This window comes from Salmo salar, chromosome 07 (genome assembly GCF_965601325.2).
Source record: "Salmo salar chromosome 07, fSalSal1, whole genome shotgun sequence".
Lineage (NCBI taxonomy): Eukaryota > Metazoa > Chordata > Actinopteri > Salmoniformes > Salmonidae > Salmo > Salmo salar.
The window spans coordinates 19,032,416-19,320,773 of NC_138297.1; the positions used below are offsets into that span (position 1 = coordinate 19,032,416).

Consider the following 288,358-nt stretch of genomic DNA (forward strand, 5'->3'; position numbering starts at 1 on the left):
TCTAGAGAATTTGGTAGTACGTCCAACCGGCCTCACAGCCGCAGATCATGTGTAACCACGCCAGCCCAGTACATCAACATCCGGCTTCTTCACCTGCGGGATTGTCTGAGACCAGTCAACTGGACAACTGATGAAACTGAGGAGTATTTCTGTCTGTAATAAAGCCCTTTTGTGGGAAAAACTCATTCTGATTGGTTGGGCCTGGCTCCCAAGTGGGTGGGCCTATGCCCTCCCAGGCCTACCCATGGCTGCGCCCCGGCCCAGTCATGTGAAATCCATAGATTAGGGCCTAATTAATTAACTTCAATTGACTGATTTCCTTATATGAACTGTAACTCAGTAAAATCATTGAAATTGTTGCATTTATATTTTTGTTCAGTATATGTTTAATGAGTGCAATAAAAAACTGTAATGGCATATAGGTGGCCCATCAACATCTACGAGACATTTCCTTTAAATATATATATATATATTATGTTGCGTATGGAGACATCAGCATTGAGTAGAGTAATTGAGATACAGTTAAATTAAATTCCATCTTATTGCAACCTCCTGGGGACAAAGGTTATTACGCTTCAAGCCTCTATAAATTCTAATACATCCCCAAGTCTATGTCTTGATGTCCAGTTAGAGTAAAATTCATTACACAACAGTCCGGAATATAGAAATGCTATATGCACAACACACGCATTCTCCCTAATTACACTGAGAAAGAAAAGTTGTTGCCGCAAAAAAAAGGCCTAATGAGAATCAAATAGCAAAACGTACGAGTCAGCATAACTTTGGTCCTTCAAGCTGAAATCTCTAACCGTGTAATATTACAGCTTTCTTTTTAAATATAAAAGAGCAGCAAACAATGTGTAAACATTTATCTTTGAACATGCGTGACTCATCTATGGCAATTCAATTAGATTTAAAACTACAATAGACTTAACGTGGACTCTCCTTCCTCCTCCTTTTCCTACATTTTAGTCATTAAGCAAGAGGTACTCTTATCTAGAGCAAGTTATTTAAAGTTGATGCTAATAAGGAGGTTAAACAACAAAATAAAACATTGTAAGTAGATCCATGTCAATGGCAAATGTTAATGCCAATTTCCTTACCCAAATAAAATAAAAAGTGCAAAATCCCAACATCAAGGCACATAATGGAGTGCAGTAGTAGGAAGTCCAATGATTACAGCAGTACTGGTACATTACATGACATAGTGCTATAAGACAACACACCATCACAAGTGATTAAGTTAGAGGGGAGAGTTGGGTCAGAATTGGCCCCTACAGTGACTTCAGAAACTATTCACACCCCCTACTTTTTCCACATTTTGTTGTGTTACAGCCTGGTTTTAAAAATGGATTAGATTTAGATTTTGTGTCACTGGCCTACACACTAGTGTATGTCAAAGTGGAATTCTGTTTCTTGAAATGTTTACAAATTAATTTACAAATGAATTAAAAATCAAAAGCTGAAATGTCTTCAGTCAATAAGTATTCAACCCCTTTGTTATGGCAAGCCTAAATAAGTTCAGGAGTAAAAATGGGCTTAACAAGGGACATAAGACACATGGACTCATTGTGTGTAATAAGTGGTTAACATTATTTAAAAAAAAATGTAATTGACTACCTCATCTCTGTAGCCCACACATACAATTATCTGTAGGGTCCCTCAGTCAAGCAGTACATTTCAAACACAGATTCAACCACAAAGACCAGGGAGGTTTACCAATGCCTCACAAAGAAGGGCACCTATTGGTAGATGGGTAAAAAGAACAAAAAAAATAATACAGACATTGAGCATGATGAAGTTATTAATTACACTTTGGATGGTATATCAATACACCCAGTCACTACAAAGATACAGGTGTCCTTCCTTAATCAGTTGCTGGAGATGAACGAAACCGCTCAGGTATTTCACCAAGAGGCCAATGGTGACATTAAAACAGCTACAGAGTTTAATGGCTGTGATAGGAGAAAACTGAGGATGGATCAAGAACATTGTAGTTACTCCACAATACTAATCTAATTGACAGAGTGAAAAGAAGGAAGCCTGCTCAGAATGAAAAATATTCCAAAACATGCATCTGGTTTGAACAAGGCACTAAAGTAACAGTGCAAAACATTTGGCAAAGCAATTAACTTTTTGTCCTGAACACAAAGTGTTATGTTTGGGGCAAATCCAATACAACGCATTACCGAGAACCAGTATCCATATGTTCAAGCATAATGGTGGCTGCATCATGTTATGGGTATGCTTGTAATTGTTAAGGACTGGGAAGTTTTTCAATGTAAAAAATAAATGGGATGGAGCTAAGCACAGGCAAAATCCTAGAGGAAAACCTGGTTCAGTCTGCTTTCCACCAGACACTGGGAAATGAATTCACCTTTTTGCAGGACAATAATCTAAAACACAAGCCAAAATCTACTCTGGAGTTGCTTACCAAGAAGACAGTGAATGTTCCTGAGTGGCTGAGTTACAGTTTTGACTTAAATCTGCAGGAAAATCTATGGCAAGACCTGAAAATGGTTGTCAAGCAATGATCAATAACTAATTTGACAGAGCTTAAAGAATTTTGAAAATAATAAAAATGGGCAAATGTTGCAGAATCAAGGTGTGGAAAGCTCTAAGAGACTTACCCAGAAAGACTCACAGCTGTAATCAATGCCAAAGGTGATTCAAACATGTATTGACTCAGGGGGTTGAATACTTATCTAAGCAAGATATTACGGTTTTATCTTTATTTTCTATTATATATCTATTTTTATTTTTTACAAATGGTATAATTTTTTTCCCACTTTGACAGACTATTTTGTGTAGATCGTTGACAAAAAATATAGACAATTAAATCAATTTGAATCCCACTTTGTAACACGACAAAATGTGGAAAAGGTCAAGGGGTGTGATACTTTCTGAAGGCACTGTACATGGAGAACAGCAGGGGACTCAGCACTGAGCCCTGTGGGACATAGTGAGGATACAGATCCTCACAAAAGGTCCTTTTTAGACGCCAAAGTAGGTTGGTGATTCTGTAAGCAACGGTTGATGTAGTTTTAACAAAGATTGTTTTTAAATACATCTATGGTTCAAGACAGTTGTTGGTAGAACTCCTATTGGTGATGTGCGATGATTGACAGATACTTCAAGTGTAAACGAAAAACATGTACTTTGCATTAATGCAACATTAACATTCCCCTTATCCTATATATGATGCATCCTATATAATGAAGAAAGTATGAAGTATAAAACATACAAATCAACACAATACCAACCAGGAAATTAAAATTGAAGACAATATTGTTATAAAAAAGAAAGAATTCAGTGTCCACTACCATTTAGGAACAATCAGAGAAACTACAAATATGACAGACAAGCAGCTGTCCTCACAATTAACATGAAAACAATTCAACATCAATCGATGTCTAGATACTAACATAAACAGTGTTCTGAGACTCCATTCACCTAATGAGTCCCACCGTAATGCCGGGGCGTTTTGGACTTCTAGCCCCTTTTAAAACATAGTGGGTTTGAGCGACAGACTTCTGGCTTTCACTATTGGATGAATCTATTTCTTCTGCATCCGTAGATACCATTAGTCTGTGTGATTAACAGAGGCTGACTAGAGCTGTGTTGTGAGACAAGGGCAGATCCCGAGGGGGCTCGGACCGGTTCTTTTTACAAAAATGAGTCCGAATGGTTTGAGCTATAAAAACTATTGAAAGCTGCCTATGAAAAGCCGAAACTCTTACGAACACGCACGTGTAAAATGTTTTGCTCTGTGACGCCCACATGCTACACAAGAGTCGTTAGAAGCTAAGGGGTTCTTCAACATAGAAGATCATAGGAAATCCCAGGACATAGTGCCTATACTACTGTAACAAGCTCATAGTTGCTATCAAACTCCAAAGAGTTGTCACTGACGAGTTGGATATTCATTTCCCAGTGAGCAAACAATTTCTGTACTTACATCGTTCATATAAATTCATTTTTATCAGATTTTTGCTTTTTATCAATGAATCTTATGAATGCAACTATTTATGTCAAATTGTTTTGTGTTCTACTTTTAGCCCTGATAACATAAGGGGTCTCGGGTCTGATAGGGTTAATTAAGTCACACTAGGTTCAGAAAACTCAAAGTTAGTATCATACATTCAAATTATCAAAAGTAATCGACTCAACAGTTGTGAAAACATGTACATAAAAACAAAATAAAACTTGAGTAGAAAAATAAAGTGGAATGTGTACAAAAAAATACAGAGGTACAGTATATCAGTGAATATTTAGTAGTAGTAGGAGGAGGATTTATGAACAATGTTACAACCAAGTGTACAACAGCAGATAAATATAAATACAACTATTTGGTATACCCTGAAATTAATGTTGATACAGTTCATTGTGACATTGTGACATTTTTAGTCTTAGTCATTGGTAAGGTTAAATCATTTGGCTTTAGGCAGTATGGAGGTTTGAAAAAGTAACAAGCAAAAATGTTTTTAAAATGGATGAACAACGACTCTGTGATGTTTGTCTAATTGATGGTAATGAAAGTTTATTTTTATTTTATCTTTATTTTAGTGGGAGATAAAGACATGGTTACCACTGTTGTGATGGTTGGTTGTTACAGCCCTGTAGCTCGATACGTAAGTAGCTATCTATCAACCAATTTTGTAAGGTACAGTGTGTGAATAGTGCACAAATTTGTACTTTTTAATTTATTTATTTGTACTATATAATAAATAAAATATATACCATTTAGCAGACACCTAATCCAAAGCGACTAACAGTCATGCTTGCATACATTTTACGTACGGGTGTCCCGGCAATTGTACCCATTATCCTGGCATTGCAAGTGCCATGCTCTACCAACTGAACTACAGAAACAAACAGTGCAACTGAGTTGTGACGGCTAAGAAATTCAACTACCAACTTTGACAGTAAGATATTTGGGTAACACTTTACTTGAACCCTGTCATAAGGCCCGCATAATACTATCATAAAGCCTGCGTAACTGCCATAAGGCCTGCGGAACTGCCATAAGGCCTGCGGAACAGTCATAAGGCCTGCGGAACAGTCATAAGGCCTGCATAACAGTCATAAGGCCTGCGTAACAGTCATAAGGCCTGCGTAACACTGTCATAAGGCTGACATTATAGATATTATTAGACGTCATGCTAGTTTATGACAAAATGATGCATGACAGACAGTCATGTTGCAAGCGAAGGTCTCCTTCATTGCCGGTCTCTACCATATATCTGTGGCATGGGCGCAACGTTGGGTTTTAGAAGTGGGGGGGGACATTATTATATATATATTTTTTAATCAAGTCTGATAAACACTCCAAACAACCGACCCGAACGCTCGGTGGCATCCGCACGGTCCTAAAGCCCACCGTTGCCTTGTTTTGTATCACATTCCAATTATAAAATGGGGGGGGGGGGGCAAAAATTCAACTTCAGAATGTGTCTGGGGGGTGGTATGCCCGTCCCCCCCTCCGTCCCCAGTGGAAGTTGCACCCCTGATCTGTGGTACACTAAAACTTGTGTTTCAGTGCATAATATATTAATAATAGAAGTTAATATAACTTTATTTAGCCAGCTGAGTAAATTCTACTTCAAACCATTCATAAAAAGGTTTATGGAGCAAATATCAAAGATGCGACACATAATGAGTTTCATGGCAACTTTAAGTTTACCTTCTGTACAAGACATTATAACATTGTTCAAATCAGGTGTTAATAGTGGCATTTCGTTTTGATAGGAGCATCATAACAATTTTTTTTTTTTTTTTAAATATGGCTAAAAAAGTCAAGCAAAGGAACTCTTTTACAATATCATTATGGAATGCAGTTCAATCATGGAACTACTCTTTCTTATAGCAATCCACAAACCAATTTGCCCACCACTTGATATCCAACTTCTAACCAAAATAATTACTTGTATAGCCTTCTGTAAAAGGCAAGTATACAAACCACTTGGGAGACGGACTAAAAATGTCATTTTTTATCTTGAAAACAACAGCCCACAGCCCACCAGACAACAGCAGAAACACTGTTGATTTATGACACATGAATGCACCATAAGTCCCAAGAAGAAGGCACAAATTATATATATTTTTTAATTGGCTGTCTATTGGCTACTGAGTTAGAGTTAGCATTTTGTGTCGTTTGAAGGTCTACATGGACCTACAATCAACTTGTAGTTCTTTGTGATTTCCCTTGGTCAAAGTTCCCTTTAAAAAGCAATTTCCCCTTAAAGTGGTTCCCTCAATGTGACAACAGAGCACAATGGAGCCCCTAGTAAGTATAAGGGAGGGCATTAGGTTGCACTTAGTAAAATGTCTCTCGACTGTCGCAGAAGTTTGTGACCCAGTTCAAGCACTTTCAATGTGATTCCTATAGGAAAAGACGAAAAGGTATCCACTGGCCAACCAATACTACCAACCAGCTTAGATGGCACAAAACAGAGAGGTGAAGGCAGGTGGGGGGCGCTGAGAGTGTGCACAGTGTATTCTCTGTCAGAGATGGCAGCCTACCGTCTGGACTGAAGTGGGACAGAGCTCCACTTATCTACACATGACTGCGGAAGTGGTGGGGAAAGGTCAGTGGTTGCCTGCTCCTCAACGGGATGAACCACAGGATTTTCCAGGTAGTGCCAAACACCTCGGCCAGAGTCCGCTGCCAGGATTTCTTTGACCAACCACCAGACCCGCCTCTGTGAAAGAGAAAATAATGTTCACAAGCGTGTGCACAGATCTCAAGGCTGAATGGACCCAAAATGGAAAAACAGAGGTACCAACACTGAACCTTGTGGAACACCAAATTCTCAACTTACTGGTACTGCAATGACCTGTCAACTAGCTGGACAAATTGTTTCCAATCAGATAAGTAAAATCGCAACCTGAAGAGGCTGTCCACAGAGCCAGGCAAATTATTTTCTTGTCCCTTGTATCAAAGGCAGCACAAAGGAACAACCCCATGCTACTTACATTTCATTTGAGAAGTGAGCCATTTTCTCAATGGTGGTGGTGTCCTGTTAGACGGTAACACAAGAGGAACATAGTTTAAATATTGATAGATTTCACATCTTTGAGTAGGGTGGCTAAGAGCGTTGGGCCAGTGACCAAAAGGTTGCTGATTCAAATCCCAGAGCCGACTAGGTGAAAAATCTACCGATGTGCCCTTGAACAAGGAACTGAACCCTAATTGCTCCTGTAAGTCGTTCTGGATAAGAGCGTCCGCTAAATTACTAAAATGTAAAATGTAGTTTGCATGATCACAGGCTGTCCTGGAATATATATTTGCATGTGTACTAATTAGCCAGGAAAATCTCTTCAAATGGACGCCTTACACACAAAGTGTGACAGATAACACACCACATGCTAATTAGGAGACATTAATGCACCCGCCCACCCGTGCTGTGAGGCCCAGGTTTCCAAATTAAGTTGTTTTCCGAAAAGGACATTTCTACGTGTTTAATCAACAAGAAAATAGCCTAACTAGCACATGACTATCCATAGTTATTGTCAATTGTTAACATGCTGTTATCATCTTAACGTATTCCTGAAAGGTTGTTTTTCTCCGTGAACAACAAACAACTGATCAACATCCTGCAATTCCCTTCCTTACCATATGATTTGTTGTCTGAAAATAACCTATGGCTTCTGGTGGCATGCACCCATACATTGAGACCTGGACAATCACCAAATCTGTTACTAAGCTTGTTCATGGGTCTGTGCAACAAGACAAGTACAAAACTAACTAGGCCTTCAAGGCCACAATCCCTTAATGTCATCAAGTAGAAAAAGTTTGTGTGGCTACGAGAAGGACCCACGTTTACCCAGAGGGACACTAATAGAAATAACGACTTAGCGGTCCAGATAAGACGGTTTTACGCGGCTGGGCTCACATGTAAGCTGTTAAGTCTATTACACCTTGGTGCATTACATCCTGTCAATCCACTCACAGAGGTTAAAGGTGAGGGCTCATCTGGTAAGGAGTCATGACAGTCAAGGGCATGGTCAAGTTCACAAACACATCCTAATATTCCCACTACTCCAGTAACAATAGCTAAGAATATGGATTGAGTAGCATACCCAGGGAATGGAATTGAGGCAGATTGGCATACATCAGAATTAGAAAAGAACTGGGTTGCATGAAATGGGCAGTATAAACAGTGCATAACATGTTACTTTGATATATAACAAATACGTTGATATTTACTTGACTACAATTTTCTGACCACAATCTCTAACAAGAGACAGTAGGAAGAGTAGCTGCTGCTTCTGCAAAAGCTAATGGAGATCCAAATAAACAGGAGAGAGATTTGACTCACTGTCAGGACGCCAGCCATCTGAGTATAGAAGAGGTTGCTCATGCCTCCGAACATCACCAGACCCATGATCGCAGACACTCGTATCAGGGCGAGCTCATGACGTGCCATGAATGCCTCCTGTGAGAGTACAACCAGGAGAGGCCAAAGTCAACTTCACAGCACCATGTACATACTCCCGTACTCCTTTCACACATTCAGCATACCGCCTATCTACACCTCCTACTCTGAATGTAAAGACCTGGGTTTACAAACCTTGGAGTCCCATCTCTGCAGATTCTTTGCTCAGAAGCTTGCAAAATCCCAGGAAAACAGCACATGGTTTTCTCAGACGAGGCCATTTCTGTTGCAGATCTACCCGATCCAATCAAACGGGACCTTCCCTACTCTCACTGACACATATTACTACAGCCCTATGCCTGCCCTACTTTGTGAGACTGCTCAATGCTGCTTAACTGTGAAAAAGGTTTTATGAAATCTGAAATACCAGTAACTTAAAAAATATCTTTGTTTTATTTATTTGCCTACGTAGGCCTATGTATGCTGCAATTCAGCTTGTAGCTGCAAATGTGTTCATGTACATCTCATTAAAATGTTCATCAAGGCATAGAAGGCAGAGTGGTTTTAGGAGTGTGGCAGGCAGATATCTGTAAGAGCTTGATTACACACTTTCCAAGGAAATATGGACAAATCTTGAATTGAATTAGAAAGTCATCCAAATCATTGATGACGAAATTCTTCCTTGTGATTGCTATTACAAAAACCAAGCTGTCCAGTAATGGTCATTCTAGTTTAGCGTTAAAGGCCTCACTTTTCATTCTTGACTTTACCTGGTCCAATGTGGTCAAGGGCTGGAAGTAATAGAACTGGCAGAAGTCCAGAGCCAGGGTGAACAAACTGAGGACCTGTGTGTAAAAACAGAGCTGCAAGAAGAGCCAGTGATTGTCCTCCCCTACACAATTATTGATCCTGCCAGGAGACAAGAGGGAGAAAAATACATTTTACAGGACTGCTCAAATGCCTAGGTTACAAGCTTGGCAAATATCAAGCACATTTACCCATGAAGATAAACAGATATGTAGGCCTAAACCATTCAATGAACTGTCAATCCATTTTTTAAATATGTGGCAATCCTGGGGGTGCTGCTAAAGAAGAGGTGCAGTTGTCCCCCTCTCTTGGCCAGTTCAGTGAAAGACACCCTGACAATATCACCGTCAGCTCTTTTAATGCAACAGAAAATTCTAAATGTCCCCCCAGAACGAGCCGTCTTGTTTAGCTGAATGTCCTATGGGAGTGATAGAAGTTTCTGAAGCCTTACCATGGACAGTGGTGGTCCATTCTACGTACACAATGGCCACAACGACTACAGTGGTGGGACCTTTTTGGTCTCTTCATGTTGCACTTGGTACACATTTCCCACTGCTCTCGCTCTGAAACAAAGTAACCATGTCAAAATCTATACTTTTGCCGTGACCCAGGCAACAAACTTTATATCAGTGGACCTTATCAAGAGTATACAAAACATTAAGGACACCTTCCTAATATTTAGTTGTACCCCCCCCGTCCCCAGATGTCCTTGGGTGGTGGGCCATTCTTGAGACACACAGGAAACTGTTCAGCGTGAAAAACCCAGCAGCTTTCCAGTTCTAGACATAACGTTCTTGCACCTACTACCATACCCCGTTCAAAGACCCTTAAACCATTTGTCTTGCCCATTCACCCTTTTAATGGCACACACACACACACACACACACACACACACACACAATCCATGTCTCAATTGTCTCAAGCCTTTAAAATCCTTCTTTAACCTGTCTCCTCCCCTTCATCTACACTGATTGAGGAGGACATCAATAAGGGATCATAGACAGACCAGGTGAAAGCTGTGTCATGAACAGAGAAGGTGTTCTTAATGTTTTGTACTCAGTATACATTATATATCAGTATTTGTGACAGAGGCTGTGGAATGTCAAATTACCTGAGTGAGGGATGTGGGGGTCGGGTGGTAGTCGGCCAGGGTCGGCTGTAGAAGCTCTAAAAAGCGCAACCATACAGAGGGCTGATACTAAGTAGTAACCTAGGAGGAGAGGTACAGGATGACTATAGCAGTCAAAGTCAATGATGAAGCAGACCTAACTAAACACCTGGTCTATGGGATTAATACTCACTGACAACCAAGGCCCAAGGGATATTCCCCTCGTAGAAATGGGGCAGTAGCACCAACTTGGGGACGAAGAAGGAGTTGTAGAGCCAGATGGCGAACACCATACTGACGCAGAACCAGCCCATGGGGTCCATCACAAAGTGCAGCCGAAGCTTCATGGCTCCTGTCACTTTGGGACACAGACGGACAATGTGTCATAACCTCCCTGGGGAAAAAAAGATAGCTAAATTAGAGCTTATGATCAGAGTTAATCAATAGGTTAGGTTGCACCTGTTAAGGCTGTTCTCAATAACCATTGAGTTTACAGTCAATTTTATCTCACTTTCTCATACACTTCTTCTGACTTTCATCTGAGGTGTGTACATGAGTTATTAAGATAGGGTACACCCCAAACAACACGTCTCATTAGATACACACACCCACAACTACACAAGTTAAACATTCTGATTGTACCTTACATACTGACACTTTAGTAGCCAGCAACATATTTTCTGAAAGTAGATAATGTCAAGGAGACAGGTAGATACTAGAATGTGGAAACATTAAACATGTTGGGCTATCTACTGTACCTTGCTAGCTAATTATTCTGACAGGTAGCTAACGCGTTAGCTAGCTAACTAGCTGGGCTTGGTCTTCCTAGAAATGTAACTTGATTTGCAAATAACTAACGTCAGACCTGGTGATAACTAGTTAGCATAGCAGTAACAGCTCAAATGTAGATATCACATTACTTTAGTTACTTCACCTACCTATCAAGCTGGGGATGTGTATTGCTAAACTTCAGAGGGATACCCACTTACGATCGCTCTTTTTCCATGAGCACAACAGTTCAGTTCTTTAGTGGCTACTTCCGTGGAGGTGCAGCAACACTGTGATGAATAATATGCCGTCAACAATATGAGTTCTGCTGCCACCTATTGGACTTGCGTTCGAACTTTTTGTAGATGTATTTTTTGCCAGCCCCAAAAACATTATTCTGTTATTTGTATTCGTAAAAATTATATTCAATCGTCAAAAGCAGAAAAAAATATATAATTTCAAAAACTAAATGTAATTGACCCATCATGCAATCTGAGGTCAAGGTTCGTTTTGCATTGCTACTTCCGCCTTACTTGCCGGCCGCTTTCTTGTTGTCAAGAAACGTCACTTCTCAGCTCAGAAATTACATTGTGATATTGGGGATAAAATGGCATCACCTAACTCATATAAGTTAAGCTGCTCTATACCTGGTCATGAAATGGATGTGAGAGGTCTTTCAGCTGCTTTTTTCCCTGACGGAGCCTTTGTGTCTGTTTCCCGAGACCGAACCGGACGAGTATGGGTACCAAACGCAAGGTACCGCGAGCTAGCTTAGCTCAACAGACAATAATGTGGTTCTCACCATTTTAATGTCGTAAAGATAATCAGTTAGGAACCCTAGCCACACGATGCCCCTCTCAATTCACCATAAACATTATGTAAAGGCAAACCAAGTATATGCTATTGCAACAATGCTAGCTAGCAAAATTAGCGTTGTCATTCTCTCAGCAAGTATTATGCAGTGTTTTTTTCAACATCGGACAGTCCCCCATTCATATCACGCCAACTGTAGGTGACACAAGGTTTCTAAAACTTGAAGGACGATATTTATCGCTAGACCTTATGGCTATTGTTAGCTAGCTAGTTAGCTAACGTTATTAACGTTTCCTTTATAGCTAGCTACGCTTTTCTATAGCTAATCAATCATTAGAAATAGCCAGAGCCTGTTAAGAATTTGACACCGCCCGGGTCTGTGTTTTAAATGTAATACAATTTAATTTCATATAACATATGTTTTGTCTCTCTTCAGCCCAGACAGGGGGTTCACAGAAATGCATTGCATGACAGGTCATCAAAATTTTGTATCCTGTGTATGCATCATCGCTCCAAGTGACACATATCCTCGGGGACTCATAGCCACTGGTGGAAATGACCACAACATATGTGTTTTCACACTGGACCAACCACAACCATTGTTCACCCTCAAGGGACACAAAAACACAGGTAGAGTTGATAAACAGTTGATGCGTTATTGTGCAACACCTAATTGAACGTGATTACTTTACTTCAAATACCAACTTGGTCTGATGACGCTTTCGTTGTGAATAACTAGAAACTATCCATGATATGTATGTCCACAGTGTGCACTCTGTCCTCTGGAAAGTTTGGAACCCTACTGAGTGGTTCATGGGACACCACAGCAAAAGTCTGGCTCAACGAGAAGTGCATGATGACCTTACAGGTAAAGTGTATGAGACATGTTCAGTAGGGCTCAATTTAGCAAAAAAAACGTTTTGCGACATAAAATGAAAATCTGTGTTCTTATTGGATAAGTTTCGCAGCATTTTCTCTGTACTGAACACAACCCAGGTGAGTGAATATGGCTAGTTGGGCTCTTTTGTATTTCAGGGGCACACAGCAGCAGTGTGGGCAGTGGTCATATTACCTGAACAAGGCCTCATGCTGTCAGGATCAGCTGACAAGACCATCAAGCTGTGGAAGGCTGGGCGTTGTGAGAAGACATTTACAGGTGAGAGATTAATGCACCGACAAACCACCGTTCCCTTCATAAATATTGTGGCAGTACTGAGGCCAGACATCACTGAATGCGTTCGTCTGTCCCAGGTCACGAGGACTGTGTCAGGGGGCTAGCGGTGGTCAGCGACCTGGAGTTCTTCTCCTGCAGCAACGACACCAGTATCAGGAGATGGCTGGTGACTGGGGAATGTGTGCAGGTATACTACAGCCATACCAACTACATCTACAGCCTGGCCGTCTTCCCCAACGGACAAGGTACAGTATGGACGACTGATCCCAGACAATCTACCTGTGCCCTGTTTGTAGAACCACTATGGCCTAGGAAAGTGTGACAGTCTGTTTGTAGAACCACTATGGCCTAGGAAAGTGTGACAGTCTGTTTGTAGAACCACTATGCCCGAGGAAAGTGTGACAGTCTGTTTGTGCTTCAAATCAAATGTTATTTGTCACATGCGGCGAATACAACCTTACAGTGAAATGCTTACTTACAAGCCGTTACCCATCAATGCAGTTTTAAGAAAAATAAGTGTGAAGTAAAAAATAGTTAAGTTGACAATTGTTAGGGCCTTCCTCTGACACCGCCGGGTATAGAGGTCCGGGATGGCAGGAAGCTTGGCCCCAGTGATGTACTGGGCCGGACGCACTCCCCTCTGTAGTGCCATGCTGCCAGAGGCTGAGCAGTTGACATACAAGGCAGTGATGAAACCAATCAGAATGCTCTCGGTGCAGCTGTAGAACATTTTGAGGATCTGGGGACCCATTCCAAATCTTTTCAGTCTCCTGAGGGGGAATAGGCTTTGTCGTGCCCTCTTCACGACTGTCTTGGTGTGTTTGGACCATGATAGTTTGTTGGTGATGTGGACAACAAGGAACTTGAAGCTCTCAACCTGCTCCACTACAGCCCTGTTGATGAGAATGGGTGCCTGCTCTGTCCTCCTTTTCCTGTAGTCCACAATCATCTCCATTGTCTTGATCACGTTGATGGAGAGGTTGTTATCCTGGCACCACATGGACAGGTCTCTGACCACCTCCCTATAGACTGTCTCATCGTTGTCGGTGAACTTGATGATGTCGGTGAACTTGATTGTGAACTTGATTGTGTCGTTCGGCAAACTTGATGATGGTGTTGGAGTCGTGCCTGACCATGCGGTCATGGGTGAACAGGGAGTACAGGAGGGAACTGAGCACGTACCCCTGAGGGGCCCCCGTGTTGAGGATCAGTGTGGCAGATGTGTTTTTTTTCCCTTAAGCGGTGTGTTTTTTACCTACCCTTACCACCTGGGGGCGACCCATCAGAAAGTCCAGGATCCAGTTGCTGAGGTAGGTGTTTAGTCCCATGGTCCTTAGCTTAGTGATGAGCTTTGAGGGCTCTATGGTGTTGAACGCTGCGCTGTAGTCAATGAATAACATTCTCACGTAGGTGTTCTTTTTGTCCAGGTGGGAAAGGGCAGTGTGGAGTGCTATAGAGATTGCATCATCTGTGGATCTGTTGGGGCGGTATGCAAATTGGAGTGGGTCTAGGGTTTCTGGGATAATGGTGTTGTTGTGAGCCATGACCAGCTTTTCAAAGCAGTTCATGGCTACAGACGTGAGTGCTACGGGTTGGTAGTCATTCAGGCAGGTTATCTTAGTGTTCTTGGGCACAGGGACTATGGTGGTCTGCTTGAAACATGTTGGTATTACAGACTCAGTCAGGGACAGGTTGAAAATGTCAGTGAAGACACTTGCTAGTTGTTCAGCGGATGCTCGGAGTACACGTCCTGGTAATCCGTCTGGCCCTGCAGCCTGGTGAATGTTGACCTGTTTTTAAAGGTCTTACTCACATCGACGGAGAGCGTGATCACACAGTCGTCCGGAACAGCTGATGCTCTCATGCATGCTTCAGTGTTGCTTGCCTCGAAGCGAGCATAGAAGTAATTTAGCTCGTCTGGTAGGCTCGTGTCACTGGGCAGCTCGCGGCTGTGCTTCCCTTTGTAGTCTGTAATAGTTTGCAAGCCCTGCCACATCCGACAAGCGTCTGAGCCGGTGTAGTACGATTCAATCTTCGTCTTGTATTGATGCTTTGCCTGTTTGGTGGTTCGTCTGAGGGCATAGTGGGATTTCTTATAAGCGTCCGTGTTAGAGTTCCGCTCCTTGAAAGCGGCAGCTCTACCCTTTAGCTCAGTGTGGATGTTGCCTGTAATCCATGGCTTCTGGTTGGGGTATGTACTTACGGTCCCTGTGGGGACGACATCATCGATGCACTTATTGATGAAGCCAGTGTCTTATGTGGTGTACTGCCATCGGAAGAATTCTGGAACATATTCCAGTCTGTGCCAGCAAAACAGTCCTGTAGCTTAGCATCTGTGCCATCTCACCACTTCTTTATTGACCGAGTCACTTGTGCTTCCTGCATTAGTTTTTGCTTGTAAGCAGGAATCAGGAGGATAGAATTATGGTCAAATTTCCCAAATGGAGGGCTAGGGTGAGCTTTGTACGCATCTCTGTGTGTGGAGTGAAGGTGGTCTAGAGGGTTTTTTCCCCCTCTGGTTGCACATTTTAATATGCTGGTAAAAATTAGGTAAAATAGATTTAAGTTTCCCTGCATTAAAGTCCCCGGCCACTAGGAGCGCCGCCTCTGGATGAGCGTTTTCCTGTTTGATTATGGCCTTATACAGCTCATTGAGTGCAGATTTAGTGCCAGCACTCTTTTGGTAAATGGTGTGATCTACAGCTTATCATGAGATACTCTACCTCAGGCGAGCAAAACCTTGAGACTTCATTAATTTTAGATTTTGTGCACCAGCTGTTGTTTACACATATACACAGACTGCCATCCCTTGTCTTACCAGAGGCAGCTGTTCTATCTTGCCGATTTAGCATAAATGCCGGCACCTGTATTTTATCCATGTTGTCGTTCAGCCACGACTTGGTGAAACATAAGATATTACCGTTTTTAATGTCCCGTTGGCAGGATATTCGTGATCGTAGTTCGGCTATTTTGTTATCCAATGATTGTACGTTGGCTAATAGGACTGATGGTAGAGGCAGATTACCCACTTGCCGTCAGATCCTCACAAGGCACCCCAAATTATGTTCCCGATATCTCCGTCTCTATTTCTCATGTGAATGACAGGGATGTCATAAGAGACGGTGGCAGAAACATTATGTACAAAATAAGTTACAAATAATGCGAAAAAACACGCACAATTGGTTGAGCGCCCGTTAAACGGCAGCCATCTCCCCCGGCACCATTATGTTTTCATAATAGAAAAGATTACTCCTGCACACACGATATTGCCTCTGCACATTTACTTTGTTGAAGTTTCCGTCAAGACATTTTTCAAGACAATCTGTTGGTGCTCTCCTCCCCTCTCAGATTTTGTGAGCACAGGAGAGGACCGGACCTTGAGGATATGGAAGCAGGGCGAGTGCCAACAGACCATCCGTCTCCCAGCCCAGTCAGTGTGGTGCTGCTGTATCCTGCCCAACGGGGATATAGCTGTGGGAGCCAGGTAAACCCCAAACCCCACTGATAATCCACTGTCCAACTATTTCTATCTCACTGTCAAAGGACATGAGACTTAGCAGTATAATACATGAAAACAACTGCATCACCTCTATCAGAGATAAATATTCAGTACCAGTCAAAAGTTTGGACACACCTACTCATTCCAGGGTTTTTCTTTATTTGTATTATTTTCTACTTTGTAGAACAGTAGTGAAGACATCAAAACTATGAATTAACACATGTGGAATCATGTCATAACCAAAAAAGTGTTAAACAAAAATGTATATTTGAGTTTCTTCAAAGTAGCCACCCTGTGCCTTGATGACAGCTTTGCACACTCTTGGCATTCTCTCAACCAGCTTCATGAGGTTGTCACCTGGAATGCATTTCAATTAACAGGTATGCCTTGTTAAAAGTTCATTTGTGGAATTTCTTTCCTTCTTAATGCGTTTGAGCCAATCAGTTGTGTTGTGACAAGGTAGTGGTGGTATACAGAAGATAGCCCTATTTGGTAAAAGACCAAGTCTATATTATGGCAAGAACAGCTCATATAAGAAAAGAGAAATGACAGTCCATAATTACTTTAAGACATGAAGGTCAGTCAATATGGAAAATTCAAGTGCAGTCGCAAATACCATCAAGCGCTATGATGAAACTGGCTCTCATGAGGACCGCCACAGGAAAGGAAGACCCAGAGATAACTCTGCCGCAGAGGATAAGTTCATTAGAGTTACCAGCTTCAGAAATTGCAGCCCAAATAAATGCTTCAGAGTTCAACAGACACATCTCGACATCAACTGTTCAGAGGAGGCTGCGTGAATCAGACCTTCATGGTCGAATTGCTGCAAAGAAACCACTACTAAAGGACACCAATAATAAGAAGAGACTTGCTTGGGCCAAGAAACATGAGCAATGGACATTAGACCAGTGGAAATCTGTCCTTTGGTCTGGAGTCCAAATTTTTTGTCTTTGTGAGACGCAGTGTAGGTAAACGAATTATCACAGCATGTGTAGTTCCCACCGTGAACCATGGAGGAGGAGGTGTGGGGGTGCTTGGCTGGTGACACTGTGATTTATTTAGAATTCAAGGCACACTTAGCCAACATGGCTACCACAGCATTCTGCAGCGATACGCCATCCCATCTGGTTTGCGCTTAGTGCGACTATAATTTGTTTTTCAACAGGACAATGACCCAATACACCTCCAGGCTGTGTAAGGGCTATTTTACCAAGAAGGAGAGTGATGGAGTGCTGCATCAGATGACCTGGCCTCCGCAATCACCTGACCTCAACCAAATTGAGATGGTTTGGGATGAGTTGGACCGCAGAGTGAAGGAAAATCTGCCAACCAGTGCTCAGCATATGTGGGAACTCCTTCAAGGCTGTTGGAAAAGCATTCCAGGTGAAGCTGGTTGAGAGCATGCCAAGAGTGTGAAAAGCTGTCATCAAGGCGGTGACTACTTTGAATAATCTAAAATATATTTTGATTTGTTGAAAACTTTTTGGGTTACTACATGATTCCATATTTGTTTTTTCATAGTTTTCATGTCTTAACTATTATTCTACAATGTAGAAAATAGTAAAAATAAAGACCCTTGAATGAGTAGGTGTCCAGACTTTTGACTGGTACTGTATATATTTATATACACACACATACATATACGTATATACAGTGCCTTTGGAAAGTATTCAGACCCCTTGACTTTTCCCACGTTTTGTTACGTTACAGCCTTATTCTAAAATTGATTACATGAAACATTTTCCTCATCAATCTACAAACAATACCCCATAATGACATAGCAAAAACAGGTTTTTAGAAATGCCTTATTTACATAAGTATTCAGACCCTTTGCTATGAGACTCAGAATTGAGCTCTGGTGCATCCTGTTTCCATTGATCATCTTTGAGATGTTTCTGTATCTTGATTGGATTCCACCTGTTGTAAATTAAATTGATTGGACATGATTTGGAAAGGCACACACCTGTCTATATAAGGTACCACAGTTGACAATGCATGTCAGAACAAAAACCAAGCCATGAGGTCGAAGGAATTGTCCGTAGAGCTCCGAGACAGGATTATGTCGAGGCACAGATCTGGGAAAGGGTACCAAAACATTTCTGCAGCATTTAAGGTCACCACAAACAGTGGCCTCATCCTTCTTAATGGAAGAAGTTTGGAACCACCAAGACTCTTCCTAGAGCTGGCCTCCTGGCCAAACTGAGAATTCAGGGGAGAAGGGCCTTGGTCAGGGAGGTGATCAAGAACCCGATGGTCACTCTGACAGAGCTCCAGAGTTCCTCTGTGGAGATGGGAGAACCTTCCAGAAGGACAACCATCTCTGCAGCACTCCACCAATCAGGCCTTTATGGTAGAGTTTCCAGGCGGAAGCTACTCCTCAGTAAAAGGCACATGACAGCCCGCTTGGAGTTTGCCAAAAGGTACCTAAAGGACTCTCAGACCATGAGAAACAAGATTCTCTTGTCTGATGAAACCAAGATTGAACTCTTTGGCCTGAATGCCAAGCATCACGTCTGGAGGAAACCTGGCACGATCCCTACGGTGGTGGCAGCATCATGCTGTGTGGATGTTTTTCAGCGGCAGGGACTGGAAGAGACTTGTCAGAGTCGAACGAAAGATGAACTGAGCAAAGTACAGAGATCCTTGATGAAAACCTGCTCCAGGTTCACATCCCAACAGGACAACGACTCTAAGCACACAGCCAAGATGACTCGTCAGTGGCTTCGGGACAAGTCTCAATGTCCTTAAGTGGCCCAGCCAGAGCACGGACTTGAACCTGATCTAACATCTCTGGAGAGACCTGAAAATAGCTGTGCAGCAACGCTCCCCATCCAACCTGACAGAGCTTGAGAGGATTTGCAGAGAAGAATGGGAGAAACTCCCCAAATACAGGTGTGCCAAGCTTGTAGAGACATACCCAAGAAGACTCGAGGCTGTAATCGCTGCCAAAGGTGTTTCAACAAAGTACAGAGTGAAGGGTCTGAATACTTATGTCAATGTGATATTTCTGTTTTTTTTTCCCATATATAAATTACCCAACGTTTCTAAAAACCTGTTTTTGCTTTGTCATTATGGGGTATTGTGTGTAGATTGATGAGGGGGGGAAAGTATTGAATCCATTTTAGAATAAGGCTGTAACGTAACAAAATGTGGAAAAAGTCAAGGGGTCTGAATACTTTCTGAATGCACTGTATATTATTATTATTAATTAGTCAGTGAGTAGTTCAAAGTAAATTAAGAGAAACAGTTAGATGGAAAGAGTGAGGAGAGCAATGTTGCTGCTATTACCTTGCTTTTGTGTCACCGATTTGTGTTATTCGCCTAACAGTGACGGCCTCATCAGAGTGTTCACTGAGGTGGAAGACCGCATGGCCAGCCCTCAGGACCTCCAAGCTTTCGAGGATGAGCTCTCCAAGACCACCATCGACCCCAAGACCGGGGACCTGGGGGACATCAAGATGGAGGATCTTCCAGGAAGGGATCACCTTGATGAGCCTGGTAATTATATTACGTACATATTCCATTATATTAATCCATTTCATTACACTATATGTGTATTGATATCTATATATTCAATTAACAGAAAAACGATTAGGACTTTACATGCCCAACATCACTGTTTGGCTGTTATTGTTTTTTTGCATCTACAGCCCCTGATCACTGACATCTTTCATGAATGATAAACGTATTTCACCAATCACCAATCTTTAGTAGAACCTGAAACTATAAACCACAGAAGCACATAAAAAGTGGAGTAATTCAGAAACCCCCTCTTGTTGTATTGGAGTGTGTAAAGTATGCACACTCATTAAGATGTGTGTCTGTCTCCCAGGGAATCGGGACGGACAGACGCGGCTGATCAAAGAGGGCCAGAAGGTGGAGGCGTACCAGTGGAGCGTGGCCGACAGCCGCTGGATGAAGATAGGAGATGTGGTGGGAGGGTCCAACCAGCAGACCTCCAAGAAAGTCAACTATGAGGGGAAGGTGCGGTCACTAAATTCTGTCAGCCGGGGATTGTCAAGCAAATAACTGTCGGTCTCACGGTAATTGACCATTAATTAACATGAACACATTTAGCATCTCCTGGCTTCCCCACTGATGCAGACCTTTGGAACATCTACATTTTTAAAAGTCTAACAAATCCATTTAATATAGCCTACACCTTTACAATAAATTCATTATTTATTTTAGACAGGTCTAAAGAAGCATGATATGAAGAAATTGTAGTATTTCAGAAGAACAGAATAGCATACTGTGAGTTGTTCTTATGTTAGGCCATGATCTGGCTATGCCATATGGCTGTGGGCTACACTAGTTCATTTAGGAGACAAGATTTGCTTTTAATTTCGTGGCATTTGTTTATATTATTTTATAGTATGAAGAATGCAATTGAACCAATATGAATAAAATGGAAAGGATATTTTCTCCGAACGATTTGAGGGAGTGCAAACATGCAGCTATTCTGTGTTGAGTGGTTAACAAGGAAATAGGTACTCCTATATGCTTAATTTAGAGTTATTAATGTGACTTTAGTTGTTCTACAAACGTTGGGCTATATGTTTAGATTTTTAATACATTCTAAGGCTGCATGATGCGACACTGATGATTTGGGAAAAAAGTAGTTTGAAAGGTATGAGTTCTGCTTTCTTTTTTTGCGCAGGCTGTACACACTTCATCGGTCTCTCATTCAGAATTTGAGAAGCACTTGATAATGCCTCAAATTTCATGGCAGCATCCCCTTTGTGTGGCCGTAATGCACCCTAAAACAATCTGCGCTTTTTGTGGCCAGTGGCCGTTGTGCCCTTGGCCTGGAGTGCTGTGTTGTTCCCTTCTCCCTGAGTGCTGTGCGCCCCGAAGCACCTCTCACTCATATGGCTCTCCATCACATGATCGGGTCTTTCTCACAGGCTACAAGTGAAGATAGACACATCGGGGACGCAACTGCGCACGTCCTTATCCAATTCTGAGGTGCATATTGAAGATATTGGAAGAACTGTCGACATTTACTTTGTCAGCCAACAAGATGAGTAGGCCTAACGAACAGCAAAAGCACTAGTGTATCTAAATGTACTGTCCCCCATAGTACATAAGTTGACATTCTATTCTGTGCGAGAAATAAATATTCCAAACATAGTCTGGGACAGTTGTGAGATGTGATAGATCCCAAATGAATACAACCACTAGCATCCCAAAAAATGTTTACGCAATGTGTCTAACGCAACAGATCAGAACGTTTAGCTTTAAATGTCGATCAAACTATTAGGCAATTTGTTCACATTATAAGCACAGCAATGCGCACATGGTAGTAGGCTAAAAGTGTGAATGTTCCATTAGCGGAAAACACCATTATCAAAAGTGACCACAAATGCGATTATGCATGTAATGCTTTTATTATAGAGGTGCATTTTTATGTTGAAAATTATCTTCCCCAAACTTAACTCACGCGATGCTTATGAATGCCAGTTAGGCTCTACACCCCTTGTAAAGCAGATGAATGTGCTTCATTTTAAAAAGTTATTTGGCCACTTTAGTTGTGATACTAACCTTATCAAAACAAATAGGTCTATGGGCTAGGCTACATGAGGTGTGCGACTATGATTAGAAAAAGTCACCAAAAAATGCATTGTTTCTTACCTTAAGCTGGACATCATTCACAAGTGATAGGCTAATATTGTCACCCATCAGACTATTCTTGATTTAGTCTTGTCATTACATATACTAAATAAAATATGTGTGAAATTTGTTTTGATTTAGAATGTACCTTTATCATGCACCTGTCTCGAAACGGGCAGCGGAAAACAATACATGTCATCTATGCACTTAAATAGTGAATGGAGGACGCTTTTCCCATGGTTCATTTTCATGCCAGCCAGGTAGGCTATACTCCTGTTGTTAAGAGAAGCAATGTGCTTAATATTAGGAAAGTTGAGAAATAAATATACTACACCTGCACTATAGAAAGCTGATGGGATCCTCCTCTTTTTAATAGAGGCCATCACTCTGTTTTCGCACTCAATTGTGTGGCCTATAGAAATATTGCGTTACATGAGCTTCTCATGAAGTGTTTGATTAGATTTTCAATTACATTTGCATTGATGTCAGAGTGACTAGAGGAACAAAAGAGTGCTGAGTACCAGGCAGTTAGCAAGTTTGGTAATTACCATTAGCAGCATTATAGCTTGGAGAAGCCTAATTACCGTGACGAAACGGTCACTTGGAATTTGACTTCCTTCATGACTTGTGACCGCCGGAATGGCGGTAATAAGGTCACCGCAACAGCCATAGGTGCACCCCAACGTTAGGTCAATGATGATAACAATAGATGGACATACGGGTAGAGAGAGACTTTATTGTCCTCAGAGGAAAATTGTGCGCTCACTACAAGACGACTCTGGTGAACAAAGTACAGACGCACGGCAAATAATCCACAACAAGAGCATTTGATCTTCACTGAGGCGAGCTGTTAGACAGTGAATCACTCAACCCATCTTCCGAATGATTTCCCAGGAGTACGACTTTGTCTTCACCATCGACATCAACGAGGGTGGCCCGTCCATGAAGCTGCCCTACAACGTGACGGACGACCCCTGGCTGACGGCTCACAACTTCCTGCAGAAGAACGAGCTCAGCCCCATGTTCCTGGACCAGGTGGCCAACTTCATCGTCGAGAACACCAAAGGACACACCTTGGGAGCCGCCCCGCCCAGCGCTGCCGACCCATTCACCGGTAAAGCCACTGGATCAACCAGCGCCATAGGCTACACTTAGGGCAATGTTTTCTTCTAAAGAAAACATGCAGTGGACCAAGTTCCCATAATGTTTGAAATAGACCGGCCTAGCCCGGTAGTATCAATCCATTCACTGGTGAAGCCATTGAGCCATCTTCACTCTATAGGCTACACCTGGGGCAGCATATTTCTCTTCGAAGGGCAATTCCACTGTAACAGAGTGACTCAGAATTTTCACTTTCAAATGCATGTCAAACAAAAACCAGTGATTTGCAAAGTTAAACAAACCACACAAGTTTTTGCTCAAGAACAACTTTCTAAAAAGGTTCACTGAAAATTTCACAAACGCATTGACTTGAAGAACAGTGCAGATGCAATGTCCGGTAACAGAATGACGGCACCGGCAGCACAAACCGTCATTCCGTCATCTGCACTCTTCTTAATGTGTTTTTGTATAATGTTCTTTGGGAATTGTTAAGTCATCCTTGTGCAAAGAGTTGTATGGTTTGTTTAAATTTGCAATCATTGTTTTTTTGTTTGACATACATTTTAAAGTGAAAAATCTCTTACAGTGGAATTTCCTCTAACAAACATTGTGCAACGTTACCGTAAACAATTGGAATAGATGGGATCACAGCAAGTAAATACAAAATGTGTTTGGAATACCAGACTAACTGTATATTTACCCTGCTTTTGTTATGTTCACCATCAGGCTCAGGCCGATACATCCCTGTAGCTGCCGACAATAGAGCAGGTTTTGGGGCTGACCCCTTCACAGGTAAATAAAAACAATTGTCCTTTTCTTGTAGATTTCAGTTTGTTGAGAACATGCTGTTCTAATGCATTATATGCCATTTTCATTCTATGGCTATGCTAATACATTATTACGGCGCTTTCCCCAGGCACTGGGCGGTACATCCCAGGATCGGGGACTCCCACAGGGGCGCCGGTGGGCGTGGCAGACCCCTTCACAGGTAACAGTCACTATAGCAATGTCTCGGGTTCAATCAAAGGTTGCATTGACACACAATCCTGTTTAAAAAAAAAAAAATTCACTCATAATAAAAGACAACCCAATAACACTGCTAAAGCAGATGAAATCTAGTCTCTAGTATTTTGTTTGTTTGAGGTGTAACATTTGCCTGTCCTCTTCTCTTCCCAGGTGGGGGTGCCTACTCCTCAGCTGCCTCGAGGCAGACCTCCACCAACATCTACTTCCCCAAAACGGACGGGGTGACCTTCGAGCAGGCCAACGCCACACAGATAATGGGTAACTAAGCACTGACCAAAACATGATACCTTTGAATTTTATTCCATATTTTCCTACTAGCAGAAATCATCTATTTATTCAGCGTACATAACTGATCAACCAGCACTGTGGCTGAACTGAAATAATGTGCATAGCTCTATGAAAACCTCACTACAGAAAATACATACCGGATATTACAGTGTCCTAACATACTCAATTGCCTCTATCTATGTTAACGTTGCCCTTTGCCCTTCCACCACCAGCCAAGCTGAGGGAGCTGAACAGTGGGGCCCCTGGGGAATACAGGCTGTCTGAGGAGGTGCTGGGGAGCCTGGAGAAGCTGCTGGTATCTGTATGTGACCCCTGTGCCTCAGAGCAGCCCACCACCGAGCAGATCAGTCTTCTCTGGAAGACCTCTCACTGGCCAGAAGGTAGGCTAACAAACATGGGTTTTGTATTAATTAAGGATCCCCATTTAGTTACTGCCAAGGCAGCAGCTAGTCTTCAAATCAAAGTTTATTTGTCACTTGCGCTGAATACAGGTGTAGACCTTAAAGTGAAATGCTTACTTACAGGCTCTAACCAACAGTGCAAAAAAGGTATTAGGTGAACAATAGGTAAGTAAAGAAATAAAACAACAGTAAAAAGACAGGCTATATACAGTAGCGAGGCTATATACAGACACCGGTTAGTCAGGCTGATTGAGGTAGTATGTACATATAGATATGGTTAAAGTGACTATGCATATATGATGAACAGAGAGTAGCTGTAGCGTAAAAGAGGTGGGTGGCGGGACACAATGCAGATAGCCCGGTTAGCCAATGTGCGGGAGCACTGGTTGGTCGGCCCAATTGGGGTAGTATGTACATGAATGTATGGTTAAAGTGACTATGCATATAAGATAAACAGAGTAGCAGCAGCGTAAAATGAGGGGTTTGGGGGGGGGGGGGGGGGGGGCGGCGGCACACAATGCAAATAGTCCAGGTAGCCATTTGATTACCTGTTCAGGAGTCTTATGGCTTGGGGGTAAAAACTGTTGAGAAGCCTTTTTGTCCTAGACTTGGCACTTCGGTACCGCTTGCCATGTGGTAGTACAGAAGAACAGTCTATGACTGGGGTGGCTGGGGTCTCTGACAATTTTTAGGGCCTTTGACACCGCCAGGTGTAGAGGTCCTGGATGGCAGGCAGCTTTGCCCCAGTGATGTACTGGGCCGTACGCACTACCCAAAGTAGTGCCTTGCGGTCAGAGGCCGAGCAATTGCCGTACCAGGCAGTGATGCAACCAGTCAGGATGCTCTCGATGTTGCAGCTGTAGAACCTTTTGAGGATCTCAGGACCCATGCCAAATCTTTTCAGTCTCCTGAGGGGGAATAGGCTTTGTCGTGCCCTCTTCACGACTGTCTTGGTGTGTTTGGACCATTATAGTTTGTTGGTGATGTGGACACCAAGGATCTTGAAGCTCTCAACCTGCTCAACTACAGCCCCGTCGATGAGAATGGGGGGTGTGCTCGGTCCTCCTTTTCCTGTAGTCCACAATCATCTCCTTAGTCTTGGTTACGTTGAGGGATAGGTTGTTGTCCTGGCACCACACTGCCTGGTCTCTGACCTCCTTCCTATAGGCTGTCTCATCGTTGTCGGTGATCAGGCCTACCACTGTTGTGTCGTCTGCAAACTTAATGATGGTGTTGGAGTCGTGCCTGGCCATGTAATGTAATGCCTGGGGTCCAGCAACATTAAGGCAGTTATATACAATTTCAAATATTACATGACATTCCATTTCATAACACTTTTCACAACACGTTCTGTTCTCTCAGGCAACTACTCTACTATCACATATCTACAATACAAAATCCATGTGTGTGGAATGCCTGTTTTACCTACATGTACATATTACGTCGACTAACTGGTGCCCCGCACATTGACTCTGTACCGGTACCCCCTGTATATAGCCTCACTACTGTTATTTTACTGCTGCTCTTTAATTATTTGTTACTTTTATTTTCTATTTTTTACTCAACACATTTTTCTTAACTTCTTAAGGCATTGTTGGTTAAGGGCTTGTAAGTAAGCATTTCACTGTATTCGGCGCATGTGACAAATAACATTAGATTTGTTTCATCGAGTGTGTGTGTGTGTCCTGTTCCATAAGGTGTATTTTTATCTGTTCTTTAAATCTGATTCTACTGCTTGCATCAGTTACCTGGTGTGGGATAGAGTTCCATGTAGTCATGGCACTATGTAGTACTGTGCACCTCCCATAGTCTGTTCTGGACTTGGGGACTGTGAAGAGACCTCTGGTGGCATGTCTTGTGGGGTAAGCATGGGTGTTCGAGCTGTTTGCTAGTACTTTAAACCGGCACCTCGGTGCATTCAACATATCAACACTTCTTAAATAACAAGAAGTGATGAAGTCAATCTCTCCTCCACTTTGAGCCATAAGAGATTACATGCATATTATTAATGTTAGCTCTCCATGTACATTTAAGGGCCAGCCGTGCTGCTCTGTTCTGAGCCAATTGTAATTTTCAGAGGTGCCTCTTTGTGACACCTGACCACACGACTGAACAGCAGTCCAGGTGCGACAAAGCTGTGGCCTGAAGGACCAGCGCTTTATTACAGACAGACTTCTCCCCATCTTAGCTACTGTTGTATCAATATGTTTTGACCATGACAGTTTACAATCCAGGGTTACTTCAAGCCGTTTAGTCCCCTCAACTTGCTCAATTTCCACATAATTTATTATAAAATGTAGTTGAGGTTCAGGGTTTAATGAATGATTGTGTCCCAAATACAATGTTTTTAGTTTTTGTAATATTTAGGAATAACTTATTCCTTGTCACCCATTCTGAAACTAACTGCAGATCTTTGTTAACTGATGCAGTGATTTCACTCTCTGTAGGAGCTGACGTGTATCATGTTGAGTCATCCGCGTACATAGACACTCTGGCTTTAGTCAGTCAGTGGCATGTTATTAGTAAAGATTGAAAAAAGTAAGAGGCCTAGACAGCTGCCCTGGGGAATTCCTGATTCTACCTGGATTATGTTGTAGAGGCGTCCATTAAAGAACACCCTTTGTTCTGTTAGACAGGTAACTCTTTATCCACATTATAGCAGGGGTGTAAAGCCATAGCACATATGTTTTCCCATCAGCAGACTATGATCGATAATGTCTAAAGCCACACTGAAGTCTAACAAAACAGCTCCCACAAACCTTTATCATCAATTTCTCTCAGCCAATCATCAGTCATTTGTGTAAGTGCCGTGCTTATTGAATGTCCTTCCCTATAAGCGTGCTGAAAGTCTGTTGTGAATTTGTTTACAGTAAAATAGCATTGTATCTGGTCAAAACTATTTTTTTCAAATGTTTCCAAAGGGTTGGTAACAGGCTGATTGGTGGGCTATTTAAGCCAGTAAAGGGGGCTCTACTATTCTTGGGTAGTGGAATTACTTTTGCTTCTCCAAGCCTGAGGGCACAAATTGTTTTACTATAGCCTTGGGCAGGACTAAGGTTTATCTCACTAGACTGGGGTTCTGATAAGCATTTTATTGTTTGACTTCAGTTTGTGTTTTCAAGAATAAAAAGCCCCGTCAGCCTTTTCAAGCATGTGAAACTATTGCACATTCCAGTATTTAAACATATGGTGATGTCCCTTGTGAGCCTACTATCACTTCATTGACCTGTGATCACCTCTTCTCTCTCCTGTCCTCCAGACATCGTCTTCCCCATCCTGGACATCCTGAGGCTGGCGGTGCGCCACCCACAGGTCAACGAGAGCTTGTGTGGCGGCGACGCGGACGATGGCGTTGCGCTCTGCAACCACCTGCTGAGCCTGATGAAGCCGCAGGCCCGGCCAGCCAATCAAATGCTGGCGCTGCGGACGCTCTGCAACTGCTTTAGTGGCTGGCGTGGCCGAGCCCTCCTATTGGCCCAACGGGAGGCTGTCCTGTCGCACGCTGCCGACCTGTGCTCCGTGTGCAACAAAAACATTCACATCGCCCTGGCCACTCTCGTCCTCAACTACGCCGGCTCCCTCCACGGCCAGCCTGACCTGGAAGCCAAGGCCCAGTGTCTATCGGTGGCCAGCGCGGCGCTGGAGTCGGTGCAGGACAAGGAGGCAGTGTTTAGGCTCCTAGTGGCCCTGGGGACCACAGTGGCCTCCGACCAGACGGCCCAGGATCTGGCCAAGTCCCTGGGGGTCACGTCACAGATCGCCAAGTACACCTCCGTCACCGACCCGGCCAAGGTTGGCGAGTGCTGCCAGCTGGTTTTAAAAGAACTGCAGTGATCTGATCTCATTTCCTGTGTTTTAAGCCGCACCAGTATCCCCTTTCCCCTTACATTATTACTAGTCTCTGTTCAAGTGATTTCTGACTGGTGGACTGTTGGATTGCATGTGCTGCAATAAAAAGATGTACAAATTGAATATTTCATTCAGCCTTTATTAATGATGGAGTTGGTGAGAAAGTAGAATTTAAATAGAAATGGCTGCATTTACACATGCAGCCCAATCCTGATCTTTTGACCAATCAGATCTGCTCTGAAAAAGATCTAATGTGAAAAGATCTGACGTGATTGGTCAATAGACCAATTAGTGGGAAACATATCCGAATTGGGCTGTGATCAGGCTAGTTTATCACCCATCTGCTACATTACCTGAGTTGGACACGGTTGAATTATTAGATGAATACTAAAAGGTCATTGATCTTAAAGGAATAGTTCACTGAAATTACAAAATGACACATTTGGTTTTCTTACCCTGCCCATAGACTGCTTACAGGGAAAGGAAAGCAATATGGAATTTGGGTGAACTATCCCTTTAAGTTTAGAAAGTCATGGAACATCAAGCAAAAGCAAGTTTTCACCTGGCATCGTGATCCGAGACTCAGAAATGCATCAATAGCAGATCAGATCACAGGTGAAAGCATGCAATGAACGTCCACTCTGCAACAATGAAGTAAGTGACATGTTGTCCCCAGTGCCACCCTCTTGGTGAACTATTTACCCAGCATCTCAGATCCTCATTGTAAATACTGTAACTGTAAACAGTGGAATCTCAACTATGACGCTGCATGGGATAGCAGCTGTCTTACGGGCTCCTAACCAATTCTGCTATGTTTGTTTTGAGCTGGTCTTAACTTTTTTTGTGCATAATGTTTCCGCCATCATTTGCTATGACTGGAAACTGCTTCTGGACATTAGAACAGCGATCACTACCCTCTATTTGGACGGAAATGTCTGCTTAAATGAGTTGGCAGTGCTGGATGTTCTGCTTACTCTGGACCAGGCCCTAGTCCCCGGGAATCGAAAGAGGAAGCGGCGGAGAAAGAGAGGCAGGCGAGCCGGCACCATGACAAGACTTCGTCGGTGAGTAAATAGACCGCCATTGCCCTCTGTCCTACTAGCAAACGTGCAGTCACTGGAGAACAAACCATGACTATCCTATCAACGGGAGTTGTGGATGAACGAGGACATGGATATAAAGTACCAGTCAAAAGTTTGGACACTATCTCATTCAAGGGTTTTTCTTTATTTTTACTATTTTCTACATTGTAGAATAATAGTGAAGACATCCAGACTATGAAATAACACATATGGAATCATGTACTAACCAAAGTGTTAAACAAATCAAAATATATTTTATATTTAGAAACATTGACTAATGTGCACTGTCCCTGTAAAAATAAAATAAACTCAAACTCAATTTTAGATTCTTCAAAGTAGCCACCCTTTGCCTTGATGACAGCTTTGCACACTCTTGGCATTCTCTCAACCAGCTTCATGCGATAGTCACCTGGAATGCATTTCAATTAACAGGTGTGCCTTGTAAAAAGTTAATTTGTGGAATTTCTTTCCTTCTTAATACGTTTGAGCCAATCAGTTGTTTAGTGGCAAGGTAGGGGTGGTATACAGAAGATAGCCCAATTTGGTAAAAGACCAAGTCCATATTATGGCAAGAACAGCTCAAATAAGCAAAAAGAAACGACAGTCCATAATTACTTTAAGACATGAAGGTTTCTTCAAGTGCAGTCGCAAAAACCATCAAACGCTATGATGAAACTGTCTCTCATGAGGACCGCCACAGGAAAGGAAGACCCAGTTACCAAATTTGGAATATGTTACAGGATTCATCCAATAACATTAATTTTACCACATCAGTCACAGGCTTCATTAAGTGCATCGACAATGTCATCCCCACAATTACCGCACGTACCCCAACCAGAAGCCATGAATTATAGGCAACATGCACACTGAGCTAGAGGCAAGAGCTGCCGCTTTCAAGGAGCGGGACACTAATCCGGTCGCTTATAAGAAATCCCGCTATGACCTCCAAAGAGCCATCAAACAGGCAAAGTGTCAAAACAGGACTAGGATCTAATCTTACTATGCCGGCCGTGATGCTCGACGGATGTGGCAGGGCTTGCAAACGATCACAGATTACAAAGGGAAGACCAGCCGTGAGCTGCCCAGCGACACGAGCCTACCAGACGAGCTAAATGCCTTCTATGCTCGCTTCGAGGCAAGCAACACTGAACCATGCATTGGACCACCAGCTTTTCCGGACGACCTATATACTAGGCGGTGTCAGAGGAAGGGCCAAAAAATTGTCCAAGACTCCAGGCACCCAAGTCATAGACTCTTCTCTCTGCAACTGCACGGCAAGCAGTACCGGAGCTCCAAGTCTAGGAGCAAAAGGCTCCTTAACAATACTTATTTTCCACCATAATTTGCAAATAAATTCAGAAAAAATCCTACAATGTGATTTTCAGGATTTCTTTTCTCATTTTGTCTGTCATAGTTGACGTGTACATATGATGAAAATTACAGGCCTCTCATCTTTTTAAGTAGGAGAACTTGCACAATTGGTGGCTGACTAAATACGTTTTTTGCCCCACTGTATGTACTGTGTTCTTGTAATGAAAGAAGATACCATCACACTGAACCAACTTGGAAAGACAATGCACAATCCTTGGTTGGTGTGTAAAACAATTTTTTGTCCCTCATGGCTCCCTGCTGCAGACTGGAATTGAAGTGGTCTCGCATGGAGCTGGCTGTGTACCAGGCATATGAGAACCAGGGCGCTGTCTCACTGGACATCCTACGGAAAGGCAACGTGGCAGAGTCCTCGTACATCACCATCAAGGTTTCTGATCTATCCCTTTTAACAGTCTGTGATTCTTATACCAAGTCCTGTCATCTAGGGAATCGAGTGATATCGAGTAATAGATGGCACATTAAATGATTTATAGTGAGATGAATGTCACTTTTGGAATCTCTTTTTCTTAATATCTTAGGTGAGAGAAGTCACAGCGACAGCTGGAGAGGATTCCATTCTGAGCCCTTCCAGTTTGATCCTGGTGTGTATGGCTTTGTCGTGGGATGTTGAACTACCGTCATAGATTAGATTAGAAACTAAAACCTCTGCTCTTTATGAAGGCGTGTCCAAAAGGAGCTGGTAGATGGAGACTACCCAAGACCAACTGGATGAGGTGTAGGAGACATTTGAATTGACTGGTGTACCCTGAGGAGGCCGTGCTGGGCAGCACCTCCAGGGCTCAGGAAAAGGTGAGACTTTTGGGCAGAAGTACAGTCATGCTGGCGTAACAATGTGTTTGTCTAAATTAGTATTTTTTTTATCACATTTACTTTACTAAGTATTGACATTTTTTTAATTTAACCTTTATTTAACTAGGCAAGTCAGTTAAGAACAAATTCTTATTTACAATGACTGCCTACCCAAGCCAAACCCTCCCCTAACCCGGAAGATGCTGGGCCAATTGGGCGTCACCCTATGGGACTCCCAATCACAGCTGGTTGTGATATAGACCGGGATCAAACCAGGGTCTGTAGTGACGCATCTAGCATGGCGATGCAGTGCCTTAGACCGCTGCGCCACTCGGGAGCCCAGAGCTCAGGCCGGCTCCTATGCTGCAACGGGGTCTCCTGGAAGCCTTGGGCTCCCACTAATTAGGTAATCAACCTGAGATGGATAGTGCCTGAAACAATAGCAAATAATGTACCCCCATTAGTGGAGGCTGGTGGGAGGAGCGGGCTCACTGTAATGGCTGGAATGGAATCAATGGAACGATATCAAACATATGGAAACCACGTTTGACTACATTCCATTTACTGTACTCAATTTCAGCCGTTACAATGAGCCTGTCCTCCTATATCCCCTCCCACCAGCCTCCATTGACCCCTATAATTCACCCAATTGTGATGTGAATATCATACGTAGACTATTTCAGGGTTGAGTATGGGTTACCCGGGAATCATATCTCAACATTCTGGGCCAGTTTCCTGGACTAAGCTTGATATGTATCAGGGAAACCGACCCTGTATGTCAGTTGTTTCATGTTTCAGTAACCTCATTGGTTGGCCATTCCTCCTCACCAACACAGATGGTCAGTGCGCAGACGTGTTGTAAGGGCTGGACTTATCACGTTTACTGCCACTTCCATAATCCGTAGCACTGAGCGCAGGGCGACATGGAGTGCTGTCATCAGGGAATGCAGGGAGAGGTGAGAACAGGAAGGGAACATGTAACCTATTTTGATAGAATGTGCCTTTCTGTTGTAGGAAACTAAAGTTTCTTATTTTTCCTGTGGTTTAGGTCACCAAGCCAATCCGGTGGGCATTTTCTCCAAGGCTGATATGGACTGGCTGTTGGACTTAAGTGGACGGAAACCATTCTAGATAGAACAGGATACTTATTTGACCTATCTCCATTGGCTGAAAAGTGACTCAACATGCATGTGTGTGCGTGCGTCTAACTCACCTCACTCACTGTCCTCTCCATATCTCAGGACTGAACAACAGTGAGAGTAGGGGACGCTGAGGGTGGGTGAGTGGAGAGCCCGTCACCTACACCAACTGGAGGAAGAGCACCAGGAGGTGTGTTCTGGTGTTGAGGAGAACCAGTCGGCAGATCAGAGACTAAGACAGGCAGGGGACATCGCTACGTGTGATACGTCAAGACGTGAGCCAAGAGGGATCTCTACGTTGGATTCAAGATATGAAACAGAACTATGTTTCTTTCTACTGCTATTGCAACAGGAAATGGAGCTGACTTCATACAGCTAATCAACAGATGACCTAAAGGTACCCAAATAAGTTAATATGGTACTACAGCAATAGATTAATGAAGAGGTCAGCTTCAATTAAAGAGTTCAAGTAGTAGTAGTGCATTAAACATCAGTTGCAAACTCAAGTCGGCAAACATGTCACAGATGCACCGCTGAAGCTCTCAACGTCATATACACTCAGACCCCCCCTGTAGACATGAAGGGATGCACCTGGTCAGCAAAGCTGTGGTACGCAACAGCCTGTACTGTTGACACTGGGCAGGATGGGTCCATGGACTCACGCTGCTTACGCCAAATCCTAACTTTGCCATCAGCAACCGGGATTCGTCGGACCAGGTGGTGTTTAACCACTCCTCAATTGTCCACTGGAGCCGCCGCTTCTTGTTTTTAGCTGATAGGAGTGGAACTCGGTGTGGACGTCTGCTGCAATAGCCCATCCATGACAAGGAGTGCGTTCTGAGATGCTGTTCTGCGCCGTTATGTCTGTTTGTGGCCTGCCTGATTCTTACCTCTCTCATCAATCAGCTGTTTTCACCCACAGGACTACCACTGACTGGATGTTTTTTATTTGCAGTTGTGGGTTAGGGTTACTAAAATTACATTGATATTTGCGCCTGTTATTGTACAGGATGTATTTTATTGTTAAATGTAATTGTGTGTTGTGTGCAATTCTTATAAAATGTTATATTCAAAATCCAGTGTCTCATTGCATTTCTTTAAATACATTAATAGGCTACAGTATGCTAATGCACAATTATTTTGACAACAGTGCTGCATTTGAGTTATGTAGAAGTTCAAGTTTATTAGAGACGAAAGAACCGCACCTGTTTAGGCGAGGTGCTGGCTAGCGGAGAACATACTTTGATGAAGACAGCTTGTCTGTCGAAACGTGGTTATTCAATTATTGCAGCTCTCCTTTTCTTTTGGAGAACATTCCTGTCATAAATGAATGTGTATTAAATTTGACAAACGTAGTCTTACTCTGCCCCTGAGCCATTTCATAACAGGATTGTTGATAACATTATGCAATCACTGAAAATACATGATAGGGGACAGCAATATGGTGGATATGTCCAGTTATTTGCGGAAAGAAACAGGAAGGATGAAGACTAGCCCCGGTGTGGCCTTGTAGCAGACTCCTGCTAACCGTGGGGGAAAAATACATTTTATCCATACCACAAACAAGTACCTTCTGAAAAGAATCTCAAAGTAGGACTTCATTCTTATTGATAGAAACTATTTGGTCCATTAAACCCCAAGTGCTTAGAGAAAATATGAATTCTCGCTTCAGCTAAGAAATTTCATGCAGTTTGGAATTCATGATTATATTAATTTGATTTATAAGCCTCCCTGTCACACCGGCAACTGGGAATTAAGTTCAGCCACTCACCAGTAGGGTTGCAAAATTCCCAGAAACCCTGGTTGGAGGATTCTAACAGGGATTTCTGGAAACGTACTAAAATGTTGCAACCCTACTCACCAACAGGAGTAAGTACTCTCTGACAAAATCATAAGTCGGGTTGCCAACATCAACAGGTTAAGAAAGAAAAGTGGATTTATGAAACAGAGACAAGACTGAAATTAGTGATCTAGTAAAAACATACTTTAGTGCAGAGGCAGCATTTAAATGGATTTAAAAGAAACGAGGCACACGCACAATATAATGTTCCTCTCATAAAAGGCGAGGGTCAACTTTACCATTTAAGGCAACTAAACTTAGGTACTCTAAACTATGCTGGTCTCTTTTTCATAATACAAAGACAACACCCTTGTTGTCAGGAGTTGAAGCCAACCTATTACAGTGTCTGGGGTTAACACCTTATTCCCTATATAGTGCACACATTTTGGTCACAAGTAGTGCACTATGAAGGGAATAGGGCTCCATTTCAGAAGCAGCCTATGTCTGCTCCACCACAGCAGCAGTTTGTAAAATGACATAATAAGACATGAAATCAACAAATACAACCCTGGTCCGAACAGATGGCAGCTTTAAACCAACGATGGTAATAACTGGACAAGACAGCCAACCAGGGCAGACTAGGTTTGTGTGCATGGTTAGCTAATGTTAGCATGGACGGTGGGAGGGATGAGGGTGGGGTGAACCACTGGTTTGGCAACAAAGAGGTAGGGTGGTTACTGTACTGTCGTCACATCATACGAAACCTGGGTTAGAAATATTTGTTTTCTTTCTAACACTTTAGCTGGGCTTGATTAAGAAAGCAAAGACCATTTGAACCCAGGTGTACATCATACCAGTGTTAAATGTGCTGTGGGGTACTTCTGACTCATTCCAACCTGCAATGGATCAAGTATAGAACCAATTAATGCACTAAAACCACAAGATTATGTAAACCAAATGTTAAAAATCGAACAGAAACAGAGAGGGGGACTCAGCACGTTCTGTATCGCCGTCTACACAGAGGATTTTCGTGTTCAGCATGACTTGGTCCCGACGGCGTGCTCTCTAGTTCTCAGACATCTTGCGGATCATGTAGTTCAGGATGCCTCCGTTGTGGAAGTATGTCAGCTCCACGTCCGTGTCAAACCTCATCCTCACCTGGAATGTTTTGCCCGTGTCGAGCTGTGACGGATGGGAAAAAGAGAGCGGTAGGATATTAGGATTAACTGCTGTTGATGCCGTATGCTCCAGGAGTAAGCTACCCCGCTAAGTATACTTTTATTTAACACTACAAAATAATAGTAAAATATGAGCACATTACTATATACAAAGTATTGCCACAGAATCACAATATACAGTACAGAAAGTGAACAGGAACTACTAAGTTCCATTTGTTAGCTGTGTCATGAAAAGGATCTAGAAACTCCTGCAAAATTGACCATATGAATGATCGGTAACCCTTCCTCAGTCCAGTATTTCCCATTCCATCACCAGGCAGACCAACCTTAATGTCAACAACCATCCTGGGTGTGAGTGGCTCAGGGATGACCACGGTGTAGCGCTCGCGTCCTGTCAGCCCCAGGCTGTCTGCTGTGTCCCCAGCCAGGTACTCCAGAGGAATCACCCCCATGCCCACCAGGTTACTGCGGTGGATTCGCTCATAGCTCTCTGCTAGCACCGCCTTGATTCCCTGGGAGAGGGGCACAGAAGAGGGGTATCAGGGAGGTATCCCTGCAGCCCACCTGCCGAGAAACTCTTAATTATACATGACTGCCATGGCATCATCCAAGTGGGTGCTTCATTTTGGTAATAGCGAAGGAGTAGCTAGCTACCTACTTACTACAGTCCATGGACTGCAATGCCATAGCTAAAACTTCATCTGACTAAGTTATACTACGGCGAAGCCAGAAACAGTGAGACACCTTGATGAGACCGCGCTTCCTGCCTGCCTCTGGACTTTCTCTCCCAGCTTGACCACCTCCCTCAGATGACCACTCAAGCCATGAACTTTCTAATGACGGTTTTCTAAATGACTTGTATTTTGTGTGTGCTTTGAGATTCCTTGAAAAGTGCTATACAAGTTGAATAAATTATTATTATTCAAGAGTCTTGCATCATCTAATTGTGTCTTTTCTTTACCGTCTTTCTCATGGCGCCACCTGGTGTTTATGGCTTCTGTGTACATTGTCCCTACTTTGAATTGTATGTTTGTTCAATAAAGTGAAATAACAAATCCACACAGCCCACCAGAATCTTATCTTGGCTAATGGAAAGTATCATACAGGCAATGACATTCAAATCCCTTTTTTTCCCCATACATTCTTCTAATCTACAACATCATACATTATCAAAAGGTCATGTAAAAAAAGATAACGTAATAATGTATAACAGATAACATATCAAAACACAGTTATGATAAGAGGAGAGACAGACCAGGAGGAAGGGACCTTTAGCGGCCCAGTCTCTCGAGCTGCCCGAGCCGTACTCCTTCCCAGCCAGGATCATGAGGGGGAGGCCAGCCTGCTGGTAGCGCTCAGCAGCATCAAACACATCTAGCTGTAGAGAAACAGACAAGCCAAGAATACACCGAATATATACACATCGATTCATGTGGACAACCAGAGTACATATAACAGCCATACAATAAGGAAACTGCAATATGCGGTCAAAATACAAGAACAAACTCTAAACATACATTTATTGTAAGTTATTACATAAGCTAAAAAAAATGTTACTCATCTGATAATGTAATAACTTTTTACATAATCTGGTGTCTAACATTATCTGGAGATTTTTTACATTATAAGAGATTATTATTGAGAATTATTACAGGGCCTTACTGTTTCATCAGAAGGTAAGTGCAGGGTGCGCGGAGCCTGCTTGTTCAGGAACTTGTTGAAGAGACGGATGTTGGCGAACGTGCCCCGGGCCATCACAGCATCGTTGCCACGCCGAGATCCGTACGAGTTGAAGTCACGTGGGTTTAAACTGCCAGGGCAAAGGATAAGAAATAGAGATTAAACCTTTGACCCTTCATATAACTTCACTCTATCATAAACATACTAAAAAAGCCAGCGTTAAATTTCACACCATCGTGCGGACCAGAAACGTATACTCTGCTGGTTGGGATATTTTCATTCCGCATGGTCTTTCCAGCACGGTTCCAGCCATGGGGGGTGTATTACCAGGCAAGTGCAGTACAGCTCAGTAGTATGAAAAATACTATTAGTAATGTGAAATAGTGACTGCCTCCCATCGCTCACCCTCTGCTGGTCAGGTATCGTGCTGCAGGACTGGTTCGGGCGATGTTCCCAGCAGGAGAGATGTGGTCCGTGGTCACAGAGTCACCGAAGTTCAGCAGCACGTAGGCATTAGTTATGGACTTGGGGGTCTGTAGTTCCTTGGTCTGAATAAATCACCGAAAGGTTAAGGGGATAGTTCCGCGGAATTGCATGAATGACAATGTCTTTATAATATTAGCAGTTGGTAAAAGTGTCTAGTTGTGGATTGCAGTCTCTCCTTGTCCATAGACTACTTGGAAACAAATATATAAATATGTACTTTCTCTGAACTATCCCTTTAACGAAACCTGAAAGCCGATTGGAAAGAACTCAGACATTACAGCGACACCATTAGGTTAGTGTGTTGTACCAGTCCATCGAAGAAGGGTGGAGACTTGATGTAGGTGGACTTGGGGTCCCAGGTGTACAGCTTGTCTGAGGGGGCGTTGAGAGCGTTCCAGCGTTCATTCACTTTCTGACAGGGCGGAGCAAGGTAGAACAGTCCCATATCAAAACTACAAAGACAACAGCTCTTTACACTAATGTACTAAACAATACCTTGAAAAGGTAACCTATTGACACACATTTTTACACTTTATGGCCTTCTAGAGGCTGAAATGTTGAGGCATTACTTAACCCCCCCACTAATCAACTTGTCAACACAATCAAACCAGGGGAAAAAATCATATAAAATGTATATCCAAAGAGTTGAGTTTACCTCAATCTTCTCATAAACCTCTTTGAACATAGCAGGAATGACAAACTGTCTCTCCACAGCCTGGATCTCCTCCCGTGTGGGCCAGATGTCCCTGAGGAAAACCTCCTTCCCTTCGTTGTTCAGAGCTTCACCATGAAACCAGAGGCGGCGAGAGAGAAACAACAGAAACCAGTATCAGCACCGACAGCCCAATCTGCTGAAACGTCTTGAGAGCTCCAGGAACAGTGTATGTGTGAACCAGTGAAGGCTGGTGTCACTTTAAAATTGGAGGACTTGGCTCATTGTAATGGGTGGAATTGAATGAATGGAACGATACCACTAGATTAATTTAATTCCACCCATTACAGCCTCAGCTGGTATGAATGCTATATAGAAAAACTACAGAACCATTGCCAATTCACGGCGTTGGTTTGAGGACGCTCACCAATGGGCTCTGTATCAAAGTCAATCCTCACGGTTCCGGCGATAGCGTAGGCAATGACCAGCGGGGGAGAGGCCAGGTAATTGGCTCGTGTGTTGGGGTGGACACGCCCCTCAAAGTTCCTGTTACCTGATAGGATCCCAGCGGCTACCAGATCTCCCTGAAGGTAGAGGAACGTGTGAGGAGCTGTAGCCATTGACCATGCAGTGTCGTGTTCATTAGGCACCCAAAATAAGAAAATGGACTGAAAAGGGGGGGCGGGGGGGGGGGGGGATTCCATGGACCCCCCCAAAACATTATGTTTTCCATTGCATGCCCTAATATTAGAATATTAAAAGTTAGTAGTTACCTGAGTAATGGCCTCCACCACAGGCTCTGGGAGGGGCCCACTGTTGCCTATACATGTCATGCAGCCATAACCCACCACTTCAAACCTGACGGGGGAAAAATAACATTATATATCGACAAAAAGGAAATTATAAACTGGGTGGTTCGAGACCTGAATGCTGAAAGCCATCGTATATCATGAGTATGATATAAAACATTTTTTATCACGTTGGTAAGCAGTTTATAATAGCAATAAGGCACCTCAGCAGTTTGTGGTATATGGCCAATATACCACAGTGATGCGCATAAGAACAGCCCTTAGCCGTGGTCTACTGGCCATATACCACACCACCTCGGGCCTTACTGCTTAAATACGTCACACACCGTCATCCTGAAATGAAGGAGGATAAAGAAGCTAGGAAAGACTTGAGATGAACCCCTCATTCTCCAGACAATTAGTCTTCAGGAATGAGTGCCTTACCCAAGCTGGAAGAGGTAGTCCATGACGCCACTCTCCTTTAGGTAGTAGGTGACCACTCCGCTGCCGGGCGACAGGCTGGTCTTGATGTAGGGCTTCATGCTCAGACCAGCCTCGATGGCCTTCTTCGCCAGGAGACCTGAAAAGCAACGCAGAGCCAATTCAACCTTATTGACTGAGCAACTTCCCAGATATTAGTCAAATTACAGCCGCTGATAGCTGGGGTGTGTTCATTGGGGCACGTAACGGAAAACTTTGCAAACGTTTTTGCAGCAGAAAAGAAAAAAATAACATTTATTTTTGGAGTCCAGGTAGTCCCTCTGTTTCCGTCAATTTCGTCTGCTTGGTGACTAACGAACACAACCCAGAAAGCGCAGGATATGAGGTATGGAGCGAGGGATACGTACCAGCCCCCAGCATTACAGAGGGGTTGCTGGTGTTGGTACAGCTGGTGATGGCAGCAATGACCACTGAGCCGTGGGAGAGGCTGTACTCCTTGTCATTGTATTGGAATGGAACCTTTACGTGGTGAAGCTCCGGAGTCACCTGGAAACCCTTGAAGCCTTGCTGCAATGGCACACGTCCACGGAGTTAGAAAAGCTAGTGGGCTCACCTATATATGACCTATAGGTTTTCTAACTGTGCACACCTCATACACACATGCAAATATAAAAGAAAAAAGGGAAGGATTTGAGATAACAGGATGCTATTAGCATGTAGATACCAAAAAAGTCAGTGTTAAGCAGGTGTCGTCATTACCTTAGCTGCCAGGCAGGCCTCAAAGTCAGTCTTCATGTCCGACACAGCCACCCTGTCCTGAGGCCTCTTGGGACCACTGCAGCACGGAACCACAGTGCTCAGGTCCAGCTCATGCACCTGCATAGGATGGAGAGAGGAGGCGGCACAGAGGGAAAATCACAATGAGACCGAAAACAAAAGGAGGAGATTAAAAAGGGAGACTTGCCAATCATTTTACAAATACATTCCAGTCATCCACTTGTCAAATCATTTTCAAAACTGAATGACTTCCAAAAGTCACCATAGCTAGTCTAGCATGCCTGACAATCTTTAATCAAATACATCCAGAAACTACAAGTCCTAATTTCTAAATGACTAAAAGTGTTTGAGAAGGATCCACTGTGGAATAGAGTACCTGGGTGAAGTCAGGGTCCTGGGAGGAGTTACTGTAGTCTCTGAACATGGCTACTGCTTTCAGATACCTGGTGATGTAATCCAGTTTCTCAGCATCTCTCCCTGGGCAGAGTGAGCAGGGGAAAGAGGAAAGAAAATGAAGAATCCAGACATGAAGTAAATTACACTTTGCCAGTTGCATCTACAGTTCCCTCAGGTTTTTAATACTACTATTATCAGCCCCGTTTTACATTTAAAATGTATTCAGAAAGGTTTTTGCAGTTACAAAAGGAGAAAAATTACTCCGCTAAGTAGGTGGTGTAACATTCAAAGGCTGTTTGAAAGTTTGCAATTTAAAAAGAGGCCAATGTAATATCTGTATTGCTTTCCATCGGAATCAGAAACGCCCATTGTAAATATAGACAAGTGGTGCTCATGTGCATTGGTGTGGATATCTCACCTGTCTGCTCCAGGTACTGAAGACTGATGTGGTCTACAGGGAAAAAAGCTGCAGTGGCGCCATACTCCGGGCACATGTTGGCGATGGTGGCTCGATCGGCTATGGACAGCTGTGCCACACCTGGCCCAAAGAACTCCACAAACTTCCCCACGACGCCAACCTGGCGCAGGTGCTGTGGGCACAGAGGGAGAGAATGGGACACTCAGACAAACAGTGTTTCTATGTGACATACACTGGTGAAATTAAATTGCTGCCACTGTTTATCTACAACTAATCTCAGTCAATACAACTTTATTTATCCCCTTATCAAATCAACACAATTCTCCAAACCAATAGCATTGATAGGGCTACTTTGTTGAATCAGTTCATGCCTTGAGCTACACTGATTAGACAGATTTGTCTAAAAGAGATGTCCATCGATAAAACAGTGGCAGTCGTGCAACCGCGTAACCAGTTACCTTAGTGACGGTGAGGACGATGTCGGTTGAGGTGATGAACTTGTTGGGGGTGCCCTGTAGCCTGTAGCCGATGACTTCGGGGAGCACCATGCTGATTGGCTGGCCCAGCATGACGGCCTCCGCCTCGATCCCGCCCACACCTACAACAAACATGTCCGACAGGATTCATTCCAGCTCTGGGCACATTCCAGTAGCATGGCTAGATAGCTCATATTTTCTCAACTACATTTTGGGGTTTGGTTTATTGGTAGCTAAGTACTGTCCACTTGGGGGAAAAAAAATAAAAAAATCTAGTAATTTGTAACTGCAGTAATATTGTACTTTGGGTGAACTATCCCTTTAACACCATTAGCAATGATTTGAGTCAATCCCATTTATCTTTTTAACAGTGTACATAATCCAATCTAGTAATTACCCCAGCCCAGCACGCCCAGGCCGTCGATCATGGTGGTGTGGGAGTCGGTGCCCACCAGGCTGTCGGGGTAGTAGTAGCCGTCCTGGTCAAACACCACCCTGGCCAGGTACTCAAGGTTGACCTGGTGCACTATCCCCGAACCGGGGGGAATGATACGCATGTTCTGGAATGCTTTGGAGCCCCACTGTGGAACGGGAGCGGGATCAAGATCAATAGTTTAGGGAGGCTTGTGGGTTTTATACATGATATTGCTATGATTAAAAGAGGGCCATGTGTGTTATAAATTGTGTGGCCCTTTATGAAAGGCTTATGAGTTAAACTACAGGTTTTGAATGGTGGACAAAGGGTTTGGATACCTTTAAGAACTCAAATCGCTCTCTGTTTCTGTCAAACTCCAAGTCCTGGTTTTTCTGGAGGCTGTCAGACCTGGGAAAAATAAAATGTCAATTGACTCAATCTGAATTTCTTAAAAACACATCCGTCGTAATCTGTTCTCATAAAAGTAAAACATCTAGGAAAGGAGTTGAGGAGTATTTCAGCAATCAAGATATGTAACTTTCAGAATACAGAATCTGGCCCGCTGGATGAGTTTTGCATCATATGATGCAAAATGCATCATTGGGGCCTGATTTCTGTATTTTGAAAGTTACAGTACATATCTTGAAAACTTTATTGCTGACATACTAAACATTTTGGAACTATATCAACAATTGACTACTGAAACAAATACCAAAATAAAACTCAAGCCAAAAGCTTTCTTTTAAGTTCCAGGTGAAAATTACACAAATGTCATAATGTACATCTCCTAATATGTTTACTTGAGAGTAGAATGAGCACAAAATTACAAATCTGTAAGAAACAGTGTATCAGCGTTGGGAATTTGGAATATTTTGCTTTATAGGTTTACACCTCTCGGGACAAAAATAGCAGTTAACATTTGCAACAATGTCAGCTTGGAGACTCAGCATGGTCACAATGTAGATGTCATTATTTCAGCGTAATGCAACATTATGACGACTGGTGGTCAACAGAAATGTCGAAATTTACAGGCTCCACTAAGTCTCTTAAGAGCAAAGTCCAACAAACAAGCTCACCCTACAGGACATTCCATTCTGTGCTTACACATCAGCCTGTGTTAGCTTCATAAATATGTAGTAAAAGGTATAATAATTTCTCCAGCAATTAGCCTGTGTAGCAGTATTTCACTGAAATGACCAGTATTCATAAACTTCTAATTCACAACAATTCCTCCTTAATGGAAATTCACTTAATTATGATGTTCAGCCCTACTTTAACCTGTTGGGGATAGGGGGCAGTATTTGCACGGCCGGATAAAAAACGTACCCGATTTAATCTGGTTACTACTCCTGCCCAGTAACTAGAATATGCATATAATTGTTTGATTTGGATAGAAAATACCCTAACGTTTCTAAAACTGTTTGAATGGTGTCTGTGAGTATAACAGAACTCATTTGGCAGGCCAAAACCTGAGAAGATTCCAAACAGGAAGCGCTCTCTCTGACTATTTCTTGATCATCTCTATCCAAAACAGGGGATCTCTGGCATAACGTGACATTTTCTGGCGCTCAGAAGGCGCCAGAACGTTGAATGATGACTTTGCAGGCCATGGCTGAAAAACAGTAGCGCATTTGGATAGTGGTCGATCTGAGAACAATGAGACTGGGGCGCTCGTGCACGAGACTCCACCATGTTTACATTTTCTGTCTTTGAACGAAAACAGGGTTTCCCGGTCAGAATATTATCGCTTTTTTACGAGAAAAATCGCATAAAAATTGAATTTAAACAGCGTTTGACATGCTTCGAAGTACGGTAATGGAATATTTTGATTTTGTTTTGTCACGAAACGCGCCGGGCGCGTCACCCTTCTTTACCCTTCGGATAGTGTCTTGAACGCACAAACAAAACGCCGCTATTTGGATATAACTATGGATTATTTGGAACCAAACCAACATTTGTTATTGAAGTAGAAGTCCTGGGAGTGCATTCTGACGAAGAACAGCAAAGGTAATCCAATTTTTCTTATAGTAAATCTGAGTTTGGTGAGTACCACACTTGGTGGGTGTCAAAATAGCTAGCCTGTGATGGCCGGGCTATCTACTCAGAATATTGCAAAATGTGCTTTCACCAAAAAGCTATTTGAAAAATCGGACACCGCGATTGCATAAAGGAGTTCTGTATCTATAATTCTTAAAATAATTATGTTTTTTGTGAACGTTTATCGTGAGTAATTTAGTAAATTCACCGGAAGTGTTCGGTGGGAATGCTAGTCACATGCTAGTCACATGCTAATGTAAAAAGCTGTTTTTTGATATAAATATGAACTTGATTGAACAAAACATGCATGTATTGTATAACATAATGTCCTAGGAGTGTCATCTGATGAAGATCATCAAAGGTTAGTGCTGCATTTAGCTGTGGTTTTGGTTTTTGTGACATTATATGCTAGCTTGAAAAATGGGTGTCTGATTATTTCTGGCTGGGTACTCTGCTGACATAATCTAATGTTTTGCTTTCGTTGTAAAGCCTTTTTGAAATCGGACAGTGCGGTTAGATTAACGAGAGTCTTGTCTTTAAAATGGTGTAAAATAGTCATATGTTTGAGAAATTGAAGTAATAGCATTTCTAAGGTATTTGAATATCGCGCCACGGGATTCCACTGGCTGTTGAGTAGGTGGGACGCTTGCGTCCCACCTAGCCCATAGAGGTTAATTGACCCCCCCCACACACAAATCTGACCCCCAGACTTACTTCCTGTTGAAGTCCACCTGGATGGAATGATCAATGACAAGGTCCGCTGGACATACTGGGTTGATCTTCTCTGGATCTCCCCCCAGCTTCTTCACAGCGTCGCGCATCGCAGCAAAGTCCACTACTGCAGGCACTCCACTGCAAGGGGAAAGAGAGACAGGACACAAGTTAAAATATAAATCCATTCACTATTCAAAGCAACCCCTTTAAAAAGGGAAAGAAAAGCCACCTCAATTTAGATACCTGCCCATCAGCTTTTCCCAGTTTACAATACAGATATTGCCACAGCATATTTTACCATTAAAGATTTCTCATGAGCACACCTGCAGAATTGATACACCATGTGGTCTAACTCACGTGAAATCCTGCAGGATGACCCTGGCAGGTCTGAACGGCACCTCTACGCTTTGATTCTGGGTCCGCTTCCAGTTCAGGATGCTCTCCACGTCTGACCGCTTCACCAGGAACCCATCACAGTTCCTCACAGCCGACTCAAGCAGCACACGGATGGAGAATGGCAGGCGGTCTGTAGGAGGAGGGAAGCATTTCATATCAAACATCAGGGTTGAAGTTCAAAAACAGTGACAGTGCAATTAACTGAAATGTAATTCATGAATCAGAATAAATCTAGTTTGAGCATTTACTCAAATTAACTAAATGTCAGTACATTTCCTGAATTTAGCCTAGTACACCAACCATGCTCACCAACAATTGCCAAAGGGGTTATGGTACTTTGAGATCCTACCATATCTGGGGTCTCCAAGCTTTGAGAGGTTGTAGAACTTGTGGTCGGGGTTGTTTGGGTCCAGAGCCTCAACTATGTGTGCAAAAGGATTACTCATGGCTGTAGACTTTCTCCCTCTCTCACACATACACCTGGGGTTACCTGGAGGAAACAATTCAAGGTTCAGCGTCAAAAACTAAAACAGTGGCAACTTCTTAGGGATTGACATTAAGGGTTGCCCTATTGCCCAGGACAAGTGACCTGAGCAGTCGCGAAAGTTGAGCCTGCTCTGTGGTTGCCCCATTGCGCAGGTACTTTGTAATTTTTTTTATTTTTAACAACCAAATGCAAAGAATTCCAGTATTCTGGAATTTTCTTGTTCCTCCCCTGTGTGTAGTTGAAAAATCGCTACTTACTGCTTTTTAATGGGAGAACCTGTTAGGTCAAGGATGTTTCAGCACGGACAGACAGGGAAGTACGATTCCGGCTAAATGCTGGGTATAACAGACCTGTGAATTAGCCTAGTACGGTGTTCCAAAATACAATAGTTCTGGAATACTACTATCCTCTGCTGCGTATTAAATTACGCTAATCACTCAATAAGTGGAAAGAACTTGAGCATTGTTCAAACTGTGCTTTGAACTAATTCACTACCAATCCCTATCTAACATCCTTTTTATACTCAGGAAAATGCAACCAAATAGCCTACAAATCGGGCTTGATAGGAATAGGCTAGAAGTATTAGCATAAGCCTATTGCCTAAAAATGAAGATTCTCTGCCAAGATTGAACAGACAGTGAAATCCGCAAACAACATCAGCCTCTATGAACGTGCAATCAGATGTCAAACAGTGTTTGTGATGTAAGGGTACCCAAGGTTAATACGTGTCCCCATATTTATCTGTGTCAAAGGGGACCTCTGATAAGAAAGTGCATCTTTATAGCACCCTTGTGACTTTGAGGACAAATGGAATTGAAGGGAACGTTAAAAAAAACAGTCAACTCATGATGACCTAAGAAAGCCATGTGCCGCAATGTACTCTCGCAACTTTCCAAGTACTGCCCTGTTACAGTATCCATTAACAAATACCCAGATTTTGAAATATAACTACATTCTCCATTGTGCAGAACTCCCGGGGCATACATTTTCTCAAGTAAGCGTATGTTAAATGTTCGTGTAAATGTTGACGTTGTTGACTAAATGGTTAGCCCAAGATATATCCTAGTAGTGTCTGGAACCTGTCATTTTTATTATATTAGAATGGGAAATAGAATGAGATTATATTATGGGTTGGATTTTACAGGGGGATGTTAGGCCTGTTATTTGTTACACGATATCTAAGACAGTCATACTAGACTGGGAAGTTGATAAAACTAGCTTTGAGGCAATCAGGAAATAGTATCCGACTAAACTCAACAACCCATTGGGACCAAGACTGGGTCCTGAACTGACAGTCTCCCACACCAGACACTGCTAACAACAACAGGCTTTGTGCGGTTCTTGTGTTAAACATGATAATAGAGAGAGCGAGAGAGACATTTAGGGATTTCTAACAGCGGCTAACTATAACTATACCTACGCCTGGCTAAACTAGTTAGTTACTGTAGCTCGTTAGTTGACTTAGCTAGCTGGCTAGCGTATCTTGCTAGCTTTGAATAGCAAGCAACGTCACCGGTTACTAACCAGTTTGCTGAGTCACAGCACTTGCCCTTAATAAATTAAATACAGTAAATTTACTTTGAAAGCATGGTGAAGATTACAAATAATTGCAAAAAACAGTCACACATACCACTTCTTCTCTTTACAGTTGAAGCGAAGCTAATGTTGTTGTTTTTTTTGTTCGGGTAGCTAGCTAGTCGGACCCAATGACGTATATAAACCCTGAATTGCTAACGCTATGTACTGGCCATTGAAAGGCTTTGAAGGCACGGGTCGGTCATATGACACTCCCTAGTAGGAGCAGTCCGCCATAGGAATTAATGAATGGAATTCTACAGTATTTCAATTAAATATTTAAAGGACAAAATTACATGTATTTAAGTATTTTTGTTGTTGTAGTGGGGACAGGAACATTAGTACTCTCTAAAAAATACTTGAAGGAAAATGTTTTATATATTTGTAATATTTAAAAGAAATGTTTAGCTTACATAATATCATTTAAATGTATGTATTAAAGTGTCTGTAATAGAATAAACGTGTCAAAAATGAATGTAGACATTAATAAATGCATTTCTAGGAAGAGTACCAAGATGGCTTCAATACAGCACCCCCTGATAGTCATCCAGGGTTTATGTGCATCATTGGTTGGACCACCTCAGCAAGTGCTTCTGTTCACGTGATTTAAAAATATATATTATTATTTAACCTTTATTTAACTAGTGTTAGGGTTGAACTGGATATTTGCTTGCATAACTTATATAATATACCTGGGAAGCTATGCTACAATATTAAGTATATAAACTACGGATAAATCAACTGCTGAAGACAAGAAGAACTACACCCGGCGACAGGAAGTGCGTCACGAGGCTGGGACCAGCCTGCACGCTGACGATAGGAGGAGCAAGTTTAAACCACGCTCCTCCTCCCTCTGACAGGCCAGCATTGAGCGGGAACTATCTCTGACAGAGTATATAAGAGAGAACAATAGGATGTGTCGCTCTCTTCTCTGTCTGCCCTGCGAGGTGTCACAGAGAGACCGTATACGAACGACATATTTACCATACACGTGTTTGCATTAATTAAAGTACAAATAAATCAGAAGTTAATATGTGCTGACTATTTTGTTCTGATACCAGAAACGAATTGACGCAACTTTGACACTAGTCAAGTCAGTTAAGAACAAATTCTTATTTACAATGACGGCCTACCAAAATGCAAAAGGTCTCCTGCGGGGACAGGGGCTGGGATTCAAAATAAAAATATAGGACAAAACACACATCAAGACAAGTGAGACACCACAACACTACATAACGAGACCTAAGACAACAACATAGCATGGCAGCACACATGACAGCACAACATGGTAGCAACACCACATGACAACAACATGGTAGCAACACAACATGGCAGCAGCACAACATGGTAGGTGCACAAAACATGGTACAAAAATGATTGGGCACAGACAACAGTGCAAAGGCAACAATACATCACGTGAAGCAGCCACAACTGTCAGTAAGAGTGTCCATGATTGAGTCTTTGAATGAAGAGATCAAGATACAAATGTCTAGTTTGAGTGTTTTTTGCAGCTTGTTCCAGTGATATTGTGAAATAAGCAGAATCAGCAAGATTAGGGGTCCAAGCCAATGATGTATATAAAACCTGCATGCTAATACTATGCGTTGGCCATTGAGAGGCTTTGAAGCCACCGGTCGGCCATATTGGCACTCCCCAGTAGGCGCAGTCCTCTATAGGAATGAATGGAATTCTACAGTATTTCAATTAAATGTATTTAAGTATGTTGATGCTGTAGTTGAGAGAGTAACATTAGTAATCTCTAAAAATGATACTATAAGGAAAATATATATATACATTTTTATATTGTTTAGCTCACATAATATAATGCAAAAATATGCATTATGGTGTTTGTAATATAATAAATGTGGCAAAAACTAATGTAGACATTAATATATGCATTTCTATATTTTCCAAAATATTTTTTACAACGGTGGGGGAGTTGGCTTCAACACAGCTCCCCCCTACAGTCATCTAGTGTATATATGAATCATTGGTCCAAAGCTCCAAGACCTAAGTCCACTTTGATAAGTCCTAGCAGTGAGGGAGTGAGTGACTGACATTTTTTTTTTTCTTCTGAATGGTTCATAATATGGTTGTTAGCATATTCTTCAAATAATATTGATAGGCAGGTGTTTTTTCTGACCTATCGCTGCTTAGAATCCAATACATGTGAATGTGTAAACAAGCCTAGGCCCTACTGATTCTTCATTAATGTGTGTAAAAAAAGACCGACCTGCTCCCCTCCTCTCTACCTACATTTCCCTCACAGTCCCTTCAGTTTCCCTTGAGTGGCATTAGTTTGGCTGTTTAGCCTACCTTAGTTATCCATCACCCATCATAGCCCTGCCATTCCCAACCAATCAGAGCACATGGAAAGGCGCATCTGGACACTGCACCCACCCACTCAGGTCAGTGTTATCGTTGTCCGAAGAAAGAAGACACACATTTCTGAGGACTATTTGTATTGTGGACAGTAACAAGAATACCTGAAAGTGGTGGGTGCATCAAATTCATTCAGAGTAACACAAATACTATTCCACCAAGATTCACTCCCAGTCAAGATTCATGTTATATGACGAAAAGTGTGTGTGTGTGTTGATCAAGAGGAAAAGGAAATAAATCCCTAAAAAGAGAAGCATCAGCATTGTTCTGACTGGACATCCTGTGGAGGGTCAGAACCCAAATCACAGTCAGCATAATTGTACTAGTGAGTGAGGGCATTCACAGCCAACCGCTCAGACGGGTGAGGGCATACCAGCAAACCGTTTTTATAATGTGCATTAAAAGATTATAGGTCACCTTTATAGCTTGATAGCTATTGTCTGACAGAATTTGTTACCTACACAATACACAATAGATTGTATAATATCACATGGTAGGTCTAACAACCATTTAAAAACACAACAGAACAGTGCTGTGTATCACTTCATCTTTAATGCCACAAGATAAAGATTTAAACTAACTTTTTCAAATAGATAATTGGACACTCTGTAGGAGGAAACAATCCATTTCTCAACCATGCTTGTCATGTTAATTCCACGTTGTCACTCACTCTCTGAGTTAGGACTTTTCAAAGGTCATATTAACAGATCGGTCAGTACACTGGTAATTTGATATCTCATAGGCCTAAATAAGCTATTTTCTTGCCAAAGGGACATATGTAACATACAAGTAATGACAAAATGACGTTTGAGTGTGACATGGAATTATTTACTTTTGCAAAACATCTTCATTCACCATTGAAATGGAATATCTTCTCTTCATTTCTTTAATGATAAGGGAAATTCACCATGTCCATAGAAAATCATAACAAAAGGTATCCCATTTTCATTTGAACAAATAACATGTTGATAATATATTTACAACTGGTGCTAGCTTGCTTGAACTAATCATCTATCGCTAGAATGAATGATTTGCTCATCTTGATACGTCTTCAGATCAGTTATATAGGTAGCGGTATTAAGGAGGGTTCAACGATGGAGCTCCTTCCTCCTTTTGCTGCCTTCCCTGGTCCTCTGCATCCTATAGGTCTTCTCAGCCTGCGCCCTCTCTTTCCCCAGAACCTCAGTGTCATCCAGGATCGTCAGGCTTGGGATCTGACTGATCACATACTGCCTGTGTGTGCCAGAGGAGGAACAGGTTGGTCATTTCAGTGCTTTGAATGACATCATTGTGTTGCAGTTTGAGCTTAAATTACATCAGTACTGGAATAATGTCAGAACACGCTGATGAGGGGCAGGAAGACAAATATGGTATATAAACTAATATTTAACAGCACTGAAAATTATTCGACAGTGTGTCACGTTGTACATTAGCTTATGACTGATTCATGATTTTTGGGGCCTCCCGAGTGGCGCAGCGCTCTAAGGCACTGCATCTCAGTGCTAGAGGCGTCACTAAAGACCCTGGTTCGATCCCGTGTGGTATCGCAACCGGCCTGGATCGGGCTCTGCACAATTGGCCCAGTGTTGTCCAGGTAAGGGGAGGGTTTGGCTGGGGTAGGCCGTCATTGTAAATAAGAATTTGTTCTTAACTTACTTGCCTAGTTAAATAAAGGTTAAACATTTTTTTAATGAAGCTGTCATGGATCGGGGACAAAAAACATTACAGCAAGATGTCTAACATACAACATCTGATTCCTTCAGGCACCGACTCTGTAACTTATTTAGAGTTATAGAATCATATCCTGCTCCTATTACCGTGTCACAATACACCATTGTCATCTCATTCTTTTTAAATACACAGCTGCAGCTTTAGTGTATCAGCTGTGTTCACTCTAGCTCACCTGTAGTCTATGTACTGGGGCAGACTCCCTCCATTGAAGTAGCTGGGTGCTGCCTCGTTGTTCATCATGCTGAGGATCCTAAATGAAGTAGAAATATCCAGAGGTCGAACAACGACACTTAAAGTGGTCTTTGTGGTATGGTGTCATGTTTTTTGTACATTGTATTACCATGCCATTACCATGCTCCACAATGTTGCACCATACTGAACCCCAAAGAAGTTGGCTTTAACAGAAACAAAATGACACCCAAGCAAACACACACACACACGCACACACACACACACACACACACACACACACACACACACACACACACACACATACATACACACACACACACACACACACACACACAATGCCCTCAGTAAAAGCCATTCTTACTTGATGTTGGGAAACTTGCTGCGGATCTCCTCCACGAAGATGGGTAGGTTGCTGATCTTGTTCTTGTTGATCCACACGGTGGTGACACTAGGCATGTAGGGGAACTTGACGTGGGACGAGTAGCTGTTGCAGTCCAGGATCAGAGTGCTGAGCTGCTCCAGTTCACCCAGGAGAGCTGGGCTCCGTTGGCAGCGGAGTGAAGGAGAGATTGTTTGTGTGAATGTGCGGCGTGTACATAGCATGTCAGGATTGAGGTCAATTCCATTTAAATTCCAGTCAATTCAGAAAATTTAACAAATTACAATTCTTCTTATTGAAAAGCATTGACGAGAAATGGAATTGGAATTTCAGCATACTTCCTAAATTGACTGGCATTTATGTTGAATTGACCCCAACCCTGTTGCACGTTTCGTATTTCTTTGTGTCAGAGAGAGATGTGTTTGTGTTGCTTGTGTATGTATGTGTCTTCAACAGTGTGATTTTCCATCTCTGGTGAGTGTATGTACATGACTACAAGGTGTGTGTGTGTGTGTGTGTGTGTGTGTGTGTGTGTGTGTGTGTGTGTGTGTGTGTGTGTGTGTGTGTGTGTGTGTGTGTGTGTGTGTGTGTGTGTGTGTGTGTGTGTGTGTGTGTGTGTGTGTGTGTGTGTGTGTGTGTGACGACTGCGTGTAATATGTGTGTATGTGTGTATTACTGTCTGTGTACAGGGCTCATAACAGAAGGATACTCCTCCAGCAGGTTGTAGCTAAGGTCCAACACTTCCAGGGTGTGTTGCTGGGCTAGTATGACTTCGTAGGGGATCTCTAGCAAGCCCTGGTAGGCAAAGGAGAGACTCCGAAGCCCCAGCACCGGGCCTGGCTGACCGGGCTGGCTATACTGGCCTGGTGCAGCAGGCGGCCCCTCTGTCTCCATGGCTAAGAAGCCGAGCCTCTGAACACCTCACTCCTCGGTGTCAACTAGCCAGATTACCAGGGTATTCAGATACATTGCGCCGTAATCCCTGAAATCCACCCACAAATCAAAACAACAAGGGCATAATGGTTTAGTTATTGAGAGTACTTACTATCAAAAACCCTTTTCTAGGAGTTAAACATAAACAAGCCAAAATGCTCATTCCGTACCCAAACGTTTTCTGAATAGTACAGGTCATACAGTGAGGGAAAAAAGTATTTGATCCCCTGCTGATTTTGTACATTTGCCCACTGACAAAGAAATGATCAGTCTATAATTTTAATGGTAGGTTTATTTGAACAGTGAGAGACAGAATAACAACAAAAAAATCCAGAAAAACGCATGTCAAAAATGTTATAAATTGATTTGCATTTCAATTAGGGAAATAAGTATTTGACCCCCTCTCAATCAGAAAGATTTCTGGCTCCCAGGTGTCTTTTATACAGGTAACGAGCTGAGATTAGGAGCACACTCTTAAATGGAGTGCTCCTAATCTCAGTTTGTTACCTGTATAAAAGACACCTGTCCACAGAAGCCATCAATCAATCAGATTCCAAACTCTCCACCATGGCCAAGACCAAAGAGCTCTCCAAGGATGTCAGGGACAAGATTGTATAGTCCCGTGTAGCTCAGTTGGTAGAGCATGGTGTTTGCAACGCCAGGGTTGTGGGTTTGATTCCCACGGGGGACCAGTACGGAGAATTTTTTTAATGAAATGTATGCATTCACTACTGTAAGTCGCTCTGGATAAGAGCGTCTGCTAAATGACTCAAATGTAATTGTAGACCTGCGCAAGGCTGGAATGGGCTACAAGACCATCGCCAAGCAGCTTGGTGAGAAGGTGACAACAGTTGGTGTGATTATTCGCAAATGGAAGAAACACAAAAGAACTGTCAATATCCCTCAGCCTGGGGCTCCATGCAAGATCTCAACTCGTGGAGTTGCAATGATCATGAGAACGGTGAGGAATCAGCCCAGAACTACACGGGAGGATCTTGTCAATGATCTCAAGGCAGCTGGGACCATAGTCACCAAGAAAACAGTAGGTAACACACTACGCCGTGAAGGACTGAAATCCTGCAGTGCCCGCAAGGTCTCCCTGCTCAAGAAAGCACATATACATGCCCGTCTGAAGTTTGCCAATGAACATTTGAATGATTCAGAGGACAACTGGGTAAAAGTGTTGTGGTCAGATGAGACCAAAATGGAGCTCTTTGGCATCAACTCAACTCGCCGTGTTTGGAGGAGGAGGAATGCTGCCTATGACCCCAAGAACACCATCTCCACCGTCAAACATGGAGGTGGAAACATTATTCTTTGGGGGTGTTTTTCTGCTAAGGGGACAGGACAACTTCACCACATCAAAGGGACGATGGACGGAGCCATGTACTGTCAAATCTTGGGTGAGAACCCCCTTCCCTCAGCCAGGGCATTGAAAATGGGTCGTGGATGGGTATTCCAGCATGACAATGACCCAAAACACACGGCCAAGGCAACAAAGGAGTGGCTCAAGAAGAAGCACATTTAAGGTCCTGGAGTTGCCTAGCCAGTCTCCAGACCTTAATCCCATAGAAAATCTGTGGAGGGAGCTGAAGGTTCGAGTTACCAAACGTCAGCCTCGAAACCTTAATGACTTGGAGAAGATCTGCAAAGAGAAGTGAGACAAAATCCCTACTGAGATGTGTGCAAACCTGGTGGCCAACTACAAGAAACGTCTGACCTCTGTGATTGCCAACAAGGGTTTTGCAACCAAGTACTAAGTCATGTTTTGCAGAGGGGTCAAATACTTATTTCTCTCATTAAAATGCAAATCATTTTATAACATTTTTGACATGTGTTTTTCTGGATTTTTTTGTTGTTATTCCGTCTCTCACTGTTCAAATAAACCTACCATTAAAATTATAGACTGATCATTTCTTTGTCAGTGGGCAAACATACAAAATCAGCAGGGGATAAAATACTTTTTTCCCTCACTGTATAACTGACTGACAAAAGAGTTATTACCCAGGCAAACCTGGGTTAAAATACTATTTGAAATCTTTCAAATACTTTCAGCGTTTGCTTCAGCCTGCCTGGAGTGCAATGTGGTTGGGGTTTGCACTTTTGGGAGATTTCTATTGGTTCCATTGCAACAGGCAAGCTCAATCAAGTACAGCTAAAGTATTTGAAATGATTTCAATTAGTATTTAGTCCCTGATCAGCAGGATTGAATGTAAAGCAGCAGCTGCAGTAGCCCTTCAGGACCATCATTGAATACCTCAACAATTTCCCCTACTTTTTCACCTTTGAGATGTGTTGGTACATCTTGAACTTTGGAATGTTGACATGAGCGAAGAACAGCATCGGTCAAAAAACTACACTAACAGAATCCAAACATGTTCTGGCTAGAGGAATACAATACAGTAGTTTACCATCACCGAGGTGATTCAGTTTTCATTCAGTTCACCTTTATAATAATGACCTTTATTTGTAGCATACAGTAGGTCAACAGCAGTGCCTGTTCTCATGTGCTATTGTAGTCATTTCATCCTTAGATCCAGGCTGAGGTATTGGAGGTAAAAAAAAAACACTATGAATGATCCACTGTGTTAGTTAGAAAACCAGACCAAATGCCTGTGCATGTAATTTACTCAGCGGCAGGTAGCCTAGTGATTAAAAGCCTTGTGCCAGTAACCGAAAAGTCGCTGGTTTGAATACCCAAGCCAACTAGGTGAAAACTCTGTCAATGTGCCCTTGAGCAAGGCACTTAAACCCTACTTTCTCCTGTAAATCACTCTGGATAAGAGTGTCTGGTAAATGTTTTGTGCATTTAATGTCAACTGAAGGTAATCAAGGCAGATCCGTCTGGTGCTACAAACATCTATAAATCCTGCCATCGAAAACATGTAAAAAAAACTATGCTTGTATGGTCAGCAACTCTTAAAAAAACAGTCTACATCGCTCAAGGATAATACAAAGAAAGCAGAGCTGTCTCTTAAACTTGTCAGAGATACATAGGACCATTAATATTAAACAGGTCAACTTAAAGAGCATTCAAAAACAAAACATACAGCACATTATAAACATATCTATATACAAATAATCATTCATTTGACCCAACTCACCAAGATGTGTAGTGAGGTGGTTTTCAGGCAGTTCTACCAGCTGAGATGCAGTCTGCTCACTGCACATAAAAGGCACGCATTCATCGGACAGCTCTGGATCACAAGATCTAGATAATCACATTGGCCATTAACCCCCTCCTCTCCACAGGTTCTCCCAAAGGCTAAGACCCAGGCCACGTTGCTGATAGAAATATTAATAAATAGATCGGACGTGATTCCTTGTTCCACCTGTCAGAGAGGCGTTTTCGTTCTACATAATTTATTTCTATCTGATATTTCCACAACGTACAGTTATTTCCAAACAAAGTAAAAATCCTTCATATAGTTATTCCTCAAGGGACAAAGCACTCCATTGACAAAGGGTTTAGTAAATGTTGAACAGTTTTATTACACAAAATAAAATGTAAATGTAAAAAGTCATGAGAAATTCTTCCATCTTTGTTTACAAACACACATTATATTAACCTACAAAATGATGAATCTGTTATATTAGGAAAATAAAAGGCACTTTCTGAAAAGTAACATATTTTCACCACATTGGCACTGGCATGTGTTTGGCCACTGCCATAACGCCTATGATGGCTGTTGTCAGGGAGAGTACTTCATGTCCCATACTAAACATGATAATACTGATTTTATTCTCTTCTCAGAATGGCCTACCTTGCAAAATACTTTTGGAGCACAAATTCTTGCATAAACTCTTCTTCAGTGAACATTTAACTAGGTGCATGCAACTTATCACAGTAACCAGACAACACTGAGATGAAATACTTTAGAATACTATAGATACTGCACATTTCCCTTGAAAAAAGAAATTTAACATTTAACAGTAATAATACTGGCTAAAATAACACTGAAAATGTAATGGTTATGTTACCTATATATGCGTGCCCCCCCCCACACACACACACACACACACACACACACACACACACACACACACACACTAATAAGATAGGCCAGGGTTTCCCAAACTCGGTGCTGGGGCCCACCCTGGGTGCATGTTTTGGTTTTTGCCTTAGTACTACACAGCTGATTCAAATAATCAGAGCTTGATGATGAGTTGGTTATTTGAATCAGATGTGTAGCGCTAGGTCAAAAAAACTAAACGTGCACCGTGGGGCCCAGGACCGAGTTTGGGAAACCCTGATATAGGATATATGTTTACTATACACTGAGTATCCTAACATTAGGAACACCTTTCTAATATTGAGTTGCACCCTCCCTTTTGCCACGAGAACAGCCTCAATTCGTCGGGGCATGGACTCTACAAGGTGTTGAAAGCATTCCACAGGAATGCTGGCCCATGTTGACTCCAATGATTCCCACAGTTGTGTCAAGTTGGCTGGATGTCCTTTGGGCGGTGGACCATTGTTGATACACATGGGAAACTGTTGAGGGTGAAACACAGCATCATTGCAGTTCTTGAAACAAACCAGTGCACCTGGCACCTACTACCATACCCCGTTCAAAGGCACTTAAATATTTTGTTTTGCCCATTCACCCTCTGAATGGAATACATACACAATCCATGTCTCAATTGTCTCAAGGCTTAAAAATCCTTCTTTAACCTCTCTCCACCCTTTCATCTACACTGATTGAAGTGGATTTAACAAGTGACATCAATAAGTGATCATAGCTTTCACCTGGTCAGTCTATGTCATGGAAAGGGCAGGTGTTCTTAATGTTTTGTACACTCTGCGTATAAGTCAAATAGGTAAGTATAACAATGCCATGGATAAAACTATAAAAATCACTGACTCCAGAGACATTGAACAATTCAGTCAATAGGGATCAATACAATCCTGTCTTCATTTTTTGACAAACTGTGGTGTGCATGGGGAGTTGATAGTGAATTGTGAAAATTGATCATCTGGAGCTAGCAGCACTGATACTAATGCTAGCTGACTTATGTGACAAAACTGGATACGGAGTGAGAGAGAGAGACTGCAACTATTAGGGTAAGGTTACCCTTATCTATGTAGTTCTTCCCTCTAGATTATCATTGAGTTTTATATAGCTAGGAAATGATCAGGACACTTGATCCCAAGATATTCCTATCATTGAACACTGTTAAAAAGAAAAAAATTGCCATCTCTCTAAAGATCCATTATCAGAATTCTTAGAAAGCTTATTTTAAAGAAATGTGGCAGTGAAAGCTTTCCACAACCCTGTGAGTTTTGCATATCTTGTTTTAAAAAAAATGATTCTAAGTATGCTAGTTCATCGGTAAGACTGACAGTACACTGGTTATGTCACTTTGACAGAGTGCTTCTTCTGGACACACAGAAGAGTGACGTAGGGCACCCCAATGAAGGCCCACTTTTCACTGGGCCAGAACTTGACCACGGGGCCCTGCTCTGGGGCCTCAGAGGCTGCGTCGAAGTAGGCAAAGCACACGCACCCAAGGTAGGAAGCCAGGCAGATGAGTATGTGCCTACGGAAACAGAGAGGGGTTCATCAGGGGTTAATCACACAAGTGGGGGCGGATAAAATCATGTGGCAGGCAGAAAACGTTTAAGACCCCTGGCATGACACTTTCCATGTAATAGTACTAAAATTGGACATACCATGCACAGTGCAAATAGGGGAAGTTGACAGAGGACCACATATCACAGAAGATCCTGTCACTGATCCAGCAGAGCAGTGCCAGTGTCCACCACATCCCAGTGAGCAGACCCAGCTTAAACACACGCAGGTTCTCACACCTACAGACAACAGATGCACATTTACAGAGCGTTTCAGAATTGAAATGTTGATTGCAGGCTTGTCCAAACTATGTCCAGCTATTAGTTTTTTTAACTGGCCCACTGCACAATTTCTGACATAAAATTTAATGAAGTGACAATGCTGAATTTGTCCTGACCTCTTGATCTCGGTTATGAGCAAGGCTGTGCAGGGGATGCCCAGGCTCATTAGAGAGATGGCGTTGATGGCAGGTTTGACGAACGCCAGCCCTGTGGTGATTCCTGAGAGGATACCAATGACCACTTTGAACCTTATCCTGGGGGAGAGAAAAAGTTGAGCTGTCACTCAACATACATAAATAGATCAGAATGGGAATAATCAAACACCCTTTATTTGTTAACTCACTTCACTTGAATGTATGCCGTTTTGCAAGCATGACTGTGTGTATCAACGGCGGTCGGTACCGTTTTAAGATGAACTGAAGTTAAGGTAATTTTGATAACCAAATGTGATAAAGAAGCATGTTCCTACCCTTAAAACTCATATTTATGTAAAAAAAAAATATTGCCTCATCTGACTACTGTGTGCCGCCATCTTGATAACGTGTCATCAATGACATCACTTGAATGGTTCGTCTGACAGGCAGCCCAGATTACAATGCATGTTAGTAGCCTCATTGAGAATGTTTTCACTTTAACAATAATAAAAAATAAATGAAAAGAAGTGCCTTTTTAGAAGGCTATCCTGTTCGAGACTAGCAAGGTAACATGGCATGAACAATAAATGTTAAAAAAATAGATATACTGTGCAAGGTGAGCTAGCTATCCAGATAGACCAAAACCACAGCAACTCAACCATCATTGATTCATATTTTGCTAGCTAGCTGAACAGCTTGCTACAGAGCATGATTTTACTATGGGCATTGGCAGCATCATTTGGCAAGTCACAACTAGATGCAATTGATTTAATAGGAGTGGACACTTAACAACCCTAGATGTCTGTAGCTAATGCTTTCAGAACAGACACCTAGCTAGCTTGCATTGACTGAATCCTCATTTTTATAACCCAGCCTCTCCTAGGTTTGGCATCTGAAGTCCCTCACTGCAAACCATATTGAATACCATTTAATGCATAGTGCACACGATCTGCCTGCAATAGTGACTTTATTATTGTGGGCATTACCATGCATTTAGCTTACTAACCTTGTTTGCTGTAAGCTAACTGGCTAACACAGTACGATCTGATGCCCATGTCAATACTACTGTAATGTTTAACACAGCTAGACCTTGATCAGGTGGGCAAGTGGGTTGTTGACTGGACTATACAGGCTTATTGGAAGCTAGCTACCTGCTTTGTTATTGAGGACATCATGCATTTAGCTAGCTCGCTAATGTTGGGTAACAGTAGATCTGACCAAAAAAGGACCAAAAAATTGACAGCTGCATCATACAGGTTGCAAAATAGTTGGGAGGAGAATTTCGATGTACCGATTCCATGGCACATGGTTTGTGAACTGATACATAAAATGACTCCGGATTCAAAACATAAGAGTTTTTCAATTTAAATTACACAAAATACTTGCAACCAATAGAATGTAATATATATGCACAACTATCCCAGCTCTGCAGATTTAGCTGCTAAGAGACAGAATCATTAGATCACTTGTTTTTGTACTGCCCATACGTAGCTTGTTTTTGGTCACAGGTTCAGGAATAGCTGAAAAAACTCAATATTGTCTTGGAGCCAACTCTGCAAATAGCACTGCTGGGTGATTTGATAAGTCATAGTCAATCAATCAATAATATGATAATACTCTTAGCAAAGGTGTTTATCTTTCATTTACAATCTGTAGAAACTATGAGAATAGGTTGAGAACTTTTGAAACATCACAGCACAGTGGAAATCTATATGGCAGTTAGAAATCAAAACTGGATGGTCTTCAGAGATAGATGGGAGGGGTTGAGGGTAGCTGAAGGCTGGGCCTAAAAAACAAACAAAAGATAACTATTGTAAAATCTACTGTCCGTAAAATGTATGCAGTAGGTATAAGCTGGAAGTAGGAGCCTAAGTATTGTTGTCCATTAGTTTACTCCAATTAGGTGAGGGGTGGTAGGGTTAGGGGAAAATAATAAAGAAGGAAAATACAGTGCATTTGGAAAGTATTCAGACCCCTAGACTTTTTCAACATTTTGTTATGTTAAGCCTTATTCTAAAATGGATGAAATTGTTTTTCCCCCTCATCAATCTACAAACAATACCCCATAATGACCAAGCAACAACTGTTTTCTATACATTTTGGAAAATGTATAAACATTTAAAAAACTGGAAATATCTCATTTACATACTGTAAGTATTCAGACCCTTTACTCAGTACTTTGTTGAAGCACCTTTGGCAGCGATTACAGCCTGGAGTCTTCTTGGGTATGACTCTACAAGCTTGGCATACCTGTATTTGGGGAGTCTCCCATTCTTCTCTACAGATCCTCTCAAGCTCTGTCAGGTTGGATGGGGAGCATCGCTGTACAGCTATTTTCATGTCTCTCCAGAGATGTTTGATCGGGTTCAAGTCCGGGCTCTGGCTGGGTCACTCAATGACATTCAGAGACTTGTCCCGAAGCCACTCCTGCGTTGTCTTGGCTGTGTGCTTAAGGTCGTTGTCCAGTTGGAAGGTGAACCTTTGCCCCAGGCTGAGGTCCTGAGCGCTCTCAAGCAGGTTTTCTTCAAGGATCTCTCTGTACTTTGCTCCGTTCATCTTTCCCTCGATCCAGACTAGTCTCCCAGTCCCTGCCACTGAAAAATATCCCCACAGCATGATGCTGCCACCACCATGCTTTACAGTAGGGATGGTGCCAGGTTTCCTCCAGATGTGATGCTTGGCATTCAGGCCAAAGAGTTCAATCTTGGTTTCAGCAGACCAGAGAATCTTGTTTCTCATGGTCAGAGTCCTTTATTTTGGCAAACTCCAAGTAGGCTGTCATGTGCCTTTTACTGAAGTGGCTTCTGTCTGGCCACTCTACCAAAAGCTTGATTGGTAGAGTGCTAGAGAGATGGGCTCCCGAGTGGCGCAGCGGTCTAAGGCACTGCATCTCAGCGCAAGGGGCATCACTACAGACACCCTGGTTCGTATCCAGGCTGTATCACAACCGGCTGTGATTGGTAGTCCCATAGGGCGGTGCACAATTGGCCCAGCGTCGTCCGGGTTTGGCCAGTGTAGGCCTTCATTGTAAAGAAGAATTTGTTCTTAACTGAGTTAAATAAAGGTTAAATAAAATAAAGATGGTTGTCAATCCTACACAATCCTGTCTCGGAGCTCTACGGACAATTCCTTCTACCTCATGGCTTGGTCTTTGCTCTGACATGCACTGTCAACTGTGGGACCTTATATAGACAGGAGTGTGCCTTTCCAAATCATGTCTGACTACGTACATCTCCGACTCACAGACACACATGATTGTTCTGTCGTCATTTCCGGTCACAACTTGTAGACGTGTTTACGTGCTGCTGTGCGGTTTGTTGCCAACGTTTCTTTGCTACCTGCCAACTTTACGGGTTTTACTTTTTAAATTACCGTCTTATATTTTTTATTTTCCCCATCGCTCTACTTTTTTCATTCAACTTTTTCACCCTGGACGCTTTACCCGGACATGGTTCTACACAACCTCCACAAGCCAAAGCTAAGTAGTAACATTAACATTATGCCTTCTAATTGCAGTTGCTATACTCATAAAATACAGGAGAACGATCACCTTATGGCGAGGATAGCCGTGCTGGAAGCCCAGCTTCAGACGCAATCGTTAGGCAAGTGTAATTTAAGTTTAGGAAAGGATGAAACTGCGTCTGTGCCACTCATGACGTTGGCCGTTGGTGAGGTTTATGACCCCCCCATTGATACCTTGCCCCTTTTCTCTCTCTACAGAGTGGCTCTTGGAAAGCCCTTTGTTAACGTAGAGAGAGAGTCTGGTGACATCAAAAGGTGGGGAACGGAATCATATTTCGGTAATTCAACCAGTTGAAAATATGCGTTGGTATTTAATGAATATGATGTCAGATCAGTTGGCGTCTGAGACATTACTGATGATAGGACGACATAAACAGTATCTTGGAAAGTCTACACATTCTAGTTATCAGATTCACATGGAATTGTTGTGCAATTTAAAAATGTTTAAATATGAAACTATTTGTGAAAATATTCAATGTAATTTTAGCTTCTAAATGAGAGAATTGGTTTTCATAAGTGAACTAGGCTCAACTCAGTGGCCCCGCCCATGTGATCAGACATTGGTTGTAAACTATGAAACATGCCCCTATCTCCTACCACTATATAAGCCCCTGTACGAAAATGTAACTTTGTGTTCCGAGGACAGGAGGATGACGGTCCTTACGTTAAAAGGGCTAAGATAATAACCTAACAAAATTAGCATCGTGTTCAACGTGAAGGTGACGATCGACATGCCGAAAAGATGAATTTGGCTATACCAGCCAGAATATAGCATGAGCTTAAAAGTATGGCAACTTGGTATGAACTTTGAACTCTTATTCACTCCAGAAGTGATACCTCCTAGCCGTTGAGTTAGCAGCAGCTGCTGTAAACGTGGGCTAGGAAAGGACGGACGACGTATCCAGGCTAACACACAACCACGATACTAATACGTATCCAGTTTACCACCAGAGACATTCTTCAGAGCACAAGGGAGTAAATATTCCTTTTCCAAATGGGCGGTTATATAGAATGCATAAGATTCTGTATTTACGATAGCATAGCTTCTCCCTTTGTTACTCAGTCTTCCCGCGCTTTCATTCAAGCCCAACCACCTCTCTTTGTGGAACCAGCCGTCATAACGATTCCGTCCACGGGGGACGTTTTCTTGTATGACATAATTAGTATTCAATGTATGATCCATTCTGTGTATATGTAATTCTGTGTGATTATTTAGGTATTTAGTAAATAAATAAACCAAATTGTGTATTGCTGATTCAACTTGTTAGCCAGGGTTCGTGAAGATTCGTGAAGAATTTACAACTTTCAGATGAGACTGAATAAGGTGACGATTAAATATTGACTGCTATTGAGGTAAAAGATTACCAGGTCTTTAAGAGTTTATTCGGAAGATAACAGCTCTATAAACATTCTTTCGTGGTGCCCCGACTTTCTAGTTAATTACATTTACATGATTAGTTTCATCAGGTAATATTAATTACAGTAGAAATGATTTTATAGAATAGCATGTCATATCACTTAATCCGGCATAGCAAAGACACAACACCACCAATAAGTACAGATAGTGGTAAAAATCCCCTCGCAACATAGCTTCAGTGTGTAAATCAGCTAGAAAGATGTGTCACATCGAGAAATTGTCTCTGGCCCCTTCCCAGTTAGGGGGAGTGATGAGCTCTACAGCAGTCTCACAACTCAATCGCTGGTTGAAAACTGTTTCCTGCCCCTCCCAAAAGATAGAATTTGTAGATAATTGGCCCTCTTTCTGGGAATCACCCACAAACAGGACCAAGCCTGGCCTGCTGAGGAGTGACGGACTCCATCCTAGTTGGAGGGGTGCTCTCATCTTATCTATGAACATAGACTGGGCTCTAACTCCTCTATCTCCAAAATGAGAAGGGTGCAGGCCAGGCAGCAAGCTGTTAGCCACCCCGCCAGCTTAGTGGAGTCTGCCACTAGCAGTCAGTGTAGTCAGCTCAGCTATCCCCATTGAGACCGTGTCTGTGCTTCGATCTAGGTTCGGCAAACCTAAACATGACGGTGTTCGCCTTAGCAATCTCACTGGAATAAAGACGTCCTCCATTCCTGTCATTATTGAAAGAGATTGTGATATCTCACATCTCAAAATAGGGCTGCTTAATGTTAGATCCCTCACTTCCAATGCAGTTTTGTCAATGAACTAATCACTGATCATAATCTTGATGTGATTGGCCTGACTAAAACATGGCTTAAGCCTGATGAGTTTACTGTGTTAAATGAGGCCTCTGCTCCTGGTTACACTAGTGACCATGGCCCAGATTCACAAAACCACAAAATACATTTCTTCTTAACTGCAATTTTTTCCTTAACTATAGATTTATGAAGAGAGCTAATCTTGGAAATGTTGTTAAGCTATTTAGTTTGTTTCTCCTTTAGCAAAAGTTAACAAGAAATTAGATTCTTGAAAATAACGTTCTTAGATTTGTTCTTAATTCCATGATAGCTAAATCCTTGTTTTAAACTCAGGCATTGAGAGAATAAGTGCATGAAAGCAATTGAACATCTGAAAGTTTCAGTATTGATTATTTTAAACCCAAGAACATGTTTTAGAACAGTAATCTCTGTAGGAAATAGCTAACATGATTGTCGGTAACCTAGCAACAAACATTTTAAGAAGATTCTAACAAGATATTTGACAAGTTTGTAGGAAAATCAAGAAATCTTAAGATATTGTGGAGGAATTGCATTTACAAACTATCTTATCAACTTCTTTTTTTTTTTTTCTTAAGACTTAAGTTTTTGGGTAAGAAGTGTTTTGTGAATCTGGGTCCATATGATCTAGGGCCTATGATCAAGGGAAACACTCAAGTTTTTTAATCCTATATCTCTTGACACATTGATGAAAATACTCTTAGCCTCTAAACTGTCAAGCTGCATAATGAACCCTATTCCAACTAAACTACTGAAAGAGCTGCTTCTTGTGCTTGGCCCTCCTATGTTGAATATAATAAACGGCTCTCTATCCACCGGATGTGTACCAAACTCTCTAAAAGTGGCAGTAATCCTGAAAAAGCCAAACCTTGACCCAGAAAATATAAAAAACTATCAGCCTATATCGAATCTTCCATTCCTCTCAAAAAAAATTGAAAAAGCTGTTGCGCAGCAACTCACTGTCTTCCTGAAGACAAACAATGTATATGAAACGCTTCTGTCTTTTTTTAGACCCCATCATAGCACTGAGACTGCACTCGTGAAGGTGGTAAATGACCTTTTAATGGCGTCAGACCAAAGCTCTACATCTGTCCTTGTGCTCCTAGACCTTAGTGCTGCTTTTGATACCATCGATCACCACATTCTTTTGGAGAGATTGGAAACCCAAATTGGTCTACATGGACAAGTTCTGGCCTGGTTTAGATCTTATCTGTCAGAAAGATATCAGTTTGTCTCTGTGGATGGTTTGTCTTCTGACAAATCAACTGTAAATTTCAGTGTTCCTCAATCATCTTGATGGTTGAACAGTCATCTCAAATAAAACTGGACCTCGGCGTTATTCTGGACCCTGATCTCTCTTTTGACGAAAATATCAAGAATATTTCAAGCACAGCTTTTTTCCATCTTTATGACATTGCAAAAAATCAGAAACTTTCTGTCCAAAAATGATGCAGAAAAATTAATCCATGCTTTTGTCACTTCTAGATTAGACTACTGCAATGCTCTACTTTCCGGCTACCCGGATAAAGCACTAAATAAACTTCAGTTAGTGCTAAACACAGCTGCTAGAATCTTGACTAGAACCAAAAGATTTGATCATATTACTCCAGTGCTAGCCTCTCTACACTGGCTTCCTGTTAAGGCTAGGGCTGATTTCAAGGTTTTACTGCTAACCTACAAAGCATTACATGGGCTTGCTCCTACCCATCTTTCCGATTTGGTCCTGCCGTACATACCTACACATACGCTACGGTCACAAGACGCAGGCCTCCTTACTGTCCCTAGAATTTTTAAGCAAACAGATGGAGTCAGGGCTTTCTCCTATAGAGCTCAATTTTTATGGAATGGTCTGCCTATCCATGTGAGAGACGCAGACTCGGTCTCGACCTTTAAGTCTTTACTGAAGACTCATCTCTTCAGTAGGTCCTATGATTGAGTGTAGTCTGGCCCAGGGGTGTGAAGGTGAATGGAAAGGCACTGGAGCGACAAACCGCCCTTGCAGTCTCTGCCTGGCCGGTTCCCCTCTCTCCACTGGGGGGGCTGAGTCACTGGCTTACTGGTGCTCTTCCATGCGTGACTTGATTGGGTTGAGTCACTGACGTGATCTTCCTGTTCGGGTTGGCGCCCCCCTCGGGTTCGTGCCATGGGGGAGGTCTTCGTGGGCTACACTCGGCCTTGTCTCAGGGTAGTAAGTTGGTGGTTGAAGATATCCCTCTAGTGGTGTGGGGGCTGTGCTTTGGCAAAGTGGGTGGGGTTTAATCCTGCCTGTTTGGCCCTGTCCGGGGGTATCATCAGACAGGGCCACAGTGTCTCCCGACCGCTCCTCTCTCAGCCTCCAGTATTTATGCTGCAATAGTTTATGTGTCAGGGGGCTAGGGTCAGTCTGTTATATCTGGAGTATTTCTCCGTCTCATCTGGTGTCCTGTGTGAATTTATGTATGCTCCCTCTAATTCTCTCTCTCTTCCTCTTGGAGGACCTGAGCCCTAGGACCATGCCTCAGGACTACCTGGCCTGATGACTCCTTGCTGTCCCCAGTCCATCTGGTCATGCTGCTGCTCCAGTTTCAACTGTTCTGCCTGCGGCTATGGAACCCTGACCATTTCACTGGACGTGCTGTCCTGTTGCACCCTCTACAACCACTGTGATTATTATTATCTGACCCTGCTGGTCATCTATGAACGTTTGAACAACTTGGCCATGTTCTGTTATAATCTCCACCCGACACAGCCAGAAGAGGACTGGCCACCCCTCAGAGCCTGGTTCCTCTCTAGGTTTCTTCCTAGGTTCTGGCCTTTCTAGGGAGTTTTTCCTAGCCACCGTGCTTCTACATCTGCATTGCTTGCTGTTTGGGGTTTTAGGCTGGGTTTCTGTACAGCACTTTGTGACATCGGCTAATGTAAAAAGAGCTTTATAAATACATTTGATTGATTGATCAATTTAATTTACCAGAGGTGGACTCAAATCAAGTTGTAGAAACATCTCAAGGATGATCAATGGAAACAGGATGCACCTGAGCTCAATTTCAAGTCTCATAGCAAAGGGTCTGAATACTTATGTAAATAAGGTACTGTCTCCTCTCACCTTTTTCCTTCGCTGTGAACTTCAGTGCACAACACCAACAGCTGTCTGTTGTGAAGAAGAAAAAAAAAACCTCTCCAAGCCAAACCTTCCTACCATGACCGCTAAACAGCCTACATCGTTGTCACCATATTAGCTAACGTCATAGTCAACCTAGCTACTAGAACTAACACGTTAGTAAACCCACAATCCAATATGTGTACAAACACACAGTACAGTGTACAGCAAGTATTTTAGCAGTTACACCGGCGGGCCCCAGTGGCAATAAATGAATAAAACCGAAAGCTTACCTTGACTTGGAAGAGTTGCAGTGTTGGATAGCCTTAGCCAGCTAGCTAACATAAATAGCATTCCTCTCTTTTTGAGTCAGGTTGTTGAGTAGGCTAAATTAGCTGCATTAGCTAGCTTAATAAGTGAAAGGTAAACTAAAAATAATTTTAAAAAATACAACAAAATATAGATGGCTCTTTCTCTCTACTGCTTCTCCTTAATTTTTTGCAGAAATGAAATGTTCAAAACTGTTCCACTACTGTGTTTGTCTTTAAGTCCACTACTCACCACACGTTATGCACCTGCAGTGCTAGCTGTAGCTTATGCTTTCAGTACTAGATTCATTCTCTGATACCTTGATTGGATGGCTAACATGTCAGTTAACATTGGAGGACATCCTCCGGAAGTTATCATAATTACTGTGGTAGTCTATGGAAGGGGACCTTCTTGGTTTTGTATTGAAGTCAATGCACCCAGAGGACAGAAAATAGCTGTCCTTTGCTACACCGTAGTGCTACCCTAGAAGGCTACTGTAGACCTTCATCGCTAACCCCAGTTATTTGGTGACATGTGAACATATTTACTATAGTTTTAACTAAAAAGGATCACTTTTTTAATGTTTCACTGTTTAAATTTTTATGAAATTCACTGAGTAGGATGGTCCTCCCCTTCCTCCTCTGAGGAGCCTCCACCGGTGTGTATGTGTGTGTGTCACTTGCCTGTTTCTGCGGAAGCTCTTGGGCAGGTATCTCTTTGGGAACCACATGCCGATGGCACACATGAGCACCCACAGGATGGCCAGCTCGTCCAGCATCTGGCCCAGGAAGCTAAGGGTGGCATGGAAGTAAGTGGATCCAATGCCTGGGAGAAGAAACAATGTTTACAGAGAGTACAATGTGAGTAGAATACACAATCTGCCATCTAGAGGCTTAGGCTAGATGCTGAGGAGATCGTCTATCTAGACATCCTGGTTGCCTCCCACAATGTTCCGGCTTAGGGTTGGGTTTTTCCAGACTACTGAGGAGAGGCAACTCTTGTGTAGGATTTGGGAGTGACACCAAAATATGCATACCTGCTGAACCAGAATCTGGCTTTACAGGAGATGTTGATATGGCAATACTCCTTTAAGCCCAGGAAGCAGCCATTCACCAGCTTTTCAAGCATTAAAATGACTAAATAAGTTTGTTACTCACCAAATATGGAGGTGCCTCGAGGCAATTTTTCTGTTGCTTGTAAATGATTTATTTAGACTTTTTTTTGGAAGTACATATAGGCCGTGAAGGCAGTAAATTATGATAGTTGCTCATAGAAACTTTGGTGAGTAACGCAGGTATTTTGACATTATAACGATTAAAAAGTTGGTGAATGGCTAGACGATTAAACAACTCCACGATTTACAATGGAGTTGAGCAGCGACTAGTGTGGCCAGACTGGAGATCCGACGTCAAATAGCATTTGGATTTTATAAAAACTATTGATTTCAGCACCCAAGGAATAGCCAGCAATTACACACATGACATTGTTATGTGTAATTGCGGGCTATTCTTTAGGCGCTGAAATCAGTAGGTTTTTCTTTTTTTTTAAAACATAATTTTATGTGACGTCGGACCTCCAGTCTGCAAACACTAGTTGCCACTCAACTTGAGTCAGCTAGTGAATGGCATGTTGAATGGCTGCTTCCTGTGCTTAAAGGAGATTCGCCATATCAACGTCTCCTGTAAAGCCACATTCTGGTTCACGTCCCTGCTAAATTCTGCGAGTGTCATTTAAAAGTTAGTGCAGTAGACTTACCAACCACAACCAGCAAAGCCCAGATCAGATAAATCCCACTGTTGAAATGTGTAGCATATTGTCGAAACAGACACATCAAAATAGGTGGCAAAATAAAAAACAGTATGTTGCTGATCTGCAAAGAACAAAATATAGGGGAGGAAATGTATTATGAGCAGATGAACATATCTCTAACATTAGACATGACATTAGGCCTAAAGCCCCCCCCAAAATAAGTTAAAATGTGATCAACCAGTGACATCTTTACCGTATTGTAGAACTCCGCAATTCCAGGGTAAATAAGATAATTTCCTTCGCACCAATCCACTTCGGAGCTACCTTGACTCCAGAATACAAGATTGCTCATGTTTATAGATAACGTTAGCCAAAACTGCAAAATTACCTCGCTAACTAGCCAGCTATGTCATTTGAGTAGGAGAATAAGTTAGATACAAATTTGTAGCTGATAAAAAAAAAAGGATCACTTTTACCGAATTGTCATGTTCGTACCTGATAATGCACGAGGTTGACTTACAAATAACTATTTTTAAGTAGTTAAACTAACTACCTGTAATGTTTTGAAAGTACACTATTTGGACTGTCAGAGCTAACGGAGATATAATCGTACATGTCAACAATAGTGTGTACAGCTGTACGTGTACGTCACAAAAACTAAACTTCCGGTTTTTTACCTTCAAAATAAAAGCCCTCTCGATACACTGGGAAAGTGGATCGGTACCACTTTTGGTGTTTTGGGTGAAAGTCTCTGCTGTGTCTGAGTCTCTGGCAGAACCCTCTTATGTCTTGTCTTCCGTGGCTGTGACCTCCTGGCCCAGACCAAACAAAATTGAACTAAATTAAATTTTCAAAAACTTGCACTTGTATTTCCTACTAGCACTGGAAAAATGTACTTACTACGTTTGTGATTCAGTGTGGTTGTCTAGAATATAGGCTAGATGGGCCAGAGCTGTCCGGAAAGCCGTAGCGGCACGTCTAATTTTTGGGGAATTGTGTATCGGCTCCTCTACAAAAAACAAAGCAGCCTATCGCTGGCCCAGATTCACACACCAAGGCAAAGAAAAGTTTGATCAAAGCGGAATGAATGCGGGATCTTTATTGAATAGCAATGGAGAGTGGGATTAATTTCCTGATTCCGCCTTGTTCAATTTTAGAGTACTGGGGGTAACTAGCCCTTAGATTCTTCTGTCATCACAATTTCTGGCGATATTTCAACAAAATATTTTGTGGTAAATTGATCTAATTTTTTGAAATTTAAAAAAAGTGGTAGATATATTCCAATGAAGTTAATCTATAATTGTTTTTTTTTTTTAATATACAATATTTGTAATATAGTAGAAAAGCCTTAAGATAAATAATCCACTTGTGTAGAGAGAATAATTTAGAAAATGTTTGAGTAAAGTAGTAATATGTTGGCTGAGTGTGTTGGCACCCCCGAGGGCAAATAACAAAATATTACATTCAAATTCAATATCCTAATATAAATTCATATTTATGGAATTCGAATACAATTTCTGTTGGCACTGAAATTGCTCCATATGGGGGCAACTCAAATATTTTGCCTAGGTGGTGGGGTGGCTCCAATTTTTTGTTGTTGCTTTGGGCCCCCAAAAGGCTAGGGCCAGTCCTGCATGCCCTGAATAACCCAACCTGCCTAACATTCACAATTCTTCCCACTATCAGTTCATCTAGCAGGAAGCTCACCTTGTGACAATATGGGAGGGAAATGGGGTTAGGCTGTCAGCTGATGTTTTTGGGTTAGCCAACTCCTCTGTGTGATTGTTGACATGACAATGATTTTTAAAAGCGTCGTTCCACCAATTCGGTGCCATTTAAGAAGTGTAAAAATGATAATAATTGTGATTTCACCAAATGTTTACATTCTGTCATGAAGAGCACATGTTCAACTTCATAAAAAACATTTTTTGCCATCTCAAGAGGTTAAATAAAAAAAGTACCTATGAAGTGCCAAATAAAGTAACGGTTGCCTGTAACAGGTTGATGATTTCATCTTAAATCAGCCATAAATTCTCTTGTGACAGGGGAAATGGAAGCTTGTTTTGTGCAACAGTAGTGGCAATAGCTTCACCCCAAAATGATAATTGTTAGAAGAAAAAAAAAAGCCTGTTGTTCTATGTGGTAAAGGGTTGGCGGATTATTCTCGACCCGCTCAGTTTCCCACCACAAAACTGCAGAAAAATGCCAAAAATAGTAGAACCAGCTCACCTGCTTTTACACCATTAGGTGTTCAATGTTTCTATTGAAAAATGTTATTAAAACTCGAGTTCCGTTCACGTAACAGGGTTGACCTTAAAATGAGGGACAGACATAAATGAATCACTAATTACATGAAATAAATAATAATCTTCAAAAATTACTTTGTCAATTCAACAAAATACAATGGCTTTGAGATATTTTGTGGTTAAGTGTGTTAAAATCTTCCTAGAAGTCACAGTGTGCATGGCGTGACATGTCAAAATGCTGAATTTTGGCACTTTAGCAAGTCTTTACTGAAATGAAAAATGTGATTGATTGAATTCTCCATGTGGTCTATATTAAAAGGCACGTCATTTAATATAACAGGCTTTTCAAATTCAATATTGGTGCACTATTTCTACTTATAATACCAAAGGGACGCAAAAGGCACTCATTTCCTGGAACGACCCAGAGGTGTTGGTTAGAGCGTTCAAGTTACCTGCCATACCAGGAGTTGGGTATCAGGAAGAACTGGTAGTTGATGTCTGTTCCTCATCAGTAGAGTGGACACTATAGTGGAGCTATAGATTGAAAGAGGAGGTTTTTTTTTAACCACAAAGTACTTTTAGAGGTGCTTTAAGAGAAATGTAAGGTTGTAAGGTAGATTTTGGGGGTAAATTGCAGTGAATGTTGCTCTTTCCAAGTTATAGATTATAGCAGTAATAGTGAGAGAGCGAGGTAAGTGACTAGAATAGCCTTATTAATGCAATTGTTTGTCTTTATTGGAAAGAAGACTGACATGCAATACTTACATTAACACATGTTTTTATATTTCAGGAGATGTCATTGTTGTGACTGTAACTTGTTTTCCAACTTCTTGATTATCAGGCGAGTTATTAAGTGAATAAATACAAATCCTACATTTTACACAATCATGTCATAAGCTTTACTAAAAACATTGTATTTTTTGTGTATCAGAAAAGTACATGTTATGAGCACGGATGTTCTGGTGCCAACTGTAATGCTACAAACTGCAGTAATTGCCGGTTTAATTATTTAACCATGCCACCCTTGGAAGAGAATAAAGTTATTTGGTATGCACCTGACTTAAGCTGTCAAACTGTGATGGCAGTAATAGCTAGCATAAGGTAAAATAATCAGCTATATTTTAGCATTTGTCTTATAAACTCTGCCTTGGATTTACATTGTATTATTCACATACGTATTATGTTCTAACAATGAAGAAACAGATTAGAGGCAAGGACATTAATGGATTTTACCATTGTGCTGAGTGGAAAGATATCGTAACCCCTTTAATTGCTGCTGTTGCATCTGCAAATGAAGAAATATGTACGTACCTTCTACAAGAGGGTGCTAACCCCAACCAACCATCATCCAATCTTTTGACTCCTCTGCATTATGCCTTAATGTCCAAAGCACCTGTCAATACAGTGAGGAGATTGATCGTAGCAAAAGCCGAACTGAATGCCATAGGCCCACTTGGGCTTACACCACTTGACATGGCAGTGAAACATGATAGAGAGGATATTGTGAGGATACTTATTCATGCTGGTGCTTTTGCGCAAATAAGACCTGTTATACAGCCTAATGATGAGCATATTAATACGAATCTAGTCAAAATAATTCATCACTTGGCACCAAAAGATACGTTGTTTTACAAAATTCTAACTTTCGTAGATTTTCAACTCAGTATAGTACAGCAGAAATACCCAACTGAGATTTGACTGCTTCAACAAACACCTACTAGAGGAGAACCCTCAAAAAGCATTTACTATGATTGATTTGTGTTTTGACAATGAGGAATACCGCCAGAGAAGCATTACATGGCTGAGGGACTCTAATAAACTAGATATCTATCTTGAAGATGCAAGCACACGTCTGTCTAGAATTCCTCAGGGAATCCTGAAGTCAACAGTAGTAAGAAACTTGCATTTAGTAGTGTGCACAATGACAGAAATACCCAACAAGGTATCACTTACCATAATTCCTAAACTAGTGGAGCTGCTTCCTAGTGAGAAACGAAATGCTGATGTACAACAGTTGCTGTTAATTGTTACAATACTGTATGTAATCATACAGAAGACAAAAGACAAAAGACAAAGATGGCTGGAGCAAGTCCTTCCTTACAACATTATGCAAAGGTATTGTCCCTTTTTTGCAGAAAGAGTACACCTTGAACATAAAGGTCTACACCTATGTGTTGCTTGCTGGTCTGCTTTCATTTCATTATGTCCCTAATATCTTTACATCACTGGGAATTGCTTACAATTGTAGGAATGGGGATGGATGAAAACTTGAAACAAAAACTGGGTAATCTAAACATGTCTTTAAAGAGACAATTTACTGTTTCTAACTCTGCAAGTGAAGATTACAAAGACGGCATTTTCTCCAAAATCAAGAAGAAGAAAAAGAAGAAGAAGAAGAAGAAAGAGAAGCAAGACATGTCAAAATACAAAGAAAGGACTGGAACCTGTAACACTTCATCTACTCCTGTTGAGGAATCTGGCCTTGATGAATGTTCTAGTGTGAAGCCGTTCCACCCCACCACTGACATGTCACCATTACAGCGCAAATGGCACAATGATAAAGTGAAACTATCAGTTTCTCAAGAATGAGGAAGGATTTTTATGTCTTCCAGAGCTTGACAGTACCTGTATTGTGAGATACATGGACTTTGCGGAAGACAGTTTTTTTGGTTATCTTGCTCTTCAGCTCTGTGAATACACTCTGGATGAATACATTAATACACACCTGTCCAAGGACGACACTCATGCCCTGATTAAAATCACTCAAGAGGTGCTCCGCAGTTTAAGTGTCATTCATTGTCCAGCTACCAAAGTCCTTCATCGGGATATCAAACCTCAGAATGTTTTGATAGGTGAGAGATACTATAGTATTGCACAGTTAAGCCTTTCACTCCCACTAAATCTAAAACATGGCTTTCATCATTATGGATTAAAAATCCATATGCAGTGTCTTAAAGTCATTTTCTAGTATCTATACTTATGAAAAGCATGATATTGTTTATCCTTTACAGATATCAATGGAAATGCAAAATTGGCAGATTTTGGCATAAGTTGCAGATTGACAGTGGAACAAACAACTCTATACACAATCCCTGCAGGAACAAAATGCTGGATGGCAAAGGAGACGTTAGACAAACAAGGCTCTGGATATAAGAGGAGCTCTGATATACAGGTTGAGCAACGTGAAGATAGAAAACAGAACATTTCCTGTTTGTAGAGCGATGGACTGAATGATTGTTGTAATTTCAGGTGGCTGGGATGTTGGTATACTACATTGTTTCTGGTGGACACCACCCCTTTGAAGATCCACTTGGTGATGAACTTGAACAGAATGGAAACATAATCAAGGGGACTTACACACTAGAACATGTGGCAGACGAGGTGATAAAAGACCTCATTGAGTGGATGATCAATGAAGACCCTGATGAGAGACCTACAGTGGAGGAGACAAATGTATAAGAAGTCTGTGCCAAGACTGGAAGGCAGTTGTATTCATGATCCAGCTTGGCTTTTATTATGAAGTAATAAAAAGTCTATTTGAACTCACATGCTGCGGTATTTGTGAAATATGATTGACCAAATATTTCCACGACATACATTTTAAAAGTGCTGAACAAATACTTATATTGACTATGTCCATCTTAGCTTGCTCATTTATGTCTTAATCGAAATTACGGATTGCCTCTTATCTGCTTGTTGTCCCCTTATGCCATAGTTTGTACATCTCAATTGTCAGTAGAAACCACATTTGTTTCAGCGAGTCAGCCATATCAGGTATGTTTTTTTTAAATAAGTAAATGAGGCTGAATGAACTGTTTCGCTGCCAGACAAGGCTCCGCTGATACCCTGGTGTATCAGTGGTAAGGTTTTGGGACTGCTGTTGGGACTCTGTTGTTGGGACAGCTTTATGTAGCATTTCTGGGCACAGTTAGTCACTGTTATAGTGCAATTCATGTTTTGTTTACTGCTGTGCTCTGTACTGGCTTTGCTGGCATGCATCCCACATTTTTGGGGTTTTGTTTGCCCCACCAAGATTTACATGCTAAAATCACCACTGGTTGCAATATATAACTTTTTGGGCAACCTCACCAATTTCACATACAACTGTGAGTTATAGATCTGTCATTCTTGTTGAAAGCCAGTCTAAAAGCAGTAGATCTGTTCTATGTGTACTTTTCTATGCTTCACGTCCTTAATTTTTGTTTTTGTGTCTTTTACTTAGAACTTATAGCCACTTTGGCTTCATAAACCACCAGAAGCTACTGTTTACCACAAAGAGCATTTGATTCTGTCTCATCTCCTCTACCTTTGTCACATCTACTCCTGCTCCTGCTCCTCCCCTCCAGCGTTTGACGTCGCCGGTTTACTAACCACCGGTCCTGGGAACCATCATTACGCGCACCTGGCATTCATCACTATGCTAACCTGTACTCCATTACCTCACTTATTACCTCCCCTTTATCTGGCACTCCCTTAGGAGTATTAATACAGTATTGTATTATTTTGTTCATGTCTAGACGTGACTCCTACGTTGTATTTGCCCATGTTACTTGCTATATTAAATTTACCCCCTGCTTCTCGACTCCCAGCATCTAGGTTACAGAATACTGCCTCACAAAATGGAAGCAGCAGACGGTCGACGAGCAGGGATACCTACTTTGTCAACACCACGACCAGCTGGCACAATTGGGGACGGCTATGGAAGAGGCTCTTCGCAGTGTTCAACATCTCGAACATACCCGAGAGGCGTTGCCTTCAACTAGCGGAGGATACACTACCACCAGTCAACCTAGCACACCAGCCCATTCAGCAAACTGTGCAGGTCAGCGATGTCCCTCCCGGATAAATATGACAGCACACCATGTAAATGCTGTGGCTTCCGACTACAGTACTCGCTCTACTTTTCGCACCAGATGGGAGCTCCTACCACTGACAGGTCCAGGGTTGCCACAGTTATTTCTCTGCTGACTGGGCGGGCATTGGAATGGGCCATAGACGTCTGGGAGAGAGGAGGAACTGGATTCGTATGAGGGGTTCATGGCTCGGTTCAGAGATCTTCGATCATCCACTGGAGGGCAGAGAGAGGGGTGAGTGCCTACTCCAACTACGGAGGACCAGACGGCTGCCGAGTACGCGCTCACCTTCTGGACAGTAGCAGCATCCAGCGGCTGGACTGTGCGAGAAGGTTCAGATGGAACTGGCCTGTCGATGACAACCTCTGCTTGAAAGCACTCATCGCGATGGCCATCCACTTGGATAACCTTCTTCGGGAGCATCGGCACTCATCGCTTCTCTCCCTCCCTCAGTGAAAACTTTGTATCAGAGCCTGAACCCATGGCGGTAGGGGTCACTTGCCTCCCCGCGGCAGAGCAATGCAGACTGCGACAGCTGGGGCTGTCTCTATTGTGGTCAAGGAGGGCACCTGCTCCAGCAGTGTCCGATATGGCCCAACTCGGATCCACGAGAGTAGAGGGATGTTCACGTGATCTTTTACCTCCTGGGGCAGGTGTGAGTATCCCCCTCATCACTTTCTGCCAAACCCTTTTTGGTGGCGATCGCACTATTTGACTGTCCCTCATGTACTGTTTCTACAGCAATAATGGATTCCTGTGCCGCGGGGAACTTTATTGACCAGACCCTTGCCTCTCAACTTCACCTCATACCCGCTCTCCTCTCCTTTCGCGGTTCAAGCCCTCGATAATCAGCAACTAGGTTCCGGGACCATCAGACACGTCATCAAACCACTCACTGCGCCCCCACGCAGATGCCGCTACCCTCTGTCGGTGGCTGAAACCCAGGCCATGGAAGAGTACATCCATGAGGCGCTCCAACTAGGTTTCATCCGCAGGTCCACTTCTCCTGTGTCAGCAGGTTAATTCTTCATGGCCAAGGATGGAGGGTTACGCCCATGTATTGATTAGAGGACTCAATGAAGTCGCCACCAAGTACCGTTACCCTCTCCCATTGGTGCCCGGCAGCTATCAAAGAGCTCCGCGGGGCCCAGTTCTTTACCAAATTGGACCTACGGAGTGCATACAATCTTATCCGCATCTGGGAGGGGAATGAATGGAAGACAGCTTTTAGCACAATATCTGGTCACTACGAGTGTTCCAGGCATTCGTCAATGAGGTGTTTCGGGACATGCTCTGACGCCAGGTGGTCGTGTATAGCGACATCCTGGTTTACTCGGCAACCTTGGAGGGTCACATTGAGTGGATGATAAATGAAGACCCCGATGAGAGACCTACAGTGGAGGAGACCCTGACTCATCCCTCCTTCTGGAAACCACAGAGGTGAAAATTCTTATTTGTCAATTGAGAAGTTGTTTGAATTAGTATGGCACTGTGTATAATGGGTAATAAATTATGATTAACCACATTTCTTACATTGCATTCAACACACAAACTAAAGCTAAACATAAGGACAAAACATTTATGGATCAGGATTCCAGTGACACAATGATAACTGTACATCCATAATGAAAATAATGAGTTAATATTATTCAGATGCATAGGATGCTTGGGCAAAATGACAGAATGCTGAAGTATATGCATTAAACTGAGTACATGAATGTATGACTAGACATTTCATTTCTTTCAGGAGAGTTGGGAATGAGAGGTCGGGAAGTGTCATGATGCTGACCCAGAGCTTCTCGACGTGCTATGGAGAGAACCTGTCGGTGGAGATCCAAGGTGAAGCAGATGTCATTTTATTAAATGTGTGTATACATGTATATTAAAAGAGTGGGAGTACCCTCTCCCCTGGCAGAGTGTAGAAAGCTCAGAGGCTACACAATTTACGGATTGTTTTGTGTTCACAGCTGCCCTCTGCTTTGATGAAAAAGATGGCTGGCAGAAAGCCCTTCCCTGAGAACATGTTGGGGTTACTACGCTTCATACGCAACCTCCATGAGCACTAGTAAGTAAGACTAATGTTTTTCCCAGTACTAACAGTTTTCACTGTCTTACCATTGAAGATGGCTGAGTTTGTTTCTCCTTCTGCAGTGCTGAGGATTTAGCATCTGACCTGATGGTCCCTGATCTCTTTGGATGCGTCTACATGTTGGCCAAGAAACAGGGGTGTGTCAAAAAAAGACAGTTATGTTGCTCTTTGATAGCCTTTATTATATTGAGAGGTGCATTAACATTTTAGGGTGGTTAATAGAAAACTGTTGATGATCAAACCTAGGTAGGAAACGGTTATTAACATTTTATTTTGCAGTGTTTGGTAATTTAGTATGCAAATAATGATGACTCTCCTACATAGTTTGTCAAATGCAGTGTACCTGCTGAGAGATGGAGGGGATGAGAGGTGAGAACATCAATCTCATCTTCATGTATGACATTACATGCAAGATCTAACCACATGTGCAAGTAATTAACCTTTGTTATTCAAGATCCCATTTACTTTAACATTTGAATAGCAGTTTTCACACTTTTTTAAAAACATTTTGTTAAACTTTTTAGATATACATTCCTGAATTGAAGCATGGGACCAAATCTGTCAGTTTTCCATGCTTACGGACACGACTTGCCATGTCGGGTACTTGAACATGATCATTAATATTGTCACTAGGTATTTAATGTTTTTAAGGTTTAACTAAATCCTTTTGCCATGGTATGACATGTTTTATATTTGTAGATGAAATTCAACACAAGATGTGTTGAAGGTGCTGGACTGGGAAATGGGAAGCAGATGGAGATGCTGTGGTCGTATCTGAGGCACTTTGGGAAGGTCACTAGATGACGCCGTCCCATCGTATTGACCTCCTGACTGATGCCCTTCACCATGGGAAAAGATGTGCCAGAGGCAACGTTAGTACACTTGGAATTGTCATTAATTTACTTGATGCTGGTTGACTCTTGTGATGTTCCTAACATTTCCAGTTTTTTATTTTAGTGGACGAAAGTTGCAACAGAAGCAGAATGGAAAATGGCAGAAATTGCAGTCTCTAACAGGTAAACCAGTGCATCAATTCTCTAAGAATAGAATTTGAGTATTGATTAGAATTTGTCACATCTGTCAATTATGTTTTAGGAACAACACTGGACACCATTCGGGATTGTGGCAGGAATGTTAGTGTCACCCTTGAGAAGCAAAAACCTGCTCTGTGTTGGGATAAGCAATATGTTGCAATGCTCCAGCAACATACAATAGCAATGTATGTAATAAAAATAAAATAAAAATTTGGCATGCATCTCTAATCCATTTTTTTATCTTCAGGGCCCAGCAGGAAAGTGGAGATGGAATAGCTGTTGCTCAGCTTATGCAGATCGGTAGGTACTTCCTCTGTTAGTTTTTAATAGTGCAATTGTTAGATTAAGTCATATAATTGATCTCCCTGGTTAAAGTATTTAGAACTTTTCTGATTACAGAAAACTGAAGACGATGGAGAGGAAGAACGGCATCCTCCATCGATGGTCCCCCACCAGCAGTCTCTTCCAGACTGCACTCCACAGACTGCAGAGTAACAGATTGAAGACCAATTTGGAAGGAACATTCAGTCTGGTGCTAGAACGGAGGTTACTCTGTGGCCTGAAGAGATAATATGCAGGAAATATATATTCAACAATAGGAACAAGTCAACTCATATCAGTTCTATGATATTTCTGGGTGGGCAAACACAATCAATCAAAAATGTGTTGCTGTTTTTGAACTTGTTTCTGATGCTTATGGTCTATTGTTGGATGGTAATAAAGTGTATAGCAGCTGTTGTCATTTTTGAATGTTTTTGTTTAGATTGGATTACCTTTAACATATTTTTTTGTCTGTCTTATCTGTTATCAATAGATGGTCAAGGTATTGCCAACCGCCTGTCCAAAAAGCTTGCCACGGTCGGTAGTAGCATACTCTTTAAAAAAAAAAAGTTTTTTAAGGACTACAACCTGAGACCAGGTTTTTCCTCACAGCTCTCACAAGTCCTGGTGTATGAGGATGCAGTGCAGGTGGACAGCACTGTTTGGTCCTGGAGAGCAGGAAGAGCAGAGGATGATGGGGAGTTTCACTTCAAGCAAAGGCTCTCTGTGCTCCATTCCCTCAGAACGGGCGTGTGAAGATAACTGGTACATTGAGGATGAAGCCATCACTGCCAAGAAGTTCTACTCACATGAGCAGGAACTGATCGTGGAGGCCTTACAACATTACACAGAGCAAGATGGATTTAGTCTTGGGGCAAGAGCTGTCCTTGCTGGAATGCTTGCTGAGCATCAGCATGCAGAAGGACAAAGTGAATTGTTCAGAAGTGCTTTTTTGAGGGCAGCGGTATAAACATTGAAGTGGAGGACATTGAGGAAGTGGATGAGGATGATGACTATGATGGGGATTACGACAACGATGGGGATATTGATGGAGGAAAAAATGTATGAGGCTGAGTGTGTCTAATTGTTGTTTGTTTCTTGTCCATTCTGTTTTAATGTATGTAATTCAGTGGTGTACAGTATTTAAGTAAAAAAAGGGGGGTAAAATGAAAAAATATTAAACATACAACAAAAATGGTATGTTTTGTTATTTTTGGGTTAAAGGAAGCACTCTGGCCATTTCTGTTTAATTGTTAGATGTGATATATAGGCCATTCTTTCATGTCATTTACCATTTATGTCATGGTGAGGGGAACCTGACGTGAACCTGCTATACCCCAACCTGAGTCTAATGGAATAGACAGGTTTGCTTCCTCCAAAGTATTGTATTTTCATTGACTTGTTAGTTGTGGAGTTTGTAAACATCAATTTAGATAATTTTGTAAATATTGTAATTTGAACATCTAAATCACTGTTGTCATTTTTAAAATAAATAACTTCTGCATGTGATCCTGCCTGCCTCCTGCAACATTTAACCATCCAAAAATGGATTTAGCAACAAATGATTCTAGCTTTAAGGATTAAGTGTAAATATTACAGAGAAAAACAAATAGAGATCAAGCCTTGTAGACTCATAATTTCTGATAACTATACTTTGCTGGATAGAGGAGACTCGAGGCCATGGTGTGGTCGAAGTAGCACATAAATAATTATTCTGGTACATGCATTTAGGGCCTACATTCAACATGCAAGAAGCGATAAGTTAGGCTTACATCTTAGATGGAAGGGCATAGTACAAAATGAATAGCATGCATTTCCATCTACAGTTTGGTGTCAAAAGCAATGGCTAAAAAGAATTGTATCCATTACAGTGTACATTATGTCTAAACAAACCAAAGAAGAGGTTACAATTTCGGAGTCATTTCCGGTCACCACCGCTGGACCCGATGCAATGTGAAACAGGGAGTTGTAGTTCTTCACAGAAAGCGTAGGTGTATTCGAACCATTGTAGTTCCTAAGCACTGAAACATTTAAACGTTTTTGTTCAGGAATCACAATCATGAAACACCCCTTAAATGTATTGTTGTCTCTACCTTCTTGCCCTTTGTGCTGTTGTCTGTGCCCAATAATGTTTGTACCATGTTGTCATGTTGTGTCGCTACCATGCTGTGTTGTCATGTGTTGCTACCTTGCTATGTTGTTGTCTTAGGTCTCTCTATGTAGTGTTGTGTTGTCTCTCTTGTTGTGATGTGTGTTTTGTCCTATATTTATGTTATTTATTTATTTAAAATGTTTAATCCCCGTCCCGCAGGAGGTCTTTTGCCTTTTGGTAGGCCGTCATTGTAAATAAGAATTGTAAAACTGACTTGCCTAGTTAAAAGGTTAAATAAAATAAATAAAAATTAAACATATGACATGTTCTCACTACAACTTCGGACTTAAATAACTTTATTTTTAATAAACAGGCCTATAGGCTTTTAGCTAGGGTTGAATATACTCATCAGTAAACTTTGGAAACAGCTTGATTGTACGACTAGACACTTTAGGTATACCCTTTACCCCTTTTTCTCCGCACTTTGTAGTTAGTCTTGTCCCATCACTGCAACTCCCGTACGGACTCGGGAGAGGTGAAGGTTGAGAGCCATGCGTCTTCCGAAACAACCCGAGCCGCACAGCTTCTTGACACACTGGAAGCTAGCCGCACCAATGTGTGGGAGGAAACACCTGGCGACCGTGCATGCTTCCGGCCTGGTGTGACAAGGACATCCCGACCTGCTAAACCCTCCCCTAACCCGGAGGACGCTGGGCCAATTGTGCGTCGCCTCGCAAACGTTCCCGAAAGTCTCGCGATGTTGCGCCACTGGGTTTACAAACTCTGCTTTTGGGATTCGCTCGCTTCCTCTCTGATTTAAAGAAGAACCGTTCATGTCCGTGTTCGAGGGTCATGTTTAGAAGTGATACATTTTGTCAAATTAACCTTCTAGCTATGTATTATAGGCAAATTGTGACTGACTGTTAATAATGAGTCGTTACTTATGATGGAAGGTGATTTGTAGATCAGTCAGTCAACAGTCGCTTTGATGCTCTTGAACGCGGCCGATGTTTCTTCCGCACTGTAAGCGTCAGCCTTTCTCATCTTAAGAACTCTTAGAGGTATGTACTTTTTAAATAGATTTGAGGCAATTGGCACAGTCCAGTGAATGTTGCTCTTTCGAAGTTATGTTAGTGGAAACAACTAATCCTCCGCATTTGAAACTATTAAAATGATTTTTCCCCAAAATTCTGTCAACAGTACTTTAGTCAGGTAAACCACCACACCTTTAGTTTTATGCACCAGAGCTGTCAAACTGCATGTTTTATTCAGTGCCACAGTATGAATCATAAAACCCGGAAATCGTTCCAATCGTTTTTTCACCATTAATTTTTCCATCTGTGGTTTTAAAACTACTTCATATAAGGTCTGTGTTTCGTGTAGGCTTACCCTGGGGTGGCACATTGATAACCGCGCAAATCTCTCTCGGACATGATAACTTTTATAAATATTTAGCATAACATTAACAATACACGGCTTATCAGAACGTCACGCCAAGGTAAGCCTACACCAAACACACAATAAATTAGATGTAAAATTCAAATGGTTGTGTTTCAAACTGAAAGTATGTTTCAAACTGAAAGTAGACAGCCCTCGACCCTAAACCCTCCGCCCTATGCCCTTGGGGGAATCCCATCGGCCATATTTGTCGTCGGTTCAAATGATTAGCCAAAGCAGGGACGTTTGCAACGTAAGCCCCTCGGCCCTGTTTTTTTAATGGAGTAAACGAGTGTACAATTATGTTCACATCGGGGCTTGAAACGCCCCACAATTCAATTCGCGATGATTGTATATCCGCGAAGAAAAGTATCGCCAAAACTTAAAAACTCTACGTCGATATGAAGTCATCATACAAGTGTAAGTAAAAACGAAGGTAAATAAGTTAGAAATTGTGCTACTAATGCACAAACACGTCTCATAAAAGTAATGATGTTTTTGTTTGGTTAGCATTTGGAAATTGTAGAAATAAAAACATTTCCTTCTTCAGAAGTAGCTAGGCACGCTAACGTTAATTAGCTAATTAATTTGCTAGCTATCATACAGTAGGCGTATATTAATAATTATATAGTCAATATAAGTAGACATGCAATCATAATTGACTAGCGCATATAAAGCGCCACCTTCCGGTGGATGAAAACACAATCATCGCGGGATGAACAAGTGACGATTTTCCGGGCAAGGGCGGCCATTTACAAATCATTCCTTCTTTGTTAGTTTTATTTTTTATTAACAACAAATCCATACAGGAAGTAAATGTGGGAACACAAGTGTGTGTATATATAAATAATATACAAAGGATAATTGGGCTAGGGGGTACAATATCACATTACACAAGGACCTTAAGGGACATACATACACTTATTATTCTAACAGCTTTTTTATTAGTAGAGTATTTAATTGTCTTAAAATACAGTTCAATTTCTTTTTGTAAGGTAAGAAAATGTGGTGTTTTTACCTAAGATAGAAGTGAAAAAAATCCTTCCTCTCTTGCCCTGCAAGTGTATACTCGTCAGACGTCATGACACGTCATCAGAAGTGTGCACTTCATTTGTGGGCTGAGGGAATAGGGTGCGTCTTTTAAGTGTTTGGAACGTAAGCAATGTGAAAATGAATGACGGAAAACAGTTGGAACCATTTCCGGGATTTTAAGGGTATTATGATGCTTCCACTGTGGCAGACTATTTGATAAAACAGTACAGGAGTTGTATTATTCTCCAAATGAACTCCACCCAATTGTAATGTACAGTAAGTACACTCTTAGAAAAAAATATATTTTATATAGCCTAAAAAAAGGGTTCTATATTTAAGCAATAAGGCTCGAGGAGGTGTGGTGTATGGCCAATATACCACGGCTAAGGGCTGTTCTAATGCACAACGCAACGCGGAGTGCCCGGACACTGCCCTTATCCGTGGTATATTGGGCATATATCACAAACCCCAGAGGTGCCTTATTACTATTATAAACTGGTTACCAACGTAATTATAGCAGTAAAAATAAATGTTTTGTCATACCCGTGGTATAGTCTGAAATACCACGGTTGTCAGCCAATCAATATTCAGGGCTCGAACCACCAAGTTTATAAAGAACCTTATAAACTGTGTGGTTAAAACCCTGAATGCTGATTGGCTGATAGCCATGCTATATCAGACCATATATCTCGGGTTACTGATGTCAACTTTGTGAACAGAGTGCCCCATGGTGGTGGTGTGGATATGGAATGGGCAAGCATAAGCTACGGACAACAAACAATTGCATTTTATCGATGGCAATTTGAATGCACAGAGATACTATGACGAGATCCTGAGGCCCATTTAAAATTGTTGCGTTTATATTTTTGTTCAGTATAAGTGTAGATTACATATAAAGTTAGGCCTACTATAATTTGTTTTATTTCATTAAAAAGTTAAACTATACTCACCACCTTCGTTTTCTTCCTCAGATATCCCTGTGTAGATGACATCGTCAGGAATTATGGAACACAAGATTAATTTTCAAGAACTCCTGGCCAAACTGGTTATCTCAGAGTCAACAGATCCTATTATAAAGTGCATTATTAATAATAATCTGGAGAGGCTGAAGAAACTGATTAGAGGAAAGGACATCAATGCGTTGTACCCTTGTGTTGAGTTACAAGATGAAGTAACACCTTTAATTACTGCTGTTGCATTTGCAAATCAGGAGATTTGTACATTTCTTCTGGGAAAAGGTGCTGACCCCAACAAACCATCAAGGAGATATTTAGCACCGCTGCATTATGCTGGACGGCATAAAGTTCCAGTGAATATAGTGACAACATTACTGGAAGCAAAGGCAGATCCAAATGGTCCAGCAGAACAATCATTCTCTCCACTTCAATTAGCACATGACAGAGAGGATATTGTGAAGAAGTTGCTAGAATCTGGAGCTTTAATGTGGCTAAAACATGGCGTCCATCCTGCAATTGATCAGAAATTGGCCACAATAATTGAAAACTTTGCTAAAGAGAGTGAGTTCTTTTCCAAAATCAAGCTTTTTTTACATTTTGTACAAGCAATAAAACATTCATCCCCAACAGATGTTTTCAAACACTATGATCTTCACCTACTAGAGGAGAACCCACAAACCCACCTCACTATGATTGACATGTGCTTTAACATTGAAGGTGCAAATGAAGACGAATACTTCCAGAAAGCCATTAAATGGTTGAACGATTCCAAGAAACTAGTTTCCTATGTTGAACATATAAGCAGACGTCTGTCCACAGTTCCTCTGAAATTTAGAGCAGGTGCATTGAAATCCTTTTATAGAGTTGTTTGCGCCATGAAGGAAATACCTAATGAGGTGTCACTTACCCTAATTCCTGAGTTAGTGAAACTGATTTCCTGTAAAACAGAAGATTATCTCATGCCATTGATCATTGTTACGCTCTATGGCATCACACAGAAGACAAAAGACAAGGATCGTTGGAGCAACTCTGACCTTGAGAAAATATGCAAGCACATTGTCCCATGCACACAGAGGAAGGGTTATCCCTATGAATTGATGATGTATGCCTATGCCTTGCTAGCAGATCTTTCCACATTTAGTTGTGTTCCTGGTTACATCAGCTCTCTGGGACTGACTCCGGTACCTGACGGACTGCTTATCTGGGGAACGGATGAAAACCTGAAAGCAAAGCTGAGAGCTCTAAACAGGTCCTTAAAAAGACAACATTCAGTCTCCAAGTCAGCAGGTGAAGATTCAAAAGACAGTAATTTGTCAGAAACCAAGAAGAAGAAGAAGAAGAAGAAGAGAAAGGCAAAAAAGAAAGACATACCAAAACAAGAGACAGACGCACAAGAAAATAAAACATGTTTATCCTTCAATACTTCATCTACTGCTGTTGAGGAATCTGGCCTTGATGAGTGTTCTAGTGTGAAGCCGATCCAACCCACCACTGACATGTCATCATTACAGCGCAAATGGCACAAAGTCAGCAAGCGGTGGGAGACACAGTTAGAGAAGCTTGCCAGCATGGATGAAAGTAAAGTTTATAAAGTAGGAAACCTCACTCTAATATATGCTGATAATTACTTCCGCATAGCAAAGGGAAGTGATGGAACTGAGGTCTTCTTGGGCCTGAGGGATGATGGCACTGAAGTAGCCATAAAGAGAATGATCAGGTCAAACTATCAGTTTCTCAAGAATGAGGAAGGATTTTTACGTCTTCCAGAGCTTGACAGTACCTGTATTGTGAGATACATGGACTTTGCAGAAGACAGTTTTTTTGGTTATCTTGCTCTTCAGCTCTGTGAATACACTCTGGATGAATACATTAATACACACCTGTCCAAGGACGACACTCATGCCCTGATGAAAATCACTCAAGAGGTGCTCCGCAGTTTAAGTGTCATTCATTGTCCAACTACCAAAGTCCTTCATCGGGATATCAAACCTCAGAATGTTTTGATAGGTGAGATACTATAGTATTGCACAGTTAAGCCTTTCACTCCCACTAAATCTAAAACATGGCTTTCATCATTATGGATTAAAAATCCATATGCAGTGTCTTAAAGTCATTTTCTAGTATCTATACTTATGAAAAGCATGATATTGTTTATCCTTTACAGATATCAATGGAAATGCAAAATTGGCAGATTTTGGCATAAGTTGCAGATTGACAGTGGAACAAACAACTCTATACACAATCCCTGCAGGAACAAAATGCTGGATGGCAAAGGAGACGTTAGACAAACAAGGCTCTGGATATAAGAGGAGCTCTGATATACAGGTTGAGCAACGTGAAGATAGAATACAGAACATTTCCTGTTTGTAGAGCGATGGACTGAATGATTGTTGTAATTTCAGGTGGCTGGGATGTTGGTATACTACATTCTTTCTGGTGGACACCACCCCTTTGAAGATCCACTTGGTGATGAACTTGAACAGAATGGAAACATAATCAAGGGGACTTACACACTAGAACATGTGGCAGACGAGGTGATAAAAGACCTCATTGAGTGGATGATCAATGAAGACCCTGATGAGAGACCTACAGTGGAGGAGACCCTGAATCATCCCCTCTTCTGGAAACCACAGAGGTGAAAATCCTTTTTTGTCACTTGAAAAATGTGTTTGTTAGTATGGCACCCTGTATAATGGGTAATAATGAAAATAATAATAATGAACTTTACTGACTTTTTGTCCCCATGGGGAAATTTTGTTGCAGTGTCATGTACACATTTAAAGTGGCATTTAAATAACAAAACAAATTGACAATACAACTTTCATAAGTTACAACCAATAAAGAGACTAGCCTGCTGGCCTTACTGGGTCGATAGGAACATTAGCCCGAGCTATTTAGGAGGGATATCACACCACATTTCATACATTGCATTTAACACACAAACTAAAGCTAAACATAAGGAGATAAGGACAAAACATTTTGTGATCAGTATTCCAGTAATTGTGACAGAATGATTGACACAGTGACACAATTATAACACAATGATAATACTATGCATGCATAATGAAAATAATGAGTTAATATTATTCAGATGCATAGGATGCTTTAGCTTGGGCAAAATAAGAGACAATGCTGAAGTATATACATTAAACTATGAGTACACAAAGTACATGAATGTATGACTAGACATTTTCTACTGCACATTGTTGTCTTTCAGGAGAGTTGAGTACTTGAGAAGAATTGGGAATGAGAAGGAGGTTGGGAAGTATAGCGATGCTGACCCAAAACTTCTAGAAGCTCTGAAACAAAGTGCTGTGGAGAGAACCTTCTGTCAGTGGAAATCCAAGGTGAAGCAGATGTCATTTTATTAAATGTATATACCTGTACGTGTATATTAAAACATGTATATACTAACGCAAAAGAGTGGGAGTACCCTCTCCCCTGGCAGAGCGTGTAGAAAGCTCACAGAGGCTACACAATTTACAGATTGTTTTGTGTTCACAGCTGCCCTCTGATTTGATGAAAAAGATGGATGGCAAAAAGCCCTACCCTGAGAACATGTTGGGGTTACTACGCTTCATACGCAACCTCCATGAGCACTAGTAAGTAAGACTAATGTTTTTCCCAGTACTAACAGTTTTCAGTCTCTTACCATTGAAGGTGGCTGAGTGTTTTGTTTCTCCTTCTGCAGTGCTAAGGATTTAGAATCTGTTGACCTGATGAAAATGTTCCCTGATCTCTTTGGATGCGTCTACATGTTGGCCAAGAAACAGGGCTGGAATTCGAGGCCTGGTCTGAAAAACATGTTTCAGAGAGATCTAAGCTCATGATTCTGAAATGTAAACTGTCTGGCATTTGAACTGATGAAATATCAACTATTGTAATACTTTTGACTTTGTGTAGGTAGAGCCAATGATTTTAACTGTCTCAAGGACATTTTATATTCTATATTTTCACTGATAGACCTAATATCCATATGATTTTTTACAAATAATGATCTTACATGGTTATAGCCTACATATTATGGGAGTTCATACAAAAATACAGTACACACAAAGTTTTGATAAAAGGTAGTGATAACTTTTTTACTGTCTTCACTTAAGGTATACAGGATGTGTAATAATATAAATGATCTGTATGAGATTTATCAGGGATGTCTGGATCAAAGTATTGACATGTTTTTTTAAATCTGTGTTTTGCTTGATATGAAAATGAAGTCTGCCCAAGAGTGCATTGAAACAATTGATATCACTGAATTGAGAAATACAATGGAGGAGCTGTGACCCCCTCTTGTGGATAGAACTGTGAAGGTTACACATGTGGTGATGATCATCAACAGTTTTATATTAATCGAACACCACAATAAAATGTTAATGCATCTCTCTCAATATAATAAAGGCTTTCAAAGAACAATATAGAATTGTCTTTTTTTTGACACACCCAGACATTCCCTCCCACCTGCAACAGCTGCTGGTGTAGAGTAAACAAACTAGCATGCAGCAGGAACAAAACATTGTCCTCTTTCTGGTATAAAGCCACAAGCAGCCACACATCCAGCACCAGATCAACCACAATAAAAAACAGACTTCAGAGTCATCAGGAATTCTGACAGGGTAGTAGACCTTCTGTCACCTGTGACACCAGGTGGTCCCTTATCCCACCCGATGAGATGACAATCACCTCATTAAAAGGTGGAAATCATACCAATCACACCATTCAGGTGAATGTGGTCGACATGCTATGTCGGGAACTTAATATGTTGCGCCGTCTTATATATTAGAAACATGTTATTTTTATCAAACAACTGCACAGACTAACAGACTTTAATTTTATTTGTTTATTGGGATCCCCATTATCTGGGGTCCAACAACTCTTACGTTGTATGCAAGTATATTTGAGATCTCTTTACAGAACAATGAAACAGTGGTGGTAGCAGTAGGGCTTTTTGGTTCGTCTGGATCAAGTTATGATCCACCAAAACATGAGGAAAAGTACTTTGCAAACCAAGCTGATGTGGATCAATTCAGGTGATAGTATCAAATCCAATTTTATTAGTCACATGCGCTGAATACAACAGGTATTACCTTACAGTGAAATGCTTATTGACGAGCCCCTAACCGACAGTGAAGTAAAAAAAAAATATGGATAAGAATAAGAGATAAAAGTCATAAGTAATTAAAGAGCATCAGTAAAAAAATAACAATATATACAGGGGGGTGCCGGTACAGAGTCAATGTGCGGGAGCACCGGTTAGATGAGGTAGTATGTACATGTAGGTAGAGTTAATTAAAGTGACTATGCATAGATAACAGAGAGTGGCAGTGGTGTGGAGAGGGAAGGGGGGAGAAAATGTGAATAGTCTGGGTAGCCATTTGACTAGATGTTCAGGAGTCTTATGGCTTGGGGGTAGAAGCTGTTTAGAAGCCTCTTGGACCTAGACTTGGCGCTCCGGTACCGCTTGCCATGTGGTAGCAGAGAGAATAATCTATGACTATTGTGGCTGGAGTCTTTGACGATTTTTAGGGCCTTCCTCTGACACCGCCTAGTATAGAGGTCCTGGATGGCAGGAAGCTTGGCCCCAGTGATGTACTGGGCCGTTCGCACTCCCCTCTGTAGTGCCTTGCGGTCGGAGGCCGAGTAGTTGCCATACCAGGCAGTGATGCAACCAGTCTGGATGCTCTCGATGGTGCAGCTGTAGAGCCTTTTGAGGATCTGAGGACCCATGCCAAATCTTTTCAGTCTCCTGAGGGGGAATAGGTTTTGTCGTGCCCGATTCACGACTGTCATGGTGTGCTTGGACCATGTTAGTTTGTTGGTGATGTGGACACCAAGGAACTTGAAGCTCTCAACCTGCTCCACTGCAGGCCCATCGATGAGAATGGAAGGGTGCTCGATCCAAAAAGAGTGCCCCGACTCCTCCCATGGCCCCCTAGTGGATACCCACGACACAAGGTGGACTTCCTCTCTGGGTGGAACGCAACAAAAAGAGTCTGCTGCTCCGCCAAAAACCGACTCCACCCACATGCACACAGATCAAAGGAGGATGCTTCTAGCCGCCTTCGCAAGCATCCCCGAAAGTCTCACCTCTGGGTTTACAAGCTCTGCTTTCGGGCTTCGCCTCTTTCTCTAAATACTTTTTATAAGATAGACCACAGGCTGTTTCCAAAGGGAACAAATGAGTAACAGTGGCCAGAAAAAACAATGAGGTGGAAGGTAGCCTAGTGGTTAGAGTGTTGGGCCAGTAACCGAAAGGTTGCAAGATCAAATCCCAGAGCTGACAAGGTAAAAATCTGGTGTTCTGCCCTTGAACAAGGCAGTTTTTGTTGCGTTCCACTGTTCCTTAGGCCGTCATTGAAAATAAGAATTTGTTCTTAACTGATTTGCCTAGTTAAATAAAATAAAAGAGTCAAGCACGATCTTGCGGGATCCTATTAGCCCGTTTTGGCATATATCTGCATATTTCCGTTAGGAACGCTTACTCAGAGTTCACGTGTGCAATAACTCAATTCGCCTTTGCATTCCTTCCAAACGCAATTTTTTACAACCTTAGCAAAGGTTAAAGTCTACAAAACGTAGTCCACCTTGTTTATAACATTATTATAGTTTTGGGAACAGAAAACTGTACTGAAATAAAACCCCTAAAATAATCGATGAGAAAATTTGCATAATGTCGGCCAAAACCCATCTTCTCCCACTGCCGGCCACTGGGCTTCTTACTACAATATTTGGTAGTGAGTGGAAACGCCAAGCGGATGCTTCATATTTTTACATCCGGTGAAATATCTGTCTCATTGTTCTATCTGTTCTTCCACTCTGATTTCAGGAAGAACAGTTAATGGCCGTGTTCGAGGGTCATGGCTGGAAGGGATACAGCTTTTTTCAAATGAGCCTTCCAACCATGTATGTGTTCAAGAGTCAAAAGCAAAATGTATCATGGGTACATTGTGACTGACTGACTTTTTAGCAAATAATAATGAGTCGTTACTTATGATGCAAGGTGATTTGTAGATCAGTCAGTCGACAGTCGCCTGCAGTTGTTTTGATGCTCTCGAACACGGCCGATGTTTCTTCCGCATCAGTAGAGCGGGCACTGTTCACTTCCACTTTTCTCTTAAGAACTCTTAGAGGTATGTACTTTTTAAATAGATTTTTGAGGCTTTTTGTACAGTCCAGTGAATGTTACTCTTTCCGAGTTATTTTAGTGGAGACTACAAATCCTCCCCATTGGAAACTATTAAAATTAGCTTTTCCAAAAGTCTCTCAATCGTACTTTAGTCAGGTAAACGACCACACCTTTAGTTGGTGTGCACCAGAGCTGTCAAACTGCATGTTTTATTCAGTACCACAGTCCAGTCATAACATGTTTTTTCACCATGAATTCTGCCATTTTATTATGAAGTAACGTTAGTTCTAAAATCCCAGGTCTGAGTTTCGTGTAGGCTTACCGTTGCATGACATTTGGATAACCGCACAAATCTCTCTCTCGGACAAGGTAACTTTTATTGATAATTAACATTGCAAATGTTTGAGTAAATTGAGGCGAATACACGGCTATCAAAACGTCACGCCAAGGTAATCCTACACTAAACGATTTTTTTGTAAAATTCACAATGTGAAAAATGTAATTCGGGAAAAGCATTAGAACCATTTCAGTGTTTTTATGGGTATTGACACGTCCACTGGGGCAGATTTTACTGTACAGTACACTCTTTATATAGCCTACAAAAGGATTCTATATTTATAACCTGGTATATGGCCAATATACCACAGCTAAAGCCTGTTCTTTCACGACCTGCATACAGCCCTTAGCCGTGGTATATTGGACATATACTACAAACCCCAGAGGTGCCTTATTGCTATTATCAACTGGTTACCAATGTAATTAGAGCAGTACAAATAAATGTTTTGTCATACCTGTGGTATAGGTCTGATATACCACGACTGTCAGCCAATCAACATTCAGGGTCAAACCACTCAATTCATAAAGAACCTTTTAGGATGCCATATATGAATCAAGCAATAAAACCCCTTTGGGTTATAGAAACGCAACACATAAAGTGTTGGTTTCATGAGTTGAAATAAAATATCCCAGAAATGTTCCATACACACAAAAAGCTTATTTCTCTCAATGTTTTACATCCCTCTTAGTGAATATTTTTCCTTTGCCAAGACAATCCATCCACCTGAAAGGTGTGGCATATCAAGAAGCTGATTAAACAGCATGATTAATACACATGTGCACCTTGTGCTGGTGACAATAAAAGGTAACTCTAAAATGTGCAGTTTTGTCAAACAACACAATGCCACAGATGTCTCAAGTTTTGAGGGAGCGTGCGATTGATATGGTGACTGCAGGAATGTCCACCAGAGCTGTTGCCAGAGAATTGAATGTTAAGTTCTCTACCATAAGGTCTCACAACCGCAGACCACGTGTATGGCGTCGTGTGGCCGAGTGGTTTACTGATGTCAACTTTGAACAGAGTGCCCCATGGTGGCAGTGGGGTTATGGTATCGGCATGCATAAGCTACAGACAACAAACAATTGCATTTTATTGATGGCAATTTGAATGCACTGAGATACTGTGACAAGATCCTGAGGCCCATTTAAAATTGTTGCGTTTATATTTTTGTTCAGTATAAGTGTAGATTACATATAAAGTTAGGCCTACTATAATTTGTTTTATTTCATTAAAAGGTTAAACTATACTCACCACCTTGCTTTTCTTCCTCAGATATCCCTGTGTAGATGACATCGTCAGGAATTATGGAACACCAGATTGATTTTCAAGAACTCCTGGCCAAACTGGTTATCTCAGAGTCAACAGATCCTATTATAAAGTGCATTATTAATAATAATCTGGAGAGGCTGAAGAAACTGATTAGAGGAAAGGACATCAATGCATTGTACCCTTGTGTTGAGTTACAAGATGAATTAACACCTTTAATTACTGCTGTTGCATTTGCAAATCAGGAGATTTGTACATTTCTTCTGGGAAAAGGTGCTGACCCCAACAAACCATCAAGGAGATATTTAGCACCGCTGCATTATGCTGGACGGCATAAAGTTCCAGTGAATATAGTGACAACATTACTGGAAGTAAAGGCAGATCCAGATGGTCTAGTAGACATAGGCCTACCTGTAAAACCAAAGTTCTTTCCAATTCAATTAGCACATGACAGGGAGGATGTTGTGAAGAAGTTGTTCAAATCTGGAGCAGTATTGTGGCTAAATCATGGCATCCATCCTGCAATTGATCAGAATTTGGCCACAATAATTGAAAACTTTGCTAAAGAGAGTGAGTTATTTTCCAAAATCAAGCTTTTTTTTTAATTTTGTGGAAGCAGTAAAACAAACATCCCCAACAGAAGTGTTCAGCCGCTTTGGCCAGAACCTTCTACAGGTGAACCCCCAAACCCATCTCACTATGATTGACATGTGCTTTAACATTGAAGGTCCAGGTGCAGAAAAATTCCCCCAGACAGCCATTACATGGTTGAACGACTCCAGTAAACTAGATTACTATGTTAAAGATGTAAGCAGACGTCTGTCTACATTTCCTCTGAAATTTAGGGCAGGTGCATTGAAATCCTTAGATAGAGTTGTTTGTGCCATGAAGGAAATGCCTAATGAGTTGTCACTTACCCTAATTCCTGAGTTAGTGAAACTGCTTTCCTGTAAAACAGAAGATTATCTCATGCCACCGATCATTGGTACGCTCTCTGGCATCACACAGAAGACAAAAGACAAGGATTGTTGGAGCAACTCTGACCTTGAGAAAATATGCAAGCACATTGTCCCGTGCACACAGAAGGAGGGTTATTCATCTGATTTGAAGATGTATGCCTATGCCTTGCTAGCAGATCTTTCCACATTTAGTTGTGTTCCTGGTTACATCAGCTCTCTGGGACTGACTCCGGTACCTGACGAACTACTTATCTGGGGAAGGGATGAAAACCTGAAAGCAAAGCTGAGAGGTCTAAACAGGTCCTTAAAAAGACAACATTCAGTCTCCAAGTCAGCAAGTGAAGATTCAAAAGACAGTAATTTGTCAGAAACCAAGAAGAAGAAGAAGAAGAAGAAGAGAAAGGCAAAAAAGAAAGACATACCAAAACAAGAGACAGACGCACAAGAAAATAAAACATGTTTAGTCTTCAATACTTCATCTACTCCTGTTGAGGAATCTGGCCTTGATGAATGTTCTAGTGTGAAGCCGATCCACCCCACCATTGACACGTCACTATTACAGCGCAAATGGCACAAAGTCAGCAAGCGGTGGGAGACACAGTTAGAGAAGCTTGCCAGCATGGATGAAAGTAAAGTTTATAAAGTAGGAAACCTCACTCTAATATATGATGATAATTACTTCCGCATAGCAAAGGGAAGTGATGGAACTGAGGTCTTCTTGGGCCTGAGGGATGATGGCACTGAAGTAGCCATAAAGAGAATGATCAGGTCAAACTATCAGTTTCTCAAGAATGAGGAAGGATTTTTACGTCTTCCAGAGCTTGACAGTACCTTTATTGTGAGATACATGGACTTTGCAGAAGACAGTTTTTTTGGTTATCTTGCTCTTCAGCTCTGTGAATACACTCTGGATGAATACATTAATACACACCTGTCCAAGGACGACACTCATGCCCTGATGAAAATCACTCAAGAGGTGCTCCGCAGTTTAAGTGTCATTCATTGTCCAACTACCAAAGTCCTTCATCGGGATATCAAACCTCAGAATGTTTTGATAGGTGAGATACTATAGTATTGCACAGTTAAGCCTTTCACTCCCACTAAATCTAAAACATGGCTTTCATCATTATGGATTAAAAATTCATATGCAGTGTCTTAGTCATTTTCTAGTATCTATACTTATGAAAAGCATGATATTGTTTATCCTTTACAGATATCAATGGAAATGCAAAATTGGCAGATTTTGGCATAAGTTGCAGATTGACAGTGGAACAAACAACTCTATACACAATCCCTGCAGGAACAAAATGCTGGATGGCAAAGGAGACGTTAGACAAACAAGGCTCTGGATATAAGAGGAGCTCTGATATACAGGTTGAGCAACGTGAAGATAGAAAACAGAACATTTCCTGTTTGTAGAGCGATGGACTGAATGATTGTTGTAATTTCAGGTGGCTGGGATGTTGGTATACTACATTGTTTCTGGTGGACACCACCCCTTTGAAGATCCACTTGGTGATGAACTTGAACAGAATGGAAACATAATCAAGGGGACTTACACACTAGAACATGTGGCAGACGAGGTGATAAAAGACCTCATTGAGTGGATGATCAATGAAGACCCTGATGAGAGACCTACAGTGGAGGAGACCCTGAATCATCCCCTCTTCTGGAAACCACAGAGGTGAAAATCCTTTTTTGTCACTTGAAAAATGTGTTTGTTAGTATGGCACCCTGTATAATGGGTAATAATGAAAATAATAATAATGAACTTTACTGACTTTTTGTCCCCATGGGGAAATTTTGTTGCAGTGTCATGTACACATTTAAAGTGGCATTTAAATAACAAAACAAATTGACAATACAACTTTCATAAGTTACAACCAATAAAGAGACTAGCCTGCTGGCCTTACTGGGTCGATAGGAACATTAGCCCGAGCTATTTAGGAGGGATATCACACCACATTTCATACATTGCATTTAACACACAAACTAAAGCTAAACATAAGGAGGTAAGGACAAAACATTTTGTGATCAGTATTCCAGTAATTGTGACAGAATGATTGACACAGTGACACAATTATAACACAATGATAAAACTGTGCATGCATAATGAAAATAATGAGTTAATATTATTCAGATGCATAGGATGCTTTAGCTTGGGCAAAATAAGAGACAATGCTGAAGTATATACATTAAACTATGAGTACACAAAGTACATGAATGTATGACTAGACATTTTCTACTGCACATTGTTGTCTTTCAGGAGAGTTGAGTACTTGAGAAGAATTGGGAATGAGAAGGAGGTTGGGAAGTATAGCGATGCTGACCCAAAACTTCTAGAAGCTCTGAAACAAAGTGCTGTGGAGAGAACCTTCTGTCAGTGGAAATCCAAGGTGAAGCAGATGTCATTTTATTAAATGTATATACCTGTACGTGTATATTAAAACATGTATACACTAACGCAAAAGAGTGGGAGTACCCTCTCCCCTGGCAGAGTGTAGAAAGCTCAGAGGCTACACAATTTACAGATTGTTTTGTGTTCACAGCTGCCCTCTGCTTTGATGAAAAAGATGGATGGCAAAAAGCCCTACCCTGAGAACATGTTGGGGTTACTACGCTTCATACGCAACCTCCATGAGCACTAGTAAGTAAGACTAATGTTTTTCCCAGTACTAACAGTTTTCAGTCTCTTACCATTGAAGGTGGCTGAGTGTTTTGTTTCTCCTTCTGCAGTGCTAAGGATTTAGAATCTGTTGACCTGATGAAAATGTTCCCTGATCTCTTTGGATGCGTCTACATGTTGGCCAAGAAACAGGGCTGGAATTCGAGGCCTGGTCTGAAAAACATGTTTCAGAGAGATCTAAGCTCATGATTCTGAAATGTAAACTGTCTGGCATTTGAACTGATGAAATATCAACTATTGTAATACTTTTGACTTTGTGTAGGTAGAGCCAATGATTTTAACTGTCTCAAGGACATTTTATATTCTATATTTTCACTGATAGACCTAATATCCATATGATTTTTTACAAATAATGATCTTACATGGTTATAGCCTACATATTATGGGAGTTCATACAAAAATACAGTACACACAAAGTTTTGATAAAAGGTAGTGATAACTTTTTTACTGTCTTCACTTAAGGTATACAGGATGTGTAATAATATAAATGATCTGTATGAGATTTATCAGGGATGTCTGGATCAAAGTATTGACATGTTTTTTTAAATCTGTGTTTTGCTTGATATGAAAATGAAGTCTGCCCAAGAGTGCATTGAAACAATTGATATCACTGAATTGAGAAATACAATGGAGGAGCTGTGACCCCCTCTTGTGGATAGAACTGTGAAGGTTACACATGTGGTGATGATCATCAACAGTTTTATATTAATCGAACACCACAATAAAATGTTAATGCATCTCTCTCAATATAATAAAGGCTTTCAAAGAACAATATAGAATTGTCTTTTTTTTGACACACCCAGACATTCCCTCCCACCTGCAACAGCTGCTGGTGTAGAGTAAACAAACTAGCATGCAGCAGGAACAAAACATTGTCCTCTTTCTGGTATAAAGCCACAAGCAGCCACACATCCAGCACCAGATCAACCACAATAAAAAACAGACTTCAGAGTCATCAGGAATTCTGACAGGGTAGTAGACCTTCTGTCACCTGTGACACCAGGTGGTCCCTTATCCCACCCGATGAGATGACAATCACCTCATTAAAAGGTGGAAATCATACCAATCACACCATTCAGGTGAATGTGGTCGACATGCTATGTCGGGAACTTAATATGTTGCGCCGTCTTATATATTAGAAACATGTTATTTTTATCAAACAACTGCACAGACTAACAGACTTTAATTTTATTTGTTTATTGGGATCCCCATTATCTGGGGTCCAACAACTCTTACGTTGTATGCAAGTATATTTGAGATCTCTTTACAGAACAATGAAACAGTGGTGGTAGCAGTAGGGCTTTTTGGTTCGTCTGGATCAAGTTATGATCCACCAAAACATGAGGAAAAGTACTTTGCCAACCAAGCTGATGTGGATCAATTCAGGTGATAGTATCAAATCCAATTTTATTAGTCACATGCGCTGAATACAACAGGTATTACCTTACAGTGAAATGCTTATTGACGAGCCCCTAACCGACAGTGAAGTTTAAAAAAAATATGGATAAGAATAAGAGATAAAAGTCATAAGTAATTAAAGAGCATCAGTAAAAAAATAACAATATATACAGGGGGGTGCCGGTACAGAGTCAATGTGCGGGAGCACCGGTTAGATGAGGTAGTATGTACATGTAGGTAGAGTTAATTAAAGTGACTATGCATAGATAACAGAGAGTGGCAGTGGTGTGGAGAGGGAAGGGGGGAGAAAATGTGAATAGTCTGGGTAGCCATTTGACTAGATGTTCAGGAGTTTTATGGCTTGGGGGTAGAAGCTGTTTAGAAGCCTCTTGGACCTAGACTTGGCGCTCCGGTACGGCTTGCCGTGTGGTAGGAGAGAGAATAATCTATGACTATTGTGGCTGGAGTCTTTGACGATTTTTAGGGCCTTCCTCTGACACCGCCTAGTATAGAGGTCCTGGATGGCAGGAAGCTTGGCCCCAGTGATGTACTGGGCCGTTCGCACTCCCCTCTGTAGTGCCTTGCGGTCGGAGGCCGAGTAGTTGCCATACCAGGCAGTGATGCAACCAGTCTGGATGCTCTCGATGGTGCAGCTGTAGAGCCTTTTGAGGATCTGAGGACCCATGCCAAATCTTTTCAGTCTCCTGAGGGGGAATAGGTTTTGTCGTGCCCGATTCACGACTGTCATGGTGTGCTTGGACCATGTTAGTTTGTTGGTGATGTGGACACCAAGGAACTTGAAGCTCTCAACCTGCTCCACTGCAGGCCCATCGATGAGAATGGAAGGGTGCTCGATCCAAAAAGAGTGCCCCGACTCCTCCCATGGCCCCCTAGTGGATACCCACGACACAAGGTGGACTTCCTCTCTGGGTGGAACGCAACAAAAAGAGTCTGCTGCTCCGCCAAAAACCGACTCCACCCACATGCACACAGATCAAAGGAGGATGCTTCTAGCCGCCTTCGCAAGCATCCCCGAAAGTCTCACCTCTGGGTTTACAAGCTCTGCTTTTGGGCTTCGCCTCTTTCTCTAAATACTGTTTATAAGATAGACCACAGGCTGTTTCCAAAGGGAACAAATGAGTAACAATGGCCAGAAAAAACAATGAGGTGGAAGGTAGCCTAGTGGTTAGAGTGTTGGGCCAGTAACCGAAAGGTTGCAAGATCGAATCCCAGAGCTGACAAGGTAAAAATCTGTTGTTCTGCCCTTGAACAAGGCAGTTTTTGTTGCGTTCCACTGTTCCTTAGGCCGTCATTGAAAATAAGAATTTGTTCTTAACTGATTTGCCTAGTTAAATAAAATAAAAGAGTCAAGCACGATCTTGCGGGATCCTATTAGCCCGTTTTGGCATATATCTGCATATTTCCGTTAGGAACGCTTACTCAGAGTTCACGTGTGCAATAACTCAATTCGCCTTTGCATTCCTTCCAAACGCAATTTTTTACAACCTTAGCAAAGGTTAAAGTCTACAAAACGTAGTCCACCTTGTTCATAACATTATTATAGTTTTGGGAACAGAAAACTGTACTGAAATAAAACCCCTAAAATAATCGATGAGAAAATTTGCATAATGTCGGCCAAAACCCATCTTCTCCCACTGCCGGCCACTGGGCTTCTTACTACAATATTTGGTAGTGAGTGGAAACGCCAAGCGGATGCTTCATATTTTTACATCCGGTGAAATGTCTGTCTCATTGTTCTATCTGTTCTTCCACTCTGATTTCAGGAAGAACAGTTAATGGCCGTGTTCGAGGGTCATGGCTAGAAGGGATACAGCTTTTTTCAAATGAGCCTTCCAACCATGTATGTGTTCAAGAGTCAAAAGCAAAATGTATCATGGGTACATTGTGACTGACTGACTTTTTAGCAAATAATAATGAGTCGTTACTTATGATGCAAGGTGATTTGTAGATCAGTCAGTCGACAGTCGCCTGCAGTTGTATTGATGCTCTCGAACATGGCCGATGTTTCTTCCGCATCAGTAGAGCGGGCACTGTTCACTTCCACTTTTCTCTTAAGAACTCTTAGAGGTATGTACTTTTTAAATAGATTTTTGAGGCTTTTTGTACAGTCCAGTGAATGTTACTCTTTCCGAGTTATTTTAGTGGAGACTACAAATCCTCCCCATTGGAAACTATTAAAATTAGCTTTTCCAAAAGTCTCTCAATCGTACTTTAGTCAGGTAAACGACCACACCTTTAGTTGGTGTGCACCAGAGCTGTCAAACTGCATGTTTTATTCAGTACCACAGTCCAGTCATAACATGTTTTTTCACCATGAATTCTGCCATTTTATTATGAAGTAACGTTAGTTCTAAAATCCCAGGTCTGAGTTTCGTGTAGGCTTACCGTTGCATGACATTTGGATAACCGCACAAATCTCTCTCTCGGACAAGGTAACTTTTATTGATAATTAACATTGCAAATGTTTGAGTAAATTGAGGCGAATACACGGCTATCAAAACGTCACGCCAAGGTAATCCTACACTAAACGATTTTTTTGTAAAATTCACAATGTGAAAAATGTAATTCGGGAAAAGCATTAGAACCATTTCAGTGTTTTTATGGGTATTGACACGTCCACTGGGGCAGATTTTACTGTACAGTACACTCTTTATATAGCCTACAAAAGGATTCTATATTTATAACCTGGTATATGGCCAATATACCACAGCTAAAGCCTGTTCTTTCACGACCTGGATACAGCCCTTAGCCGTGGTATATTGGACATATACCACAAACCCCAGAGGTGCCTTATTGCTATTATAAACTGGTTACCAATGTAATTAGAGCAGTAAAAATAAATGTTTTGTCATACCTGTGGTATAGGGTCTGATATACCACAGCTGTCATCCAATCAGCATTCAGTGCTCGAACCAACCAGTTTATAATTAAGCAATAAGGCCTGAGGGGGTGTGGTATATGGCCAATATACCACGGCTAAGGGCTGTTCTTAAGCGCGACTCAACGCGGAGTGCCTGGACACAGCCCTTAGCCGTGGTATATTGGACATATACTACAAACCCCAGAGGTGCCTTATTGCTATTATCAACTGGTTACCAATGTAATTAGAGCAGTAAAAATAAATGTTTTGTCATACCTGTGGTATAGGTCTGATATACCACGACTGTCAGCCAATCAACATTCAGGGCTAAACCACTCAATTCATAAAGAACCTTTTAGGATGCCATATATGAATCAAGCAATAAAACCCCTTTGGGTTATAGAAACGCAACACATAAAGTGTTGGTTTCATGAGTTGAAATAAAATATCCCAGAAATGTTCCATACACACAAAAAGCTTATTTCTCTCAATGTTTTACATCCCTCTTAGTGAATATTTTTCCTTTGCCAAGACAATCCATCCACCTGAAAGGTGTGGCATATCAAGAAGCTGATTAAACAGCATGATTAATACACATGTGCACCTTGTGCTGGTGACAATAAAAGGTAACTCTAAAATGTGCAGTTTTGTCAAACAACACAATGCCACAGATGTCTCAAGTTTTGAGGGAGCATGCGATTGATATGGTGACTGCAGGAATGTCCACCAGAGCTGTTGCCAGAGAATTGAATGTTAAGTTCTCTACCATAAGGTCTCACAACCGCAGACCACGTGTATGGCGTCGTGTGGCCGAGTGGTTTACTGATGTCAACTTTGAACAGAGTGCCCCATGGTGGCGGTGGGGTTATGGTATCGGCATGCATAAGCTACAGACAACAAACAATTGCATTTTATTGATTGCAATTTGAATACACTGAGATACTGTGACAAGATCCTGAGGCCCATTTAAAATTGTTGCGTTTATATTTTTGTTCAGTATAAGTGTAGATTACATATAAAGTTAGGCCTACTATAATTTGTTTTATTTCATTAAAAGGTTAAACTATACTCACCACCTTCCTTTTCTTCCTCAGATATCCCTGTGTAGATGACATCGTCAGGAATTATGGAACACCAGATTGATTTTCAAGAACTCCTGGCCAAACTGGTTATCTCAGAGTCAACAGATCCTATTATAAAGTGCATTATTAATAATAATCTGGAGAGGCTGAAGAAACTGATTAGAGGAAAGGACATCAATGCATTGTACCCTTGTGTTGAGTTACAAGATGAATTAACACCTTTAATTGCTGCTGTTGCATTTGCAAATCAGGAGATTTGTACATTTCTTCTGGGAAAAGGTGCTGACCCCAACAAACCATCAAGGAGATATTTAGCACCGCTGCATTATGCTGGACGGCATAAAGTTCCAGTGAATATAGTGACAACATTACTGGAAGTAAAGGCAGATCCAGATGGTCTAGTAGACATAGGCCTACCTGTAAAACCAAAGTTCTTTCCAATTCAATTAGCACATGACAGGGAGGATGTTGTGAAGAAGTTGTTCAAATCTGGAGCAGTATTGTGGCTAAATCATGGCATCCATCCTGCAATTGATCAGAATTTGGCCACAATAATTGAAAACTTTGCTAAAGAGAGTGAGTTATTTTCCAAAATCAAGCTTTTTTTTAATTTTGTGGAAGCAGTAAAACAAACATCCCCAACAGAAGTGTTCAGCCGCTTTGGCCAGAACCTTCTACAGGTGAACCCCCAAACCCATCTCACTATGATTGACATGTGCTTTAACATTGAAGGTCCAGGTGCAGAAAAATTCCCCCAGACAGCCATTACATGGTTGAACGACTCCAGTAAACTAGATTACTATGTTAAAGATGTAAGCAGACGTCTGTCTACATTTCCTCTGAAATTTAGGGCAGGTGCATTGAAATCCTTAGATAGAGTTGTTTGTGCCATGAAGGAAATGCCTAATGAGTTGTCACTTACCCTAATTCCTGAGTTAGTGAAACTGCTTTCCTGTAAAACAGAAGATTATCTCATGCCACCGATCATTGGTACGCTCTCTGGCATCACACAGAAGACAAAAGACAAGGATTGTTGGAGCAACTCTGACCTTGAGAAAATATGCAAGCACATTGTCCCGTGCACACAGAAGGAGGGTTATTCATCTGATTTGAAGATGTATGCCTATGCCTTGCTAGCAGATCTTTCCACATTTAGTTGTGTTCCTGGTTACATCAGCTCTCTGGGACTGACTCCGGTACCTGACGAACTACTTATCTGGGGAAGGGATGAAAACCTGAAAGCAAAGCTGAGAGCTCTAAACAGGTCCTTAAACAGACAACATTCAGTCTCCAAGTCAGCAAGTGAAGATTCAAAAGACAGTAATTTGTCAGAAACCAAGAAGAAGAAGAAGAAGAAGAAGAGAAAGGCAAAAAAGAAAGACATACCAAAACAAGAGACAGACGCACAAGAAAATAAAACATGTTTATCCTTCAATACTTCATCTACTGCTGTTGAGGAATCTGGCCTTGATGAGTGTTCTAGTGTGAAGCCGATCCAACCCATCACTGACATGTCATCATTACAGCGCAAATGGCACAAAGTCAGCAAGCGGTGGGAGACACAGTTAGAGAAGCTTGCCAGCATGGATGAAAGTAAAGTTTATAAAGTAGGAAACCTCACTCTAATATATGCTGATAATTACTTCCGCATAGCAAAGGGAAGTGATGGAACTGAGGTCTTCTTGGGCCTGAGGGATGATGGCACTGAAGTAGCCATAAAGAGAATGATCAGGTCAAACTATCAGTTTCTCAAGAATGAGGAAGGATTTTTACGTCTTCCAGAGCTTGACAGTACCTGTATTGTGAGATACATGGACTTTGCAGAAGACAGTTTTTTTGGTTATCTTGCTCTTCAGCTCTGTGAATACACTCTGGATGAATACATTAATACACACCTGTCCAAGGACGACACTCATGCCCTGATGAAAATCACTCAAGAGGTGCTCCGCAGTTTAAGTGTCATTCATTGTCCAACTACCAAAGTCCTTCATCGGGATATCAAACCTCAGAATGTTTTGATAGGTGAGAGATACTATAGTATTGCACAGTTAAGCCTTTCACTCCCACTAAATCTAAAACATGGCTTTCATCATTATGGATTAAAAATCCATATGCAGTGTCTTAAAGTCATTTTCTAGTATCTATACTTATGAAAAGCATGATATTGTTTATCCTTTACAGATATCAATGGAAATGCAAAATTGGCAGATTTTGGCATAAGTTGCAGATTGACAGTGGAACAAACAACTCTATACACAATCCCTGCAGGAACAAAATGCTGGATGGCAAAGGAGACGTTAGACAAACAAGGCTCTGGATATAAGAGGAGCTCTGATATACAGGTTGAGCAACGTGAAGATAGAATACAGAACATTTCCTGTTTGTAGAGCGATGGACTGAATGATTGTTGTAATTTCAGGTGGCTGGGATGTTGGTATACTACATTCTTTCTGGTGGACACCACCCCTTTGAAGATCCACTTGGTGATGAACTTGAACAGAATGGAAACATAATCAAGGGGACTTACACACTAGAACATGTGGCAGACGAGGTGATAAAAGACCTCATTGAGTGGATGATCAATGAAGACCCTGATGAGAGACCTACAGTGGAGGAGACCCTGAATCATCCCCTCTTCTGGAAACCACAGAGGTGAAAATCCTTATTTGTCACTTGAAAAGTTGTTTGTTAGTATGGCACCCTGTATAATAGGTAATAATGAACATGGAGATAAAACTCAATTCTAGTTACAGTTACAAGATTGACATGGTGACAGAATTATAATACTCTACGTGCATAATTACAATAATTCATATTATTCAAACGTATTAAGGCATTAAAGCAAATGTAATATGTTAAACAAATTAAAAACCAAGTGTAAAGGTAGTTAGCTTTCTATAACGTTTGTGGACGCCCTATGATTTATCATCATGCAAGATTTGCATTATCCATGGCTTGAAATTCTTACCTTACATAGTCACCTTTGCCAGAGACTTACACCTATTTGCATCACTTGAGGCTTGACAACAAGGGATGGGGAGAATTATGAGGCAGTGCCATTCTTAAACTGATTAGCATGAGACTGAGATGACAATTACAACATGGACATAACTTCCCCTATAATTCGTTTCAAATGTATTCATGTACACTGTTCGATCAGGAGATTGGATTACTTGAAAAAATTGGGAATCAGGATGAGGCAGAGAACCATGGTAATGCTGACCAAGAGCTCGTTCAAGCTCTAGACCAAGGTGTTGAGAAGAGATCCTTCTATCAGTGGAAATCCAAGGTTAGCCAGACAACATTTTATTCACTACTTACCACCACAAGCCATTTATGAGAGTGTAAAGCAATATTAACGCATACAGCAATTCTTTGTCTTCACAGCTGCCCCCTTTGTTGATCCAGAAGCTGGAAGGTAAAAAGAAGGCCTACACTGAGAACACATTGGGGTTACTGCGCTTCATACGCAACCTTGATGCACACTAGTAAGTCAAAATACCAGAAGTAGTGTTAGTGGTACTGATCTAAATTTCAAATTGCTTTACATTTCAATCAATTGGGGGAATTTAATAGATATTGTACTCATTTCAAGTCCTAACATGACATACCAGATATCAAGTTAGATATCAAGATTTCCTCTGATTTCTGTTAATCAAATCTGCCTCTGCAATTGATGTTACAGTATGTTGAAACTGCCCAACGCTGAGCATCTTCACTGACATCATAGAAAATGGCTTTTGTATTTTCTGTCTTTCTGCAGCACTAAGGTTGCGGATAAGGATGCAGATGCGGCCTGCTGTGTTTGCAAAGATCTGGTGACAACATTTCCTGATCTCTTTGGATGCGTTTACAAGTTTGCCAAGAAACAGAACTGGAATACAAGACGACCTGATCTGAGATGTTTTTTAATGCAGAGGAACTAAGCTCATGATGCTGACATATATGTGTTTACACAGACAGTCCAATTCTGATTTTTTTGCCCAATTATTGGCAATAGAGCTGATCTGATTGGTCAAAAGACCAAAAATATCAGAATTGGGCTGCCTGTGTAAACACAGACTTTTTCATTTGGAAGATGATGTTGAAATTCAGTATATTTATATTTCCCATTCGTTGGAGTAAATAGATTAGTGCAAATTTGACACAATGTTTTGAAGGAAAACTGTTGATTTTAGTATAATATTTTCAGGAATACTTTCTATTAGATTGTCACAAAAAAATATATTATATGGCACATAGGCCAGCAGTGTATGAAAAGGGTTTGCTAACCATTATTCTATTTTAGCCTGCAGTTGTAAGCAGGCCTAGTGATTGTCATGCATTCTGAGTGGGAGATTTTATGGAGGAACACTGTTAACTGTTGCCTACTAGGGTATTTGGTCACAACTGTATGATTGTTCATGTAAAAGAATGCTTGACGCTGGAGCCATTAAATGCTTTCTTCAAAAATGACTGTTAAAATGTTGCATAATTCCCAACGTAATCCCGCCTATTGAAATTGTATGGTTATTTTGGGTAAATGACACGCTGCAACGGTTTGGTTGACAGAACGTTCTGCCCTTGTTTTTGTCCTGATCATAGCAGAAAATGTTACTGTAACGTAACAGCCATGGTTGTTTTATTAAAAGCTGGTTATACTATTCATTCATTCCTATAAAGAAATTGAATTGACAGTCTGTCTGTCTGAACTCTATGCTTTCACTTGATATTCCAGTGGTCAATGCTTGGTCTCCCTGCAGAGTTCAATGCAATTAACTATTTAAGCTCCATGTCAGGCTTGAGGGGGCTGCCTGAACATAATGGAAACCTGGAGGGAAAGAAGAGGGATAAGTGTTGGAGTGAACACAATGTAAGTTGCCCACAAGAAGCCCTCGCCTTAATTTAGGCTTGAGAGTTGCCTGTATGGTTCGTATAACATATTATACAACATAACTCATGCGCCCTTTTCTGTCAAATTAGGTCATTTCTAGGCAATATTTCTGACCATATAGGGGACCACTTTTGCCTCAAGAGCAACCCCAAAGGCAAAAGTAAATCAAATACCTTTAAAAGGACCTCCTCATATTCTCTTTGAGAAACTGTTCGTTCTCTGCTCACTGTTTATTTAAGCTACTTGAATCAAACATGAAAAGTCCCCGAGCACCTCTCTCAATACACCTAGGATAAAATATCATTTATTATTGTGAACATGTCCACCCTCTGACATCCCTGCCCACCAACAACCGCTGACGTTAGACCTAAACATAGCAGCCAGCGGAGGAGAATCTCAATTCACCTTGCTGAACACAGTTGTAGCCTTAACCGATTAACGCAGGAAAAACCGTGACATCTGCGTGTCGGGAAGACGCCAAGAAAATATGAATAGTTTGAAAAGGAGTGAAAGTGATTGGCAAAGCCTGGTCAGCGAGGTGAGTGCGCTGCAAAAACCCTGTGACAATCGGTGGCGTGAGCCATCAGTGATGATTAGCGAATAGAACTACGGTTGCCATATGGAAGGAGAAATTAAAGTCTCAAGATACATCTTTTGTTACGATTATGAAGCCACGTGTATGGATTCTAGGGTTGTTTGTGTGCATATATCAATCAAATGTATTTATAAAGCCCTTCTTACATCAGCTGATGTCACAAAGTGCTGTACAGAAACCCAGTCTAAAACCCCAAACAGCAAGCAATGCAGGTGTAGAAGCACGGTGTCTAGGAAAAACTCCCTAGAAAGGCCAGAACCTAAGAAGAAACCTAGAGAGGAACCAGGCTATGAGGGGTGGCCTGTCCTCTTCTGGCTGTGCATGGTGGAGATTATAACAGTACATGGCCAAGATGTTCAAATGTGTCTAGATGACCAGCAGGGTCAAATAATAATAAACACAGTGGTTGTCGAGGGTGCAACAGGTCAGCACCTCAGGAGTAAATGTCAGTTGGCTTTTCATAGCCGATCATTCAGAGTATCTCTACCGCTCCTGCTGTCTCTAGAGAGTTGAAAACAGCAGGTCTGGGACAGGTAGCACGTCCGGTGAACAGGTCAGGGTTCCACAGCCGCAGGCAGAACAGTTGAAACTGGAGCAGCAACACGGCCAGGTGGACTGGGGTCAGCAAGGAGTCATCAGGCCAGGTAGTCCTGAGGCATGGTCCTATACCCTGCACAACGTATTTTAACACAACGCGATTGGTAGTCTAGCACCTGGTCCATCCAAAACAATCGACAGTATGTTGTGAAAAGTAGGTAGAATCTTAATGAAAATGATTCACAGCTGTAATGGCTGCCAAAGGTGCTTCCATCAAGTATTAACTCAGGGTGGTGGAGACTTATCCAATTATGATATTTCAGTTGTTGTTTTTTCTCAATTTGGAAAATATCTTTCTTTCACTTTGAAAATGTGGATTATTTTATCTAGATCTGTAGGATTTATTTTTATTTGATCCCTCTTTAGAAGTATTTTTAAGGCAGCAAAAGGTGGAAAAAAGTTCAAGGGGGTGTAGGCTTTCTATAGGCAGTGTAGTTCCTGGTGTGTAAGTGTAACCAGTGTTATGTCCCTTTCTCTACCATCCTATATATTGTTCCATAGTTCCTGGTGTTGAAGCGTAAGCTGGAGGGTAAGGAGGCCCTACTGATCCTGTCCAAAGAGCTGGACACCTGTCAACAGGAGAGAGACCAGTACAAGCTAATGGCCAACCAGCTGCGAGAACACCACCATGGACTCAAGAAGAAATACAGAGAGCTCATTGTGAGTCTGCCTAAAGGATTTATATTTGAATTTAGTACTCCTTTTCTGCGACGTTTTGCCTTAAAGTGATAGTTCGTCCAAATGACGAATTTGACTTTGTTTTATGGATATATAAAAAGGGTCTAAGGACCTGGAAAGTCAGTGACCCATGAATGTTTTTTATTTGATTTGCTAGAGCTTAGCATTAGTATTATTGAGTGCAAAACAATGGGACCCCTGTTAGCATGATCTAAAAAGCAAGCCTAAATCACCTTGCAGTAAATGTTTGCATTTTATTCATTTCTATCAGTTCTTAAATGTGTGTTGTGTTTCAGGATGGAGATCCGTCTTTGCCACCAGAAAAACGCAATCAGGTAAGTTGCGCTGTTGTTGGCCATACCATTCATATTCTTAAAACTCTTGTCACTTTATCACAATGATGATGGACAAGGCTTATCTGAAGCTTTACCAGTTCAGCCTTCAAGCCAGGCTTTTTTGCATCTGTGACTCTCCCACTCTTTCACTTCCATCCCTTTCCACTCCATCCACCCCTATTTATCTCCCTCTATCTCTTCCTCCTCTCTCCAGGTGAACTACACTACATGACCAAAAGTATGTGGACACAGGCTTGTCGAACATCTCATTCCAAAATCATGGGCATTAATATGGTGTTGGTCCCCCCTTTGCTGCTGTAACAGCCTCCACTCTTCTGGGAAAGCTTTCCACTAGATGTTGGAACATTGCTGCGGGGACTTGCTTTCATTCAGCCACAAGAGCATTAGTGATGTTGGGCACTGACGTTAGGCGATTAGACCTGGCTCGCAGTTGGCGTTCCAATTCATCCCAAAGGTGTTCGATGGGGTTGAGGTCAGGGCTCTGTGCAGGCCAGTCAAGATCTTCCATACCAATCTCGACAAACCATTTCTGTATGGACCTTGCTTTGTGCATGGGGGCATTGTCATGTTGAAACAGTTTTTGTGCTGAAGTTGCGTCCAGAGGTAGTTAGGAACTCTATAGTGAGTGTTGCAACACCGGTTACACTTACACACCAGGAACTATGGAACAATATATAGGATGGTAGAGAAAGGGACATAACACCGGTTACACTTACACACCAGGAACTATGGAACAATATATAGGATGGTAGAGAAAGGGACATAACACCGGTTACACTTACACACCAGGAACTATGGAACAATATATAGGATGGTAGAGAAAGGGACATAACACTGGTTACACTTACACACCAGGAACTATGGAACAATATATAGGATGGTAGAGAAAGGGACATAACACTGGTTACACTTACACACCAGGAACTATGGAACAATATATAGGATGGTAGAGAAAGGGACATAACACCGGTTACACTTACACACCAGGAACTATGGAACAATATATAGGATGGTAGAGAAAGGGACATAACACTGGTTACACTTACACACCAGGAACTACACTGCCTATAGAAAGCCTACACCCCCTTGAACTTTTTTCCACCTTTTGCTGCCTTAAAAATACTTCTAAAGAGGGATCAACTTCAGCACAAGAACTGTTTCAACATGACAATGCCCCCATGCACAAAGCAAGGTCCATACAGAAATGGTTTGTCGAGATTGGTATGGAAGATCTTGACTGGCCTGCACAGAGCCCTGACCTCAACCCCATCGAACACCTTTGGGATGAATTGGAACGCCAACTGCGAGCCAGGTCTAATCGCCCAACATCAGAGCCGACCTCACTAATGCTCTTGTGGCTAAATGAAAGCAAATCCCCGCAGCAATGTTCCAACATCTAGTGGAAAGCCTTCCCAGAAGAGTGGAGGCTGTTATAGCAGCAAAAGGGTGACCAATTCCATATTAATGCACATGATTTTGGAATGTGATGTTCGACAAGCCTGTGTCCACATACTTTTGGTCATGTAGTGTAGTTCACCTGGAGAGTGGAGGAAGAGATAGAGCGAGGGATTTTTACGTGTTACGCACTTCAGCACTTGGCGGTCCTGTCCTGTGAGTTTGTGTGGCCGTTGTTGCTCCTAGACTTTTCCACTTCATAATAACAGCCCTTAAAGTTGCCCGGGGCAGCTCTAGCAGAGGAGAAATTTGACGAACTGACTTGTTGGAAAAGTGACATCCTATGACAGTACCACGTTGAAAGTCACTGAGCTCTTCAGTAAAGCCATTCTAATGCCAATGTTTGTCTATGGAGATTTCATGGATGTGCGCTCGATTTTATACACCTTTCAGCAACAGGTGTGGCTGAAATAACCGAATCCACCAATTTTCAAGGGGTGTCCACATACTTTTGTATATATACTGCTCAAAAAAATAAAGGGAACACTTAAACAACACAATGTAACTCCAAGTCAATCACACTTCTGTGAAATCAAACTGTCCACTTAGGAAGCAACACTGATTGACAATAAATTTCACATGCTGTTGTGCAAATGGAATAGACAACAGGTGGAAATTATAGGCAATTAGCAAGACACCCCCAATAAAGGAGTGGTTTTGCAGGTGGGGACCACAGACCACTTCTCAGTTCCTGTGCTTCCTGGCTGATGTTTTGGTCACTTTTGAATGCTGGCGGTGCTTTCACTCTAGTGGTAGCATGAGACGGAGTCTACAACCCACACAAGTGGCTCAGGTAGTGCAGCTCATCCAGGATGGCACATCAATGCGAGCTGTGGCAAGAAGGTTTGCTGTGTCTGTCAGCGTAGTGTCCAGAGCATGGAGGCGCTACCAGGAGACAGGCCAGTACATCAGGAGACGTGGAGGAGGCCGTAGGAGGGCAACAACCCAGCAGCAGGAGGAGCAAGGAGGAGCACTGCCAGAGCCCTGCAAAATGACCATCCAGCATGCCACAAATGTGCATGTGTCTGCTCAAACGGTCAGAAGCAGACTCCATGAGGGTGGTATGAGGGCACGACGTCCACAGGTGGGGGATGTGCTTACAGCCCAACACCGTGCAGGACGTTTGGCATTTGCCAGAGAACACCAAGATTGGCAAATTTGCCACTGGCGCCCTGTGCTCTTCACAGATGAAAGCAGGTTCACACTGAGCACGTGACAGACGTGACAGAGTCTGGAGATGCCGTGGAGAACGTTCTGCTGCCTGCAACATCCTCCAGCATGACCGGTTTGGCGGTGGGTCAGTCATGGTGTGGGGTGGCATTTCTTTGGGGGACCGCACAGCCCTCCATGTGCTCGCCAGAGGTAGCCTGACTGCCATTAGGTACCGAGATGAGATCCTCAGACCCCTTGTGAGACCACATGCTGGTGCGGTTGGCCCTGGGTTCCTCCTAATGCAAGACAATGCTAGACCTCATGTGGCTGGAGTGTGTCAGCAGTTCCTGCAAGAGGAAGGCATTGATGCTATGGACTGGCCCGCCCGGTCCCCAGACCTGAATCCAATTGAGCACATCTGGGACATCATGTCTCGCTCCATCCACCAACGCCACGTTGCACCACAGACTGTCCAGGAGTTGGCGGATGCTTTAGTCCAGGTCTGGGAGGAGATCCCTCAGGAGACCATCCGCCACCTCATCAGGAGCATGCCCAGGCGTTGTAGGGAGGTCATACAGGCACGTGGAAGCCACACACACTACTGAGCCTCTTTTTGACTTGTTTTAAGGACATTACATCAAAGTTGGATCAGCCTGTAGTGTGGTTTTCCACTTTAATTTTCAGTGTGACTCCAAATCCAGACCTCCATGGGTTGATAAATTCGATTTCCATTTATTATTTTTGTGTGATTTTGTTGTCAGCACATTCAACTATGTAAAGAAAAAAGTATTTAATAAGATTATTTCATTCATTCAGATCTAGGATGTGTTATTTTAGTGTTCCCTTTATTTTTTTGAGCAGTATACTTCACCGTAGGGATGGTGCCAGGTTTCCTCCAGACGTGACGCTTGTCAATCAGGCCAAAGAGTTCAATCTTGGTTTCATCAGACCAGATCATCTTGTTTCTCATGGTCTGAGAGTCCTTTAGGTGCCTTTTGGCAAACTTTCTAGCGTGCTGTCATGTGCCTTTTACTGAGGAGTGGCTTCCGTCTGGCCACTCTACCATAAAGGCCTGATTGGTGGAGTACTGCAGAGATGGTTATCCTTCTGGAAGGTTCTCCCATTTCCACAGAGGAACTCTGGAGCTCTGTCAGGTTCATGGTCACCGCCCTGACCAAGGCCCTTCTTCCCCGAATTTCGAGTTTCTTAGCAAAGGGTCTTAATACTCATGTAAATAAGGTATTTCTTTTTTTTTATAAATTTGCAAAAATGTCTAAAAACCTGTTTTTGTCATTATGAGGTATTGTGTTTAGATTGATGAGAAAAATACATAATTTGATACATTTTACAATAAGGCTGTAACGCAACAAAATGTGGAAAAAGGGAAGGGATCTGAACACTTTAAGAAGGCACTGTATGTGTATCTCTCCCTCCTCTCCCCAGGTGAACTTGGCTCAGCTGCTGAGAGACGCGAGGGAGCGAGGGAACGAGCTGAATCAGAGACTGGCCGAGGCCCAGGGGGATAACAAGGTGGGGCATCACACACACAAACACACACACACACACACATACACACACACACACACACGATACACACACACACGAATATGCATCTCTCTCTCAGGCTAACTCAAACTTGTAAGTGAATCTGTACCTTGTTCCTCCCTCTGTTTGACCCGTCTCTCCCTGGTCCACAGCTGCTGAGGATGACCATCACCAGACAGAGGCTGGGGGATGCGGAGGTGGGGCCACACCACTTCCCAGCCTATGAGAGAGAGAACCTGGTCCACCAACTGGAGAAGGCAAGGCTACAGGGGAGATGGGACCTTGTCCAATGAGATTGCGCTTTTTCATATTCCGTTTCAAAACTTTATGCTAATTTGTGCCCTGATGAACACGACCCAGGGCCTCTCCTTCATCAGCACTTTGAGAAAGGTGATAAGCAGAGGGCCCCGCTCTCTCTCTCTCTCTCTCTCTCTACTCCTGTCTTCCTGTCTCTCTTTCTTTCGCTCTCTCTATCTGTCGCTCGCTCACCTCTTGTCTCGCTCTCTCTCTACTCCTGTCTTCCTGTCTCTCTTTCTTTCGCTCTCTCTATCTGTCGCTCGCTCACCTCTTGTCTCTCTCTCTCTTTCACCCTGTCTCTTTGTCTCTCTTTCTGTCTATATCTCTGCCTCTCTCTTTCTGTCTGTGTGTTCAGATGGAGGAGCTGGAGAACAGTGTTAAGGCGCTGACTGACGAGCTGCAGGACGTTAAGGCGGAGCACAGCACAGGCCGAGCGCCTCAACCTGGAGCTGAACCACATCCTGGGTGGCCACGAGATGCCCTCTGTATGGAGAACAGGTGAGGGGGTCAAAGGTGATGGACTCTTCTCTGCTAGTATTACATTTGACATTACAGTTGATTCATTTAGCAGACACTCCTGTTCAGAGCGACTGACAGTCAGTGCATTCAACTAAGGTAGATAAAAACAACGGCATGCCACATATCACACAGTATTAAACAGATTGAAATGAGCCCTAACAGACAAACAATGTAACTACTGTACACTGTAAAATGAGACATTTTCATACACTGCAAGGTTGGCACTGCTTCAATATCATGCTATTCCAGCTAGGGGTTTCTGTGTGACCTCCTCTTGGACTTGGTTGAACCTCTCATGTAAATACCTGATAAAGGGCTAAAATAGCCTTCATCTTTTCAGCTAAAAACAAAAAACAGCAGCAAGAAACAATTCTTCAACTGCAAGCACACACAGAACACCCTAGCTGGAATAGAATGACACTGAAGTAGTGCCAACCTCGCAGTGTATGAAACTTTTTGTCCAAGTCCAATATCATGAAATACAAGGTAGAGGTGTCATCCTGTCTGTCATCCTGTCCGTCATCCTGTCTGTCAATCTGTCTGTCTGTGACAGTGGACTCAATTCGATCCAAACCGCATTGCAGTAACAAGTAACTTTTTTTTTTACCATCAGGTAGACTCCCCTCATGGGTCAATACTTTGTTTGTTTGTTTGTTTGTGTGTGTGTGTGTGTGTGTGTGTGTGTGTGTGTGTAGGCAGTAAACAATGGCACTGTGTCAACATTGCATTGCAATTACATTGAATTCTAGCCAGTGTCTCTTGACAGTCCCAAAGAGAGTTAGAGTTGATAGAGGTGACAGCTGATAAAGGTGGGGGGGGGGTGTTTGTTTTGCAGACTGTGTCGGAGACGAGGAAGAAATCCAAAGTGTCTGTGAAGTCCAACAGCAGTGCTCTAACAGGAGTCCTCTCTGCCAGACAAGGTACACCACCCTCACATACAGATACATCCAGCGACCACATGGCAGGTCCCAATTCAGACTGGCAGCTTGCTCTGCGGTGAATAAGATAAGGAGGCTGGTCAGAGCAACTGATCCCAGAACAGAAATGAGGAGCTATCTAAGTGATCTCCTCTGTCCGTCTTTCATTGCAGCTAGGTGATGCATATAACAGTGAGTATAAACACAGCGACTGAGTTGCGATAACGTCACCTTCCCTGACACCTGAAGGATCTATTCGAGGACCTGTACAGGAGGTATTGTAGTGTGGTAGTGCAGGTTGCATTACAGTCTACAATAGCATGCCGATGTTGTGTAGAAGTCGTACCATTCAAAGAGCACCCTCAACTTATTTTCAGCTCTTGTGAAGGCAAATCCTCGTTTTTCAACCAGACCAGGATTCCAGTTCCAGACATGAAAGCACCTGTAATCCCCATTCTGTCTTAAGCAGACATTCTTCATTAGAGTTATGTTAAGACTCCGGTGCCTAACTTCAGGAAAAAAAACACCTGAGCCTCGTCCTAATTTGTATTCTGAGTTCTGGCAGTGAGACAAATCAGAGGTCTTGATTGACAGGTGTCGGCGGAGCCAGAAGAATAGGGTAGCAGTTAAAGCTACAGGGAGCAGGGAGGTAGTATATTGTACAGACAGCTGTTTCTATCTCTCTGTCACTCTTTCACTCACTCTCTCTCTTTTGCTTTCTTGCTTTCTTTTTCCCTCACCGACCTGTGTGTCACTTCTGTCTATATACTGTTTCTCCTCCATTTTTTGTTGCTTTCTTGCTATCTGTTTGGTCTCCCTCGTTCTATACCTCTTCCTCCTCACTCTGTTACACTTCTGTCTCTTTATCTCCCTCTTATTCCCCCTCTCCTCTATTTGACCTCCTTCCTCTTGTATCTTTGTCCTGGCGACTTTCTCCCATTCACTCCTTTCCTCCCTCTCTCTCTACCTTGGTTTCTTTACCCCTTGTCTCTCTCTCTCTATGTTCCGATCCCCCTTCTTTAGCTTATCTCTCTGTCTCTCTGTCTCTCTCTGTTTGTCTCTGTCTCTCTGTTTCTCTCTCTCTTTGTCTCTTTGTCTCTCTCTCTTTGTTTCTCGGCCTCTATCTCTCTGTCTCTCTCTCTCTTTGTTTCTCTGTCTCTGTCTCTCTTTCTGTCTGCAGTGCAGGAGTGGTTGTCTCCTGGCCACGCCCAAATCCATTTCTGACCTCAAGTCTCTGGCCACGGCCCCAGAGACGCAACGACAGGTACACACACACACAAACAAAAATGTCTCAAGTACACACAGGCCTAGACACACACTCCACCACAGTCCACACACTCCACCACAGTCCACACACAAGTTCATATACCACGCCACACAATGTCCTCCCCTCCTCCTAGTTAGTTACAATAATGAGATTAAATCATAGACATTGGGCTTCTGCCTGGTTGGATAGTACTAGATCTAGCAGCTAGCTCACTCTAACCCTCCATCCTGATGCCACCTCATATCCTCCATCCTGATGCCACCTCATACCCTCCATCCTGATGCCACCTCACACCCTCCATCCTGATGCCACCTCATACCCTCCATCCTGATGCCACCTCATACCCTCCATCCTGATGCCACCTCATACCCTCCATCCTGATGCCACCTCACACCCTCCATCCTGATGCCACCTCATACCCTCCATCCTGATGCCACCTCACACCCTCCATCCTGATGCCACCTCATACCCTCCATCCTGATGCCACCTCATACCCTCCATCCTGATGCCACCTCATACCCTCCATCCTGATGCCACCTCACACCCTCCATCCTGATGCCACCTCATACCCTCCATCCTGATGCCACCTCATACCCTCCATCCTGATGCCTTCTCATACCCTCCATCCTGATGCCATCTCATACCCTCCATCCTGATGCCACCTCATACCCTCCATCCTGATACCACCTCATACCCTCCATCCTGATGCCACCTCACACCCTCCATCCTGATGCCACCTCACACCCTCCATCCTGATGCCACCTCATACCCTCCATCCTGATGCCACCTCATACCCTCCATTGTGTCATGCCAGTACAAACCTGAGCATCCTCCCAAAAACTGCCACCTCATACCCACCGTCCTGATGCCACCTCATAACCACCATCCTGATGCCACCTCATACCCACCGTCCTGATGCCACCTCATACCCACCGTCCTGATGCCACCTCATACCCACCGTCCTGATGCCACCTCATACCCACCGTCCTGATGCCACCTCATACCCACCTTCCTGATGCCACCGCATACCCACCGTCCTGATGCCACCTTATATCCACCGTCCTGATGCCACCTTATATCCACCGTCCTGATGCCATCTCATATCCACTGTCCTGATGCCACCTCATACCCACCATCCTGATTCCACCTCATACCCACCATCCTGATGCCACCTCATATCCACTGTCCTGATGCCAGCTCATACCCACCGCCCTGATGCCAGCTCATACCCACCGCCCTGATGCCAGCTCATACCCACCATCCTAGTGCCAGCTCATACCCACCGTCCTGATGCCAGCTCATACCCACCGTGTTGATGCCAGCTCATACCCACCGTCCTGATGCCAGCTCATACCCACCGTCCTGATGCCGGCTCCGACCCACCGTCCTGATACCAGCTCATACCCACCGTGTTGATGCCAGCTCATACCCACCGCCCTGATGCCAGCTCATACCCACCATCCTGGTGCCAGCTCATACCCACCGTCCTGATGCCAGCTCCCACCCATCGTCCTGATGCCAGCTCATACCCACCATGTTGATGCCAGCTCATACCCACCGTCCTGATGCCAGCTCCCACCCATCGTCCTAATGCCAGCTCATACCCTCCGTCCTGATGCCAGCTCATACCCACCGTCCTGATACCAGCTCCATTCCAGCCTCCTTGTGTATTCACGTCAACTTTTGGGATCTTCTCACCTGCTGTATGTAGTCACTTGCTTAACCTCTGAACCCAGAGCAACATCATCATGCCCACTGGCCACCTACTAAATTTGGCTACTCAATACATAACATTTGTGTTAACAGTCTGTCGCGAGAGTCTACTTACTGCTCCCTTTTATCAAAATTAGAGGGGGAATCCATCTTTTGTGTATATTTCAATGTAAGTACAAATACAGTCTCCAATACTGGGATGAGTCAGATCCATATGCTGAGATAGATAATTAGGTGGGTGCTTCCATTTGTCCTATGTCACACGTGGTAATTGGAAATGTATTTTTTTTGCATATCCCACTCCCCCTGAGAGTTGGGTCAGAGCCAGGGATCAGCTATTATTGATGGCGACCCTAGAGCAATTAGAGTTAAGTGCTTTGCTCAAGGGCACATCGGCAGATGTTTCACCGAGTCGACTCCGGGATTTGAACCAGCGGCCTATCAGTTACTGATACAATGCTCCTAACCACTATGCTACCTCCTGCCCAGTCAGAGCAGTGTTGATGATCATTGAATGTCAGATTAGCCTCTAGCAACAGGTGTTTCATGTGTGTTAGGATTTACAGAGGATATCTCTAGATCCATTCACTTATATGGGAAGGATGGATGGTCCGTGGAACTCTGCATTTGTCCGTGTCTCATGCATTAGGGTAACTTCGGGATGCGTTCCAAAACTACCTGTGATGAATTGCAAAGGTAATTTGGGGAGATATTTCCCCCGTAAGGACGCGTCCCATAACAGCATCAAGTCACGGCTGTCGAAGGGGCCGTTCCCGCTGCTCATTAAATATTTCAAATACCAACGTCTTAAATCTTAAAAACATGATTACTACCTGAACTAGTTTAACACAATTGTTCTCAAGGAAGTAATACATAGTGCCATTAAGAGATAAGGCAGCCAGACCTGAGATTATAAGACAGTACGTCCAGCATGCACCAGAGGGGGGTGTTGGTCTGTATTTAAAGTGCACTGGCGGGATTTAGGTGGCGAGCTGCGGCTCGATGAAGCTCGCCTGTCATGAGACTGTCATTCTCCCCGCCATAAAACTGACAAGCATCCATTACTGAAAATGATTGCCCACATTACAAACACATTTAGGGGAATGTGCTGTTATTAGGGAATTTGGAGACGAGGCTCAAAGTGCCACATGACTCTGTCCACCACCACAGTCGGCGTGGGGCAGAGAGAGAGAGAGAGAGAGAGAGAGAGAGAGAGAGAGAGAGAGAGAGAGAGAGAGAGAGAGATGGCGAGAGAGATGAAGAGACAGAGAGAGAGAGATAAAGAGAGCGAGTGAAAGAGAGGAAAAGAGACAGTGGCCGTGTCAAGATGGACAGACGACGGGGCGAAAATAAAAAACGAAAGAGGTGCCGATTGGGGGCACGCCCTGAGTCAAAACATTAGAGGTGCAGTGCGTTGTTCCCGAACGACAAGTAAAAAGGGAGGAGAAAAAAAACACTGCGACTCACTCAAATAGACTTGTGATTGACTCGACTACCCAAAACCCCCCTGGGAGCGATCCCCTGTTGAATGAGCGCTGGAATACACACTGAAAGCCTGTCAGGGCACATCAGCCAGACTCGACGGCAAAACGGGGCGAGACTCGTAGCCTACCACACTGGAGAAGAAGATACAGGGTCCAATGCCCTGATAGATAGACATATCATTACCAGGGTCTATTTGAACCGAGCTCCCTCTCTTTTCGCTCCCTCTCTCTACCCTGTCGTTGCTGCCGACCTCTCCGCGGATCAACGTCAGGGATGGTGCGGGCCGGCGTCTCATGAAGACGGCGTCTCGGTTGTGACAGACCTGCCACCTTGTCAAAATACGAGGGATATAGGCTTACAGTATGGGGTTTTATCATTTGGTTGTCAGTTTAAAGGTGGATACAGGGCTATTTGTGGAGGTGGTACTTACCTCTCTGCTGTCTTTGTTTTAGAATGTGTTTGTATACAGTATCAGGAGAAGGTGCCTCTGGGTGTTTACAGATCCCTGTTTGTGCTGCAGGATATGTTTGGGCAGAAGTAGGATGCGGTGTCAGCGTAGACACTCGACTTTGTGAGCGTGTACATTCATATCTGGATGCATACTGCGTACTGGTGGGATATCTGTCTCAGTGTGTCCCTGCATGCCTGGTGTGTTTGTGTATATGATTGTATGCAAGAGTGTGTGTGTGTGTCTGTGTGTGAGTGTGCCTGTGTATGTGTGTACGAGATGCGAGAGTGTGTGTGTGTGTGTGTGTGTGTGTGTGTGTGAGGAGGAATGGACGGATGGATGGGCAGCTGTCAGGAGGGTATAAAGCCAGTCCTCCACACCTCCTCCTGAGCACGGCGTGTGCTGAAGACCTGCTGTGCTCAGCCCGGGCTTTGCTCTGCATACATAATAACCACCTTATTACTGATTTAAAAAGCATCCTGAACAACTTACAAGTCACCAAAGGCCTTCTCAACTCAGAGAGAGCAAATCTCTCAGCCACTATAAGGGATTTTGTCACAAGAAAAGTTTGTAATGGTGAGGTGTTTTTAGCACGTGGTTCAGTTTGTAGAGCATGGTGCTTCCAACACCAGGGTTGTGGGTTCGATTCCCACATGGGACCAGTATGAAAATGTATGTACTCTCTACTCTGAAGTCGCTAAGGATAAGCACGTCTGCTAAATTCCTTTTCTTTTTAAATGACATGTCAAATGTAGGATATGCCTTGCCATTACAAGGATCCCAATGGGTGTTTAAGACAAATATGCTAACATGAGAAATGAGTGTACAGAAAAGGGATTGTGGTGAGTCTTTGTCCATAAACAACGTTAGAGGAAAGAAAAAGGGTAAACTGTACAAGAAATTCAAGGGACTGTCTGCAACCATTGCCATACAGCAGGTTGATTTGAAGTGGAATTGACCCCAACCCCTGATATACTACAGAAAAGATGAGCAGTGCTCTGCATTCATAACATAACTGTTTGGTTGCCATTCATGAAACTGAAAAATGATATTGAAACGTGCCATTGAAACACGATATTGAAACATGATATTGAAATGTGCCATTGAAACATAATATTGAAACGTGCCACTGAAACTTGATATTGAAACATGATATTGAAATGTGCCATTGAAACATAATATTGAAACGTGCCACTGAAACTTGATATTGAAATGTGCCATTGAAACATAATATTGAAACGTCCCACTGAAACATGATATTGAAATGTGCCATTGAAACATAATATTGAAACGTGCCACTGGAACATGATACTGAAACATGATATTGAAACATGATACTGAAACATGATATTGAAACGTGCCACTGGAACATGATACTGAAACATGATATTGAAACATGATACTGAAACATGATATTGAAACGTGCCACTGGAACATGATATTGAAATGTGCCATTGAAACATAATATTGAAACGTGCCACTGGAACATGATACTGAAACATGATATTGAAACATGATACTGAAACATGATATTGAAACGTGCCACTGGAACATGATACTGAAACATGATATTGAAACATAATATTGAAACGTGCCATCATCCATTTTTGCATTCTTCTGTTTTTATTTGTGTTTCACACTTCAGTGCACCAGGAAGTGGTTTTTGTCTTGCGTCCAGTGATTGTGTGTGTTTGTCTGCACATAAATGTGTGTGCGTGTGTGATGTCTGGTATACGGTGCACGGTCCCCTATGAGTAGCATATGGCGTCAGCCCAGGAGGCGTGCAGCCATCACTAATGAAGACGGATGACAGGGAACTGCAGCCACTTCCTGTGAGCACAGTTCTGCGTGTGTGTGTGCGTGTGCGCGCATTTGGATGAATATGACTTTATCTCTGTGTAGGAGAACACTCCGTCCTTACCTGCTTACGCCTGAAAACCCCCCTCATGTCATTCTGTTTTTAGCTTCTGTGTCTGTTGTGTATTTGTATTTTGTGACTTTGTGGGGAAAACTTAGTGGAAGGTAACTCTTCTTCCCAATGGGGTTGTTGGTTAAGAAGAAAGAGACACCATTATGCTGAGTGAGAGCCAGCGACCCGAGCTCCTTTCGTCCACTGCCACATCGTGCCCGCCTCAGCCCCACGTTCACGCCACAACACAGCCACCCAGAGGGAAGTATGTAATCGTGTAACTGGGTTTCACTGTTAAACGGCGCCCTCGGCCAGCAGCTAAAACGCGGTAATTAGCTCCTCCCCCCTCCCCCCACACACCCCTCTACAATTGACCCCTTTCCCGCCTCTCCCTCAGCCCTGGCCTCTCATTGGTGCTGACAAATAAGAACCCGATGCTCCTCAAATGCCATGGCATTTTGGAAATGCGTGCACGATTCTCGCCTGCTGACATTCAAAAAGTTGGGGCGTGTTTTTGGAAGGAGGGGCCCCATAAATATGGATGCCAGTGTGAATTTTATTTTCCTATTTTGGGTGGGGCAGGTGTACTCTGTGTGCTGTCTCTAACCTTTTTAGATGAACATTCACAAATATGGGTCAGTAATCCGCGGAATGGGAGCATATTTTGGAGAGGTGGCAGAACTAAGCTGTTGCCATCGCTGGGATAGTGGGGCGTCACGCTTCCCTGTCCCCTGTCTGGGCGCTCATCACCGCCACACTATTTTTAGCCTGTTGCCATGGAAGTGCTTCAGTCACATAAGTAATCAAAAGAACTTTGTCGACTGACACCGCCCCCAACTCCAAAGAGAAGTAGTTAGTTACGCAAAGCTGTAATGTCATCCTCATTCTCTCAATTGAAAGTGAGGATTTAAGCAAGGAACTTTTACAGACGCTCAGAGAGAATGATATGATATGGAGTTGTGTTTTGAATGTCTGTAACATTCAAATTGACTCACTCACTTTTCTTGAGTGATTTTCAAAGCTTCCACTGATACGTTATCTGTTTACACAGCACTACATGCACCGAAGCTGTTTTGGATGTAGCATGTGGCTTAACTATCAACAGGAGTTTGGTTGGGTCATGACTCAGGGGCTCTTTCTCAAGTCATTTTTCCATCCTTTACCCTCACCTCCTTCTCAAAAGGCATTGGATGAGAAGGTCTGAGGGGAGGGACCTTGGACTTTCTCCTCCAATCCGATTGAAAGGAGGCGAGGAGATTGCAGAAAGACAAATTGAGAGAGAGTCTTTGACCACTATCAAGCATTGCTGCCTGCGACATACAAATATCAGTTGGACATTTAACCTGTACAAAAGTAACCACTAGCTGCCTGAGACTGTTCAGGTATAGGCACTGCAGTAGGAACAGCTCAACCTAGTTCACCAATGGGCTTTGGGGAACTTTTGTTACAGCCCTGCTCGAACACACCTGATTCAATTATTCTTATGATTAGACTATTCCTCAGCTGCTCATCAGAACCTTGATTAGCTGAATCAGCTGTGTTAGAGCAGAGCAGGAGTATGAATACAAATGTATTTGAGTAAAAACCTGCACACCAAGTAGCTCTTCAGAAGGACGGTTGACCACTCCAGAGGTTTAGAGGGAGTTGCAGCTTAATTATAAGTGCACTCTCACCATGACCTCTTCTCCCAATGTGACCAGATGACAGAACGGGAAGTTCAGGAGCGTCGTCGTGGGAACGGGCCACAGCTGGCGGCGACTTTGGCGCAGATGGCAGCAGCGGGGAGGGCGCCCCCGAGTTCAACAAAGAGGCGGAGACTAACTGCGTCCGCCCGAGTGACAGGCAGCGGGGGGGGGGGGGGGGGTTGTGACGCTGTCCGAGGAGGGGTAGAGTCCTGTGGAGGAGGGGCATGAGGTGGAAGTGGTGGAGGATGATGAGCTGGGCTCCACAGTGGAGGAGGAAGAGGGCACTTAACACCCCGCCCTTAGAGGAGGAGTCACACTTGATTAACCTCCCACAGCTACCATAGACCACACCTATGAGGCGGGTAATTCGACCTGAGACAGAAGATGCCTCTAAGCCAGCTTCCGTTTTCAAGACCCAAGACTGGGGCGGCAGAGAGGGGTGGGACCTGCACTGTCAATCAGGCCATGGCAACAGCTTGGCATAGTCAGGTACAAGGGTTGACCCTATATTCATTGCAATTCAGAAGATTCATTGAGAGTCAATTCAATCATTGAAAAGTGATGTTTATCTTGGTAGTTGCTTTAGTACTCACTAGCGACGTTTCCGCAACGTAGACCACATCCCTGTTTGTGTTCCCAACCATTATCTGCGTGAGTCTATAGAATGGATAGAGAAAACTCTCCCTCAGCCTCCCATTCACAGTCAGAGCATCTAAACAGTGCTGTTGCTCTGAAAAGAGCAATCTTGAAATCAATCCAGTTGCAAGCCTAATGCCCTACAGAAAATAGTAAAGATAACAAAGCCCCCCCTAAACCATCTCCCATCATACGATAATCCCATCTGTTTGCGTCCTGCTTATTCCTAAGGGTTGCTAATAAAATGAGAGATGTTTTTTTATTTTTTACCATTCCCCACATAGAGGAGCCCCAATGTGATGAATATATTAGATTTGCATGGAAATCAGCGAAAGATATTGTTCCAGAGTTTGGAAACACAAAATAATGCATTTGTTCTGTATTGATATCTTTATGTATATAGATGATAGTTCCAGTCACAGATCAGCTATGGTGCCATTTACATATCATTTTCTCTAATCGACAAATAGAAAGTGACTGCATGTACCTTACACACCAACACGTGACATGCGGTATTTTTTTCGTTTGCGAAAGTTGTTTGAATGAACCTGCATGACTATCTTTCAATGTCACATGTCCAACTTGTTGCGTAGGAGCATAGACTTGTAATTAATATGGGCATCAGCGCTGCACGAGGGACGTCAAAGTCCTTGTTTTCACAATTAACTAATTATCATAGTTGTCTATTCTTATACAAGCTTTGTATACCGGCTGCATAACCACACACACACACTCTCTTGTCTTAAAACCAAAGTCCAGACCCTGCTACGGTATTCTGATTCAGTTCTCTCCACATTCAGGGGGCAGCTGGCCTCTCCATGCAAGCATACCATCAAAGCCAGAATCCATGAAGTGCTTATTCTGCAGAAGGCTGCTTGCTATTTTTAAATCTTTGACACAAAATAGAAGCCTTGGTGTGTACACACACACACACACACACACACACACACACACACACACACACACACACACACACACACACACACACACACAGTGTAGGCCCGCGGCCAGCCAGCTGATTTGGAATATTGGCGAGGTGTTTCGAGGAATCTGATGACTTTATAAAGCAGATGGGATTTGTCGCTAATGAAATTGTGAAGCGACGTGGCGCCTTGGGCTTTAGCAAAACTCCCGAACAGCGTGCCACGATAAGGGGGTGTATTAATGACATCCTCAGGTGTCTCGCCTATTTGGAATTTTTCTATGTGTCTGTTTGAAATGAACAAATGGACAGAAAAAAGTTTAAACTAGCATTTTCGTTCAATTCAGGGCAGTGGCGTAGAGTTGATTGTTGTCTTGTTCTAGAAGTGAGATGGTAGCCTACAATGTGAGCCCTGCCCTGTGCAAGTCAACCAAACTGAATGCCGCTCAGAGAGACCTCCATCTGGGCACACACTTGTTGAATCAACGTCGTTTCCATGTAATTTAAATGAAATGACATTGACCCAACGTGGAATAGATGTTGAATTGGCGTCTGTGCCCAGCCGGCTGGGCATTGAAGAAGTGAGCAATGTCAGCAGCTCTCATGGGGTTACTCGAGTTGTGACATGGATTGAAGATGACATTTCACTTTTTTTGTCCCCCCCCCTTCCCCCTTCTGACAGATACGTTATTGTAAATAAGCTAACCGGTATGCAGGCTTTTGCTCCAGCCCTGCTTTTACACACCTGATTTAGCTAATCAATGTTCTGCAGCTAAATCAGGTATGTTAGAGCAAAAACCTGCTGGCCAATGACATGTTGCTCTTCCTCCACTCTCTGTGACAGGGTTACCTAGGAGACTCCCATTAGTTGTCAGGTGGTTGCCAGGTGGTGGTCTCAGAGCAGAGAGCTACCAGGCTAGTTTGATATTGCCCCCTGTGAATGGGCATGTTGTAAAATGAGGCCACGGTCACCACTGCCAAAACTAATCTCAGCCCTACATCTCTGACAGAGACATCCACGACCCAATCGCCAGCCAGCAACAAAAAAAACGTGTGTGTATGCAGTGGTGTAGTGGTGCCTGGAGAAGTGGGTATACTCTAATTTTGCCAAGAATTTTCCAAGCGGCCCGTCTCGGCTAAGGAAAGGCTCCCTGTGGGAAGAATGATATGAGAAACTGTGAAACACTCTGAATGACCTAAAATGCTGAATCCCATATTGGTCTTTCACCGTCAGACCAACCCAAGCTGTGCTGTGCAAGTAGTCTAATAGTAGGCCTACTATTGAAACAGATAAACGAGGCTGTCAACTGAGTCAGAAATTCACAGGTTTCTAATTTTCCCAATATTTTTCAGGTTTTTGCTTTTTTAATAGAAAAACAACATTGGATGTTCTAAGTCCATAACAACGCTTAAACCACATCAGGAGACAACTGTTGAGGTCTGGGAAAAATCTCAGAGATGTAGTTACCCTTTAATTCAAGTGCACAGGCACCTAGCACTGTTGATTGGTTAGGGGTGTTTCTGGAGTACAGGCACCTACTACTGTTGATTGGTTAGGGGTGTTTCTGTAGTACAGGCACCTAGCACTTTTGTTTGGTTAGGGGTGTTTCTGTAGTACAGGCACCTATTACTGTTGTTTGGTTAGGGGTGTTTCTGTAGTACATGAGATGGAGTTTGCTAAACAGATGGCCACTGGATTGATGCAAATAATCATGATATCGTTCTGCCAGGTAGGTATAGGCTACTTTGTATCTAGTGAACATTTAATTGAGAAGGTTTTTGGGAAAGCCTTTCCATCTACCAGAGTACGGTTAGGCCTATCATTAGCATGGCTATATTTTTCCTGTTCCTTAATTGTTTGAACGCTGGACATTTTACTTCATATTATGATCATGTCTTACCTTGCTTCAAAGTAGCCTATAGCCAAAACCTCACCATAGAAACGTGGAGGCAATTGTTTTATAAAGACTTCCTCATATGCGTTCTCCTTTTCGATTGGTTTTCTTTCTTTCATGGTCTAGCAGCCAAAGACATTATACTAATTATATTAGCAACCCATGATAGTTGTTGCATCTTTAGAGCTCCTCTCTTTCTACATTTCGAACAGATATATCCATCTCTGTCCATAAAACCGCTTGCATGTGCGATATGCATTTTAGAAAGGTGTTTTCCAGCTAATTGCATTTTTGAACATTCACGCGTAGGCCTACCGCCCTATGGCACATTGCTGTGCGTAGAATGTGAAGAAATAATAGTTTATCAACATTTTAAGCATTCTGATCTGTTCCATCAGCCTTATTAATTGATACGGAGGATACCTCCACTAGACTACTTTGATATGCATCCTGGGGATTAAGAAGTGAGTATAGGCAATGCCCACTGAAAAACATGTGGGTATATGGCGTAAACCTGCGTATACACTCCACTACACTGTGTGTGTGTGTGTGTGTGTGTGTGTGTGAGAAAGGATGTGTGTGTGTTCATGTGTGGGTGTCAGTTTGTGAGTCTGCCTGGGTTCTTATGTAAGTATGAAATTGTTTAGAATAGTTTCGTAGTTTTTAAAATACTATTTGTTAAAAATTGTGTGTGTGTGTACAGTTGTGCCTTATTATATGTACCTGTCAGTGAATTTGTTTTGAGATCCAGTGTGGGGATTTTGGCAGCACTACAATATAATCACATTCTCACATAGGGAGCGGCAGTGAGATGCTTTGCTCCAAACACTTCAGCCTAGCCCCCCCTACTCTCCTACCCTGGACAGACACACACACACACACCGACACACACAGTACCCTGGAAAAACAGACACAGTGGCCCAGCCGGGTCACCACGGAGCCTGCCAGCTCTAATAGGTGTGATTGGAGGAGGCAGGAGGCAGCTGGATGTGGTGGGATTTGACACTCCATCATCGCCAGGGAACTAGGGGGAGAGCAGAGGGTGGGGGGGGACACTTGGAGTCAGCGGTTTCCATGCCAACCACTCGGCGGGGTTAATTACTTTACCAGCCAGGTGCCCTGGCCACTGATGGCCAATGGCAGTGTGTCTGTGTCCCACGTCTCATTCAGTTCTCTCTTCTTTACGTTACCTGACTTCTATCAGCAATCCCTGGGTGAGGGAGCCAATCAGAGTGCACCGAGCGAGCCCACGGGGTCGTTGCCTGGTGTTGTGATTTGAAAGTGTAACTTTCTGCTCAGTGGATGACAGGTCTGTCATTATGTCTGATGGGGAGGGTAAAAAAAAAAAACAGTGTGAAATGTCTTGTCGGATATCATGTTTCCTGTTTGTTTGACACCCACGCATGGATGAGCCATTCAACTCCTTCCCACCCTTGTGCGAGCGTCTGCTTACTGAATGATGCTGTGATTATTGCATTGTGTCTATACGTTCAGATCCCCATATGTCAGTGCAATGTTTTTGATGATACTATCTTTGATTAAAGAAGCAAATAAAGCTGCCGCCCGCTAGCATTAGCGTTAGTATCAATCACTCGAACCCAACAGCAAACATCAAACAACCTCTCCTCTCCACAAAGGTCCTAGATATACTGTAGAGTTACATCTCTTCACTGTTATTTACTACGGCCAATTACATGTGTTGTGCTTCCCCACAAGGGCAAAGTCCCGGGGGAAACAACATGCGGAACCACTCGGGTTGTTGCTTTTTATGGCCTTATTTATATTCCATTTGATTTGTTTATGCACAGGGAATTGAGGTGGAGAATCCGTGGGCAGTTATGCAAATACTTGGTGTAAAATCACCCAAGTTGAGTAGCTACTCACGTCGAGTCGAGTTCAGACACGTACATCTGCGTCACTCTTCTAATTTGTCGATGGTTCTTTGTCCGTTGTGACCTACACTCTTAGAAAAAAGGGTTCCAAAAGAGTTATTCGGCTGTCCCCATAGGAGTACCCTTTTTGGTTCCAGGTAGAACTCTTCAGGGTTCCGTGTACTGTAGAACCCTCTGTGTAAAGGGTTCTACATGGAACTCAAAATGGTTCTTCAAAGGGTTCTCCTATGGAGACAGCTGAAGAACCCTTTTAGGTTCAAGATAGCACCTTTTTTTCTAAGAGTGTATCTCACAGTTTCCGCTTTTCCTTTGAGGAAACGATCTACCGCTGCACCAAAATGGCTCCCGAGGCACCCTTGTGAGGCCGGCGTCAGATGATGTTGTGGAGGGAGGGATGGAGAGTTGTGGTGGGCCGATAAGCAGAGGCCACGCCGGGGGTCAGCACACTGTCGAGGTGTACAGTGTGATCTCTATTAAGATAACAGGGTGGGCCAGAGAGATAAGAAGAGACAGGACCCACTGATATATGCAGTAAGGGGATAGACATCACTGTCCTGGACCGGCCCTCTCCTGGATGGTAACAGACTTGGGTCAAATACGTATTTTATTTTCTTTCAAATACTTAAAGTGCTCTTGATTTAGCTCACCTGGCATTGTGCAGTTGTTGATAATGCTCTCCTGGAGTATGCAGTTTTGGGACTATTCTATTGGTTCCATTGTGCCTGACATGCTAAATCAAGCACACGTCAAGTACACAATATGCATTCGACCCAGGTCTGGATAGTAATGAGGTCATCTTCAAGTAAAAAAAATGTATTCAAATGTTTAAAGTGTTTACATGATAGTCTATTGACGTGTTGTTAGATGGAGCTTCCCCCAACACTCCTACCCAATCTTTGGCGTAACTATTGAAATGGTGAATTGTGCTTGTTTGTGTGCCTCTCCTTGCTGGGAGAAGTCCCATCATGCACATTGTCGTCAAGAGCGTTTCAAGTTGGAGTTGGCTGCTCCAGTGCATCACCTCAGGGCATCACTACCTGCAGGGCCCCCATTACTCCAGTGTGTGACAACCATCTTTAGAAACTGCCAGCTTTGTCATCTCGAACTCCCACACACTCCCTCTTGATCAATGCACCGCTGTCTCACTCAGGCAAAATGAGCTATCCAACAACCTGGTTAGTCACTCGCTTTGTTATCCCATAGGGAAAAAAAGACTTGGATAACTAAAGCTTAAGCTAAATGTTACAGGGAAAATATTATTATTATTCAACCGTGAGTAATGGTTGAGCTATTTCTATTGATTGAAATGACACACCTGCATGAGCATTAAGCCTTTAAAAGCAGGTTAGGGGGCGACACATTGAGCGGCCACATCATTCCAGACCACACAGTTGCCGAGAGAGAGAAGCAGTGAATGTATATGAGTCAACCAGCTTTAGCTCACTTATAGCATCACTGTGTGTGTGTCTATAATTATAATGAGGGGAGTCGGGACACCACCATATAAAACAAACCTGTTCTATCTGGATCTGAAAGGGTAAGGGGTGAAAATCCTAATTTACAGTTTGGATATTTCTGTGCTTTCCCCATCTAAGGTGCTCATCAGCACTGATCTTTAACATTCCAAATGTGTCTAATTTTGTGATTAAACCATGGATCTAAATATTGCTGCCACTTTATCAAATAATGGTGTGATTCGTGTATGGGCAAACGGTGACTTATTTTCCACAGTGATTGGCCTTATTAAATGTTTATAACTTATGTTTGGCTAAAGATGTGCTTTAACTAACCCTAGGTACAATAAATCCATTTATTGTAAAGTGAGTAGCTCACAAAGCAATGCAGTTTAAACTGTGATCTGTGAGTTTTTTCTCAAAGATGTCTGTCTTCTTCAGTGGTACTGTGATAATGTTCTTGTTATTTAATTGTATATTATGCTGATATTTTGTTGTTTCTTAGAGTGTATGAATGTGTTCAGATACTAAACAAACATATCAGGACTATACATTAACAAATTACTATATGTTTACCTTAAATAAATGTTTATTTCAAAAATTATTTGCAGATTTTACATTTTCACAGATCTCAGTTTCTGTAGAATCAATTTCAAAATATCAAAAAGACATCCATTTCCTTGAAAGGGGCAACTTTTGTCACGAAATCACATCAATTGTGTAAGGTAAGAATGAGTTAAGTGATTCATTCAAACGTTCATGCCGTATCATGATCCAACACTTCTCACTGTCTGTAGTTGACTCTCTGTTAGGGCATGATTCCAGTTAATGGGCTTTTCCCAGTCCTGCTCGACTGTCTCATCCCAAAGAGTAGGACTGCTCACTCCCATGACACAGCAGGCAAACAGTGTGGCAGGGGCTTTGGGCAGAATGCAGATCTGTCCTCACTCTGAGCCAAAGTTACCCAGGTCTCCCGGGTAGTTGGGATGGTTCGCCCCCCTGGGGGTTGAAGTGGGGGCCGGCGGAATCACAACTCTCATTCAGGTCCCTGTAGCGGTGGATGTGGATGGCACTTTCCACATTGATGGGGAACCCCAAATTCTTGTTGGGAAAACCCTTTAGGTAGACCATTATCGGCAGTTGGCAGTCTGGGTAGGACTGCTTGAAGAGGACGTGTGGCTAGGTTTAACATCACAGGTAGCGTAGAGGGTGCCATTTAAGTCATTGACCTCAGGAATTTTGTCCTCAGTTTTTGAGTCTGCCTCCTGGCACAGTACACTGTCTCACCACTAACACAACTAACAACAGATAGAAGGGCGTATTGTGTTCCATTTTTGTTAACCCTGTAACGGAATGGCATATGTAAATATATGTAATATTATTGGAAAGGGTAGGTGCATTGGTTACATCTGTGCATCAGCACAATAGCAACACAAATGGAAAATGTCTACAACCATTGCTTCTTGCAGATTTTTGGATCAAAAGTATAATTGATCATAATTGTCTAATAGCACAAAGGGCCTACATAGATTGTTTTAAGTGGTGTTAAATATTTTCCATGGAATAGTTTCACAACATTGAGAAAGTAGCTTGGTTATTTGAAATGAAGTAACATGATATTCGACAAAGGACACAAAAAGTAACATTCCTACCACCGCACATGTAAGAATACAGTGCTAAAAGAAGTGAATTGCCTGAAGAGATAACCACTGGAGTTGCTTGAATTACAGAATTTAAGCAACCAAATGGAGTGGGAGTGTTTTGGAGGAGAATCTCTACTGCAATGAACTCAAACATGAGACCCGCATTAGATAAGGAATAATTAGGAATAGTTTGTAAGTAGATTTCTGTAACTGGCTTGATGATCTTTATAGTAAAATGCTATCTTCTGTCATTTTTCCAGACACAATGATAATAACAATAATAATAATCAATATTTAGAACCAGATAAACATGTATTCAATACCTTGTCTACTTAAGTTATATTGATTCTACTCTAAGATGTCAATGATCATTTTGGTGACCGGAACAGCTGTGGTGCAAAACAAATAAAAATACACCGTAGATCTTGCAAATCTGTTGAAATAACTATTTTGAACAATTCCAGTTTTATTGTCAATTATTATACAGTTACTTGATGTTTACAGTGCAGCCCTGCAATCCTCACATCTTGATATTATTGAGAGGATTTTCCATTCAGGTAGCAGGCTATTGTCCCTTTTCACAGTTAAATAAAAGGGCTATTCCTCTCTGTGTCAGTGTGGTATTGGTCTTCTCTATGTCTGTCAGCAGCTCTGCTTGGCAGGCCTATTTCACACACAATTGGACTGTTATTTAATTGCCTGTGAAAGAAAGGGAGAAAAAAGCCTGGTATTTTAAATTCGCCTTGGATATAGAGCATTAGTGAGGCTTTGTTGTAACGTTGACCTCTCCTTCCCCATCGCCATCAATCCCTGGTTACAAGCAATGAGCCATTTGCCATTATGATGCTTGTTAACAATGCCCAAGCTGTGTAATTACCTCTGTCGATGACAATGATTGTTTCCAGTGCCAGCTGATTCATCACTACATAATCTTATAGGTTGAAACATTCAAGAAATCTCTTGGAAGCGATGTCACCACTGAACATTTCTCTTGTGGATAGGGTTTTTCATATGTTCTTGAAAGATTGACATGGCTTGAAATGACATCCACATTTTGGAATAACAAAAAAAAAAATTACAGCCCTCTTCAAATACGTATTTATCATATCCATGTCATTTATAAACAAATGTGAGTTCTCACATTTTTGGCTTTGGGATGGATTCTACAACTCAGTTTATCTTGTCTATGTTATCACCATAGGTCAATTTAGTATTACACATCGACCCTCTTTTTTTTATTAGGGGGAGGCTGCATTTGGTCAGCCAGAACGTCCCCAGACAGCCAACCACCGACTCCACGGTAGCAGCTGTCCTTTACAGTTCAGGTGGCGCAAATATTGAATATATCTGGCTCGACAAAACTCACGTTAAATTGCTGTTTTTCTGTCATTTTCGCAGAGATAACAATGATTGAGGTAAGTGCTTCCGGTCGCCATATTTGTGGCGCTTAGCAGCACGGTGCAGAAATTGCATGGCATAAATCATAATCGACCTACGTTTGTTCCTTATTTTGGACAGTTATGTACGTGTACAAAAAAAAAGATGTCTAAACGACATTAGTTGGATTTGGAAGATGATTATTCATCGAGTTAAACGAGAACGTCTTCTAATGGTTATGTATATGGGATAATATGGAGAGAGGATCCTTTGTATTTGTGTTTCGTCGGCACTACAGCGCAGGAGATTTTTGGCTGCAACTAACGTTAGCATGCTAGCTAGCTAGATCATTACTAGTTCATTGAAACTATCTGAAGCTGGCTCTGTTCTGTAGATACTACGAGCTAGTTAGCTAACGAATTGGCTCGATAGCTAGCTAGCTAAGTCACAACGTTATCATTAACGTTCTGCAACTGAAAAGGAGAATAACCAATTCCCTAAGAGAAGTGTCATTTTTATGTCACCCCAATGATTCAGTCAGTGAACGTCGACGCGGTGCTGAAACCCGTGGCCAACTTGGTTGGCAGAACAGACATTCTTAATCCTTCCACGGAATTGGGTACCGACTGTCATGCCAACATTCTAGGCCCATAAGGACATGAGTTCTGGTGTACCCAAGACAACACGGTGGTCTGCTGATGTTCCTAGGAAATATATCTAGTTAGCTGCAGTGACGGGATACGTGATGCTCCATTATCCGTTACAGTTAGCTATGTTAGTGTAAAGCCTCAGAAGGAACATTTCGACTAACCTGTTCTACGTGATACGTTCTCGATTCGGAATGAGTGTATCTTATAATTGTCCAGTTGCAGGTGGTTCACCGAAAACCAGAGAATATTCAGAAAGTTATCAAATCCAAATATTTTTTTTAATCGAGTGAGGAGTTCCCCTGCCGTCTTAGCCGCTAGACATCTTGTATTTTCCAACATCTTTGCAGGAACTAATCGTTTCTATGCGACGCGGCCGCAAACACGTGTAGAAGTAGATGACAGCGGGTCACACAGTGCGACCAAAACAATGATCTACACACATTTCTCACTCGATACAAAACGTGGATTTAATATCTTTCTGAATATTCTCCGGTTTTTGGAGAACCACCTGCAACTGTAGACGGCCATTTTATAAGATACACTTTTCTTCCAAATCGAGAACGAAGAAGGTTAGCCAAGAACAAGTTAGTTGAAAAATCTCTTCTGATGCTTTACACTAGCTAAACTGCACGGGAGCATCACATTTCCCTTTACAATTCTGTAGCTATAGGAAATAGTGCATTGCTCAAGAGACATGACATAGGCTACATTGGGGGCAATTCCATTTTAACAGCATGACTCAGATTTTCCATTTAAAATGTATTTCAAGCAAATACCAATGATTGCCAAGTTAACAAACCATTTAACTCTGAACAAAGACTACTTTTAACAATTTACACTGCACGTGTTTTACAAAAACACATTTGCTTGAAGAACAGTGCAGATGCAAAGTTTGGTAACAAAATGGGAACTAACAGCTCAACCCATCATTCTGTTACCAAACTGCATCTGCACTGTTCTTCAACAAAATGTGTTTTTGAACAAATTGGTATGGTTTGCGGTCATTGGTTTTTGTTTGGCATACATTTTAAAGGAACAAATCTGAGTGTCAGCATCACTCTGTTTTCAACAGTGGTCTTGTCAAAGAAGGAAATTCAAGACTTGGGTTCTTGGGTGCAGACATGCATTGTAGCTTGATAAAAAGGAAATAAAGATATCGCCCATTTGTGAAAGGAAAGTGTTAACCATTTTACTTATATTTTAGACTGTTAATTTCTTCATTAATGTGACCTTTGAATGCTACACTTGATTACATTCTTCTGTAGCGTGAAAGGGAAATGCGCAGTAACCTTTTCATGTTATTTGAGGAAAAGGACACGTCATAGCCGAACCGCGGTGCACTTTTACCCTCTTGGATCTAAGTTGTTCTATTTCTGTGTTGGCGTCATTCCATTTTGTTCCATACCCCTTACTCTAGCCCCTAGCCCTGACAACATGTAAGACATAGGAGATGGGAAAAGACAAGGGAATGGGGCCTGGCTGATTATAAAAAAGCTTTGTCTTGTCTGACACACTACTACCATGTAACCTCCACCACAGGTGAGACCGCGACAGGGGCCGAGACTAGCGGTCGAAGGTCAGGGACTGAGACCGGGACGTCAAGCACTTTGGCATGGCCCTGAACCCAGCAGTCTGTGGCGGCACTGCGGGCCTTCTCTCCATCAAGCAGACAGCCATACAGCAGCAGATCAACCCGTTCACCAACCTGCCCTACACAGCATGCTACTATGAGATCCTGAAGAAGAGGCTGCAGCTGCCCATGTGGGAGTACAAGGAGCAATTCAAAGACGTCCTGGCACACCACCAGAGCTCCGTGTTCATCAGAGAAACAGGCTCCGGCAAGACCACACAGGTAAGCAGGGAAAGGGGTAGACTCGTGCATGGGGGTACACACACACACACACTCAGTCTTTTACTTAGTTACTTCAAATAAAATAAAATGAGTTGTAGCCCTCCCCCTCCGTTTTGCACAATCCTGCATCCGAAGTGGTGTTCCAATTCAACTCTGAACGTGGGGTAGTTCCTTTTCAGCCCTCTAGTTGGCCCTAGACATGCAGACTAGACTTGCAGACTTCCTATCGAGTGGTTAGCAAAACTCCCATAAAGCTCGGCGACCCAAATTGCTTCAGAAAGATGGCTGCCAAAAATACTAGGATGGAAGCAATTGTAAGTAATTAGAACTTCATAATGAATCATGCAACAACAAAAAAAGTACAGTTAAGAGGAATATGTTAATGTAACTAGAGAAAAAAACGATTCTGCATATTTTTGGGTCAAAACTTTAATCTACGAAAGTTGCGATTTAAAACTGCAATATGTAACTTTTTGGGCGACCTGACCAAATTCACATAGAATTGTGAGTTATAGATCTGTCATTCTCATTGAAAGCAAGTCTTAAGAAGCAGTAGATCACTATTTCTATGCTTCCTGTTAAGTTTTGTTTTTGCATCTTTTACTTTCGGTTTTGTACACCAGCTTCAAACAGCTGAAAATACAATATCTTTGGTTATGGAAAATATATTTCGCAGTGGTTTAGATGGTACAATAATTCTCTACCAGTGGAGGCTGCTGAGGGGAGGATGGCTCATAATAATGGCTAGAACGGCGCGAATAGAATGCATCAAATACATGGAAACCATGTGTTTGATGTATTTGATACCATTCCACTGATTCCGCTCCAGCTATTACCATGAGCCCGTAATCCCCAATTAAGGTGCCACTAACCTCCTGTGTCTCTACACGATACTTGCTTGTTTTGTCACATAAACTGAAATTAGGCGAACTATTAGAATTTTAGCAATCAGGAAATGGAGGAACGATTTCTACATAGTGCAACTTTAACAAGCCAGCTGATTAGCTAAAATTAGCCAACAAGCTATACATTTAGCTTGCCATTTGGGCATTTGACATTTGTATAAATTGTAATTCGTGTTGTTTAATGTTTTAGGGACTCCCGAGAAAACCAGCAAACCAGGCTGTCATCTTTTGAAACCAAGTGGATGTGAAGAACCTAGCCAGCTAGCTAGCTAAAGCATTTACTACCAATTTAATGTACAATTCTGTAAGCTTGCCTTGCTATTAATAAAAAAATATTTCAAATTCAATCACTTGTCATTGATCTTTAGTGTAGTAACATACTGATAAATAAATACACCTGTATTTGGTGCCTAGAAGGCCAGCATCCCCGACTCGCCCTCTTCACTGTTGACGTTGAGACTGGTGTTTTGCGGGTAATATTTAATGAAGCTGCCAGTTGAGGTCATGTGAGGCGTCAGTTTCTCAAACTAGACACTCTAATGTACTTGTCCTCTTGCTCAGTTGTGCACCGGGGCCTCCCACTCCTCTTTCTATTCTAGTTAGAGACAGTTTGCGCTGTCCTGTGAAGGGAGTAGTAAACAGCGTTGTATGAGATCTTCAGTTTCTTGTCAATTTATCTCATGGAATAGTCAACATTTCTCAGAACAAGAATAGACTGAGTTTCAGAAGTAAGTTCTTTGTTTCTGGCCATTTTGAGCCTGTAATCGAACACACAAATGCTGATGCTCCAAATACTCAACTAGTTTAAAGAAGGCCAGTTTTATTGCTTCTTTAATTAGGACAACAGTTTTAAGCTGTGCTAACATAATTGCAAAAGGGTTTTCTAATGATCAATTAGCCTTTTAAAATGATAAACTTGGATTAGCTAACACAACGTGCCATTGGAACACATGAGTGATGGTTGCTGATAATGGGCCTCTGTACGCCTATGTAGATAGATATTCCATAAAAAATCTGCCATTTCCAGCTACAATAGTCATTTACAACATTAACAATGTCTACACTGTATTTCTGATCAATTTGATGTTATTTTAATGGACAACATTTTTTGCTTTTCTTTCAAAAACAAGGACATTTCTAAGTGACCCCAAACTTTTGAATGGTAGTGTTTATACATGTTTGTTTGTCTTCGTCCCCATCGTTTTCATAATGTACTTTATTTTTGGTGGAGAATGAAAAAAACCTATTATGTATTCCTGCGCCTGTCTCCTATCATTATACAGCGTGACACGCTGGTACGGCAGCTGCTCCGCCCATAACCGGAAGGCTCTCCAGAGGGTGGTGAGGTCTGCACAACGCATCACCGGGTGCAAACTACCTGCCCTCCAGGACACCTACACCACCCGATGTCACAGGAAGGCCAAAAAGATCATCAAGGACAGCAACCACCCGAGCCACTGCCTGTTTACCCCGCTATCATCCAGAAGGCGAGGTCAGTACAGGTGCATCAAAGCTGGAACCGAGAGACTGAAAAACAGCTTCTATCTCAAGGCCATCAGACTGTTAAACAGCCATCACTAACATTGAGTGGCTGCTGCCAACATACAGACTCAACTCAAGCCACTTTAATAATGAGAAAATTGATGTAATCAGTTTCACTAGCCACTTTATATTATATAATGTTTACATAACCTACATTATTCATCTCATATGTATATACTGTACGCTATACCATCTACTGCATCTTGCCATCCTGATGTAATGTATCACTATCCACCTTAAACAATGCCGCTTTATATGTTTTCATAACCTACATTATTCATCTCATATGTATATACTGTACGCTATACCATCTACTGCATCTTGCCATCCTGATGTAATGTATCACTATCCACCTTAAACAATGCCGCTTTATATGTTTTCATACCCTACATTACTCATCTCATATGTATATACTGTACTCCATACCATCTACTGCATCTTGCCTATGCTGTTCGGCCATCACTCATTTATATATTTTTATGTACATATTCGTATTCATTCCTTTACACTTGTGTGTACAAGGTAGTTGTGGAATTGTTAGGTTATATTACTTGTTAGATATTACTGCATGGTCGGAACTAGAAGCACAAGCATTTCGCTACACTTGCATTAACACCTGCTAACCATGTGTATGTGACAAATACATTTGATTTGATTTGACACTGATAAAGGCCCTTCTCCCCCGATTGCTCAGTTTGGCTGGGCAGCCAGCTCTAGGAAGAGTCTTGGTGGTTCCAAACTTTTTCCATTTAAGAATGATGGAGGCCACTGTGTTCTTGGGGACCTCAATGCTGCAGATATGTTTTGGTACCCTTCCCCAGATCTGTGCCTCGACACAATCCTGTCTCGGAGCTCTACGGACAATTCCTTCGACCTCATGGCTTGGTTTTTGCTCTGACATGCACTGTCAGCTGTGGGACCTTATATAGACAGGTGTGTGCCTTTCCAAATCGTGTCCAATTAATAGAATTTACCAAAGGTGGACTCCAATAAAGTTGCAGAAACATCAAGGATGATTAATGGAAACAGGATGCACCTGAGCTCAATTTCAAATCTCATACCAAAAGGTTTGAATATGTATGTAAATAAGGTATTTCAGTTTTTTATTTTTATTAATTTGAACAATTTCTAAAAAACGGTTTTCACTTTGTCGATATGGGGTGTTGTGTGTAGATTGATAAGGAAAAAATGTACTTAATGCATTTTAGAGTATGGCTGTAACGTAACAAAATGTGGAAAAAGTCAAGGGTTCTGAACACTTACCGAATGCCCTGTATACCGTAACACAGCTAAGAAAAGCCAACTGATAACTCAATAATGAGAAGCCTGGGTGTCCTCACAAACTCTCCCACTCTTTATTTACTGCAGACTCATCCTGCCACTGAAACCCATCTCCTTTCCCCCCATCTTGATTTGTTGACATGTTAAATGCAGAGTGTGTGTTTTCCCTAAACGTGGCAAAGAGGTTGGTTGCTACTAACGGAAAACTCATCCGAGCCCAAGGCTAATCCAGCGGAAGGAACCGTTTCTAACTTTAGGTCTCCTCGTGTTTTGAACAGCGAGTAGAGGGGATCCCCACCGGGCGTGCACATCAGTAGAGAGCTGTCAGACTCTGTCTAATACAAGCTATCATCGCAGCATCTCTGGAGCTCGCTGTCTATTTTATAGGAGGGGGGGGCGATCGGGGATGCTGCCATGGGGTTTACAGACAGTAAATGGTAGTTTATTAATGCTTTGCTCTTCAAAACATCTGTGCTTTCAAAACGTCTGTGTTTCTTACTCAACGCTATCGTCAGTATCATTTTGTAAAGTGCTTTTGAATGGTATTGGTTTGGCTCCTGATTTGTGGAAGGTGGGGAAGGTAAAGTGAGAGTACAAATGAGTGTGCTTGAATGACCTCTTCCTCTCTCCATCTCCTTTTCTCCCTCTCCTTCTCCCCCCTCCTCAGAAGGTGAAGTTCTTGGGCGGCTCTAAGAAGGCAGTGACCTGTACCCAGCCCATTAGGGAGGCAGCCATGAGCGTGGCCCATGGGGTGGCAGACGAGATGCACGTCATGCTGGGCAAGGAGGTGGGTTACTCAATTAGATTTAAGGACTGCAGCTCGGCCAAGACCTTCCTCAAGTAAGGGCTAGTCTACTGAAGCCAAAAACTGGGCTTGTTCAGTGGCAATAACATTTTTCAACGGAAAACCAAAATGAGCATTCTTATTGGAGAAGTTCAGATAACACTTCCCTGTCTTGTCTCTCTGTTAGAAAAAAAAGTTGGATTCTAAATATCCTTAACAAGATAGACCTGGTTAACATAGCAGGACACAGTATTTCAGTTGTTTGATTAAAATGTCCACTTTAAAGACCTCTCCGTTTTGTTTTCTCCCTTGGTGCACGCACATGACAGATGGTATGTTGCTGTGGGAGGCCGTGAACGACCCCCTGCTGGCGCGCTACGGCATCATCCTGGACGAGGCCCACAGGAGAACACGGGCCACAGACTTCCTCATGAACACGGGCCGCAGACTTCCTCATGAACACGGGCCGCAGACTTCCTCATGAACACGGGCCACAGACTTCCTCATGAACACGGGCCACAGACTTCCTCATGAACACGGGCCACAGACTTCCTCATGAACACGGGCCACAGACTTCCTCATGAACACGGGCCACAGACTTCCTCATGAACACGGGCCACAGACATCCTCATGAACACGGGCCACAGACATCCTCATGAACACGGGCCACAGACATCCTCATGAACACGGGCCACAGACATCCTCATGAACACGGGCCACAGACATCCTCATGAACACGGGCCACAGACTTCCTCATGAACACGGGCCACAGACGTCCTCATGAACACGGGCCACAGACGTCCTCATGAACACGGGCCACAGACGTCCTCATGAACACGGGCCACAGACGTCCTCATGAACACGGGCCACAGACGTCCTCATGAACACGGGCCACAGACGTCCTCATCAACACGGGCCACAGACGTCCTCATCAACACGGGCCACAGACGTCCTCATCAACACGGGCCACAGACGTCCTCATCAACACGGGCCACAGACGTCCTCATCAACACGGGCCACAGACGTCCTCATCAACACGGGCCACAGACGTCCTCATCAACACGGGCCACAGACGTCCTCATCAACACGGGCCACAGACGTCCTCATCAACACGGGCCACAGACGTCCTCATGAACACGGGCCACAGACATCCTCATGAACACGGGCCACAGACATCCTCATGAACACGGGCCACAGACATCCTCATGAACACAGGCCACAGACATCCTCAAAGAGGTGGGTCCGGCAGAAGTCCGACCTCAAGGTACATGTCAAACCTCCATACCCCCGGGTGCAATGTACTGAGCGTTGTTGGTAGAAATGTCCTGAATAGAGCAGACCTGATTTCTAATTGTCAGAGGAACATGTCAGTTCTACGTGGTATTTCTATCTGAACATTTCGTAACTTTGTGCCCCACTGAAAGCGATCTGGGCTTTCACGCACGTGCTTGCTGAATGGAACCCTGGCCTTGCCAACAGTTCCCACTTGCCAGTCTACATTCCACATCATCTCATAGAGTCATACGGTGTTCTTTACTGCTTCTGTCTGTACTGTCTGATCCTACTGGCTTCTCTCTTGCCTTTGCTACATGTTACCATACCAGTGCATCTTTCCTTTGTCCACTCTCCTAGACTCTACTACCTTCCACTAGGTACTCCTGCTCTATCCTATACGAGAGCCTGCTTCTCTGCGTGCACATTCCTACTTGCGTACACACACACACACACTCCCAATTATTACTTCCCCCCTCTAAAAAAATCTTTGATGGCAGACCGTGTTTGTTTCCCTCCCCATTTTTTCCTCCTCTCCTTTTCTCATCTTTTCACCTTTTGCTGACGGTCTCTCCACGGGCTGACAGCTGCGTGTCTATTGAGGAAAAGACAAACGGCAGCCATTCAGCTCAGAAATGCACAGCGAGTCCCCTCTGCAGCAGCACCGAGATTGCTCCCCGGGTCAGCCCATTTTGAGGCAATCAGCCAAGGATGGGAGGGGGTTGGGAGTGGGAGGAGACCAGAGGCATGCAGTTTTTTATAGGCCGAATGTGCCGGACACAATTCTCATAAAGCAGATGGGTAATGACTAGTTGTTGTCAGGGATGGCATCGAAGGTTATACATGACATAAGGGACTGTTAAATAAGGTCTAGGTTACTGGCAACCATCCTCCTGGCCCGACCCCGCTCACGTCCCCCTCTCCCAAATTTGAAGTTTAATTTGCCTTGATTAAGAGCAATTATGTCTCGCAGTGCATAAAGCGAAATGTTGGCGAGACGCTGGGCCGAAGTATTTGAGCGAAAATGGAAGAGCAGAGAGGCGCGCCGCCTCCCGTCAGAATCCTAATGTGCTTCTGATCTAATGGGCCCTGGGGAGAACATGGTATGCCCAGAGACTTATTCAGACGTTGAGCGCCATGATCCTCATGTGTCAGGGGTTCTGTCCTCCTGTGATATATCCACCATGTTGGCTCCTCTCACTTGGCCAGTGTCCAATCTACACCCTCTTTCTGGCTCATGCTATCTATGATCTGTTCCATGGGTATGACAACATGTATTTTTACTGCTCTAATTACGTTGGTTACCAGTTTATAATAGCAATAAGGCCCGAGGAGGTGTGGTATGTGACCAATATACCACGTCTAAGGGCAGTTCTTACGCACGACGCAACGCGGAGTGCCTGGATACAGCCCTTAGCCGTGGTATATTGGCCATATACCACGAATCCCCAAGGTGCCTTATTGCTATTATAAACTGGTTACCAACATAATTAGAGCAGTAAAAATACATGATATATTTATGATATTCCATGGCTGTCAGCCAATCAGCATTCAGGGCTCGAACCACCCAGTTTATAATGATCTATTTCATCTGTCACCTGCATCGGCTGTCACTCTTAACAACCCTGTGGTGAGACTACACCAGACCATACCATTCTCCAACTTCTAAATACCTCATCTACTTGCACTTCTACCTGCACTATCCTAACGTCACTTTCCCATGCCTATCTGTCAGCTCTTCTCTCCTGCTCTGAGCTGCTGTTTCTGATTGGCCCTTAGGCACCGATCTAAGATGAACTAATCCTTACCTGAACCACTAGGAGCGAACTACAATCAAGAACTAGATTTATCCTATAACCCCATCGGCAGCCATTTTCTCTTCCCAGTCCACGTCTCACTGTCTTCTCTCTTTGTTCCCTCGTCTCGTCTGGTTAGGTCATCGTCATGAGCGTCACGCTGGACGCCGACAAGTTCTAGGTGTACTTAGACAGCTGTCCGCTGCTGACCAGCCTGAGAGAAGGACTACCTGGAGGCAGCCATCCGCACGGTCATCCGAATCTTCCTCAACAAACACGAGGTTGGCCGATTTTACACTTTTTACAATTAGTTTGTATTTAGCAGGAATCATGATGCAAAGTAATATACTCATAAACAGTGTGTTTCTACTGGTACCTAACGGTGTTCCGTACACATTTTGCGTAACTGGAGCATTTAAACGAGGCTGCAATGAAAACGAATGGGAATGTAGCAACTGTGTTGGCATCAAAATCTGGGGTGTTAGCTACGTTGACATGGTCCAGCTGCACCACCGAGAGCATCCTGACAGGTTGCATCACTGCCTGGTATGGCAACTACTTGGCCTCCGACCGCAAGGCACTACAGAGGGTAGTGCGTACGGCCCAGTACATCACTGGGGTCAAGCTTCCTGCCATCCGGGACCTCTATACCAGGCGGTGTTAGAGGAAGGCCCTAAAAATTGTCAGACTCCAGCCACCCTAGTCATAGACTGTTCAATCTGCTACCGCATGGCAAGCAGTACCGGAGCACCAAGTCAAGGTCCAAAAGGCTTCTAAACAGCTTCTACCCCCAAGCCATAAGACTCCTGAACATCAAATCAAATGGCTACCCAGACTTTTTGCATTGCCCCCCCCCTTCTATGCTGCTGCTACTCCCTGTTTATTATCTATGCATAGTCACTTTAATAACTCTACCTACATGTACATATTACCACAATTACCTCAACACCGGTGCCCCTGCACATTGACTCTGTACCGGTACCCCATGTATATAGCCCCGCTTTTGTTATTTACCGCTGCTGTTTAATTATTTGTTGTTCTTTTATCTATTACTTTTATTAGGCATTTTCTTAAAACTGCATTGTTGGTTAAGGGCTTGTAAGTAAGCATTTCACTGTAAGCATTTAAGTAAGTAAGCATTTCACCTGTTGTATTCGGCGAATGTGACAAATAAAATTTGATTTAATGGACCAATAGTATTCGAGAAAATATGAAAAAACGCACCCCTCCGACACTGTACGTTACATCGTGCCGTGTCACGACATAACATACGGCAAGCATTATGCCGTACAGCGTCTTCCCATCAGGGGTAGTGCTTCTCTCGCAGATTAAAAACATACTTAACCAAATACACTTGTAAGAAACCTTAATTATTCATGATTTTCATTTAAATGAGCATTAGTATTAATATTATTATGGCTGATATTAAACACATTTTTCATGAGTTGGGTGTTAATAGCAATGTGGTCATCAATAAAAAAAACACTGAATCAATCAATAATTAATTGCGTAAGACTTTGATGTGCAGAATCTTAAAAAGAATTCCACTGCTCCGACCGCTGATCTGCATTTACACAAGCAAACCCGACACCTGCTGACAGAGCTTGTGTTTTCTTGCTCTCACGTTTGCCACGTTGACGTTTTGAAATACCTTTGCTGTGCCAACCGATTCACGAGAGCTCTGTGTTTAATACATTGTGTGCAACAACACATGCCAATAACGTATATCCTACATTTCTTACGTGTGCAATCAATTCAACTTGTTTGCAAATTACATGCCCTAACCCAAATTGAGACGCAACCTCCCTGCGTGCCTCTCTCACTGCTCTTGATTGTGCCCAGGTGAAGAAGATGAACAGGACTCCCTAAAAGACAGCTTGTTACCAAACTGAAATACTTATGAACTATGTGGAATGTTTTTTGGACCATTGGCTTCCCTGTAAACAAGTACTGACAGGAGGCATGAGCCAGCTCCCTCAGGCTCCTCCCTGCATTCACTTCCTCGTTAGCAGCCTGTAGCTGTTCACGGGTTTAGAGGCTCCGTTTCTTGGGCTCTCGTTGGGTCTTTCCCTTTCCAGACATTTCCTGTCATAATTCAATTATTATAATACATTTTAAAAAAGTATGCAACATTTTAAGATAGTTCCAAGGAAATGCACTCACAAATGTGGATATAATTTCTGTGTAATCCAACATAACATTATTGTATATTTCATGGAAAGAGCAGGTGTTCATGTACACACACTGTATATGATGGAGTGAGAGGACAAGAGGTGAGTCGTTGTTACAGCTGTTAGATTTATTTTTTTATATGAATATTGTTGCTTTATACAGTAATTTAGTAACGTTAAGTAGTTTGTAAAAGTATTTCTCGTGCTGATGAAGTTATAATATTAACCCTAATCATTCTCACGCTTTGTTCATTAACATTTTCCTTCATCTCTCACTTTGAACAGAATGACATCCATCGACCCTGAAAATAAAGTTCCCTACTTTGTGTAACTCATATTTAACAATATTTATTCATTAAGACATTATCAATGGTGAGTGTAAAGTGAATTACTTGTGAGTTATTCAATAGTTAATTTTTCGCGTCATCACTGCGAGTCATCATGACTCTCAAAAGCCGTGACAGCTGCAGTTAACTTTAGCGCCTCCCTAAAACCCATATTGATATTTAACACAAACCTTCAAATCAATCATGCAGTGTTTTATTGACATTTTAGAGGTGATAAAAGCTGTTGACATGTCTTCCCCTTTCACTATCGCTCAGCAGCCTTCGCTTCCCGCTCTGTCATTTTAAAAAGATCGAGCGAAGCTCCATTGCCTACTTCAATCATGCAGAGACGGGCAGGGGGGAGGTCTCATTGTTGATTTGGCTGGAAAGGGGAGAAATTGTGCTTTACAATGGTATTAATAGTACAGTTGACCTGGAAGAATAACTTTTTTTTTTTGGTGCAAAAATTAGGTCAAGTGTACAGAACACTGATGTACGGAATACCGTTAGGTAGCAGTACTATACAAATGCACATAAACATTGTGTGTAGAGCTCATGACGTGCACACACAAACTCACCCATCTTGTCCTATTGTGCTGTACTCACACATTGTACTCATTGTCACTATTCCAGATTTTCAAAGAGACACACACACACACACAACCAAGACGATCAATGCTTAGATTAATAGATATTTCATGCATGTGGGCTTGCCTGTTTGGAACCTACCAGGTTGGAGGGGAAAAAAGACCAAGTGACCCAGATTCTGCCCTCATGAATCCCTGAAATTAAGTAATTTATTATTTGTTTCGATCCTGCAAATGTTGTCCACTGATGTGTAATGGAGGGCGAGGTTCATGCCCAAAATGATTAATTTAACCCATCAGAGTCTAAACCCTGTCTAAGCGAGGGGAGGGGTTCTACTAAGCTATATGGAATTGTTTTAAGAAAGCTAAATTATCCTTGGTATGACCTATTTGAATAAATAAATATTTTATAAATTATTTTGGGCCTGCGATTAGCCCATACAAATGCATTGAATAACAGATTCACTACATGGAACAGATAGTCCCCAAAAAATATAAAAAACCAAGTTTGTTCTGAAGTGCCTATCCTATATCTGAGAGATATAAGAAAGATCAGGATTTAATTATTATTATTAAAAAAAATTTACATGTATTTAACCCCATATTTTTGGCATTAAACAGTCTCCATATATACTTCCATAAATCTTTTTAACTGGTACCGGGAGACCTTCAGACGATTGTTGTGAGACCTGTGGGCGTCCTTGAGCAAAACATCCGACATGTACAGTACCAGTCAAAAGTTTGGACAGACCTACTCATTCAAGGGTTTTTCTTTATTTTTCTTATTTTCTACATTGTAAAATAATAATGAAGACATCAAAACTATGAAATAACACATAAGGAAATATGTAGTAACTAAAAAAAGTGTTAAACAAATCAAAATATATTTTATATATTTGAGATTCTTCAAAGTAGCCACTCTTTGCCTTGATGACAGCTTTGCACACTCTTGGCATTCTCTCAACCAGCTTCATGAGGAAGTAAACTGGAATTCACTTAAATTAACAGGTGTACCTTGTTAATTGAAAGAATCTCAAATATTTAAAATCTATTTTGATTTGTTTAACACATTGTTGGTTACTACATGATTCCAGATGTGTTATTTCATAGTTTTGATGTCTTCACTATTATTCTACAATGTAGAAAATAGTAAAAATAAAGAAAAACCCTGGAGTGAGTAGATGTGTCCAAACTTTTGACTGGTACTGTATATGTTCGTGAGAGTCTCACTTTTGCACAGAGTGGTATTAGTGTGTAGCCCAAACGGTTTGGACGCTACAGTCAGAATCTGGCAGATCGGCTTGTGGGGGTCGTAGAGCAAAACGGATAACACCATCGTGTTCGTGAGCGTCTCATCTTTCCATAGAGGGGGCACAATAGTTTGTAGGCCAAACCGTTCAGACACTACAGACGAGAAGACCGGTTTCCGGGATGTCTCATGATCTGACAAACACCTCTCTAGCTCTGTCACCTTTCACTGCAGACGCAGAAGTGCGACATCGACGGATGCGGTGTATTGAGACGTATCCAATGCAAAAGATCTCTCTTGCTTAATCTGACTGATATAGATGTGGATTTTTGTATTCTGCTAATTAGATTTACGCGGGGGCACGGACATCAACCTTAGGTTAATCACAGCCGGGCGGCACACTTCTGTCTGCCTTCCCCCAGAAACGTCTGTCTGCCTTCCCCCAGAAACGTCTCCCTGCCTTCCCCCAGAAACGTCTCCCTGCCTTCCCCCAGAAACGTCTGCCTGCCTTCCCCCAGAAACGTCTGCCTGCCTTCCCCCAGAAACGTCTGCCTGCCTTCCCCCAGAAACGTCTGCCTGCCTTCCCCCAGAAACGTCTGCCTGCCTTCCCCCAGAAACGTCTGCCTGCCTTCCCCCAGAAACGTCTGCCTGCCTTCCCCCAGAAACGTCTGCCTGCCTTCCCCCAGAAACGTCTGCCGGCCTTCCCCCAGAAACGTCTGCCGGCCTTCCCCCAGAAACGTCTGCCGGCCTTCCCCCAGAAACGTCTGCCTGCCTTCCCCCAGAAACGTCTGCCGGCCTCTCAGATCATGAGTAGGAGAGGCAGCCGGTCTAAGGACTCAGCACTGCTGCAGCACCACACTACTATTCTCACCATTCTCTCCCTATGTAATGTAACAGTTTGTGTAGCTTACGGTTGTGCCATGGAAACTATGAACGCAACCCTAGACTGAGTTTAAGACCGAGCTTGACTGTTAATGTGCCTGGAGCTTTTCATTTTGAATGTATGGATTTTGGTCCAGAAGCCCCCTTGCGCTTCTCCCTCGCGTTAGAGCCGAGTCGCCATACAGCATAGCCATCTTCAAAATCAAATCCGTCTAATACCCACCAAATTAGCCTATTCATTAACGGTGGTCATTCGTCATTCAGCGGGCGGGTGGGACGGCGCCGCCGCGCACTTACATCTGTTTTCATTCGCCGATGCCCGGCTGGTTCGGGAAGGGATGAAGTCCCAGAGGAGCATTGTATTTGAAGTGGTCTCCTTCCAGTCACTGACGGCCAGGGAACAACGTTCGCCTCTTCTATTTGAATGTGCAGAGATGAGAAGCTTGTGTTAAACATTGTTTGGAAGTGGACGTCTTTTGATGAGCATGCCCCTCCCTTCTCACCTCCCAGTTCGATAATTCTGAATGTCAAGCTGCCGAGGCAAAACAGTAAAGTCAGAGAACACTCCCAGGGCGACTTCATTAACACTCCTAATTGGGTGAAAGAAGTTAATGTGAGGTTGGTCTGGAGGAGCTGGGCGTTCAAAGGAGCGTATCTTAACCTCTCTAGTGTCCCCGCAACTTTGAATGTCGACTAATGATCGGGGACGCAGATCTGCTGCGAAGCGCGGACCATTTTTATATGGCTTTGAGATTAAGCCATTTTTAATTCATGACAAATGAAAAGCGAAGGGGGTGGGATTCTTACCCTCCCTCAAGTATTTGGGGGATATTTCCCTGCCACAAACCATTAAAAACAAACAGACACAAACTCCCCCAAAAAAGAGAGGCAAGGCTTATCACCGCTGCCTCGCCCTGATAAGCCTTACCATTTAAGCTGCCCTTCAGCGGTTCACTTCAAAACGTAAAGATATACGCCCAGGCCTCAGCTAATTAAGTGGACCGAGGAGAGTGCCTCATTGCATCTGGTTTGGTGCCTGGCGCCCAACCGCATCACTCCTGGGGTCGCGGGGGCCGGCTGGTGGACAGGCTCCCACCATTGGCCGCCTGCCCCGCTGTGCACGTGCTCCATTTCCCTTCAGACACAGGCGCACCAGCTCACCTTGGCAACGACGTCCATTTTTCATGACAGCTGTTGTATCCAGAGGGTTGATGGTCTATTAATAACCAGGCTAATTGTATCAATCCATTCATATTTACTATTTTCCACTCTAACTTGTCAACGTGTTGATTATGAGGTACATAGCCATCGGTGGAATGGATTTGACTTGTGCAGCAGTGGCGGTTCTAGACCATTTCAACTGGGGGGGCCAAGCTGGGGCCAGTTGTACTGTTAGAGGGGCCAGTTACATTAGACGTTATTGTTGTCATATCGTTTTGCATGTGGTACGATACTGTTGTGTTCCGCCTAAAGCCGTCCCTCTAGAAAATGTGTGGGTTAAATTAGTTTTCCTCGCTGCCACTGTCTAATAACGGATGTAAAAAAAGAACGATAGCAAAAATGTGTTATGTAAAAATTATTTCATAATCCACATTTAGGGGGGCCACAAGGGGGTCCAAAATTGTTGTCACAGGGGCACTGCCCCCACCCCCGCTAGTGTTGTGCAGTGAGTGAACACAAAATTGGTCTGGGAATACATTACTGTCTGCAAACACACAGAGGTTGCTTATGTTTTTGTGCTGTATTCAACTAAGGCAAAGCCTTGCCAATTCATACCCCGAGTAAAGTAAATACCACGTCAAGAGGAAATGCTCCGGGACAAAGGAGGGCAGTCGTTCTGCTGGGTAGCTGTAGGTTGCAGTCAGTGTCACATTGTGCCCTTGACATGACCGTATCAAAAGTGGTTCCCTTCATTTCAGAATACGCCAAGCCAATACCCCTTTCTGTCCCAGCCCCCTTTGCACTCCAATAAAACATGATTTTAAGCTGTAAGTCACGTGTCTGTGGGTTTTTGCTCCTTCCTTAATTGATTGAATTAAGGTCACTAATTAGTAAAGAGCTCCCCTCTTTGTCTAGGTCTTAAATTGAAAGGAAAAACCAAAAACCCACAGACACTAGGCCCTCCATGGAATGACTGAGTGTAAATGTATGCGTCACATGACACTCCCAGCCAATCTATAGAAGGAGCTGCATTGCTCACTTGGGCCTGAAGGTGGTGCAACAACATAGGCTGTGGCCTTTCACACGTTGGCTTAGGCTACTTGTTTAAGTAGGACATAAACATGGACTTAATCAGGCAGCGGTTATCGCTTCAGTACCTTTTCTGGTCTTTTCATAGCTAACATTGTCCAATGTCTGGAGATGGAAAAAAAGTCAAGCGTGGTCATTTAGTGTAGAGATTCCAGGAATTCTAGACAATTATCAGGCTAGAATGTAGACTAGTCACTTAGGGGTCCCGTGGACATGGTCGATAGCAATGTAATTGTCTTAAATATACATGGGCCGTTTACCGAGTTGATATGTAGCATTTGCAAATGTCACATTATGGTAGTCCGTTATGTTCAGGCTGGCTAGTTCAGTCGGAGACCAAGCCTTGTCTACTGTCATGTTTTCATATTTCCCTGGCTGCTCAGGTCCTCCTCTCCTCTGTCAGAGCCCACTGGCTCTATAATGTTCAGCTCCACTAAACTGATCTGCCATGATTTGCCTCTGGTTTATGCATCAGTGCAGCATCCTCATTTCACATTTCTCCTACAATATTGCGGTATGGAATAACGAACCGTGTGTGTGTGTGTGTGTGTGTGTGTGTGTGTGTGTTTCTGATTGCTGCATTTGACAACGGAGCCATGGGGAGCTCACCCAAGCACGCGGCAGTCCAGGTTTAATTTCCTCAGTCAGATGGAGTGATAGGCAGAACAAATGTACTGTGGCGGGAACCATCATCTCCCTGGCCCTTTCTCCTTTCTACCCCTCCTCTACTCTTCAGACATTCTTCTCCCCATTCTCTCCTGGTGTTATTCAGACCAAGCCCCAGGTGACTGTTTGTGCGCCCAAACGCTGCTGTTCGGCAGCCTTCCATCACCTGCCTGCCCTTTTTCAATGGTTCCGCTTCATCTTTCAGGAAATCGACAAGGCCTGCAAGCGCATCAAGAGGGAAATCGACGACCTGGGACACGATGTGGGGGACATCAAAATCATCCCGCTGTACTCGACGCTGCTGCCCCAGCAGCAGCAGAGGGTCTTTGAGCCGCCCCCACCCACACAAGCCCAACGGAGCTATTGGGAGGAAGGTAAATGCCGTCACTGCTCAAATCACTCTTGAGAAGCACAGAGCATCCCAGCAACTCAATAGTTCTCTTTCAGAGAGGAGAGAGTGAGAGTTAGAAAGCAGGAGGGCTAAAGAAAGCGAGAAATGGAGAGATGCAGAGAGACTTGACAGGGAAGTATGTGGGTGGATATGGAGAGGGTTGGATGGATATGGAGAGGGTTGGGGGGGTGGATATGGAGAGGGTTGGATGATATGGAGAGGGTTGGAGGGGTGGATGATATGGAGAGGGTTGGAGGGGTGGATGATATGGAGAGGGTTGGAGGGGTGGATGATATGGAGAGGGTTGGGGGGTGGATGATATGGAGAGGGTTGGGGGGGTGGATATGGAGAGGTTTGGATGGATATGGAGAGGGTTGGGGGGTGGATATGGAGAGGGTTGGATGGATATGGAGAGGGTTGGAGGGATGGATATGGAGAGGGTTGGGGGGGTGGATATGGAGAGGGTTGGGGGGGTGGATATGGAGAGGGTTGGAGGGGTGGATGGATATGGAGAGGGTTGGATGGATATGGAGAGGGTTGGAGGGGTGGATGGATATGGAGAGGGTTGGGGGTGGATATGGAGAGGGTTGGGGGGTGGATGGATATGGAGAGGGTTGGGGGGATGGATATGGAGGGGTGGATGGATGTTGGGGGGGGTGGATATGGAGAGGGTTGGGGGGGTGGATATGGAGAGGGTTGGGGGGGTGGATATGGAGAGGGTTGGGGGGGGTGGATGGAGAGGGTTGGAGGGTTGGATGGATATGGAGAGGGTTGGATGGATATGGAGAGGGTTGGAGGGGTGGATGGATATGGAGAGGGTTGGGGGGTGGATATGGAGAGGGTTGGAGGGGTGGATGGATATGGAGAGGGTTGGATGGATATGGAGAGGGTTGGAGGGGTGGATGGATATGGAGAGGGTTGGATGGATATGGAGAGGGTTGGAGGGGTGGATGGATATGGAGAGGGTTGGGGGTGGATATGGAGAGGGTTGGGGGGTGGATGGATATGGAGAGGGTTGGGGGGATGGATATGGAGGGGTGGATGGATGTTGGGGGGGGTGGATATGGAGAGGGTTGGGGGGGTGGATATGGAGAGGGTTGGGGGGGGTGGATGGAGAGGGTTGGAGGGTTGGATGGATATGGAGAGGGTTGGATGGATATGGAGAGGGTTGGAGGGGTGGATGGATATGGAGAGGGTTGGGGGATGGATGATATGGAGAGGGTTGGGGGGTGGATGGATATGGAGAGGGTTGGGGGGTGGATGGATATGGAGGGGTGGATGGATATGGAGAGGGTTGGGGGGGTGGATATGGAGAGGGTTGGGGGGGTGGATATGGAGAGGGTTGGGGGGTGGATATGAAGAGGGTTGGAGGGGTGGATGGATATGGAGAGGGTTGGGGGGGGGGTGGATATGGAGAGGGTTGGGGGGGTAGAAATGTTTTTTTTTTCAGCTTTGGTGCAGAACTGACTCACACACCATATGCTGCTTTTGTCATCATACGATTCCCTGCTCTAAATTATAACTGGTGTGGATATTACTCATGCCCTCCGCACGTAAGGCACCGGTACCACTGTCTTTTCACCTCTTCCCCTCTATTGGTTTGCACAGCCTCTCTCGCACTCTCTGAAAACAGAGGTTACAGTCATCTGGTCTTCTCAGTGCCAGGGTAAGGCAGCATGCGTTACCAGAGCAGGGGGGAAAAACGGTTTCTCAGCTACAATAGATGGGTTAGCTGACAACGTCATGAAAACGATGCGCATCCTTTAATTGTTGTTGTGATTCTGGATGGCCAGATAGCTAGCAATAATGGCAAGAAGCTGCCATGTGGGGAATCATAGGTGGCTCGTTTCAGCTAGTTTTTTAAATCTTCTTCATACCATGTCTGTTTTGAGGTGTTTTGACCGTCATGTCTATGCTAATATGGCAAAAATATCTACCAAACAACAACTGTAACAATGTATTTGAGAGACAAGTGTTCATTGTGCACATTTACAGTTGAAGTCGGAAGTTTACATACACCTTAGCCAAATACATTTAAACTGTTTTTCACAATTCCTGACATTTAATCCTAGTAAAAATTCCCTGTCTTAAGTCAGTTAGGATCACCATTTTATTTTAAGAATGTGACATGTCAGAATAATAGTAGAGTGATTTATTTCAGCTTTTATTTCTTTCATCACATTCCCAGTGGGTCAGAAGTTTACATACACTCAATTAGTGTTTGGTAACATTGCTTTTAAAATGTTTAACTTGGGTCAGACGTTTTGGGTAGCCTTCCACAAGCTTCCCACAATAAGTTGGGTGAGTTTTGGCCCATTCCTCCTAACAGAGCTGGTGGAACTGAGTCAGGTTTGTCCTAACCGACTTGCCAAAACTATAGTTTGTTAACAAGAAATTTGTGGAGTGGTTGAAAAACAAGTTTTAATGACTGCAACCTAAGTGAATGTAAACTTCTGACTTCAACTGTATTTGTTTTCAATAAACATTTCGAGACTAAATGTAGTTGACATGTCAACAATGTAAGCCAGCGTTTCCCAACTCCGATTAGCTAGTATCCCCAACAGAACACATTTTTGTTGTTGCCACGGAGAAAAAAAACATGATTCAACTTGTCAAGGGCCCGACGATTAGTTGACAAGTAGAATCGGGTGTGCTTGTCTGCTGCCACAAGAAAAATATTTACTGTTGGAGGTACTTGGGGACCGGAGTTGGGAAACACTGATTTAAGCCAACCCGGTCTGTTCTGCTCCATAGCCGCGCAAGCGTCGGTTTTATTGCTAAACAACCAACTTGTCTATAGAATGTGTGAACATTCCTCTCCGCTTGTTCCCTTGTCCTGAACTGGTCCCACACAGCAATGTACGCCCCTTCGTCTTCGTGTTTCTGTTATTAATACGGACCGCAAACGCGTCCAGCGTTTTGTTTATAGCTCGGCGTTCAAACAGGCGCACTATAATCACAGCAGTGGAACCACCTGGATGGCCACGGCGTTGGCAAGGAATCTGACGGAATATCAAAACCTCGTCACACCGCCAGTAAATTTGCAAACATTTGCCTCAACATCTGACAGGGATTTGATGAATGACTCATCGTGTGCTGCCTCTATGGAGCCCAGAAAGATTATTGATGACTTATTTGGAATAATGAAGTCGCAGCCCGAGAGTTTTTTTTTTTTTATATCATTTTTTTTCTCACAATGTTTAATGCCTAGTCTAGCCAGGCTGCTGTCTCACCCTTCTTTTTACCACTGTGGTTTGATCCACAGCGTTTTGACAGGCCCCTCTTTTCCTGTTGTACGTGACGAGCGGGTGAAATGCTCACTTCGGCCTCCCTCGCTCTACCTCCCTCCCTCTCTCTCCCAGTCTGGCAGCATTTCATCTCTCTCCTCTAACGCTGTGTGTGGTGTGTGAGTGAGTGTTTAAAGGAGGCTCAACATTCTCAACAGTTTGATTAGCCTAAGCCGGGCCGGGGATCTTTTCCAAAGTTCAAACATGATCCCCATGTTTGCTCTCGCTGTTCAAAGGGATGTTGACATGAAAGAGGGGCACGGGTATCACAGGGAGCTGTTTGGACACCGCCTGGTCCCAGCAGACGCCACCTCCACATCTTGATAGATTGGGACAGGGTGTTTTGCGTGGTTGAGAGGACCGGTAAGCGGCTATAAATTTGCATTCAACAATTCTCTGAAGTCCTAACACTGGACCTCTCCCCAACATGCTAGCTCTCTCCTATCTGGTGATTACAGACTGTGTCTGAATTGCATGGTACCTCTCATGTATCCTTTTTATCTAGTCCGACTGCCTGGCCTGAAAAGGGAAAGGGGGATACCTAGTCAGTTGTACAACTGAATGCATTCAACTGAATTCAATGTGTCATTCAAATGTGTCTTCCGCATTTAACCCAATTGTCTCAGAGGTGAGCTTGAGGTGTCGGTGTCTCAACCCTACATTACAAACAGGGAGATGAGGCTAGAATGACCCTGTTGGTCACAACGATTCTTGAACCCCATATGACTTGCCTTCACTCAATGGCCAGGTTCATGAATACCATCAATTCTGGTCCCTCACTAAGCTCAATTGGCCAAGGGTCTTGAACATAGCAGTGAGCCGCTGATGTGGCCAGGCCCAAATTGTTCGAGGTGCCCTCCATTTCTACCAATCAGAGGAATGCTTTATTTGTCAACAGGCAGCTCCTCCCAGAGGGTTGGAGTGAAATATGGCCCCTGTTAGCCACAGTGCTTGCCCCCCTGCCGGTTAATAACTCAGAAATAATGCGCAGAGATGATGCTCTAATGATATTACTGATGAAAAGTCTGGAACGCTCTATACAGCCGGCAGACAGACAGGAAGGAGCCAGGCCTGCGCTCATCTGTGTAACGGGTCCCAGCCTCCAGACACTTTCTGAATCAATGCAGTCAATGAGAGGCCCTCCTATATGGTTATGAAGTGTGAGGAGGCAGGCTAGCTACTCTGGCAGCTGCTAGGACATTGACTGAATCCTGACATACAGGTTATTGGCTGGGAATCGCCAGGGACCTCACGCTACGATATGTATTGTGATTCTCACGATTCTATATGTATTATGATTCGATACTGTGATTTTATTGTGATAATGTTCCAAACATATTGATCACAATGTCTGCTGCAGAGAGACAAGAGAGAATGAGAAAATTTGCTTTGATCAGTCATGGGGAAGAAAAAAAAAGTGCTGAAAACATGTTGGCTCACTATTAAAAAAAGATGGAAAACAAGCTATAGGATGAAAAATACCTGCGTTTTAGCATCAGCTACATCCAACTGGCGCAAGCTAACGCTACCTAGCAAAAACAAATGTTTTACTTGGGAGTCAAAGTATTGATATAATATTGGGTCCAAAAATAATATTGCCCCCATCACTAGGACTCACCCCCTTGAACCTTTCCCAGCTCCCTTTGAACAGGACATGAGCTGCTCCTTGCCAACCGTTCCTCTTGGGGAAAATGTTGGCAGACATTTTCTGAGCGATGGCCCAAGCTGCCTGTATCTGCTAGGCTAGCCATCTTTGTTCCAGAAACACCTACGGGACACTGAGTGTGGCTGAGCATTCTTAATGTTCTGAACATTTTGCCAAGCAATTGGCTTTGGTTTAATTCCAGAGTTGCTTTGGTTCTCAGCGTTTACATTTGTACCTTTTTGTAATAGGTGATTGATTCTCTTAGTTTAAAGGGATCCACTCAAACATGTTGTTGGACGACAACTCTAGTGTTCACTCAGATCAAGATGTACATCCTTCCCGAGGGGGAGGTGTATACAAATCAACTATGGCCGGGACGTTACGATACTCGTTACCGCGATACAAGCTATAGCAAACTATTTTACATACAGGAGGTTTTTAAAGGAACAAAGAGTTTGGTCTGCTTCGTGTTTTCATTTTTGCCATGAAAATAAAGAAAATGCTGCGATACCGGTGTCATCCCGGCCCTATAATCAAAGCGACCGTTGGCTTGGGCAGGCTGCCCGTTGACAGGTTTGAAATGGGCCGTCTTTGACTGCTGCCTCGCTCCTCAGCATGAATACAAAACAGAATGGTTCTACATCTGATGGCAGAATTACACAAGGCCAAGGGCTGAGCAGAAATAAAACTCCCAAGGCATTAATAACTAAAAACAGTCAGGTATTCTTTGGCTGGAGAGAAATCCACACTTAAAAAGGTAGGATTTTAAAAAGCCTTTGAAGCTCACAGCTTTAGACAGCCAATAGAAACAGAGCTATGCCGGTGCTCAGAATCTGTTCTGGACATGTATCGATGGATGACGACTCACAGAGAAGTGTTTTGATTAAGAGATCAAAGTGAATTTTGTGTGTGTGAATTTTGCATATTTTTCACAAGGAAAAATACTATCACTTTTGTGATCACTTTTGTTACAGAAAAGGGATAGTCTTTTTTTTTTCCTTTGGAGAATGTTTCTCACGCCTATCCTTCCTTTGCAAGGAAGTGTGTCTGTTCAACGCTTTTGCAGATGTAATACAAATAGCTACCTTCATTTGCATTTTTCCTGTGCTTGCAGTTGTATTGGTCTTGCTTTTCTATATATGTAAGGGACAGTGATGAGGCAGTTTTATTAACACCCCTTTACATTATGCTGAGACATTGGAGTGGAAGTTCCCACTACAGCAGGATTCAGACTGTCCGACAGTGTCATGGTGCACAACGTACTCCGATGGTTTCTGGGGCCAATCAGGCTCCGCCGTTACATAACGAGAAACCCCCCCCCCCCCCCCCCCCCCCCTCCCCCGCGGCGGTCAAGGCTCACATGAGAGCAGCTGCAGATCTGTCTTCCTCCCTCTCCTCCGTTTGTGTAAATGCTGACAGAGACCCATAGGGTGATATGACTCATTTTATTATTTCGGGTGCTCTGATTCAGCTGTCATTTCTCATAGACAGCCTTGCTACAGGGGATAATTGTAATAGAAAAAGATATGGGACTGGGAGATGCGCGACTCCACAGCAGCTTCCCGGCTCACGTCGCTCCCACAACCCAAACAGCTTTTAATTTCTCATCCCTTACGCACTATTTGTCTAGGCCCTATTACATTTGAGGGAAAAATGAATGTTGCAGCCGGCCATGATGCTTGGATCGACCGACCCACCTTTCTGACAGCTGAGGAGTGGGCTTTTTTTCTTCCTCGTCTCCCCTCAGCTTCTTGTCAGCTCTGTATTACTATGTGCTGTCTCTGGTGAATCTCTCTTAAAGACATGCTCTGGTACTTTGGCAACTAAGAAAGTATTTTTTAAACCTACCACTTTTTGGGCTGAATGTGTCAATGTGTAGTTCATACATGTATAATCTATGAGCAGAAGTGCCTAAATTAGCCACAAAATCCCTAGTTTGAAAGCGACTGTTTTCTTGAAGCTGTGCCGGGCCATTTTCCCGACATTTCCCCCGACGTGGGCCAGCCCCTTAGCAATTAGAGTTCTAGCCAATGAGCTTCAGCCCCTCGAATTTGAGTGACAGCTAGCAAGAGGCCTGCCCAGTGTTATCCAATGAGGTTGCAGGGCAGGGCAAGAGAGAGAGAGACCGACAGACCGAGAGAGACAGACAGACAGACCGAGTGAACGTGGTGCACACATCTGCACATTATGTGCACTTTTGGCTTGTGAATGCTACTTTCAGAAGTAATGTTTCCAAAATTATACTCGGAAATGGTGATTCATAGAACAAGATGTAGGAAACAAGTCTCCTCCTTGTCTTTGAGGCAGCTGAAAACAAACCCTCTGCTCGCGTCACCCACTCTAGTTTAGAGCCTCATTTGCCGTGACTCATTTTATTGTGACTCAAAACATAATTGCAGCAATCCTCCAAGCTTATTAATTTTAATGCAACTTAACTCCTATTTCGAGGTGGGTTTGGAGCACTCCTCTGTCAGGGATTTTAATTTGGTGGGCGCTCTCGCTCTGACACACGATGCCTGCACCTTGGGGCGCATGAATCATCCGCGTGTTTTGCTTTGTTTGTCGAAGTCGACAGGCACGGTTACTCACAAGCGAAGCAGAATTGAATTTCCTTTCATTTTTTTTCACCTAAAAGAAATTCCTCCAGTCTTGTCAAACTATCATCACGGAGGATGAACGCACACAGTGATTCTGAAAGGACTGCACTTTAAATGCAGACCACCTGCTGGAAAAGGAACTATTACATAAATTATTTGTTCTAATTTTGAAGACCTGTGGGAAGGGCTTTTTAGAAGAGAGAGGATGACATCTCGTGGAGACGGGTAGCATGCTGCGAGCCGACAGCGGCACCCCCTCCAAAACGGGCAGCGCTAATGCATGCGGAAGGGACACTCCGCGGCGAGGCAGCCTGCCGCAGTTTGCAGATGCCTCATTCGACTTGATTGCAGCAACTGTTACGGTCCTCTCCTGTTGGATCTATTAAACAGTGAGTCTGCGATAGACCACAGCGGTATCTGCAGGACTTAATTCATTCAGATGTTGCAGCTTGCTCGCTGCGGAAGTGTAGTGTCTAGTGACTAGTGTTGAGCAGTGCTTCAAGTCACCTATCCACTAAAGGGTGATATGTATAGGGCCACAAATGATCTTTCTTCCTTTTATTAGAAAATGTTTTTTGCTCTCTCCATCTCATTATAAGATACTGTCTGAGTGAATAGTGCCATTCCATTGCAGGGCCTCAACCCATGTTACACTCTCTCTTCTACAACCCCTCCCCTAACAACTGACTACACCCAGCTGTGCTCATTTCCGCAGGACGTGGTGTCGACAAACATCACAGAGACTTCCCTGACCATCGACGGCATGGTGTTTGTTATTGATCTCGGATTTGCCGTCCCACCTCTGCTGCCCCCCCCTCCCCTCCATCCACCCTCCCCAGCCTAATCTCCTCCGATCGTCTGCCTCTGTTGCCTGAAAATCCCCAGATAAACAGAGCAGCGCTGCACCTGACAGCGGCAGAGATAGAAAAGCCAGTTATTAATTCTGCTGACATTTCTCCAGCACGGAGCCAAGTCATACATGTGACTCAATCAGAGATGATATATGCACCCGGCGGATTGTGTGTGTGTGTGTGTGTGCACGTTTGTGTGTGTGCGTATGTGATTTGGGAATGTGTGTTAGTGTCTCGTTCTCTGTGTGTGAAAATTGCCCCTGTAACCTGCACACAAACGCTGGTCTATTTCTCCACCTCGTAACCTTGATGCCCCCTATGCCGCATCCCTTTTCTAGATGTTAGTGTACCTGTGTTTTGGGTTGCAAAATAATTCCCTGGTTTTCCCCAAAATCCCGGTTGGAGGATTCCTGGAATCAGGATGGAATAAGCAGAAAATCCAGAATTATCCAACCAGGATTTCTGTTAAACCAGGGAATTTATTTCCCAGATTTCTGCTACCCTCCCTACCTGGGTGTTTATGAAAGAGTGATTTGAATCCAGTCTATGCCGCACCTGTCTGCCTTGCTGTTCTTGCCAGGTGTATAATCCTCATATCTGAGCGGAGTCCCTCCTGGTGACGGCCATCAGCAAAGCATCGGCCCAACACAGAGAAGGCCTACAAGACCGAGATGCAGGTTCGTCATGGCACAGCTAGAAGAATCACATTGTTCCCAGACGAATTGATGTCTACAACCGATTGATTCTTCAAAGCTTAAGGCATGGGCATGCTAATATCCGGTGGTTTAGCCATACCTACATCGTACATTATTTCCAGTCTTCATTTATCGCTTACTCACATCCGTGATTCATATAAGCGTAGTGCACTTGTACCTCTAGGCTATACAGAGAAAAAGCCTATGTACATAGAAATATCTCAGTTATCCAGTATTTCCACCCAGAACTAAAAGTCGCCTTTTCTTTATTCAGCCCTTTTCACTCGGAGATCTGGTTTCCCCACCAATCACCCACAGCCTTTTTAATAACCTGCGCCAGTGACATGGACCCCCCCCCCCCCGTGACAAATGAACACGTGAAAGACCCAGTCCTCCACTTTAACAGGGTAATTCTTTCACGTCACGCCGACTGGCAGAGGGATTTGAAAACAAGTTAAATAGCCCTTCAAAACAGCCCCAGACTTCCATTTTCTGTTCACTTTGACGTACGAGATAATCGGCACCCTGACTAATTCGTTTTGATTTGGACCCCTCCGGTTTCCCCTCTTCTTACTCTCTGACAGGACAAAACGTATCCAGATATTTTGAGGTCCAACCTGGATTCGGTCGTGCTGCAGCTCAAGAAGCTAGGTACCGACGACTTGGTACATTTCAACTTCATGGACCCACCAGGTAAGAGGTCTTATATTGCATTTTGACAAAAGGGATCCATTTTGTTTTTGTGATACTAGGGGCCCTATCCAGTCAATCTCAGTCGAGGCTAAATGAACATTCTTGCTGCGCATTGCGTGTGTATACAGTGTGATTGTATACGTTGCTGACAGTTTGTTTCACAGTGTAAATCACAAAGCCAAACATGCATTTCTTTCACAGAAAAAAAGGTGAATGTTCTTGACTCATCCTGGAAACCCTGTTACGATTGATTGAATAGGGCCCCAAGTTGTATATTGTGGGCTTTGATAAATAACATCATGGTGAATTTGTCTCACTGATCAGAGAACCATCTGTTAAGATCTAATGAACAGACATAGACCGGTAGAAACTGTTGCTCTGAAGTCCACAAAACCTTTTGTTTAACTGTAGATGTTTGATGTATGACAACCAATCTGGATCAGCTATGTCACTTGAGAGCTTAAATATATATATTTTTTAAATCAATCACATTCTGGAGTAGTTAATAATAATTTAGCAGTCTTGGAAGTTGAGCAGAATGGTCAGATTGGACCTTGTGGTTCTTTGCTCTTTTGTCAGAATAGGTGGTTAAACTCCAGTGTCAAAACAAGTCTGTTTCTATCCACTCTGTGGGTACATGGTGTAGTCTGTGGCTGGTCAGTCGTTGTGTTTGGGCTACTACTTCTCCAAGCGCTCCCCCTGTTCATCCGTACTGGGCTGGAGCCTGGACAGAACACACAGAGGCACTTTGTCTCATCCCAATGTCACACTCGAGAGACACTAAGCCAGGCCACTAACTTCCTTCCCTTCCCAGCAGCCCTAGAGCCAATGTGCCGTGTGTGTTCTTACTCTCCCCAAGGAGAACCCCCCTTCCCTCGGCCTCTCTCTACCTAGCCTCAAGCCCACACACACTCCCCCTCTCTCTCTCCACCTTAATACAGTTTTCATCTCCCCTCCGAGATTAAACCCATCTCTCCCCATCCGCTGCGGCAAACGCCATTTTGAGAATGAAATTGGTTACATCAATAGCCCCGGTATCACCTTGGCTATTGCCTTCTCTTTATATTCCGCCAATGAAACGTGACTGACCTACTCTCCCTACCTCCGCCACCCACCCCCCTCACCCACTCATCCACTGCTATGCGTCTCCCAGCACGCAAGCTTTAGCCCCCGCCGGCCCACTCAAGCCCTGTCCATTAAGTCTAATTGGAAATGAGGCGAAGGAATGATGACCTTATTCATCTATACTGAAAAATATATATAAAATGCAACTTTTTTTTTTTACCGAGTTACAGTTCATAAAAGCAAATCAGTCAATTGAAATAAATTCATTAGGCCCTAATCTATTGATTTCACATGACTTTCTATTGGAGGGCTTAGGCCCACCCACTGGGGGGCCAGGCCCAGCCAATCAGAATGTTTTTTTTTTTTACAGACATAAATAGTCCTCAGAAATAAGCTTTTTGTGCGTATGGAAAATGTCTGGGATTTTTTTTATTTCAGCTCGTGAAACCAACACTTTACACGTTGCATTTATATTTTGGAATATATGGAAGTTGTACACGCTGTCAGTGGAGGCGCTGGGTCTGTCTAACTAGCTGCTCAGCGCCCCGGGTACACAAGCTGATTGGAATAGAAAGATAAAGAGCCGGCGGAGGCTGTGCCATCGCTCCAACGCACTGCAAAGCTTCTCCTCCAAGAAAAGCCTTTGTATCTCGCTGGCACACAGGTCAATTTGACATGCGGTGCAGAAGAACCACTCCCTAGATGGCTACGCCGGAGTTGTGGGTTCAGCCAAGTGAATCTCTGGACCTGGTTAAAGAGAGCCATGGTATTGGATCTCCAGGTAGAGGGGCATGATTGGAACATGTTTTTCTCCTTAGCCGGTTTGATTGTCCGGGTGTTCGCTTCATTAGGAGACATGGGAACACACACACACACACACACACACACACACACACACACACACACACACACACACACACACACACACACACACACACACACACACACACACACAAAAAACAAAGCGTCTGCTCAACAAAGGACTTGAGAGATGAAATGCTTCCTTGAGACAATTGAAAACCTCTGTTGCTCGATAATGGTGTGGGGGGATGCTTCACATTAGCCTTTTGTTTTTATTTGTCATTAATTTGGGCACATTAAAATGATTTAAATCGTGACTTGGGTTTGTGCTACTGTTATTAAGACAAAGTGGGAATATTGTCATGGAGCTGCTGTCCATTGTGGCTGTATTTCATGAAACGGAACAGGCAGGCTGATACCTAGGAGTGGGCTAGGATTATCAAGGGTTATCAAAGAACCCAGGCATGAAGGCCATTGGCCTTTAGTCTATGTTAGGCTAGATTGGAGTTAGGCCTGAATCTTAGGGTGGAAATTGAGTTTCTTCGTTGTAACCAGGGAGCACACGAACAGCCTGTCTATTTCTCTGTTGACCTGCCTCGCTCCACGCTCAATAAGTACCGTGGCGTGAACCCATATGGAAAATCTAAGAGAAGGGCCAGCCAGGAAGGGCCAGCCCTGGGAAGGGCTGGCCCTGGGTGGGATTAATATGCTTCGTGACATTTGAAGAGTAGTACATTTCAAAGCCAATGTGAGTTTAATGTACCTTTTAGCCTTTAGTCCCATTGATTTGGCCCTTGGTTAATATATCGGATTCTCGTGTATTGAGGCGGTCAATAGTTTCTTTCTGATGAGGTGAGCCATAGATTGCATTTCCACACAATCTGTAAAATCTGATTTTCGTCCACAAGGAGTGGGTGAGCCACAAGCCATCGGTGTAGTAACACACTGGCCTCAACATGGTTGAATCAACATCATTAAACTCATATTAGCTCCCGAGTGGCGCAGTGGTCTAAGACACTGCATCTCAGTGCAAGAGGCGTCACTGCAGTACCTGGTTCAAATCCAGGCTGCATCACATCCGGGTGTGATTGGGATTCCCATAGGGCGGTGCACAATTGGCCCAGCGTTGGCCGGTAGGCCATTATTGTAAATAAGAATTTGTTCTTAACTGATAAAAGCAATTTGATTAAATTGAACCAACATGGAATAGACGTTGAATTGATGTCTGTGCCCAGTGGGAAGTGATGCGGCTAGCTCTCACTTTAGTATAAAAAGTAGGGTTGATGCCCCAAATCGACATTTGTTCATCATAAGAATATACCCCCTTGCATTTTGAAAGAGGCTTTTTTCTTCCTTATTTGAGAGAGATGAAAGCGAACAACACGGCCCTCAGCTGAAGCTAATTTTCAGTTAACATGCAACTGGTCATTAGGCTTCAATTCTCCCGAGCCAAAGGTCAATAATTGCATCTTGGGGGAAAATCTTTTAACCAAACATTGGGAGCCTTGTGTTGATGCATTAAGTTAAGGCTTCCCCTGTAATTGCATTAGTTGTTTTGAATCGGGGGAGCGGAGGATTAAAAATGAGGCTCTCCGCCACGGTTACAAAATTGGCGTCCAGGGTAACTGCCATCTCTCTCTCTCACACACACACACACACACACACACACACACACACACACACACACACACACACACACACACACACACACACACACACACACACACACACACACACACACACACACAGGTGCTTTCCTTCTGTTCTTCTTTACCTCCTCTGCCATCCCTTATTCTTCCTTGTTTTCTCTCCAATTTCAAAATGTATTCAACTGCTCCAACGAGATCCTGTCCATCACAGCCATGCTGTCAGGTAGTAGTCAGGGAGAAAAGTGCGCTATGCCAATCACAAGCCTCCGTCACTATTGTAGGCGATACAACTTTTCACAAGACAACGTATATTCATGGCAAATTTGCCTTCCATCCCCCACAAAATATAGATTCAGTGAACTGCACCTGTTGCTACTTTTCCCCTTAGTTGTCTAGATGATGCTCCCTTTCAAACTTGACCCCTTTCTTGTTTAGTCTATTTGACCAGACAGTTTTTTGGAGATAATTAGATGATATGTTCAAGTAATGAACTTCTCCTGAAACCCAAGATTTTGATGTGCTTCAGTTTGCAGACAACATTTGTTGACACTAAATGTGTTTGTATGGTGTCTAGAGCTGGTCCATTTCACACCAGCTGTTTCCTTAGAAAAACATATATTTGTCCGGGAAAGATCGTAAAACCATGCCTCTTTGTCAGTGTAGCAATGCCATCTCTCTAGCACTGAGACTACAATGAGCTCCAACAAGAGCTGTGTAAAGGAGGTGTAATCTCAGAAACGATGTTGATGAATGTGATTTGACTGCGGCTGATAGCAAATGTAATCTCATGGTGATTTAGATCTGCCTACTACAGACAGACTAGTCTTTGCTCCCTACATGTAGACGGGAGAGGGCATGAAGGCTCACCCACGACCCCACTGGGCACAGTGATGTACAGTGCCTTGCGAAAGTATTCACCCCCCTTGGCATTTTTCCTATTTTGTTGCCTTACAACCTGGAATTAAAATAGTTAGGGGGGGTGGGAATCATTTGATTTACATAACATGCCTAACACTTTGAAGATGCTAAATATTTGTGAAACAAACAAGAAATAAGACAAAAAAAACAACACTTTGTAGAGCCACCTTTTGCAGCAATTACAGCTACAAGTCTCTTGGGGTATGTCTCTATAAGCTTGGCACATCAAGCCACTGGGATTTCTGCCCATTCAAGGCAAAACTGCTCCAGCTCCTTCAAGTTGGATGCGTTCCTGCTGGTGTACAGCAATCTTTAAGTCATACCACAGATTCTCAATTGGATTGAGGTCTGGGCTTTGACTAGGCCATTCCAAGACATTTAAATGTTTCCCCTTAAACCACTCGAGTGTTGCTTTAGCAGCATGCTTAGGGTCATTGTCCTGCTGGAAGGTGAACCTCTGTCCCAGCCTCAAATCTCTGGAAGACTGAAACAGGTTTCCCTCAAGGATTTCCCTGTATTTAGCGCCATCTATCACTTCTTCAATTCTGACCAGTTTCCCAGTCCCTGCCGATGAAAAACATCCCCACAGCACGATGCCACGTACCTTATTCCATATGTTTGGGGAGTCTCCCACATGCCTTTTGGCAAACACCAAACGTGTTTGCTTATTTGTTTCTTTAAGCAAGGGCTTTTTTCTGTCCACTCTTCCGTAAAGCCCAGCTCTGTGGAGTGTACAAGCTTAAAGTGGTCCTTTGGAGCTTTGCAGCTCCTTTAGGGTTATCTTTGGTCTCTTTGTTGCATCTCTGATTAAATGCCCTTCTTGCCTGGTCTGTGAGTTTTGGTGGGCGGCCCTCTCTTGGCAGGTTTGCTGTGTTGCCATATTCTTTCCATTTTTTCAATAACGGATTTAAATGGTGCTCCGTGGGATGTTCAAAGTTTTGGATATTTTTTATAACCCAAGCCTGATCTGTACTTCTCCACAACTTTGTCCCTGACCTGTTTGGAGAGCTCCTTGGTCTTCATGGTGCCACTTGCTTGGTGGTGCCCCTTGCGTAGTGGTTTTGCAGACTCTGGGGCCTTTCAGAACAGGTGTATATATACACACTGAGATCATGTGACACTTAGATTGCACACATGTGGACTTTATTTAACTAATTATGTGACTTCTGAAGGTAATTGGTTGCACCAGATCTTTTTAGGGGCTTCATAGCAAAGGGGGTGAATACATATGCACGCACCACTTTTCTGTTTAAAAAAATCTATAATTTAATCATGTTATTTTTCCCCATTTCATTTCACCAATTTGGACTATTTTGTGAATGTCCATTACATGAAATCCAAATTAAAATCCATTTAAATTACAGGTTGTAATGCAACAAAATAGGAAAAACGCCAAGGGGGGTGAATACTTTTGCAAGGCACTATTGAAAAAAAGAGGGATAGCAAAAGGAGCTGGAGGTGTCAGTCAGTTAATATTTGTCAGGCAGGAAACATTTGTGTCTACAGTAAATTAATGAGTTTATAGGCTAGTCTCAGCAGGACCAATGTGCTGTGGCAGTAATTGCACTTTAGGCTTGCCATAGCAGAATGCTCCTCATTGAGATGAATCCGATACTTTTGAATGGGGGGAAAGGGAATTTAACTAGCTAGCTGTTTGGACACACCACACATTTATAATGGGTAGTAGTCAGGGAGAAAAGTGCGCTATGCCAATTGAGTCAGCAGTGGAACCTAGGCCTAGCGTCGCACAGGCAACCAAGTGCAGGGGTTCGTTAAACACTCAACTTTCACCAGTTAAGTCCATGACGGAGCACGCTTTGACGTGAGGCGGCTCCGAGCAAGTTGTGGGAGGGCGGGAGGTGTTTGATGCAGTCTTGATGTACGAGTGCTTTTCCGCTTGGGTGCAAGACCAGGGCTTTCCCTCTCTTAATTACTCAGGCCCAGATTGAGTGGTTAGGAGGACACTTTGCCTTTGGTCTCTTTCTGCACCACCGCTTAAAGAGTTTGAGTCAGATGCAGGCTAGTTTCATAGATGCCCTTTTGCCAACAAGTTTGAGTAAATATACTTTTTTGGGGGGGGTTGCAGCCCCTTTCCATGCCCCTCCTCTCATCCCTTTGGTTGACTTTCAGTTATGCAGTACACAGCTCATCAAATAGCCAAACTCAGTCCTGCGCAAAGCAGAAAGCCATCCCTCCTTCACACTCTCCCACCTCCCTTCACCTCCTGTTCCAATATGCACCTATATGCCCTGTGAAGTGCTCTCTCGGACCTTGTTCCTCTCTGTGGGAACTGATTAAATCGTACCTATGGGTGGTTGTGTTGGAGTCCATACCAACTTCGTTTAGTCCCACAGTGTTTCGTGTGACCCACGGAGGCTAGGAAGGCGGCCGAGGAGTCAAAGAGAAGGTTCACCCACATTGATGAAAATCACCTGACCCTCCTCAACGTCTATCACACCTTCAAACAGTGTATGTGTCCTTCACTAAAATGTCCATGTAACCCAGGACTAGACTAAAATCTGTCTCCGGTAAACCAACCTTAATGTCACCTGACATAAATCTCTCGCCTCTCAGAGACCACGAGTTGACGCAGTGGTGCTACGACAACTTTGTGAACTACCGGTCGCTGACAAACGTGCACCAGCAGCTGTCCCGGATCATGGACCTCTTCAACCTTCCCCGCTGCAGCACAGAGTTCACCATCAGACACTACTATATCAACATTCACAGAGCACTGGTCACTGGATTCTTCATGCAGGTCAGTGCTCACCGGCCAAACAGAGAAAGGGCCCAGAGGGTTCTGTCTCAGTATGTGTCATCTTGCTTGACGGTGCCATCATGTTCCCCAACAACACAGCACTTGGTTTTGACCTTTAGGCAGAAGTACCTTGTTCCCAAAACATCACAGACCAGAGTATGTAGATTAGTCAGCTACACCATAGCTGTGTCCAAATACTCATACTAACCGCACTAGCCGTACTATTTGTGACTTAAATTGAGTATGTAGTATGCTTACTGGTCATAGTATGGATTGAGTTTGTATGCAAAAAGTTCCCGGATGTCGTACTAAATTCACCAAAATATGAAGTATACACACAGTGGACAGTATTTCTGTACTTTTAGGGCCCATAATGCAATTCTTCAGGAAATGGGCACAGCTTCACAATATTTCCAGATTTGAAGAAAATATGCAGCCGAAGTCCGACGAGCGGATACAAATGAATTGCTTTAACTAATTATGACAAATGTTAAGAAAATGTTGAGCAATGTAATAAAGTAATTACTTTTCAAATAAGTTACGCTACACGTTATGTTGGCTGACAATGTGCTGTATGCTCATCCTCACGAACCGCATAGCATATCATTACAGCAGTAGGTACTACTGGTATGTTAGCTAGCTACCTCGTTAGTTGGCTAATAATACATTGAACTTGCCAGTATATTAACTATATGCTATCTAACTAGCTATCCAACGTTTATTGACTTGATTATTCATGTCATTCTTAGCTCAGTGGTATAGTCGTTGTGCGTTCAATGGACATAAATTTGCTCTGGCTATCTACTCCAATTTCAGAGCACTCTCGTCTGAGTGTGCCAGAGCGCAGAATAACTGATGAAGAAACGCTCAACACCCGTTTAATATGGCCGGTGTCAGTAAACTTCAGCAAAAAAAGCATAATTAAATTGTTGCCAGCAGCACAGTTACAGTGACCAAGGCTCTGGATAACGTGGAAACAGCCTAACCAGATCTGCTATGGTGAGTAAAATGGTCAGAGTGAGGTATTTTGTCATTTGTGTCTGAAAGTAGCTAGCCAGTTAGCTTGTGTGCTTGACTTCAGTGCAGTTGTGATGGTCAGAACGCTCGGCTCAACCCTACCCTCTCGGCCAGTGTGCGCACTGAACGCTCCGAGAGGGGAAACGCTCAGAATTTACGAATGGACAATCTGACAACGCTCTGAATTTAAGAATGCCCAGAGCACACTCTGACACTCAAGATTGAATTTACCAACACAAAAATGACTAGCTAGTAATTTGTTATGCTAGCAAGAGGTTGCATAGCAACAGAATCAAGTTCCGGTAGACAAGCATAGCGCTAGTATGCTCAACTGAAAGGATACTGTTTGTTTACAATATACTAAAATTAACTAATAGTAAATAGTAGATACTGTATACACTCATTAAGTATGTAGTATATTAGTCTGGGTATTCGAACACAGCCCTAGTCAATGAGTGTGCAAAACATGTTTTTTCCATTACAGACTGACCAAGTGAAGCCAGGTGAAAGCTACGATCCCTTGTTGATGTCACCAGTTAAATCCACTTCAAAATCAGTGTAGATGAATGGGAGGAGACAGGTTAAATAAAGATTTTTAAGCCTTGAGACAATTGAGACATGGATTGTGTTGGTGTGCCATTCAGAGGGTGAATGGACAAGACAAAAGATTGAAGTTCCTTTGAATGGTTCTGGTTGTAGGTGCTAGGCATACTGGTTTGAGTGTGTCAAAAACTGCAAAGCTGCTGGGTTTTTCATGGTCAACAGTTTCCTATGTCTATCAAGAATGATCCACACCCCAAAGGACATCCAGCCAACTTGACATAACTGTGGGAAGCATTGGAGTCAACATGGGCCAATATCCCTGTGGAATGCTTTCGACAACTTGTAGTACGAGTGCCCTTGCCTCTTGTCACAAACTGTTGCAAGCTGATGAGGAACCTCTGGCTGGAGACTGCATCCTGTTAGAGACGCATTCAGTTTATTAGGTACACCTGTTTAGTACTGGGTCGGACCCCCCTTTGCCTCCAGAACAGCCGGAATTCTTCAGGGCATTCAACAAGGTGTCAGAAACGTTCCACAGGGATGTTGGTCCATGCAGACGGGATGGCATCATGCAGTTGCTGCAGATTGGAGGGCAATACATTCATGCTGTGAACAGCCTGTTCCATCTCATCCCAAAGATGGTCTATTGGGTTGAGGTCTGGGGACTGACCAGGCCACCCAAGTAAACTGAACTCGATGTCATGTTCCAGGCGATGTTTTTCCACTCCTCAATTGTCCCAGGAGGGTGGACGTTTCTGGATCCGGCGTGCCTGGCAACGACGATCATACCACGCTCAACGTCACTTAGGTCACTCTTCTTGTCCATTTTAATGTTCAATCGAACTGTAACTGAATGCCTCGATGCCTGTCTGCCAGCTTTATATTGCAAGCCATGGCCACATGACTCACTGACTGTAGAAGTGATCCATTTTCGTGAACGGTGTAGTGAATCTAATAAACTAGCCGGTGCGTCTAGTTAAGCTTATGAACACCGGAATAATGACACACACCATGTAGACACAGTGTTCATTAAATGTACTGTTTGGTGAAAAACAAATATGCCCATATACAGGCTATAGCACTTTCCAAAACAAGATACCGGATACTTCAGAATTTTGGCAATGAAGCCCTTTATCTACTTCCCCAGAGTAAGATGAACTCATGGATACCATTTTTATGTATCTGCATCCAGTATGAAGTAAGTTAAATAGGTTACATTCAGTCACAAAAAGCTAACTTTGCTAGCTAGCTTATCACTTCACCCTAAAACTTTATTTGTTTAATGCAAACCATAACGCAAAGTATGCTGATTGGCTGCAAAAACATTAACTGGGTTACATGACTGGTATTTCACTTTCTTGACAAACTGTTGCATGTGAGAGGAGTGTCTTGAGAGTGAAGTCTGCAACCAGTCTTAAAGCAATATACACACAATATCCCATAATGACAAATCGACAACAGGTTTAGAAATCTTTGCAAATCTATAAAAAATAAAAAACTGAAACACCTTATTTACATAAGTATTCAGACCCTTTGCTATGAGACTCGAAATTGAGCTCAGGTGCATCCTGTTTCCATTGATCATCCTTGAGATGCATCTACAACTTGGAGTCCACCTATGGTAAATGATTGGACATGATTTGTTAAGTCACACACCTGTCTAAGGTCCCACAGTTGACAGTGCATGTCAGAGCAAAAACCAAGCCATGAGGTCAAGGGAATTGTTCGTTGAGCCCCGAGGCACAGATCTGGGGAAGGGTACCAAAACATTTCTACAGCATTGAGGGTCCATTCTTAAATGGAAGATGTTTGGAACCTCCAAGATTCTTCCTAGAGCTGGCCCCCCGGCCAAACTGAGCAATCGGGGGAGAAGAGCATTAGTCAGGGAGGTGACCAAGTGCCTGATGGTCACTCTGACAGAGCTCTAGAGTTAATCTGTGGAGATGGGAGAACCTTCCAGAAGAACAACCATCTCTGCAGCATCCCACCAATCAGGCCTTTATGGTAGAGTGGCCAGACGGAAGCCACTCCTCAGTAAAAGGCACATGACAACCTGCTTGAAGTTTGCCAAAAGGCACCTAAAGACTCTCAAACCATGAGAAACTAAGTGTAGATTATCTGGTCTGATGAAATCAAGATTGAACTCCTTGGCCTGAATGCCAAACATCACGTCTGGAGGAAACCTGGCACCATCCCTACGGTGAAGTATGGTGGTGGTAGCATCATGCTGTGGGGATGTTCTTCAGCAGTCGGGACTGGGAGACTAGTCAAGATCGAGGGAAAGATGAATGGAGCAAAGTACAGAGAGCTCCAGAGCACTCAGGGCCTCAGACCGGGGCGAAGGTTCACCTTACAACAGGACAATGACCCTGAGCACACAGCCAAGACTATGCAGGAGTGGCTTCGGGACAAGTGTCTGAATGTCCAATGAGTGGCCCAGCCAGAGCCCGGACTTGAACACGATCGAACATCTCTGGAGAGACTTGAAAATAGCTGTGCCGCAACGCTCCCCACACAACCTGACAGAGCTTGAGAGGATCTGCAGAGAAGAATTGGAGAAACTCCCCAAACACAGGTGTGCCAAGCTTTTAGCGTCATACCCAAGAAGACTCAAGGCTGTAATCGCTGCCAAAGGTGCTTCAACAAAGTACTGAGTAAAGGGTCTAAATGCTTATGTAAATGTGACATGAGTTTTATTTTTAATAAATGAGCAAAAAAAAATTAAAACCTGTTTTTGCTTTATCAGTATGGGGTATTGTGTGTAGATTGAGGGAAAAAGCAATTTTGTAACGTAACAAAATGTGGGAAAAGTCAAGGGGGTCTGAATACTTTCCTTCGACACTGTACATCTTGATTTACCAAGTTTATCAATAGAGATTTACCATTGAAATCAAATTATTACCATTATGTTGTTATATTAGTTAAAACAAAGTTCCATTTGGTTTATTAAAAAATGGAATAATCTCTGGACCAACTGTTGTCATCAAAGTGTTCTATTGTAATGCTATTGAATATCGGCATAAAATAGACAGACATCGGCCTCCTTGACCCCCACCCCCATTTTTTATATATATATATTTTTTGAATCTGTATCGGCCTGCAAAAAAAATGCATATCAGTCGTTGTAACACAACAAGTCAAGATACTTATTGTAATGGATAGCCTCCCCTAGGTGTACACACACAGGCGCTACCAGTTAAACACATAATAAGAAATCAAGTCAATTTGCTGCCCACTCAGGGAAAATAAATGACATTTTGTTGAAAGTCCATTTCCGGAGGGAACCTGAAAACATGCGACCTGACAAGTTGAATTACGACATTAATATTTAAATATTTGTCAACATTAACCTTTATCACAAAGACAAATTTGTAGCTCATGTTGCAGTTTAGGGGCGTTTGAACGCGCGTCTTTGTTCCGAGAGGGCTTTATTGAGACTGATTGCCCTGGTTAATCGCAACAGCCGTCGTCTGCATATTAAAGTACCACGAAAGGAAACAAGAAAACTCACCGCCCTCTTAACTTGGCAAAGTTTAAATCGCCTACGCCCAGAGCTGGCGCTTTCCCCCCCTTTTCTGTGGAATTGATTGTGTTCATTGTACATCAAGGTAGGCACTACATTCCATGAGGTCAGTGTTGTTCAACCGTGCTTGTCCTATTTGGCATCAAGTATCCTACATGGTAATAACTGTTCGATTGTTGCATCACTTCAGGCTAGAAAACAAACCTACAGAGCAGGATCGCTCGGTCAGGAAACGTGTTAAATGCGTATGGACTTTATGATATACTGTATGGGTTGGATTTTGATAATACAGGTCTGTGGAAGTGATCTTGACATGTACTGTAGTTAGTCTTGTGTGCCCTGTCTGGCTCATATCTAGCCTACTTTTTCCTGTCTGTCTGTGTGTCTACCAGGTAGCCCATTTGGAGCACACAGGCCACTACCTGACGGTGAAGGACAACCAGGTGGTCCAGCTGCACCAGTCCTGTGCGCGACCACAAGCCGGAGTTGGTGATATACAATGAGTTTGTGCTGACCACCAAGAACTACATCCGCACCTGCACCGACATCAAACCAGAGTGGTATTTAGAAAACATATGTGTATTGTTTGCATTGTTAGGTATACTGCACTGTTGGAGCTAGAAACATAAGCATTTCGCTGCACCTCTCTGTAAAATACGTGTACGCGACCAATAAAATTAGATTTGGTAAGCTGTCAGCAGCTTACGGGCTGCCTAGCCCTATATCCATCTTGTCTAGTGAGTGTGTGCAGGCCTATAGTCAGTCCTCTCCTAGATTCTGCTAGGTGTGTGTCTATGTGCTTGCCTGCAGTCAACCTGCCTGCTCCGATATTCCTCTAGACCTGTGAGAATGTGTGTGTACACGTGTGTGAACAAGCAGTCAGCCTGCTCCTTGTGTGTGTGTGTGTGTGTGTGTGTGTGTGTGTGTGTGTGTGTGTGTGTGTGTGTGTGTGTGTGTGTGTGTGTGTGTGTGTGTGAGAGAGAGAGAGAGACAGTGTGCACATTGTTGGATTACGTGGGTGTTTGTTCATCTGTCTGTGTGTGCTTGCGCATTTATGTTTCGGATGAAGTGTCTGCGGCAATCTCTGTGTCCGAACGCGGGAGAGAAAGCCTTCTCTCTCTCTCTCTCTCTCTCTCACACACACACACACACACACACACACACACACACACACACACACACACACACACACACACACACACACGTCATGACTAATATGTTTACTTGTCTCCTTTCCCAGGCTGGTGAAAATCGCCCCGCAGTACTAAGAGATGGATAACTTCCCCAACTGTGAAGCCAAGAGACAGTTGGAGCGCATCGTCGCTAAACTCTCAACCAAGGAATACTCTGTACTAACACTATAGTGTGCATGAGAACAATACCATCACCACCAGCACTCAGGAACTCTTCATCTGAGCCTTCAATTTTCTGATTTGTTTAATGTCGTTTTTTTTTAACCACCTGTGGTCATTGTGATTAACAGGTGGTTGGCATTGCGGTTGATCCGGGTTGGGAGTGAGCGGTCAACACCATTACCGTCATTGACCATGTTAAAGCATGACCATTTATGTAGATGTTGACATTCCTCTTCAGAACGTGTCAACTCTTACCAAAATGTACTTAGGTACAGAATGTCCATGCTAATTCGTTGAACAAACGTTGATATCAATTAAAGGAAAAAATACATCTCAGCTTTGACGGTTTAGAACCCACCGTCTTGCTTGTCCAGACAAGAGGGGGGGGGGGGGGGGGAGCTCAGAAGGTTGAAATATTAAATATATTTTAATAGCAGCAAAGCAGGAAGTGTACCCATCAATATCGGCTTTGATCGTATGATTCAACCCAAATGACATTACAAAAAAATACATTCCAGGTGTGTTCATAAATTAAATCTGGAGTACCAGAGAGTGCGCTCTGGGCGTTCGTAAATTCAGAGCTTTGTCAGATTGCCCGTTCATAAATTCAGAGCATTTCGCTCTCAGAGCGCACACTGGACACTCTGGTCGAGGAGTAGGGTTGACCCAAGCATTCTGACCTCGCAGCGGTAGTCAAGCACTCAAGCTAACTGGCTAATGTTGGCTAGCTACTTCCAGGCACAAATTAGAGAACAGCTGACTCTGACAATTTTACTCACCCTAGCAGAGATGGTTAGGCTGTTTTTATGTTATGCAGATCCTTGGTGACTAACTGTGCTGCTGGCAACAATTTAATTACACTTTTTTGTCGATGTTTACTGACACTGGCCATATTCACCCGGTGTTGAGCATTCGTAAATTCATTAAATCAGTTATTCTGCACTCTGGCAAACTCAGGCGAGAGTGCTCTGAAATCGGAGTAGATAGCCAGAGCGAATTTACAAACGCACCCTCCATTGCATGAGCGGCAGCAGTTAGCATATTTTAAATGAACCTTCTACATTACCATGGAAATGATTGCGTCACAATACCAGGCAGTCATTGCAAGTGTACCCATGAGTTTATCAGTCAAATTGTCAGGATTAGAGGTTCCAAGCCATTCTATTTCAATGTATGCTACTGCTGCATTGTGGGAGGTGTTGCCTAGGCAACCAAAGACTTGTTTGCTACAACATCTTGCTTGTTTCCGCAAGGGGGAGGCTATATGGACACGCCTGGTGACCAACATTTATGACGTAAGTCGCACAGCGAGAGTTGAGGGGACGAACGGATTCAGTTATAAAGCTCCCTTTTCTGATCATCACTTGATTTCCCTGAATTTACAAGCTACTAAAAAAAATAAAAGGTACTTGAGGATATTGGAAATTAAACAACACACTTCTTAAAGATCCTATTCTTATTGGAAACATCAAATCGTTAGCCAAAGATATTGTTGCAAGAAAAGACTTGGGAATTTTTCTAATATAAAGTCAGAGTTGTAGCCATTAAATATGCCAAAGAGCTGATGCACTTAAAGAAACTTAGAGAAAGAGAGTTGATCAGCACGCTTGACAGTTTTCTAAAGAAAGATAATCTATCTCAAGAAGAGTCTGTATTTAAATCTTTACAACTAGATTTAGAACAGCTTTACACAGATCTGGCAAAGGATGCCTTTGTCAGATCAAGAGCTAAATGGATTGAAGAGGGAAGAAACACTAGTTACTTTTTTGCACTTGAAAAGAGAAACTACAAAAGAAAGTCTAACTGCACTCAAAATGAAGGATACGTAATGCAAAGATCCCATTACAATCTACATTTTTCAATTCCTTTTATGAAAACCTTTACAACTCACAATTTCAGGAAGATAGTTGTGAAAGCTACATTTGCCACATTCAGAATTATGTCCCTGTAATTGATGATTTCCATTCAGTTTGCAATTCACCTATGTCAATTGAAGAAATTAGAGGCTCTGGATTCAATGAAAAAATGGGAAATCTCCTGGCCTAGATGGCCTGTCAGTTGAATTCTATAGGCAGTTTTGGGAGTTACTAGAAGACCCTATTTTTAAGATGTTTCAAGATTGCTTTAAAAATGGGGAAATGGTCTCCACTATGAAACAGGGCCTTATTATTTCAGTGATTCCGAAGCCCAATAAAGACCCTTCTCTGACAATTGGAGACCAATTACTTTAAATTAAATACTGACTACAAATCGACTGCTCTTGTTTATGCCAAAAGATTAAAGAATGGAATAGATACCATTATAAATGAGACTCAAACAGGATTTATGAAGGGCCGTCACATAAGCTCTAACATTCGTTTAGTCTCGGACCTTCTAGATTATTCAGATGCAATTAATTCAGATGCGGTTGTCTTATTTTTGGACTTCTGTAAAGCCTGACACAATTGAACATGAATTTCTCTTAGGTCACTTACAATTTTCACTGAAACCAAAAAGTTTATCAAAGTCATTCGCATGTTTTACAAAGATATAAATAGTTCTGTGTTTCTAAACCTTAATACATCCAAAAGATTCACTATCAACAGAAGTGTACGACAGGGATGCCCATTTTCGCCATTTTTATTCATTTTGGTTATGGAACGTCTATCTCTAGATTTTCTGAATAATGCAAATCTGCATGTCATAACCATTTTTAACAAAGAAATCAACATTTCCCAACTGCCTGATGATACTGCTCTTTTTTAATAGACAAAGACCAGGTCGCCCATGCCCTTAACGATATCACTGCATTCTCTATTGCATCAGGATTAAAACGGAATGTTTCTATGTGAAATCTTATGTTTATAAACTCAGCAAAAAAAGAAACGTCCCTTTTTCAGGACCCGGTCTTTCAAAGATAATTTGAAAATCCAAATAACTACACAGATCTTCATTGTAAAGGGTTTAAACACTGGTTTCCCATGCTTGTTCGATGAACCATAAACAATTAATGATCATGCACCTGTGGAACGGTCGTTAAGACACTAACAGCTTACAGACAGTAGGCAATTAAGGTCACAGTTATGAAAACTTAGGACACTAAAGAGGCCTTCCTACTGACTCTGAAAAACACCAAAAGAAAGATGCCCAGGGTCCCTGCTCATCTGCATGAACGTGCCTTAGGCATGCTGCAAGGAGGCATGAGGACTGCAGATGTGGCCAAGGTAATACATTTCAATTTCCGTACTGTGAGACGCCTAAGACAGTGCTACAGGGAGACAGGATGGACAGCTGATCATCCTCGCAATGGCAGACCACGTGTAACAACACCTGCACAGGATCGGTACATCAGAACATCACACCTGTGGGACAGGTACAGGCAACAACAACTGCCTGAGTTACACCAGGAACGCACAATCCCTCCATCAGTGCTCAGACTGTCCGCAATAGGCTGAGAGAGGCTGGACTCAGGGCTTGTAGGCTGTTGTAAGGCAGGTCCTCACCAGACATCACCAGCAACAACGTCGCCTATGTGCACAAACCCAACGTCGCTGGACCAGACAGGACTGGCAAAAAGTGCTCTTCACTGACGAGTCACGGTTTCGTCTAACCAGGGGTGATGGTTGGATTCGCGTTTATCGTCGAAGGAATGAGAGTTGGAGTGGGATCGATTTGGAGGTGGAGGGTCCGTCATGGTCTGGGGCGGTGTGTCACATCATCGGACTGAGCTTGTTTGCAGGCAATCTTAACGCTGTGTGTTACAGGGAAGACATCCTCCTGCAGGCTCATCCTGACATGACCCTCCAGCATGACAATCCCACCAGCCATACTGCTCGTTCTGTGCATGATTTCCTGCAAGACAGGAATGTCAAAGTTCTGCCATGGCCATCGAAGAGCCCGGATCTCAATCCCATTGACCACGTCTGGGACCTGTTGGATCGGAGGGTGAGGGCTAGGACCATTCCCCCCAGAAATGTCCGGGACCTTGCAGGTGCATTGGTGGAAGAGTGGAGTAACGTCTCACAGCAAGAACTGGCAAATCTGGTACAGTCCATGAGGAGGAGATGCACTGCAGTACTTAATGCAGCTGGTGGCCACACCAGATACCGACTGTTACTTTTGATTTTGACCCCTCCTTTGTTCAGGGACACATTATTCAATTTCTGTTAGTCACATGTCTCTGGAACTTGTTCAGTTTATATCTCAGTTGTTGAATCTTATGTTCATACAAATATTTACACATGTTAAGTTTGCTGAAAATAAAACGCAGTTGACAGTGAGAGGACGTTTCTATTTTTGTTGAGTTTGAGTCTGATGAAGTAGAAAGTATTCCTATAAAAGGACTGTGTTAAATATTTAGGAATACTTCTGTCAAAAAACCACTTAGTCAGACAACATGTGAATTTCTCTCCTTAAATTAAGAAAACCAAAAATATATTTAATAATTGGCTACAACGGGATCTTTCTATACTTGGGAGAGTTCTTCTGTCCAAGGCAGAGGGACTGTCTCACTTTGTGTACCCCTCATTATCTTTATTTGTAAATCCTTCTATGTGTAAAGAGATCAACGAGACTCTTGACTTCATCTGGAAAATAAGTCAAACTAAACAAGTCAGGCCTCTCTAATAAAAGAGCTGAAGGCAGTCTGGAAGTGTTGGATTTTGTTGACATAAATAACACTTTCAAGATCAACTGGTTGAAAGGATGTTTGCTCAATATGGTATTTCATTCCCAATAATGTGTTTAATAAGTTGGGAGGTCTTAGATTTGTACTGTAATGTAATTATATTCCTGAAAGATTACCTGCTAAATTGGCTAGGTTTCACCAACAAGCTTTAATGTCCTGGAAAATGAAAGCTCTTTTGTGGAATAATTCAGACGTAACTCCAAGGAATAAGTCATTGTTCTACCCCAGCTATCCTGAGAGGAATATTGACTTTGTTCTTGAGGTTTTTGACAACAGGGGTGATATTCGTACATAGGAACAATTTATAACATTGAATGAGTTTCCAATACCTTTCAGAGAGTTTATTTCTGTGATCAAAGCCATTCCCAGTGGTCTAACTACACTAATGAAAACTCATTTTAGCTTTGTTGATGATCACAAAGCTTATTCAGAACTCAGTTTGGAAGGCGTGGGCTTACTTGAGAAATCTTGTTGTAATATATAAAACAAATTCTCCATTCACGGAACCAACTTACGCCTAGAGGAAACATTTTCGGGAACATGTTTATTCCTGACATTGTCTGGAAAAAAAGCTTGGTTAAGGCCTTACAAATATTGTATATCAAACAAATTTAAGGAAGTGCACTTTAAAATTCTACATAGAATTACATTGATATATCCTATGTTGTCCAAATTTGTGGCTATTGATGACATGTGTTTTCACTTGTTCTTTGAATGTAAATTTGTGTCCGAATTTTGGGAAAATCTTGCAGAATACTTATTTACCATTATGAACACTACCCATGTTTTTTTCAACATGAAGGAATGTTACTATTGCAATAACAAGACCATTGAAATTGTGTTTTTTTATTTTTATTCTTGTTGCCAAATATTTTACCTTCTTCGGGATCAGTGTCCCTTCCACGGGAAATTTCCCAGGACATACAGTTGAAGTCGGAAGTTTACATACACTTAGGTTGGAGTCTTTAAAACTCATTTTTCAACCACTCCACAAATGTCTTGTTAACAAACTAGAGTTCTGGCAAGTCGGGTTAGTACATCTACTTTGTGCATGACACAAGTAATTTTTCCAACAATTGGTTACAGACAGATGATTTCACTTATTCACTGTATCACAATTCCAGTGGGTCAGATGTTTACATACACTAAGTTGGCTGTGCCTTTAAACAGCTTGGACAATTCCAGAAAATTATGTCACGGCTTTAGAAGCTTCTGATAGGCTAATTGACATAATTTGAGTCAATTGGAGGTGTACCTGTGGATGTATTTCAAGGCCTACCTTCAAACTCAGTGCCTCTTTGCTTGACATCATAGGAAAATCAAAAGAAATCAGCCAAGACATCAGAAAATAATATTGTAGACCTCCACAAGTCTGGTTCATCCTTGGGAGCAATTTCCAAACGCCTGAAGGTACCACATTCATTTGTAAAAACAATAGTACGCAAGTATAAACACCATGGGACCACGCAGCCATCATACCGCTCAGGAAGGAGACGCGTTCTGTCCCCTAGAGATGAACGTACTTTTGTGCGAAAAGTGCAAATCAATCCCAGAACAACAGCAAAGGACCTTGTGAAGTTGCTGGAGGAAACAGGTACAAAAGTATCTATATCCACAGTAAAACGAGTCCTATATCGACATAACTTGAAAGGCTGCTCAGAAAGGAAGAAGCCACTGCTCCAAAACCGCCATAAACAATCCAGACTACGGTTTGCAACTGCACATGGGAACAAAGATTGTACTTTTTGGAGAAATGTCCTCTGGTCTGATGAAACAAAAATAGAACTGTTTGGCCATAATGACCATCGTTATGTTTGGAGGAAAAAGGGGGATGCTTGCAAGCCTAAAAACACCATCCCAACCGTGAAGCACGGGGGTGGCAGCATCATGTTGTGGGGGTGCTTTGCTGCAGGAGGGACTGGTGCACTTCACAAAAACGATGGCATCATGAGGATGGAAAATGATGTGGCTATATTGAAGCAACATCTCAAGACGTCATTCAGGAAGTTAAAGCTTGGTTGCAAATGGGTCTTCCAAATGGACAATGACCCCAAGCATACTTCCAAAGTTGTGGCAAAATGGCTTAAGGACAACAAGTCAAGGTATTGGAGTGACCATCACAAAGCCCTGACTTCAATCCTATAGAAAATGTGTGGGCAGAACTGAAAAAGTGTGTGCGAGCAAGGAGGCCTACAAACCTGACTCAGTTACACCAGCTCTGTCAGGAGGAATGGCCCAAAACTCACCCAACTTATTGTGGGAAGCTTGTGGAAGGCTATCCAAAACGTTTGACCCAAGTTAAACAATTTAAAGGCAATGCTACCAAATACTAATTGAGTGTATGTAAACTTCTGACCCACTGGGAATGTGATGAAAGAAATAAAAGCTGAAATAAATCATTCTCTCTACTATTATTCTGACATTTCGCATTCTTGAAATAGTGGTGATCCTAACTGACCTAAGACAGGGAATTTTTACTAGGATTAAATGTCAGGAATTGTGAAAAACTGAGTTTAAATGTATTTGGCTAAGGTGTATGTAAACTTCCGACTTAAACTGTATCTGATATTGGCAGAAAGCTTAAATTCTTGTTAATCTAACTGCACTGTCCAATTTACAGTAGCTATGACAGTGAAATAATACCATGCTATTGTTTGAGGAGAGTGCACAATTTTGAACATAAAAAGTTATTAATAAACAAATTAGGTATGTTTGGGCAGTCTTGATACAAAACTTTGAATGGAAATGCAATAGTTCATTGGATCAGTCTATAACATGCATATCCTTGCTTCAGGGCCTGAGCTACAGGCAGTTAGACTAAAGTATGTAATTTCAGGCGAAAATTGGGTTAAAAAAGGGTGGATCCTTAAGAGGATTTATTCAAACAAAACTTCCAGAATTATATACCAAAATTATACATTTTTGATTGAATTATCTGGCTAAGACATTATCCCTAGTGAATAACAATATCTTCCTGAATCATTATAATGAGATTCTTTCAGATAATTCCAGATATCGTTGTTAGTTTGAAAGTAATCAGAGATTGGTTAATTAAAAATGTTTGAGAGCGAAATCGATATGAAAATGTATTTTTATCTCTCTTGGAGTGGTAGGATCATAGGATGCATAAAATGTTTCACGTTTTTGGCAAGCCACTGACGAGGCTGCATAATCATTAAACAGGACCCATAAACATTCCCTAAACATTCTTCAGTACACTTCCTAATTCGTCATCAGGATTGGACAACTAGTTCTTATGATCAAACTTTGAACAGAAATGAACCAAACATTTCTTTACTTCCCTATTCAAGGAAGTTGGATAAGCCCTGGAGAAGTTTCTTCGAGAGCTCCCCTGTCATCCTATGGGTCAGGAGCCCAAATAAAGCACGCTGCAGTGTGAGGCAGAGCATAAAGCCACAAGGAATTGGGCGTCAGGAGGACTCCTCAGTGAAGACAGCCATGAAGCCGGGGCTGTCCCACAGGCTGAGGTCAGCCCAGGTCCCAAATAAGGCTAGTCCAACTGGGAGAGCATCTTGGGTCCTTTCACCCCTGAAGGCTCCCTCATGGTTGCTTTGGGTTAGGGGCGTTTCACAGCGTGTGTTCAAGGCAGCTTCGACTGGCTCTGTCTGAGCTCGTTGACTTCCATAAAATCTCAGTATTATTCAGAGTTAAAGCCTCCTGACAGTTATATGAACTTTAGCGTTTTAGTCCCCCCATGGTGGATTTTGCTTTAAGAAAAATGTCAATGGTTGTGGATATGGTCTTTGAAATTTACTGCTTATTTTCGAATATGGTGCTTTATAAACTGGCCATTGCGGGACATTTCGCTTGTGACATTTATCTTCCTGTCCCTCATTGCATATTCTCAGTTGGTCTGCGTAGGTGGTCTAGTTTCCACCGGCTCACATCTGCCATTTCAGTTACTTTGTCCATTTGTTTAAAAAAATATTAAAAATCTGCCTTTGTGTCTTGTGTTGCTGGGCAAAAACATAAGCGTTTGCAGCGTCACAGTTGATGTTTATGCAGCGGACTGTACGAGAACACGGTTTGCCAGGGCACCCAGGGGGTCTTTTTGTTTTAGTTCCATGTTGATCCATTAATCGTAGATGAGGACCACCTTTGGCATAATATACATCTCAGCCGTGCGTGCCCGAGAAGGGATGAGTCTTGTACGATGAGGCATGACTGAGAAAGACATGGGAACTTCATAACCGGCCCTTAGCATTTGCCCCGATTTGACATTTCAAAGCGAAGTCAACTAAGTGGGGAGGAGCAGTTGAAGTGTTCTCTGAGCTGTCTTTATTAGCGAGAGGAGAGGAATATGGCTTCCTATATATGACTGAGGGAGTTGCTATGGCTTGCGCAATATGCAAGGCAGGAGATTAGCATGTTTATTTTGATATTTTCAGACTGTTGGGAGGCAAGCGGTTCAGTCTTTAAATAGGCTGCTTTTTGCAAAGGAAAGTAAATGTAACCATGAAAATGGTGCCAGGGAGATTAGCACCCCTAACTGAAGCCAATAGAAAAGCCATTAGTTTAAGCTGATCTGGAAATTATATGGTATTGATCCTTGGGTAGCTAAGAGCATTTTTCATTCTCAATATTTCCAATTGATCCATTCTGTCATACATAATTACAAAAGAAAAATCTAAAAATCATTTTATTAGTGAGTGGCTAATGAATCACAGTGAAAGCAAAACATATTTAACCAATTTCCTTTTTAGACCCATTCACCGTATGTCCTTTTTCTAGTGTGTACAGCATTGTCTTACGTCAGTCAGACGTTTGTTGCGTTAGAATGACGCCATCAAATCGGAAGACAATGGCGTGTACAGTTCATTCCAATGGTGAAATGTGTTTTAGGTAAACACAGATGTTTTCAATGATTGTGTCTGAATTGTAATTGCATGACAACATGGCCCGTCCACGTACTAGCTGATATTTTCAACAACAAAAAATAAAATCACATAAATCTATGCCTAGGCATTTATGCATGATCGAAGTTCAGTAATCTCATGTTTCAATAGAAAAGGAGTTGTATAATTTCAGCAAATGCATTTTTTAGAGGCTTAACCTTGAGTCCTGGGTGATAAGAAGCCATGGATGCATTATTATGTAGAGGAAGGAGATTGCCTGGGCATCACTGTTCACCCAACCCTCACCTGCTGACACAGTCATTCTCAGCCTTTGCTGATGTGCCCCCTTTTGAATGTGACAGAGGACAGGCACCGTTCAAGAGCTGTCTTCAAACATAACTTCCCAAAATCACAAACTCTGAGACAAATGTACTGATGGAATGGCTTTGTTCCCCACTAGCCAATCGGCACACAAATCACCAGTTTGTATGGGAACGACTGCTTTTCTGGACCTCCCATGGGGCGCTGGATGGAGGCCTCATCAGTTTGGGCGTTGGGCGGCGGGCGGGGCTGGGAGGGGGGTATTTTCCACTAGCCTTTCCTCCCGGACAGGTGTCTTATCTCCATCACGCAGCACAAGAGCAGCCAATCTCACAGGAAGATGGCGACTGGAATGTGACAAATCCATCTGTTCTGGTTTGAATGTGTATGCTAATTTGAAGTAATAGCCTCTCTGGTGACAGTGAGACGGAACAATTCAATCATGCCATCTGACAGTCGCTTGCCAGCCTTTTCTGTGATATATATATATACACACATACATATATATATGCATGAACCACTGTGTTACGCCTGAGATTGGCTAGTGTCTTCAGAAAGTATTCACACCTCTTGACTTTTTCCACATTTTGTTGTGTTACAAAGTGGGATTGAAATGGAGTTGTCATTTTTTGTCAATGATCTACACAAAATACTCTGTCAAAGTAGAAAAAAAATCTAACTTTTATTAATGGAAAACAGTAGTATGTTTTGATTAGATAAGTATACACACCGCTGAGTCAATACATGTTAGAATTACCTTTGGCAGCGATTACAGCTGTGAGTCTTTCTGGGTAAAGTTTACGAGCTTTGCACACCTGGATTGTACAATATTTGTACATTCTTTTAAAAAATCTTTAAGCTCTCAAGTTGGTTGTTGATCATTGCCAGACAGACAGATTTTCAAGCCGATTTAAGTCAAATCTGTAACTAGGCCACTCGGGAGCATTCACTGTTGTCGAGGTAAGCAACTCCAGCGTATATTTGGCCTTGTGTTTTAGATAATTGTCCTGCTGAAAGGTGAACGTGTCCCAGGGTCTGTTGGAAAGCAGACTGAACCAAGTTTTCCTCTAGGATTTTTCTTGTGCTTAGCTCTATTCTGTTTTTTTTTTTTAATCCTAAAAACTCCCTAGTCATTGCCGATGACAAGCATACACATAACATGATGCAGCTTACACCATGCTTGAAAATATGAAGAGTGGTACTCAGTGATGTGTTGTTGGATTTTCCCCCAAAAATTAATTTACATTTTAAATGTAACCTTTATTTAACTAGACAAGTCAGTTAAGAACAAATTCTTATTTACAATGATGGCCTACCGGGGAACAGTGGGTTAACTTTGTCCCTTGTCAGCTTGGGGATTCGATCCAGCAACGTTTCGGTTACTGGCCCAACACTCTAACCACTAGGCTTCCTGCATGTATTCAGGACAAAAAGTTTATTTCTTTGTCACATCTGTAGCAGTATTCCTTTAGTGACTTAAACAGGATGCATGTTTTGGAATAGTTTTTTATTCTGCACAGGCTTCCTTTTTTTCACTGTAATTTACAGGTATGTTAGTATTGTGCAGTAACTACAATGTTGTTGATCCATCCTCAGTTATCACAGCCATTAAACGAACTGTTTTAAAATCACTGTTGGCTTCATGTTGAAATTCCTGAGCGGTTTCCTTCCTCTCCAGCAACTGAGTTTGGAAGAGCGCCTGTATCTTTGCAGTCACTGGGTGTATTGATACACCATCCAAAGTATGTTCACAGAGGGATCTGTGCAGAAAGATCTGTGCTGGCAGGAAAATATATATATTTTTTTATTTCCTCCATAGATAGGTGATATCAGGATATCTACGCTTGTTCACTGGTGTGATCCACTTATGGAAAAACCATGGGAATTATTGAAAACGCACATGATCGCTACATTGTCACCGTGGAATATTACAACCTGTCAATACGATTCTCTGAAAAACAAATATGTCCCTAGAATTAGACAGATCACAGAAAGCAAATATTCAGTATACCAATGGACACTGAAGTGTAGGTAGCGAGTGGTATAGTACACCATTTGTTTTGAAAAAGCTTGCTCAGACTATCGTGATTTCTCTCTGTGCAGCTCCCCGTGCAAATGCACGGTGCGCCGCAATCTTTAAATGAATCTACAGTAGAGGACAGATCATGGAGATTGAGACAGAGCTAAAGAACAAACCACTCTCCCCCCAGTGTTCATTTCGCTTGCATCACTCTTTTTACCCCTCTCTTCTTTCATCGAGGCCTCTTTACTTCTAAGACACTGAATTGGGATAGACAAGGCCACTGCTGACCTGCAAAACGACTAACCAAAATCTAAAACTGACCCTAACCAATCCTTCAACCTTACCATAACCTAATTTTAACAAATTCTGAAATTAAATATTGGTTTGCAGGTCAGGAGTGTCCGTATAACCTTTTACCACTGAATTGGTTAACAAACTACACCGATCAAAAATAAATGATTTTTCCATACACACAAAAAGCTTCTCTCAAATGTTGTGCACAAATTTGTTTACATGCCTGTTAGTGACCATTTCTCCTTTGCCAAGATAATCCATCCACCTGACAGGTGTGGCATATTAAGAAGATGATTAAAATATCATGATCATTACACAGGCTCACCTTGTGCAGGGGACAATAACAGGCCACTCTAAAATGTGCAGTTTTGTCACACAACACAATGCCACTGATGTCTCAAGTTGAGGGAGCGTGCAACTGACTTGCTGACTGCAGGAATGTCCACCAAGCGGTTGCCAGAGAATTGAATGTTCCTTTCTCTACCATAAGCCACCTCCAACATAATTTTACAGAATTTGGCAGTACGTCAAACCGGCCTCACACCCGCAGACCACGTGTATGGCGTTGTGTGGGTGAGCAATTTGCTGATGTCAACATTGTGAACAGAGTGCCCACATGGTGGCGGTGGAGTTACGGTATGGGCAGGCATAAGCTACGGACAACAAACACAATTGTATTTTAAATCGATGGCAATTTGAATGCACAGAGATACTGTGAAGAGATCCTGAGGACCATTGTCGTAACATTCATCCACTGCCATCACCTCATGTTTGGGATGCTCTGGATCGACGTGTACAACAGTGTGTTCCAGTTTCCGTCAATATCCAGTAACGTCGCACAGCCATTGAGAAGAGTGGGACAACATTCCCAGGCCACAATCAACAACCTGATCAACTCTATGCAAAGGAGATGTGTCACGCTGCATGAGGCAAATGGTCACACCAGATACTGACTGGTTCTGATCCACACCCCAATAAAAAAAAATGTAAGAGATGCATGCATACAGGCATACAGGCATACATACATACATACATACATACATACATACATACATACATACAGTTGAAGTCGGAAGTTTACATACACTTATGTTGGAGTCATTAAAACTCGTTTTTCAACCACTCCACAAATTTCTTGTTAACAAACTATAGTTTTGGCAAGTCGGTTAGGACATCGACATTGTGCATGACACAAGTAATTTTTCCAACAATTGTTTACAGACAGATTATTTCACTTATAATTCAGTGTATCACAATTCCAGTGGGTCAGAAGTTTACATACACTAAGTTGACTGTGCCTTTAAACAGCTTGGAAAATTCCAGAAAATGATGTCATGGCTTTAGAAGCTTCTGATAGGCTAATTGACATAATTTGAGTCAATTGGAGGTGTACCTGTGGATGTATTTCAAGGCCTACCTTCAAACTCAGTGCCTCTTTGCTTGACATCATAGGAAAATCAAAAGAAATCAGTCAAGACCTCAAAATTTTTTTGTAGACCTCCACAAGTCTGGTTCATCCTTGGGAGCAATTTCCAAATGCCTGAAGGTACCACGTCATCTGTACAAACAATAGTACGTAAGTATAAACACCATGGGACCACGCAGCCATCATACCGCTCAGGAAGGAGACGCATTTTGTCTCCTAAAGATGAACGTACTTTGGTGCAAAAAGTGCAAATCAATCCCAGAACAACAGCAAATTACCTTGTGAAGATGCTGGAGGAAACAGGTACAAAGGTATCTATATTCACAGTAAAACGAGTCCTATATTGACATAACCTGAAAGGCCGCTCAGCAAGGAAGAAGCCACTGCTCCAAAACTGCCATAAAAAATCCAGACTACGGTTTGCAACTGCACATGAGGACAAAGATCGTACTTTTTGGAGAAATGTCCTCTGGTCTGATGAAACAAAAATAGAACTGTTTGGCCATAATGACCATCGTTATGTTTGGAGGAAAAAGGGGGTGGCTTGCAAGCTGAAGAACACCATCCCAACTGTGAGGCACAGGGGTGGCAGCATTGTGTTGTGGGGGTGCTTTTCCACAGGAGAGACTGGTGCACTTCACAAAATAGATGGCATAATGAGGATGGAAAATTATGTGGATATATTAAAGCAACATCTCAAGACATCAGTCAGGAAGTTAAAGCTTAGTCGCAAATGGGTCTTCCAAAATGGACAATGACCCCAAGTATACTTCCAAACTTGTGGCAAAATGGCTTAAAGGACAACAAATATAAGGTATTGGAGTGGCGATCAAAGCCCTGACCTCAATCCTATAGAAAATGTGTGGGCGGAACTGAAAAATCGTGTGCGAGCAAGAAGGCCTACAAACCTGACTGAGTTACACCAGCTCTGTCAGGAGGAATGGCCCAAAATTCACCCAACTTATTGTGGGAAGCTTGTGGAAGGCTACCCGAAACATTTGACCCAAGTTAAACAATTTAAATGTAATGCTACCAAATACTAATTGAGTGTATGAAAACTTCTGACCCACTGGGAATGTGATGAAATAAATAAATCATTCTCTACTATTATTCTGACATTTCACATTCTTAAAATTATGTGGTGATCCTTACTGACCTAAAACTGGACATTTTTACTAGGATTAAATGTCAGGAATTGTGAAACACTGCGTTTAAATGTATTTGGCTAAGGTGTATGTAAACATCCGACTTATACTGTATATTCCTAGTCATGTGAAATCCATAAATTAGGGCCTAATATCCTTATATGAACTGTAACTCAGTAAAATCTTTTTAGTTGTTGCATGTTGTGTTTATATTTTTTCTTCCCACAGAAACAAAGTTTAGGCTGTGTGTAACATGCTATAAGGCCACACTGGAATTCTAAATAATTACCTAAATAGGATAGGTAACATATTTTTCCTGACTAGTAATTGGAAAAGTTCTGTATAGGAGAACTTATAGGGGAAACATGACACTAATAACCATTGGTGAAAAATCCCAATTAAGACAATTTTATATTTCATTTGACAAATTAAATACAAATCACAGTATGCATTTTTATGTGAAATTTGCATGATACACATTACCCATTGGCCACATTAAACGGTCCTGGACAGTCATTCTGAAAAGTACTTTTCCTGTCATGGCTAACTACCGGGAAGTTTGAAAAGACAGGCTGAGTGGGCGGGGGATTTATATTCATGAGTTCGCCTTGACTGACAGCTCTTTGAAACGCCTACAGTGCCTTCGGAAAGTATTCAGATATCTTGACTTCTTCCACATGTTGTTACGTTACAGCCTTATTCAATCGTCCCCCCCCCCCCCCCCCCCCCCAATCTACACACAATACCCCATAATGAGAAAAAATGAAATATACATTTACATAAGTATTCAGACCCTTTACTCAGTACTTTGTTGAAGCACCTTTGGCAGCGATTACAGCATCGAGTATTTTGGGGTATGATGCTACAAGCTTGGAACAACTGTATTTGGGTAGCTTCTCCCATTCTTCTCTGCAGATCCTCTCAAGCTCGGTCAGGTTGGATGGGAAGTGTCGCTGCTCAGCTATTTTCAGGTCTCTCCAGAGATGTTCAAATCGGGTTCAAGTCCGGGCTCTGGCTGGGCCACTCAAGGACATTCAGAGACGGGTCTTGACTACGCTTAGGGTCGTTGTCCTGTTGGAAGGTGAACCGTCGCCCCAGTCTGAGGTCCTGAGCACTTTTCATCAAGGATCTCTGTACTTTGCTCCGTTCATCTTTCCCTCGATACCGAGTAGTCGCCCAGTCCCTGCCGCTGAAAAACAACCCCACAGCATGATGCTGCCACCACCATGCTTCACCGTAGGGATGGTGCCAGGTTTCCTCCAGACGTGATGCTTGGCATTGAGGCCAAAGATCTTGGTTTCATCAGACCAGAGAATCTTGTTTCTCATGGTCTGAGAGTCTTTAGTTTCCTTTTGGCCAACTCTAAGCGGGCTGTCATGTGCCTTTTAATGGCTTCTGCCTGGCCACTCTACCATAAAGGCCTGATTGGTGGAGTGCTGTCGAGATGGTTGTCCTTCTGGAAGGTTCTCCCATCTTCACAGATGAACTCTAGAGCTCTGTCAGAATGACCAATCGGGTTCTTGGTCACCTCCCGGACCAAGGCCCTTCTTCCCCGACTGCTTAGTTTGGCCGTCGTCCAGCTCTAGGAAGAGCCTTGGTGGTTCCAAACTTTTTCCATTTAAGAATGATGGGGGCCAATGTGTTCATTGGGACCATCAATGCAGCAGACATTTTTTTGGGACCCTTCTGTGCCTCTACACAATCCTGTCTCAGAGCTCTACAGACCATTCCTTTGACCTCATGGCTTGGTTTTTGCTCTGACATGCACTGTCAACAATGGGGGACCTTATATAGACAGGTGTGTGCCTTTCCAAATAATGTCCAATCAATTGAATTTACCAGGTGGACTCCAATCAAGTTTTAGAAACATCAAGGATGATCAATGGAAAGAGGATGCACCGGAGCTCAATTTGACCTCATAGCAAAGGGTATACATAAATAAACCTGTTTTCACTGTCATTATGGGGCATTGTGTTTAGATTTCTGAGGAAAATGTTTTATTTAATCAATTTAAGAATAAGGCTGTAACGTAACAAAATGAGGAAAAAGTCAAGGGCTCTGAATACTTTCCGATGGCACAGTATGTCAGACAATTTGGATGCAATGAGCAGTGGTCATCTCAAGCAAATTTGGTGATACACAAAGAAACTCGTACCACAATGAAATTGCATCTATGATATTCATAAAAATAAAAATAAAAAATAGACATCTCATGTTCGGCATGTATCTTGTGATGCGGTTCACAACAGCACTGACATATGTATTGACTTGACAACTGCGTCAGAGTTTTGAAACCCCTCCCCCCCATTCCATGCTGGCTGAAGACCTAGCTAGCCAGTAACTAGCTAAACACCAGACACAGATGAAAGGGGAAACATATAAGTATCTTTGCAATAGGTGAATAGGGTAAACTTTTAATTACATTTTCTAACACCCTACAGTCAAATTTTGGCAGCAGAGTAGCTATATAAACCACACCCCTCTGCAAATGTCTTCTCTGATGTTGGTTATGATGGTGGTACTTATTTAAATTAGGTAACAGAATAGCATGTTCCCATTGGTGTATTAAAATTTGAGTTAAGGTGATGTCACCTTGACCCCTTAATAATGAATCCAAGTGTTTGACATGGGGTAGGGGACCAGTAACCTTATGATAAAACTTTATCAATGTTGAAGCAGACATTTTTCAAACTTTAGTCATCATACTTTGATCTGTTTTCCTTCAAATATCATCCAATTCCATGAAAAACATGATTTTGACTGTTCATAAATCTTATTCCTCTTACTCCAAACCAAGTGACCATGCTAAAATCTGAATGCTCTATGAAAAGCCTTTTACAGTGAACATGCTATTAACATGAGGGAGGAAAGAACAATCAGTGTCAATTTCATCTTTCCATTACTCTAGTCAGAAGTGAATCTGACAATTTGTGCAAATGAAAACGCACAACATCGAGCCACTCAACCAAAATTCTAAAGGTTACAGCTGATGCGTGGCGAACACACGTCAGATCAAACAAGGAGGAGAGCAAAGAGAGAAATGGAGAGAGAATGAAAGGCTTTGGCTGCTTTGTTGTCCTCAGCAACAAGTCATGATAACCGTGCGAATGACAGCCCTATAAACAAGCTCTTGTTGAAGTGAGTTGAGAATGAAGGCAAGAGAACCACCCTTGTTTGATGAGCAACATTGGATATCCTTTAATCTAAGCAATCCAAAAATCTAATCTTATTTGTTTGGCCTAGTGTGATTGCCGGAACCAGGGCGGATTCTCTTTGGTAGTAGACAAGTCCACACAGACCTTCGCTTGAAAAATTAGAGGCAATAGTACTGTTTGTCCAGCCAGTATACACTTCCTCATAAATTGTCAGAATTAAAGGAAGATGACTCAAGAAGTCTGTCATTCATTTTGAAATTTTTGCAGAGATCTTAATCGCGCAATTTTGCATCTGACTTGGATGTTTTTTGCAGTATTTGTCAAATTAATTGTATTTGCATGTGGACGAATCATCTCTCGTTGAACGACAACAGGCACTTCATTGAAGAATCCCTACTGTTGACCAATCGCCGAGGGGGTGTCGACTTTAGCTACCGACTTCAGCTTGCCTCGAGAAAAAAAATGTGTGCCTGAACAGCGGAAAAATCCCTTGCCGTAGTCCAAAACATCCTCATAATACATGCATGAACTGTTGCGAACTTTAAATCTATTACATTTTGTTCATCAATCAAGATGATCAAGGCTTGTATTCATACAGCATCTTAGAGCGCTGATCGGATCAGGTCCCCCCTGTCCATAAAATCATATTCCTGATCTAAAAGGCAAAACTAGCGCTAGATCAGAGACGCTTTATGTATACAGGCTCAGATCACTATTCAATCATGGTTCAGTGTCGCTACACAATGTTTTGTATCCAACGTTTGTGTTTCTTTTCAATCTCTACTGTATAGTCTGCACGTAAGTTGCAGCGATGGGACAAGACAGTAACCACCAATATCGCCAGCCGGACAGTGTTTCCTCCGACACATTGGTGCAGCTGGCGTCCGGGTTAAGCGAGCACTGTGTCAAGAAGCAGTGCGGCTTGGCAGGGTCGTGTTTCGGAGGACGCATGGCTCTCGACCGTTGCCTCTCCCGAGTCTGTAGGGGAGTTGCAGCGATGGGACAAGACTAACTACCAATTGGATATCAGGGAATTAGGAAGAAAAAGGGTTAAAGGAGAACTTGTTCTCAACTGGCCTACCTGGTTAAATAAAGGTGAAATAAAAAAATACAAACAATCTTCCTAGGCTTAACAGCTTTAAGTTATTTCTATTAGTTATTTAGTCGTTACTTTGTGCACCGTGTTACTGCATTTCTACACAGGCAGCCCAATTGTGATATTTGTTTTCACTCATTTCACTCTGAAAAAGATCTGATGTGAAAAGATCTGATGTGATTGGTCAAAAGACCAATTAGTGGAAAAATATCAATAGGCCTGCCTGTGTAAACGCAGCCTTTGTTCCCCAGTCTCCCCTAAACTATGGGTACCTTAGAAAGAATGGCATTCTAATTCTATTTCTATGGGTACAGGCCTTGCAGTAGAATTATCTGATACACCTTTGGGGGGGGCAACATGGCTAGTAGCAACCAGTGTGCAACGCAAATAGTCCATCCCTAAACAAACTACATAAAGCCACATAAATAAGCATGCCCCATTCAAAGAATGTAGAACTAAGAACAGATATAGCCCTCGGTTCACTCCAGACTTGACTGCCCTTGACCAGCACAAAATCATCCTGTGGCGTACTGCAAAGGCTAGCTTTTTCAAACAGAAATTTGCATCCTGTAGCACAAACTCCAAAAAGTTCTGGGACACTAAAGTCCATGGAGAATAAGAGCACCTCCTCCCAGCTGCCCACTACACTGAGGCTAGGAAACACTTACCACCGATAAATCTACAATAATCGAGAATTTCAATAAGCATTTTTTTATAGCTGGCCATGCTTTCCACCTGGCTACCCCTACCCCGGCCAACAGCTCTGCACCCCCCACAGCAACTTGCCCAAGCCTCCCCACTTCTCCTTCACCCAAATCCAGACAGCTGATGTTCTGAAAGAGCTGCAAAATCTGGACCCCTACAAATCAGCTGGGCTAGACAATCTGGACCCTCTCGTTCTAAAATTATCCGCCGCAATTGTTGCAACCCCTATTACTAGCCTGTTCAACCTCTCTTTCGTATCGTCTGAGATCCCTAAAGATTGGAAAGCTGCCGCGGTTATCCCCCTCTTCAAAAGGGGGAGACACTCTTAGACCCAAACTGTTACAGACTGTAAACTCTCCTTCCAGACTCACATCAAGCATCTCCAATCCAAAGTTAAATCTAGAATCAGCTTCCTATTTCGCAACAAAGCCTCCTTCACTTATGCTGCTAAACATACCCTCATAAAACTGACTATCCTACCGATCCTTGACTTCGGCGATGTCATTTACAAAATAGCCTCCAACACTCTACTCAGCAAATTGGATGCAGTCTATCACAGTGCCATCCGTTTTGTCATCAAAGCCCCATATACTACCCACCACTGCGACCTGTATGCTCTCGTTTGCTAGCCCTCGCTTCATATTCGTCGCCAAACCCACTGGCTCCAGGTCATCTATACGTCTTTGCTAGGTAAAGCACCGCCTTATCTCAGCTTACTGGTCACCACAGCAACACCCACTTGTAGCATGCGCTCCAGAAGGTATATTTCACTGGACATCCCCAAAGCCAACTCCTCCTTTGGCTGCCTTTCCTTCCAGTTCTCTGCTGCCAATGACTGGGACGAATTGCAAAAATCACTGAAGCTGGAGACATATCTCCCTCGCTAACTTTAAGAATCAGCTGTCAGAGCAGCTCACAGATCATTGCACCTGTACATAGCCCACCCAACTACCTCATCCCCATATTGTGATTTATTCTTTTGCTCCTTTGCACCACAGTATCTCTACCAGCACATCATCTTATGCACATCTATCACTCCAGTGTTAATGCTAAATTCTAATTATTTCACCACTATGGCCTATTTATTGCCTCACCCCCCTAATCTTACTACATTTGCACACACTGTATTTTGATTTTTCTGTCGTGTTATTGACTGTACGTTTGTTTATCCCATGTGTAACTCTGTGTTGTTTGTGTCGCACTGCTTTGCTTTATCTTGGCCAGGTCCCAGTTGTAAATGAGAACTTGTTCTCAACTGGCCTACCTGGTTAAATAAAAGGTGAAATTATATACACTGCTCAAAAAAATAAAGGGAACACTTAAACAACACAATGTAACTCCAATTCAATCACACTTCTGTGAAATCAAACTGTCCACTTAGGAAGCAACACTGATTGACAATAAATTTCACATGCTGTTGTGCAAATGGAATAGACAACAGGTGGAAATTATAGGCAATTAGCAAGACACCCCCAATAAAGGAGTGGTTCTGCAGGTGGGGACCACAGACCACTTCTCAGTTCCTAAGCTTCCTGGCTGATGTTTTGGTCACTTTTGAATGCTGGCGGTGCTTTCACTCTAGTGGTAGCATGAGACGGAGTCTACAACCCACACAAGTGGCTCAGGTAGTGCAGCTCATCCAGGATGGCACATCAATGCCAGCTGTGGCAAGAAGGTTTGCTGTGTCTGTCACCGTAGTGTCCAGAGCATGGAGGCGCTACCAGGAGACTGGCCAGTACATCAGGAGACGTGGAGGAGGCCGTAGGAGGGCAACAACCCAGCAGCAGGACCGCTACCTCTGCCTTTGTGCAAGGAGGAGCAGGAGAAGCACTGCCAGAGCCCTGCAAAATGACCTCCAGCAGGCCACAAATGTGCATGTGTCTGCTCAAATGGTCAGAAACAGACTCCATGAGGGTGGTATGAGGGCCCAACGTCCACAGGTGGGGGTTGTGCTTACAGCCCAACACCGTGCAGGACGTTTGGCATTTGCCAGAGAACACCAAGATTGGCAAATTCGCCACTGGCGCCCTGTGCTCTTCACAGATGAAAGCAGGTTCACACTGAGCACGTGACAGACGTGACAGAGTCTGGAGACGCCGTGGAGAACGTTCTGCTGCCTGCAACATCCTCCAGCATGACCGGTTTGGCGGTGGGTCAGTCATGGTGTGGGGTGGCATTTCTTTGGGGGGCCGCACAGCCCTCCATGTGCTCGCCAGAGGTAGCCTGACTGCCATTAGGTACCGAGATGAGATCCTCAGACCCCTTGTGAGACCATATGCTGGTGCGGTTGGCCCTGGGTTCCTCCTAATGCAAGACAATGCTAGACCTCATGTGGCTGGAGTGTGTCAGCAGTTCCTGCAAGAGGACGGCATTGATGCTATGGACTGGCCCGCCCGTTCCCCAGACCTGAATCCAATTGAGCACATCTGGGACATCATGTCTCGCTCCATCCACCAACGCCACGTTGCACCACAGACTGTCCAGGAGTTGGCGGATGCTTTAGTCCAGGTCTGGGAGGAGATCCCTCAGGAGACCATCCGCCACCTCATCAGGAGCATGCCCAGGCATTGTAGGGAGGTCATACAGGCACGTGGAGGCCACACACACTACTGAGCCTCATTTTGACTTGTTTTAAGGACATTACGTCAAAGTTGGATCAGCCTGTAGTGTGGTTTTCCACTTTAATTTTGAGTGTGACTCCAAATCCAGACCTCCATGGGTTGATAAATTGGATTTCCATTGATTATTTTTGTGTGATTTTGTTGTCAGCACATTCAACTATGTAAAGAAAAAAGTATTTAATAAGATTATTTATTTCATTCAGATCTAGGATGTGTTGTGTTCCCTTTATTTTTTTGAGCAGTATATATAGATATATATATTTTTATATAAACAAAAATATAAAATACAACATGCAACAATTTCAATGATTTTACTGAGTAACAGTTCATTGAAGGAAATCAGTCAATATAAATAAATCCATTAGGCCCTAATTTATGGATTTCACATGACCGAGCAGGGGCACAGCCTGATAGGACATAGTCCCAGCCACTGGGGAGCCAGGCCCAGCCAATCAGATTTCGTTTTTCCCCACAATAGGGATTTATTTGACAGAAATACTCCTCAACACCACCCCCTCTTCTCAGACAATCCCGCAGGTGAAGAGGCTGGTGGTGGAGGTCCTGGTCTGCGGTTGTGAGGCCAGTTGGACGTACTGCCAAATTCTCTAAAACAATGTTGGAGGCGGCTTATGGTAGAGAAATAAACATTAAATTATCTGGCAACAGCTCTGTTGTACATTCCTGCAGTCAGCATGCTAATTGCACACTTCCTGAAAACGTAAGACATCTGTGGGGACCTGATCCGATCAGCACTCCTGTGTTGTGACAAAACTGTACATTTTAGAGTGGCCTTTTGTTCCCAGCACAAGGTGCACCTGTGTAATGATTATGCGGTTTAATCAGCTTCTTGATATGCTACATCTGTCAGGTGGATGGATTATTTTGGCATAGGAGAAATGCTCACTAACAGGAACATAAACATATTTGTGCAAAAAATTAGAGCGAAAATCTTTTTGTGTATGGAAAATGTGATCTTTTATTTCAGCCCATGAAACCAAAACTTGACATTTATATATGTTTGTTCAGTATAGATGAAGCTCAACCAATGAAACTGACTTGTTTGATTTCACTTGTCACTGCATGAAATCAAGAGCAGCTGATGTAAGCTAGTTTCAGTGGAGCCAGGCTCATAAGAATGGCTTGAATGGGATCAACCACATGGTTGATCTGTTTGATACCATTCCAGCTTTCAATATGAGCCGTCCTTTCAGCAGCCTCCACTGCCTAGTTTATAAAGGGAAAAACTTTATTAAGCTACTTCGATGTTGAAGAGACTTTCGTAGTAGGTTAGGAGACTGACGTTAACGTTTGGAAAATGATTAACTAAAATGCTTTCCTAACCTGCTAAGAAAGTCACTATCGAAGTGGTTAAGTGTCCCTAGTTTCTAAGGTGACATGATGGAGAAAATCCCTCAAGGTTACGACCTGTTAAAGTTCACGCCAACACAACAACTAAGGCGACAATTGCAAAGGAGTTTAAAACGTAGGTTACATTTGAGCTGTCAGGCAGGTGAACATTGTATTTTTTGGACGATAATCTTGGTCCAATGAAGGCATCCTGGGTTTGTAGAGAAGGTGGCCACGTGACGGAGCCAGGCTGCAATACAGCTGTCGGTCGTTTAATACACTGCGCCGGAGAAGCAAGCGGGGTAGAAAGACTCGACGAGAGAAGAATAAAATCTATTCCCGAACAAATATTACACCCACTCGTTGCGACACAACAGACCATGGACGGTTATGCGCTGACAGAAGATGAGCTGTTTTCCTCCTGCCTCCCGAACCTCACCTGGGAGAATTCCTACGAGCAGGTAGGAATGTGACTCCTCAGTCTTCCTCGCCGACTCAGTTAAAGTATCCTTGCTGTCCTTTGCCGCGTGCAGGTGCATGATTTGGGATTCATCCAATCCCTTGATATGCACAGTAAATAGCCCGTATGTATACTTAATACGAGTGGTAGGAAATAGTGCAAAGCAATTTAACCGTGTCTCTTGGCAAATGCGACAATTCAGTTGAAGCGTTTTTGAACATTTTTTTTACGATCCTGGCATCGGCGTCTCACCATGTAGGCTACTTTACTGCACTACACCCCTCAAACTCAACTCAGGACCTCGAAGCAAGATACACTCCTTTTTTTTCATTGTTCCCCTCTAATCAGGGACCTGTAACACCATGTGGGTGTAATTAATGATCAGGTAGAATAGAAAACCAGCAGGCTCCTGACTTGGTAGGGTAAGAGTTGAGTACCCTTGCCCTACACTGTCAGTTTGCCTGGAACCCCGACGTTTAATTGCATTGCATTGGATTATATGTCGGGCATAATTTAATGAGTAAAGTTTCCACTCACAACCTCTACAAGCCAGAATGTTGAATAAAATATTATTTTAAGGTATTTTACCGGTTGTAGGAAAGTATAATTACATCAACTTTTCAAAGTGATGGGTTCAGATTACTATCAAATGAAGCATGTGCACAAAATAAGAGTACATGCAGGAAAAGCATGCTTACCAAATTCATGCAGTTCTGTCCATGCTTCAGAATACCTGAATGCACCACCAGTTCTTTGAAAAGTTGATGTATTTATACTTTCCTGTGGATATTGTTTCACATTCCTACCGCCAAAAGGAACAACTGCATGGACAACTGTTAAAGTATATTCAAATATAATTTTAATTAACGTTCTGGCTTATAGAGGTCATGAGAGGAAGCTTTCCTGACTCAAACACGCATTTCTGCCCAATGTAGAATTCCAGGCAAGCAGCCTGAGTGCTTGGGCATCCCACTAAATAAACTTATTCTTATGACAGGTGACATCAACCCTTCAAATATAGGTCCCTACCCTATTGAAGTTTAAAATGTTTAGGGTAGGGATGTCCCAATGATCCTAGATAGCACTAACTCTTAAGTATATCCTTAACTGTCATACATAACACATTATGAAATTGCAAAATTATACTGCACTACCAAGCAAAAAGGCAGTAACTGCTCAGTGTGGAACTGAGAAATGGCTTTTATTTACCTTGGTTTCACAGTATGCAGTTACTGCTAACATGACCCCCATTTCTCCAAAACACAATACAATAGAGGCAGGATACTTGTCCACATGCTTAAGCATGTATTTAATGTAGCAAAAATTACATTAACTCATTTTCGATCAAATGAGCAGTTGCTGCCTTTTTGCTTGGTAGGGCAGTATAGGTCTTACTGCATAGTTTAAATACAAAGTTAGAGCAATAGGCTATTTTACTTATTTAACGTTTCATTTAATAGGCCTATACTGCCTCTGTCCCACTCAACAACATAGTTTTACATTTCCATCTGCTGGCATCTGAAACTTTTGGTTCAGTTTGCTACTTGTGATATGCTGATAGAATCAAGCCCGGTCCTGGCCTTTCTACTGTCCTAAGCAAAAATTGCTGCCCAATTGCTTCCCAGCTAAACCAGAATAGTCCCAGTAAGCAAAATGACATTGAAAAGACATCTAAAATACGTATTTTCCAGACTTTGAAGTTAGGTTGATTTTAGGTTCTGAATGAAAGGTGAAAGTACGTTTTTTTCCCAAACTTTTAAAATGTGTTCTCCAGATGTTGAAATCTGATTCATTTTCGGGTTCTGAATGAAAATGTGTAATATTATTTCTTTGTCCTAAAGACGTCGGGCTGTGCTTACTGTGGTGTAGCTTACAGTGACGCCCTGAAATCGCATTTTTATGAATGCCCATCTATGTAGTAGGTCTACAGTTTATAAAACACCAAAAAAAGACATTGGTCCATGCTTACTGGCTTGTAGCCTACCGTGTCTGCCAATGGAAATTCATGAATGCCTATTCATGTGGTAGGCCTACCGTTTGTAAAGGCAGTTGCATTAGCTCTGAATATCAGTTACCCAAGTTTATCAGGAGTTATCCTGAGCCTATTTGCAATAAGTTTCAATTTGTTTACACAGTGGGAAATGCAGAAGTATTTTCTTTTTCGCTATGATCAGCTCATCACAAATGTACGGATACAAACTTGAAACCACTTATAAGGACTATTTAGCCCATGGGGTGAAACTCTTGGACAGCAGCTGTGAGTAGTCTGATACGGCGGTTAAGAGCGTTGTACTAGTAATCGAAAGGTTGCTGGTTCAAATCCCTGAGCCGACTAAGTGAAAAATCAGTCTGTGCCCTTGACCAAGGCACTAAACTCTAATTGCTCCTGTAATTGACAAAAATGTATATATCCATTCCATATTGTCCATTTTACTTTGACCTGTCCTGTTTTTAGGACATGTTTGTTAACATGTCAGCACATTTTTTAAAATTTGAATGGTTAGGCTATTTGATCAGATGATGATGATGTAAAAAGCAGAGGTGTGGACTCGAGTCACATGACTTGGACTTGAGTCAGACTCGAGTCACAAATATGATGACTTGCAACTCGACTTTGACTTTAACACCAATGACTCGTGACTTAACTTGGACTTGAGCCTTTTGACTCGAACTGACTTGATACCCTCCCCGAGCCCAAATATTAAAAATGATGCTATTAAAAAAAGTGTGCCGCGCATCAACTCTTAATTTAATGGATTACAGTTTGAATCGGACAGCAGCCAATCAAATTGTGCCAGCTAAGAAAAAGTTGCATGTGGCAGTGCAGAGGAACGTCGGTGGGTGAATTCAGATGGAGCCCTTGGAAAGATGATACCCAAATTTATTATTTTCAGATATAAAGACTACGCAGTAGTCAACAAAAACGGATTGTAACTTGCTAAACATGCAGGAAGAAAATTACAGACGGAGGCGCAACAACTTCCAACTTTGTTCGACATTTGAAGCTGCACAAAAAACGGTAAGTCGTGGCTAATTCTAGTGTAGCATGTAGGCTAACGTAATGTTAAATCATTGAGCCTCCACACAGTCAGTAAGTGCGGGAATGTGATCATTGCACCCAAGATTGAGCTACAACTGGCTAGGCAGTTGGTAGCCTAAATCCTGCCTGATGTTACTACTGTGATGTGCGTAAATGTAATATACTAACTATTACTCTTGTTAAAAATATGAAATGTTATTACATTTGGTGAAGAGCACAATATGACTTGTTTAGGACTCGAAACTCAAAGTTTAGGACTTGAGACTTTACTTGAGACTTGTCGGTCTTGACTTGAGACTTGATTCGGACTTGCCTGTCTTGACTTGGGACTTGACTTAGGATTTGAGTGCTAAGATTTGAGACTTACTTGTGACTTGTAAAACAATGACTTGGTCCTACCTCTGGTAAAAAGTGTCCGTCTCATTACATTGTCATACATTTTATCTCTAGGCTACATGATTTACAGTACCAGTCAAAAGTTTGGACACACCTACTCATTCAAGGGTTTTTCTTTATTTATACTATTTTCTACATTGTAGAATAATAGTGAAGTCATCAAAACTATGAAATAACACATGGAATCATGTAGTAACCAAAAAAGTGTTAAACCAATCAATACTTTTATATTTGAGATTCTTCAAAGAAGCCACCCTTTGCCTTGATGACAGCTTTGAACACTTGACATTCTCTCAACCTGTTTCACCTGGAATGCTTTTCCAACAGTCTTGAAGGAGTTACCACATATGCTGAGCACTTGTTGGCTGCTTTTTCTTCACTCTGCAGTCCAACTCATCACAAACCATCTCAATTGGGTTGAGGTTGGGTGATTGTGGAGGCCAGGTCATCTGATGCAGTACTCCATCACTCTCCTTCTTATTCAAATAGCCCTTACACAGCCTGGAGATGTGTATTGGGTTATTGTCATGTTGAAAAACAAATGATAGTCCCACTAAGTGCAAACCAGGTGGGATGGCGTATCACTGCAGAATGCTGTGGTAGTCATGCTTGTTAAGTGTGCCTTGAATTCTAAATAAATCAGTGTCACCAGCAAAGAACCATCACACCACCTCCATGCTTCACGGTGGGAACCACACATGCAGAGATTATCCGTTCACCTACTCTGCGTCTCAAAGACACGGCGGTTGGAAACAAACAACTCAAATTTGACCTCATCAGACCACAGGACAGATTTTCACCGGTCTAATGTCCATTGCTCGTGTTTCTTGGACCAAGCAAGTCTCTTCTTATTGATGTCCTTTAGTAGTGGTTTCTTTGCAGCAATTTGACCATGAAGGCCTGTTTTTTCACGCAGTCTCCTTTGAATAGTTGATGTTGAAATGTGTCTGTTACTTGAACTCTGTGAAGCATTTAGTTGGGCTGCAATTTCTGAGGCTGTTAACTCGAATGAACTTATCCTCTGCAGTAGAAGTAACTGGGTCTTCCTTTCCTTTGGTGGGCCTCCATGAGAGCCAGTTTCATCATAGGGCTTGATGGTTTTTGCGACTGCACTTGAAGAAACGTTCAAAGTTCTTTACATTTTCCGTATTGACTTACCTTCAGTTCTTAAAGTAATGATGGACTGTCGTTTCTCTTTGCTTATTTGAGCTGCTCTTTCCATGATATGGACTTGGTCTTTTACCAAATAGGGCTATCTTCTGTATACCTCCCCTACCTTGTCACAACACAACTGATTGGCTCAAATGCATTAAGAAGGAAAGAAATTCCACAAATTAACTTTTAACAAGGCACACCTGTTAATTGAAATTCGTTCCCCGTCACTACCTCATTAAGCTGGTTGAGAGAATGCCAAGAGTGTGCAAAGCTGTCAAGGCAAAGTGTGGCTACTTTGAAGAATCTCAAATATAGTGTATTTCTTAGTTTTGATGTCGTCACTATTATTATATAATTTTGAAAATAGTAAAAATAAAGAAAAACCCTTGCATGAGTAGGTGTCCAACATTTTGACTGGTACTGTATGTTAATTTATTTTTATGTAAAAGTGAAGTGCCTCCAACAGCACCTTGGAGAGGCGTGCTGAGAATGGACAAGTGGAAAAAAAATTGCACCGCTGCTTTTAACAAAGTTGGCATCAGCGCTCACTTAAAAAGCACATATGCCACTGGTTGAGAGACATTGTCATTGTTTTTGGGAAGAATTGTGAGGTTTTATGTTTAGTTGGAGATGCTTCTGGGTAGAATGGAAATACACTGCCTAAGTGGCCTACTCTCCAGGAAACAGCTACCCCATCACTCAAATAGGCCACCATTCTAAAGTTACACAGGTTTGCAAGGGATCAAACAACTATTGCAAACCCTTGAAATCAATAATGAATTAATTAGGGATCCACCGATATGAAATGATTGGCCGATTCCGATATTTTCCTTGCCAAAAAAACAGATTAACCAATATAAAAAAAAGCGGCCTTTTTAGCATTCTAGCAGTTAAATAGTTGACAACTTTTTGGTCAGTCAACTATGTAATTTTGTTGGAATTTACGTATGTCCTCATTACCAGTAAAACATAATCAAAACATTTATTTTGCCTACTGGTGCTATTTCGTTGTTAATTTGTTCAGAAATTTCAATCTCAACCAGGATTTCATCATACATGTCAAGCAGTGAAGTTTCAGCTCGGTCTGTCCTTGGCCTATCTTCTTCAGTGCACACTGTCACTGTGTCTGTTTACATCTTGTCCAGCTGTGTATGTAACATTTTCACGTAAACCCTGTTTCTTGTCTGCATCGAAGTAGCGGTCCTCGTACCTAGCATTGAGAATGGTGGCGAAACAGTAAAGAGGCTCAGAGAGAATGCCACCGACTCGCCACAGCCTCTAGTAGAGTTCTTTTCCACGTTAACTGCCGACACAGAGCGTGGGGTTTTGTTGAGCAGGCCATGACAGGCCATATCACGTCTGCTGCAGACATCGTTGATTAGCTTATTTCTCGTCAGTTGATCGAATGGAGCTAGCTAGTGTGTTCATGTTTCCAAGTTTCAAACATGTTCTCAAATGCCATTGAAATGGCAGCAGCGGTATGAGAACCAGCACATTCTTGAGCATGCAATACGGCATTCCTCAGTATGAAATCCTTGTCAACCCACTGTGCTATCAGACTCGCATTCTCATGGGGATGACATCGCTGGTCCAAATGTCAGTTGTGAAGCTAATAGCAATGATGCCCATAGCAAGTAGCTCATGGGTGTGCGTTACAACAATACTGTGTAACTCCGGTAGGGCAACATCTGAAAACTAGCGCCTGCTTGGTAGTGTGTACCGGTGCTCGACCAGTCGGCAAAAGCCAACATAACCCACGACAGAACGGTTGATTGTCAAGGGCAATGAATTCCATTATCTTGGCGTTAATGGATTTAGCCTTTGAGTTGTCTCGCTGAAATTGTCTTACTCTTTCAAATGACTGCTTTACTTGTTGACTGCTCGATCCACACAGCAGATGTGGGCTAGGTTAGGAATGCAAGCGCTATATTTTTTGTGGCGTCATTACGTCATGTACCTACGTTTATATAGGTTTGCACGTCAGCTTTGACATCGGTTTTGCACATGGGCGTTAAACTAGACATCGGGCCGATGTTGTCATTTTTAGTTAATATTGGCCCGAATTCTAATATGCTTCAAGTTTTTATTTGATTTCTTTTTTATATTGTGCATCCATAGAATTAACTCAAAAGAAAGAATACGTCTTATGCCAGGAGTCCTGTTAGTCAGTCAGAACCAACAAGAACACAACATTGCTTTGAAAGAACATTGATCTGATATATTTGATAGCCACTGGCTGGATGCTCCAGACTACATTTTGCATTGAAATCATAAGTGAGTTATGACTTGGGACTCATTGTATATTATTAGGTGGTAGAGATGAAACGGTATGAAAATTTCATTCCACGATTATAGTAACCAAAATTATCACGGTTATCAGTATTATTGCGGTATTGTTAAGATGTGCTTGGAAATGTTCAAAAAGTACTGATGCACACACTGAAATCATTTCACCAAGTTTTATATTGAAACCCAACAAACAAAAAATAAAATTAGCAGCACTATGCACTTTGTGTGCATAAACATTAAAATAATAACATTTAACATTAAAGATGGCACCATGTGGCCATGAGGAAAGTTTCCCTCGTGTAGGTTTAAATGAACACAACCTTAAGTAAGCACATCAAATAAACAAACAACTAATACAATTAGCAGCCCTCACTTTGTAGTGAGGCACGGCAACCTTCATAAGCCTCAGAAAGCCAGGCCTCTCAACAATTTGAAATGGCATCATGTCCTTTGCGATGCAATATGAAAGGGCTGCAGTGAGGTCTTGAGCATTTTTTTGATGTGGGTGCATAAGCAGCCTGCCTTTTTTAAATGCTTGCTCGAGTGTCTGTCACAACTGTAGATGATGAGGGACCAGTAGCATCACTGGGTTTGCCTGCTGCACGCCCACTCTGTAAACAAGGGAATAGCAAATATATTACTGTGTTACATTATAATTGTTATTATTCACTCACACACAGAGTCTATCTTCTGTGTTGCATTTGAGTATATGCAATGACCCCCATGCATAAATACAAATGAGTCTTATGAAGACAGTGATAGTATTTGCAATGAGCCCAACAATTGACGACATGAATATAGGAGTCTATAGTGTTTCTCCTGTTGGACACCAAGTCGACGTCTGCTGGATTTTAAATGAACAAAATATGTTGGTTGGGTGACTGAACTACATAACGTGTTATCGTGTGCAATGGGCCAATAGAGTCTGCAGACACACGACCCATACAGCAGCAGAACAACGTGTCGTGTTTTTACAAGAGTAGGTAACACTGAAAGCTTCAGTTTACATTATTGACACGCTATTAGCAAGTTACAGACAAACCATGACATTTTCCCCCATTCTGAAGTCCCCACATCATGCATTGAGAAGTTAACTTACCTTGCATTCGCTATAAAGTAGTGGGTGGTGGTCATGAAGAGATTTGAAGTGTTACCCCCTTTCGCAGTGATTATTAATTAATTTAAAAAAAGTGCGTGTTCTGCAGTCAGGGTGACCATCTTCGATTTAAGTTTCTCTCAGCACTCTTGTAAAACCCAAAATACGACCACACTTCAGATTTTTTTTCTTAGAAGGCTGAAAAATCTCCCGAGTGCTGTCACTGCCTTCCTCCATGTTTTGACACAAAACAAAACCCACGTTGCGTGCTGCGCCTGCGTCAGACTGTTGTTAACTTTGGTTGATGCTGGACAGTATTTACCGTGAGGTTTTGAAACCATGGTAATCAAACACGGTTTTAATGATTCTTTAAAAAACGGTAATACTAATCAACGGGATTTTTACCGTAATCGTTTCATCCCTATTAAGTGGTTTTAATATGACTGGTATGAAATGCCTGTAGACGTGAAGCAACTTTGATCTACGAGTTATTGGTGTTCAAACAACCTACCTGATGTAGAGCAGTATTGGAATGTTTTCATCCTGCAGCACTAGGCCCGCCGCTTTCACAGAAAAGAGGACAGCCATATAGTGTTTGGAGATAATGACCTTACTCCTATTTTTGTTCAAATCATTCAGCTTTAAGACACTTATGTTGAGGTATGAAATCTGTCTTCATCGAATTCCAAGGATTGTAATTTGTGAATATATAATAATAATCTCCATAACAAGAATGGGAGCGAATGTATTTGCTGTGAATGTTAATTTGCTAAATAACTTTGAGCCCTCTTATGGCGCTTGATTGGTGCCAAAATATTGGCACGTTTTCTTGAATTCTTGATGCAAATTTACTTGGATGCCGTCCCCTGGGTTAAGGATACATTTCCTGGAAAGGTGTCTTTTTATGTAATTGTATTCAAGTCCAATACAGTTGGAGGGCACATTGAAACAAAACGCTTGCAGTTTAGCATGGAGAGCTGCTTTGAATTACAAGCAATTGCGAATTAAAGCGGATTAGGTGCTTAAACCAGGCTTTTAATTGGCAATGCTCCAAAATCCTATTGCAACAGTATTTAGGCAGGAAAAACAAAATCATCCCAAACATTATTAATAAGTCATTGTGATTGCAATATAATTCTGCCACCATTAAGACTTTGCCCATTTACATTAAGAAGACCGAGCAAAACTCAAAATCCACATGTGCAGATGTGTGTGGGGCAACAAACTAAGCCATGTAATTAATTAAAAACTCTGAGCCACCTAATTTCACACATTTACCATACAGATTATACAGAATACCAGGGAGGGACTTGTGCCTGGTACAGTATATGGGCTGCCTGCTGGACTCCCTCTTGGAGAGAGGCTGATATGGCCTGAAAGCTTCTTATAAACCTTATACCCAATAAAAAATCCCTTCTGCCAGGCCTGCTGCATGTGGCGAGATGGACACATTGCCTCTGCTTCTCGGCTCCTGCTACAGAATATATAATAGGGGAAGTGTTGACACAGTCTGTCCTTGTGGCCAGATTATCCACTCTTGCTTGAGCACTGGGTAAAGGCTCTACATTATTCAGTCTGAGACACGGAGGCCGGGGGTAAACTGTGGAATCGCTGGCTCTTGCCGGGGGTTAGAGTGTGTCTGTGGTGGCTTGACTGCTTCTAATTCTAAATGAGTAGACAAGGAGACCACTGAGGTGGATGAGGAACAAGAGTTGACATGTCCACTTAATTTGCCAAATTAACTCTGTCTTTGTGAAGGAAAGGCAGCATACACACCTTTCCTCTGGCTGGGGTTCTTCAGGCAGCTGTCCATGGTGCTGAAAGTTTCATCAGACATTTCTGCTGCGTGCCTTTTTAGAAATTCCAGCCTCGCTCCCTGTCTGGCCCCTTCGCTCTTCAAAAGCGATGTATTCAGTTTGTCTCGACAAAGCGCTCGAGCGCTCTCTGGCCTATCATCCAGAGGCTTCAAAAGGCTGCAAGTACCACAGCTCCGGTCTCAAAGTAGGTTCTGAGTTTCCCCTTCAGCATATTTTATCACTGGTGGGTTCAGGTTGCATAGCCACTCTGCTGAAGAGCTAAATGAAAATGCCACCTAATTCACTCCATGCAAAGGTTCAGAACCGTACTTTTCTACTGTGCAGCGTGTATCAAATTGTTTTTTTCGGGGGAGTGTATGGTAAAGTACCTATACGTTTGACAGTATTAGATTTTCCATAGTGCTAACACTGCTGGTAGATTGAACACTAGATTAATTTTTGTTTTTCATGAAGTTCACTCACTCCTGGAAGTCCTCAAACCAAGACAGACTGAGACAAACCCTTTTATATTTCAACTATTTGATATATACTATAATGGCTAAGCTACTGGGAATGTATTACTCCAGTCTGTCAGTTCATGGCATTTTAAAGGGGTAGTCTACAACTGCGACATATTTTTTTGACAAATTTAATGATCTGTACTCATTGATTATTGAAGAATATAACATATAAATAAATGCCTCATGAGCTTAGTTCAACTGTTTTACCCCACCAGAACTGAAATATAAGCTTGTTTTACTCCAATGTCTATAAACAATGTTAATGTAAACCAACAAATATTCCAACAAATGTTATGGTTAAACTCAAATATACTGATTAATACTAAACCATTCTTTATGGGAAAAAAATGTTAAATTGTATAATATTTATTAATGTTATTATGAATAGAAATGGAGTCACATGTGCAGCTATCAAAATTATATGGGAATATCTGTTCAATCCAAATTTACAACTAGGGATGCATGATATATTGGTGAACATATCGGAATCAGACGATATTAGCCAAAAATGCCAATATTGGTATCGGCCGACGTCTAGTTTAACGCCAATGTTAAAAACCGATGTCAAAGCTACCGTGCATACCTATATAACGTAGGTACATGACGTAATAACGCCACATAAAATTGTGCGCTACATTTGCAACGCAGCATACTTAACGTAGCCCACAATGTCTGCTGTGTGGATCAAGCAGTCAACTATTCGAGCAGTCATTTGAAAGAGCAAGAAAATTTCTGAGAGACAACTCAAACGCTAAATCCAATAACACCAAGATAATGGAATTCATTGCCCTTGACAATCAACCGTTCTCTGTCGTGGGTGATGTTGGCTTTCGCCGACTGGTCGAGCACCGGTACACACTACCAAGTGCGCTATTTTTCAGATGTTGCCCTACCGGAGTTGCACAGTAATAGTGTCACTGCTATTAGCTTCACGACATACATACTATGGAACGCCGTTTGGGTCTTTGCGTGTCAAAAAAGATACAGTAGCACTGTCAAAGCTGTACAAGAAAGTCTGCATACACCGGCCACGAACGATGTGTTTACAATACCGCGTTGGTAATAAAGCATCATTTGTTCGACCGCAACTTCAGGGGTAGCTAGCACCAATACATCCAGCCTGAAACTGAACAGTAGAAACTGCAGTCATTTTCATTATTCTTAGCCATGATTTAGGAATCCTTGTGAGTAAGTATTGTTGTTCGCCTATTGAAATTGAACTTCAGTTCATGAAAATAAATATCTCGTCAGCTACTTAACCCTGTTGCCCAAAGCTAACGTTATAAGCAGCTAGCTAGCTTCATCTGGTTAGTGATGGTCGACCGGACCGGCACAATAGTGGAATTTGCGGTTTGCCTTCAAAATAAAAGTGTAATTGACACTTTTATTGAATACAAATAGTAGAATTATGCCATACTTTTATTTTGAAGGCTAACCACAAATTTCACTATTGTGTCTTATCCTTATTGTGACTAGCTTCACATAGATGGGTCTGACCACCATTAATCAAATAAGAATGGTCTTATAAATTAGGGTCATTATAGATGATGACACCTAGCTATATAAACGCCGCAAAAAAAAGAAACATCCTCTCACTGTCAACTGCGTTTATTTGCAGCAAACTTAACATGTGTAAATATTTGTATGAACATAACAAGATTCAACAACTGAGACATAAACTGAACAAGTTCCACAGACGTGACTAACAGAAATTGGCCCTGAGCAAAGGTGGGGGTCAAAATCAGGTCCCAGACGTGCTCAATGGGATTGAGACCGAGGCTCTTCACTGGCCATGGCAGAACCCTGACATTCCTGTCTTGCACAGAACGAGCAGTGTGGCTGGTGGCATTGTCATGCTGGAGGGTCATGTCAGGATGAGCCTGCAAGAAGGATACACCAGGAGGGAGGAGGATGTCTTCCCTGTAACTCACAGCGTTGAGATTGCCTGCAATGACAACAAGCTCAGTCCGATGATGCTGTGACACACCGCCTCAGACCATGATGGACCCTCCACCTCCAAATAGATTCCGCTGCAGAGTACAGGCCTCTGTGTAACGCTCATTCCTTCGATGATAAACGTGAATTCGACCATCACCCCTGGTGAGACAAAACCGCGACTCAGTGAAGAGCACTTTTTGCCAGTCCCGTCTGTTCCAGCGACAGTGGGTTTGTGCCCATAGGCGACGTTGTTGCCAGTGATGTCTGGTGAGGACCTGCCTTACAACAGGCCTACAAGCCCTCAGTCCAGTCTCTCTCAGCCTAGCCTCTCTCAGCCTATTGCAGACAGTCTGAGCACTGATGAAGAGATTGTGTGTTACACCAGGAACTCGGGCAGTTGTTGTTGCCATCCTGTACCTGTCCCGCAGGTGTGATGTTCGGATGTACCGATCCTGTGCAGGAGTTGTTACACGTGGTCTGCCACTGCGAGGATGATAAGCTGTCCGTCCTGTCTCCCTGTAGCGCTGTATTAAGCGTCTTACAGTACGGACATTTATTGCCCTGGCCACATCTGCAGTCCTCATGCCTCCTTGCAGCACGCCAAAGGGATGTTCACGCAGATGAGCAGGGACCCTGGGCATCTTTCTTTTGGTGTTTTTCAGAGTCAGTAGAAAGGCCTCTTTAGTGTCCTAAGTTTTCATAACTGTGACCTTAATTGCCTACCACCGTCTGTAAGCTGTTAGGACACTAACAACCGTTCCACAGGTGCATTGAACAAGCATGGGAAAATGTGTTTAAACCCTTTACACTGAAGATCTGTGAAGTTATTTTTAGGAATAATCTTTGCATGACAGGGTCTTGAAAAAGGGACATTTTCTTTTTTTGCTGAGTTTAGCTAACTAAAGCTACTAAAACATATTCGGTCGTTTTGCTATGTTTTTGTGGAAGAACATTGTTTGCATCCATGAGCTAGCTAGCTTTTTTTTATGACCAGCACTGTAGGTGCGCGAGACAATTTTACCAGCGTCATAGCATACATATCGATGAATCGTTGTGACATATGAAATACGAGTGATAATGTAATCAATGTGTAATTACTATGTATGAATGTGTATGAATGAATGTGTTTAAATTATGTGACTTGCAGTCATATTCAGGTCCTGATTGGTCAACAAGCTTATTTGACACGCAAAGACCCAAACGGCGTCCCATAGAAATCCTGGTTGAGAATGAAACGACTGAACAACAAAACAGTGCAGCAAGTGAAATAAATAGTTTTTGATTAGGTTTTACCGGTAATGGGGACATACGTAAATGCCAACAAAATAACTTTTTTTGTCAGTGTGGTGTGTATGTTTGTAACTTTTATTTAACTAGGCAAGTCAGTTAAGAATAAATTCTTATTTACAATGACGGCCCGGATGACACTGGGCCAATTGTGCGCCGCCCTATGGGACTCCCAATCACGGCCGGATGTGATACAGCTTGGATTCGAACCAGGGACTGTTACGCCTCTTGCACTGAGATGCAGTGCCTTAGACCGCTGCATCCATGTGTGTGTGGGTTAACTATTTAACTGTTTTAGAATGCTTAAAAGACCGCAATTTTTTGTATATCTGTTATCGGTATCGTTATTTTTTTGTAAAACATGTCATATCGATTCATCACTACTTACAACCAACTGATTGCAGCACTACCACAAAAATGTAGGAGGCAAGTGGAAAAAGGAGAATGTAGGGAACTTGTTTTCCTGCCATTTATTAAAGATACAAATTGGCTGAAAGGAAATGGCATGAATAGAAAAATATACCAGTTTCATTTGAGGACAAAAATGTTGACAGCTGCGCCATACAAGTTGCAAAATAAATGGGAAGACATTTTCGATGTACCGATATATAGCATTCTGTTGGTGGCAAGAATTGTATATAATAATTTCAATTGAATAAGTGTTGAATCAAGTGTAATTTTTTTATACCAGAATAAATCATTGTTTATGAAGTGGTATAAAAAAACTAGACTTGATTCAACACTTATTCAATTTAAATAATTTTATACTATTCTTGCCACCAACAGAATGTTATATGACCCATATATATAGCAATCTGCGAAGAGACAGAATCAATAGGGGCAATACCAGAATAAATGATCTATGGAGTTTGTTTCTGGTCACAGGTTCAGGAATGGTTAAAAAAAATCACAACATGCACTTAAAATTAACCTTACAAATACCAGTGTTGGGCGATCTGGAAAGCCATAGTCAGTCAATAAATAATATAATACTACTATAATATAATCTTTAGCTCATCTGTGGATACTATACAATTAGAAAGGTAAAAAATCATGTAAAACATCACAGCACAATTGAAAAATATATGGCACATGGAAACCAAACAAGGGGGGGGTCTATGGTGATAGGTGGGATGGGCTGGGAATGGCTGAGGGTTGGGATTAAAGGGCTTATGTTTGGTAATGTATTATTATTAAATGACTGCTTTATATAAAAGTCCATGTGTGTATATGTAGCAGAAAAGCTGTAAAATATATATATATATATTTGTCCCCCGAAAAGGGGTTAATAAAAATAAAATAAAGGTAAACCAATACTGTATAACCTTAAAATATGGTCACAACTATGGTTTATATAATGGATGGTCAGTCCTTGCATCCATAGCTCTGTCTGAATTTCTCCAGCCCCATCCCTCAGATTTTTACAGAAACAGTGGCGGGAGAACGCTGTGTTATTGTTTTCAACTGTGGATTACCCCTTTAAATAAAAACAAAAAGTCATAAGATTTGTTTCCACCAAAAGCTTTTTTATTTTTTTTATTTTAAAAACTTTTTAATATCTGTCCAAATGGTACTTGCTTGCCCTCATTATTGTGAATATTCTCACTTATTGAAGATGTCTTATTGTAAGTTATCAGACCCATTTCTGTTGATAAGTATAGTGCTCCCACAACATCTTGCTTGTCATATAAGCCCACGGGAGCAAGGCACGTTAGCGGTTTAATGAGAGAACCTTGTTTACTTTTGTCACGCCCTGACCTTAGAGATCCCTTTTATTCTCTATTTGGTTAGGTCAGGGTGTGACTAGGGTGGACAAATCTATGTTTTCTATTTCTTTGTTGGCCGGGTATGGTTCCCAATCAGAGGCAGCTGTCTATCGTTGTCTCTGATTGGGGATCATACTTAGGCAGCCTTTTTTCCCCACCTTAGTTTGTGGGATTTTGTATTGCTGCTGTGTAGCCTGCAGAACTTTACGTTCGTTTTTGTATTTTGTTGTTTTGACGGTGTTCATTTTAAAATAAAGTAAAATGTTCGCCTACCACGCTGCACCTTGGTCCAATGTTTACGACGAGCGTAACAACTTTGCAACATATTGCCATGATATGGATGGGTAATTATCTAATCAAACTTCATAAAAGTGCCACTACATAGTCAACATTGACCTGCTAAATGACTTGCCTGTCTTTTTATATTACGCTATATGTAGGCTACATCGTTTGACTGAACACGTAAAAGATCCTCAGCAATACTTGTTATAAGATATTACTGACAATACTGGCAACAGTACCCAGACAAGAACACGAAAGCTAGCTAAGAACTTACCTGATTTAATTGGTCTGCAAAAATCAAATGAAGAGAGGAGCCTGTCATTTTTTTCTTTTTTTTGCTGTCTTATTTTTTTTCAGTAAGGGGTTTTCTGTTTGTGAGCTAACAAGGTCTCTGGAATCACAACAGGATTCTCACAATTCAATTGTTTTTATCACACTTCTATGTATACTGAACAAAAATATAAACGCAACATGCAACAATTTCCAAGATTTTACTGAGTTCTACAGATCATATAAGGAAATCAGACATTTAAAATGAATTCATTATTCCCTAGTCTATGGATTTCACATGACTGGGAATACAGATATCCATCTGTTGGTCACAGATACCAAAAAAAAGTAGGGGTGTGGATCAGAAAAGCAGTCGGTATCTGGTGTGACCACCATTTGCCCCGTGCAGCGCAACACATCTCCTTCACATTGAGTTGATCAGGCTATTGATTGTGGCCTGTGGAATGTTGTCCCACTCCTCTTCAATGGCTGTGTGAAGTTGCTGCATATTGGCAGGAACTGGAACACGCTGTGGTACACAATCCAGAGCATCCCAAATATGCTCAATAGATGATATGTCTGGTGAGTATGCAGGCCATAGAAGAACTGGGGCATTTTCAGCTTCCAGGAATTGTGTACAGATCCTTGCGACATGGGCCATGGATTATCATGCTGAACATGAGGTGATGGTGGTGGATGAATGGGATGTCAGTGGGCCTCAGGATCTCGTCACGGTATATCTGTGCATTCAATTCCCATCGATAAAATGCAATTGTGTTTGTTGTCCATAACTTACGCCTGCCTATACCATAACCCCACCGCCAGCATGGGACACTCTGTTTCCCAAGCTGACATCAGAAAACCGCTCAAGGGCCTCCCAAGGTCTAAGGCTTCGACACCTGGAGACCCATGGGGCTGTGCACAATTGGCTCAGCGTTGTTAAAGGAGGATTTGTCCGGCCGGGATGGCCTTGTCCCATCGCGCTCTAGCGACACGCTGACTTCGGTCGCCTGTTTTAGGGTGTTTCCTTCGACGGATTGGTGTGGCTGGCTTCTTGGGCTAAGAGAGCAGTGTGTCAAGAAGCAGTGCGGCTTGGAAGGGTTGTCTTTCGGAGGACGCATGGCTCTCGAACCTTCGACTCTCCTGAGTCCATACGGGAGTTGCAGTGACGGGACAAGACGGTAACTACCAATTTGAAAAAGGGGTAAAAAGTATTAACAAAAAAATAAACGTTCGCCCACACTATGCCATACACGTAGTCTGCGGTTGTGAGGCCGGTTGGACGTACTGCCAAATTCTCTAAAACGACGTTGGAGGCAGGTTATGGTAGAGAAATTAAAATTCTATGCTCTGGCAACCGCTCTGGTGGACATTCCTGCAGTCAGCATGCCAATTGCACGCTCCCTTAACTTGAGACATCAGTGGCATTGTGTTGTGACAACTGCATTTCAGAGTGGTACACCTGTGTAACGATCATGCTGTTTGATCAGATTCTTGATATGCCACACCTGTCAGGTGGATGGATTATCTTGGCTAAGGAGAAATGCTAACTAACAGGGATGTAAACAAATTTGTTCATAAAATGTGAGCGCAGTAAGCTTTTTGTGCAATGTAAAATTTCTGGGATCTTTTATTTCAGCTCATGAAACATGGGATCAACACTTTTTTTACATGTTGCGTTTTATATTTTTATTATACGACTTCTGTGATTTAGCCTAGATATCATAGTTTTTAGCGATGCACCGATATGACATTTTTGACCGATATCTGATATTTTCCTTGCCAAAAGAACCGATACCCAAAACTGATATTTAACATTTTTGCTGCCTTTTTAACCATTCTAGTGTAGTTAACACACACATGGACGCAGCGGTCTAACGCACTGCAGCTCAGTGCAGTCACTACAGTCCCTGGTTCGAATCCAGGCTGTATTACATCCGGCCGTGATTGGGAGTGCCATAGGGCGGCGCACAATTGGCCCAGTGTCGTGCGGGTTTGGTCATTGTAAATAAGAATTTGTTCTTTACTGACTTGCCTAGTTAAATAAAGCTTACACACACACACACACAAACACCACACTGACCAAAAAATTATTTTGTTGGCATTTACGTATGTCCCCAGTACCATAATCAAAACCTATTTCTTTCACTTGCAGTGCTGTTTCGTTGTTCATTTGTTCAGGCGTTTCATTCTCAACCAGGATTTCTATGGAACGCCGTTTGGGTCTTTGCATGTCAAAAAAGGTACACGTCAAATAACACTATTTGACGTGTCAAATAACACTTTGATATGTCAAATGATCTTGTTGACCAATCAGGACCTGAATGACTGCACGTCACAACTTAACGTGTTGATTTATTTTTTTGGTAGTTATTACACATTGATTACACTAGCACTCGTATTTCGTATGTCACAACGATTCATCAATATGTATGCTATGATGCTGGTAAAGTTGTCTCGCACACCTACAGTGCTGGTCATAAAAAAAAAAAGCTAGCTAGCTCATGGATGCAAACAATGTTCTTCCACAAAAACATAGCAAAACGACATATGTTTCAGTAGCTATAGTCAGCTAGCTAACTATATAGCTAGGTTTCATCATCTAAAATAACCCTAATTTATAAGAGTTCTTATTTGATTAATGGTGGTCGGACCCATCTATGAGAAGCTAGCCACATTAAGGATCAGCCACAATTGTGGACTTTGCGGTTAGCCTTCAAAATAAAAGTATGTCATTGACAGTGATGCAAATGCATACAAATAGTATAATTATGCCATAATTGAATAGATCATGCTAAACGAGGTTGGAATGTTATATAAAATCAACAAAATATTTATAATTTGACTAAAATCTGTTAATCACACTGGATGTATTATACTTTAGATTTGCATTGGGGGCATACTTATTTCACTGTACAGCCTTACCTATGGATTGTGGATCAATGACATGGGGTATCCGTCTACTCAGTGACACCCAGAGATCATTAGCATCGTAGCTCTTATTGTGGGACTCTGAAACAACTGTGAATTGAGCCGCATTTATTGTCAACCTATGTGTATTGAACGACTATTCCCGAGGAAAAACAATACTTTGTGGATGTTTGGGAATCTGATAACTCTGAGGAGGACATTGGGAAAAAATATCTTGGGTATTGAGTAGTCTGTTACCCCATATCATTGATCCCCAATCCTTAGGTAAAACTGCTCAGTGCAATATGAATGTCAATACACACAGTAGGCTGACTGGGGAGGTGATTGCACACAGTCCCGCGATAAGAGATACAACACTAATATTTGAATAAACTCGTAACAATTGTGTTCTGTGGGTCTCACCGAGTAGACTGATACCCCATTTCATTGCTTCACATTCCAACCTTGTTTAACATTATCTAGTCTAAATATGGCATGATTCCACCAATTGTAACCTTCTGCATCACTTTTAAAGAGGTACTTTTATTTTTGAAGGTATAACTGCAAATTCCACTATTATGCCTAATCCTTATTGTGGCTAGCTTCACAACACGTAACCCGGTCAGGTCGAGCCTCACTAGCCAGATGAAGCTAGCTAGCTGCTTATAACGTTAGCTTTGGGCAACAGGGTTAAGTAGCTGGCTAGCTATTTATTTTCATGAACTGAAGTTCAATTTCAATAGGCGAACAACAAGTGGCTACCTAGCTAATACTTACAAGGATTCCTAAATCATTGCTAAGAATAATAAAAAATGACTGCAGTTTCTACTGGTCATTGTTTTCAGGCTGGTTGCATTGGTGCTAGCTAGGTATCAAGCTAAAGCTAGCTAGCTACCCCAGAAGTTGCGGTCTAACAAATAATGCTTTATTACCAACGCGGTATTGTAAACACATCGTTCGTGGCCGGTGTTTGCTTGTTTGCAGACTTTTTTTGTACAGCTTTGACAGTGCTACTGATAGTAGTGATGGCGCTTGGCTTGCACGTGCAAATTCAGAACACACAACATTCTATAATAGAACTGTGTTTGACGTGTCAAATTAAATGCTTATTTAACGCTTCAAATAGTGTTATTTGACGTGTATCTTTTTTGACACGCAAATACCCAAATGGCATTCCATAGTATGGCGTGAAGCTAATAGCAGTGACGCTATTACTGTGTAACTCCGGTAGGGCAACATCTGAACAATAGCGCACTTGGTAACATTAGTGTGTACCGGTGCTCGACCAGTCGCGAAAGCCAACATCACCCACGACAGAGAACGGTTGATTGTCAATGTCATTGAATTCCATTATCTTGGTGTCAATGGATTTCACCTTTTGAGTTGTCTCCCTGAAATTTTCGTACTCTTTCAAATGACTGCTCGACTTGGCTGCTCGGTCCACACAGCAGACATTGGGGGCAAGGTCAAGGAATGCTCTGTTGCAGGTGTAGTACAAAATATTGGCGTTGTTACGTCATGTACCTACAGTTGAAGTCGGAAGTTTACATACACCTAGGTTGGCGTCATTAAAACTTGTTTTTCAACCACTCCACAAATTTCTTGTTAACTAACTATGGTTTTGGCAAGTCGGTTTGGACATCTACTTTGTGCATGACACAAGTAATTTTTCCAACAATTGTTTACAGACAGATTATTTAACTTATAATTCACTGTATCTCAATTGACTGTGCCTTATAAACAGCTTGGAAAATTCCAGAAAATGATGTGATGGCTTTAGAAGCTTCTGATAGGCTAATTGACAAAATTTTAGTAAATTGGTGGTGTACCTATGGAAGTATTTCAAGGCCTACCTTCAAACTCAGTGCCTCTTTGCTTGACATCATGGGAAAATCAAAAGAAATTAGCAAAGACCTCAGAAAAAAATTGTAGACCTCCACAAGTCTGGTTCATCCTTGGGAGCAACCACGTTCATCTGTACACACCATGGGACCACGCAGCCGTCATACTGCTCAGGAAGGAGATGCGTTCTGTCTCCTAGAGATGAACGTACTTTGGTGCGAAAAGTGCAAATGAATCCCAGAAGAACAGCAAAGGCCCTTGTGAAGATGCTGGAGGAAACGGGTACAAAAGTATCTATATCCACAGTAAAACGAGACCTATATTGACATAACCTGAAAGGCCGCTCAGCAAGGAAGAAGCCACTGCTCCAAAACCGCCATAAAAAAGCCAGACTACGACTTGCAACTGCACATGGGAACAAAGATCATACTTTTTAGAGAAATGTTCTCTGGTCTGATGAAACAAAAATAGAACTGTTTGGCAATAATGACCATTGTTATGTTTGGAGGAAAAAGGGGAGGCTTGCAAGCCAAAGAACACCATCCCAACCGTGAAGCACGGGGGTGGCAGCATCATGTTGTGGGGGTGCTTTGCTGCAGGAGGGACTGGTGCACTTCACAAAATAGATAGAATCATGAGGATGGAAAATTATGTGGATATATTGAAGCAACATCTCAAGACGTCAGTCAGGAAGTTAAAGCTTGGTTGCAAATGGGTCTTCCAAAGGGACAATGACCCTAAGCATACTTAGGGTCATTGTGGCAAAATGGCTTAAGGACAACAAAGTCAAGGTATTGGAGTGGCCATCACAAAGCCCTGACCTCAATCCTATAGAAAATGTGTGGGCAGAACTGAAAAAGCGTGTGCGAGCAAGGAGGCCTACAAACCTGACTGTTACACCAGCTCTGGGCCAAAATTCACCCAACCTATTGTGGGAAGCTCGTGGAAGGCTACCCAAAACGTTTGGCCCAAGTTAAACAATTTAAAGGCAATGCTACCAAATACTAATTGAGTGTATGTAAACTTCTGACCCACTGGGAATGTGATGAAAGAAATAAAAGCTGAAATAAATAATTCTGTCTACTATTATTCTGACATTTCACATTCTTAAAATAAAGTGGTGATCCTAACTGACCTAAGACGGGGAATGTTTACTAGGATTAAATATCAGGAATTGTGAAACTGAGTTTAAATGTATTTGTCTAAGGTGTATGTAAACTTCTGACTTCAACTGTATATTTACTCTCCTATCTACACAAATTACCCCATAATAAATTTAAAACATGTTTTAAAAACTTTTTATAGAAAATTTGAAATATCTCATTTGCGTAAGTATTAACACCCCAGAGTCAATATTTCGTAGAAGCACGTTTAGCGGCAATTAGAGATTTTAGTTGTCTTGGGTATGTCTGTATCAGTTTTACACATCTGGAAGTGGGGATTTTCTCCCATTCTTCCCTACAGATTTTTTTTTCAAGCTCTGTGAAGTTAAATGGGGAGTGGTGGTGAACAGCAATCTTAAAGTTTTTCCACTGTTTTTCAATGGCATTCAAGTCTGGGCTTAGGCTGGGCCTTGGACTTTTTCTTTTTCTGAAGCTATTCCAGGGTTGCTTTGGCTGTATGCTTGGGGTCATTGTCCTGTTAGACTGGGGCAAAGATATACGTTCCAAGGTCGTTTGCACTCTGAAGTAGGTTCTCATGAAGGATTTGCCTGAATTTGGCTCTATTCATTGTTTCCTCGATCCTTACCAGTCTCCCAGTCCCTGCTGCTGAAAAGCATCCCCATAGCATGATGCTGCCACCACGCTTCCCATTAGGAATGGTGTTAGACGGGTGTTGAGCTGTGCCTGGTGTTCTCTAGACAGTGCTTTGCATTCATGCCAAATTGTTACATTTTTGTCTCATCTGACTACATCTTTTTCCTTATCTCTTTCACATGCCTTTTTGTAAACTTCAGGCATGCTGTCGTGCGTTTTTTTCTCAAGATATTCTTTCGTCTCGTCTGGCCACTCCCATAAAGCCCAGATTTGATGAGGTGCTGTAGAAACTGTTGGCCTTCTAGTAGGTTCTCCCATCTCAACCAAGGAATTCTGTAGTTCCGTCAATGGTCATTGGATTCTTGGTCACCTTTCCGGCCAAGGTTCTTCTTGCCCGTTTTTTTTACTTCACAATGATGGAGACCACTGTGCTGTTGGAAACTTAAAACACTCCATTTTTTATACCCTTCCCCAGATTTATGCCTCATCACAGTTCTTTCTCAGATCCTCGGACAGTTCCTTGGACTTTGTGGTATGAGTTCAAAATGGATTAAATGGATACTTAATCCATTTTGAATTCCGGCTGTAACACAGTGTGGAATAAGTCAAGGAGTATGAATACTTTCTGAAGGCACTGTACTATAGGTGTATTACCTCAAAACACTAAAAATGTAAACTATATAACATGCTTTTATTTGTCTTTATTTTTTTTTCAAGTCAAATGTTTTAAATAACATCTCTAAGGAAATGGAACATAATACAAATGAGTATACAAGATACGCCAAGACATATGTCAAAAAAATATTCCCAAACCCCCTTCCAAAAAATAACAAACCCCCAAAATTGCAAGCTCTCAATAGTGCAATACACATTTCAAGACCTTTATCATTAAGGAATAAAGACTAGTAAAAATAAGATTAATGTGTGTGAGTCAGTGAAAATAGTTTCTAAGGTGCAGGTGATTGTCTGTGTTCTATTGCGCAGATGTTCTGGTTGGGCTGCCGCGGATGTGGACGGTTGCTCTGGTTATCGTTCTGACAGAACTTTTTCACCCCATAAGTGCGCTTGGCCCTTCTTCTCTGGTCTGCTGATGCAATCGGGTCCTCAAACTCAGGGGAGCACCAGGGTGGGAAGGCTATTAAATATGCATCCAAGTCCTCTCCACATCAGGCATGTCTTCAGTTGCCCCTGCAAATCAGTTATTTTGACCAACTGTGAAATGACAGAAGGCTAAGTTATTCTGCCCAATAAACAAATGGTCTTGAACACTGGAATCTCAAAGCTGAAAAAGAACACACCAAAACCTGTGGAACAAATCTCAATGTATGGATTATATGGACATTTAAAATGTATGGATTGGTTTACATTTAAAAATTAACCTGTCTCTGGCGACGCCGCATTCACTTTTTTATGTTCCTTTGCTCTGTCTGGGGTGTCCGATGTATGCCTCTCTTGCAGTCAATACTGATTTGCAGCTGCATCTGAAGAGCCAGTGGTGCATTAGCAATGGTTATATGCATCAAAATCCTTCAATTGCAAGATATAGAACTATGTTAGTCAGTCCATGTCTTTATGGGACTACTCACCTTCAAACTCTGCCGTGCTCCACTCCCCATATGTGTGCCTTAAACTCATGTCATGGCTCATGTAAATTGGTTCCAGAAACATCCGAATCAATATAATTTCAAGGTTTGGGGCAAGGCATTGGAATCTGTATCAAAGGCACAGTTTATTCCAGTTCAGAGAATTATGAAGCGCTGTGCATATTGCCAGTATAAAGGGCAGTTTGTCAGGACTAAAGAGACAGCAGCTGTGGTAGTACCAGTTTCAAGCAGGGCTGCTTTTTAGACATTAGGCTACTTGGAGGTGAAACTATGAGAAATCAAGGGGTCTAGCATTGGGAATTTGAGAGCAAAGCTACAGTTTATTTCTTACATAGTAGCTGTAAAAAAAAAAAGTTTGATTCAGTCATTCATTGTTTATTTTTCGAGATAACAATGAGTAGAGAGATCATGGGTAGATGGGTTCCTGCATTTTTCAGCATGTTTTTACAAAAATATAAATTTAGAGTTGGATGAACTTGGATTTTTCCGCACGGACATATACAGGATACTACCCTCCAGAACATAACATTCACTCCAAATCAAAACTCCGAACATACAACCTGATTTTGGACAAAATTACCAGGAAGGATTCCTACTTCCAAAGATTCTTATTTCCAAGGACTATATACAGCTAATGCTCTGGCAAACCAACAACCAGCAAAATAAGCATAACAGAATCCTGGAAACACCAACCAACCTGGAACTGAGTGAGTAATGTTTAGTCGGGATCTACTTTTAAAGCCAAGAAGAAAAATAAATGACAATGATATATTTTACTTCATTTGGACTGAATGCTAAGGCTACCAAGCTTGCTAGGATAGAACAGATCCGGCTGCAACTTCAATTAGCACCAAGGTGTGAAGTTAGGTGTCGAAGCCCTTGAGCCCAACAATGGTAGGAGATGCAGAGGCCTTTGAATCCCCCTCCCTCTGTGCAGAGATCATTACAATACAGTACCCCTGGATTCATTTCTATTTTGAACTGAAATGCTGCCAGGACACTTCAATTGTAAATTACCTCAATAAGAAACAATATTGTTGCTTTGATCACATAAGATATCCTCCTCACAATCTCGAAAATACACAGCCACAGGACAACTTTGTTTGGACGTTGTAAAGAACCATTCGCCAAAACCGAAGAGCGATAGCTAGCGAACGACCTCATTTTGCACGTGGTGGACAGAGGCTTGTTCGCTACGTAGCTAGCTAGCTTGGATTTTCTACAAGGAATCTGCCTCCCACTTGGGAGAAGCTTTTTTTCGGGTGCGACAACTACCCCCGTTGCCTGCTGCACTGCTGCTTGGATACCACCTGGCGATCTGTTCACCGTTTGCCCTGGCCTGTCTCCCCTTGTCTTGTACAGGTACCCACCCCCCCACTCTCTCAAGTTATGCTGATGATCGCTGGCAATGTGCATGTACACCCTGGCCCATCTACTGTTGCGAGCCCCAATTCTGACTTGTGCTCTATCTATTTCACTGAATGATGCTCTAGTAAAAGCCTTGGTTTTCTGCACGTTAACACTACAAGCTTATTACCTAAAATGTATCAATTGAAGGTGTGGGTTCACAGCTCCAATCCAGATGTGTTGGTCATTACTGAGACGTGGTGAAGGAAGAGTGTTTTGAATACTGATGTTAACCTTTCTGGTTATAACCTTTTTCGGCAAGACAGATCTTCCAAAGGTGGGGGAGTGGCAATCTTTACCAAGGAACACCTTCAGTGATTGGTTGTCTCCACCAAGTCTGTCCCCAAACAATTTTATTAAGCATTAAACCTTTTAAATAGCTCTTTGTTGACTGTTGCTGGGTGCTATCGCCCTCCATCAGCACCTGTACCCTACCTGCCCTAAGCTCTCTCCTGGCCCTTTACACTAAGTCTGAATTTGTCCTGCTAGGTGACCTAAACTGGGATACACTTAAACAACCTGACCAAGTCCTAAAGCAATGGGAATCCCTAAATCTTTCTCAGATGTGTACCAATCCCACAAGGTACAACTTCAAACACCTAGAAAAGGCTACTCTCCTTGATTTGTTATCCTCACAAATAATCCTGATAGGTATCAGTCTGGTGTTTTCTGTAATGACCTTAGTGATCACTGTTTTACAGCCTGTGTTCTTAATGGCTGCTAAGTGAAACGACCTGTCCTGATTTGTCTAAGCTTTTGTGAGCAAGCCTTCCTTCAAGATTTAGTTTCTGTAAATTGGTAAAGAATCAGCTTGATCCCGTCTGTCGAAGACACTTGGAGCTTATTTTATTTTCAGTGGTATTGTTAACAAACACATCCCCATAAAGATAGTGAGAATTAAAAACGGGTTCTGCCCCTGGTTCGACCGTGATCTGGCACAGTTACTCCACCTCGATTCCATTTGGCGAAAGGCTCTGCATGTGGTTGTCGTGTGTTGCTGCCATGCTATGTTGTTGTCTTAGGTCTCTCTCTATGTAGTGTTGTAGTCTCTCTCTTGTCATGATGTGTGTTTTTGTCCCATATTATTAATCCTAGCCCCCCCCGACCCTTGTAAATAAGAATTTGTTCTTAACTGACTTGCCTAGTTAAATAAAGGTTTAAATAAAACAATTATAAAGTGTATCATACTTCTTATATGTTATTATCCATGTTTTTATATAAAACTTTGCATTGTACTGTCAAACTGTTTGAGGTGTTAAAATCCCATCTGCCAACCTGCCTTTTTATCTTGGCCTTTAATCAATTACACTTATGTTTTTTGATAACATTTTATCTATATTGCAGTTTTTGTTTTAAGTGTGTTGCTATTTTAAATGCACATGAAATCCAGTTTGAATTGAAATTTGATTTGATATTGGATCTTTTAATTGATGATTGTATGAATAGACTCCATTTTTTTTACTTGTCTCAAAGATGTTTTTTAAATGTATGAACTAGGTTATAGGCCTATTAAATAAATGTTTGGAGTAGATTGCCTGCTGAGCTGAACTGGGGCATGATATGAGTATAATAGACAAGGTGTTAGGGGCTATTAGCATGTGTAAAGATCCAGGACCTTCCTATGCTGACTGGTCAAGCTCTGTTTTTATTTTGACTCCTCAATCCTGAGGTTCTACTTCATATAATGAAAGATATTCTGACTTACATGTACACCAGTGGAGGCTGTTGAGGGGAGGACGGCTCATAATAATGGATAGGATGGAGTGAATGGAATGATATCAAACGGTTAAGCATGTTTTTGATACCATTACATTTGCTCCATTCCAGCCATTATGTAGACACCTTGAAACAGGCAATTTTTACATTTACATTTACATTTTAGTCATTTAGCAGACGCTCTTATCCAGAGCGACTTACAGTAGTGAATGCATACATTTCATTTCATGCATTTTTTTTTTGTACTGGCCCCCCGTGGGAATCGAACCCACAACCCTGGCGTTGCACACACCATGCTGGCGTTGCAAACACCATGCTCTACCAACTGAGCCACAGGGAAGACTAATTTTACGCAGTGATACTGTATGGAACGTGGAGATGAAAGGTAACAGAACAAAAGGTGGTAACGCCTTGCTTGCTTTCTCACTAGGAGGTGAAGGCGCTCTCTCAATCTTTGAACTGTGCATCTGAATTGTTGGCAATTTCACCTGAAAAGGAGGGAGCCTCTGAGCTTTTGATTGTCCTTACAGAGCTGTAAGTGTTCTCTCGCTTTCTTGCTGCTTTGTTGGCATGGGAAGCATGTTTACATTGCCAAATCAAGTGGAATAGATAATAAATAAAAGTAAAATAATCAATCAGAAATTAACAATTACACACAAGTTTCAATGGAATAGACATTTCAAATATTGCCTGCTATTTAGTTAGTGTACAGTGTAACAATGTGTAAATTACTTGAAGTACAAAAGGGGAAATGGACAGATAAAGATTGTCTTTCCAATAGTGTTTGTGCTTCACCGGTTGCCCTTTTCTTGTGGCAACAGGTCGCAAATCTTGCTGCTGTGATGACACACTCTGTCTGTTCAACACATTCTCTCCCTTTCTCTCTTCACACTGAGGTGTCTACAAAGGGAGGTTCCTTTTGCACTATCTCAACCGCCAAATAATTGCTTTTCTTAACCTCTGCACAATCGTGTTCCTACAGTCCTACACCTTCCCGGAGCCCACCACACGCGCTTACACGGACCCCTCGCTGCTCTCCGCCACGGCAGAAAAAACGAAACACGCCACCGTCCAATCTCCCACCGCCTCGCAATTACTGACCTTCATTTCGCCCAGGTTATTACTTATCTCAATTATCAGTTTAGTTGGTTTGTTTATTCAGTCACATTGCTCACTGCAGCACATGGGCTGAATTTCATCGGTGGTGGCTGAGTGTTCAGGTGGCTTGGCTCAGTGTGTGGTTGAAGAGGTTTTATTCATTTCTAGGCCTGTTGCTAGACCGGATGAGATGAGTTGAGTTTGATGGTCACGGGGTTCGCGCGAAAATGTATTCAGTGTCATAAATGCTCTGTGTCCGCCGGCTGCGGGTCACCTGGAGAAGCAGGGGAATTTTTATGCAGGTTAATATTACATTGCCACTTCTTGAACTGTCCTTTATTCTGTGATTAAATAGATTTTGGCCTTGAGTTCTGCTGCCCAAGCACTTTCCTATATTTTTTTCCCCTTGAGCCTTTTTTCCTCACGCTTTGCCTTTTGAAGCGACGGCCCGCCTCCTCATGGCGACGGCCCGCCTCCTCATGGCGACGGCCCGCCTCCTCATGGCGACGGCAAGCCTCCTCGGACCTTTTTTCGGACATCCTGGAAGCATATCCGACCACTGCCCATCTCAATGATTTATGTGCTGCATCTGAAATGTGGACCCACCTGCCTTCCGCAGTTTGGAACTTGCCGTAGTAAAGTCACTTTGGGGAAAACCTAGTTTGATAATAGAGAAAAGTTGGAATGAGTGTTTCATAAGAGAATCGGCAATGCAGAGCCTATCAGTTTGGCTGTTCACTTAGTGTGGGAGTTAAGGCCAGGCACCACAGGCTAATAGAGATTTTTTTCTTTACTCTCATCAGACTGAAACTTTACCAGCTGGAAGTATACATAAATACAATATATTATTGTATTACAACTTTTATTTATTTTAAGATATGTAAATGAGGCAAACCGTCCTTAACTGTGCTAATTTGCATATTCCGAGAATCTGTTTTTCAACCCATTGCTTCAAGGCAGAATGTTTTTGTTTTATTGTGATAAGACACTCAATTGTCAGACTTACAGATCAGTTTATCAAAATATTGTTATTTGATGGAATTATTTAAAAAACACTTCATGTAGGACGGATGCATATTTTGAATATATTTACACATAAAATGACGCTTAAAATCAAAACGACACAAGATATAAAAATTTAAAAAAGTCTATGTAAAAGTCTGACTATAAGACCTAAGAACCTGTGTGTGGAATATTGGGAATGGACCTCCTTTGAAGACTGAGGAAAAATAATTGGCGCACCGGGAACATGTCATTTTGAGAAAATGGCCGATTCATTCATAGGCTAATGCAATTAAAATGTTATTTTCTATAAATATGACCATTTATGTCACATTAATTAAACTCTTATTTATATATCACTTCTAAACTGACAAATAAACATCAAATATACATTTTACTAATACATTAGCACGTTTTAATACATTTGTTTCAAGCAATAGAGCAAATATGCAGTTTTGGGCAAATTCTCATATCACCTTGCTCAATTTGTATGGTTGTTGAAATGTGCAGAACATTAATCAGCTATGCCTGCCCCACATTTAAGGCCCTCTAAGTTGTTGCTGTTGACTCTTTACTTTCTTGACTGTGTCATGGGACCTGCGCCTACGCTTGGCACACTCCATTGAAGAAGCATCAGCTCTCACAACTCCTCTCTGATTGCTCCAGTGTCACAAGTGCTGTCAAACCATAATTTGTTCTTCACATTTGTTATAGCAGTGGCTCCCTCATTGAATGTGGCTCCTGCCATACTGGCTGCTCCGTCAATGTGGCTTTTGCCCATGAAGACACTCTTGGGGCATCGCGACCATATTACAGAGTTCAGACATTCATTTGCATTCCGGGTTCCTCCGTGCTACATTCTTTTGAGGACGTTATCATTTGACATCTTATGATTTACAGGTACCATTTTCTGTGCAACGTCTCTATTAAAAAATGTATGGCCTCCCAAGGTTTTTGCGACAGGGTGGATCTTCACCATTTTCTTTGGCTCGCTGGTACCAGCACCAATGCACACACCTATCCCGTAGTTGGAAGTGAATCAATCCTCACTTGTGCCAAGTGCCATCAAAGGATACATGAATGTCTATGATGATACATGAATGTCTATGATGATACATGAATGTCTATGATGATACATGAATGTCTATGATGATACATGTCTATGATGATACATGAATGTCTATGATGATGATGCATGAATGTCTATGATGATACATGAATGTCTATGATGATACATGAATGTCTATGATGATACATGTCTATGATGATGCATGAATGTCTATGATGATGATGCATGAATGTCTATGATGATGCATGAATGTCTATGATGATGCATGAATGTCTATGATGATGCATGCATGTCTATGATGATACATGAATGTCTATGATGATGCATGAATGTCTATGATGATGCATGAATGTCTATGATGATGATGCATGAATGTCTATGATGATGATGCATGAATGTCTATGATGATGATGCATGAATGTCTATGATGATACATGAATGTCTATGATGATGATGCATGAATGTCTATGATGATACATGAATGTCTATGATGATGCATGAATGTCTATGATGATGCATGAATGTCTATGATGATGCATGAATGTCTATGATGATGCATGAATGTCTATGATGATGCATGAATGTCTGTGATGATGCATGAATGTCTGTGATGATGCATGAATGTCTGTGATGCTGCATGAATGTCTGTGATGCTGCATGAATGTCTGTGATGATGCATGAATGTCTGTGATGATGCATGAATGTCTGTGAGGATGCATGAATGTCTGTGAGGATGCATGAATGTCTGATGATGCATGAATGTCTATGATGCATGAATGTCTGTGATGATGCATGAATGTCTGTGATGATGCATGAATGTCTGTGATGATGCATGAATGTCTGTGATGATGCATGAATGTCTGTGATGATGCATGAATGTCTGTGAGGATGCATGAATGTCTGTGAGGATGCATGAATGTCTGTGACGATGCATGAATGTCTGTGAGGATGCATGAATGTCTGGGTCAATATCTGCGTATGCTCTTCTAGTTATCTTTGCAGCGCTCTCCATTTTATTTGTATTTATTTTATGTTACCTTTTTATTTAACTAGGCAAGTCTGTTAAGAACAAATTCTTATTTTCAACGACGGCCTAGGAACAGTGGGTTAACTGCCTTGTTCAGGGGCAGAACGACAGATTTTTATCATTGACTATAGCCCTCTCTGAATCTCTGCAACTAAAGTGGGGGGGGGGGTCCTTATGTCTGTCGACATTACAGACATAACTGCAGGACTAAATATCCGTCTCATTGTATAGTTATGGTTTCCTATCACTCTGTTTTGTTTATCTTTGAATACATTTGATGGAGCGAGGAAATGTTATTTATACACAGCAAGTCACCTGACAATAATGAGCTACTCTCCCTTTTTTATTTACTGGTCATTCTCCTGTCACGTCTCTGATATGAGCTGAGAAGCAAGGAAGGAATCCCTAGGACTTTGCTTATTTTCTTTAGGGCTGCATAACCAAGTTTGTGGGCTAGAAGAACCATCCTCACATTTTATATCAAATGCCACATCTCCCCTGGAGCACTCCTGCAGCCTGGAGGAAGTGTAAACACTCCTCCTAAATGCATCACGATCAACTTCACATTCTATCATGACAGAATCACTGGTTGAAGTCTATGGTGATTTTCAGTCCAGTGTTTAGACACTTAGGGAAAATCAAATCATGTACAAGTTGGTTTATTTGAGACGTGGAATAAAAGCCACTGTTGGCTGGCTGCTGTCTGGTTGATCGCTGCTAGTCATCTTCATCTCGACTCATTTGCGTGTCAATGCGCTGCTGCGGGCTTCCTCCTTTTCCTCCTCTACCTGTACTGCCTCGATCGGCGGATCAGGCACATTTTTTCTTTCATTCACTGCTTTTCTCGCATCGCCCATTTTTATTCACATACTGTAGGTATATTCTTCAAGATTTTCAAATTTTTATCTCTCTTTACGTTGATTCTTTGCGGGAAATATTTTCAAACAAGGAAATTTTAACCAATCAGTTTGCCGGAAAGGGCCTTTAAATGCCAGTTACCAATCGGATGTCAGGAAATTACTAATCTTTCAGTACGAAGCACTACGTCTACAAAGGAAATAGCCATGTATGGACTAGCTAACGATATGCTCCGGAAAACAAGCCTTTGAATGATATATGATTCAACATGAATAGTTTTTAAAATAGGGTTGAAGTTCTACATGAAACATGCTATCAAGAACGACATTTATGATGGGTGTAGTTGACGGAGTTGGGATTCAATGATCCAAATAAAGTATTTATACACATTATTGCCAATATATTTGTTTCTTTAAAAAAAAAAAAAAAAACGACATTTATGATGGGTGTAGTTGACGGAGTTGGGATTCAATGATCCAAATAAAGTATTTATACACATTATTGCCAATATATTTGTATCTTTTAAAAAAAAATAAAAAATCTGAAAATTGACAGAAGGAAGCAAAATCAAAATTTTGTGGTGCCTGGCCTTAAAATCATGCTTTATTCAGATGTAAAATGCTTCTTAGCTGAAATTTCACGGCATCAGTATAAGACCAATGGAGTCAAAAATGCCTGCCAATATGTATCGGGTCAATTCCGTGGTAACGGAATCACACGTTTTCATTTTATAACGTATGCCAAACAAAAAACATCGATTTCAAAGTTTAACAAACCACAAACTCTATGCAGAAGGACTACTTTTGAACAATTTACACAAACACATTTACTGGAAGAACTGTGCAGTTTGGTAACAGAATTACGGTAAAATCTCCCTAGTTTTCCAAAAACTGCTAAATATCTGCTAGGAATGAAGATGAAAAGATTTCTGCAGAAAGAATGGGGTGTCAGCTAAGTTAAAATAATAATAATAATAATAATATATATATATATATATATATATATATATATATATATATATATATATATATATATATAATAATCTACAAGTGAAGTGGATTTACATCCGGTAACAGAATTACATAATGGGTCCCTTATCTGTACTACACATAAATGCATAATTCTGGATATTTACTGTTGTTGATCTGGACCAAATTGAAGCAAGGACTTGTTTCACAAGTTTGGACATCACAGTAGAGTACAGTAAAGTAGATCTGTTCAGTACATTATACTGTACTCTAGTGTAATCTACACACTTGTGAAACATAAACGTCTAGGATTTAGTTCAGGCCCATGGACATCCGGTGTCAGTCTGTGGTCAGCGGGTGAGGATGCTCGGTAAAGTAAATGGAAAAGAGGGTTGGTGGTACAGTAGGTGTCATGGTGTCAGTCATAGCCGGGAGAGGTGACATTAAAGAGAGAGATGTGAGCAGGTAACCAAACTATACTTTGTGACTACTTTGATTTCCTATTGTAGTCTGTTTAATTGCAGTAATTCCATTACAGATTTTTAACACAATTATCAATCACATAATTCATAAACAAACTTGATATCAGTAAAAACGCTAACTAATTGGTAGGTATACCTTGTTACTAATGTGAACTTGCATTATATTCCCTCATGAGGGAGAGAAATGACAAAATACCTTCAAGATATGTGGGTTTTTAGTAACGGAATTGCAAGGTAGGTCAATGTTTCTTAAAGGCAAGTACTTTCTCCAAAACGAAATATGTGTTGATATTAGTTGGCAGGGCTCTTTACATCAACATTATTGTGTTTTGATATAGTTCAGATACCTTTTTTAAGACTTTTTCTGGTAGATGTTGTTTAAGACCCCTTTTCGATCTGTTTGACCAGAAATCAAAACCTTTTGCTTATTCCACATTTTGAGGATGGGAAATGGTTGAAAAATGTATATATTCTTTAAATTCCAAAAAATATAGACTCGGTTAATTTTCATTTGAAATGGTGATATGAACTTCACCTGTCGGTGCTCATGGGTCCTTTTACATGGAAATGGGTCATTTTACATGGAAATGAGCCCATTTAGATGGAAATGCCCATCGTACAGTATGATCCAAGAGCACAACAGTGCAAACAGATGAACTCATCGCACATTTTCAAGTCTCTCTTGTGCTTATTAACTTTTACTATGACTGCGCACATCAATTAATATCAGTGTATTTTCGGCCTTTCAGCAAGTACGGCCCTAGTGTAGTAGTCCAGGTGCTTGTTAAGGACAGCACCGTGGGGCTCCAATCCATCAGAGCTAAGAGACACACACATACACACAGGTAGACTCCCAGGGCTGTATATTAGGTGTGAGAGAGAGGAGGGTTGCCCCTCCCCTCCCCCAGCATGCTGATTTCCCCCATCAGCAGAAAGCCTGGCTGAGCTAATTGAGCTGGGAGGCCCGGCGGGGGGAGTGGGCCCTCCACAGAGTAGATTCTGCAGTGGCACTTCGTCTGTCTGTCTGTCTGTCTGTCTGTCTGTCTGTCTGTCTGTCTGTCTGTCTGTCTGTCTGTCTGTCTGTCTGTCTGTCTGTCTGTCTGTCTGTCTGTCTGTCTGTCTGTCTGTCTGTCTGTCTGTCTGTCTGTCTGTCTGTCTGTCTGTCTGTCTGTCTGTCTGTCTGTCTGTCTGTCTGTCTGTCTGTCTGTCTGTCTGTCTGTCTGTCTGTCTGTCTGTCTGTCTGTCTGTCTGTCTGTCTGTCTGTCTGTCTGTCTGTCTGTCTGTCTGTCTGTCTGTCTGTCTGTCTGTCTGTCTGTCTGTCTGTCTGTCTGTCTGTCTGTCTGTCTGTCTGTCTGTCTGTCTGTCTGTCTGTCTGTCTGTCTGTCTGTCTGTCTGTCTGTCTGTCTGTCTGTCTGTCTGTCTGTCTGTCTGTCTGTCTGTCTGTCTGTCTGTCTGTCTGTCTGTCTGTCTGTCTGTCTGTCTGTCTGTCTGTCTGTCTGTCTGTCTGTCTGTCTGTCTGTCTGTCTGTCTGTCTGTCTGTCTGTCTGTCTGTCTGTCTGTCTGTCTGTCTGTCTGTCTGTCTGTCTGTCTGTCTGTCTGTCTGTCTGTCTGTCTGTCTGTCTGTCTGTCTGTCTGTCTGTCTGTCTGTCTGTCTGTCTGTCTGTCTGTCTGTCTGTCTGTCTGTCTGTCTGTCTGTCTGTCTGTCTAATAACAATCCAAACCCATCCCACACTGAGCCCAGCCCATACTGAAAATGAATAACATTTGTTAAATGCATTGGGAATATATGAAACGTGCATAGGGATTGGTATGAAACTCAGATTTATTTTCATTTTGTTAACTTCGTTCTAAAGTAAAAACAAACAGCTAATCATATACTTAGCCACAATCGGATAACAACTCTCTTAGAACAGCGAGACCTACTTTTTAAACTTTTTTTTCTACTTTATAAAACAGCATTACAAGCTTGGAGATTAAATTGGCTCGGCAGTCAGCAGCTGTTTTGCATTTTCTGTATCTGGGAACAACAGCAAACAATGCAGGCAGATTAACCCGATGTATTTGAGGATAATAAGACATTTTATGGTGTTTCATGGCCCCTGGGGGTCCCATTGTAAAAGCCACCACAAGCTGTTGAGATGGAGACCCAGAGAATTGTTTTCCTTCGTAACCTGCATTCAGGGAGTGGTGACTGTCTAAAAACGGGCTTTTACGCAGAAAGTCACATTCGGTTTCAGTCGGCTGCCTGCTTGTTAGCATGGCTAATGTCTTGTTAAAGCCGCACAGTGGAGGGGATAATGGATGTTTTGGTTAAAGTAGCACCTTGTAAGAAAGGGTAAGGTTGCTAATTCACAAAACAATGTCTCCTTAGAAACAAACATTATCATGCACTGGCACAAGCATTTTCTTCTTAGTCGATTATCTGCTGGGACATGCCTTCCTAGCCTGCCTGTCCCAGCCAATAAAAAGTCAAGCATTTGGTCTAATAATGACTCCTTTATAAATGGTCATGGTCCACTACATCGAGAGGGAGGGAACCATTTTACATTATCAGGGAGATAATTACAAAGCAATCATAAAAAGTTGTTTCCCGGCAAAGTGGTAAACAAGCCAAGGGTTTCTGTTTCTCCTTCTCCAGAGTAATTAATGCCGCTTCAGTCTAATATTCATCAGTGTCGCTTCTTGGACTTAATGTTACCCTCATCATGCAGCCAGATTGTGGTTGTTTTACTGTCGGGGGAAGGAAATGCTGTCATAGGTTCTTTCCTCTCGAAGTTATTCTGCATGCATTCCATATCGTCACACCAGCAGGCAGGCTTTCTCCCCTATCACTGCCCGGCGACACAACTTCCCATGACCCCTTTCATCCAGACATGTCCCCCCTAACGGGACCCAGGGAACACGAGGAGGCACTTGACGCTGGAATATCGTCCCCACCCGGCCCCCACACTATGGAATCTTTGCCAGTGACACTGGTCGACAAGTCCAAGATAACCCAGTGGCTTGATGCGGCCAATCCGTTCGTTTTTTTATACTTTGATGTGGGCTGCTAATGTTGGGTCTATTGCCTAATTCTGTTTGTCAGAATAATGGGCTGAATAAATGTACTGACCAGCAGATTTGCGTCGTAGCCTAGTCCTGCTGCATCCCATGCTGCAGGTTTAGAAGTCTGGTGATGTAATGAATACATGTGCTTGGTTTTTCCAGGGCCTTCTGGGTTTTTGTCCATGAAAACTGCTTGTTTGTCCTCCATGACATTACATCCCCTGAAAACAAATTGTCTCCGTAGGAATAGTAGGCTTAGGTGCAGAATCCGTAATGAATACCTTGTACCCCAGAATGCGGGTACAATTCTCCCCTCAAAAAGCAATCTGCATTGACAAATGACAGTCTAGGTCTATTTTGTGTTATTTTCACTGTATCAAGAGCTTTAATTGTAGACTTAATCGTGCTGCGATTATATCTTGTCACCGCACAAGATTATACTGTCATTATTTAGCAAATGTACAGTTTGAAGATGTGTGTGGAACGTATGCTGAAACCTTAATGCAGTTACTGTACAATAAATATAATTCTTCTAGCTGCTAACAATATTTGCATTTGCAATAAAGGATCATCTGTTGCTACGTGTGTTGCTGAGCGGGGATGCTTCCTCCATCGCCTCGGGAACTCTGTAGCGCGCATAAATCAGTCGCCGTGCTTAGTGCCCCGCGGACCGCCCCATTACAACCCTGACATGAAGTTGTTACTTAGGAACTAACAACATTGGAATCAGTCAATTATCCATGGAATCGATAAACGTAACCGACCTGCGCTCATTTCAAGAATGAATCAATCTATCAATCTGCATAGCCTTATTTCTCCCCCTCTGACTCAGGTCAATGTGCCAGGTACATTCTGATGGATCTGTTCCTCTTGACAGCTTCTCCCCTGACTTACGGTTGTTTTCCAGAGGTGTTGGACTTGAAGCTGACCTCTGTGTTGCTGCAATCCCATAATGCTCTTCATGCTATTCTATTCTGCTTATTGCATTACTTCCCCTTTCTGATCTGACATTTTGTTATGGTGATGGAACCAATAATTCTTGTGCAGGTTGGATTTTTGTGTTTTTTTTTTAAAAACCACCTGGGTGGTGTTGGACAACACAGTAAACTGTTAACATTGACTCTAGTCTCTCCGGGTATAACACAGGCTAGCTACAGTAACTCCTAGCTGACTTCATTAGTTAATGAAGTGGGCCGCAACAACATCGCACGAGCTTGTGGGTAATTGCTGCTGCGGTGGCAGTTCAGGAGGGGTCGGCGTGCGTGCAATGGAAGGGGGGGGGACTCGGCATCCTCTCTGGCTGACATCTGAGGTTTATGACGGTAGTTGGTGGAGCGCGCAGCGTGGCGCAGAGGGCATGGCCACCTTACCCCAGGCCTCATTGTGACAGCAGCCAGCCAGCGAGTTATCGGAGAGCCCCATCGGAAATCAATAAGCCCCACTCTTTAATTGTGAGGGGAAAAAAAGATTCCCTGTTTACAGCATCACATCTGTCAGGATAACCTGACTTTAGATTTTTTTTCCCCCTCTTTCGTCTTTCACAGTGGAGCAGAATGTGCTTGCTGGCTGATTTTTATGTGGTAGATTATGAAACTGGAGCCTCCTGTTTTTATTCAGGAGCCTATTTGAAATGCATAGAGAACTGCTGTGGTTCACTTCAGAGCGCTGCGGGCGTTTTGTGTTTTATCTCGGCGAGTGTTTGCCTGTCTGTCTGTGAGCTGGCTGTTGCTCTGTGATGATGGCTCTCATACCATGCCCTCCTCGCTACAGTGCACTCTGCAGCGCCCCCTGTCCACTCTGTGAGGTTACTGCCATATCCAGTTTTAGGCACCGTGAATAGCAGAACAATGCTTAAGCACTTGAACCACCAAGCACCATCTCTTATGTGGGTTGGCCCTAATTGATGAGAAAAAAAATAAGCAGCAAACTCCTATTCCAAACTTCTCAAGATCTTATTGTGTGATTCACAACCATGGCATGACTAAACGTTTATGCTAAGATCCATACTTGAACAGGAGCAACATTAAATGTGGTTAATTTCCCACCTCTGTTTTGCCTTTTTGGCTCTATTGGCTTTCTTCGAGCTGTTAGACTGGGCTTTATGAGATGCCAAAAAGAAAGTGGCACTTTTCCACATGGCCATATTTCATACGTCTCCTATTAGAGCGTCACCTGGGGACTGACAGGCATCCAAAACTCTGATTAGGCCCTCTTTAGCTAATTAACTGCCACGGCCACAGTTGGCCATTTTGCATCGTTTAATGGAGGACCTTGCCGCAGCTGTCCTTCATCTGTCATTCCTGTGATTTGTGCCCTTTACGCTGCAATTTGTGCCATAAAAATGTATAAATAGCCAAAATGAGCATAGCATTTATTGCTCTCATTAAAGTTCCAGGGAGAATGGAGTGTGCTGCGGCAGCGCCTTCCATGTTAGACGACAGCAAGGTTTCCCTTTTAATTACTGGAGAGCAGAGGAGAAAAAAGTCCTGGAAGCTTTTTTTCTTTTTTTTGTAGTCCAAAAAATTCCTGGTGATCCCTGGAAAGAAGCCCTAATTACTGTATGACGATGTTGTTGGTACTCTGAAATGGCGCTAGCAGGCTACCTCTTCCCCCCCCCCTCTTCATCCCCTCTTATCTTTTGCTCTGTGGCTATTCGGGGGAACAGCCTGCTTAATTATTTAGACCTATCTGTTACGGTATGAAAACCGCGAGGACACTAACATGCATCCAACAGAGAGGTGCCCAGTTTAAACTTCAGCTTTCTCCAAATCCTTTACTCTGTCAAGTCAAAAAAAGCAGATGGCTTATTTTGTCTCGTACGCGCGCACACAAATGTCCACGTACACACTGCACGAAATATACCCACGCAAAGATCAGTGTCCTTTCATATACAATATGATATGTGTGTGTGTGTGTGTGTGTGTGTGTGTGTGTGTATATATATATATACAGTGCCTTGCGAAAGTATTCGGCCCCCTTGAACTTTTCGACCTTTTGCCACATTTCAGGCTTCAAACATAAAGATATAAAACTGTAATTTTTTGTGAAGAATCAACAAATGGGACACAATTATGAAGTGGAACGAAATTTATTGGATATTTCAAACTTTTTTAACAAATAAAAAACTGAATATTGGCCGTGCAAAATTATTCAGCCCCTTTACTTTCAGTGCAGCAAACTCTCTCCAGAAGTTCAGTGAGGATCTCTGAATGATCCAATGTTGACCTAAATGACTAATGATGATAAATAGAATCCACCTGTGTGTAATCAAGTCTCCGTATAAATGCACCTGCTCTGTGATAGTCTCAGAGGTCCGTTTAAAGCGCAGAGAGCATCATGAAGAACAAGGAACACACCAGGCAGGTCCGAGATACTGTTGTGGAGAAGTTTAAAGCCGGATTTGGCTACAAAAAGATTTCCCAAGCTTTAAACATCCCAAGGAGCACTGTGCAAGCGATAATATTGAAATGGAAGGAGTATCAGACCACTGCAAATCTACGAAGACCCGGCAGTCCCTCTAAACTTTCAGCTCATACAAGGAGAAGACTGATCAGAGATGCAGCCAAGAGGCCCATGATCACTCTGGATGAACTGCAGAGATCTACAGCTGAGGTGGGAGACTCTGTCCATAGGACAACAATCAGTCGTATACTGCACAAATCTGGCCTTTATGGAAGAGTGGCAAGAAGAAAGCCATTTCTTAAAGATATCCATAAAAAGTGTCGTTTAAAGTTTGCCACTAGCCACCTGGGAGACACACCAAACATGTGGAAGAAGGTGCTCTGGTCAGATGAAACCAAAATTGAACTTTTTGGCAACAATGCAAAACGTTATGTTTGGCATAAAAGCAACACAGCTCATCACCCTGAACACACCATCCCCACTGTCAAACATGGTGGTGGCAGCATCATGGTTTGGGCCTGCTTTTCTTCAGCAGGGGCAGGGAAGATGGTTAAAATTGATGGGAAGATGGATGGAGCCAAATACAGGACCATTCTGGAAGAAAACCTGATGGAGTCTGCAAAAGACCTGAGACTGGGACGGAGATTTGTCTTCCAACAAGACAATGATCCAAAACATAAAGCAAAATCTACAATGGAATGGTTCACAAATAAACATATCCAGGTGTTAGAATGGCCAAGTCAAAGTCCAGACCTGAATCCAATCGAGAATCTGTGGAAAGAACTGAAAACTGCTGTTCACAAACGCTCTCCATCCAACCTCACTGAGCTCGAGCTGTTTTGCAAGGAGGAATGGGCAAAAATTTCAGTCTCTCGATGTGCAAAACTGATAGAGACATACCCCAAGCGACTTACAGCTGTAATCGCAGCAAAAGGTGGCGCTACAAAGTATTAACTTAAGGGGGCTGAATAATTTTGCACGCCCAATTTTTCAGTTTTTTATTTGTTAAAAAAAGTTTGAAATATCCAATAAATTTCGTTCCACTTCATGATTGTGTCCCACTTGTTGTTGATTCTTCACAACAAATTACAGTTTTATATCTTTATGTTTGAAGCCTGAAATGTGGCAAAAGGTCGAAAAGTTCAAGGGGGCCGAATACTTTCGCAAGGCACTGTATATATGTGTGTGTGTGTGTGTGTGTGTGTGTGTGTGTGTGTGTGTGTGTGTATATATATATGTATATATGTATATATATATATATATATATATATATATATATATATGTATATGTTTGTGTATGTATATATATATATATATATATATATATATATATATATATATGTATATGTTTGTGTATGTATATATATATATATATATATATATATATATATATATATATATATATATATGTGTGTATATATATATATGTGTGTGTGTGTGTATATATATATATAATGTGTGTGTGTATATGTATGTATGTATGTATGTATGTATGTATGTATGTATGTATGTGTGTGTGTGTGTGTGTGTGTATATATACACTGGCTCTCTCTATCTTCCTGCTTTCTCACTCACTCACTCACACGGAGCCAGATCTTAGTTTACTTTAGGAATTGTGACCCATTTTCAGAGCTTCACAGAGTTAAGGATTTTCTTCTCAAACTACTTTTTTTTAATGCATTTTCTAGTCCTCGCTTTAATTGGCTTTAATCTTCATTCATTCTTTATCTCCTAACAACTTTTTCTTGTGCATGGGACTGCATGAAAATAGATTTTCAGAGCAGTGCTTCCCGAGGGAGGATGGATGGGGGCGTGTGACTGAGCAGATCACATTTGATTAGGGGGGGGGGGGGGGGCTTTAAAACGGGGCCTGTAGCGTTTCAGCAGAAACAAACAGCGGTGTGGCCTCCTCCGGGGAATACTGTGATTTCTCCCTCACAAAGCAGCCCCGGAGAGAAGTAGTTTCATCTCCGACTGCTGTTAACTTTGGGGGTTTAAACACTGCGCCCGCCAACTGCTTGTTCTTGTGCGTCGCACACAGCGACTCTATCGTGTACGCTGACAAAAAAAAAAGTATTTTGGAATGACTTCATCTGGTATTCACGGGGATGGCTTTTTTAATTTTTGTAACAGCCTCACAAAATAAACTCACTGCTCACTGCGAATTTACATATAAAGTGTCTGATAAGCATATTTATGTGTTGCCAGTGCGAGTTGGCACATTTTTGATGCAAAACATAAAAGGGAAGAAATGCGATGGATGTGTTTTGGATATCTATTAAAAACTTTGAACCGCATGGCGTTTTTCGGTTTGGGTGAGGGGCAGGGGGGTGAGGGAGTGTGGAAGGAGATTGGAAGGAGTGACGGGGAGAAGACGCACGCTAGAGATTCGTCTCACTGTCGGGAGGATTTACGGCCTAGGTGTGGGGACATCCATCAACGTCGCGCACGACAAAGACAACTTTGTCTCTTTGTGCAATTTGCAAGGCTGTCCAGACAAATTTATCCTTATCAAGGAGCAGTCCCACTTCCATTGAAGGGGGAACCTTTTAAGCAGGCCATGAGCATGTTACCCTAAAACGGGGACAGAATTAAATGTGACACATTGCAAATGGTTGATTTCTGCAAAAGAGAATTGTTGGTGTTTTTGATATAAACATCAACTGTTCTGCTCTTAATCCAAATTCACTCAGATTACGATTGAATTATCTGTTGTAGTGGCTATGAAAATGCAATGACAGTGTATTTATACCGTACAGTTCGAGCCATTTTCAGATTAATGTAGTGAACCCCATGAAGTAGGTGATTTTTAAGCTGTCTCGCTTGGCCAAACCTTATTAATCTGAAAGTCATGGACAGTGTTCTATCAAAGTCACCACTTTATTCAAGGATTGATGATGCTGTCGAGTTGACTCCCTTGGAGAAGGCTTTATATGATGTTTGTTGCCTAATTAAATTGAAAGACCTTTCTATTTTTCTATTCCAGAAAATGTGCTCCTTAATACATACTGTACAGATGTAGGATCTTAGTTTGAGCCAGTTTGCTATAGCATGAAAATATTCCTGCAGCAACAGGAAATGTGGATTATAATGAATGGCTATTTTTGCAGGGGTTGATAATAATTTTGTAGGGGAAATCTAATCTGAAGAATTTATACTTAATTTTCATATTTTTCACCTTGAAAAAAAAAATACAAGGGAAAATGGCATCTACACTGATCAAAAATATAATATCACAGATCACTGCACCTGTCATAGCCCATCTGTAAATAGCCCATCCAATCTACCTCATCCTCATACTGTATTTATTTACCTTGCTCCTTTATACCCCAGTATCTCTTCTTGCACATTCATCTTCTGCACATTCTACCATTCCAGTGTTTAATTGCTATATTGTAATTACTTTGCTACAATGGCCTATTTATTGCCTTACCTCCCTTATCCTACCTCATTTGCACATGCTGTATATAGACTTTTCTACTGTATTATTGATTGTATGTTTGTTTATTCCATGTGTAACTCTGTTGTTTTCTGTGTCGAACTGCTTTGCTTTATCTTGGCCAGGTCGCTGTTGCAAATGAGAACTTGTTCTCAACTAGCCTACCTGGTTAAATAAAGGTGAAATAAATAAATAAAAAATAAACACAACATGCAACAATTTCAAAGATTTTACTGAGTTACAGTTTAAATAAATTCATTTGGCCCTAATCTATGGATTTCACATGACTGGGAATACAGATCTGCATCTGTTGGTCACACAAAAAAAGGTAGGGGCGTGGATCAGAATACCAGTCAGTATCTGGTGTGACCACCATTTGCCTCATGCAGCGCGACACATCTCCTTTGCATAGAGTTGATCAGGCTGTTGATTGAGGCCTGTGGAATGTTGTCCCACTGATTGTTGTCCCATGGGTATTGGAACACGTTGTCGCAAACGTCGATCGAGAGCATTGTGTACATGCTCAATGGGTGACATTTCTGGTGACTATGCAGGCCATTGAAGAACTGGGACATTTTCAGCTTTCAGGAATTGTGTACAGATCCTTGCGACATGGGGCTGTGCATTGTCATGCTGAAACATGAGGTGATGGTGGCAGATGAATAGCACGACAATCAGGATCTCGTCAAGGTATCTTAAATTGCCATAGATAAAATGCAGCAATTGTGTTCGTTGTCCATAGCTTATGCCTGCCCATACCATAACCCCACCGCCACCATGGGGCACTCTGTTCACAAGGTAGACATCAGCAAACCGCTCTTCCACACGACTCCAAACACGCTGTCTGTCGGGTACAGTTGAAACCGGGATTCATCCGTGAAGAGCACCCTTCTTCAGCGTGCCAGTGGTCATCGAAGGAAAGCATTTGCCCACTGAAGTCGGTTTCGACTCCGAACTGCAGTCCGGTCAAGGACACCCTGGTCAGGACGACGAGCACGCAATGAGCTTCCCTGAGATGGTTTCTTACAGTTGGGCAAACCCTAAGTTTCATCAGCTGTCCGGGTGGCAGGTCTCGCAGGTGAAGAAGCCGGATGTGGAGGTCCTGGGCTGGTGTGGCAACAGGTGATTTGCGGTTGTGAAGTCAGTTGGACGTACTGCCAAATTCTCTAAAACAACGTTGGCGACGGCTTAGGGTAGAGAAATGAACATTACATTCTCTGGCAACAGCTCTAGTGGACATTACTGCAGTCAGTATGCCAATTGCACTTTCCCTGAAAACTTGAGACATCTGCGGTGTTGTGTGACAAACTGCACATTTTTTAGAGTGGCCTTTAATTCACAGCACAAGGTGCACCTGTGTAATGATCATGCTGTTTAATCAGCTTCTTGATATGCCACACCTGTCAGGTGGATGGATCATCTCGGCAAAGGAGAAATTCTCACTGACATGGATGTAAACAAATTTGTGCACAAAATTTTAGAGAAATAAGCTTTTTCTACATATAGAACATTTCTGGGATCTTTTATTTCAGCTCATGAAACACTACGTGTTTCATTTATATTATTGTTCAGTGTAGTTGTTTTCAGAGAATAGCACTCTATGATAGCAGAAAATACCCAGAGCTATAAAGTGGTTGTATTGAGTTTGCTTGTCATAATTTCATGGATTAAAATTCCGCCTTTTTCGGGGGGATTCACAGGTAAAAGCTAGGTATCTTTCTGGTTGTGTCAGATGACTTAAAATATGAACTTGATGCTGCTGTATGTTATGGTCCACAGTTTGATACTTCCTGGATTCCAGTGCAGCTCCCACCAATAGGAAACGACATCCTTCCCTCAGTTCCTGCTGAGTGTACACTCCGTCTTCCTCGTTGACTCTGTGGTGATTTTGGGACGTTTAGGGGACAATGGGAAATCTATCAAAGAAACAGGCTGCGTGAATAATGGATGCCGGAAATTATGTTCAGCTTTCTCAGACTCCATAATGAAAGAAACCCCACCCCCCCCCCATCATTCTATCAATGTGCCCCTCTGTGATCCAGCACTTTGAAAACAATGATTAATTTAGCTAATACCTAGCGATCGAACAAGGACACTACAGTTCTGCCACCCATAGAATTAAGCTTGTGATTACAACCGATCTGTCTAGTTAATACCCTACCGCCTGTTTTGAAAGTGGGTCTTTAAAGTTTAAATTAACATGATCTTTATTTCTTGAGGGGAGATTGAAGCCTTCTCCAATGACTGGAATGACTAGTGAAGGGAACATAAACAACAATTTTGCCAAAGAGTTTCTAAAAGAGTGAAACAGCATGAAGTTCAGTAGCTAATGTTACCAGTAGCAACGTTTCAGACCTTTTTGAACGTTAGAAGATTAGCTGTTACTAGAATAACATTGTCATAGGACTGTGACTTTAACATACAGCCTAGTATTCTGTTAGTCAGAATTAAGTCATATTAAATAAAACACCCTCCAATTGCCAATATATATTCCTGTAGAATCCTGTATCTAAGCAACAGCCAATCTCATCAGATTTCACCTGCCACTGTCTTTCTCTCCAGCTACTTCAGATCCAGACAGCCACCTAGCTTTTGATGCCACATATCACACCTCAACAAAGAATGGTATTAAGATTCTAACAAGAAATTGCAGCCAAATAACATTCCATTACAGTTAATAAAATTAAAAAAAGCAAGCGCGTCTGAATGCTGTCTGACAAACATTGATGTGACGTCTCAGCCTGGCTAGAGAGAGGGAGAGATTTTATTTTAAATGAGAGGAACTGCATGTTCCCTTGAAAAGAACTGGCTGGCAGTACGGTCTTCTTTTTTTTGGCTAACAGAAAGGGCCATAAGCGAGATCTCTCAGTGGGCCAGGGGGGTTCACTGGGAACAAATGAACATTTCAGGGACCCAGCTGTGCTCTCCACTTCCAGTCGTCACCCTTTTCTCTTAGATGAGCTGAACAGGAGAGACGAGAACAACAGACAAAAATAACACATCCAGAAAATTGGGAGCAGAAGTGCCGTTCCATTTCCCTCCACTCTTTTATGGCTTTAGAGTCAACTGGAGTGTGACTTCCATACTGCTCAGGAGGAGAGCAGCCCTGGCGTCTGTCGATATAGGACTGTACATTGCAGTGAGCACTCCTACCTAGATCAATTAAAGAGTGGGGCTTTGTTCCACTCCCTCTACACTCCTTATTTCACATTCTGCTCACCTATGCATTTGCCAAGTGAAGCATTGTGCTGCTATCGATTGGCCTGGGCCCGGCGAGCTGGGACGAGTACGGGCTCGGCAGGTTATCAGTGACATCACCCCTCTGAATGGCATTGTTTGACTTTTCTTCCCCTTATCAATAGTTCTGGGGAGTGCATTAAGAACGGCGTCTCGGTCTGATTTCTTGAAATGCTCCGGTGCCTTCCCTATTTCCCCCAAAGGGCACAGACCGAAAATCTAGTCCGACTTCCCTGTGAACTTTATTTACTTACTCTCCGGGAGACGACGGCATTGACTTTTGACAGCCTGAACAATGTTATGACGTTGCCTTCATGTCATGGTGGCTTGGTGTTTATTTTTTTATTTTATTTTTTATTTTTTTCTCTCGCCTTGCCTCCATAACGTCTCTGTCTGAGTCGTCATTTTGTCGACATGGAATCAGTCACTCCTCACACAAGGGAGAGCAGCGGGGACATGGTGGCGGCCTTGACTATTCATGAGCCGATGTGATCCACTCTGTCACCCCTGTCAGCGCGAGGTGTCTGTCTGCAACACCGCTCCCTACTCTCTTTATCAGCCAGGGGTGGCTAATGAGATCCACCAGGTTAACACCACCACTAAAACAGCAACGGGATTAAAGCCTCTTAATTAATTTAGACAACCACTAATTGAATCCCATGTGAACCATGCTATGACACCAGCTATGGGATGTGCGTGAAGGAAGGAAAAAAAGACGTCTCATGAGTGTTGTCAATTTTCTAATGCTCGCCGCACAATCTGAATGAATTTACTTGGTGTCATTTGTGTTCTTCCCTTTTCCTGGAAGCTCATCTTTTTTAATGACAGCTGTTCAGCCTTCCTGGAAACGGCAAAACTAGACAACCACGGCAAAATGTTAATCTCATGACTGTGTTGCACCACCACCAGCAATAACACCTGCTGTGAGTAGTCAACTTCTCTTAGTCCCATGGACTGCAATCAGAGATGGCAGCCGTGACTAAAAAAATACTACCTCTTCGCAGTCGTCTGTACCTGACTTAGTCATCCCCACACTCAAGTGTTTAATCAGCATGCAGGGAACATTGTGGGCTTGAGAGCAGCCAGGAGTTCTCTCTCTCTTCCTCCCTCCCTCACTCCTTCTTTTTCATGCATATTCATCTGTTCCAGGCTTGGTCAATACAACTGAAATGATTGACTGCTGTGCAAGTGTTTTCCAGGCCTTCCCCAGATTCCCTGTCTCCCCGTGGAATCGGTTTGTCTGTGGATCCTCCTACAGCTACTTCTCCCTCTCTTCTCTGTTCACTCTTCTCTGTTCATTGGGCTGGCATGATGTTCTCACCTCTGCCAGATTTCTCCTACCTTCATACGGCTCACCTCCACAGCTGCCATTGTTGATCCATCTCATTGCCTCGCTTAAGGGCTGCAGCCTAATCGCCAGCGATCATTTTAAGAGCATTAATATTCAAATGAAGCATCTTTTTTTTTTTGTCAATGTCGTGAGAAATAACTGGATCATCTTTCACCCATGCCTTCTGCAGAGGGACGTTTAGTCATAGCGGCATCTTCCCCAAAAGCGCATGCTTTGCTGGTGTACATTTTCAACCTGTCAAACAACCTTCCCCTTGCCCGGGGCGTATACGCTCAGCCATTCACCCGCTTGTCAGTTCAATAGTTATTTCATGGTGGCACCACATTAATTGAACTACTTCCACCACACACCAATTCAAGGCCTGGTACACCCATTAAGGAGGGAGCTGTGCCAGAAATATAACCAAATGGGCCTACAAATCAGCCTAACCTGAGAGGGGAACCTCACTGTAATGTAGCAAAATCGTGGTAATCGTTCATTTACATTTGTTCTCAATCCCCAGCCAACTGAGGGGAATGTCTTGCAGTGTAGAATCGAGCGCTGTGGAGAAAATCTGCAGATTGTCTTCTCACTATCGCTTCCTGTTTAGTTCTGTTTTGTGTGAGGCGGTTTTCTGAAACCTTGTGTAGTATGTTGGTAAAGGAGATGGTCTCTCTCAACAGTTGTCACAGGAAATGAGGACAATTTAACTAGCTCCTACTTTAGAGCTGTGGCCTCTGGAGAGGCAGGTTGTGTGTGTGTGTGTGTGTGTGTGTGTGTGTGCTGGTGTTACGGCTGCATGATATGGGTAAAAAATGTAATTGCGCCTCCCGAGTGGCGCAGCGGTCTAATGCACTGCATCGCAGTGCTTGAGACGTCACTACAGACCCGGGTTCGATCCCAGGCTGTGTCGCACCCGGCCGCGACCAGGAGACCCATGAGGCAGCGCAGAATTGGCCCAGCGTCGTCCGGGTTAGGGGAGAGTTTGTACCATCGCGCTCTAGCGACTCCTGTGGGCCGGGTGCAGGCACGCTGATTTCGGTCGCCAGACTTCAGTCAACACATTGGTGTGGCTGGCTTCCGGGTTAAGCGAGTAGTGTCAAGAAGCAGTGAGTCTTGGCAGGGTCATATTTCGGAGGACGCACGGCTCTAGACCTTCGCCTCTCCCGAGTTGCAGCGATGACAAGACTGTAACTACCAATTGGGGAGAAAAAGGGGTAAAAAGTACCCCCCAATTTTGTTTCTTATTTTAACAAAAAATTGCGATTTGACTTGCGATATTGATATGTATATAGGGTGAACTGTTGGAATCATATAAATGAAATGATTTATATTAAGAAGTAAAGTGTTCCAAACAAGAGCTTTGCTGCTTTAAATCTGTTGACTGCATTTGACCGAACAGAACAGCATGCAAACTAACTAGAAAAATGACGGCTGAGTGATGTTTCAAAATGTATATTGCGATTCATTGTGCAGTCTTAGCTGGCGTGTGATATCATAGTACCCCAGCAAGAGATGAGTTCTTAGTGTATAAAAGGCAAGGAAGTGTTGTCCTCTCGCTGTTGTTTTGTCTTCAAGAATTTAGTATTTAAAGCTGCAATATAATTGTTTGGGCGACTCGACCAAATTCGCACAGAAATTAGGGCTGTGCGGTATACCATATTTTACCACATACCGGTATTGATACACGGACCGGTTTGGGTTTTTACTTTACCTTCTATTACGGTATTTTCAGTCCTTGTCATGTCAAACACTATTCAAAGTGCCACTATTATATTCTAACTATAGAATTAGAATAATCATATTTCCATGATTCCAACACCCAAGTGTTTTTCTCTAAATCGCAATTGAAACTTTTTGGTTAAAAATAAGGCCTGAATTGTTTGCCCATATCGTGCAGCCCTAAGTGGTAGTGTGGAAATGATCTCAAATGAGTGCAGGAAATGCAGAAATTGATAAATGCTGAAAATGATTTTTGGTTTATGTTGAATTGTTTTATACTGAAATCACTTAGAATGTATAGTGTATGTGTTGCTATCCTAGGTTCACGCACTACTCATAAAGCAAATGTAGAACTTTTTATTATTATTATTAATTTATTTTTTATATCGTGACATGATATTTTGGCCATATCGCCCAGACCTAATAGAAATGTGAGTCATTCTCATTGAAAGCAAGTCTCAGAAGCGGAAGATCTGTTCTATAGTGCATTCAGAAAGTATTCAGACCCTTTAACTTTTTCCACATGTTGTTAAATTACAGCCTTATTCTAAAATGGATTCAATATTTATTTTCATTCATCTACACACCACTCCATAATGACAAGGTGAAAACAGTTTTTTTTTATTCAGACCCTTTGCTATGAGACTCGAAATGTAGCTCCGGTGCATCCTGTTTCCTTTGATCATCCTTGAGATGTTTCTACAACTTGGAGTCCAACTGTGTTAAATGTATTTGGTTGGACATGATTTGGAAAGGCACTCTCCTGTCTATATAAGGTCCCACAGTTGACAGTGCTTGTCAGAGCAAAAACCAAGCCATGAGGTCGAAGGAATTGTCCATAGAGCTCAGAGGCAGGATTGTGTCGAGGAAAAGATCTGGGGAAGCGTACCAAAAAATGTCTGCAGCATTGAAGGTCCCAAAAAACAGTGGCCTACATCAAAATGTTTTTTTCAAATGTTTTTTTATTTGCCATTTTTTATGATTCTTATGATTTTTATAACAGATAACAGACGGAATAGGTAGAGAGAGGGCGGAACACACACTGATCCCCTACCAAATCAACCCCCCCAACCCCCTATGCTCTAACAGAGCCCCACCCTAAAACCAGACTTAAAGCAGGCATGATATACAGTGCGTAATATAATCAAATAATAACAAAAATACGTAGACATTATAAAACAAATAGTTATACACATTCTAATTTGGGTTGGTTTATGGAGTTGTGAAATTAGCTGGGTCCATGTCTTCTACAAAGAATAGGACAGGTTGCCAGATATTAAAAAATGTAATTGCAGATCCCCTAAAGGAGGAGCGTATTTTCTCTAGCTTGAGATGATGCATAACTTCCTTTATCCAATGGTTAAAAGTAGGAGGAAACTGATCCTTCCACTTGAATAGTATATGACGTCTAGCTAGAAGAATAGTAAACACCGGTATGTTGACCATAGAACTGTTTAGACGGGCCTCCTGTGGTGCCCCTCTGAATAATGCAATAAAGCCAGAAGGTTCTATAGGCCTCTCCAGTATCTTAGAAGACGTCTCAAATTGATATCCAGATATCTGTCCATTTCGGGCATGTCCAAAACGTGTAATAAAGTAGCAGGAGCCTGCTTACATCGGTCACAAGTGGGATCTATTTCTGATCTTATTTTGGCTTTGACCAATGCAGCCGATGAACTACTTTAAATTGAATTAGACATATAGATGAAGAATGCATACTCTGCCAAGTTTCGTCTGAAAGTTGTTAACCGAAATCCTCTTCCCAGGCCTCCATCATTCTTAAATGGAAGAAGTTTGGAACCACCAAGACTCTTCCTAGAGCTGACCGCCCAGCCAAACTGAGCAATCTGGGGAGAAGGGCTTTGATCAGGAAGGTGACCAAGAACCCGATGGTAACTCTGTGGAGATGGGAGAACCTTCCAGAAGGACAAACATCTCTGCAGCACTCCACCAATCAGGCCTTTATGGTAGAGTGGCCAGACGGAAGCCACTCCTCAATAAAGGGCACATGACCTCCAGCTTAGAGTTGGCCAAAAGGAAACTAAAGACTCTCAGACCATGAGAAACAAGATTCTCTGGTCTGATAAACCAAGATTGACAAGCGTCATGTCTGGAGGAGACCTGGCACCATCCCTACGGTGTAGCATGGTGGTGGCAGTATCATGCTGTGGGGATGTTTATCAGCGGCAAGGACTGGGAGATTAGTCAGGATCAAGGGAAAGATGAACGGAGCAAAGTACAGAGAGATCCTTGATGAAAACCTGCTCCAGTGCGCTCAGGACCTCAGACTGGGGCGAAGGTTCACCTTCCAGTAGGACAACGACCCAAAGCACACAGCCAAGACAACGCAGGAGTGGCTTCAGGAGAAGTCTCAATGTCCTTGAGTGGCCAGGACTTGAACCCGATCAAACATCTCAGGAGAGACCTGAAAATAGCTGTGCAGCGACGCTCCCCATCCAACCTGACAGAACTTCAGAAGAATAGGAGAAACTCCCCAAATACAGGTGTGCTAAGCTTGTAGCGTCATACCCAATACGCCTCGAGGCTGTAACCGCTGCCAAAGCTTCTTCAACAAAGTTTTGAGTAAAGGGTCTGAATACTTAGGTAAATGTGATATTTCTGTTTTAATTTTTTAGAAATTCTAAAAAACAGTTTTTGCTTTGTCATTATGGGGTATTGTGTGTAGATCAATAAGGAGAAGGAAAAACAATATAATCATTTTTAGAATATGGCTGTAACGTAACAAAATGTGGAAAAAGTCAAGGGGTCTGAGTACTTTCCGAATGTACTGCATCTGCAGTATTGCTATGATTCCCGTTCTTAAGTTTTGTTTTTGCGTCTTACTTTCGGTTTAGTACACCAGCTTCCAACTGCTGAAAATACAGTATTTTTGGTTATTGAAAATATATTTTCACACAGCGGTTTAGGTACAATGATTCTCTACACCAGGGCTGTCAAACTCATTCCATGGAGGGCCTAGTGTCTGCAGGTTTTTGCTTTCAATTAAGACCTAGACAAGCAGGTGAGGGGAGTTCTTTACTTATTAGTGACCTTAATTCATCAAGTACAAGGGAGGAGCGAAAACCTGCACACACACCCCCCGTGGAATGACTGACACGTGCACTACACTATACATAAACTGAAATTAGGCAAACTATTTTGAATTTTTAGCAACCAGGAAATGGCAGAGCGATTTCTGCACATTCCACCTTTAAGTATAATAGCTACTGTAAGTTCACAGAAGTGCATTTGTGTCTTGCTGATACTGACGACAAAAAAGCATTAAGTGATAGAAGTAACAGTATTTGATTGTCCCTTTAATTCATCCTTTATCTCTGAAAGGCTTAATAATAAAACTCTGACTCACAGCGTCAAGAAGACTAAAACAAACAAGGTGCTCTAAAACTGACAAAAGTCCAATTTAGACCCATCTTAATGGAATCTATAATAAGCACAGAGCCACAGTATCTCGCCATAACACTTCAGCCTGGAAGCAAGCTGTCACTACCCAGCCAAAGCTCTGGTCAAGTCCAGTTTTCACTCAGAGACCAAACCAAGAGAGTTGGAAGAAAATATACAGACGTTATTGCCCAATTCATAGTGGATTTCATGGCCATTTTACTGATACGGGTTGTCTTTGCTCTGAGGAAACCCTGACTATGAAAATCTCTTCTACCCTTTTTTGCCCTCGCTCCCTCAGAAGGTAATCTTCAGTCTGCAGCGTTGGCCGTTTTTTTTTTTTTTTTGGTATTTCCTGCCACACTTCTGAACAGCCCAACTTTAATTTCACGGGCACCTGTTCCTCCATGTTCAGCGGGAATGAGGAGTCGAATCCCAGACTTCTAGAACCATTGGGACGAGGAAGGAAGTTCTGCGGTGGAAAAAACCCCATCCTTTTCGTCTCTTCCCTGATGGCCTTGTCGTTGATTACATGTGCAGTCGTGTTCACACAGACAGATTGGGAAACGTAGGAGGTGGACTTGGCTGTCATCTGAAGGGGCTGCTCGGTTTCATGTGTAGACATGATCCAAATGATAAAGGCAAACAGAAGTCTCCCTCCCAACTGTCCTGGCCTTGTGTTCATAAAGGCCACTGAAAAGTTGATGGGGTTGCTTGTAGAGTATCAGTGTCGTGGCGAGAGAGTGTGTGTGTGTGTGTGTGTGTGTGTGTAAAGGGAGACAGAAGATGGACAGCCCCTGTACATTGAGGGGTAGGACAGGGAGCGAGACGAAGAAGAAGAAAACAGCAACAACCACGACAGAACCCTACAGCCCAGCCATTTCATACTGAAGGACAATGTTTCCACACACACAAGCAGTCAGACTGCGTAAACATCGAACCTCCTATGTAACGAGCCGCGGGACAGCTTGATGAAACGATAGGGAATTTGGCCGATCAAGAATATTCAAATGGGATTACCTTGAAAGGCCCAGTCGAATGACAATGGACATAAATCGCGTTTCATTCGTTTAAGCGGCTGCATATTGGGTTAGGCACCCCCTCTTGGCTCCAGAGGTAATGACTGCACTGGGATCAGATTATGGGGTCGTCAGTTGTTTAGTGTGTTCTGGTAGAGGAGATTAGCAAGCAGCTGCTTGGAGGTGGAACTTTGGAAACGTCTCTGTATCATCGTTGGCCATGGTCTCCCAGCGCTCGTCTATTTCCATAACAGAGATCGCGACAATAGGAGGTGGTATGAAGTAACGTCATGTTCCGTCCAAGCAGCATCAAAACCCAATATTTTTCCTCCAGTTTTTTTTTTTTTTCTCTCTCTAATGCCCCCTTCCCTCTCTCTTCTCCATCCCTCCCCCTCTTCTCTATCCTAACTCTTTTTCTCAGTGGCTTACGCTCTGTGAGTCACTGCAGATGTTGCCGTAATGATGCAGAAGGCTCACACAATCAAACTGAATGGAAGCGGAGCCAGCCGAAATTAGTACAATTACTTTCTCATTACCCCCCTCATTGCTCCTGTAAGTAGTTTGAGTTTCGTGATTAGGAGAATGAGCCGAGGAGCGGGCCTCGCCACGTTTTCACCGCTCAGGTGGAGACCTACCAAACACACTTCAGAAGAACGTCGTTTTATGTCTACTAGTGTTGTTTTCCCTCGTCATTTACAATACTTTTTTATTGTGCGATACAAAAAAAAACAACTGGTTATCTCTGTGTCCCTGAAATGTTTATTTGTTCCCGGTGAACCCCCCTGGCCCAATGAGAGATCTCGCCAGCCAGCTCTTTTCAAGGGAACATGCAGTTCCTCTCATTTAAAAATAGTTTAAAATAAAAAATGGACTGCCTCTCGCCGCGGCTCTCTCGCGCTTCTCCCTCGCTGTCTCTCTCGCTCTTCTCCCTCGCTGTCTCTCTCGCGCTGCTCCCTCGCTGTCTCTCTCGCGCTTCTCCCTCGCTGTCTCTCTCGCGCTGCTCCCTCGCTGTCTCTCTCGCGCTTCTCCCTCGCTGTCTCTCTCGCGCTTCTCTCGCGCTGCTCCCTCGCTGTCTCTCTCGCGCTTCTCCCTCGCTGTCTCTCTCGCTCTGTGTGTGTGCAGAGGGCCAATGATAGGAATATAGAATGTTTTTTTTATTTTTTATTTGCCTCCCCATTTTTATTGACATTCTTTATAATAGGTGAGATGCACCGAATAGCTCAGGCAGGATTTTTATTTATTTAATTCTGTCATTCAAAAGAGATATGTCAATTGAATGGGTGGTAACCTAATGAATTTACGATGCCGGTAAATCCAACTGTACTGTAAGAGCATAGAACCAAAAGGGAACATAGAGAAAATGTGCTTGAATACCCACTTTATTGGCTTGTTAAGTAGACACATCACAGACTCCAAGCCATTGACGTGTTGGTTGAATGCAACTCAGCCAGGATGAAATTGCTGATTGTTGGTCTGCATTAGGAGAGATGCAAGGACTTAAAAGGGTGTAGCTGGCATTGCCGACCAACGGATCACTCACGACGTTCCGGAACGGAGGTCTGCGCAGAGGGATGGTTGTATCGCTTTACACTAGGCCCTGGAAAGGGAAATTGCAACGTCCGCACAAAGCGGTGCAACAGGAAACCTGGAAAGTGGAAGCCTGCGTACCCACAGACAGAGCCCTGTTCGCCACTGTTAGAAGGATGTTTGCGTTTCTCTTTTTGCTCGGAGCGCGTGATGTAAGGGCGCGAGGTGTGCACTGGATCTGGGACACTGAAATACACACAGGAAGGCAAGGCAGTGACGATGTAATATGAGTCTCTGTGCAGACATGTGTATGAATTACCCAAGATAAAGCACTCCGGCTGCACTATTTGCAATGCAGCACTTTTCTAAGCCTGGAGAAGCTGAGGCTTGTTTAATTCAGATGGGTTACTTTTTTTTTTTTTTTTAACCCCCGTTGTCCTTTCATCATGCAAAATACCTTCCCTCCAAAAGCTTATTTTTGAAGACATTACATGACTATACCCCCACAGGCGCTTACTGGATGAGGTTGTTGAAACGAATGTTACCGGCGTACCAACATCACTGGAACGATGGTTACCAAAAGGACTATGTTTCAGTTAAGTTAGCCTGCTGGATAAAAGTCTTATGTGGCCAGGACTCTGGCCTGGTTTTAGCCCACATCGTCATCATAAGGCACACTGAAGTAGATGTGGCCCCCTGTTAGAAGTCTGCAAGCTGTTCACATGACTATAGAAGATGGCTGCTACAATGACGTTCGACCAACGCTGTGTTTTGGCTGACGGGCCTGTCAGTGGTGTCACCTGTCTTCCTTTCCCCCCGTGTGGTATTCCTTGCCTCATCAAGCATTCACCAGAAATACGCTGGAACGCAGGCTAGGAAGGAATCTCGCCTCTGTCTAAAATGATCCTGCTTCACTCAGCGAGATCTTGTGAGCCTCCATCGCCAAAAATATCCCACTCTCTGGCTTACGTCACGCCTGGCCCCGGACGTAGGCTGTGAGGGGGAGGCAGGTGCCAACTTTGCGTCGGGCACGTGGGGCTCCAATGGCCTGTGCCAGGGTCTTGTGGTGTAGGCCTGGTGCCAACCCACCGCCCAACACGCAAATGGAAAGCTCTCTGCAGCTCATTTCACAAGGCCAGGGGGTTGATACAAGGGGATCAAATAATTGCCCTCATCTCTGACAATTGTTTCTATACGCGTCCGGTGCAGTATGTAGCCCATTGCAGTCCCTACTTGCTGTAGTTAGTGTTTGGAGCTCTTTAACCCTAGCCCCACTAACCCCTCCTCCACATTGCACGGCCGGGGTATGTGTGCCAGTAGTGTTTCAGATGTCTGTGATGTAATGGAGTACCCCTGCCCTGCTTACATGAACTGCGCCTGATGTCACACAGCGGTGAAGGAGCTGGAGGGAGGTGGGATGGTTATGGTTTCCAGAACAGTGCCTGTCTCATGGACCAGCTTCTTCTGTATCCTCCCTGACATTTTCTATTCATTGACTGCGGCAGCAGCCAGTGTTCATGAGAGAATGTCCCGTCCTGCATGCAACACACACACACACACACACACACACACACACACACACACGCACACGCACACACGCACGCACACACACACAACACAACCCCACACCCACCAGCCGCTTTAATTTGAGGAACCATTTCATTCTGCTCGACATGAGGCCATTGAAGAACAACAGATGATTAAAGACCATCTTTGATTCCAGAGCCGCTCGGCCTATAGTGAAGTCACTCGCTTGGGCCTAATTAATTTACTATAAATCTGTTATTTTTATAATTAATGTCACAGTGGAGACTTTGAGATGTGAATTATGAGACTATTTTTGCTGGGGTCGGGACGATACCATTATCGCGATACTCATTAGTATCGTGGCAAGGAAACAAAACACCAGGCGGGATTTACTTCTTCAGGAAAACAGACTAATGTTGGAAACAAACATCATTATGTTGTCATCCAGAGTCACATTTATTTATTTTCCAAGCTATAGCACACAATATTTTACATCCAGCAGGTTTTTTAAAGGACCAAAGAGTTTGGTTTGCTTCATGTTTACATTTTTTGCCATGGAAAAAATTTCCTTTTCTCAAAGGTGAGATGGGAAGGGACTAATGTGTTGACGTTGGGCACACAGACTCTGAAGCGCCATAGATGGTACGTCTCTGTCGAAGCTTTGATTCGACACAATGCTTTGTAAGAATGTGCAGGCAGTGCAGAGCCTCTTGGATTGCTCGGTCAGCATCATGACAAATAATCTCAATGTCTTGGATTACTCCTATTGAAATGGCGGATTATGCCAGGGTGAACTAACATTCCGTGGAGGTCACTCAAATGAGGGTGACATTGTTTTGCCAGGATCGCCTCCTCGTCGCTTTGTGTTTGTGTTGCCAGCCTATGTAAATGACGTAAAGCGGCTTGCTTCTCTCCTCTCCACAGCGTTTGTTTAGGATTACAAATCTAATTTTGCCCTGAGCCCTGCTTGCTTTAGAGCAAGTCAGCTGATCTCGAGATCTCCACAACAGATTAACACGGCAGTTCTCCGGGTCTCAGCCTTTTTTTCCAATGTTCCAAGGCAAAGGAGGTGAGGAGAGGTGGTGACACCTGCGGGTCGTGACAAGTACGGAAGGCCAGAGGAAGAGAGGGAACCGCTCCAGGGGTTATCTAACAAATGTTTTCAAAATGCGCTCCGTGAGTAAAGCCTAGTGTCTCCCCCCCTTTCCGTCTGTATGGAGAGATTTAGAGAGTCTGGTTGACGAGGCAAAAAATAAGGGAAGCAAAGCCATTATGGAGAAGAGGAGTGACAAAATGAGAAGTGGCGGTCAGTGAGGTTGGGGAGGGTGGCAGGGGAGAAGGAGAGTGGCCAGCAGTCCTGACAAATGGAGGATTGTACAGTATGTCTGTGTGCCTCGAGATAGGAACCCCAAGCTCACTCCTACTGTACTCCATCCTAGAAAACACTATCTGCATCTTTCACCGCATATTACTGTGATTTCTGAGGAGATATATAAACTAATGATCCTAAAGATTATCCATACCTAGGAAATTAAATGCCCTTTTTTTTCCGCAATTTCTTTTTTGACATGTGAGTAAAAAATCCTCTATTTTGCAAGTAAATGTTTTCACAATGGGTGATTCGGCCTACCTGTCAGCACAGGCTCCTGCTGCCAGATACTATTTGGGGACCCAGGTAAGGTGGCAGTTTGCCTCAGATTATTCCTCAAAATAACCCTTGTGTGAAAGAAAACAAAAATAGGGTTGGAAGGTGCAAAAACACAAATGAGCCCCGCGGTGGTCACGTTTTGAGTAACCAAGATGGCCTAAACTGGGCTTGCTTGAAATCTCCCGCTGTTTTGTTTCACACTTTTTGTGCACGGACATGCACAGTCACCTATTATAGCGCCTTGCAAAGACTGTTAGTCCCCAGCATTTTGGGGATATTATTGTTTCGCTTCTCTCTAACGGTGAGCTGGAGTAGCGAGGTTAACCTTGCGGCCATGCAGAGAGGAATACCGGGACATCGCATTTGGCGACGCACTGTGTGTCCTCTCTTTCAGCGCCACACCAATCTGTCAGGGTTGAGTCATAACGCCCCCCGCTCACTTCCTCTGTATTAACGCAGGCTGACCGCTCGCCGCGAGACCCACGCTCGCCAATGGCTAATCTAGCAGAACGGCACCCGAAAATGAAGCGACGACCTGAGAGCACCGAAGGTATTAGCATTTGAGCGTGTCGCGATGTGAGGAAAAGCTTTTTACCAGCTCACTGCACCCATATGGCATTAACACATAAAAATGCCGCTGTTGACATTTTGAAGGCTTGGCATCCCTCTAAGTACAGGGCATCAATATAAGCGGCAGAATCATTAGAGAGGGGTACTAGATCTCATATTGATGGAGAAACATAGTGAAAACACCGGCAAGACAGCGGATCCAGAGGGCTTGGCATTAGCAGGTCTGAGTTTATTTTCTGGCCGGTGAGATTAACACAATGCTCATCACGGCCAAGTGAACCTGAGCCACCAGAAATGAACCCATGGGGCAATGATCTCCATGCTGTATAATGCCTTTCTAAATCTCCCAGACTTAAAATGTCTAACACATCTTCCCTCATGGCTCGTCGTTTGTCCATATCACCCTACACAGACTTAAGGTATTACTCTGTCGTCCTCAGCTGTGATACTGACCGAACCCTTGTTTTGCAGAATAACTGGTGCCATGAATAGGTGCTCTGGTCAGTTTGGGTGCTAACATGCACTATATTGTAGTTATAATGTGATTATAAGCCTATTCAGAGTAGTAAGTCTTACACCGTACCCAAACTGGCCGCACGTAAATTGATTTTGTCCCCCCACACCAAATGCGATCACGACACAGGTTAAAATATCAAAACAAACTCTGAACCAATATTAATTTGGGGACAGGTCGAAAAGCATTAAACATTTATGGCAATTTAGCTAGTTGGCTTGCAGTCGCTAGATCATTTGTCCTGAAATATAAACATTTCGTTGTTATTTTACCTGAAATGCACAAGGTCCTCTACTCCGACAACCCACACATAAAACGGTCAACTGAATCGTTTCTAGTCATCTCTCCTCCTTCCAGGCTTTTTCTTCTTTGGACTTTATATGGCGATTGGCATCTAAACTTTCTAGTATTACCACGACGACCGACGAGCTCAGTTGTCTTTCAATCGCCCATGTGGGTATAACCAGATGGCATGTGGGTATCTGCTTCTTTAAACCAATGAGGAGATGGGAGAGGCAGGACTTGCACCACGATCAAGGTCACAAATAGAACTGACTTACATTTTAGCTCGCTGGTTGGCGCGCGCGAGCAGTGTGGGTGCAATAATTGAATAACGTATGTTTTAAATTTATTTTGCGACTCAAGCGGTGTAGTCAGCATGTTAGTAAGTAAACAGATGCTGCAGATTGTTCAAGAAGACATTTTTACAGAGGACATTTTACAGAGGACATTTATATTCCAGCCATTTCAGTAATTCATTTGTTTTGGATTCCCCGGTTTGGAGAGACCTGGCTCTGCGGTAGTTTCTCCAGGCCTGGTTGTGAGGCAGCAACAAATATCATCCTCGGGCACCAAGGTACATCAAGGCATGCTGGTATTGCCAACCCTGCAAACCTGACAGCACAGCCAGAGAGAAATTCCAGAGTAGAAACGAGACCAGGGCTATTAGTCCTGGTGTCAGACTGTATTTTCACCCCCCACCAACTCAATTTGTAGCCGTCTAAAATATTGACTAGGGGATGTCAGTTGATTCGGCCTGTCATCGGCAGTGATTGTTTGGGAAAACAATATTTGCTGCAGCATCCTGTTTCCTTCCATCCCATCCCACCACCGCCGCTGGCAAAAGACACTACCTCCGCCAGCTGTGTCGAACACTCGCTATCTATCACTTTAGCCTCAGCCTCCCTCCCATCTCACCAGCCCCCTTCTCCAAATAATCTTCTGATAAGAAATAACACCATAGTTGTATCCATTGTACATATGAACTGATATTTCTTCCTCAAGTCTCTCTCTCTCTCTCTTTCTCTTCTCTCTCTCTCTCTCTCATAAAAGGTAGTCAGCTGTAATGCTTAATGAAAGTCATTTGCTCTCCACATGCATTGTGTTAATGTAAAATACACCTTTAGGGACATTTGGTCTTTTCTGTAGTAATAAAGTAGCTCATTCTTAAAGGGAATGTTTGATAATTGGAAGTGAACAAAATTTGAAATGGGAATCGTTTACGGATTTTTAAGAGTGCTCTCTACTCCCTCCCCTCAGTTTTTTTTCTTCTCTCTCACTGAATCTGCATTCTAATAAGTGACTGGGGTGCGATTCAGTTTTGCGTTCGTGTTTCACTCTTCATTCATCCTGTGCAGCTTTTTTTGGTTTGCCGGTGTGTATTGTTTGACGCATTCAGCTGATAAAAACACAGTTTCTCATGCGGTCGTGTGACTGGTTGTTTGCTCTAGAGATTGCAGAGATATTCCAGCGCTGCTGCCTGCTGCTCCTAATGATGTATTGTGCTGGGCTTTTGGGGGGGGGGGGGGGGGGGGGCAAGGTTATGAAGAGGAACCAGAGCCCCAGCAAAGAGTTAAAGGAAAAACTAGCTACTACTAACTTCATCACACCCTCTCTAAAATGACAGCGACCAAGACTGCGTGTCTCTCAGTATGTTTCTCCATCACTATTCCATCACCCGCCCTATGTGGAAACACTCTACCTTGCTAACAGGTTGTCATAGCATTGCCGGTATTGCTGTAAGTGTCACGGTATCTCCAAATCTGTCTGAAGTGGGGATTGCGGGGGAGGCGACCTGTATTGTCAGGACAACAGGACAAGGATGTCTGAGTGCACACTGGCGCAGCAGAAAGTTTTTGTACCCGGGGTGGGATAACAATGAGTGTGACGTTATTTCAGTAATGAGTAGGCTTGGGCGATATACCGGGGTTATCTCAAAATACAGACAGTATGATTTTCAATACCCTTTAAACAAATAAAAATACAAATATCACTTTGAAGGCCTTGTCTGGGCTCGCACTACACCAATGCTTAAGATGTGTCAAATAAATGATATCCAGCTCAGGGATCCAGCTATGCATTTGGTTTGCTAACTAAGTAGCTAGATGTCAAGATCAAGCTTCTTGGTTACAGCAGAGACATTCAATCATAGAGATGCTATTAAAGCAGACATTCAATCATAGAGATCCTATTAAATGACTTACTTATTTCTATATTCTATGCATTCAATCCCCTCCTGTATCTAGGTCCCTGTTTCCTAAATTGTTTTGTAGAAAGTATTCAGACCCCTTCCCCTTTTCAACATTTTGTTACGTTACAGCCTTGTTCTAAAATTGATGAAATATATATTTTTCCTCCTCAATCTACACACACTACCCCAGAATGAGAAGGCGAAAACAGGTTTATTTACCTTATACCTTATTTACATTTGTATTCACATGATTTGGCTCCCGAGTGGTGCAGTGGTCTAAGGCACTGCATCTCAGTGCAAGAGGCGTCACTACAGACACCCTGGTTCAATTCCAGGCTCTATTACACCTGGCCGTGATTGGGAGTCCTATAGGACCGCGCACAATTGGCCCGGCGCTGTCCGGGTTTGGCCGGTGTAGGCCATCATTGTAAATACAAATTTGTTCTTAACTGACTTCCATAGTTAAATACATTTAAGAAATCACACCCTTTGCTATGAGACTCAAAATTTAGCTCAGGTGCATCTTGTTTCCATTGATCATCCTTGATGTTTCTACAACTTGAATGCTGTGCAACTGTGGTAAATTCAATTGATTGGACATGATTTGGAAAAAGACACACCTATCTATATAAGTTCCCACAGTTGACCGTGCAAATCAGAGCAAAAACCAAGCCATGAGGTTCAAGGAATAGTCTGTAGAGCTCCGAGACAGGATTTTGTCGAGGCACAGATCTGGGGAAGGGTATCAAAAACATTATGCAGCATTGAGGTCCCAAATAATACAGTGGCCTCCATCATTTTTAAATGGAAGATGTTTGGAACCACCAAGACTCTTCCTAAAGCTGGCCGCCCGGCCAAACTGAGCAATCAGAGGAGAAGGGCCTTGGTCAGGGAGGTGATCAAGAACCAAATGGTCACTTTGACAGAGCTTCAGAGTTCCTGTGTGGAGATGGAGAACCTTTTATGGTGGAGTGGCCAGACGGAAGCCACTCCTCAGTAAAAAGCACATGACAGCTTGGAGTTTTCCAAAAGACAGCTAAAGACTTTCAGACAATGAGAAACAAGATTCTCTGGTCTGAATCCCAAGTGTCACGTCTGGAGGAAACCTGGCACCGTCCTTACGGTGAAGCATGGCGGCATGGTAGCCTAGTGGTTAGAGCTTTAGACTAGTAACCGAAAGGTTGCAAGATCGAATCCCCGAGCTGACAAGGTAAAAATCTGTTGTTCTGCCCCTGAACAAGGCAGTTAACCCACTGTTCCTAGGCCGTCATTGAAAATAAGAATTTGTTCTTAACTGATTTGCCTAGTTAAATAAAGGTAAAATAAATGGTGGTGGCAGCATCGTGCTGTGGGGATGTTTCTCAGTGGCAGGGACTGGGAAACTAGTCAGGATCGACGGAAAGATGAACGAAGCAAAGTACAGAGAGATCCTTGATGAAAACCTTCTCCGGACCTCAGACTGGGGGCGAAGGTTCACCTTCCAACAGGACAAGGACCCTAAGCACACAGCCAAGACAACGCATGAGTGGCCTTCGGACAAGTCTCTGAATATCCTTGAGTGGTCCAACCAGAGCCTGGATTTGAACCCGATCGAACATCTCTGGAGAGACTTGAAAATAGCTGTGCAGTGACACTCCCCACCCAACCTGACCAAGCTTGAGTGGATCTGCAGAAAAGAATGGGAGAAACTCCCCAAATACAGGTGTGCCAAGCTTGTAGCGTCATACTCAAGAAGACTCAAGGCTGTAATCACTGCCAAAGGTGCTTCAACAAAGTAATGAGTTAAGGGTCTGAATACTTATGTAAATGTGATATTTCAGTTTTCATTTGAAATAAATTTGCTAACTTCTAAAATGCTGTTTTTGCTTTGTCATTATGGGGTATTGTGTGTAGATTGATGAGTTTTAATTTTTTTTATACATTTGATAATAAGGCTATAACGTTCAGGGGTCCGAATACTTTCCGTGTGTGTGTGTGTGTGTTATTTTCTGAAATGGCGCCCCGTGGTGCACATTCGGTAATACCGTATGAAAGTCTGGATACCGCCCAACCTAAGTAGAATATGATATGTCAGTAGTGAGGGATGTTATGAGTGTGATGTTATGGCAGGTAGCCTAGTGGTTAAGAGCATTGGGCCAGTAATCAAAAGGTTGCTGGTTTGATTCCCCGAGCTGACTAGGTGAACAATCTTTCGATGTGCCCTTGAGCAAGGCACTTAACCCTAATTGCTCCTGAAGGTCGCCCTGGATAAGAGTCTGCTAAAATGAAAACATTTGATGTCAGTAGTGAGTGTGATATTATTCTTGGATCCCAGAGTTCTAAATTGCTCTCCATCTATCTGTCTTTTGCTAACTCTCTCTCTTGCTTACGGTCTCCCTCTTTTGTCAGGCAAAATGGGAGGAGTGAAAACCTACACTCGTTGAAAGCTGGTTAAATGCACTTTTATTTTTTGGTAAATGTGAATTGTATATTGTGTAGAAATTGTGGATCACCTCTGCATCCCAGCTAGAAACTCAGCCCTCAGGGTATTGGAACTAATTATTTTTCCTTTCACTGCCATTTTAACAATATGCGTGATTAAGTATACTATACATTTGTATATATATGTGGACACCCCTTCAACTTAGTGGATTTGGCTATTTCAGCTGAAAATTGAGCTCACAGCCATGCAATTGTCATAGACAAACATTGGCAGTAGAATGGCCTTACTGAAGAGCTCAGTGACTTTCAAAGTGGCACCGTCATAGGATGCCACCGTTCCAACAAGTCAGTTTGTCAAATTTCTGCCCTGCTAGAGCTGTTATTGAGGAGTGGAAACATCTTGGAGCAACAATGGCTCAGCCGTGAAATGGTAGGCCACCCAAGCTCACAGAACGCGACCGCCGAGTGCAACACTCAGAACGAGTTCCAAACTGCCTCTGGAAGCATGTTTAGTACAAGAACTGTTCATTGGGAGATTCATGAAATGGGTTTCCATGGCCGAGCAGCCGCACACAAGCCAAAGATCAACATGCGCTATGCCAAGCGTCAGCTGGAGTGGTGTAAAGCTCTCCAACATTGGACTCTGGAGCAGTGGGAAGGCTTTCTCAGGAGTGATGAATCACGCTTCACCATCTGGCAGTCCAACGGAAGAATCTCGGTTTGGCATATGCCAGGAGGACACTACCTGCCCCAATGCATAGTGTCAACTGTAAAGTTTGGTGGAGGAGGAATAATGGTCTAGGGCTGTTTTTCATGGTTCAGGCTAGGCTCCTTAGTTCCAGTGAAGGGAAATCTTAATGCTACAGCAAACTATTACATTCTAGACGATTCTGTGTTTCCAACAGTTTGGAGAAGGCCCTTTCCTGCTTCAGCATTACTATACCCCCATGCACAAAGGGAGGTCCATACAGAAATGTTTTGTTGAGATCTATGTTGAAGAACTTAACTGGCCTCCACAGAGTCCTGTCCTCAACCCTATGGAACGCCTGGGATGAATTGGAACTCTGACTGTGGCTGAATGGAAGCAAGTCCCCTCAGAAATTTTCCAACATCTAGCGGAAAGCCTTCCCAGAAGAGTGGAGGCTGTTATAGAAGTAAGGGGGACCAGCTCCATATGAATGCCCATGATTTTGGAATGAGATGTTCGACAAGCAGATGTTCACATACTTTTGGTCATGTGGTGTATTTACCAGTACCAGACAACCTTTGAAAATTCCTTGATGAAATATAATTTGATTTATAACATTTGTTTTGCTTTCAAGTATTTATACATTTTAAAATTGTCCATATAAATGCATTATACTACTACAATTACTACTAGTAGTGCTACTGCTACTACTACTCCTGGTGCTTCTACTACTACTACTACTACTGGTGCTGCTACTACTACTGCTACTCCTGGTGCTACTACGTCTCCTGGTGCTGCTGCAACTACTACTCCTGGTGCTGCTGCTGCTGCTACTACTACTATTACTACTACTACTACTACTACTACTACTACTACTACTATTACCACCTCTGGTGCTGCTACTACTACTACTACTGGTGCTGCTGCTACTACTACTATTACCACCTCTGGTGCTGCCTACTACTACTACTACTGGTGCTGCTGCTACTACTACTACTACTACCTCTGGTGCTGCTGCAACTACTACTCCTGGTGCTGCCTGCCCCCCTACTACTACTACTACTACTACTATTACCACCTCTGGTGCTGCTACTACTACTACTACTGGTGCTGCTTCTACTACTACTACTACTACTACTACTACTACTGGTGGTGCTGCTGCTACTACTACTACTACTACTACTACTCCTGGTGCTGCTGCTACTACTACTACCTCTGGTGCTGCTGCTACTACTACTACTACTACTGGTGCTGCTACTACTATTGCTTCTCCTGGTGCTACTACTACTCCTGGTGTTGGTGTTACTACTACTCCTGGTGCTGCTGGAAGTACAACTCCTGGTGCTGCTACTACTCCTTGTGCTGCTACAACTCCTGGTGCTGCTGCTACTACTCCTCCTGGTGCTGCTGCTACTACTACTACTAGTGCTGCTGCTACTACTACTACTACTATTGCTGCCGCTGCTGCTACTACTACAACTACTACTACTACTTCTCCTGGTGCTGCTACTGTAACAGTGTAGGTTCCGTCCCTCTCTTCGCCCCAACCTGAGCTCGAACCAGGGGCCCTTGCACACATCAACAACTGACACCCACGAAGCATCGTTACCCATCTCGCCACAAAGCCACGGCCCTTGCAACGCAAGGGGAAACCCTACTTCAAGTCTCAGAGCGAGTGATGTCACTGATTGAAACGCTATTAGCGCGCACCACCGCTAATTAACTAGCCATTTCACATCGGTTACACTACTACTCCTGGTGCTACTGCTACTCCTGGTGCTGCTACTACTCCTGGTGCTACTGCTACTCCTGGTGCTACTGCTACTACTACTCCTGCTGCTACTGCTGCTACTACTACTACTACTACTCCTGGTGCTGCTACTACTACTACTTCTACTACTACTACTACTACTACTACTGGTGCTGCTACTACTACCACTACTACTGCTGGAGCTGCTACTATTCCTGGTGCTACTGCTACTCCTGGTGCTGCTACTACTACTACTACTACTGGTGCTACTACTACTACTACCACTACTACTAGTAGTGCTGCTCCTACTACTGGTGCTTCTACTATTTCTACTACTACTGGTTCTTCTACTACTACTCCTGGTGCTACTGCTACTCCTGGTGCTGCTACTACAACTACTGGTGCTACTACTACTACCACTGCTACTACTAGTGCTGCTCCTACTACTGGTGCTTCTACTATTTCTGCTACTACTAATGCTTCTACTACTACTACTGGTGCTTCTACTACTACTGGTGCTTCTCCTACTGGTGCTCCTGGTGCTGCTACTACTCCTGGTGCTACTACTCCTGGTGCTGCTGCTGCTGCTACTATACTACTACTACTACTACTACTACTAGTGCCGCTGCTACAGCTACTACTACTACTGGTGCTACTGCTACTACTGGTGCCGCTGCTACTACTACTACTGGTACATCTACTGGTACTTCTACTACTACTGCTACTACTGGTGCTTCTACTACTACTACTACAACTACTGGTGGTACTACTACTACTACTACTACTACTACTACTACTGGTGATTCTACTACTACTACTACTACTACTACTACTACTACTTCTACTACTAGTGCTGCTACTACTACTGGTGCTTCTACTACTACTGCTACCTCTGGTGCTACTGCTACTCCTGGTGCTGCTACTATTCCTGGTGCTGCTACTACTATTTCTGCTACTACTGGTGCTTCTACTACTACTACTGGTGCTCCTGGTGCTGCTACTACTGTTGGTGCTACTACTCCTGGTGCTGCTGCTACTACTGCTACTACTACTACTAGTGCTGCTGCTGCAGCTACTACTACTACTGGTGCTGCTGCTACTGCTACTACTGGTGCCGCTGCTACTACTGCTACTGGTGCTTCTAACTACTACTACTACTACTACTACTACTACTACTACTACTACTAGTGCTGCTTCTACTACTGGTGCTTCTACTACTACTACTACTGCTACTCCTGGTGCTGCTACTATTCCTGGTGCTACTGCTACTGCTACTGCTACTACTGCTGCTACTACTACTACTACTACTACTACTACTACTACTACTGGTGCTTCTGCTACTACTACTGGTGCTACTCCTGGTGCTACTACTCCTCCTGATGCTGCTGCAGCTGCTACTGCTAATACTGGTGCTGCTGCTACTACTACTACTACTACTACTACTTACTACTCCTACTACTACTACTACTACTACTACTACTACTACTACTGCTACTGCTACTACTGGTGGCGCTGCTGCTGCTACTACTACTGGTGCCGCTGCTACTACTGGTGCTACTACTACTGGTGCCGCTGCTACTACTACTAATGCTACTGGTGCTGCTACTACTACTGGTGCTACTACTGCTGCGACTGCTACTGGTGCTACTGCTACTACTACTACTACTACTACTACTCCTGGTGCTACTACTACTCCTGGTGCTACTACTACTCCTGGTGCTGGTGTTAATACTACTCCTAGTGCTGCTACTAGTGCCACTGTTACTACTACTCCTGGTGCTTCTACTGCTACTACTACTCCTGGTGCTTCTACTACTACTACTACTACTGGTGCTGCTACTACTACTGCTACTCCTGGTGCTACTACATCTCCTGGTACTGCTGCAACTAGCTACTCCTGGTGCTACTACTACTCCTGGTGCTGCTACTACTAATGCTTCTCCTGGTGCTACTACTACTCCTGGTGCTGGTGCTACTACTACTCCTGGTGCTACTACTACTGCTACTCCTGGTGCTACTACCATCTTCTGGTACTGCTGGCACACTACTACTCCTGGTGCTGGCTACCACTAATGCTTCGTCCTGGTGCTCTCTACTACTCCCCTGGTGCTGGTGTTACTACTACTCCAGGTTCTGGTGTTACTACTGGTGCTGCTGCTACTACAACTCCTGGTGCTGCTACTACTACAACTCCCGGTGTTACTACTAGTGCTGCTGCCCTACTACTACTACTACTACTACTAACACTACTAGTGCTGCTACTACTACTGCGTCTCCTGGTGCTGCTGCGTCTCCTGGTGCTGCTGCGTCTCCTGGTGCTGCTGCTACTCCTGGTGCTGCTACTACTCCTCGTGCTACTACTCCTGCTGCTGCTACTACTACTAGTACTACTACTACTCCTGGTGCTGCTACTACTAGTGCTGCTACTACTGCTACTCCTGGTTCTGCTACTACTCCTGGTGCTACTACTCCTGGTGGTGCTGCTACTACTACTACTACTACTACTACTACTACTACTACTACTACTACTACTACTACTACTACTGGTGCTGCTACTACTGCTGCTGCTGCTGCTACTACTGCTACTACTACTACTACTACTACTACTACTGGTGCTACTACTACTGGTGCTTCTACTACTACTTCTAGTGCTGTTTCTACTACTACTTCTACTGGTGCTTCTACTACTAGTGAATTCTACTAATACTGCTACTACTGGTGCTTCTACTACTACTGCTACTCCTGGTGCTGCTATTACTACAACTCCTGGTGCTGCTACTACTGCTGCTCCTGGTGGTGCTGCTACTACTCCTGGTACTGCTACTACTCCTCGTGCTACTACTCCTGCTGCTGCTGCTACTACTACTACTCCTGGTGCTGCTACTACTACTGCTACTTCTGGTGCTGCTACTACTCCTGGTGCTACTGCCTACTACTGGTGCTGCTACTACTACTAGTGCTGCCTGCTGCTACTACTACTACTACTACTACTACTACTACTGGTGCTGCTACTACTACTGGTGCCGCTGCTGCTGCTGCTACTTCTGCTACTGGTGCTTGTACTACTACTACTGCTGCTACTACTACTGGTGCGTCTACTACTGGTACTACTACTTCTAGTGCTGTTTCTACTACTACTTCTAGTGCTGTTTCTACTACTACTTCTAGTGCTGTTTCTACTACTACTTCTAGTGCTGTTTCTACTACTGGTGCTTCTACTATTACTGCTACTACTGGTGCTTCTATTACTACAACTCCTGGTGCTGCTATTACTACAACTCCTGGTGCTGCTATTACTACAACTCCTGGTGCTGCTACTACTGCTACTCCTGGTGCTGCTACTACTCCTGGTGCTGCTGCTACTACTACTCCTGGTGCTACTACTATGACTACTACTAGTGCTGCTACTAGTACTAGTGCTGCTACTACTGCTACTGGTGCTTGTACTACTACTACTACTGGTGCGTCTACTACTGGTGCTTCTACTACTGGTGCTTCTACTACTACTTCTAGTGCTGTTTCTACTACTACTACTTCTACTGGTGCTTCTACTACTGGTGCTTCTTCTATTACTGCTATTACTGCTACTACTGGTTCTTCTACTATTACTGCTACTACTGGTGCTTCTACTATTACTGCTGCTACTACTACTGCTGCTTCTACTACTGCTACTCCTGGTGCTACTATTACTACAACTCCTGGTGCTGCTACTCCTGGTGCTGCTACTCCTGCTAATACTCCTGGTGCTACTACTCCTGGTGCTGCTGCTGCTACTACTACTACTACTACTACTACTACTACTACTACTGGTGCCGCTGCTGCTGCTACTACTACTATTGCTACTGGTGCTTCTACTGCTACTACTACTGGTGCTTCTACTACTACTACTGCAACTAGTGCTAACTACTACTACTACTACTACTACTACTGGTACTTCTACTGGTGCTTCTACTACTTGTGCTTCTACTACTACTACTACTGGTGCTACTACTACTGGTGCTTTTACTACTACTTCTACTCCTGGTGCTGCTACTACTGGTGCTGCTACTACTATTACTAGTTCTTCTTCTACTACTTCTACTACTACTACTGTTGCTTCTACTTTTACTACTACTACTGGTGCTTCTACTGCTACTACTGCTACAACTGGTGCTTCTACTGCTGCTACTACTACTACTACTACTGGTGCTTCTACTGCTGCTGCTACTACTGGTGCTGCTGCTGCTGCTACTACTGGTGCTGCTGCTGCTGCTACTACTACTGGTGCTACTGCTACTGGTGCTTCTACTACTACTACTACTACTACTACTACTACTGGTGCTTCTTCTACTACTACTACTACTACTACTACTACTACTGGTGCTTCTTCTACTACTACTACTACTACTACTACTACTGGTGCTTCTTCTACTATTACTACTACTACTACTACTACTACTGGTGCTTCTACTACTACTATTTCTACTACTACTATTACTACTACTGGTAATTCTGCTGCTGCTACTAGTACTACTACTACTGGGTTTCTGCTGCTGCTGCTGCTGCTGCTACTACTACTACTACTACTACTACTACTACTACTACTACTGGTGCTTCTACTACTATTTCTTCTACTACTACTACTACTACTATTTTTTTCTACTACCATTTCTGCTACTACTACTACTACTACTGCTGCTGCTACTGGTGCTTCTGCTGCTGCTACGACTACTACTACTGATGCTGCTGCTGCTGCTACTACTACTACTACTACTGATGCTGCTACTACTACTACTGGTGCTTCTGCTACTACTACTGCTACTGCTACTACTACTACTACTACTACTACTGGTGCTTCTACTACTACTGGTGCTTCTACTACTACTACCCTTTCTACTACTACTATTTCTACTACTGGTGATTCTGCTGCTGCTACTAGTACTACTACTACTGGTGTTCTGCTGCTGCTACTACTACTACTACTACTGCTACTACTACTACTGCTACTACTACTACTACTACTACTACTACTACTACTACTACTACTACTGGTGCTTCTACTACTATTTCTGCTACTACTACTACTACTGGTGCTGCTGCTACTGGTGCTTCTGCTGCTGCTACTACTGATGCTGCTGCTACTACTACTACTACTACTACTACTGCTACTACTACTGGTGCTTCTGCTGTTACTACTGCTGCTACTACTACTACTACTGGTGCTTCTACTACTACTGCTACTCCTGGTGCTGCTATTACTACAACTCCTGGTGCTGCTACTACTGCTGCTCCTGGTGGTGCTGCTACTACTCCTGGTGGTACTACTCCTCGTGCTACTACTCCTGCTGCTGCTGCTGCTGCTACTACTACTACTCCTGGTGCTGCTACTACTGCTACTTCTGGTGCTACTGCTACTCTTGGTGCTACTGCTACTCCTGGTGCTGCTGCTACTACTACTCCTGGTGCTGCTACTACTACTCCTGGTGCTGCTACTACTACTACTACTACTACTACCTACTACTACTACTGGTGCTGCTACTACTACTGGTGCCGCTGCTGCTGCTGCTACTTCTGCTACTGGTGCTTGTACTACTACTACTGCTGCTACTACTACTGGTGCGTCTACTACTGGTGCGTCTACTACTGGTACTACTACTTCTAGTGCTGTTTCTACTACTACTTCTACTGGTGCTTCTACTACTGGTGCTTCTACTATTACTGCTACTACTGGTGCTTCTACTACTACTGGTGCTTCTACTACTACTGGTGCTTCTACTACTGCTACTCCTGGTGGTGCTATTACTACAACTCCTGGTGCTGCTATTACTACAACTCCTGGTGCTGCTATTACTACAACTCCTGGTGCTGCTACTACTGCTACTCCTGGTGCTGCTACTACTCCTGGTCCTGCTGCTACTACTGCTCCTGGTGCTACTACTACGACTACTACTAGTGCTACTACTACTAGTGCTGCTACTACTGCTACTGGTGCTTGTACTACTACTACTGGTGCGTCTACTACTGGTGCTTCTACTACTGGTGCTTCTACTACTACTTCTAGTGCTGTTTCTACTACTACTACTTCTACTGGTGCTTCTACTACTGGTGCTTCTTCTATTACTGCTATTACTGCTACTACTGGTTCTTCTACTATTACTGCTACTACTGGTGCTTCTACTATTACTGCTGCTACTACTACTGCTGCTTCTACTACTGCTACTCCTGGTGCTGCTATTACTACAACTCCTGGTGCTGCTACTCCTGGTGCTGCTACTCCTGCTAATACTCCTGGTGCTACTACTCCTGGTGCTGCTGCTACTACTACTACTACTACTACTACTACTACTACTACTGGTGCCGCTGCTACTACTACTATTGCTACTGGTGCTTCTACTGCTACTACTACTGGTGCTTCTACTAGTACTTCTACTACTACTGGTGCTACTACTACTACTACTCCAGGTGCTGCTACTACTACTACTATTACTACTACTATACTACTACTACTACTACTATTACTACTACTGGTGCTGCTACTACTACTGCTGCTACTACTGGTGCCGCTGCTGCTGCTACTACTACTATTGCCACTGGTGCTTCTACTGCTACTACTACTGGTGCTACTACCACTGGTGCTTCTACTACTACTTCTACTAGTTCTACTACTGCTGCTTCTACTACTACTACTACTACTACTACTACTGCAACTACTGCTACTACTACTACTACTACTACTACTACTACTACTACTACTACTACTGGTACTGCTACTACTACTATTACTACTACTACTACTACTGGTGCTTCTACTATTTGTGCTTCTACTACTGGTGCTACTACTACTGGTGCTTCTACTACTACTGGTGCTTCTACTACTACTGGTGCTTTTACTACTACTTCTACTCCTGGTGCTGCTACTACTGGTGCTGCTACTACTATTACTAGTTCTTCTTCTACTACTACTTCTACTACTACTACTGTTGCTTCTACTTCTACTACTGGTGCTTCTACTGCTACTACTGCTACTACTGCTACACCTGGTGCTTCTACTGCTGCTGCTACTACTGGTGCTGCTGCTGCTGCTACTACTGGTGCTGCTGCTGCTGCTGCTACTACTCCTGGTGCTACTACTCCTGGTGCTGCTACTACTCCTCGTGCTACTACTCCTGCTGCTGCTGCTGCTGCTACTACTACTACTCCTGGTGCTGCTACTACTGCTACTTCTGGTGCTACTGCTACTCTTGGTGCTACTGCTACTCCTGGTGCTGCTGCTACTACTACTAGTGCTGCTACTACTACTACTACTACTATTGGTGCTGCTACTACTACTGGTGCCGCTGCTGCTGCTGCTACTTCTGCTACTGGTGCTTGTACTACTACTACTGCTGCTACTACTACTGGTGCGTCTACTACTGGTGCGTCTACTACTGGTGCGTCTACTACTGGTACTACTACTTCTAGTGCTGTTTCTACTACTACTTCTAGTGCTGTTTCTACTACTACTTCTACTGGTGCTTCTACTATTACTGCTACTACTGGTGCTTCTACTACTACTGGTGCTTCTACTACTACTGGTGCTGCTATTACTACAACTCCTGGTGCTGTTATTACTACAACTTCTGGTGCTGCTATTACTACAACTTCTGGTGCTGCTACTACTGGTGCTGCTACTACTCCTGGTCCTGCTGCTACTACTGCTCCTGGTGCTACTACTACGACTACTACTAGTGCTACTACTACTAGTGCTGCTACTACTGCTACTGGTGCTTGTACTACTACTACTGGTGCGTCTACTACTGGTGCTTCTACTACTGGTGCTTCTACTACTACTTCTAGTGCTGTTTCTACTACTACTACTACTTCTACTGGTGCTTCTACTACTGGTGCTTCTTCTATTACTGCTATTACTGCTACTACTGGTTCTTCTACTATTACTGCTACTACTGGTGCTTCTACTATTACTGCTGCTACTACTACTGCTGCTTCTACTACTGCTACTCCTGGTGCTGCTATTACTACAACTCCTGGTGCTGCTACTCCTGGTGCTGCTACTCCTGCTAATACTCCTGGTGCTACTACTCCTGGTGCTGCTGCTACTACTACTACTACTACTACTACTACTACTACTACTACTACTACTGGTGCCGCTGCTGCTGCTACTACTACTATTGCTACTGGTGCTTCTACTGCTACTACTACTGGTGCTTCTACTAGTACTTCTACTACTACTGGTGCTACTACTACTACTACTCCAGGTGCTGCTACTACTACTACTACTCCTGGTACTACTACTACTACTACTACTACTACTACTACTACTACTACTGGTGCTGCTACTACTACTGCTGCTACTACTGGTGCCGCTGCTGCTGCTACTACTACTATTGCCACTGGTGCTTCTACTGCTACTACTACTGGTGCTACTACCACTGGTGCTTCTACTACTACTTCTACTAGTTCTTCTACTTCTACTACTACTACTGGTGCTTCTACTACTACTACTACTACTACTACTACTGCAACTAGTGCTAATACTACTACTACTACTACTGGTACTTCTACTACTACTATCTACTACTACTACTACTGGTGCTTCTACTATTTGTGCTTCTACTACTGGTGCTACTACTACTGGTGCTACTACTACTGGTGCTTCTACTACTACTGGTGCTTCTACTACTACTGGTGCTTTTACTACTACTTCTACTCCTGGTGCTGCTACTACTGGTGCTGCTACTACTATTACTAGTTCTTCTTCTACTACTACTTCTACTACTACTACTGTTGCTTCTACTTCTACTACTACTACTGGTGCTTCTACTGCTACTACTGCTACTACTGCTACACCTGGTGCTTCTACTGCTGCTACTACTACTACTACTACTACTGGTGCTTCTACTGCTGCTGCTACTACTGGTGCTGCTGCTGCTGCTACTACTGGCTGCTGCTGCTTGCTACTACTGCTGGTGCTACTGCTACTGGTGCTACTGCTACTGGTCTACTACTACTACTGGCTACTACTGGTGCTTCTCTACTACTACTACTACTACTACTACTACTACTACTACTGGTGCTTATTCTACTACTACTACTACTACTGGTACTACTGGTGCTTATTCTACTACTACTACTACTACTACTACTGGTGCTCTACTCTCTACTAGCTCCTACTACTACTACTACTACTACTACTACTACTACTGGTGCTACTACTGGTGCTACTACTACTACTACTACTACTACTGGTGCTTCTACTACTACTACTACTGGTGCTTCTACTACTGCTGCTTACTTCTACTACTACTACTACTGGTGCTTCTACTACTATTTCTTCTACTACTACTATTTTTTTCTACTACCATTTCTGCTACTACTACTACTTCTACTACTACTACTGCTGCTGCTACTGGTGCTTCTGCTGCTACTACTACTACTACTACTACTGATGCTGCTACTACTACTACTGGTGCTTCTGCTACTGCTGCTACTACTACTACTGGTGCTTCTGCTGTTACTACTGCTGGTACTACTACTGGTGCTTCTGCTACTACTACTACTAGTACTACTACTACTACTACTACTACTACTACTACTGGTGCTGCTGCTACTACTACTGCTTCTGCTACTACTACTACTACTACTACTACTACTACTACTACTACTACTACTACTACTACTGGTGCTTCTACTACTACTACTACTACTACTGGTGCTTCTACTACTATTTCTTCTACTACTACTACTACTACTACTACTACTATTTTTTTCTACTACTATTTCTACTACTACTACTACTTCTACTACTGCTGCTGCTACTGGTGCTTCTGCTGCTGCTACTACTGATGCTGCTGCTACTACTACTACTACTACTACTGCTGCTGCTGCTGCTGCTGCTGCTACTACTACTACTACTACTGGTGCTTCTGCTACTACTACTACTACTACTACTACTACTGGTGCTTCTACTACTACTACTACTACTACTACTGGTGCTTCTACTACTATTTCTTCCACTACTACTACTACTACTACTACTACTACTACTATTTTTTTCTACTACTATTTCTACTACTACTACTACTTCTACTACTGCTGCTGCTACTGGTGCTTCTGCTGCTGCTACTACTGATGCTGCTGCTACTACTACTACTACTACTACTACTACTGCTGCTGCTACTGGTGCTTCTGCTGCTGCTACTACTGATGCTGCTGCTGCTACTACTACTACTACTACTACTACTACTACTACTACTGCTGCTGCTGCTACTACTACTACTGGTGCTTCTGCTACTACTACTACTACTACTACTGGTGCTGCTGCTACTACTACTGCTTCTGCTACTACTACTACTACTACTAGTGGTGCTGCTGCTACTACTACTACTACTACTACTACTACTACTACTACTACTACTACTACTGGTGCTACTGGTGCTTCTGCTACTGCTACTACTACTACTACTACTGGTGCTTCTGCTGTTACTACTGCTGCTGCTGCTACTACTACTACTACTGGTGCTTCTACTACTACTACTGGTGCTACTACTACTGCTTCTGCTACTACTACTACTGCTTCTGCTACTGCTTCTGCTACTACTACTACTGGTTCTTCTGCTGGTTCTTCTGCTGCTACTACTACTACTACTACTACTACTATTACTACTGGTGCTTCTACGACTACTACTACTACTACTACTACTACTACTACTGGTGCTTCTACAACTACTACTACTGGTGCTTCTACAACTACTACTGGTGCTTCTGCTACTACTACTGCTACTACTACTACTGCTGGCGCTTCTGCTGCTACTACTTCTGCTGCTACTACATCTACTACTACTGGTGCGTCTACTACTACTGGTGCTTGTACTTCTTCTACTACTACTACTGGTGCTTCTTCTACTGCTACTACTGCTACTACTATTTCTACTTCTACTACTGGTGCTTCTGCTGCTGCTACTACTACTACTACTGCTGCTGCTGCTGCTGCTGCTGCTGCTACTACTACTACTACTACTACTACTACTACTAATTATACTGCTATTTCTTCTACTACTACTACTACTACGACTATTGGTACTACTACTACTACGACTACTATTATTTCTGCTACTACTTCTACTACTACTACTACTACTACTACTACTGATGCTTCTGCTGCTGCTACTACTACTACTACTGCTTCTGCTACTACTACTACTACTACTACTGCTTCTACTGCTGCTGCTACTTCTACTGCTGCTGCTACTTCTACTGGTGCTTCAACTACTACTCCTGGTGCTTCTACTACTACTCCTGGTGCTTCTACTACTACTCCTGGTGCTTCTACTTCTACTACTGCTACTACTCCTGGTGCTACTAGTGCTGCTGCTAACATTACTACTATTACTCCTACTACTAATACTACTACACAGGAGGCTGTTGAGGGGAGGAGGCCTCATTATAATGGCTGGAACAGCACGAATGGAGTAGCATCAGACACCTGAAACCCATGTGTTTTATTTATTTGTTACCATACCACTCCAGCCATTACCACAAGCTCGTCCTCCCCAATTATTTGGGCCTCCTGAGTGGCGCAGCAGTCTAAGGCACTGCATCTCAGTGCTAGAGGCGTCACTACAGACCCTTGTTTAATCCCAGGCTGTATCACAACTGGCCGTGATCGGGAGTCCCATAGGGCGGCACACAATTGGCCCAGCATCGTCCGGGTAAGGGGAGGGTTTGGCGGGGGTAGGCTGTCATTGTAAATAAGAATTTGTTCTTAACTGACTGGCCTAGTTTAAATAAAGGTGTCACCAAGCTCCTGTGTACTACTGCTGCTACTACTCCTACTGTTTATGAAAATGTGTGAATCAGGTACTGTAACATTTTCTCTCACAATGTCTGACATGACGTGTGGTAGAACAAGGCCATTATTGGAGACAGTATCCTTAAAAACAGTGGGAACCGGCCGGGTGACCCATACGTGAATGCCAGCCAGTCACCACCTCATCATCCCTTCAACTCATAACTGATGAGGCTGGTCTTTCCCCCTTGACCTGCCTTGCTCACAGCTGATTGACAGCTCTTGGCAGACAAGGTTTATGGGGGTCAGGACCCTCCTCTGTCACCTCAAATTGGAGTGGCACACGATTAGGACCCCGACCTTGGCTGTCAGAGGAGGCGCCGCGTTTAATCCTTGCGTGACCCCCCCCCCATCCCCGGCCAATCAAAGCATCTCTAGCTGTGATGCTGGTGGCTCCAGTCCTCGAGGTATTCTTCCATTTCCTTGTTTTCAACTCATTCAGACCTTTTTTTGAAAACCAGTGTTCTACGTTTCCTGTTTGATCCTTCTTTGCTTCTTCAGAACACTTGATCGATCCATTAGGACTACAATCATGCTCTCCGGTGTACTGGATCCAGTGAACCCCAGTAAAACAAACCAGTCAGAATATCTGACCTTCATAGTGGGTTACGCCTTTAACCCTCCCCGCTGGGAGCTAAACCTCCACTGTGGTCCCCAGCCCCCCGCGGCAACCACACACACACACACACACACACACACACAGCAGGTGTGCTGGCTCTATTTGCATTAGCCTGTGTAACCACGTAGGTATATGAACTCCTGCGGAGCAGGGGGTAAAAAAGGATACCATAAGCCATTAAGTGCAACGAATGTATGTATGAGCGGTATAGCTTTCACTGTAGCCAGCGTATACATATTTCTCTACATGACAGATTCGGGCTTTGCTCGGGATTACGGGGGTAAATCTCATAATTAGCATGAAAGACCAGCTAGAGAGAGGAGAATGTGAATGGACAGGGTGGACCTGACCACTAATATCACTGCTCCTCTGTTCCCCATGCTTATAGCTTATCAGGGTCTGCTCGGGGAATGTTTCTGTATTGTTTCTGCGGTTCAGAGATGTGTACCACATAAGCCGCCGTGTGACAGTTCAATTTTAAATAGGGCTTTTGATAACCGAACGGAAGGGAGAACCTTTAGAGGGGACTTAGCGGATGCTGAATTGTTTTTAATGCGAGCACGTGTCCGCACGATTACATTCTCGGGTTCATCACCGCACACTGTCGACCTTGTTTTTCAGATGACATATGCCCGACATCTTTTACAAGGGGGCAATAGACTACACTGAGATTAATGTTTCAGATCGAATGAATGAATACACTCAGCCTCCAAGTAAAATAAATAAATAAATGTTTTGTCTCACGTGATCAATCAATCAAACAAAACCAAGAACACTGCAACAGTAAGTCCCCAATGTTAGGGCTGCATGCGAAGTGAACCACTTGTTTGGTCAGCCCTTGTAACCTATTGAATAAGTCAGCCTCGGCGAATAGGTTTTGACAGCCCCTCAGCTTGAAACGCTGTTTGCGGTTTGTTTGCTGCCACCGTACATCCAACCCTCCAACCTTGTGGTGATGTTTACTCTGTCAACAAAGCGCCTGGCATTATGCATTTCTCCTCCCGGTCTCCCTGCTACAAATGTTTCACTTCAGCTTTTATTTATTTGACGTATTACTTCAAGTAGTGTAATCTCTATTGCGGCAGTCCTCTGAACAGAGTCCTGTTAGGTTTTTTTATCACTATTTTCTTATCACTGTATTAGTCATCGTCGTCGTTGCATAAGGGACACCGTGGCGGACTGGCAAACACCAGCTGAATGACAATAAGTCAACCCCAAAACGGTCCGTCCAACTTTCATCACCCTGTACGGAAATCCATTTGGATCACCTTGATATGAATTAACTTGGTATTAGTTTTTAATACTGATTCCAGTCCCACTTTGAGACCGCCATTACAGTGGACGGTAATTAGAAATAATTTGAGCTTGGTTATTTGACGTGTGTTGTATGAGTGTAGACTATCGACTTGTATGCAGCATCATGCCTCAGGCCAACTACTATTTCTCTCAGCACTGTCTCGGTGTTGCCAAAGTGGCATTACCCTTGCTCTTATTTCCCTCTGGTCAAAAGAGGAGGGATCACTCAGGGACTACTAATATGGCTGCCCCAGACTTTCATCACTTAATACACATGCAGAGAACTCAATCTCCCTAAAAGAGTAGCTGTCTGATGGTAAAGTTGTCTCTGGTGCTACAGTATGAAGAGGTCTTAATTGTGTTAAATGGCAGTGCAATGGGTGTAGGGATGGGCGGTAGTGTGTATGGAAGTGTATCTGGTCAGTCCTTTATTTGCTTGCAACAGACAGGGCCTGGAGCAGGGCTCTCTACCCCTGTTCCTGGAGAGCTACCATCCTGTAGGTACTCCCTCCAACCATAATCTAGCGCACCTGATTCTATTGAGCTGGTTGGAGAGAATTTACAGGAGGGTAGCTCTCCATGTACAGGGCGGAAGAGCCCTGGCCTAGAGGAATCTGCAATATGTCACTTTTTGGGCGACCTGCCAAATTAACATAGAAATGTGTGTTAGATCTGGCATTCTCATTGAAAGCAAGTCTAAGTAGCAGTAGATCTGTTCTATGTGCGCTATTTCTATGCTTCCCAATAAGTTTCATGTTTGCATCTTTTACTTTTGGTTTTGTACACCATCTTTAAACAGCTGAAAATACAATTTTTGGATATGGCAAAAATATGATATAATAATTCTCTACACTACACTTTCTTGTTGTATCACACAAATTGGAATTAGGTGAAATATTATAATGTGAGCAACCAGGAAATGGCGGAGCGTTTTCTGCATAGTGCATTTTTATCATTATGAATATTGACCTCCATCACATTTCTGCCGTCTGCCGGTACAAATACTTACATTTCCAACTTGAAGAAATTGGACTCGCTTAGATTTATACATATTTATAAGTTGCATGTTTTGCTATATCAAAGTTTGGACGATCCAGAGTAGACCCCAAGGTATAAATTAGGCGTGTAAAATCGCAAATGAATTATGCAAATCGAAGATCAATTGAGTTTTTCCTTGTTTTCCTGTGAAGAAATATCAAGAAAACAGTTTCCCGAGCCCTTTTCATAACCATGATGAGTTTAGAAGGAGTAAGCAGGGGTTCTCGATCCCCTCCAGCAGGTATCAAGCCTGTTTTATATACATGGACAGGTGGATGATTTAAGATAGGCGCAACATGGTGGTGTGGTGTTGAATTCTGGTTCGAGCCGTGCCCAGCTATGATAAATAATACCGTTAAAAATGCAGCTCGCGATTTTGAAGTCTTCCGTATCACACAGAAACGCCTGACATCTGTTTCAAGCACACTCCAGCCTTTTCAATTCCTCCCCCCAACCCTCCCCTCCCAAAATCATGGTTTGGAGTCGTACGCCTGCTATTCATAGATGAAATACTTCGACGAGCTTAACTGCTCACATTTGAAACTTGTCTCTCTTCTCCAATTCCCCCGACGTTTGTTTGGCCAATTTCTGTTTTCCTAAGCATATGGTTTACATAATCATACACACTTCCCTACATGATCCAGGCCACAACACACCCTGGATCCAGACTCGCGTCAACGTGTTGTGATTCTTCATTTTAGGAGAGCGTCTTTCTACTGCTCTCTGGAAAACAGTTTGATTATCATTTATTATCACGATTACGGATTGTTGCAGAATCTAAACAATCTGAAGAAGTCAACTTTTTTGGTAGAAAATAAATATTGCTTCCATAAAATGTTCACCATTTGTGGAAGGTATTAACTAAAGTTCTATCACTTTGTACAACTGTTGCTTGTTTGCGGCTTCTTTGGCTGAAACATGAAGCTGGGCGTTTTGGCTCCCTGTGCAGGATTATGGTTTTGGAACTGGTTTAAAGACTACAGGGAGAGGGAAGGGGAGGAGAGGAGGATGGAAGGATTGGCAAAAATGGAAGGGGAAAAGAAAGGAGAGGTGTTTTGTTGCTCGGGAAACGTTCCAGCCTCTCCATCCTCTTCTTTTCATGCTTGAAGGTCAGGATAAATAATCGATAGCATAAACAGAGCTGCCTGTCCCCCACTCTCTATTGTGGATGCACCTCGGTCCCCATTGGCAATTAATGTTCAAGTAGCCTGGAAACCCCTTAGCATTGTTCCTCCTGAATGAGAGGAAATGCAATGCAGGGTGAGGTTTGCTATGCACGGGTCATGGCATTGATAAATAAGGATATAGGCAAGTTTAGAGCAGCAGTGGCAGAATTGTCTTAGTCTCTTTATTCATATTGTTCATTTCAGAATGGAAGTAAGGGAGAGAACTTGACTTACTACCCTTTTGCTCTATGGGTGGCATAGGTCAAGTTAACAAAGACATCCGGATGTCTTTATTCTAGTCATAAAGAGTCTAAATAAGTGTGTGCATACACAAACACACACACACGCTCACACACACACACATAAATTAATTGGCAGAAGGGTGACATACCACTTCTATTTGAATTGTTTGGCCCAGGGTTAGTGTCATGTAGGCTTAGTCTCAGACGTTTTGTATAAGCAATATATCTGCTTTATCTCCTGTCCTCAGATTATCCACTTGTCTCTGATCGAGAGCCACTGCAGCCCTCTCTGAATCGTCTGTCAGAAAGCAAAAGAAAACCAACTCCAATGGAAAACCCATTTAGGGAAGAAAAAAACAAGCGAGACAGCGAGAGAGACGGATGAGAGAAAGAAAGAGGGGAGGAAAAACACAATGTGAAATCTCTCCTCCCTTTTCAAAGAGCTGTGTCACTATCAATAGTGACACCTTGAACAATTCTGTCAGTGATATTGAAATCACTCTGTGTCTGCAACCCCTGGTTGTGACATTCCCAGGAGGCACCAGGCAGTTCCCCGCTGGCGGCCACACTGTAAAAAGCACAATCATACTGGCTTGATGGAACTAATTTCATCTGGCCTTTTAATCCCCCCCCTCCTCTCTTTCTCTCCCTCTTGCTCTCTCACTCTCTGCCTTCTTGCTTTGCTCCCCATCTTCTGTCACATTCTTGCCTTCTGCCTCTCTCTGCCTGTTCTCCCGCTCTATACCCCTCCTGTCATTCCTCTCTCTTACTCTCTCTGTTTCGCACTCTCCCTCTCTCTTTATCCCTCCCCCTTATCATTGGGATTGTCTTACCTTTTGCTTTCCACTCACGTTTCATCTGTGCATGATTCATTCTGCTCAATAAGCTCCAAATAAGCAGATTTGTCCTTCCCTCTCTCTTCTCTCCTTCTCTTTTTTTTATCCTCCCTAAGAAGGCTATTGTGATTCAAGGAGGAAACCCTTCAGAGCAAATATTCTTTGGGCATTTCATGTATAAACATGCTCGACTTTCCATCACGGTGAGGAGAAGGAATAGAAACATTAAAAAGCTTTCTGTAACGCCCCCGATTCAATATGTAACGTCCAACAAACCTTTAGATGTGTCCGTTTTAGCGATTCGGTCAACATCCACTAAAGTGTAATAAATAGATTAGTGCTCCAGTGTGAGCCGCAAATTAGTTTCTCCCATATTTCAGAAGGGGTTGTCAGTCTGGCTAATTTGTTGGTATTTTGTTGCCAAAACGTCTGGGGGTAGCTGAAAAGGAGTCAGCCGCCCCTTTAGCATTTAGACTGAAATAAATAAATGAATATGCCGTATTAATATATACATACTTTAACTTGCTTTGAACCAAACTCCCCTCCCCTCGCTTTCCCACAAGATTAAGGGTCAGGAAATGCAATCGGAGTTGAATTAAAGCGAGCAACCCCGAGTCATGCAGAGAGAAAAACACACTTGAAAAAAAGAGCATTAGCATTTCCATATTTGCATAACATTGCTATATAATACGTGTGTTTTGAGAGAGAGAGAGAGAGACTCTCCCTGCAGTTGTACTGTATGTATTTAAGAATGAGAGAGCAGGTTCGTTTACAGTAATAGGGCTGATATGTAACACGGTTGGTAGACATTTTGAATGTTTCCTCCATCCTTTATCCCACTGGTTGTCAATTAGAAGACAAACCCATTAGGAATGTTGACAATACAATAAAGCAGCAGTAAAAACTGCCTCACTAAGCAATGGCAAATAACTTCAATTATCCCCCCTCCCCTCTTCTGTCAGGCAGCCATATTTATTACCTCAGATGATGTACAGTACACTGCACTGCGAACATGCATATGAAACGGATTGAGGAGGGCTTTTGATTAAAATTGATTTTCGCTCCCCTTGGGAAGCGAGAAGTCAAAAATGGTTACTTGCACATTTACAAAACAGATTTATTCTGTTGACATTGAAGGGCTAGTTTGATAGGTAATTAAGTCTCCTTTAGCCTAAATAAGGTGACAGGTAACGGTTTCATCTCTTCCCCCTGTGTTGCACAATAAAGTTAATATATAGTCTGGAGTGATGTTATATTTATTTTCTTCAGCTGTCGTCATAGGGAGGAGAGAAGATGGTTTTCCTTCAACCTAGCGGCACTGGATCTCATACTGATGTTTCTAGCTGGTGGTTTGTGAAGGGAAGCCATAGCAGGGACTGAATCAGAGAAACCATCAACTGTTGGGCTAAAGGATTTGGATACAATGTCTAAAAATAGGCACGTAAAACTACAACTACATGATCTTTGTCTATATAATGCTGTATCTATGTGTAATGAGTAAGGGAAAACGAAGGCCTCGTCCATTAGTCGGCCTGTATGGGGGTGTTGCTTTATAGCGTGTGTCTGTTTTTCATATGAGTGTGTGCAAGCGTATTACCACCGGAAGCAGAGGACGGGCCGAGCAGTTGGTTTTTGTAGCCCTCTCTCACACGCAGGTTCTTGTGATTAATGAGTTATCTCTACATCGTGGTCCGGGAAGGCGAGAGGCCATTCATCTGTGTGTCACTCAGGGCTGACACCTCCTCAAAGACCGGCTGCCAACCCCTCACCAAGGGATATCCCAGATGTTCCAAGGTTTCGGTGCGCCATACGGGGCCACCGTCCCCAAATCACCACTCTGACATTGCGCCAGTGACATTCTGCCACGCTCGGTAAGTTTTCAAGCAAAGTTAACAAGTTTTTTTTTGTACTGCATGCGCCTGACACACTCTTTTTAAAATACAGTATATCGTTGGGGCGTTTTAATGTTTTATTTTGTTTGAAATCAAATGCTGTCATGGCTATCGTGATGCAACTATGTTGAGGTTGCATGCAACGTGGTCTCCATTGCTTCTGATCAAGGCTGGTGCCTGTGATCACACGTATGGCTTGACAGGAGAATACATGAATTTCCTTTGACTCCTGCTTCACAGGGGAGAGAAAGCCAGGGAAATACCTGGTTAACTTCAATAGTCTCACGTGGCCTCATCTTATTAATTATATTCATCATATTTTTGTAGTGGAAAAGTAACTGTCCAAAGTAACTCGGTTAACTCTTACCAAAAAATGTTGACTCGTCTTATACTCATATTTGTGGTCAAAGCATTAAATTAAGAAAAAAACACTTCAAAAACCCAACCTCAAACGTGTATCTCAAACAGTGTTTAAAAAGGCTTGCTATTTCCTCATAGGCCATGATGTCATGTTGGCTCTTTGTTTGAGCTGGCCAATCAGCGTCAACTCACATGCATATTTTTTATGACGG

General features: G+C 42.7%; 8 protein-coding genes, 4 long non-coding RNA genes and 1 pseudogene across 30 annotated transcripts; 9 read left to right on the plus strand and 4 right to left on the minus strand.

Moving 5' to 3' along the window:
• Positions 1–6,279: 6,279 nt before the first annotated feature.
• Positions 6,280–11,365, minus strand: LOC106608625 (palmitoyltransferase ZDHHC21). Of its 3 annotated transcripts, none has more exons than XM_014206680.3 (8): positions 11,283–11,365; positions 10,487–10,687; positions 10,297–10,395; positions 9,637–9,748; positions 9,149–9,287; positions 8,322–8,438; positions 6,976–7,019; positions 6,280–6,701 (listed from the first exon to the last, which is right to left on the minus strand). In XM_014206680.3, the coding sequence occupies exons 2-8, from the start codon at positions 10,638–10,640 to the stop codon at positions 6,557–6,559; spliced, it is 810 nt and encodes a 269-aa protein (XP_014062155.3). In that variant the 5' UTR covers positions 10,641–10,687; positions 11,283–11,365; the 3' UTR covers positions 6,280–6,556. The 3 variants fall into 3 exon arrangements, with proteins under 3 accessions (XP_014062155.3, XP_014062154.3, XP_014062156.3); XM_014206679.3 differs by having other exon boundaries at positions 11,232–11,362; XM_014206681.3 differs by having other exon boundaries at positions 10,487–10,651; positions 11,232–11,321.
• Positions 11,366–11,574: 209 nt separating this feature from the next.
• On the plus strand, positions 11,575–28,948 carry LOC106608623 (phospholipase A-2-activating protein). The gene is made up of 14 exons (XM_014206678.3): positions 11,575–11,817; positions 12,311–12,504; positions 12,642–12,742; positions 12,910–13,030; positions 13,126–13,293; positions 16,397–16,532; positions 19,876–20,045; positions 20,380–20,531; positions 23,055–23,274; positions 23,988–24,053; positions 24,178–24,249; positions 24,438–24,545; positions 24,788–24,955; positions 28,236–28,948. The coding sequence occupies exons 1-14, from the start codon at positions 11,669–11,671 to the stop codon at positions 28,808–28,810; spliced, it is 2,400 nt and encodes a 799-aa protein (XP_014062153.1). The 5' UTR covers positions 11,575–11,668; the 3' UTR covers positions 28,811–28,948.
• Positions 28,949–31,543: 2,595 nt separating this feature from the next.
• On the plus strand, positions 31,544–32,098 carry LOC123743743 (uncharacterized). Its single transcript, XR_006770574.2, has 3 exons — positions 31,544–31,666; positions 31,818–31,880; positions 31,960–32,098. It is a non-coding gene; the product is annotated as an uncharacterized LOC123743743 (long non-coding RNA).
• Positions 32,099–34,384: 2,286 nt separating this feature from the next.
• On the minus strand, positions 34,385–49,452 carry aco1 (aconitase 1, soluble). 3 transcript variants are annotated; one of them, NM_001140230.1, is given in 21 exon segments: positions 34,385–36,189; positions 36,512–36,697; positions 37,441–37,563; positions 37,848–37,995; positions 38,271–38,413; positions 38,659–38,763; positions 39,007–39,131; positions 39,431–39,587; positions 39,777–39,861; positions 40,236–40,371; positions 40,640–40,799; positions 40,992–41,108; positions 41,386–41,486; positions 41,824–41,995; positions 42,282–42,421; positions 42,697–42,880; positions 43,053–43,122; positions 45,466–45,603; positions 45,823–45,991; positions 46,211–46,351; positions 47,979–48,045. In NM_001140230.1, coding segments are annotated over 20 exon segments (2,703 nt in total). In that variant the 5' UTR covers positions 46,338–46,351; positions 47,979–48,045; the 3' UTR covers positions 34,385–36,072.
• A 1,383-nt stretch (positions 49,453–50,835) lies between these two features.
• Positions 50,836–56,789, minus strand: cj011 (CJ011 protein). Of its 2 annotated transcripts, none has more exons than XM_082977194.1 (5): positions 56,645–56,789; positions 53,316–53,589; positions 52,590–52,771; positions 52,209–52,286; positions 50,836–51,538 (listed from the first exon to the last, which is right to left on the minus strand). In XM_082977194.1, the coding sequence occupies exons 2-5, from the start codon at positions 53,499–53,501 to the stop codon at positions 51,394–51,396; spliced, it is 591 nt and encodes a 196-aa protein (XP_082833320.1). In that variant the 5' UTR covers positions 53,502–53,589; positions 56,645–56,789; the 3' UTR covers positions 50,836–51,393.
• A 218-nt stretch (positions 56,790–57,007) lies between these two features.
• Positions 57,008–71,032, minus strand: acer2 (alkaline ceramidase 2). Its single transcript, XM_014206677.3, has 6 exons — positions 70,625–71,032; positions 70,378–70,492; positions 69,306–69,447; positions 59,511–59,648; positions 59,215–59,352; positions 57,008–59,081 (listed from the first exon to the last, which is right to left on the minus strand). The coding sequence occupies exons 1-6, from the start codon at positions 70,721–70,723 to the stop codon at positions 58,895–58,897; spliced, it is 819 nt and encodes a 272-aa protein (XP_014062152.1). The 5' UTR covers positions 70,724–71,032; the 3' UTR covers positions 57,008–58,894.
• Positions 71,033–75,208: 4,176 nt separating this feature from the next.
• LOC145880000 (uncharacterized) lies at positions 75,209–76,101 on the plus strand. Its single transcript, XR_014392876.1, has 3 exons — positions 75,209–75,469; positions 75,629–75,789; positions 75,867–76,101. It is a non-coding gene; the product is annotated as an uncharacterized LOC145880000 (long non-coding RNA).
• A 3,520-nt stretch (positions 76,102–79,621) lies between these two features.
• On the plus strand, positions 79,622–82,422 carry LOC106608621 (uncharacterized). The gene is made up of 4 exons (XR_014392877.1): positions 79,622–80,431; positions 80,517–80,575; positions 80,841–80,893; positions 80,993–82,422. It is a non-coding gene; the product is annotated as an uncharacterized LOC106608621 (long non-coding RNA).
• A 1,340-nt stretch (positions 82,423–83,762) lies between these two features.
• LOC106608618 (uncharacterized) lies at positions 83,763–90,844 on the plus strand. Of its 5 annotated transcripts, none has more exons than XM_082977411.1 (7): positions 83,764–84,067; positions 86,447–88,438; positions 88,596–88,756; positions 88,834–89,066; positions 89,649–89,778; positions 89,936–90,033; positions 90,123–90,844. In XM_082977411.1, the coding sequence occupies exons 2-7, from the start codon at positions 86,461–86,463 to the stop codon at positions 90,259–90,261; spliced, it is 2,739 nt and encodes a 912-aa protein (XP_082833537.1). In that variant the 5' UTR covers positions 83,764–84,067; positions 86,447–86,460; the 3' UTR covers positions 90,262–90,844. The 5 variants fall into 5 exon arrangements, with proteins under 5 accessions (XP_082833538.1, XP_082833537.1, XP_014062150.2 ...); XM_045721620.2 differs by lacking the exon at positions 83,764–84,067 and adding an exon at positions 84,087–84,504; XM_045721621.2 differs by lacking the exon at positions 83,764–84,067 and adding an exon at positions 84,625–84,863.
• A 2,608-nt stretch (positions 90,845–93,452) lies between these two features.
• Positions 93,453–99,574, plus strand: LOC145880001 (uncharacterized). The gene is made up of 7 exons (XM_082977413.1): positions 93,453–93,558; positions 95,164–97,174; positions 97,330–97,490; positions 97,568–97,800; positions 98,383–98,512; positions 98,666–98,763; positions 98,853–99,574. Exons 2-7 carry the CDS (start codon positions 95,857–95,859, stop codon positions 98,989–98,991), a joined length of 2,079 nt encoding a protein of 692 aa, XP_082833539.1. The 5' UTR covers positions 93,453–93,558; positions 95,164–95,856; the 3' UTR covers positions 98,992–99,574.
• A 2,643-nt stretch (positions 99,575–102,217) lies between these two features.
• LOC106608620 (uncharacterized) lies at positions 102,218–108,837 on the plus strand. Of its 3 annotated transcripts, none has more exons than XR_014392878.1 (7): positions 102,218–102,288; positions 104,176–106,185; positions 106,345–106,505; positions 106,583–106,815; positions 107,324–107,452; positions 107,551–107,651; positions 107,927–108,837. It is a non-coding gene; the product is annotated as an uncharacterized LOC106608620 (long non-coding RNA). The 3 variants fall into 3 exon arrangements; XR_014392879.1 differs by lacking the exon at positions 102,218–102,288 and adding an exon at positions 102,371–102,653; XR_014392880.1 differs by lacking the exon at positions 107,324–107,452.
• A 26,471-nt stretch (positions 108,838–135,308) lies between these two features.
• Positions 135,309–154,060, plus strand: LOC106608617 (ATP-dependent RNA helicase DHX15). 7 transcript variants are annotated; one of them, XR_014392882.1, is made up of 7 exons: positions 135,322–135,511; positions 137,663–137,975; positions 140,164–140,372; positions 142,371–142,490; positions 142,817–143,723; positions 145,695–145,836; positions 153,892–154,060. XR_014392882.1 is itself a non-coding variant. In XM_082977414.1 (3 exons), the coding sequence occupies exons 2-3, from the start codon at positions 137,736–137,738 to the stop codon at positions 139,110–139,112; spliced, it is 282 nt and encodes a 93-aa protein (XP_082833540.1). In that variant the 5' UTR covers positions 135,309–135,511; positions 137,663–137,735; the 3' UTR covers positions 139,113–139,227. The 7 variants fall into 7 exon arrangements, 6 of the variants coding, with proteins under 6 accessions (XP_082833540.1, XP_082833545.1, XP_082833541.1 ...); XM_082977414.1 differs by lacking the exons at positions 140,164–140,372; positions 142,371–142,490; positions 142,817–143,723; positions 145,695–145,836; positions 153,892–154,060 and adding an exon at positions 139,071–139,227 and having other exon boundaries at positions 135,309–135,511; XM_082977419.1 differs by lacking the exons at positions 142,371–142,490; positions 142,817–143,723; positions 145,695–145,836; positions 153,892–154,060 and having other exon boundaries at positions 140,164–141,092.
• Positions 154,061–169,652: 15,592 nt separating this feature from the next.
• On the plus strand, positions 169,653–185,213 carry LOC106608609 (ATP-dependent RNA helicase DHX15-like; annotated as a pseudogene). The gene is made up of 3 exons (XR_014392881.1): positions 169,653–171,036; positions 176,512–176,679; positions 177,360–185,213. The product of XR_014392881.1 is annotated as an ATP-dependent RNA helicase DHX15-like (transcript).
• The last annotated feature ends 103,145 nt before the right edge of the window (positions 185,214–288,358 follow it).

Bases quoted from the DNA above. Each gene is read 5' to 3' on its own strand.
- LOC106608625 (XM_014206680.3), bottom strand. From the start codon at position 10,640: ATGAAGCTTCGGCTGCACTTTGTGATGGACCCCATGGGCTGGTTCTGC. The intron at 9,288-9,636 runs GTAAGGCTTCAG...GTCTCCTGGCAG, and splicing joins ATGGACCACCACTGTCCATG to GATCAATAATTGTGTAGGGG. The intron at 8,439-9,148 runs GTAAAGTCAAGA...GTACTCTCACAG, and splicing joins CCTTGACCACATTGGACCAG to GAGGCATTCATGGCACGTCA.
- LOC106608623 (XM_014206678.3), top strand. From the start codon at position 11,669: ATGGCATCACCTAACTCATATAAGTTAAGCTGCTCTATACCTGGTCAT. The intron at 12,505-12,641 runs GTAGAGTTGATA...GTATGTCCACAG, and splicing joins CAAGGGACACAAAAACACAG to TGTGCACTCTGTCCTCTGGA. The intron at 20,046-20,379 runs GTAATTATATTA...TCTGTCTCCCAG, and splicing joins GGATCACCTTGATGAGCCTG to GGAATCGGGACGGACAGACG.
- aco1 (XM_082977184.1), bottom strand. From the start codon at position 46,337: ATGTGTGAGAGAGGGAGAAAGTCTACAGCCATGAGTAATCCTTTTGCA. The intron at 40,800-40,991 runs GTAATGACGACA...GTGCCATTGCAG, and splicing joins AGGCCTGCCTGGCAGCTAAG to CAAGGCTTCAAGGGTTTCCA. The intron at 39,862-40,235 runs GTAAGGCACTCA...TTCCCCCGTCAG, and splicing joins GACTACCTCTTCCAGCTTGG to GTTTGAAGTGGTGGGTTATG.
- cj011 (XM_082977194.1), bottom strand. From the start codon at position 53,501: ATGGAGACAGAGGGGCCGCCTGCTGCACCAGGCCAGTATAGCCAGCCC. The intron at 52,287-52,589 runs GTAAGAATGGCT...TACTTCATTTAG, and splicing joins AGCAAGTTTCCCAACATCAA to GATCCTCAGCATGATGAACA. The intron at 51,539-52,208 runs GTGAGCTAGAGT...TGGCACACACAG, and splicing joins CCCCAGTACATAGACTACAG to GCAGTATGTGATCAGTCAGA.
- acer2 (XM_014206677.3), bottom strand. From the start codon at position 70,723: ATGAGCAATCTTGTATTCTGGAGTCAAGGTAGCTCCGAAGTGGATTGG. The intron at 70,493-70,624 runs GTAAAGATGTCA...TGTTCTTTGCAG, and splicing joins TTGCGGAGTTCTACAATACG to ATCAGCAACATACTGTTTTT. The intron at 69,448-70,377 runs GTAAGTCTACTG...TTCTTCTCCCAG, and splicing joins GGCTTTGCTGGTTGTGGTTG to GCATTGGATCCACTTACTTC.
- LOC106608618 (XM_082977411.1), top strand. From the start codon at position 86,461: ATGACATCGTCAGGAATTATGGAACACAAGATTAATTTTCAAGAACTC. The intron at 88,757-88,833 runs GTTGAGCAACGT...TTGTAATTTCAG, and splicing joins AGAGGAGCTCTGATATACAG to GTGGCTGGGATGTTGGTATA. The intron at 90,034-90,122 runs GTAAGTAAGACT...CTCCTTCTGCAG, and splicing joins CGCAACCTCCATGAGCACTA to TGCTAAGGATTTAGAATCTG.
- LOC145880001 (XM_082977413.1), top strand. From the start codon at position 95,857: ATGATTGACATGTGCTTTAACATTGAAGGTCCAGGTGCAGAAAAATTC. The intron at 97,175-97,329 runs GTGAGATACTAT...TATCCTTTACAG, and splicing joins ACCTCAGAATGTTTTGATAG to ATATCAATGGAAATGCAAAA. The intron at 97,491-97,567 runs GTTGAGCAACGT...TTGTAATTTCAG, and splicing joins AGAGGAGCTCTGATATACAG to GTGGCTGGGATGTTGGTATA.
- LOC106608617 (XM_082977414.1), top strand. From the start codon at position 137,736: ATGGCCCTGAACCCAGCAGTCTGTGGCGGCACTGCGGGCCTTCTCTCC. The intron at 137,976-139,070 runs GTAAGCAGGGAA...TTAATGTTTTAG, and splicing joins GCTCCGGCAAGACCACACAG to GGACTCCCGAGAAAACCAGC.